General features: G+C 35.7%; 1 protein-coding gene and 1 long non-coding RNA gene across 2 annotated transcripts; one reads left to right on the top strand and one right to left on the bottom strand.

Annotated features, from left to right (window-relative positions):
• The first annotated feature begins 6,213 nt into the window (after nt 1-6,213).
• Nucleotides 6,214-88,667, top strand: LOC150104565 (uncharacterized). Its single transcript, XR_016548577.1, has 3 exons — nt 6,214-6,356; nt 13,268-13,381; nt 88,199-88,667. It is a non-coding gene; the product is annotated as an uncharacterized LOC150104565 (long non-coding RNA).
• On the bottom strand, nt 54,760-202,808 carry LOC150104564 (S-adenosylmethionine synthase-like). Its single transcript, XM_090395781.1, has 9 exons — nt 202,653-202,808; nt 143,941-144,018; nt 138,656-138,778; nt 122,875-122,987; nt 107,297-107,440; nt 101,513-101,731; nt 77,796-77,978; nt 62,334-62,467; nt 54,760-56,000 (listed from the first exon to the last, which is right to left on the bottom strand). Exons 1-9 carry the CDS (start codon nt 202,744-202,746, stop codon nt 55,898-55,900), a joined length of 1,191 nt encoding a protein of 396 aa, XP_090251907.1. The 5' UTR covers nt 202,747-202,808; the 3' UTR covers nt 54,760-55,897.
• Between the last annotated feature and the right edge of the window lie 44,930 nt (nt 202,809-247,738).

The raw sequence follows: 247,738 nt of genomic DNA, 5'->3' as shown, positions 1-247,738 counted from the left end.
AGACTTTTAGGAATTCCTCCTAAAATAGGTACGATGTTAGAGGGGGGGTAAGATTCCTCCCCCCCTCTAACATCGTACCTATCGTGCTTTGATGGGAATCTTTCAATAGCTTATTACATCGAGTACATTTGTTATAGCAGCATTTTCTTTAGTGTGAGTCAGCTCTATCTGTTTGGACAAATAATATCCTTCAACAAGAAACAAGAATAGAAGTGCATTTCCGAATAATCCAAGCATGGAATAAGTACGGAAAATCCGGTCGTAAATGAAGGATGGTTGCCCATCGTCATTAAAAGAGTGTGATGTATTCGCTTATATTCTCCACGACATACAATGTCCAGTCGTGGTCCTTAACACACACATACGATACCATAGAAGTTGATGGTTCATCACTGAACTGGAAGCTTCAGCTAATACATAGTGCCAGTTCAGGCTTCCATGTTCAGGAAATAGTGCTTTATATTAGGTCTGTATGTTATGTAGTGTGCGTCTGCCTACAGTATTTTTCTTTCATGCTGTAACCTAATGGCTCATTTTGAAGTTTGCAAAGTTCCTATTATCAAATGGCTGTTTGTTTAACATATCTGGAATATAAAAGTTCCGGGTGGCTTTTCCGTAATGATTGTTGTATTTATAGAATATCTAGTTATTCTATAGTTAGCATCAAAGTAATGCTTTAGCATAACTGCATAGTGGGATAGGTTTGGGTTGTTAATATTTTATGCGCAGCGATTGCAAATAAAGTTGGCATCATCTGTTTGCTCACAAAATATCAGCTTTATCATTTTATACGTAGTGATATTAATCTATTTATTTTATAATCTGCACAAAATTCATACGTTGTTATAGCATATCTTAAGTCATTTTCACATAATATCTTGCAAATAAGTGTTCTATGTATGTGGGAACTAATTATTTTAAGTCTGTATAGCTCGTTTGCTATTTTCGGAGTTTACTTTGTAGCGTTTCATGTGGCTATTTCAGCTCTTATCTGCACCAAGATAAATTACAAAGTAGCATATTGTTTCAATCTGTGCAATGGTAGTCGCTATATTTATGCACCTGCCTTTATATGCAGGCGGCAGTTGCATTATGTACTTATTGTCAACTGTCTGGATGAAGTGGATTTGGTGGATGGAGTTTAGTAATCCATCTGGTCAGTGGCGCACCCATGGGGAGGAAGGGACCCTCCCCCAAAAGAAAAAGGAAAAAACACTAAAAATTTTTCCAAAAATTTTTTCCTAATTAAAATTATTTTTTTTATTTATGTTGTGTCATGTCTTCTATTTCTATACTACTTCTGAATTAGCGGTCACATAAGGTGGGAGTACCCTATAGCTCTCTGGAATCACGGCCGCTGTAAACGCAAGGCGAACCAAGTAGTGCTCGGGCGGACCGAGCGCTACTTCGTTTGCCTGGGGAGAGGAGATCAGCGGTATCATGTATTGGCGATCACTGCAGATGCTCAGTCATAGGTCGTATGCAATGTGCAGTGTGTATTCTCAAATCGGCTACTCAGCTCGGCCCACCCCAAGATTAAATCTTAAGTGCACCACTGCATCTGGTGATGTATTGCGTGTTTGCTTGCGAAGTGCTTATTGGAAGATCTTGGCTCTGAGAGATAGCTGATTGATATTATGCATATAAATATTAAAAAGAAAAGGAGATAAAATAGCTCTTTGGGAAAGTCTACAGGTTATGGGTAACTCGAATGATCCGATGTATTTTATTTATTTCCTATTTTGAAGGTAATTTTTAAACCTCGTGAACCCTCATCCACGTATTTCAGTATGTCTTAGTTATTCTTGAAGTATCTTATGTTTTAGTGTATATCAAATACTTTAGACAGGTCAATAAAATACGCCCATGGTAATTTTGTTTTTATCTAAGGAACACTGATTAGTTAGATCTATGAAATTCTCCAAAAGAGTTGTTGTTCCTGTACTCTTCTGGGCACCTTACTATGTTTTAGGAATGAAATATTTTTCTGTGAATAATAATAATTTTGATTTTATTTTTTAGCGCAAGCCTTATAAACTCAAAGAACTATATAATCTCCTTATCTAGAGCAGGCTTTTACAGACATCCATGCTGCTCACACTGGAATTCGAATACATAACCTTTTGGTGAAACTGGACCATACCCACTCGGCCAATCAGACCAGCTCAATAGTACTTACAGTCCATTAAAACCCATGACCTGTCTAGGCTTCCGTACAAACAATTTTATGATACGGTGATTAGTCTTATGCCTAGACATATATTCTTGTGTGTGTAGACTTTGAGCGTGTTCTCCTGGCCAATTGAGCAATTGGCAGGGAAAAAAACTTAACTTTCGGGGAGGAAACTTTTCCACCTAACCTTCAATTTATCTAAGTCCTGATAAACATTCTTCCTGTCTTGTACGGAATTTAAACTCAGCCCTCTATGCCAGATCTTAAGAAATGCCTGAGAAATATTGAGTATGATGGCACATCTCTCTCTCTGGCATAACTGCCAGAGGATGTAAGGACAGAAACCTTTTCTGTATCTAGACTATTTAAGGTTTCTCTGCTTCTTTCTAGCGGAAGGCCACAGAAACTATGTAATGGGATGTTACAGATTATTATTATTATTATTATTATTATTATTATTCCTGACATCTCCAAGGAGTCCGAAGACTCATCGCGGGAGGACATCTACAACTGTCTCAACCACTACACCAAACCTCTACTACGAATCATCTCCATCAACGCCATCTACCGCCTACCTCCACAACTGGTATTCTATGTCTGTAAATTGCGTGTGTTCTGAAGGGCCGATTTGTCTGTATGCGGGTTGAAAAACCCGAGTTTCCGGGAGAAAAAACCCAAAGAACTATATATTGTGCAACCTCCGTATGAGATCGGCTAACTCACCTTCGACTGAAAATCGTCCAGATAAAGATTCCTCCCGTCGCGACGAGAATCGAACTTAGGCCTATTCCAATCGGAATGGCGCGATGGCGCAATGTACCATCGCTCTTCCAATTGCGCTACGGTGACTCTCAGATGTAGTTGGAAGTGATGTGCCTTGGTCATTTATGCAGGAGTTGGAAGAAAAGTATGATGCCAGGATATTAGACTTATCATTAGGCGATGTTGCAATAGCTGTTAGAGAAGACAGAACACAGGTGGATAGAAAAATAGTACCCAATGGCTCAATAGTTACTTTTGCAAGGGAACAAAAAGCACGATTGTGATTTGCGAAGAATTTTTTTTTTCAATGTCAAACTTATGGCGCAACTTTTTGCAAAAACTGTATCACAATTAAGATGAAATGGAGTTTTCTTTTCAAGAAGCCACCTGCTGTTATCTAGATGATACTGAAGAAACTCTTGTTACTTCAATGATTCCCTGACGCACGTCATGTAGAACCATGGCTTGGATACTGGGGGGAGGGATTATGAATAGGGCGGGAAATGAAAGTCCTCATTTCAACATGGATAATTTCTATAACATAATTGTCTAACCATGAAAAGGAACAGTTGAGGTATTGGAGATCTTCATACTTAGTGGTGTTGGTGTTGTAATGTCAAAGGACATGAGTCCGAGAATGTCTAAGAGAAGAGAGTGCCATTGGTTCATAAAAGATCTAGATTGCTGGATTTTCAGGTAGATGCTTTAGGTCGTTGCTTACGTGAAATAATTCAGCACTTTTCCAATTTGCTCAGTGAAACTGGAAAAAGGGAGAGAGAGAGAGAGAGAGAGATGTGGGAATTAAAGTCCCCAAGGAAGGAAAACTTGACTGCTAGAACAGTCCGTTTATAGGAAATCGGTTTCCGAGATAAGAAGTCAAAGAGATCTCTAGAATATATAGAAATGAAGCAGTCTCTGTATTTCCAGTTACTGGCGTCATCGCAAAATGCTTATTTTTTTGTGAAATTCAAAAGTATTTTTGCAAACGCTCGAGTCATGCATATCTCGCAGGTGTGCCTTGCTCACCTAGTGTTAAAAAAAACAAACAAACAATAATAATAAAATAAAACACTGAGTGAAAAATACTAGCGTTCCAAGCTAGTTACAGACAATAACTATTCTAAGAAGCATCGTCTATGAAACACAGCCTTAAAAGGCGGAAAAGTAAGAGCTATTAGTATTGGAGATTTGATAAAGTAAATTAGTTTGGAAGAAACCTTGATACAGAGCTATAATAATAATAAACTAAAAAACAGCAAACGAACAAGGTTCGCAAACAGAAACATAATTAAAACCTTGTCCTAAAACGAATCCTTAAAAAAAAATCTGGAAATTGTTGAATTAGACAACACTGAAGATTTGAAAGCAATCAGAAAAGTTTTCTCGTCAACGCTCTATGCGGACAACACTGTAAAAGCAATTAACAGTGGGCCATATTTTGGATACAGATATACACGCAGGTTTGGATATGCTTGTTCAGAACACGTGGAAATTAATGAACAATGCCAATGTCTTGCATCTATGTACATCGATGCATCTGTATGCTTGTTCAGAACACGTGGAAATTAATGAACAATGCCAATGTCTTGCATCTATGTACATCGATGCATCTGTAAATTAAAACTGGTGGCAGGGATGAGCCGAGCAAATAACCGAGGAAGAAAACAGTGATTGGACAATTACAGAAAGGAAAGCACAAAAAAATAAATAAATAAATAAAAGATAATAATAATAAAAATACTAAGATACTAATTGAAGCTTACAAAAAAAGTAATGACTGCAGAAAAGACAGAAAGAACATTAAAAATTAAAATAAATAGCAAAAGGATATGAATGTTGGGAAAATAAATCATTTTATGGTTAATATCTGAATGATATTGAGTGATAGTTGAAAGTCACTTGGCTTGATAATAGCATCAACAAGATACCATCGGGAGAGAAACAGAAAGTCTGATATTTGCAGCTCAGAAACAAATACTACAAACTTTTGCAAAAGTTAAAGATTAAAATGATCAGTAATGACAGGAAATGCTGCCGTGAGCAAGACAAAGAAACGACGAACAAGATCATCAGTTCTTGCAACTCAAATAGACTATAAACAATGTATGATCAGGTTGCAAAAGCCATACACTGGAACTTGTGTATGAAATATGGATTCTACTTTGCAAAACTCCTTATATATATATATTTCATATATTTCAAATGTTACAGGAGTATTGCCAAAACAATTTATGAATCATTAAAAAACTGAGGCTCCCCTCCCCCCAAAGATGTCATCACAACTTAAGAAAAACAAGAACTTCACATTTTACAGCAATATTTAGTCGATACACCCTGTCCATGAGCCTACTGATAAATCTCAAAATTGGATAATGTTCCATTCATTTTTAATACTCTTTGAACTCTGTTATTTGAATGTAGACATAATCATGCATTCTGTGAATTTTGTTAACTGAATACAAAAAAAAAGAAAAAAAAAAACAATTACAACAGCAAGACAGTAATAATCCTCACATTCTTAAAAGCAGTTATATAATTTCATCGTGAGTCGAAAATAATGTAAATTTATCGATTTACTGCATGACAACAATGTTTCTTATTGCGAAAACACTGAACATTCTAAGGTCACTGTAAGCTACTGTGTCAGTACTCCATCAGACAATTATAAAATCTTGTTATGCTATACTAGAAACTGCGAAGTTACAGTAAGCGATAAAAAAAAAAATAAATAAATAAGAATAAGAACATAAAAACGCAGATTGGTGACCTTTTGTCAGTGGAATGAACCACTTATCTCACGATTATTTAGTGAAAATGAGACACATCTGAATAAACATGCCCTTTGTCCCGAAAAAACTGGATCTATCTGGTATATGTGTGCGAACATCAACAGCAAAATATTTTGAACCATAAGAACGTCATTGTAAAAGAGCTGAGTAATTACCAGAGAAGTATTCTCTGATCATATCTCCCTTCACAAATCAAGATGAACATACTATTTTCCTTAAGACGCACTCTCTGTATTTTTTTTTTTTTTTTTAATATTAAAGGTTATCTCAGTTATTTAGTTGTTATGACTCGACTACCACAAGGAAACCTTAAACAAATGCGTAATTGTTTATGCTCAAAGTTCTTGGGTGACGAAAGATTGGTTAAGTACGCTTGTCAACACTCCATGGTGTGACCAGTTGCATCAGTAATGATTTTGGAATTGCTTCTCCGCTTTGGGTCTTTGCACTTTTATTTTGCCTAGTTCAAAGAAAGAAGATGGATTTTACTTCTCTTTCCCGCCTTTGCTTCACATCTACAAATTGTACGTTGCTTACGATTTGAATTAAAACAAAACAAAACAAAAACAGAATAATTTAGTTATTACACAACTTGTATATAAAAATTAGCAAACAAATCACCAGAAGAAAATGTAAGTAAACTTTTTCTGTTTCTCTGAACTTTCAATACGTTCCCTTCAAATATTTAAAGTTAGAATGATACACGTGAGTACATAATCTGTAACATTTTAGAAAGAAGATATTAGAAATATATAATTTCAGCAACAATGATTACAAAAAAATCTCTACATCTTTCTTCACACGATCTTAGTGCAGCATCGCACCAAATAGGGCGAAGAAAGAAGTCTAAAAGCAGACATATGATAAACTTATCACATTAGACACCAGAAGTGAATTTTTTTTTTTTTTATTTCTAATATTCACAAGTCAGTTATTTTTATCACTCAAAGACATCAATCATCATACTGCGCCAAGACACAGTAGTACATATGGTAAACGGTTAGTAGAACAATCACAAACGTTTATGCCCGTGGCGGATTCGCACGCGCAGTCTCTTGGCTGGAGAGTAGATATGCTAACCACTCGGCTAATCAGGCGGGCATCTTCAAAACATTACATAATAATCATAATATAGTTAAAGGAAGTTTGTGCGGCAAAGGCACACAAACACTTTGATTATTTCACATGATTGTTGGTTTGTTCTTGACTGATCTCAGCTTTCACATAGCATATTAAAAGGGTGAATATTATGCTTATAATTTAAGTACTTCTTCAAGTTTTAGCTTGATGCTGACGATGTCAATTATTAAATTCAACAACGCGCTAATTAATACCAGGGATATTTGAGGTATTGCAATTAAAAATCTTGAACTCTGCATATCCTGTTTTATTATTATGTCATTTAACCTATGAACTGGTTTTTGATATCCATTTTGAGCTAAAATAATTGTTTTAAATTTAGTAAAGTAAATTAAAAATCACATGATAAATGTGGATGAAAGGTATCAATGATATTTATCAAAGAAAAAAAAATTAATTTACAATCCAGATTGGGCAATGCAATCTTTTCTTGATTCATAAGCTCTCGTTTATTCAAACTCGCTCGTATGATGCACAGTTTCCTCCATTGTTTTATTTACTTTTCCAGTGGCCTATTATAAATGTTTTAATTAGAAAAGAATTAGGAAAATGTTTTCTTCTGCTTTCATTGCCCATTGCATGCTAAATATCTCATCGTTCGATGTTCTACTGTAGCAATTCAGGTATTAAAATTATTTCAATATAAATAAATTTTAAACAGGAAATTTTGACTACAAATATGAAAAATTAGGAAATTAGAACTTGTTAGTTCTAACTTTTAGAAAAATAAATAATTGACTGTTATAAAAATAAACATAGGTTTTTATGTAAATTAAATCCTACCCAGAAAATGTTGTTCTCTAGTATATGCATATGTGTTGCTGCCAGCAAAGAATCCTGTAGACTAAGGTGGTCTACTAGCAATATATAATCCCGCAGGACTAGGGGCCTGCCAGCAAACCTTCTGTAGAGTTGGTCTACTAGCAATATTTAGTCTTGTAGCGTCCTACTAAATGGGGAAAGGAGTATCAGTATCTCACTTGGCCACATTTTGGAAACCTACCTCCCTATAAAACCTTAAATCCACCACTGGTCCTCATTGCGGATGGGGCCTGCCGGCCATTTGACCTCTTGCATGTTTCATGCAGAGGGGGAGACAGTGGGAATCAAACTGTGTCGGCACCAGTGTAATGTGAGATTTCTGAGAACCCTTGTATGCAATCTAATCAGGCTGTCTAAAATAATACGTCCGTTCTCATCAAGAGCCAAAAGCAGAAACTCAGTGTTGCAGTTAACATTTACCCATTAACGTTACTGTCAGGATGGGTGAAGCACAAGTGCTTTTCATATTCCCCTTTGTCTGTAATGAGAGTTATTTGGGAAAGGAAGTTTTGTGAGCAATTAAGCTCTCCCTCAGGGAGCAGTTGTATTAGCCATGATCAGTTGGGAGTAGAATAGCCTTCGGTCTTTTATATTTGTTGTAATCCGTTTCGTTGTAGTTGACAGCTTGTAGGATCAGTAGGTTTGAATGTGAACTTGACGAAGAATTTTTCTGCTAGATCGCGGAGAAAGGAGGAGATGTATGGAATGCCGATTTCTCGATGAATCTGTGAATTTCTGATAAACCATGGGGCGTCCAGGATCATCCTCAGACACTTATTTTGGATTCTTTGCAATTTTAAAATGTTTGATCGTGAAGTATGACTCCATGCTGGTGAGGCGTAGGTAATAACTGGACGTATGACCATACGGTAAAGTAGTAATTTATTTTGTAAGTTTAATTTGCTCTTGCGGTTGATCATTGGGCAGAGCTGAGCTATGACTTTGGAAGTCTTGGAGCCAATGAGGTTGATATGTTTGGTAAAAATGAGTTTCTTGTCCATCAATACCCTGAGGCATTTGGTCTCTGATTGCCATGGGATCTTTCGGCCAGAGAGCAATTTCTGATGCCCTCAGAAACCCCTCTCGGAATCACCTTTAGGTTTTTCTCGCTTGCTAGCGCAAAGGTGTGGAAGGGCAATTTGGAGTTGTCCAACATCTTTCGATAATCGGTAACAGTGGTAGGGTGAATCTTTACACCCTCGTCAGTATTTCTTGCCCAGGAGAAATTGATATTTTGTTCCCCTAGGGTCCTTGAGACAGGTCCCTTTGTCTTTATCTCTGAGAATAACTGGAGGGACCTTTTCTTTTTTTTATCTTGGGTGACTTGAGTGTCGTGTGTTGTTACATCCTCTTCCATTACATCTTCAGATGTTCTGCGTCTTTCGTTAGATTGTTCCTCCTGTGAAAACTCAAGCTGTCGGGGGGGGGGGGGTCTTGGCAGGTGAAACAGGTGTAAAGTCCCCTTCACTGTCTACTTCATCTTCTTCAGTATCATTAACTTGGGTGAAAAGATTCAGACAGCCAGGATATTCTGATTCAAATTTCTTTAGGATGAATTTGAGAATGTCGAGAGACATAATATCTTTATTTAAATTTTATGTCGTCCTTAATATCTTTTATGTTCTCCATTCTTGCACGCTATTTATATAATCAATAATCAAGGAATATTCCTATGTCTTTTAAATATTCCAGTCGACCCTGGAGGGTCTCTCACAAATCCCGTAGACTCACGCGAGAGTCTACCAGCTAAACAATATAAATATAATCGCTGAAATAGTCAGAGAAACGAAGAAATCTTACCTCTAATTTTCCATTACTTAACCCACTCTGAATAAGAATACAAAACAGAATAATTAGAGCCATAACCACTATTCACTAACCGCCACTATTCACTAACCGCCACCATTCCGGTCCCTTCTTTTTCTCTTCTCAAAACTCAAGACTAATAATCAGTGTTGCAGTTGAAGTAATGCAGAAATTATATATTCCCCATATACAAGTAGTGAAAAGGTATGCCACCTTATTATTAAATTACTCTGAATCAGAGGTAGATGTTGAAACATTTTTCACTTGGTTAAAGTCAAACCTTTTTCACTTTAGCCAAGTGAAAAGATCGTGACAAGTATCTTCACGATTCTTGGCATCTTTAATTTATAGTTGAACCAAGTGAAAAAAATTTTCAAAATCTCTCTCTGATCCAGAGAACTTTGGCATCCCTTCTGGGTCTCACTCCCACTGATGAGACCTCAATAAAGGTCGAAACCGGTATGGGAAGTAGCTCTTTCCATAACGCATAACATTACCCCCCCCCCCCAAAGTATGTGTACTTTGCATTATGGGATGCTAAGGCAATGATGCCAAGTCATTAGCCTCTCTATATACAAGTAGCTCAGTCGTGAAGATACTTAACAGGCAAACTTTGTTTACACTTAGATAAAGGATTAAACCAAGAATGAATATACAATTTTTTGTCACAAAGAAATGTGATTTAGAAAATAATTTCGAAATTATATACTATATTTAGATTTTAGTACTGTATATCTAAAAACAGTGCAGTACAGTACAGTACCGTACAACAAAGTATACTTAGTCGTCTTTCTCTGGCAACTAGAGGAAGCGGAATCTGGTATTAAGCGTAAGGCGCAAAAAATGGTTGGAAGATTGCTGAAGGGAAAGAAATCTGACAGTAGTACTGAATGATTTTACTTCCGACTGCTCTCCATTAGTCTCAGGGATCAACTCGAAGGCAAAACTATTTAATTTTCAGATATTAATATTCATTTTGTAAGCGATGCTGAAGAGCCAAGTATAGTTAACCGATGAATAAGAGCTACTGCTTTAAGCAGATTTACATATTTTATTCAGATGTCAAAAAAGGAATTAAAATTTACCATTTTTATATAAAGTTCTTCATTGAATTAAGGAAAAATATGAGTGCATTATTAGTTGGTTAAAAAGAAAATTTCAAAACGCGGAAAACAAATATGAGTGCATTACTAGTTGGTTAAAAAGCGGAAAACAAACAGAATCTGGGAACACTAGGTACAAAGTCGAAATTATTCCGTTGCATGAAAACAATGTTGAGACCTCATTTAGAGTGCTTATGAGAGTATCGTATCCTTATCTCATAAAGGGAGGGAGGGAGAGAGACATAGGTCAATATTAAATAAAAAAAAAAGCCTAGACAACAAAGCAACTAGGTGGGGGGTCTTCATATTTTTAGAAAATCTTCCTAATTTTCTGCAATGCATTCTATAAGTGTATAAGACAGGATAGTACCACACAAATAAATTAATTCTAATTTCCCATAAACAATTTATTTCTATGACTCATTTGAATAGATTAATCTAATAACAGACTAAATAATTTTTATGTTGTATTCTCTCTCCTGTAAAACTTTTATTCATTTATAGATTGAGCTCACTACTGTCAAGTGAAGGCTTGAAGTATGGAGACCGGCTGCTCCTTCCTTTTGGGGAATAAAAGGCGTCACAGGAATTATTTATTTTATTTTATATTGTATTAATCTTTTATTTGTCAGTTACCTCAATACTGTGAAATCTTAAATTTTGGTCTTCCACGTTTTTTTTTTTATTTGTTTATTTTTATTTTTCCTACTATCGTAGCATTATCTTCCCATCAGAGCAAATCCAAGGTGATAAATTCATTAAACATTCTGTTTAAATGACTATCAATTTAGATCAGCTCTGCTCTCACAATCTTGAATGCGATAAATGTCTTTCAAATATCTTCATTTGAATATGATGTCTCTAACAGTGATGCTCCCCCCCCCAAAAAAAAAAAAACAGGGAGCAAACATGTGAAAATTGTTTATTTCTAATCCAATTAATCAGTCGTTTATTTTCATCCAACAGTATTCACTAGTTAAAAATGGTTTAAGCACTGAATTGTATATTGCTAGCCTGCTGCTTTTAAATTTACTCAATCAGTTCCTACTAGTCTTGTTTATTCTGTCATTTATTGACACAACTACCGCCATCTCGTGTTCCAAGAGCTATTTCGTTTTATTGTCTAAATCCGTGTCAGTTCTGTGGTCTCTTCTGAGTGGCGGAGAGTGTTATTATTATCATTACTTGACACCTCCAATGATTCGATGCGGGAGGGTATTACTCTTCTACTCCGCTACATACATCTCGCCATGCATACTACTTAATTCTCTAACTACACACAATGACACTACTATCATCAACGTTAGCTACCATCCACCACTACCAAAAAGAGAATTTTCTGTCTGTAAATTATGTGTTCTCATGGTTGATTTGACTGTACGTGGGATGAAAAACCCTGCTACCTCCGTATGTGATCGGTTAACTCCCCTTCAATTGAAAAAGACAATTTAAAAATTCCAATCGAAGGGCGCAACGTTCGTTGCGTGTGCTGGACGGAAAAAACCTACTTGCACTGACTTCGGCTGCCTTAGCAAGAAAGGAAGGGAAGTAGTCGGGCCTGGGCGACGCCCTGGTTCTTTTTTAAAACTATCAAAATTTTTAAATTCATTATAATAAATTATAAGAATTATAATAATGAGACTTATAATGCATTTACAGCTTTCGGTCAAAAAATAGTAGCTTACCGCTCTTGTTATTTTTTTCAGAAAACAAGGCAATCTCTCTGCCTATATGACCGTCGCAATGATAATAATGGCGCACTTCGTGCTCTGGATTTTTGTTTCCAGGGTCGAATGTTAATGAAAGTTACCATAAGGCTACCAATATTTTAGAAAGCATGACATAATTTTAATAAAATTTACCAAAACCATGAATTAATATTTCAGCAGTGGGATAGTGGTGGAAGAACAAGAGTTCATCTTTGGAAATTAAATAAGAGTGTGGTTAACAAGGATATTAGGATAGATTTTTCGCTTGGAGAGTGGTGAATGAATGGAATGCGTTGCCTGACTCAGTTGTGAGTGCTTCATCTGTCAATGAATTCAAGGAAAGGTTTGATAGATATTGTGGAAGTTTGGGTCTCCCGCGATGAGTCTACTGACTGCGTAAAGGTACCCATATAATAATAATAATAATAAATCTGTCCATACTTACATAACAGCGTTGTTGTTAATGTTTTATGCTTAGGGTCAAAGCAAATCTCACAGGCTCAGCGATCTAAAGATTAACTTATCAAACCTGGATTCATCTTGGCTTTGATAAATTAAATCAATGAAATTTAAGTTTGATAAATGAAATTAAAAATCGTGCGGCTGAAAATACGCAGCTGTGACATTTTTTAAATGTTATGAACGAAGTCGTTTTTTTATTATTTCTATTTTGAAAATAACACATTATGAGCACATTTTCACATTATGCATAAATACGTTGCAATGACGTTGGCTTGGATTAGTCTTTAAAAATCAACACTTATATCAGCTTAAAAGAGTTGATAAGTTTTGATGCACAAGAAAGTTACGATTCTCTTATTCTGCAATTTATAACTTAAATATGTTTTCTGTGATAGAATACAAACATATCAAGTATAAACATACTAACGGAAAGAAATCTATTAACATTTGTGTTGTTGTTGTTTTTTTTCATGCTCACCAAATTCTGGGGACTCTTCCTAGAAGGCTATCCCAGGTTGTTATTCCTTCCAGATCTACCGCAGCATCACTCTTCAGTGTCGATATTATGTGAAATAACCTTGTGGTGAAATCAGAAACATAATTAGAGTTAATTAGGTAAGAATAGCATTTTATGAATATATCATCTACAAGCCTGTAACTTTCATATTGACAATTTGGGATTTCTATTTATTTCATAAATAAACACACGCTACTACATACAAAGATTCCCAACCGTTCGCAGAATTCGTACAAAAAATAATAAATCGCATAATTCAAGACCTTAAGCTTCTCTAAAATATATCTCAAGAACTTGGCGACAGCCGAAATTTTCTTTCAGGATTTATTCTTTATATCTTATTATCATTCCTTCCCTCCTCTTTTACCTTGCGGTGACGAGGATTTTCTATTCATTTAACCGCTATCGTGTCAAGGATAAGGTGGTTATCCCTATGCCTCCCGGAGTGTCCTGTGCTGTAGATGTGTGTGTTCACAGAGACGAAAAAACCGGGATTCCCGGTGGGGAAAAAACCCTACCGCCGTATGAGACCTGCTAACTCACCTTTAGTCGAAAGAGACGAGATGAAAGTTCCTCATGTCACTGATGCTCACGTACATACATATCTATTTTCTCTCTCTCTCTCTCTCTATATATATATATATAAAGATAAGCCGAATTTTGAAACGTTTTTATGTCACGTTTTTTGTCTTACCGGCTTACCAGCCCGGAACTCGGGGGATTGGGCGCCAGGGTGACTGAGCCCCCCCCCCCCCCACACACACACAAGTATGTGTGTGTAGTATGGAAAACCTTACTATGGCCAAACGGAGAAATCTATTCTCCTACGTCTCGAGGAGCACCAGAGAGACATTGCTTACAAGAGAACCAGAACAACTGCCCTGTCAGGCCATGTCCCGTTTTCAATAAACACAAACAACGAAAGCCGCCAACATGAAGTTAATTGGACAACAACTTCAAACCTACACATTTGCCATGATGAGGTAGAACGCCACATTGTAGAGTCAAAAGAAATCACCTTGGACCCTCTTCATATGAACAATAATCTCAGCTATAATTTGCCTGACTCTTTCAGCTCTACTATCAGATACTGGAGATCGCGTGGTTCCACACACGCAAAGTGTACAACAATAGAACTTTAACACGGACTATAGCGCAAGTTCATAATAACTGTAATTTACAGTCGAATATTATAACTTTATAATTGTATAGCTTTAGAGTGTCTCAATGTTTGTTTCAGTGTCTTTTAATATCTTTCTATGTTCTTAACGCCTGATGAAGTCAATCTCGACGAAACATGTTGCGTTTTCAAATAAATCTCAATTTGTTATAATTCTCGGGTTTATAGTCAGTTTATATTAAAAACGAACATATCCCAACCCCGAGTTAATAGTAGTAGTCATATATATATATATATATATATATATATATATATATATATATATATATAGAGAGAGAGAGAGAGAGAGAGAGAGAGAGAGAGAGAGAGAGAGAGAGAAAAATTTGTATTGAAACTGGCTTATAACTTCGTTTGAATACTTTTCAAGACGTACGAAAATATGTCCCAACTTAAATTGTTTTATCATTAAAAATGTGTATTTGGGACATGGATTAGTAACTGCAGTTAACGAGGAGTGATATAAAGTTGCAAGATTTCACTGTTACACCTGAAAACAGTTCGAGATACAACGATCAAACACCGATGTTCCATAACGTTTTGTTACCTATAAACATTGCATTTGGGGGGGGGGGTACAATATGACTAGTACTTTAAAAATGTTATAACTCAGCTATTAAACTGAGAGATATACTCTCCTTTATATAATCAGCAGTTCACTACTAGAGCCCTAGTTGGACGGAGGAACGTAGTTGTTTTGCTGATTGGAACAGAAATTAAGTGGAGTGCAACCTTCAGAACAGACTGTGGAGTCCTGTTCCTTTTATGAAAGTAGGGTGAAATGAACTTTATTTTGTCATTTCACCAGACTTTTTCTGAAAGATTTTGCTGCTGCTGCAGCACCACAGACATGGATGTGATCTTGACTGATAATGAAAGACCACTAGGTTAAATTTTCATCCGACGTGGCTGAGAGATAACCTGTTATTCAATAGTAAGGACTGTCATTTCATTGTCTGTCAGTGTTAGACGTGTAATTATCGTAACGAGGCTGCGTAATCTGTGCTACGGGGGAATTTAAATAACATAATACTTTAAGGGAACAGAAGCGATGGAAATATGGCAATGTTTTTATTTATTTATTGGATAACCAATATTTTGTTTTAAAAGTCTCCCTTTTACGTGTTAGACTCAACAGCTTGTAACTTTGTTTTATAAGAACCTAATTAACACTCCTTAGGCTAGTTAATCCTATCTACATAGTCTACGATATCTGAGTTGTATTCTATGACGGGTTTCGTCTTGCGAGATGAAAAACTACCTTCATATGAGATCCGAAAGAACTCGTCTTCATTTGAAAAGCGCGATATGAAAGCAGGTCTTCCCAATCAAAGGACATTATCATCACCGACTATACTATGGGGTCTCCAACACGAAAATCGGGCAGAATGCGCACAATTTATAGACAAAAATACTATTAGCTGGCAGGCAAGAGATGACATCGAATCGATAATAGTGGCATTTGCAGATGGACGAAATAGAATGGAGTAGATTGTGTGCATCCTCGCGATGAGTCCTTAGAGGTTTCAGGTATAATAATTAAATACGTTTATTTAAAATTTTAATGAATTCTAGAATAACTAAAATTTGGAAAAACAAGTTGATGTGGAATTTTAAGGGAGAGAACAAAAAAAAAAAAAAAACGCCAATTATTTAAGAATGGAGAAGAACACTAAAAAACTTTTTCGATCCCTATGATGCATGATTACTCACTGCAAATGGATCACTCCAATCACAAGCATCTATATAATCCTTCTCCGCATGTGGCTCGCGATCCGGGAATTGACCACCTCTGGATTGTCTTAAGGAAAAAACTGAAGCACAGATTCACACGGGTATGATACTATCCCTCAAGTAGTAGTACGTAAGATAATACCTATGCGGATGCGAGCAAGAACAACTTCTGATTTACAGTCCATTCATAGACAAAACTGCCATCGTTTAATTTCAATCTTGATCTGAAAGTGCTTGTCATCTTTCTATTCCATAACGCTGCCTTCTAGGATAAAAGATTGTTTCATAAGCTACTTGTCATCAGTGTAGGGGACTGACAAAGAAATGACCAAGCTGCAGCATCCTAATGGCATAGGATCCAACCAAGGCGCACATCCAGATTTAGCCTCCATAACAGAGAACAAAGAGAGAACTGGATATTGTTGGCATTCCAAGCTTCCTACGGCATAGGATCCAACCAAGGTGTACGTCCAGATTTAGCCTCAATAACAGAGAGCACTGGATATTGTTGGCATTCCAAGCATCTACTGTGCAGAAAGCTTTGAGTCTGTACAGATAATGAATTTTGGTTACCTGTCAATTGTGTATCAATGATTGCATGCCAGTAGTATGGGATGGACTAGTGACCAGATCAAGATCAAGATAAGGAATCGTGACGTGATCGGTTGTTCATTTGATGACGTCATGAGTTTGGAATGTTAGGAATTTTTCTGGGGAGGGGAGAGCATATGTGTCAGTGATGATTTCTTGTATTTTGGTTCACGTATGGAATTATGGGTGATGATAGAGATAAGGATTCGTGTCGTGATTGGTGGGGCACTAGTAACCAGATCAAGATCAGATCAGGAATCGTGTCGTGGGTGTGTGTTGTTATCAGATGAAGATAAGTGACGTAATTTGTTAGTTGTCAATAAGTGACGCAATTTTTTTTAATTGAAAAGAGTAAATTTTTTTAATTGGATAAGGAATCATGTCGTGATTGGTGGGACACTTCTGCGCACATCAAGATAAGATAGGGAATCGTGACGTGAATGCTTGTTGTTATCAGATGAAGATAAGTGGCATCATTTCTTAGTTGTAAATAAGTGATGTTATTGTTCTGAATGGAAAGGAAGATATATTAGTGTATAAGGAATCGTGTCATGATTGGTGGGACACATCTGACCAGATCAAGATAAGATAAGATAAGGAATAGTGATGTGAATGTTTGTTGTTATCAGATGAAGATAAGTGACATCATTTTTTAGTTGTAAATAGTTGACGTTGTTTTGAATGGAAAGGGTGAATAGAAATGGAATATTAGTGTATAAGGAATCGTGTCGTGATTGGTGGGACACTTCTGACCAGATCAAGATAAGATAAGGAATCATGACGTGAATGTTTGTTGTTAGAGTTTGGAATTTCGCTGGGGCCCTCGTCTGTCAGGGACATCACATGATGTGTTTGGTTCGCTTATTGCATTGTGTGAGATATTTAGAGATAAGAATCCTGACGTTATGTGCTTGGAAATTTTTGGGGAACATATGTCTCTGTGATATCACACAGTGTTTTGGTTTGGCTATGGAATTGTGGGCGATGTTTTTGAGATAAGATATGTTGGAATTTTCCCAGGGTGACACACATCCATCATTGTCATCGAGTTTTGTCTTTGGTTGTCTACTGATGGCTGTACTAATTTTCCAATACATTTTGGGACATTTCTTTCCTGTTAAAGGGTGGGATTTCTTAGAGTAGATTCGTGATGTTTTTTCTGAATAATTTAATTATAAGCTAATATCACTCAAACATAGTTTTTTTTTCTTCTATAGATGGCTGTACTAATTTTTTAATACATTTTGGGGTATTTCTTTCCTGTTAAAGGGTGGGAATTCTTAGAGTAGTCACTCAAACATGCACATTAGACATGAAAAGTCGCTAATGTATCCATGTTGATACTCTAATATGTACCCTATGATTATTCTTATGTAAAAAAAAACTATTCAGTATTACAATTACTCTTACCAAAACATACGAGCAATGATTATTGAAATTACAATTATCAGTTGTCATGTTTACTTTTAAAAAAAAATTAACTTACATTTCTTTCCAGAATGGGAACATCTTGGGACTATCTAGGTTTTCTGAATATTCCAAATTGTTGATCTTTGACATATATTCACAGCACAGAACACAAACACAAGTCTGAAAATGCAGTTGACTTTTTCATTATAGGTTACTGAGGCTAACATATACTCACAGCACAAAAAGACTAAGGAACTGTAGTTTAATCTGATTGTATTAATCACATCCTGTAATATATGAGTTACGGTATTGTTCAAAAGGTATCATTTTCCCACAGTTGGTTGTTTCTCAAACACTTACATATGACTAAGTGATTAGCATTCACATGATTGTGATGACACATATCCTAAACTTATTCATTCCTGATTAAGGATTTTATACTTATTGTTTTCAAGTAGATGGCTTGTTTGTTTGTTTACATTTTGTGTAGCTAGGAAACTGGAATTTATTTCAAATGAATATTAGCTCTGTAATCTCTATTATCCGGTCGCCAATTTTGTTGTACATAGGTGAGAAATTGTGTTTAGGTTGGAACTCTTCGTTCCCCTGGGAAATTATTGCTGTAGTAAATTAATGCTTACATTTTTTTAAATCGATACTGACTATTAATTTTACCTGTGGTTCCTTATGCTCTTAACCTATTACTGTAACTGAAATTTATTTATTTTATTTTTTTTCTCTTTAGGATTAGTAATTTTAAGTAATAGATATAACTCAAACAAGGTTTTGAACTCGCCGCAGTGTTTTCTTTTAGAAATTTCTTTTGCCAGCACAACAAATAAATAGTTATTTATTATTATTTCAAATGAATATTAGCTCTGTAATATATACTTTGTTAATTTCTATGTTACCTTTTATTTGACTAATATTATAAATCACTGAATCTAACATACAGAAATTAAATAAAGTGAAAAAGACAGAATTTTTATTTTATTTTTTTCTTATTCTTTTGATTTAACATTTGTGCTGATGTTCATAGTGTATGATTTGCCACTGGTGTTTATGTGTAATTCATGTGATTTTTCTCCATGTGACATTTCAAAACAAGTTGAACTATGCTTTTTACATAGTTCAACTATGTAAAACTCATTTCCGTTAGTCCCAATTGGCTGTTGTCCTCTTCAGCCCAACATTTATTTCATAGTAGGGATATTTATATTTTTAACACAATTATTATATTAGATATTTTTCCAATACAAATAAATAATTATTTATTCTTATTTCAAATGAAAATTAGCTTAGAAAGAAAGAAAAATTGTAAAGAAAAAAAATGTTTACCCTCAAATAAATATTTATGATCACAGCAAACAAGAAATTCATCAGCTTTTTCAAAGATTTGAAATTCATGCACATATTGTTTTCATCATTTGGTATCATTTAAATGAAGAACGGGTCTGGCTATTAAGTTCGTTAATGTTTTTTTTTTATTTTTCTCTTCCAATGGAGAGTATTATTTGATATATGCATGTTGATTCATTTGTTATCTGCATGCTACAATACCTTTTTATTTTTTTGTCACTTTTCAGGTGAAATATTCTCCACTAATATTTTGCCTATTAATTTAATACCCATTTCCTTTTGCTTCCAAGAGTTGACACAGTTTCACTGAGTGAATTTTCAAAAAAAAAAAAAAAAAAAAAGAAAAGAAAAAAACGTCTCTGGTTAGTTTGTGGCATGAAATTTCGCAAGGAAAAAAATGTTATGGTCTTACTTAAATTTGTATAACACATCAACGACATTCAATTTGTTCATTTAAATTTACACATTTTAATTTGAGTGAAATATTATTTACAAATTGTATTTACTGAATCTAACATACAGAAAATAAATAAAGTGAAAAAAAAATCTATTTTTTTGTTCCTTAATCGTCTTACTGTTAAATTTGCACTGTTGTTCAAAGGTTCTTCCCATGCTTGTGGAATTGCCATCATGTGGTTTTTGACAATGTGACTCTCTCATCTGAAAGTTAATTTTCATTTGGTGATCGTTGGGAATTTATAACTGTAGTAAAATTAAGGGTTGCATATTTATTTGTTTTTTTTTTTTTGAAACCAATACATATATTTCTGAGCATTATTAAAATCACAGTCTTTCGTTATGTTTCCAAAAGCATTTAAAAGTACATATTATGTTTTCACGTTTTGGGCATCCAATTTCATTTAAATCAAGAACAGGCCTCCCTATTAACATCATTAATGTTTTTGATTTTTCTCTTCCTTTGGCGAGTAATATTCGATATTTGCATGTTGATTCTATCATCCAATTTCTTAGTTTGTCCAGAGATAATGAACCAATTTGCCACTTCAACTGATGGCTATATTTTATTAACCAAGAATTCTGTTTTTTTTAACTCTTTCAGGTAATTCTTTCCAACTACAAGGTGACTTTGTCAATGCATATATTACAATAATTCCATCAGAAATACACATTTCTTTAGGAAATAAATTTGAAGTCTTATTCAAAAGGAATTGTACATCAATTATAGCAATGATAACTGAAAATTCGTATTTGTCTCCCACAGATTTTGCATATTCATATTCCTTCATTCTTCTTCTTACATTACTTCATTTGGCACCACAAATAAATAGTTATTTATTATAATTATTATTTCACTGATTATATTTTATGATCTTATATTTTATGTTAACTTTCTTAAAAAATTCTGAACAATTAGAACTTTTCACAAAGAAACTTTCAAAGAATTTTGTGGCTCACCCATCATTTTTACATTACCAAACACAAAACAGCAGCTGCAGTGGATGAACGATTACCTTAAGTCCAGTCACTCGACTCTATTCACTTGTCAGAATTGCATACTCTAACAGCACTCTGAATTCGAAACATGAAATAACACTTACTCTAAACAAAACGGCGCATACTTTCCCACCAAGCTTGGGAAAACATAGCATGAGCAACTGTGGGAAGAACTAATTGGATAGTAATCTAAATTAAGTAGTCAACTAGCTTTTCTGTTATTTACAGAAATATCTTTCAATTCCTATGTTTTGTGTGTTTTTGTGCTGTGAATATATGTTAGCCCTAGTAACCTATAATGAAAAAGTCAACTGCATTTTCAGACTTGTGTTTGTGTTCTGTGAATATATGTCAAAAATCAACAATTTGGAATATTCAGAAAACCTAGATAGTCCCAAGATGTTCCCATTCTGGAAAGAAATGTAAGTTAATTTTTTTAACATAAACATAACTGATAATTGTAATTTCAATAATCACTGCTCGTGTTTTGATAAGCGTAATTCTAATATTAAAAGTTTTTTTTCATAAGAATAATCATAGGGTACATATTAGAGTATCAACATGGATACATTAGCGACTTTTCATGTCTAATGTGTGTGACATCTGCATATAAGTAAATTATTCAGAAAAGCTCGAAACACGGCCGCCATCATAACTTACTCTAAGAATTCCCACCCTTTAACAGGAAAGAAATACCCCAAAATATATTGGAAAATTAGTACAGCCATCTATAGAAGAAAAAAAAAACTGTTTGTAAGTTCATCTGATAACAATATTAGCATATAATTAAATTATTCAGAAAACCCAAAACACGGCCGCCATCACGAATCTACTCTAAGAAATCCCACCCTTTAACAGGAAAGAAATGTCCCAAAATGTATTGGAAAATTAGTACAGCCATCAGTAGACAACCAAAGACAAAACATGAAGACAATGACCGGTGTGTCACCCTGGGAAAATTCCAAGATATCTTATGTCAAAAACATCGCCCACAATTCCATAGCCAAACCAAAACACCATGCGATATCAGACACAGATATGTTCCCTAGAAATTTCCAAGCACATAACATCACGATTCTTATCTCTAAATACTCGCACAATGCAATAAGCAAACGAAACACGCCACGTGATGTCTCTGACAGACGAGGGCCCAACGAAATTCCAAACTCTATAACAACAAACATTCACGTCATGATTCCATATCTTATCTTGATCTGGTCAGAAGTGTCCCACCAATCACGACACGATTCCTTATATGCTAATATATCTTCCTTTCCATTCAAAACAATAACGTCTTATTTACAACTAACAAATGACGCCACTTATCTTCATCTGATAATAACAAAAATTCACGTCACGATTCCGTATCTTATCTTGATCCAGTCAGAAGTGCCCCACCAATCACGACACGATTCCTTATCCACTAATATATCTACCTTTTCCATTCAAAACAATAACGTCACTTATGGACAACAAATGACATCACTTATCTACATCTGAAAACAACACACACCCATGACATGATTCCTTATCTTATCTTGATCTGGCCAGAAGTGTCGCACCAATCACAACACGAATCCTTATCTCTACCATCACCCATAATTCAATACGCGAACCAAAATACAAGTATCACTGACACATATGCCCTCAAGGAAATTCCAAACATTCCAATCTCATGACGTTATCAAATGAACAACCAATCACGTCACGATTCCTTATCTTATCTTGATCTGGTCACTAGTGCATCCCATACTACTCATGCCATCTGGGCAGAAAAATTACATTAGCGGGATCTGAGTAGATATTACGTTGCCTAACACAACTGCGGGCTCTACTAGACTTGATTTTTAACCTGTGTAGACATTAGGCAGAATTAGAGTATTCCATGGGATTTAACGAGTAGCTAGTACACATCCGCAGCAAGGAGTGACAAACGGGCAGCAATTCAATTGATCGTCAACCAGTCATTAAGGGACTATACCTGTCCTAAAGGGTTGGATGACTAATAATAATAGTAGACAGCAAGAGTGGAATGTTCAGTTACCATGTACAAAGAAAACATAGATGGTGACATGCATGTGTGCAATGGAAGCGATGTATTTATTTAGTTGTGTGTTCAATATCGTATACTGTGATATCTAGAGTTTCCAATGATGCTTTTATTTGCAAAACAAAGGGACAGTTTAATATGTCTTGTCAAAATTTCACATCAGGAAGAAAATATAATTAGCCATGTAGGATGGTATGACAGGGATTTTATCTTAGTTATAACAATAGGAACAGCTGTTCATGAGGTAATAAAGGTGATTCATTTGCAACAAAGACTAGGAATAGGTGAAGTTCAAATGATCCAGTAGCAAATTTCATCGTTTAATGGTGAATAGGATAACCATTGTAAGCATATATTATATATGGCACATGTAGGGGACAAAGAAATTCATCGCAAATTTAGCCTTATGGGTACCAAACGAGTTATCATTTCAAATTGATTGTATAATAAAGAAATCTCATAAGAATGAAGAGGAATTTATTGAATTGTTGCAAGTCGACTTTCTCAAGCAGCATGTGAAATTAACTCGAAGTGAAAGTGTGTTGGGTTTGTTCATAGCATCAGGAGTCTCTGTTAAGAAAAATAACCATTTTACCACCAGTTGGAGACAGTGATCATGCCGTGCTTTCTTGGGAAGTATCTAATTGTATTGATTCTCCAATTAAAACAGGTTACATGCTGAATTACAAAGCTGGAAATTATGATCAACTTAGGAGAATAGTATCTTTGGTCCCACTGTGTCAGTTACTGAATGCGAAAAATGTCAGCAATGCATTGGAATCTTTGAAAAAGTTCTTAAATGAGGCAGGATATGAATATATCCCTAGTGTTTGAAGAATAAATAGGTTGGAAGTGAAATGAATGTGCAACCTTTTATGCAAGAGATTCAGATGATGATGTGGAAAGATAACTACTCTCATGTGAATAAGAGTGCGAGTAGTTATGAAATATAATATGTAAGGCAATCCAAAAGAATTTTATCGCTATAGTATAACCAAAAGAAAGAATAACTTTATTTAATGCAGTTGGTACTCTAGTGTCGGAAGCTAATGCGATTGTTCAGTTAATGAGTGCTCATATCAACAGACATATCAACCAGGTGTATGTAACAGGGTGCACAGTACTACTGCTACATTAGATGAAGAGTTAGAGATTCATGAAAATGATGTTAAAGAGCTACTGCATAACCTGGATAACAATTTGTCTATAGGGACAGATGGAATATCAGGTCTTTTGCTAAAGGAATGTTCTGCCAAATTGGCTAGGCCTTTCACATATTTGTATATAACTTGAGTCTCATGCTCAGGGATGTATGATAGTTAAATTGTATAAGGATGGTGCAAAAACTGATGTGTCTAACTACAGATCTATCAGTAACTCTTGTGTGGTAGTGAAGATTTTAGAGAAATTGGTAAGAACTCATATACAGAAATGGGTAGACAAACAAGCTATACTCTGCAAGTAAATTATGATCAACATGGGATTACTCATGTCTTAGCAATTTGCTTATATTTTATAAATGTTATGGCTGAGTTGGACAAAAGGGAATGGATACACTATGATATTATTGGATTTTGTTAAGGCATCTGGTAGGATACTATATGAATATGAAAGGCTGTTGCATAAACTGGAGAATATGGGATTGGAATAAATTTTTGACTTAAATCAGTGGATGACAGACAGATATCAAAGTGGTATATATGGTGGGTGTGAATCTGCCAGATTTATGATAACTAGTGGTATACCTCAGGGTTTAGTCCTTGGGTCATTATTGATCAATCTATACATTAATAACATCGGGCAGGAGCTAACATGAGATGTGCAATTGTTTATTGATGATGCCATGATAGGCAGGGCAATCAGGTTTGCTAATGATATCCAACATTACAAAATGATTTCAACAGGATGGAAATTTGGGCAAATGAAAATTGCTATCAGTTTAATGTTAGTAAGTGTAAAGTTATGCACTTTGGCATGATGAGATTTCCAGCAGCATATTATATTATTAGCAAGAAACTGATGAGGTTAGGGATCTTGGCATAATGGTGGATAGGAATTTGAAGTTGAAAGGTCACATAGCAAAAGTTGCAAATACAACTCTAAATTATTGCAATGTTGAAGCGAACCTTCAACATTGCAATAAGGATAAGGAAGTCATTTTGCCTCATTCCAAGGGATTGAGTTAGATTTCACCTGCATTACTGTGTGCAGATTTGTTCTCCTGGGTTCCAAGAGGATAAAGCTGTGGAAAGGGTGCAAAGAAGAGTTAACAATTATTTCATGATTATGGAATTCAGATTGAGGACAGATATCTGGACTACAGATTCTAGTTAAGAGGAAAAAGAGAGGTGATATTATAATGACAGAGGTCTACAAACTTTTGAATGGGTGTTATAGGATATCATCTGATTTTTTTTATTATATGGAAGGTATGTGAGGCATCCATGGAAGTTAAGTTTGTTTGCACTCAAAGTGGCAAGAGTTAGGTTTTTCTCTCACAGAACAATGAGCAGAATTGTTTGCCTTGAGGGGCAGTGAGTGCATCTAATGTAAATAAATTTAAGGGAAGGTATGACAGCTGGTTTGGGCGATTTATAGTCTCCTTTTATGAGTCCTTGATTCCCTGGAAGTCTCAAATAATAATGTCACACATTCTTTTCAAAATCTTCCCATGGCTTTTATTTAGATACATTACCACAACTTAGATTCTTTTTGTACATTTATCTCTATATTCCTGAAAAGCACATGCTAATTTATTGGCCAGCAAATTTTAACGACTGCTTCTTTAGCACCCTGTTTCACTATAGAGCTATTTTCTATAACTGTCACTTTTGAGCTGAAGCAGTCAGTTTTCTTCAGATTTTGAAACTTGGCACCTAAGACAGACTAAGATCTTTAAATCTGCTGCCAGACAATATGTATTTTTTTTTATGACGCTCTCACCCACTACAGGCTCTTTACAAAAAATCTATGGATTTTTTTGTATTAATTTTGGTATTTTTGTTCATTTCCATTTGTTGTGGAAAATTTTCAAGCTACTTCAGGCCTCCAATAAGCAGGGAGGTGGTTTCACACTAAGTGATTAAATTCAACTTCCATTTAAAGTAACAAATTTCATATTCACAGTGGGATTTGAAACCGCAGCATCTTGGTTGGAAAGCAAGTCGGCCAACAAAAACTGCATATGCTTACACAGTTAACACCCAAGTTGTTTACACTGATTTCCAATGATTCCTACAATGCTCTCTTAACCTAAAATTTTACTTCAAAAGCATAAGTTATTCTCACTGTATTTCTCATTCCATAATCTGTCCACACTGCTTTTGCTGAAATTGAATCATATTTAAAACACGCATCTTCTTGTTTAGGGTTGAATATTACACCTGCCAATTACCATTATGCATATAAAGGCAAGTTTTTAACCAGTGCACTCTCCCTGTACTGAGATGTCTTTGAATGCAAAGGGAATTCAAAAACTAAGAGAACACAGACAGCCATGATACAGCTATGCCACATCATGCTGGTCCGAAGCCCAGGTAAATAGGTGAGGATTGAGTGAAGGACTAGCAACCCATCCTCATTAAAAAAAGAAAAAAAAATCACTTTGCTATGGAAACTAGGATCTCAGAAAAATCTGACTAAAATATAATACTAAATGGAGACTGTTGATAATGACATCCCCTAGACAAATTAGGAAAAAAAAACAAAAAAAAAAAAACGAATTTGATGTCTGAGTTCGAGAACTATACATGAAACATCAAAGTCAATACAGCCAAAGAAATGAAAAATTGCAAATTGAAAGGGAATAAGTGAGACAAGATGGAATGGATAGAGAGTGATCCAGTTGAGTTCAGGAGAAACAATATATACTGAAAATAAAGATGACAATGTGCACATGCAAAAAGAGTGACAATAAAGATGTCCAGTAAAGCAAGAGCTGCAATGATAGAATAGGAACCAATTACAGAAAGATGTATAAAAGCAAGATTTAACTCAAGATTCTATAAAGCCACAATGGGGAATCTAACTGCTAAACCTGCATACCCAAATTGATCATAATGATACAAAGAAAATGGACAGGATCTCTTTTAAATGTGAGATCAATGAGAGGAGCAGATGCTTATTATATAGACCAATTTTTAGTAACAGGAGAAAGTAAAATAAGATTAATGAACGTAAAGAATAAGCAAAAATAAAATGTACAAACAAATTAAGAAATGTGGAAACTAAAAGAAAATATTCAGTAGAGGTTAAAAATAATTCTAGACCAGAATTCAGAAGCATTGAAGAAATATGTAGACATGGTAGGAAAAAATCCTAGGAATGCATAGAAGAAAAGACAAAGAATAGATGTCTTTACACACAAAACTCAAAAAAGAAAATACCAGATAAGAATAAACATCTTACAAGGTAAATACATAAGTTTAAGAACAATGCAAGAAAAGATAAGTTTATTGAAAACCTATTAAATGAGACAGAAATTGCAGCCAATAGAGGTGATACTAAAACATTACATATTACAAGAACAATTACAAGCAAGGAAAGAAGGAGATATTAAAGACAAACAATGAAATAAAATAAACTATAATAATAAAAAAATGGGTAGAAGCATGGTAGAATGCTTCTCAAAGAGATAATGAATAGAGAAAAACTTGAAAAAGAAATTCAAATACCAGAAAAAAAAAAAATTAAAATAGACACCAGAGAAATAGTGACACAAAATGTATTGAAATAAAGTAAAAATGGAAAAGGAGATAGTATATCCATGGTTGAGGCCATGTTCCCAATGGAACGAAGAGGAATAAATATGGAAATAAGAACACAAGTTAGTATGGAAAGGCATATACCAGGTATTAACAAGAGAAATACTTGAATAGGAAATCAAATTTCTTTCTATAATTGACATTATAAAATAAATGAAACATCTGAAGTACTTCTTTGACCATCTGAAGACGGGCAGAGATACTGGATTGGATTACATGGGAGGAAAAACAACTACAATGCTAACCAAATTCACAATGGATTAATGAAATCAGATTTGCAGAATTTGCAAAAGGAAAAAGATAGGCCATTCACAGTCGTGGAGTCATCTTGGAAAGGCTTTCATCTGGCAATGAATGTAAAATGGCTGACATCGTTTCCCCCCCCCCCCTTTTCTTAATTCTTGGTACCTAGAAAGAAAAAAATAGCTCATCTCACTTATTAAAAGCAATTTTTTTTGTCTTATTCTCAGTGGTATTTCTATATTCTGCTAGTTAAACTTCTCAATACTTCTGATAGTTACCTAATGAAAACAGAAATACCTTATAATCAGGAAACATCATATATTCATGCTACAGCATAAATATATGATTCTCAGTGAATACAGAATAGAAATTCCATGTAAAATTCATCCTCATTCATTTAGTATCCAGCAAGATACCCAGTAGCAGGATGCACCACAGGTAGGTAAGGCCTGCTCAAAATGTCTTAATCAGTTTCCATTCTTAATAGAATGTCCCTTTTTAGTTATCAAGCTTTGACTCTTAAACGACTTTCTTGCTTTAATAGTTACAAAAATAACCTCATCGTAACCCTCCCCAATATACTAAATACACAAGAGGGTTGCAATCTACTGTGAGTGGGATTCATATAAATTGTAAAAGTTCGTTTCAGATTTGTACATCATGATGCCCAAAAGCAATGTATATGGCATGCATTCTCTTAATATAATTTTCCTTTCAAAATATTCATAAAAGAAAATTAATCTAGTATTGTTAGCAAATTAGAACCGTGAAATTTCAGTAACAATTTCGTAATGATAAACCTCATATTAATTTAGTGGCCCTAGTTCTTTTGGATAAAAAGAAGATTTTTTTTTTGGATGAAAGGCTTGGTTGGTAGTAAGCATATGTGAAGGGATAGTCATCTTGAAACTCTGAACAAGACAAATGAACTCCTACACTGGATGTGCTAGTGCAAACAGACGATATTCAATCAGTTTATCAATTTGGCAACCACATTATAGTGTATTATCAACTACTAACATAAGCACAAAAGAAAGTTCATTATTAGCAATCACAAGTATTATTCATGCTGAATATGCAGAACTTAGGCAATCAATACACTGAATTTTTAGTGAAATTCCTTCAATTTTACAGGATCTAATCAGAATTATAAAATTCATTCATATATTAAAGTATTTTTGTATAACTAAGTACTTCTGAAAGACATGGACCCCTAAGATCAATGCTATCTGAAACTATATTGATTTCCATGTTTTGTATATTATACTGACAAGACTGTGTATCCTTTATCTAAGCAAAGTTTAAAAGACAGACACTATCTTTTGTCAAGTATACTTTACAAAGGTGCATCCAAAAAGTAAGGTCCAGTCAAGAATTATATTTAAAAAAAATAAAAATGATAGAAGGAAAAAAAAGTTTCATTATACGCTAAAATAACTACACATATACTTTCCACCCCACATATTTGCCACTGACTTCCAGGTATTTTTGGTATCGTGGCACCAGCTTCTTCATACCACATCAATCTGCTAACAGGGAGTTCAACCACTGAGTTATACTGTTCTTCAGTTACTCATCTTCTTCAAAAGTACTGAGATGGGAGCCGCTGTTTCATATGCAGGAACAAGAGGTAGTCACTGGGTGCAAAGTCGGGGCTGTAGGGTGGGTTGTCAAAAAGTTCACACCCAAACTTTTGAAATGCTCACCTGAGTTTCTTCAGTGTTTCACAATACGCATTAACATTAATTGTTGTTCTTTGCTGAAGAAAATCAATGAGCAAGATCCCTTTTTGATTCTAGAAGACAGTGGCTGCCATTTTTTGACTGATGATGCCTGTTTTTTGGCCTTTGGAGATGATGAATGGCAGCACTACATCGATTGTTTTGAAATTTGTGTGTGAAATCCATTGTTATCAATCATGATACAAAAAAAAAAAAAGTTCATTTTTGCAATGCTCCAACTTTTCTGTCACAATTTCGTGAATGACTAAGTGTGAAACTTCCAGGAATTCAAAGGAAAGTTCCAAAATTGTAAAAAGGGTCTCGTGAATTTATATTTACTCTTTTCACCAAATCATATAGCCACACTTGGCTGACCACTGCGCTCTTTATTGTGCCCTTCTTTAAACAACGACAACATTGCCTAAAGTTACTGTCACTCATTACATTAGGTTCATAAACCTTACAGTCTTCAGTGAATTTCTGCAGCACTTATTTTCTGCCAACAAAAACCTTATCACATGACAAACTTCACAACTAGTGGGATTTTTATTATCATCACAGTACTCAATATAAATTATTTGTAACCGCAGTGAAAGTAAGTGGTCAACAGCCAGCTGGTCATTATGCAACAAAATGTGCACCACTCTCCTCCCATATCTTATTCGGTGGTAAATTGTCAATGGAACTTATTTTCTGGTCCATATTTTACACTTTTGCTTGCTTCTTATAACGAAGCAGACAAAACACTACTAAAAATACACTGCTTTTGGCGATTCAGTCAGAAGCAATTTTGCAACCAAAATATATCCACATGCTATAATCATATCAAACACTCAAAAGAGAGGGCCTTCACAATATCTAGTGATGATAACAAAAGGCAAAAAGAAATAGCATATCTTAAAGATACACTTTTAAACAATGGATATGATCTTAAAACTATCAATATCATCTTAGACAGATTATCACATATTCTAGTGGATATACAAGCAAGTACATATTTAAATAACTTGCACGGCTTATGCATTTAACAAAAAAACTCCAATATATTTCATCTGTTACATGGACATTATCAGGGAGACAACTGTTAACTATATTGAAAACATGAATCACAATAACAAGTCAATAATGGTCTGTCTCCCTGATGATGTACACCTAACGTTGGGTGAAATATACCGGATTTGTTGAATAAATATATTTTTTGTTATATGGGTAAGCTGATGTCTAGTAACACATGTTCCATTAAAACTAAAACAAGTACTAAAATGCCATTTCTTTACCCTATATATAAAAAAAACGATACAGAAAAAGTAGCAAAAATATTTTGGCAGTACAGCTTAAAAGTAGTCTTCACACTGCTACAAAATGTCCATGCTACTAAAATTTGTAAAGCAATTGCTTTACAAATCTCAGTAGCATGGACATTTGCTGGGACTTGAAGAGGAAGCAATTGCCTCCTCTTCAAGTCTTATTAAATTTAATTTTCAATCAGAATGTTGTTTTCTGGTTTTCAGTTACCTTTAGAACAAAAAAAAAAAAAAGATCTAGAGAATGGCAAATAAGATCTTTCTTTTTCTCAAAAGGAAAGCATTCTTTCTTTTTGCTGTTATTTTCATAACAAACATCAAAAGATAGATACAGAATCAAATGTTGCATAACTTTCAATATTCAGCTCACATGTGAATGTTACTCAAAAAAGTTACAGCTAAAACTGAATTACAATAGCAAAATTTCAAAAAAGAAAGTTACAATGAACAGGAACACATTGGAAAACTTGAACTGTATACTGAAATATTCTATATTCTAGTTTAGTGAAGATTAATCATTTTTAAATATAAACTGTCATTTTAAGGATATGAATTTCATCACCTGGTAAAACTAGTGAACTGCTTATTAGAGGTTGAAAGTTTATTTTTCACTTGGTAAGAGTATAATAAATTTAGTTTAATCCTTTATCCAAGTGTGAGCAAACAAAGTTTGCACCTGAAAGTATCTTCAGGACTGGGTTAAGGTGGTACAACACCAGGGCAACTCGTTGCAAAGGTGGAGCAAGCTACCAACACTCCTATCTCTGTATCTCCTATAATGCAAAACATCTCCTTGCAGATATGTCTAATGTTATGCATTAAGGGAAGGGCCACTACCCAGACTAGTTCGACCTTTTTTGAGGTCTCTTCAGTGGGAGCCAGGCCCAAGTGGAGATATCAGGCAGAAGCATTAGCAGGTCATCTCTACCTATAGGAATTGCCAATTGGTGTGCCACCCTTTTTTTAATAATTTACTTTGGATTTAGAGAAAGATGTTGAAAGTTTATTTTTCACTTGGTTAGAGTATAATAAATTTAGTTTAATCCTTTATCCAAGTGTGAGCAAACAAAGTTTGCGCCTGAAAGTATCTTCAGGACTGGGTTAAGGTGGTACAACACCAGAGCAACTCATTGCAAAGGTGGAGCAAGCTACCAACACTCCTATCTCAGTATCTCCCATAATGCAAAACACATCTCCTTGCGGATATGTCTAATGTTATGCATCCCAGTCCTGAAGATACTTTCAGGTGCAAACTTTGTTTGCTCACACTTGGATAAAGGATTAAACTAAATTTATTATACTCTAACCAAGTGAAAAATAAACTTTCAACATCTTTCTCTAAATCCAGAGTAATTTAATAAAAAGGTGGCACACCATTTGGCAGCTCCTATAGGAGGAGATGACCTGCTAATGCTTCTGCCTGATATCTCCACTTGGGCCTGGCTCCCACTGAAGAGACCTCAATAAAGGTCGAAACTAGTGGAGGCTATTATGAGTTCGCTCTCTTAAGGTTTTTGCCTTAAGGGAGCAATTTGAGTCTCCAGGGAAAGTGTTCTCAGGCACGGCCGGCTGAGGGGTTTTGTCAGTGAATGCTTTTCTTCGGAATTTGAGCGGTTCTGCTCGGTGGTGGCATGTGGGTGGAAGGCCATCACTGAGTGGAGCCAACGCTGAGATGGACGGTCTTTCGCACACAATTGAGTGGCTTAGGGATCGTCTGAATTTTTAGAGATGGCTTTATTTATTATAAAGTCGAAACTAGTCTGGGTAGTGGCCCTTCCCTTAATGCATAACATTAGACATATCTGCAAGGAGATGTGTTTTGCATTATAGGAGATACAAAGATAGGAGTGTTGGTAGCTTGCTCCACCTTTGCAACGAGTTGCCCTGCTGTTGTACCACCTTAACCCAGTCCTGAAGATACTTTCAGGCGCAAACTTTGTTTGCTCACACTTGGATAAAGGATTAAACTAAATTTATTATATTATGCTTATTAGAGGAATGAAGTATCTTGAAAAAGTTCAGTTTGGTCTCTGGAAGAAGGCTTCCAGATTATGTAAAAAAATAAAAAAAAAAACAGTACTAATCTATATGTTAAGTGCTTTTATGGGTGGGAATCTCACCCACCCCCATTGTCATGTACTAAATGTTGCAGGACTGGTGTGATCTGAAACATCTTACATGCAAGTCCTAAAAAGATTTGCACGAATAGCTGTGGCAAAACAACATACAAAATTGTTGTTTTGTATGTTGATACTGAATACTCTGCATGTCAGTAAAGCTGTGGGACTGGATGGTAATTCACTAGTTTTGAGAGAATGTGCTAGGGAACTGACAGTGCCTCTGCCCTGGCTTTTCAATGAAAGTCTGGCTACTGGAAAGGTGCCCACGGAATGGAAGGAAGGTAAGATAGTGCCATTGAATAAGGGTGGTAGCAGACTGGAAGTGTCTAATTATAGACCAGTTTGTGTGTCATCAGTAGTTAGTAAGATCTTGGAGAAAGTAGTGGACCGTATACAGCATTGGGAAGATGAGGGTAATGTTATCTGTGAGAGTCAACATGGATTTGTGAAGGGGTGCTCTTGTTTTAGCAATATGCTAGCCTTTTATGATAAAGTTACAAGAGCATTAGATGAGGGTAAGGCATATACTGCCATTCTGTTAGACTTAGCGAAGGCATTTGACAGGGTGCCACATGATAAGCTGATATTTAAATTGCAGCTGGATGTCAGATTGGTCAACTGGATTCAGGATAGGCTGTCCGATAGGTATCAGAAAGTTGTTTATGGTGGGGCAGTTTCAAGGAGGCACAGGGTCACAAGTGGGGGTCCCACTGGGCTCAGCACTGGGACCTGTATTGGTTACCCTTTATATCAATGACATTGTCAGTGGATTGCAGGGGAATATTCAGTTGTTTGCAGATGATGCAAAGCTGGGAAGGATTATTAGTAATAGTGCAGATGTGGCAGCCCTGCAAGAGGATTTGAATACGCTAGATAGATGGGAAGAATGGGGAGTATCAGTTTAATGCAGCAAAATGGAAGGTCTTGAGGTTTGGGTAACATCAATGGGACACTGCATACTCTATGGGAGGAGTTATACTGGAGGAAGTAGGGGAGACAAGAGATCTGGGATAGATGATTGATAGAAACCTGAAATTTAGGGGACATATTGCAAAGGTGGTGAAGGTAACACAGAGGATTGCTGCAATAATGAGAAGGACTCTGACCTGCAGAGATAAAACAGTTATCATTCCATTGTATAAGACCCTGATCAGACCACACTTGGACTATTGTTCTCAGATTTGGTCCCCAGGATTTGAAGGGGATAAATTAACTGCAGAAAGGGTACAAAAGTGGATAACAAAGATGGTTTCAGGACTGTACAATGATAGTTATGAGGATCGGCTGAGAGAATATGGACTGCAGAGTTTGGTGGATAGAAGAAGGAGAGGTGATATGATTGAGACTTTTAAACTGTTGATAGGTGGTTACAGGGTTGACACTAGGGAGTTCTTTTGCTTGGTCGAACAGTGAGGAGTGATGACAAGAGGCCATCCCTGGAAATTATGAAAGGAAACTGTGAGCAAGAGGGAGAGGAGTAGTTTCTTTGCATGGAGGGTGGTTGAACCATGGAATGCATTGCCTGATGGAGTGGTGAGAGCAAGAACGGTCAAGGAGTGGTATGATAGACTTTATGTTTCTTAGGGGGGGGGGGCCTCCCTCGATGAGTCTTTTGACTCCATGGAGGCCTGAATAATAATAATAAAAATATCACACAAACTATAAATTTTAACTTGCTCAAGAGTTAATGTCAAATACAACTAATTTTGTGCAATACTGAATATAGACTTAAACAATGACCAAGCATTTTAGTTTGCTCTTTACACATTCAAAGCTTAAACTTCATGCACTAGTCACAGTAATAAGCACCATAAAAACTTGTAATCCAGTAGAGGAGAAAACTCATTTTGGAGGATGGCTGAAGTAAAAACTATGCGAGAAGTCTCAACAGCAGTCTTTTTGAATTCCATAGTATAAATGTGCTATAAGTTTACAGGTGGGAAACAAAAGAGAAATTATCCAATTTGTTGAACTATACCACTGCTTGGTTGAATGAAGAATATCAGACATGAAGCCACACATTTTTCTTTGTACCAGACTTAATTTTTTTGTACTCCCTCTTACCAAAACCGTCAAATTCTACTCTTGCAAGTCAGTATATACAATATGTTTTGTATTTCTATTTCATAGATAGAACTTCAAAATAGGATACACTTTATTTAGTCGAACATAACTTGTACTTTTTCCCAAAAAAATTAGAGTTAAAAAATCATGGTGCGAGATAAATGAAGGGATTTTCAGAAACTAAAGTTTTTCAGGAAAAAATGAAACCCAGTTTTATAATTAAATCCTCAATATTCATTATAATTGCTCACATTATTTATAAAACGAAAGCATATAATTTTAATTATTAACATTGTTTGTGTGATTGGCCATTCACCTTTATCACACTATATATATCTGAACCTTTAGTAACAATGCTTCTGTAATTAAATTAAAAAGTTTCATTAGTGCTTGTCCTTTTATCACTTTGGAATCATAAGATCATCACGATTTTAAAAAATTGAAAATGCGTATGACTTACTAAGAATCTCCTATTCACTATAGCTACTTCAGGTCTCTAGAGTAGTTTCCTTGTGTGCATTGTCAAGGTCATCTATCCAAATAGTGCCATCTTTGCTCCCATCCAGGGCATTAGAGATGCCGATTTTTAATAAACATTTGGCAAAAATCAGTCTCAAGCTCTCAAAATCCAGTTGCATAATTGTAATGATGGGCTCTTAATCTTCCCTGCTGGAGTCAGGTTGTAGCCAGCTACCATCCCACTACATGTAGAATTTTGTACATAGTCCTTGAATGTTTTGTTGATCTATTCATCCAAGGGCTGCAGGCAAAGTGCTAGACCACCAGAAATAATGGCCACATCAGTCTTCACATCTGAAAGTTGTTTGCCTATTTCAGGTCCTAAGTGTCTGCAGAAACTATCGCACATGATGACAGCCCGGCTTCAAAATAAGGCCCTTTGTCATTTGACCCAAACTGCTCTAATTCAATCTTGAACCATCGTAGTGTCCATGTACCTTTCTTGAACTCTTACATGAATTCCCAGGGGAAATTTCCCCTTTGAATATTACATAAGGAGGCAACTTTCTTCGTTTTGTGTATTATCACACTTTTTTCACCATTTTCTGATTCTCTTCAACCAAATTCCAAAATATTTGAAACTGCTATAACAACATTCACTATCTATTTCTTAAAGTTTGAAATGTTGGTTTCATGTGTGGGGTATATGTGAAACGTTTTAACTTCTTTTTTCATAAAGTAAAATTGGGGGGTCAGGGGGGCGAGATATATTCGAGCAAATACCATACTAATGAAGCTGCTCACTGTACTACACACACTGGCCATTGAATTAGAAACTTTTATGTATACGTACATAAACGTTGTTTATACAGCATATATGCAAAATGGTCACGTGCATCACATGTTCAAGGGCTTATTGTAGGTGGCTGGCTGGAGGTCACAATATTGAATATGGCTGACGCTGACTGGTTTCTCAAAAAAGGAGATATCCTGTTTGATTAGTGGTAAAATAAACTACATTGCTTGTCCAAGAGGCAACTGTGGTCTTAAGACAGGCTGTCAGAAACAAGATCGCTATTGTCTAAGAGTCTTGTACGAACAAACAGAACTCCCTGTGTGCAGCAGTTGACCGAAGCCCTTGAAGACTGTTCCCAACCCATATCTCACCGAACTATGCACAGGGAATGGAAGATTGGTACTAACATGCCTATATGGAAACCACTGATTTCTGCAAAGAACCAGGAAAGTTTGTCTACATCGACGTCGGGAATACAGTGACTGGACACAAAGACTGGGAGAGGAAAAAAAGTAATAATGCCAGAGTGTGGGGCATGTTTTGTTGGTGTCAAACAGGTCCCCAGATATTGCTAGAAGGTCAGGTGTCTTCCACAGATTATCTCAACATTGTTGACAATCAAGTCCATCCTGCAATGTTGACTTTTTATCCAGCAGGTGATGGTTGTTTCGTGGACAACAATGCTGCCTATCACACAAGATTTGTTCAGCAGGCCATCCACCATCTCCCCTGGCTACCACAAAACTCAGATCTGAACCCCACAAAGAATGTATGGAACATGTTAGAAAAAAGATCCGGGAGCAAAGTTCCCTTCTGTCAAATCTGAGCCAATTAAAGACTATCTGGTAAACAATATGTTGCAGATGTAGAAACAATCCAACAATGTTGAGGAATTTTATAGAATCTATGCCAAAATGTGTGCGCCATAATTTGGGCCAAAGGAGGCCCAACATGGTATTAAATATAAAGTTTTTAATTCAATTGCTGGTATGTGTAGGTATCTGACAGAATAATTTGAGAAACTGATATATGTTATCTAGATAAAGTATGATGAAAAGTAGTCAGCAAATAGCATAAAAACACTAATCTCAGAAGATTTAAAACTGGAAGTCTTGATTAAAATATATAAAATAAAATAAAAAAATTTAACTGGAGCATAGGTTATGTAAGAACTCACTTAAAAATGCAAGAATATTTTACTTTACTTTACATACAAGACAGAACAGTAAAGTAATATAACCACTTAAAAAAAAAAAACAATCCTAGTTTTTTTTTGAAAAAATAAAAATCCAAGTTTATGCCCCCAGACTGCTGAGTAATCCTCAAATATATAAGACGGAAATTTATATTCATAGAAAATGTATTGAGATGAGTTCAGTCAATATAGACTGAAGACCCTTTGGTCGGAAAGACTGGTTTGATTTCAGTCCAAGATGTGAGGAACCTTTATCTGGTCTCATACAGAGGCAGGGTTTTTTCTCCACTGGAAACTGGTTTTTCACCCACCTCCCCAGAACAGGCAAACTAGTCACATGAACATATACTTCTAGTCATAAATCCCCCCACCCCAAAACACCAGACTCTGGGACAAGTCAGTTGAGGTTTCCCACAGTTGCATAATCATAGCAGACCCTGTACTAAGCAGAATAAAAAGAGGAAGAAGAAAATGTGCTCAGAGGGATAAGGAAAGGGACTAGAATGCAGAAAAGGCTAGTCCAAAATTTTTAAACACGAGAAAGCAACGCATGGTCATAGTGTGACACAACACCAGTGAATTGGTGACACATCCCTCAAGTGCACAGTTGCCAGTAGACTAAATACATAAAACATATACAAAATTGGCACTGGCAACACTTGCACTTGGAGACAGAGAAATTAAAAATGTTCGTAATATATAAATTTAACATTTTTTACGATTTCAATAATTACTAGGAGATGACATATTTTCTAGTTTTCATTTTATTTTTTCCTTATTTAATATAATAAATGACAGCACAGGTGCATGCAAATAGCTCCATGGGTGTATTTGCACATGCAGGCATAGGGTAGAGAACCAACGGTTCTCGACCTATGCGTGCAGGTTCTCTCAACCCTAAGTAATCCAAAACACGTCCATTCAAAAACACTTTCGCAGTGTTTGGCCTGGAAAGACCAAAGTCCTTACCCCAATCCTGAAGTAATTTCAGGATTGGGGCAACTTGTATAAGGAAGCTAAGACTTCACATCACCTGCCTTAGTATCCCCTGATGCAAAGCACATCTCCTTGCGGAGATGTATAATGCTATGTTTTATGGGAAGGGTCACTACCCAGACCAGTTTCGACCTTTATTGACATCTCTTCAGTGGGAGCCAGATCCGGTGATGTGAAGTCTTAGCTTCCTTATACAAGTTGCCCTAGTCCTGAAAATACTTCAGGCACAAATTTTGTCTGCTTACACTTGGATAAAGGATTAAACCAAGTATATATATATAATTTCTTGGTATCTTTAATTTATACTATAACCAAGTGAGAAAACAACTAGGCCATAAGCATAGCGACCAACTCAGCCAAGCAAGACTAATGTGGCGAACTAACGTGGAGAGTTCAGATTTCTGGAAAAGTTACATCACGGCCTGTGAAATTTTTGTAATTAGCACAGACATGATTAAATGGCAATGTTAACAGGCGTGGGAGTCAACAAAGAAGGCATTCAGGACTTGTTTATTATTGTTGCACCATAGTTAACAAGGAATTACATTATTACAAACAGTTAACAGCTCAGAAAATGACAGGATCCTCCCTAAGAGAGGATATTAGTAGTGATCTTATCTCATTGTTTAAGATTAATTGCCTTATTGGAAAAATTATCATCCTGAATGAAGCTGCAATATTGAAGAGATTTGTTTGAAATGCTATAAGTTATTTTAGAGAGAAAATGCTATGCAAATGCAAGAAAAAAGTAAGACATTTAACACTGTGTTTTTGACAAAATCTTCCAAGTGTCATTTAGTGTAATTTTTCAAGGGATATTGAATTTATTGTTTTACTTGACTTGCACAAAGTTTTCTTTCATGTGTGATTTTTATTTCAACTGAATCTACTGAACTTTTATAACTGAGATCCCTGAAATGTTCCGAGGAAAAGGAAAAAAAAGGTACTAGACAAAACAAAAAACCCTAATTTGGCTATTTTATTTTTTTTGTACCAGAAAAATAAAAATCCTTTCAAACTGCATAAAAACTCTTGCAGTCTAGAATTCTGCAGTTGTACTGAAGGTTTGTGCTCCTGAAATAAATCCTGTTCTCATCTTTATTCTCTCACATTCCAGTGGAATTTGTCTTGTGGCCTAAAAATTAGTTTATATTCTACTCATTTCTGAGAAGTGCAACAAATCTTTACATGAAAATTGCTGCCCATTTTCATTTCAATCTAAAACAATGGAAGAAGAGTTAACACTCCTCAACTGAAATGACTACTGGTATGGATATACAATACATCTTATTATTACATTATCCACCTTGGAAATTTCTGGTATATCTGAAGTAGATGCTTTTGATATCTGCATGGCATCTCATCAAGTTTGGCACTATTAAGCAGGTTTCCATCACATGGTCTATTTTTTTTTTCAGCTTTTTCTTTTGATGCATATCGCGCGTGGTGGAGAATGAGTTCTTATCTGCAGTTTTCAACTAACATTGGTGATCCAGAAGGTTGTTCTTTCACTACTCTTCTTCCTGTATACCAATAACCTTCTCCAGCTGACAGCAAATTCGATAACATTTTTAGCATCTAAAATATTAGTTTCGTTTGCTTGAACACTACCTATGAACAACTTTATACAAATCAAATTTGTCCAACAACTACATACTGCTATATTTAGGCAGGCTCCTAAGAATACTCTATAAACATAACTGAGTATACAAGAGTAGTTAGGTTAATTAATGGTCCATTTTCCATTAATTTACTCCACTTTTTCACAAAGACATTAAAGTTTCCAATATTTGCATTTTACAAATATTTCCATGGACACGTATCAGAATGAACATTAATTCCTAAAATCCACTAGATCTGTTAAAGTGCATGCAGCAGCTATTCAATGCCCTTAACCATTCAACTCCCAAAACCTTCATTAATTCCATCTTCTGCTATCCTTTAGAAGTCATTTGCTAATGAGGCCTTCAAAGTATTTATAGAAACCTGAAATTAAAATAGGAGGCATCATGGACCTAGCCATAATTTATAGTCAAATTATATGTTCTCATAGGTTTTCTGGTAAATTTTCAAAACTGAAGTCTATCCATAATATTCTTCATTTTAATACCCTCCTCCTGCCAAATTGAAACCTACTGGCTCTATTTTTAGGAATTTGATTATGCACTTACTAACAGTTCACTTAAGTTAATTTTCTGACAAAGGAGTGGTATTGAGTTTGTCTCATGTGCTTCGGCAGAAAAAGAATTTGAAAAGATATGAAGTTGGCACATCAAGAAATTTGAAAACTTTAAAAAGGACTACCTCCAAACCTCAACAACCACTCAACATTGTAATCAACCTTTCGTCTGCCACTTTGAAATCTGAGGCACTCAATGCACTGGCACGTGGCCACAATTTTGGCATAACTCCAAAGAAAATACCGAAGAAATAATGATTCAGATAGAACGTCGTATCCATAACCTTCCAAACCATATGTAGCCGGTGTTCTAAACAAAGCAAGACCACCAAAAACCAACCTATCCAAAGGAGAATATAAAGCTCTAATAGAAATGAAGAAAAAACAAAGAAATAGTAACCACCAAAGCGGATAAAGGAAATGCCACTGTTGTTCTCAACCAAACCGACTACAGAGGTAAGCTTAATGCATTATTGTTAGATTGGGCTACCTACCTCTCTATCGAGTATAATTCCACCAGCTCCCAAATTAGAACACTCCAAAGGCTCCTTAAGAAGGTCACTTCTTGGCCTGTGGAAGTTACAACAAACTAAAAACCTTTTAACTCTAGACCCCACTAAATATATGGACTTCCAAAAATACATAAACAAAATGTGCCATTATGTCCCATAGTGGATGGCATTGATTCCCCCACATACAAATTAGCCAAAGCACTCACACACTATACTGGCAACACACCATCACACATAAAAAACTCAGCCCACTTCAAAGCCAGTATAGAAAACCTCTCACTCCAACATACTGACTTAATGGTCAGTTTCGACGTCTCCTCCCTATTTATAAATGTCCCACTCAAGGAAACCTTAGAGCTCATCAAAGCCAAATTTCCTCCCTATAATTCAGTTCACAATTAACTCAGGCTATTTCATTTGCCAAGGAAAATTCTACAAACAGATAGAGGGGGGGGACAGCCATGGGTTGAGTTCACCGCTCTCCCCATCCCTGGCCAACTTCTTTATGAGACTTTTGAAGAGAAAGCCTTAAACTCAGCTCCACAAAAACCCACGATTTGGCTTCGCTATGTTGATGTGTTTGCTATTTGGCCACATGGCTCAGAGACACTCCACTCCTTAACACACTTAAACAACCAACACCCCAGAATCCAGTTCACCTTGGAAAAAAAAAAAAAGAAAACAACAGTCTCCCGTTCCTAGACACTCTAATCATTCGCCAGCCTGATGGATCCTTGGTTTTCTCTGTTTACAGAAAACCCACCCATACAGGCAGATACATTCAAGCAATCTCACCACCCACCCTCACAACAATATGGGGTTATAAAAACACTATATAACAGGACAAAATTAATCTGTTCAGATGACAATGCTCTAACCACTGAACTAAACCATATCCTTAACACTGTCTTAGCCAATGGCTACAACCCCCAAAATATATTAAAACCAGTTAACCCCCCCCCCCCCCACGCTTCATGACAAAGATTACACTGAATCCATCACCATTCCCTATATCTGGGGCATCTCTGAAAAGTTATCCAAAATCTTAAAAAAAATATGACCTGACTTCCTGTTACAAACCATATAAAAAATTTGCACCCCATTATCCGCTCCACCAAAGACCAACCACCTCCCCTAGATCTTCCTGGTGTATACAAAGTCCTTTGCAGTTGTAAACTATCCTACTTTGGCCAAACAGGCAGGACAGCAAATGTCAGGATTTCAGAATACAAAGACTACATCTACTTTCACCAGTACAGCCACTCTGGTCTTGCAGACCATGCTCTGGATACCCACCAGAAAGCTCTAAAAAACTTTCCAAACCTCAACAAATTTGGGAAGCCTGCATCGTGAGAATTTCAGCCCAACAGCCAAGACAATCCAATATAGCCTGCTAAGGGGCACCTTTAGGACTCTAGAAAGAACATTAGTTTTCTCTCTTCTGCCTCATTTGCTTTTTGTAGTGCCTGCATGCAAGTGCATATTTGTATGTTCCCATGACGATGGCAATGTGACATAGCCGAAATATAGGAAGTATTTATTAAATTTTCTTTTAATTAATATTCCAGTATATGTTGTAAATTCCTTAAATAATTTACTAGTCATGTTACCAACGTATAAGCCTATCTAGAAGAATGGTTGTAGATAGGCTTTTTGAAAATAAGCTTTCAGAACCAAACTCTGAAAGCTTATTTTCAAAATGACGTTTAAAACCTAATAAAAGGCTCTCAAGGTAGAAGAGCTTCTGTTTTAAATGGTGCAAACTAAGGCAACTCTGAGGGCAGAGGTTATATTCTCATAAGCTCTTGGTATATTTTTGAAACATTCCTGAAGTTTCTTTCTCTATTTGACTATAAAATATGGCTGGATCTATAATATCCTCCATTTTAATATATATATATTTATTAAATAAAAAAAACCTTGTTCCACCTTGGGCAGACAAAGGATAAGCATGCCACATGTTAAATTGATGTCTAATATAATTACCATATCGAGACAGAATTGTAAAAAATACTGATTGTTCTCTGCTAAGTTCATGTATTTTGCAGTACACTTTCTCAGAGAAGAATTAGATTCAACCTGTGTTTGTATGTCTAGAAGTCTTTATTAAAGAATTCCTTTCTGAGAAAGTGTACTGCAAAATAGTTAGGGGTTCTCAACATTTCTGAAGGCTATTTGAATGGTCTAACAAAGTTCTTGGATCAATAGAAATCTATTTCTGTATTCTGACCAAAAACAACTGCTCCTTTTTGGGCATAAGTGTAGAAGGCAGTTTCTATAACATAACAGGAAAATAATTGCTTCCATATGTTTTTATCGACGTCCCATGTGAGCAGTGGAAAAATGATAGAGGAGCAGATTGTAGAAGAGTAGGTAGGAATATGGAAGAAAGTATTTATAAGGGAGGTATCAGAGCGTTTGCTGAATGATACAACTTCACGTTTATTCATGTTGGCACCACCTCAGAAAGTTATGTCCATTAAATCACCTGCTAGAAGTATGGGCTGAGGTAGTTATATATATATATATATATATATATATATATTTGATCCCAGGTACGAATGCTGGTCTTGAAATTCACGCTTGCTCTTGTTATCATTCAGGGAGTGAGAGGTGTGATTGAAGTCTGATTAGTGGAATAATGAATTACTGAACCATTTAAAACTAAATATAAATTTATATACATTCAATCATACAAATAGAATATCATTTGTAAAATAAATGTTGTATCTTTTTCAATTCAGCTACTTGAATACAAATTCTATCCTACGGTTCTTCTTTATGAACTGGTCAATAACATAGTCATAAAAAGTTGGTTACAACTTAATTTTCCCAAGCAACATGCACACTTCTAAAGGCTGCCTGAAGCTACTTTGACTGCATATGGCTTTGTGTTTAAGACGTGAAAGGGAGCGGAAATGGCTATGTACACACATGAAATCACAGTGCTGAAGTGAGGACCTGGAAGCTCCTACAACCGAGCAAGCCAAGATAGCTTTGACTAGACGAGCAAGCATTGGCCTTCGATAGATAATGCAAAGCTCAATTATTGCTGCGCAAGCTTAAGACGTCTTCTGTCTACAAAAATTTATTTTTGTAGACAGAAGGACAAAAATACATTTATAAGCATTCCTAAATGAAATGCTCATAAATGCACATTTATTAACAAATAAATATTACTTCTTTCTCAATTAATGAGCTTGCGCAGCAAGCATGGAGAATTCACCCCTGATTGATTCCATACATGAGAGGTCAAGGACTTATAAGCACATTAGTGCTGTATGTGTGTGGGGTGCAGATGAGGACCGAAATAGAAGTTTACCAATGTTTTTTTGAAGAGCTGCAATATAAGATTGAGTTCTGTTTCATTTAATTCAGAATCTGGCGGTAAATATATTCAGCACACTGTGATAAGAAACCTCATAGATAGGCAAATCACTACTGCTTCCAAAGCAGTATTAAGCTGAACATGATCAAAAGGAGTATGAGTGCCCATGAGAATAGTTACCCCCCTGTGCAGGACCATCTCCGGTTCTATCCTTGTGTATAAGAGTGATATTCCTGAAGGTAGGATCCTCAATAAGTTTTAAATAACTTTTCAGCAGACAGAAACAAAGGTTTGTGTTTCTACAACAGGTGCTTGATATCGATATTCTGGCAAAACCCACAACAGTTCCATTGTAAAAGTTTTCCTAAGGTTTAGGCTTCTAGTAGGCGTGCCTGATTTCTGTGAGGTTATGAACTTGCTTTTGTCAGGTTTCTATTATATTTTGGAAAGCATGGACAACTAGCATCCATCTCTCCCTTTGGTAAAATATCCAATACATCAGATGTGCCAGGATCACTGGATAAGTTCACGTTCCTTCCAGTGAAGTATTCCCCCCACACACACACCATGGAAGGGTCTGGTGGTTTGTCTAAGTGATAACCTTATCAATTTTTTTCTCAAAAGGGTTTTGCATTGAATGGAACCATTTTCAGAGTGGAACTGTACATCATAACTGGAAAGATATGATAAAAACATAAGAAGACATAAAATTAATTTTTGTTCTATCTTTTCTTAGGAAAGATAATCTTTTCTTTCTTAAAAGAAAAGATTTTCTGAAAAACATTTTTTATATTTTTTTAAAAAAATGTATGAAATTTTTTTTATTATTTCTGTTGTCAAAAAAATGATGGTATCAATGGTATTATTACTTGGTTGGGATTTTGCTATGGCAACTGAAACAACTGAGGATGGCAGATTCATGCTTGCGAGGTTTGCTGTTCGGTGCCAGAGCTTTCTCACACACCAACGGAGCCACACATGGACATCCACTGTCCTGCAGGCAATAACTGCACTTGGGAGTGGAATGCCAGGGTTACCCCCAGATGCTATATGAGCATTACAGTAAAGCTTGGGCCCTGACCCCAGACCATGAGGAAGAAGACTTACTGCAACACTCTTGACCCTTGCAGGCAAGTCCACTAGCTGACTGATCCTGTTCTGGGTGTCTTGCCAAAGCAGAGGCAAAAGTGATGCAAAATTACCAGGATTCTCATTTCCTGATGTCCTGCACGGCCTGAAGTGAATGTCCACATGCCACCTCATCAGACAGGACAGAAAACTGGCTGAACTTGCAAAAACCATGCAGCATTCCACATCCAAACAACTTTGTAGGTCAAACTACAAAGTGAAGATAGGTAATCGCACAGTACGAAATTGGCTGAATGGTAAGGGATTTTACACTTTTGCAAAGCTAAAACAAAACTGATTTTTGACAAAGCAACACAAAAAAAAAATGCATTTCCAATGGTGTAAAAATCATGTAAACTAGGAATTTGATAACTGGGAAAAGGCAATTTTAGTGACGAATCTCAAATTTGCCTTTGAACTGGTGATGATAACAGTACCTTTGTATGGAGAAGAATTGGTGAAAAGTTCTTCAATGAGAGCATAATATCAACGCTAAATTTTCACCTTCATTTAGCATTTGGGACTGCACGACATCACAAGGTGTTGGGAAACTATCTATCATGGTATACAGTCAACTCTGAAGTTTATGAAGAAACTTTAGAGCATTATTTGGTTTCTAGTATCAAAGAATAGTTCCAGGATTCTGATGACTTCATTTTTCAAGATGACAATGCATCTTGTCACTGCAACAGACAAATCAAGAACTATCTGTAAAACAATGGAAACACTCCAGTTAAAACTAGGACAGCCTTCAAATAGCAGACTTTAATTAATCTGATTGAAAAGGGTTGGAATATTTTAAAGCGAAAAATCAACACCAAAAAGGCCAACAAATGTCACTGAACTACGTCAAGCAATCACCGAAAGCTGGAGTGAAATTCTGCCAAAAGCTTATTGAATCATGCCACGAAAGATGAAAGCAATCATTCAGGCTAAAGGAGGAATAACAAAATACCAAGTTCGGCAATCAGATATATATTTCCCGAACAAAGAATGATCTCATACTTTTTTTCTTCAGTGTTTGACCTAATTCACCTAATCTCTGGTTAAAAGTAACTAAAATATTTTTTGTAATAAATTTTATTTCTTTGTAAATCATATTTATATTCATAACTTCAAATTGAACAAAATTCATGTATTGAGGAAAAATAAATCCTAATATATATACACAATGTTAGTGTTACAATTGATCAGATACTTTTGGCCAGGGGTGGCAGTAGTTTGCCATTCATAGTAGAAAGCTGCTATTAATGGTGCAATGATAGCTTCAGCTCACTATTAGCTATGGCAAAAGGGTGGAGACTGGTTGCCAATCTGTTCAAAAAGTTAGGACCACTGCTAACCCCCCCCAAATGGAGCATGTTATAGAATTTATTTCCATTTGGTGTATGAGCTCAGCACAATGATAACTGAAAATGAGGATATGCTATGATCACTAACTAACAGTAATCAGAAAGGTCTCCAAGAAGAAAGGTGACATTCAACGATTACCACATATAGAATGGATTGCTATTAATATTACCTTCATTCTTCCCATATAGTAAGAATGAACTTTAATCTTTTTGTACTCCAAATTTCCTGCACCTTCTCAAATCCCATTTAAACTGGAAAAGCCCAAGTATTTGCTGTTATGTAATGATCACACTGTCCATCTATAAAAAGTAAAACCAGTTCATCGTCAAACATTCTGGAAGATCTCTAAATCAGCTCTCCTTCCAAACATACATGTTAGTTGTTGGTAACCCAAACCATAATCTCAGTGTTTCCCCTTTCTACAAAACATGTTTCATTAAACTCTTAGTTTCAAATCCTTCGACACAATAGTAACAAATGGGATGACTGCAGCAATTCTTATAACTCTTTCCTAAAATAATCCTTGCTGTAATGAAGATATTATACTCAAAATCCCGGAACATTCTCCAAGGATCAGTTCTTCAATTGTGCCAAAAGAAATCGACGACTCCAGCTTTGTACTCAAACTTTTACTACACCATGCTAAAAAAACTGAAAGGGAAACATACAGAAAACTTTCCTCTTGCTCAAAAAAGCAAACAAGCCTTCTAGTCCCTTCAAAGCCAATGCTATATTGACAACCTCCACATGCTTCCCCCTCCTACCTAGATGGTTCCACCATAAAAATAATGTTGATCTCCTGGCATCATTCCTCCTACTGATATGCAGATCAACTGAATAGTGACAAGATCCTGCAAGGAGTCCAGACTTACTGTAGAATGTGGGTAAAACTATATGTCATGCCTCAACTGAAAGCATGACATATAATTAGAACAAGTCAGTGTAGGCACAGATCTTGTTCATCTGCTTCAAGTACATAAATTAAGCACCAGGCACTAAATGTTTAAACAATGATGCTCTGTCCAGCACAAATGTACTCCCTTGCTATTCTATCAAGTAGTAAGCATTATGCCTGTTAACTTTATCCATCATGTGATAAGCAGTTTTACTTTAAAATCTATGGTTGTTGTTGTGTCTCACCTTCAATGACATGAAGGTGAGACACCTTCATGTCATTGAAGGTGAATGTAATTGTCTCTTTAATCTAACAGATAAGCTTAGGTGTTGATGGTTATTCATGACTTATTTTTCACGGTATTAACGACACCACAAACACTTTTAACAACAAAGATGTTTTATTAACGCTAATATTTCGCTGATTTTCAACTCAGCATCATCAGAGCACAACACACATGTAAACGCGACAGTGAGTGAGTGAAACAATATAATTGCAAAAGACAAAAGATCTAAAGACGGTTCGGTAAGTTGAAACTGAAATTGTCCAGAAAATCGAACAGGTTAGCCTTCCTTAAACGATGCAGCGACAACGATATAATCAAGGAAAAAAAAAAAAAAAACAGCAGTTATCCAGGAGTTTTTCTTAGGATAACCGTCTCCCAAATTTTTGGCAAATTAATGCAACCATATTTGTTAAGGTTGGGAGAATTCTTCAAAGCCATTGCTGACTCAAAAAATAATCTTTCAGATCTATAATGACTCCTAAATAGCACATTCGTTTTCTTCCATCTAATCCTGTGTGAAGGAGCGTCCAAAGCATGGTCTGCCAGTCTCCCGACTTGCCATAGTAATAGTAGCAAACGTATCTTTCATGTTCTTCCAGGCGGTTGTTCACTGATCTTCCTGTTTGCCCATAATAGGCCAAATCACAGTCACATGGAACTTCATACACTCCTGGGTGTGCTAAAGGGTGAAGTTTATCCTTAGGCGAGCGGATCAGAGTTGCCAGCTTGACATGAGGTTTGAAAGTGGTGCGAAGGCCATGTTTCAACAATACTTTGGCTATCTTTTCCGATGTACCTCTGATATAGGGAATAGAAATGGTCATGTTGTATTCTTGTGTATTAGGGGAGGGCAGAGTAATGGGCCTATGTAGTATTTTATCTGTTGGCTAAGAACGTATGGCTCAGGTATTGGAGTTCAGTGGTCAGAGCTGTATCGTTAGAACAAATAGCTCTGGCTCTGTGTGTAAGTGTTTTTAAAATGCTGTACTGTTGGACTGGATGATGATGTGATTGTTTATGTAGGTATCTTCCTGTGTGTGTAGGCTTTCTGTAAATAGAAAAAGATAGTGCACCATCTGAAAGGCAGGTGACTAATGTGTCAAGAAATGGTAAACAGTTATTTGATTCTTTTTCTACTGTGAAGTGAATTTTGGGGGTGTTGGCTGTTTAGGTAGGTGACAAAAGCATCCAAAGTGTCTTGTCCGCGGGGCCAGATGGCAAACACATCATCTACATAGCGTAACCACACTTGTGGCTTTTATGTAGCTGTGGTAAGTACTTTGTTTTCGAAGTGTTCCATGTAAAAATTTGCTAACGGGGGAGAGAGGGGGGGAGCCCATAGCAGTACCATTAATCTGTTTGTAGAATTCCCCCTCCCCCATGTAAAGTAACCTGCATTCATGGTAAATTGAAATAATTCAAAAATATCTGGGGGAAATTTAGACTTGATTAAATCAAGAGTGTCTATAAGTGGTACATTAGTAAATAAGGAGGTGACATCGAAACTAACCATTATGTTTGAATCTTTTAGGATTAGATTTTTAACCAGTGTTTTGAAATGGATTGAATTTTTTTTACAAAAGTAGAGGAGTTGCCAGTAAGGGGGGCAAGCGACTTGGCTAAATGCCGAGGAAAACGAATGTGCTATTTAGGAGTCGATATAGGTCTGAAAGATTATTTTTTGAGTCAGCAATGGCTTTGAAGAATTCTCCCAACCTTAACAAATATGGTTGCATTAATTTGCCAAAAATTTGGGAGACGGATATCCTAAGAAAAACTCTTGGATAACTGCTGTTTTTTTTTCTGTTTTTTTTTCTCCCTTCGTTAGAGGGCGCCAAAAATAGGACTTTAGATCTTTTGTCTTTTGCAATTCTATTGTTTCACTCACTCACTGTCGCGTTTACATGTGTGTTGTGCTCTGATGATGCCGAATTGAAAATCAGCGAAATATTAGCGTCAATAAAACATCTTTGTTGTTAAAAGTGTTTGTGGTGTTGTTAATACCGTGAAAAATAAGTCATGAATAACCATCAACACCTAAGCTTATCTGTTAGATTGAATATTCTGCACGGAGAAGATATTGTTTACAAAGCGCGACGGTTCGGTAAGTTGAAACTGAAATTGTCCAGAAAATCGAACAGGTTAGCCTTCCTTAAACGATGCAGCGACAACGATATAATTCCATCTTTTCTGAAATTCAAAGAAAAGTTGTAATCCGCAAAGGCACATCGTATTTATCGGCAGGCGAGTTTAGCACTTCTTCGAGAACAAATCGCCGCTACTCACATAGAGCTTAGTAAGCTAAACAGCTCTATCACAGCTCTACAACAAGAACTAATAAACGTGTTAAATCCTGAAATTGTCCTACAACACATCTCCGAAGTTGCAGCAAAAAAAGAATTCACAAAAGTAAAAAGCAAACACCTAAAGAAATTTGAACTCCTACAACAACGCCAGCATACGAAGTCACGACCGCAACTTCGACGAGACCACGTGGTCGTAAACCTATCATCTGAAACACTCACTGAAGAAGCCAAGAATGCTCTCAGTCTAGGACATAACTTTGCCGTCACGCCCAAACAAATTCCTAAACTAGAAATTATGATGAAAGTAGAACGGGGTATCCACGATCTTCCGCCAGCAATGGCCAACAACATGCGACTAGATATAGCTAGTATTATAAACAAGGCTAAGCCTCCAAAAAGCAATATGCCACGTAAACAAATAACTGCCCTAAAAAAGTTATATAATAATAAAAATATTATTATTACAAAAGCCGATAAAGGAAATGCAACAGTTATCATGAATAAAGAAGAGTATAACAGAAAAATGCAAGATCTCATATGTGACAGTTCCACATATCAAATTATACATAGAGACCCTACGATGTCTCAAAAGAAAAAATTCCGAAAATTACTGAAAAAAGTGACATCATGGCCCAAGGAAATCATCAGGAAAATAAAACCAATTCATGTTAAACCACCCCGTATTTATGGATTACCAAAAATCCACAAAACTAATATTCCCCTACGCCCCATAGTTGATAGCATAGATAGTCCCACATATAAACTGGCCTGGCATTTAGCCAAGTTGCTTGCCCCCCTTACTGGCAACTCCTCTACTTTTGTAAAAAATTCAATCCATTTCAAAACACTGGTTAAAAATCTAATCCTAAAAGATTCAGACATAATGGTTAGTTTCGATGTCACCTCCTTATTTACCAATGTACCACTTATAGACACTCTTGATTTAATCAAGTCTAAATTTCCCCCAGATATTTTTGAATTATTTCAATTTACCACGAATGCAGGTTACTTTACATGGGGGGGGGGGGAATTCTACAAACAGATTAATGGTACTGCTATGGGTTTCCCCCTCTCTCCCCCGTTAGCAAATTTTTACATGGAACACTTTGAAAACAAAGTACTTACCACAGCTACATACAAGCCACAAGTGTGGTTACGCTATGTAGATGATGTGTTTGCCATCTGGCCCCATGGACAAGACACTTTGGATGCTTTTGTCACCTACCTAAACAGCCAACACCCCAAAATTCACTTCACAGTAGAAAAAGAATCAAATAACTGTTTACCATTTCTTGACACATTAGTCACCCGCCTTTCAGATGGTGCACTATCTTTTTCTATTTACAGAAAGCCTACACACACAGGAAGATACCTACATAAACAATCACATCATCATCGAGTCCAACAGTACGGCATTTTAAAAACACTTGCACACAGAGCCAGAGCCATTTGTTCTAACAATACAGCTCTAACCACTGAACTCCAATACCTGCGCCATATGTTCTTAGCCAACGGCTACAATCCCTACAAAATAGATAAAATACTACATAGGCCCATTACTCTGCCCTCCCCTAATACACAAGAATACAACATGACCATTTCTATTCCCTATATCAGAGGTACATCGGAAAAGATAGCCAAAGTATTGTTGAAACATGGCCTTTGCACCACTTTCAAACCTCATGTCAAGCTGGTAACTCTGATCCACTCGCCTAAGGATAAACTTCACCCTTTAGCACACCCAGGAGTGTATGAAGTTCAGTGTGACTGTGATTTGGCCTATTATGGGCAAACAGGAAGATCAGTGAACATCCGCCTGGAAGAACATGAAAGATACATTCGCTACTATTACTATGGCAAGTCGGGACTGGCAGACCACGCTTTGGACACTCCTTCACAGAGGATTAGATGGAGGAAAACAAATGTGCTATTTAGGAGTCGTTAAAGATCTGAAAGATTATTTTTTGAGTCAGCAATGGCTTTGAAGAATTCTCCCAACCTTAACAAATATGGTTGCATTAATTTGACAAAAATTTGGGAGACGGTTATCCTAAGAAAAACTCCTGGATAACTGCTGTTTTTTTTTTTTTTTCCTTCGTTAGAGGGCGCCAAAATAGCACTTTAGATCTTTTGTCTTTTGCAATTATATTGTTTCACTCACTCACTGTCGCGTTTACATGTGTGTTGTGCTCTGATGATGCCGAGTTGAAAATCAGCGAAATATTAGCGTTAATAAAACATCTTTGTTGTTAAAAGTGTTTGTGGTGTTGTTAATACCGTGAAAAATAAGTCACGAGTAATTGTCTCTTAACAATTAGTCCAGTGGCATGCTATTTACAGTCAAGCAGAAACCAAACTCTAAGCTTCAACTTCTTATGCATCAATTGATTATAGCATGTAATTACTCTCAATTCGACAATCCTTAATGCTGCTTATTTCCCAAAAGCTTACACCTACTAGCACCATCACCTTATTTCAAGTGACTTATGTAGTTTTTTTCCAAGTCATATACACTCATACTCATTAATTTTACAATATATTTATCCACAATACATCAAAAACCTGAAGAGGAGAGCAAAAAAAAGTATTGAAGTTCTTGTGCTTTTTTAAAATCAAAGCACTAGGTTGTAAAAATTATATGGGCTTCAAAAGTATGTAATGCTGCAAATCAGGATTGATCATTTCACAAACTGCTTAGTTTGGCAAATCTCAGCATACTTGGCCTATCATGTAACAAAATGGCAGTCAGTTCCCATAGTTAAAGTGGACATGACATCTTCTCAACCAATAGTTTAATCCTTTCCAAATATGCTCTGCAGACAGACTGTGCCAGCACTAGCTTAATCTCTGCACTCTTCTCAATAACAGCTCTTACAGTTAGATTTTGATGTATTATTATACTGACATTGAAAACATTTATAAAAAACCATCCCACGAAAAGAAGACCATGAATTATCTGGAATATCAAGATAATCTATATTATTCATTTTCCTGGATACCATGATAGCATAATCAGTTACAAAAAACTTGACAGATGGGAATAACACTGCATTAAATTTAATAGGGGAAATTTTGTATCCCAACAACCATTTAATCCCAAGAGTGCATCATGTGAATCATATAGCTTTTTAGTTGTCTACTGTTCAAACAAAAGCTATGAGCACAGGATGGCTTGTAAGCAGCAGCAGCCCTTTCCCTCCAAAAAAAATAAGTTTAGCATTCATTAATGCTCTAGTACAAACTTCTGTAGAAATTACAAATTATTGATTGAAAATATTTTACAGATACAAGGTGGGAGGAGCATAATTATCATTCATCAAGGATTGTAAACATGTTGCCCTCATTTTTTAGTTAAATATCAACAGCAGTTCATCTTGAATGATCTAATACAGCTGAGCAAAGTGATTAATAATTAGCACTGTTCTAAAAGTTAACTAAACTAAGTCAAACACAGGCAAACTCCATTTGCTGTGAGTTATCCCAGACAAGTACATTTTGTCACTGATGTATACCATTCAAGAAAACCAGCTGCAATTTTTTCTAACATAATTGTATTGTACAACTCGCACGCACACACAGTATCTGATATAACTCTTTGCAACAACATTTATTCAAAAATAAGGAAATGCTAAATCCATCACTTCATTTTGGCAATATTTGTTATTCTTGAAATGATAAACATTACAAATGGAAACTATTTCATTTAACCTAGCATTAGTAAGGCGGGGTCCCACACTAAACTTGCTTGCGTGCAACAGCGAGTCGTCGAGTAGCGGGTTATGGGAAGGGAAGCTATACTGAGCCATGACTGACTGCCACACATTGCTAAAAAGTTAGTCAATTTAAAATCTTTGGGGTCTGTGACACCCCACCTTACTAATGCCAAGTTAAGGTTAAGAAAATAAAAAATCCTGATTAATCATTGTTTAGAGAACATGGATATTTACTAGCAATGTTTTGTTTTGTAAATTTCTAAATACAATTCGGAATGATTATATAATATTAAATGAAAAACAAATCTTTGATACTGGGTATTCATTAAAAACAAGAACTTCAAATAAAGTTTTTTTATTAATAATTAAAACATAATCCCGTGACAACATGAAATACTTGCTTCACATATTTTACACAAAGCTGCAGATATTTGGAATTTCATTGTTTCAATTTCATTGTTTCCATGTAATTTTCACATATCCCCAGAAAAAAAAAATCCAGCCTATACCATACTATATTTTACAATGACAGTGTGCTTCTATGAAATATACAGATGCAAGATAACTACACGTCTTATGCAAAAATATGGGCACACCTGGCAGCAGTCCATGTACTTGTTCCCAAGTGCTTTTTTTTTTTTTTTTTTTTTTTTTTTTTTTTTTTGGCTCAAGTTGTACACTGAAAAAAAAAAAAATGTATAGAATTTTGCATTGATGATTATCTTGCTGATGATATTTTAGTTAATTCACAAGTCCATAATAAAAACACAAACTGCAAAATGTGCTATTTGTGAAATATGATTTTAGAGCAGCAAATGTTCTTTTATGTTTTTCTAGTTCTATAATGAAGCAGAAGGTAGATGCTCAAGATCCCTCCATAGGCAAAAAAGTTAGCTGGAATGAGTTTTGGCTTCGATAAATTCAACACTACAGATAACAATGTACAGCAGTTAATTCAGGATGCATCTGATACTGTAATAAAAGCAGCAAGTGTGAGGAGTTTATTACTGCAGAGAGAGCCTTGTACACCATGTAGAAACTCTCGGGCATAGTATAAGTAACATATCCAGGTATTTAAGTATAGTCTCAAACACACTCACCTGTCTAAGTTTGTGCACAGAGGCTCCCCCTGTAGTAAAATGTATGGTGTAATCTGAACCCGAGTGTTTAAAAAAAGTGCCCTTTTCCATCAGAAATTTTCATAAACACAAGACAAATGTGTCATTACTCCTGTGAGTATAAAAGTTTGGAGAACAGCCATTTTCCACACATTTGCAGCAGGCAGTCTGCAGTAGCTTTCAAGATATGAGGTGTTTAACAGTTCTGAATTGAAATGCCCAATGTAGAACCTCATTTTTAACCTCGAAAAGTTTACTTCAGTAAGGCCTACTGTGGTCCAGACACAGCACATTCCTCATACCTAATATGAATGAAGTCCCTGAAGACAACATACAATAAACAATCCATTAAAATGTTGTCAAATTACTAACTTCTTTGGAATTTCCCAAGGAAATTCAGGTCGTCCAAAATGACCATACACACTTGTTTTAAGATATATGGATTTCTTGAGATTTAATTCCCTAAAAGGAAAAAAATAAATAAAATAAATAAAAAATCTGTCAGGTGATTTATTATTTTTTTTAAATTTTCTTCATTACTAAATAAATCACATTTACAAACAGTAAATGGTCATTATAGAAAACTTAAATGAAGTACTTAAAGTTAAAATTAAGACCCCAGAGCAGTTTATTCCTTTGGTCTCTATAATTCGCTATTTTCATTTGGATCCACTGAATGTTTTATATTTCATTTCAACTGCAGTAGATGCTTGTTATAGCAAAATTAGGGGGGGGGGGGGAAAGAAGACTCATTTCATTCCCAAGAAACACAGTATATGGTAAGAACCTCACATAAAACTTGAAAAGGTACAAATTTAAACAATGGAGATAAGTAATTCAACTGTAATTCTAAATTCCATTCTATATATAAAAAAAGATACGCCGAAATTTGAAATGTTTTTATGCCACATTTTTTTATCGAGTGACAAAAATATCCCCTACATATGTTTGGTATCATTTTTTTCTGAATTTATTCAGAAAACTGTCATATATCTACTATATAATATAAAATGATAAGCTTTTTTTTGTAATGTTTTTTGTCAAGTTACTTGAAACTCAGGGCTACCCTGAGTGTCGAGTCATCACAATTCAAGGAGGACAGGCCTACCAGTCTGGAACTTGAGGGTTGGGCGTCGGGGGACCCTTCTGAGTCATCAGAATTCAATGACCTCCACCATGGAGGTCATCAGCATCCTAGACCAATAATTTGGTGGAGATATATGGATGACATCTTCATTGTATGGAACCACAAAAAGGATGACCTACTTGACTTCCTCAATAAGATCAACTCCTTTCATCATTCTATTAAATTTACTCTGGAACTTGAAAGAGACAAACAACTGCCGTTCTTAGATATCTTAATTAAGAAGTAAATTAATGACTATATAAACCTATCAGTTTACAGGAATCCTACAAATACAGGTCGCTATCTACATTTCAGCAACTCTCACCATATTTCTCACAAACTCAGTGTAGTACACGTTAAAGAAAAGAGCTGTCTGCATCACAACAGATAACAAGGACCTTCAAGATGAGTTAACGTTGATATCTAATAATCTTTACTTGAACGCTACCCACAAAGACTCGTCAACAAAATCCTTTTCTCTGAACCACCACAAAGAGAGCGAGATGATACTCAATATATCAAAGCTATTGCAATTCTGTATGTGAGTGGCATCTTCAACAAGCTCGCTAGTCCCCTCAAACCACACAAAATAAGAGTGACATTCAAACCTATAGAAACAATCCGTAAACTACTAAGATCTCCAAAAGATAACCATCCTTTCTATAAATATGCTGGAGTTTACAATATTCCATGCTCATGTGGTTCAAGTTACATCAAGAAGCCTTGAAATTAGACAGAAGGAGCACATTCGTTATGTCAAAAACAACAGACAAGACATATCAGGGCTGTCATCTCATTTTTCTATAACTAACCATGTCATTGAATGGGGCAAAAGCTGTTCCCCCTTACATAGAAGAAGAAGATTACCACTCCCGAATGTTTAAAGAAGCAGCTATAGTCACTTGCTCTGCTGATAACCTTAACAGGAACCAAGGTTTCATACTCCCAGAGATATGAAAAACCACCCTAATTAGATCTCTTAACACACAGGAAATGAATTTTAATGCACCCTACAGAACATTCCTTAGCAACAACTAGTTAATCATGTACACGCGATACGTGTATCACTCATGTTCAATGCTATTTCAGTTTGAAACTATAATCGTTAGAATTTTACAGTTATTCATATTTGTGTAATGTTTTTTTAACGTAAGTACTTGTACCCTGAAGATGCCAACAGCTAAAGTTTGGTGAAACTAGTAGGTTTAATAAATATTTTAGTTAACGCTTGATCTATTGCCCAAATAATTACTCTCAACAAGTATGGTTGCATTAATTTACACAAGACCTGTAAGAATATCATTTTAAGACCTAATAGCCAGACTTCTCTGAATTTGTAGTTATCTGACCCATAGAAGGTGCCACATAAGGAACATTAGGTGGCAGTAATTGAAATTGTTTCTACAGTTACTTAATTTAGTGCTGTGTGCCTGTCACAGTTTCATTGTGCTCTAACTGATGCTGGGTAGAAAACCAGTGAAATATTAGCGAGTTTAATAAATGTATTTTTACTCTTGGTGTTTGTTAGTTATACTCTTCTTCTTCTTCCTCTATGTGTTTATCCTGCTTCCAATGCAGGGTCCACATGTTACATTGATGTGACTTTGTTAGTACAATCCCCAACCAGCCTGTCACCGAGCCTGCCACTGGGTAATCATACCCCCCCCCCCCTCAGAGGGTTATGACAGTAGAAGCGTGTAGAAAGTATTTTTAACTTGGGTATAGTTATGTTAAAGATACCAAGCAATTTTAAACCTGGTTTTACTCCATTTTTTTCCAAGTAAGCAAACAGACAAAATGTCAAGTTTGCGCCTGCAATTTATGCAAGACTAGCTGATCCCACTGGTAGTGCAAGACCAAGGCAACTAGTGGTAAAAGTGGAGCAAGCTCTGATCACTAATCTTAATATTTACCCTTAATGCCAAAACACATCTCCAAGAAGGGGATGTATGATGTTTTGTACATCATACATCCCCTTCTTGGAGATGTATGATGTTTTGTATTAAGATTAGTGATCAGAGCTTGCTCCACTTTTACCACGAGTTGCCTTGGTCTTGCACTACCTGTGGGATCAGCTAGTCTTGCATAAATTGCAGGCGCAAACTTGACATTTTGTCTGTTTGCTTACTTGGAAAAAAATGGAGTAAAACCAGGTTTAAAATTGCTTGGTATCTTTAACAGTAGAAGTGTGTATTCACAGGGCCAATTTGCCTGCTTGCGAGATGAAAGACCCTTTAGCTCCTCACGTCCTCGACGGGAATCGAACCTAGCACACGCCTTCCCCAAGCATAGTTGCAAAGCACATAGCCACTAGGTCAACTGCGCAGATGGTGTTTGTTAGTTATACTGTTAAGCTACATTATGGATAATGAACACCCAAACCCTCCTGTACAAACATTGTATACAATTATATGGTGAAAACATGACATTATATCGAGCAATTCAGTCTATACTTTAAAGTCAGCAGTTAGAATTGAAGATGATGCAGAAAGATCATATGATGTAAAATTAGTGTAAGCAGTTTTTTTCCCCTCCTAAAAAAAAAAATTCCTGCATTCTTTGCTATCAGGAAAAGTTGAACTGATACCTCTTGCTAAATGATGTGTCACCGTTAATTAAAATGTCAGTATGCAGTACAGTCCCAAAATAAGCACAGAGTGGACACTACTTCCAGTTATTACCAATATGGATCACATGAAAAAAAAAAAAGTGGCATTTAAATCCGATGTTAAAACTGGGGATATTAACCTCAGCTCTGTACATCAAGAGTAAAACATTTGCACGATGACATACTTTTAAATAAATCCAGAGCAAGTTTGCTGGATTCTCTAACTAAATAACTGCTAATAAATTTTGTATGAAATTAGCAATAAAAAGACAAATGTTATGAAAATAAACAGGAATATCGAAAACAACTGCATTTTAAATGTAGAATTTATAGATTAAGTAAACCATCTGAGCTATTTAGGTACAACTTTTAGTAAAGATGGCAAATTTGTAGAGTTTAATATAATTTTTATTTTATTTATTAATTTAATGTTAAATTAGGACATCATTTTCACTGTAACAAAATTATCTATATGAAAGAATGTTTCTCTGATGTTGTCTTAAATAGAAGATGGTTTTGATGTAGTTAATTTATTTTATTTATTGTAATTTTATTTTCACTAGAGGTAGTAGAATAACTGTTAATCAAATCATTGTCTCTTCAGCATACTTGAAATGTAATTTAGCTTGAATCTGTGTGTGTGTGTGTGTGTGTGTGTGTATATACACACGACCTTAACATGAAGGTCGAAATGTCGGGAAATTAAAATAATTTTTTATAACATGGTTGTAGAGTCCACAATTTGTGTAAAATGAATGCTGATCACCGTGTAAACACTAAAGGAAAGGATAAGAATAATGTTAAGTACTTGCTGGATATTCAGGACATGGATTGGTCATGTCCAATATGATTCGACAGATATTCACAAATCTACAAGAAAAGAGAAAAAATTAGAAAAGCCATGTTATTTTCAATGATCAAGTAGAGGAAGGGGTAGTGATAGTATTTAATAGCAAACATGAAGATAAACTTCTGGATCGAAGGCAGTTTCAAGTAGAGTTATGTGGGCAAACTTCAAAAAGGGGACATGGACAATGAAACTTATTTGTGCCAATGATCCCACAGAAGGTTCTTCCAAGGAAGAAGTGGAGGAATTTTTTTGAGTCATTAGAGACAGCTGAAAAAAAAAAAAAAAAAAAAGGAAAAAGTGGCTTTATGGATTGTATACAGCTCAGAAAGGATTAAAACAGAATTTAATACTTCCTATATTTCGTCTCAGTCACTGAGACATCTTCAGGGATTACAAAAAAACTAATGTAACATATACACAAATACCACACAATACTAAGCCAACCAAGTTGGTGACTCTAAAGTCCTATCTAGGTGGAGCGCCCTCTATGAACGGTTGTAGGTAGTAGGCTGGAATGTAAGGTGGTATCTCTAATGATTAGTGTTTCCCAAATATTAGGAAGCTTAATACAACCACATTTATTTAGATTTGGTTGTTTTCTGAGAGCTGCTGCGAATTCTAAAAATAGTCTCTCTTTTTTGAATTTACTGTGGTGGAGCATGGTGGTTTTTTCCAAGAGATCATGTGGGTTGTATTGGATACAACCCACAGCCAGTGCTAGATGTAATCTATAATATAACATTGGTCTCATCCCCAAGAAACCCAGGGGACCAGAATTGAGCACAGTAATCCAGACATGGGCATATCAAGGCCTCATAAAGAGGAATGACAACTTCCTTATTTCTACTTGTTAATGTGTTCTTCAATAGTCAAGTGATCTTATAGGCAACCTAGCAATATGTCCTCTAAACTTGAACTGTCTACCACCACCACCCCTAAATCTCTAGCTTCATCTATTTCCTGGAGTACAGTGCAATTAATGTAATACACAGCCTGTATTTATCCCAAATTGCATAACTTTGCATTTCTCGACATTAAACTGACACCCCATTAACTTTTGCTCATACTGACAGCCTATGTATATCGTCCTACAAGCTCTCAATACAAGACAGTGTTTAAACCATGTATCTGAGAGTTGGGTTGAAAATGAAGCACTTGATCAAAGACTAGAGACCATAGATATGAGTGTTCTGAACCAATGACAGAATCATTAAAAATTAACATATTAGAAAGGATCTTGACATTATTAGCATTCAAGAATGTGTCCGAAGAGGTAATCTAAGGTGGTATGTACCACTTAAATAGAATGGGTGAAGAAAGGTTAGCCAAACAGGTGTTTGATGCTAAGTTGGCAGAAGACCAAAAGGAAGACTAAAGTCTAGGTGGTGGATTGATTTGGTCAGAAGTGTCTTCGAAGCACAAAACGTTAGATATATGACAACAATATTGGAGTGCTCACAAGTAATAGATTGATTTGGAGGAAAATTGTTGATAAGAGATTATAATAATGTAAACTTAGTCGTGTAGTGCTGTCATAGTAACCTGAACACCCCTTGGGGATACTTATCAGGAAATTGATGATGATGATGGTTTGATGTTGTAATACCATTAAAATAAGTTATGAACTGAAATTAGTTTTCAATAAAATTGTGAATAAGATCTTAGTAAGAACAACCTTTTTATGCAGAAGTGTAATATTCTGTACACGATAAAATGTTCTGCTTTTATTGTTTGTAATAGTGAACTTAATGGCATTTATTCCATGCGATTCAAGCCAGGTATTTTCCAAAGTTCATTATATTGCATAATTTCATTACAGTGGTGTTTGTTAGTGTACATCTGCTGTAATAATAAATGCCTACCTGTGGCTGCCATTATTTGTTTATTCATTTTTGAAGTGAAGTAACCTGCCTTATATTTCATGAAAGCTACACCTGCAAACCATTTGTCGGGTTCTTCACTGCAGCTTAATATTTAATCTTAAATCAGAGTCACCTAACTTAATTTAAATGACAGTTATTGAAACAATGATCTGAAAAAAGTATTTCTTCATGAAGTGTTGACTTTACAGTAACAATGTTTAAGAAAAACTAAAGCACTTTCATAATACACAGTCCCATGTTAATTGTTGCAATTTCTTTTCTATGTATCTTGCTTCTCAAAGTAGTTTTTCTACTTTATATTATGCCATAGGTAGAAAGTTATACTTACTTCATAATAATACCAGGGCGTAAATCAAAGTTGTGTTTTACAATCCTCAAAAGTTCACTCTGGCTTTTTTCTGAAGTTCCATATGAAAAAACTGTGATAGAAAGTGGTTCTGCAATTCCAATGGCATATGACAACTGCAAAGAGATTAAAATATATTTATAAACATTTCAACACAATATTATAAGGGTTCCTAATTTTAACAGTTTATGAATAAAGACAGTGGAGTGGAGGGGAAAAATATACCCCAAAAATAAAAATCTGATTTTAAAACTTGATAACACACTGTTCCCTTTTCACTTCAAACTATATAAAAAGAAATTTTCCAAGGACAAAGATCCCTGAATTTTTTGGGGAATGGAACCTTAAAGGTAACTTACCCACAATTTTTTTAAGTTTTGTATTTTAAATTAAACAACTGATGCTATAACTTCTAATAGTTTATTATTAATTTAAGAACATTTATACATATCCATTTTCTTTCTAGGTCAGTAATACCTCACCTCTTTTGTGAGGTGAGGTTTAAAATTATGTAATATAACCAAAACATGAAAACAGAACATAGGAGCTAAATATTGGAAAGGTGAGAAAATATTCTAGAGCAGTGTTTCTCAACCGGTGGTCTGCAGGCAGACTTAAATTAATTAAATAAATATATATATTTTTTAATTATCCAAACAAAACAAATTAAAATTGAATAAGTACGTAAAAATTATTGAATTCAAATGGAGCTTTCAAAAATCCAACAAATAACGTCAGAATGTTTAAAGGCGGAAGCAATAAAACTATTGTTTTTCATTCATCCCTCTTTTATTATTCATCATTCTGCCACTAAATTTATAGATGCAGAATGATGAATAATAAAAGAGGGGTAAAGTGAAAAACAATATAGTTTTATTGCTTCCGCCTTCCTTTGCTGTTTTGTCAGATTTGAAGCGGACATGTGTTAACAACATTTCAACCAATTGCTTCTTGTGTATAGATTTTTATTATTGAAGGTTTCCTTCAACCAAGGCTCAATATATCTTCAGAAGTGCTAAGTGATACTTGAACAAAGTGTTTTGCGAGTTAACCTCAGTATTTATATATTTTTCGGAAACGTTTTTTTAATAATGGAAAAGTGGCTTAGAACTAGTACTTTGAAAAGAAGAGCAAATGGAACACGTAATGCTAACCCTAATTGTAACACAAGTGTTCTAACGGCCAGTAAATCTGATACTATTTAAGTAGAAGAAATAAGCAGTTCAAAGGAAAAATACAGTAGGAAATATAACAGTTCATATTCAGAGTTTACTTGGTGTGAAGATGAAAGTGAACAGAAACCTCAATGTGTTTTGTGTTATGAAGTGTTGTCGAACGAGTGCATGAAACCTGCGAAACTCCGACGACATTTAGAAACTAAACATTGTGATGTGAAAAATAAGCCAATTGAATTTTTTCAGCGATGCTTAGGAACATTAAATCATGGGAAAGATATAGTTTTGGCTACGGGTTCCATTAATAGCAAAGCACTGGAAGTATCCTATCTCTTAAGTTTGCACATAGCAAAAACAGGGAAACCTCATTCTATCGGGGAAAATTTACTACTTCTTCCAGCTATAAAAGATATGGTAAAAACAATGTTTGGCAGCAAGTTACTAAACGATGTTGATTTGATTCCTCTTTCAAATTACATTGTCGGTCGCAGAATTAATCATGTGGCAGGTGACATAGAATCTCAGTTAATTTAAAGATTAACTCTTTCAATTAGCTGATTAAGAAGAGCCCTTATTATGCGTTACAAATAGACGAGACTACTGATGTGCAGTTAATATGCTACGTAAGATATGCGCATGATAACAACATTCATGGTGATATTCTGTTTTGTAGAACTTTATCATCCCGAACAACAAGAAGAAATATTTCACACTCTCAATGTTGTGTACTATGTAATTATTGATGCATGGATGGAGCTCGCACTCTTACAGGCTGGCATAGTGGGGTTGCTTCTAAGGTCAAAGAAGTAGTCCAGATATGAATTGGGTGCGTTGTTTCATATATAGGTAAGCGCTAGCCTCCAAAGGAATGCCACCAGAATTTAAAACTGTGCTATACAACGCTGCCAAGCTGGTTAATTTTATTAAAGCTCGACTGTTAAATAACAGATTATTTTCAGTACTCTGCGATGAAATGGGCAGTGAATATACACAACTTTTGCTTCATTCTGAAATTCACTGGCTTTCCAGGGGCATAGTACTAACAAGGTTATTTCAATTAAAGCACAAAGTTTTATTATTTGTAAATGAACGTAATTCTAATTTTGCATCACTCCTTGTTGAGGAAGCATGGTTACCAACACTATCCTATCTTTCAGACATTTTTTTGAAATTAAATGAACTAAATTTCTCCCTTCAGGGAAATTTTTTTTAACTGTCCTTGATGCCTACGACAAAATAAAGGCATTCGAGAAAAAACTGGTTTTATGGATTAATTATGTAAAAGACAGACAATTTGCACCTTTTCCAACATTGGAATCCTTTTTAGTGAAAATGATATTTTTGTTGATTCTGAGTTTGTGGAAAGGGTTTGTGACCACCTCAAAAATCTGAAACGGAATTTTGAAACATATTTTCCGAATAACTTTTATAAGAAATTTCTGTGGGTTCGCGATCCATTTCAGGCTTGCAGTCACGAGAACAACCTTTCATTATCAAAAAAAGAACAGTTAATTGAGCTTTCAAGTGACAGTGGGCTTAAAATGCAATTCCGTGATCTTGGTTTTGCTCGATTTTGGATCTAGTCTTCATTGAGAAGTGAATTTCCGGAATTATCTGAAGAAGCATTGAAAATCGTCCTGCAGTTTTCTACAACTTATCTTTGTGAGAAAGGATTTTCATCACTCCTTCAAATAAAAACAAAATACAGAAATTGTCTTAGTGTGTGTGCCGATCTTCGACTGAAGTTGACCAATATCGAGCCAGATACCCAGGAACTCTGCAAGGGCCGAGAAGCTCAACTATTAAAAGTAAGTAGTAACATAATTATATCATCTTATTTATTTGTTTAATAAAAATTAAAACTTTGTTCAATGATGATACACTTTTAACTGTTTACTTCCAATTTAATTAATTATGTTGCCATATCTTTCAAAACATGCTTTTAGATTTATTATGTTATAAATGGCACAGTGTTTCCAAAATGTTGGTAATTCCTACATGGGTTTTTTTAAAAAAATACAAAAAATCAAAACGACATATAGGGAAATAAATTTAAAAAATAGTATGTTTATTTTTGAAGTAAAACTTTAATTCCAACACTCTAAAATGTTATTTTTCTTGCTTTTCTGGTTACAAAATCGATCACATTGTCGAAGTTTATTTCATCACTCAGTTGCTGTTTTATAGGTAGTAAAGCAAGATTTCATAAACGCCAAAAAAGGTGCAGGCAGGAGCAGATCCCCACACCTCCCCCTAGCTACGGCTCTGTAACTTAGTGGTCCGTAGAATTGTTTTAGGCATTTTACTGGTCTTTGGGCTTAGAAAGTTTGAGAAACGCTGTTCTAGAGGATATTGAAAAAAGTTTAGAAATGGATAAGAGCACTGCAAAAGGAATCAGGTGATCAAGCTGATGCAGAAACTGAAGATAAAAGTACCACAGTGACAACTGGGAAGTAAAAAACACTCAACAGGAATGCATATCAATACTTGAAGAAAAAGCAATCAAAAATATGAAATGTGGAGAAGCAGCTGGAGTAGAGGATATTTAACCAGAAATGCTCAAATAGAGACAAGTTTTACAGTGGCTGCACTGCATAATTCAGAAAGCATGGCGAAGGGGGTGTAAATTTCTGACTGGACTAGAGCTCTCACTAATAGTACATAGCTTAAAAAAAAGGAAAGAAAATGAATGTAAGAATTAGCAGAATTTCATTACTAAGCATTCCTGGTAAGATTTGCATACACCTTGAGATTCAGGCCAAATACAGGTTTTCAGGATCAAATTTTCATTTCAAAAACAAACAGTTAAGAAACCACGGAAATATAACAAGCATCTGTGTTTAAATTTTGTAGATTTGGAAAAAGTATGATAAAGTTCCAGGAGAAAAGATGTCCAAAATGGAAAGTTCAGGAGGATGATTTGATGTTAAATCAGGTGCGAGACAGTGGATATACACTGTTCTTTATAATCTATATGAATTGCATTATGAAGTGGTATTAAATCTGATATCAAAATTGATAATGTAATTTCAGCTCTTTATGCAGATTTTATACTTTATTTCTAGTACAAGTCTGCAGGATTCCTGAATCAACTGAATAACTGATGTAGTAAATTTGGCACAAAAATCAGCAATAAAAAACAATGAAAATAGGCAGAAACATTCAGAACATCAATTGCAACCTGAAGAGAAAAATTATAAAATAAGTAAAACATTTCAGCTATTTAGGCACAATTTTTAGCAAAAACGGAAATAGACAGCAGAATTAGCAAAGCCAGTATGGTAGGAAGTCAACTGAATAAATTCATATGGAATAAAAAGATTACTCAACACTAAATCAGCTGTACACAACACAGTGTGCAAACTAATTTTAACATGGATCTGAAAACCGGCTTAGAATTAAACACTTGACCAAAGACTGGAGACTAACAGATAGTTCTGAGAAAGATTAGGTGGGTTAACAGATGCCATAAATGGAAATACACAAAAATTAGGACAGAAAAGAACTCTACACTCATTCAGGAATGTGTTAGCAGAGCTAATTTCAGGTGGTATGATCACCTGAACATAATGGGAGAAGAAAGGTTAAAACAAGTTTTCTTTGTAGGATGGCAGGAGAAAACCCCAGGAGGAAAATCAATATCTAGATGGATTGATATAGTAAATGTACCTCAGAAGAGACAAATATAGAGTCTGATAATACTGGGTGTAATGGATTTGATTTGTCAAAAGGAAGTTAGTAATTATAACTTTTTAATGTACTACTGTCTTATACACATCCTGAGGATACATGTCAAGAATGAGATGAGAAAACACAAAGTTTCTGAAGTCTAGGAATAATGCACAAAAAATTACAAAGAAATTACATACACCTTTTTTACACAAAATTCCGGATATGTATCCATGGAGGAATTATGATAATAAAGAAGTAATGTAGTACTAATTGAAATTGAATAGAAAATTCAATCTCTGAGCTCCAATAACGCTAGATCTTATATTTGGTCTTCCTTCAGCCTCCATTCTGTTTAAGTGCCTATACAACCTGAAATTAGCTCTGTTTCACCCATTTTTGAATGCTAATAATGTGGTTTTCCTTCCTAATATCTCCATATTTAATGATTCCGCCACTGACGTCATTTGTTCACCCTCCTAATCTCTCTCTTAGAACACTGATGTGTAGTCTCGTCCAATCAAGTCTTACTTCTAACCCAGCTCTCAGATCCATAAGTTAAAATTGGTTCATATATAGTCTTGTATACAGTCAATTTAGTGTTTTCACTAAATTCCATTTCTCCATATAAATTTCTTCATTTTACCAGTTTTGCTAATTCTGCTGTCCAATGTCTAAACAGCTGAAATTTTTTGCTTGTTGTATAGGTTCTTCATGCAGTTATTTTCAATGCTCTTGTCTATCTTCATATTCATTCATATTACAGCAGAATATCTTCATCTTCTGCTGTAATAAATTTGGTAATATATTACCAAATTTATTACAGCAGTTATCCAATTTGGTTAGACAATCCTGCACACTTGAACTGGATTTATTTAGGAGTACATCATCATAATCTGAAGAAGCTGAGATTTCGATAATTTTTAATTTTGATAGATTTAATGCCAGTTTCCTCCATAATACAATCTGCAGAGATGACTAACAGTGGGGATAATAAGCATCCCTGTCCTACGCTTGATTTAATACCAATTCATCTTCCTGTACCTTCTTCAATTTTATCTGCTGACATACAACTCAAATATAGACTATGTATTGCTCAATAAGTTCTCAATTACATCATCTAATTGTACATAGAGGCAGTTCCTCCTTTGAGTTTTTTTTTCCATGTGTCAACAAAAAATCATAAATATGAACAGTAATTGCAATAAATATAAATAACTAAATTTATAAAATTACTTAGTAACCCTAATATATATATATATATATACATACATACATGGATGCAACAGAAAGGAAAAACATTTGGCAATGTTTTTTCTGTTGTATCAATTTTTTGGAATGATGTAAGTAGAGCCTGTAGTCCTGTCCTCAGGACAAATTTCATCCTGAACAGCAACACTGGGCTTAGTAAATTGTTTTGTTTAGGACTCTTAAGATGAAGAATGTTCGGAAGCTTGTGTCTTTCATATAGAAAAGAAATTCAACAAGTGATGAAATTGTTGATATGGTTTTAGTCATTTATTTAATGGAGCCTATTATGGCTTTTGCAGTATGTTCAAAAATTCTGCAATTTTAAATGATCAATCCATGAGAAAGTACCGCTGGAAGCAAGAACCCAAAAAGTTTTGTCCAAGGCTGTCTCATCTAAACAACACAGCCTTGGCGCTATAAATATTTCAAGGATACTATCTTGCTGGGATGGATGATAGTGTGATTGCTTATGTAAGTAATTTCCTGTATGAATGAGTTTTCTGTAAATGGAAAAGGATAATTAACCATTAGGAAGTCTTGTCACTAGAGTAAGAAAGGGGAGACAATTGTTACTTTCTTTTATTTTTTATATAAAGTTTATTTTTTGATAACAGCATCTGCTATGAAGCATTTACACAACTAGAACAAGTATGGTTACATTAATCTGAGATCTGATTATTATGAAAATAAATAACCTGACTTCTCCAAATTAACTTGACAGTTAACCAGTCCACAGAGGGCACCTTGTTAGCACATTTAGTTTTGTGTCAGTTACAAATTGAATTATTTCTGTTCAACAAAATAATAGTAATAAGTTCAATAAATTTATTTTTTGTCTCTTGGTATTGTTTAGAATGTGAAGCACCACTATGAATAGATGAAGATATTCCATGTGATAGTTACTTTTGAGCTACTAAAAATGACAGAACAGAAGTTGAAAATATTTAATAGGAAAACAATCAGGAGTACATACGAGGGTGTACTGAAAAGTTGTGATAATCATCACCACGAAGGAATTGAATAACCTCAGTTGAGATGTTTATCAGGACTTTTCAGCTCCCCCTCCCATTAATAAATGAGATGGAAAAGCCATGAAAACATGAAATGTGCAAAAAGCACATACAGGAGGTATAAAGTAAAGTTTTACAGCAGCTGAATTGCATAATTCAGAAATACATAGCCAGAGGATCAAGTTCCAGATGATTGGAGTAGAGCTCTCATAATACACATTTAATGGAAATAAAACTGAATGTGAGAATTGGAGGATTTTCCATCCTCAGTGTTTCATGCAAATGTTATGTGAACATACCCAAGAAAAGGCTAAGAAAAATTAGGAAAATGAAATTTGGAGAACAGAATGAGCTTCGGCCAAATATGGCAAGGGAAGGGGGTGTCAGGTTCAGATTTCCATTTTAAGATAAACAACTAAAATCAAGGATCTGCATTTAAATTTTGTAAATCTAACAAGGTTCCAAAAAGAAATCCATTAAAACATTGAGTACTGTATGGTTTAAGCTGTAAGTCAGCTGTTATTCATCTAAATGGATTATATTATGAAGAAATGTGACAATAGGCCTGATATTTAATACAGGCTGAGTTAACGTATTGATATGCGAGTTATAGTGAAAATGAACTAACAAAATGATATACTAAACTATGGAAAAGTTTTCGCTGAAATTTCAGAGAACCAAATTCTATTTTAATTAAGGACTATTGCATACATACAGTGTAAAATCTTGTATAGAAGGAATTTGGAATAAAATTTCTTCTATACCGATTTTACTTGGAAAATGAAATCAATTTAATATACTCCAGAGTTCCCACCGCTAAATTCCTTGATGATCTCCGAGTGTGAAGTATCATCGATGTCGTAAAAGGTGCCCATGTGTGAAATTAACCGGAAAGTAGAAGAAGGTGTCAACAATCTCTAGGATCTTGTATAATGAACTGGATGACAAAGTAGTAAGTAAGACTTTTATATAGGACCTTCCTAGATGTGAAATCAATGGCAAAGATTGCCGAATTTTTTTGTTTGTTAGCATAAAGAACAGTAGTAAAGATGGAAAGCCGTTTTGTTAAAATAATTGTGAGGTAGTTTGCAGAGTTAAGAGGAATTAGATAATGATAGATTAGATACTATTGAAGGGGAATAGTATGTGAAAGTTTTAGTTAAGCCTAATAATGTTTATAGTCAGAGTTAAATTAATAGTGTATACAAGTCTGTTTCCATGTCTGAATTATATGCGAGCGTATTTATTGCATTAGTCATTGAGCTTAAGTGAGAAATGTTAAGTAATATAGTGGAGAACCAGACACGTGATTTTTATAGTATTTCCATGTCATTTTAATCAGAAAATTTGAGTTGGATTATTTTAGTATGTGTAGTGGTACCCTTTATAGGTATCTTGATTTAGCATGAATAAATTGTTTTGTTTTTCAAATAACTTGCCTGACCAATGCACTTCTCATAAAAAGCTAGAACCCATGTGACCTTAAGAGTAAAAGTAGTCACGACTGACAAATAGTAGATTTAGCTGTTGCTTGACTTAAGAGATAAATATTAGAGATATTTCTGTGTTGTGCTGCCGCTTTCTTGCATGTACTGGAAAGATATACAATTCCTCTACGCGATCTCTGATGGTGCAGTCATAAATACAAATAAATTTCCAGGGATCAGTGTGAGATAAAGTCAGCTATTTACACAAAGGAATTGGCTCCAGCCTGAGGCAATTCCTAAATTCTAAAATATGAACGTGAAGTAGCAGTCATGACCTTGAGAAGGGGGAAATAATTGACAGACTGAAAGGATTAAAGGGTAATAGTCTATTTCAAGAAACAAGATTATACTCGAAGTACGACTGTAAAGTTAAGTAAATTAAATAATTGAAAGGAAGAAAGAAGAAATATTGAATATACAAGTACAGACATTTTAAAGTACAACACAAAAATCATTAATTATTACAATAGTAAACATACAATTTTACTCATACTAAAGTCACAAAATTCAAGAAATCCTACATAAAATTTGCAATTTGTACTGAAATAAAGGATAGCTGGAAACAAAGTACACAATATGCATCATTGTTTATTAGAGCTCATCTATGCTAACTCAATGCTCAACTACAAACTCTCAGAACAAATATTCATCCATTCCTCCTAAGCTAAACACAATGTGTTTTCAAATGCTGTGCAAGTTTTCTTATAGACTTTGTTCCCACCCACGGTACTAATAAATTAATAATTAATACTCCACTGTATGAGATTTTCAAAGTTATTTTCATGTATAGACTATGATAAAAATAATTGGAAATTCCATTATGAATATCAAGTGTTATATGTCAACCATCTGTTAAGAAAGCTAAAAAATTGAAAGCTGTAATGACTTCAAGGAAATGACATATGAAAAGGAAAAGGTTAATGAATTTTGGAACATGGAATGTTAGAACAATGTTACAGGTAAGGAAAATGCAAAAGTATAGCAGAAGAGTTAAAGAAATATGAATTGGATGTTACAGTGTTATAGGAGATAGATAAGATGGAGGAAAAGGAAGAATAAATAAAAAGATTATATTAAGTATTATAGTGATGCTGAAGAACAAGCATGAAGAACAAATGATGGAGTAGGTTTTATAATTAGAAAGATATTCATTTTTAGGATTTATGCCAACAAATGAAAGAATTTGCAAGTTACGAATTAAAGGGAAATTCCATAATATCACTTTTATTAACGTATGTGCCCTGAATAAAAATGCTGATGAGATTGTGATAGATCAATTCTACGAGGATTTACAAGAAATGTGTGAAAAAATAAATAAAAATTATGTCATGATGATAATAATAGGGGATCTTAATGCAAAAATAGGAAAAGAAGATATATTTTATATAAAGTAATTGGCAAATATAGTTTACATGAAGAAACCAGCAAAAATGGAAATAGACTTAGAATGAGTACATGTTTTCAACATAAGATACATTTGGGGAACTGGATTATTCCAACAACCAAAGAATGTAATCAGATAAATCATGTCCGAATTTCAAAAAGATGGGCAAGTTCAGATTGTGAGTATACACAGAAAATCAAATGTAGGCCAAAAGAAAACTGAAAAGATAAAGAAATAGAACACTGAAGCATTTCAAAATAAGAAATAATTGATAAATATCAGAAGTAAATAAAAGATAATATTAAAACGGGACTTAATTCAACAAACAATCATAAATGCAGCTGAAGAAGAAATAGGATGGTATAGAAAAAATAGAAATGAATGGTTTGATGAAGAATGCAAGGAAATAATTGAATTGAAAAATAAATCAAGAAAAAAGTACTTATAAAGAAATAATAGAGAAGAATATGAAAAGAAAAGAAAACAGGCAAATAAAATTTGTAAAAAGAAAAAAAGAAATGATGGAGAAGAAAGTGGACAAATAGTGCATAATGAGAAAAGAGATACTTGAAAATTCTATAAAGAATTAAAACAGTTAATACATACTTTTGATACACAAATGATAGGATGTAAGGATAAAGAAGAGAAAGAATTAGTTAAAGAAAGATGGAAGGAATATGAAGATCAAAATAATTGTAGAAATATAAAAGAATTAAAGAACAAACTTATGAATAGTGGAAATAATAAAACAAATTAAAAGTTTTAAAGCACCAAGAGTAATGAGATAATAGGAGAACTTATAAAGAATGTAGGTGAAATCTTATGGAAAGAAATTTATTATTTGATATTAGATATACGAAAGAAGAAAAAATGCCAAATAATTGGAAAATTGGAATAATCCAACCAATATATAAAAAAGGAGACAACATGAATTGTCTGAACTATAGAGGAATTACATTATTTAATGTGACATACAAAATCTTGTGAAGTATGATATATAAAAGATTAGAATCATAATATAGAAACAATAATAGAGTACCAGTGTGGTTTCAGAAATAAAAGATCCACAATTGATAATATATTTAGGCTATGAAATATATATGAAAAATGCTTAAAATATGATATAGAACTTCATAATTTATATACTGATTGCCAACAAGCCTTTGATAAATTAAAAAGACAAGGAATTATACTTCTTCTTGGCTTCACGTATTAGGCAATTGTTTGCCTGTAACGTTTACAAGAGTTTAAAAAGTCTTCTGCCCATCTCCTCCTGGGTCTTCCTCTTGATCAATGTCTCTTTGGGTTTATATTTCCAGACAATATTCAGCCATCTATTCTCATTCATTCATTCTACAGTTTGTGATGTTTTCTGTTAGTTAATTATAGATAATTGTTTTCTTATTTCTTCATTTCTTGTCTATTCTTTTATAGCCTGCGAGCAGTCTTAGGAACTTCATTTCTGCAGCTTCCACTTGTCTTTTGTCTCATTCTCCCCATGTTTCACTGCCATATTTCAGAATTGGTTTGGCTATTATCTTATATAGTTTTATTTGGGTTGTTCTAGACATCTGTTTATTGAAGTGTCTGTTCAAAGTTCCAATGACTCTAGGAATTTTGGCTTTTTACATGCAATGTCGTTTTCTCCATTAGGGCTTACATAATTTCCTAGATACTTTAAATACTAGATATTTCCTAGATTTGTTCACTTGTTCTATTACTTTGTTGTGGATGACTAGTTTGCATCTTGAAATGCTATATTTTGTAATTGTTAGAAAATTTTTGTTCCAATTAATTGTCAAAGATACTAACTAAAAGACAAAAAATAAATTATTTGATTATTCCATAGAAATACTGCACAGCAATTTTTTAAACAGAACTAAAAATGGTCAGGACACAGGGTTCTTTTAAGTCCCAGTAGGTCTAGGACTAAAAGTGTTAGCAGAGTAGCGAGTAGTATTTAACAAAGCAGATAATTTCATTATAATGGTGTTTGCAATAGTGTGCATGTGTACCACTGCATTTTAAATGCTTAAGAAAGCTATATTCTCAAATTTTCTTAACAAATGATGAAGTAAAATTAGCAGGAAGTATATAATGTCCAAAGATCAATTTTTGTCATCCCATATGACAAAATTTACTCCAATAAACTAAATCAGTTTATGTAGCCTTAATACAGAAATTTCTAAACAAACTCATCCATGTAGTCTTACTTCTCTTACACATATGACACTCTCCAATCAGTTAGCATGTTACTAAACTAGCTTAATAATATGTTACTAATACACATATGATGCAAAAAATCTTTCTTATCAATTAGAGAAATGTGATATTTTTCAATTCATGCTAAATTAATACTTAAAGTAAATGCAAGGGGTACTTAGGGGATCAAGGGATAACTAGAAGGAGACCTCCACATTACCTTTTGGGGAATGCAGAGAACCGACCAAAACTTCTGCCCTGATGTCCAATCCACACCTTCTCATGGTGCACCCTGCTGGTTATCTGTCTAGATACTAAACAAACGATGATGGGCTGGCAATTTGGGATTTAGGTGACCAAATCGTATTCTTACTGGCTTAAATCATAACTCAAAATGGTACAACATGATGGAATTTCATGCTGGCTGGGAAGTCACCCAGTTAAACAACAATGTCCCTGTTTTCATCAGGGGCATTGTTGTTTCAGATCAGCATAATAGGTGTTAGCGAAACAAAGAAGACAAAAACAGGCAAGATCTTTCTAAGCAAGAAATACAGGGGAAAGAAGGAGTAGTTATAATATTAAACACTAAATATGAGGATAATTTTGACAGGCAGGCAATAAAGTAGAGTGATATAGGGGGAGATTGTCAACAAGATTTATTTCTGTCTGTGGTCCCACCGGAAGTCCTATTAAGTAAGGAGTAGAAGAATTTTGAGGCATTAGAGAAGGCAGCTGACAACGGAAAAGGAAAAGTTGGTCCTTGTAGGAGACCTAAATGGCAGAGTAGGAAATTATTACCAGACTTGTCGACAGCGATGTTTTCAACTGGTTCAGGACAAACCAACATAAAGAGGAACTGAAATAGGAAGTGATCCCCATTTAGTATTAAGCAGGATAAAATTGAACTTCATATTGAAAAGAGTGTGTAAGAAAGTTTTGAAACAAATCAAAGTTTAACAACAATCAGATGTAAATTGTAGACTCAAATATACAAAAATCATTTAAGTAAAACTGAAGGTCAGAAAAAAACAACAACCAAACCTTGGAGATTCAGCCAGAGAGGCATGTGGTAAGGTAATCTGCAAGAATAGAAAAAAGTTAGAGGCAGTAAAAAAAAAAATAAAAAAATAAAATAAAAAAGAGAATAAAGATATTCTTGATGTATCGAGTAATTACTTGGAAAGACTGATAAATTAAAATGTCAGTGACAGTATGGTAGTAGAAAACACTGAACAGGAATGCCATCTGGAATATATATCAACATATATCTGTACTTGAAGTAGGAAAGCTATCAGAAACCTGAAACGTGGAAAAGCAGCTGGGGTAGATGATGCTAAAATATGTGAATATAAAAGTTTCACAGTGATTACAATGCATAATTCAGAAGGCCTGGTCAGAGGAGTCGAATTCCAGATTGGAGTAGAGCATTCACAGTACCCATCTATGGAAAAAAAAAAGAGAATAAAGCTGAATGTGAGAATTACAGAGGAATATCTGTACACTGTTCCTGGTAAGATTTATGCAAGTAGTCTTGAGAATACAGCTAAGTAAAATTGTGGAGGAGAAGCATGAAGCACAAGCTGGGTTCAGACCATAAACAGAAGTTGCAAAGTGATCAGATGTTCACTTTGTGACAAATAGTTGAGAAATCCTGGGAACATGCCAAGGATCTGTAGTGAACTTTTAGATCTGGAAAAAGCATATAACAAGGTACCTAGAGAAAAGCTTTTCAAAACACTACAATTATATGGAATAAATGGGACATTATATCAAGCAATACATAGTATCTATTTGAGTTGTAAATCAGCAGCAGAATCGAAGGAGACATAGGAAGTCACGTGCATGACAAGGATGTACATTATCTCCACTATTATTCATCATCTATATGGATCAAATGAAGGAAAGCAGTATTAAATCTGGTAAAGATTGGAGATGTTGGTCTCAGCTTTTTACTTTATGCAGATGATGTTATACTCCTAAATAAATCAAGGACAAGTGTGCAGGATTCCCTGACCAAATTGAATAACTGCTGTAATAAACTTTGGTATGTGTTTTTGATGCTGATTTTCAACATGAAAGGCAGGAAAATTGAAAACTGCATCCTGAATGAAGAACCTATAGAACAAGGAAACATTTCAGCTATTTAAGCACACTTTTTAGCAAAGATGGCAAATGTGTACTTAGAAATTTATTCTAAGTACACAGCAACACAGGAAGTCAATTGAATAAATAAGCATAGAATAAGAGATTAGTCAACACTAAACTAGTTGTATACAAGGCAGTGTTCAAACCAATTTTAACTTATAGATCTGAGAGCAAAGACTAGAGACATTAGGAAAGAACTTGACACTGGTAACATTTAGGAATGTCTTAGTGGAGCTAATCTCAGGTGGTATAGCCACTTAAACAGAATGGGAGAGGAAAGATTAGCTAAACAAGTTCTTTGCCAGGAAAAAAGACTCAGAAGAAGATCAAGATGTAGGTGGATTGATAGAGTAAAAAGTGCCTTAGAAGGCAAATATAAGAGCTGATAATATTGGAATGTTGACAAATTACAGGTAATCCTGCTCAGGTAATTTCCCTCCAGATTATAGGTAATATGGAGGAAAACTGTTTATAAGAAGTTAGTAATGATGTAACTTTTCATGCAGTACTATCATAAGATGCAATATCATCAAATTTCTATCAGAAATTTGATGATAATGAGTAAATGCAAGCTATAATTACTGTTTTTTTTTTATGAAAAAAGTAATGAACTGTTAGTATAAACTTAATTTAACAAACTCTTAACCATCAAGGAAAGGAGATTCAGATTATTTAAATTAAAGAACAAGAATGTGGGTAATGAAAATTCTGTGAGCAATTTTCATATATTCTTCAACTTGAGGAATTAATTCCTGCAGGAAGAAAAACAAAGGCCTGTGATGCACACATGATATTCATTAGAGATAAAAAATAATGCACCAACTGTTCAATTTCATGAGAAAGACTGCTCACAAATTATGGGTATATTAGATATCTGCATGTTCATACAGATATCTTTCATAATATGAACTTACATAGTTGATTTTAAACAATTTCTGAACATGCTTTTTTTTTTCCTAAATACATTAATTAAAATTGCCATCTTAGGCTAATCCCAATCCTAATTCAATTCTATTTTCTGTAATTTACTGAGCAAGAATGAATTTATTTGCCAAAAACCTGATCACTTGTTATGAAATAATTAAAGAAATCCAAAAAATTAAAATGAAATGTCTTACTTGTACAAGGCAACGCCTACAAAGCTTGGCCTTTACAAGAGATTTAGCAACCCATCGTGCAGCATATGCTGCTGATCGATCTACTTTTGTGGGATCCTTGCCAGAAAATGCTCCTCCTCCATGAGCACCCCATCCACCATATGTATCAACAATAATTTTTCTACCAGTCAAACCAGCATCACCCTTAAAAATAAAAAATAGAATTTCTGGAACAGCACTCAGTCACGTTTCATTAAAATTACATAACTATATTTAAAAACTTGTTACATAATAAAATATTTAAACAAAGAATCTAAGGATCTTGAATATAAATATTTGCATCACTATATGCAAATATAGCAATGGAATTTCTGTCAAAGCTACAAATGTCTTGACAAGCTTCATATCATATCTGGAGTGTTTATAAAAGAGTTTACATTTAAAATACAATCAGAAACTAGGTAAAACCTTAACTCCACAGCCCCTCTCTTTTCTGCAATATAAATACCATTGTTAAAGGTATACTCTTGATATAGTTGCAGAATGATCCTTTAATCAAGTTTCTTAGTGAATTATGTAAATATGTTCAGATAAAATTCATGCATAAATTAACACCTTTGGGCATTTTTCCCTACTGCACACATCATTCTGGTTGACTCTTGAAATCTGGTATACATTTTTCTAATTTTTTAGGAAATGACAACGTAAACTAAAATATTAATTATAGAAACTTCCTATATTTCACAATGTTACATTGACATCTAAAAATGTCCCCATAGTGGGCTAAATTGGATTGTCTTGGCCGCTGGGCTGACAATCTTAGAATGTATGCTTCCCAAATTTGGGGCAGTCTCATGCACCCAAATTTGTGGAGGTTTGGAAATTTTTCAGAGTAGAGGCTGATTCAAGGAATAAGCTTTCATACTTGTACTTGGCTGCAGCGTAAGAAAGTCCTGAGTGGTTGTATTGGTGGAACTGGATGCAGTCCTTATGTTCGGATATCCTGATATTGACCATCCTGTCTGTTTGGCTGTAGTAGGACAGTTTGCAACTGCAAGGGACCTGGTATATTCCAGGTAGGCCTAGAAGAAGTGGGTGGTGTTTGGTGGAGCAGATAATAGATGTGGTTAGTAACTAGTTGGGAGGTCATATTTTCTTAGGATGTTTGTTAGTTTTTTGATGTACCCCAGATATCAGGAATGGTGATAGATATAGAGTAATCTCTATTATGAAGGGGCAGAGGGTTATGGTTAATTGGTGTTAATATTTTTTTGAGAGAGTGTGCGTGTGTGTGTGCGTGTGGGGGGGGGGTAGCCATTGGATAAGAAGGCATTAAGGATGTGGTTAAGTTCAGTAGCTAGGGCATTGCTATCTGAACAGATTAATTTTGTCCTATTATATAAGGTTTTTATAATCCCATATTGTTGGGAGGGAGGGTGGTGTGACTGTTGGTGAATGTATCTACCTGTATGTGTAGGTTTTCTGTAAACAGAGAAAGCCGGGGATCCATCAGACTGGAGTGTAATCGGTGTCTAGAAAGGGAGACTGCTGTTTTCCTTTCCCAAGGTTAATTGGATCCTGGGGTGTGTTGAGAAACTGTGCAGTATATCTAGATCCAGGTCATGCAGCCAAATGGCAAACACATCATCCACATAGCATAGCCAAACAGTGGGTTTATGTGGAGGCAGAGTTGAAGGCTTTTTCTTCAAAGGTCTTCATAAAGAAGGGATGGAGAAACCATGTCTGTCCCCTGTTTGTAGAATTTTCCTTGCCAAATGAAATAGCCCGAGTTCATGGTGAACTGAAATAGGGCTGAGATATTGGAAAGAAATTTGGCTTGGATGAGGTATAAGGTATCTTTGAGTGGAACAATGGTGAATAAGGAGGAGACATCAAAACTGACCATTATATCAGTATGTTGGAGTGAGAGGTTTTCTATACTGGCTTTCAAGGTAGGGCGAGTTTTTTTTTTTTTTTTTTTTAACGTGTGAAGGTATGTTGCCAGTATATTGTATGAGCACTTTGGCTAAATGTTTGGTTAATTTGGAACACTCTATAGGCTCATTCTTAAGGAGCCTATGGAGTGTTCTGATTTGGGTGCTGGTGAGATCATATTCTATAGGGAAGTAGGTAGAACGACATAAAAGTAAAGAGGCAAGATTACCTGTGTAATCAGACTGGTTTAGAACCATAGTGGCATTTTCCTTATCCACTTTATCAATTACTATTTTTTTATTGTTGAATTCTTTTGGTATGTTGCTTTTGGTTGGGTAAGAACACTGGCTACATCCACTCTGATATTGTTGGCAATATGGTTGGGAAGGCTGCAGATACATCGTTCTATCTATATCATTATTTCTTCAGCAAGGATCTTTTTAGGTGCTATAGCAAACTTGTGGCCATGCAAGTGCTTCGGGGTAAGGGATGATAAGTTTATTACCATGTTGAGAGGTAGTTGAGGTTTGGAAAGTTCTTTTGTAAGCTTTCAAATTTTTTAATGTGCTGACATCTTATTCTCTGAAATTCTTTTTTTGCTGAAGCATTTGAGACGTCTGAAAGGACTGTCCAAAGGTCAATGTTCAGCAGAGCAGCAAGCTCTACTTCTTGGTGTCGGCCAAGAGAATGCAGGTGGCAGCAATCTGCTCCCATAGAAGAGCAAGTGCATCTGTATGAGGAAAGCCTTTGCCATCTCATACCCATCAATAGCAAGTTAAAGGTGTAGATTTCTAGACAGCTAAATTGCTTAGCCTTTTTAAAACTCTGCTGGGATAATAATGTGATCCCAAATTGTGTAAAACTAAAACACTGATTTACGTCACCAAAGGCTCTCCTCATATAGATATGCACTAGTTCTGCTCTTGTATGAGGAGCAAAGTGTAACCAACGTATAAGTATACATTTTTATGTTAAAGTTGCACAAAAGATTGTAAAGCATATGGCACATTATTATATTACGTGTACCAAAGCATTTAAGAGGATCCCACTGGTGTTTTTCTTGTGAAAGGTTGCAATCCTTTAAGAACACTAAGGAAGGCTGTTTCAATCTATTCCTACCCAGAGCAACAGCAGATAGAATGAAGGAGACCACAGATTTGTTTAGTAGATAAGATGGACTCCATGAATACAATCCAACAGTTGTTTTCACATGATTGAAATCATTTCAGAAGAATAAAGCCTATGAAAATACTACAGAAAAGGCACAAAGTGGAAACACTGAGCCTGTGAAAAAGTGATCAATTAGCAATGATAGCATTCTTCTGGAAGAATTTCAAAGGTTTTTCATCCACCATTCTAAGATTGATCAGGATTTGTTTACAATTAGTTTCTGTACTGGTGAGAAATAGTTTCTTGGGAACATTTATTTGGAAGCTGAGAAGAACATCTTCATGTTGAAGTGTCAGAAAAACCTAGGGGGTATAAGCAACTGAAGAACAAAAATATCTTGTCTGGAGATCAAGGTATAGAAGAAATGAGGTAATATTTTGTTTAGTGAAGCTTGAAATGTGAGCACCATAAGGATTTTATTATATAAGCTCCCAGTGAGAGAGTTTCCTTTTAGGTCACAATAGCTACATAAATGGTCGAATTAAACTATCCTACCAGTTAAATTGTGGACAGAAAGATTAAGGTAAAAGGTCATTTATTTATAGAAGAAAAATAAGTGAAAGCAAAAAGCTCTAGGACACCAAAAAAAAAAAAAAATTAAGGAAAACATCCACAACGATGCATAATGAAGAACTGACTGGAGATGAAATTGGCTATCAGCTGCAAAAGGTCAAAGACAGATCAGTAAGATACTTGCTAAATAACCTTCTATTCCATACCTGATGCATGGCCAGGTAAAGGCATCAATTTTTTTCCAAACTTTCAAAGCCTGTGTCTAAAGGCGAACAGTGTTGGATAAGAGATCTGATCAAGAAGAAGTCAATTTAAGCTGTCTCTACACGACTTATAAACCACAGCTACATAACTATGAAAACACATAGTGCAGAAGTAACAGGAAGTAATGCTGACTTCGTGTCTAATCATCACCTGGATTTCATGTACCATATTAGCATGAAATCAAACTAATAGAAAACCAAATAAATAAGAATAGACTGAGAATTTGTGTCAATAGATAGCAATTTGCATTGCTTAAATCACACAAAATATAATGGTACTACCAACATGTAGATTAGTACGTTACACAAATTAACAAGATTGTAGTGTTTTTCAAATTATGTTTTCAGGAAAATGGGAGGGGGGGGGTGAAGTCAGCTGCTAAAACAAACCAAGAGAAATGAAGAAGGCAAGTACCATCAATATAAGACTAAAATAAGTGATAACACTATACCTTCTTGAAAGGAAAGAAACTTCAAGTAACAACGTGGATCACTTTCAATGGAGGAAACTGTAAAATGCAACTTGGCTGGTGTGTAGTTGCATTGAAGTGCTTGCCTGAAACAAGAAAGAAGAACCAGGAAGTAAGGTGGAGCGAGGAGCAGCTGACAAAGGAAAAGCTGGTTCATAGTGATAACCTAAACAGCAGAACAGGAAACCAATTTCACAAATTAAAATTTGGAGAATTAAGCAAAAGCAACAGAACTGTTCAGTACATGGATGTCACTACTAATACTATGCATTAACATAAAGATGTACATAAATTCAGAGGAAGAGTGAACAGTAACAAAGACCATTTGTTGATAGTGAGTCTTATCTTCAGATACTGCCATCTTTGAATGGTTCAAGATACAGAGTGGGCATTTAGTTTAGTTGACAGCAGGGTGATAATGAGTATCATGGTAAAAAGTGTATAAGCATTAACACAGTCCAAATTACAGTTCTCATAATCAACTGTAGACTCAAACATAAATATTGCTAAAGAGAAAGCAAGAACCTAACTTAAATGACAAAATCTGAAGGAAGAAAAAGAGGGAAGAACATTGAAAGTAAAGAAAAATCAGAACTTTAAAAAATTCATGAAAGTTCCTGCAAGCATTCAGACAAGTAGACTTGTTCACTTGAAATAGACTAAACAGTAGTCAGATAAGTCATTATTTTCAGTAGATATTAGCAATATTGTTATATATAATTGTTGGTATTCTGTTTATTTTTGACTGTTGTTACGTGGTGCTGTTTAGTCAATTATTATTATACAATATACTTTCAGAAACATTTTTTGTTATGGCACTGATGCCTGTAAGAAAAATGGCGACCAAGGCATCGATGTTGACTGACTGACTGATACCAACGTACAGGATTTACTGAAATGTAGCACATGTTTAACATCTTTGCTGAGAGCAAATGGTTTGTGGTATAACAGCAAGAATGAAGAAAATATTTGTTGGAAATGTTTCGTAAGCAAGTATAAGAAATGTGAGTCGTCAGGGGCAAAAAAAAAAAAAAAAAAATGAAGCAATTGATATAAGGCAGGATTATGAAACTGTGGAGAACGTAGCAGAAGCAGTGAATGATAGTGCATGAAATATGAATGAGAAGTGGAAGTGGTTGAAAGTAATAATGTGAATGATGAGATGCTAGCATGGAAAGAAATTGCATACTTATGTGGACTCCTTCACAGGACAAAAACATGAGCTTGAGCGAATGGAGAAACAATTGGCATGTGGTACAGAAGGACGGAGAATGAAAGATAGAGTGAATGGGAAAAGCATTAAAGTGTGAGAAGAGAGATAGTATTGTATGGGGATCCAATGAAGAGGGGCATACTTAATGAGTAAGTGACAAAAGCAAAAGCAAGTTTTCCAATTACAAAGATAAAGGATGTTAGTAAAGCTTTGCAGAAGAAAGAAGTGAATGAAGCACAAATGATTTGAAATGTGAGAAATTTGCAATGAGAGAAGATAAAGAGTTGTCAGAAGAAGCGGAAATGAAGGGTAAGAAAGTAAAGATTGTGAGTCTGCTGCCCCAGTATGATAGGATAGAATTGAGAAGCGTCATAATTGCCAATGAGTCGATGAAAAGATTGTTATTTGACATAAGCTAGTCTCACTGGCTGAGTGGTTAGCATACCTGCTCTCCAGGCAGAAGGCTGCAGGTTTGAATCCCGCTGTGGGCATGGATGTTTGTGATTGTCTGTGAAAATACTAGTGGCAGCAGACAGTAGATGGTATTGGTGTAGATCAGGCGTGGCCAACTTCATTCTATACGAGGGCCAATATATGATGAGTGGTAGCAGAGGTTTAGCAGTCTTTGGCCACGTTCATTACTTTCTCCATACACAAACTGTCCGATTACTCTTGGCCAGGTATCCCAATCTTTGTCTACTTTTGCATTTAAGTCCCCCATTACACTTAGATCTGTATAGAGTTAGTGAATATACTTGAATAATAGTCAGTGATTCAATCGATTTTTTAAATCTTGCTTTAATTACCCTAGGTGAGATAGGATTGTAAGACGAGTTTTGAGCCTTTGGTTTTAATAAAAAAGTGAAAATCTAATACTGAATCTCTATTTAGCATGGATTCACCTTGTTCTTTGTCTTTACTTCTGCAATTTCTTCTTAGCTGTTTCTCAAGTATACTTGCATTAATACCAGGAACACTTAAGGAAATTATTATTACTCCATGAAGTTAGACTCATCGCCAGTCCCACTCAACCAACAATGGTTTATCATAACGAACTTTGAAGTTATTTACTCCATGAATTCATAATGCACTCTGTCAATGCATTCCAATTTGAGCCTTATAATAATAGTAAGCCTTATTAGTCATTCAAGCAAAATCCTGTTAAAAGTACTATTGTCAAGAATCGAAAAGAAAATAGAAAGCAGACTATCAGATGAACAAGCAGGTTTCCAGAAGTACAATCGACCATAACAAAATAATCTATCACAACTTTTTAGACCTTCAAAAAGCTTTTGACTCAATATGGCAAGAGGCATTATGGAAAATTTTAGAACATTGTGGTATTGACAACAAAATCATTAGGATTGTTAAATTTCTTTATTCTTCATATGATGGAGAATTGAAATTAAAAATTACAGCAGTGAACCATTCTGGACAGAATGGGGGGTAAGACAGGGATGCACCTTGTCCCCTCTTCTTTTTAATTGTTTTCTGGAATATGTCATAGATGAAGCTCTTCATGAATATCACACTGGAATAGTAGTTGGTGGACTAAGAATAAATAACTTGTTTTGCAGATGATATCGATCTTCTGGCAGGAAGTGAAGAAGAATTACAAGAGATAACCAGCCACGTTTTTGGAACATTATCCTCCCAACCGGCTGGTGTGGATGATATAGTCAGCTCTCCCTAGCTTTTTTCATGGATCAAAACTTCGTCGGCATTCTGCCTTTTATCATGCCATTACCTTCCTCTGCCGTTAATCTCGTTACGGCTATTCTATAGCCATAAGTGGATTAACTGTTGCTGAGTGACCTTCGTGTCTCCCTGTCTTTACGTCTATTGTGTTGCTTAGAATTTCATTTACTGTCCTAAGTTATTTGACCTTTCTTGCCTCTAAAATGATTTATTGTGTCTCTTCTGAAAAATTGAAACGAATTTCACGTATGCGAAAAAATCAATCCTGAAATGACCACTGATCAGCTTTTGCAATGAATCTATTTAGTGATAGTAAATTTGGTGTATTTTATTCTACAAATCAGTGCACCGGAAGAGTTGCACTTATTGTTCTTTCACTTTACGTATAATAATTGAATAATTTTTTTTTCGAATTTCAGTATTTTCAAATGTTTGCTTTAAAAATGTCAAATATTTATATTTTAAAATAATATTTATTGAAATAAATATGTCCTTTTGCTTTCGTTTCTAGCCAAAGAGCATTATACGGATCATCACATTTCAGTTTTAGAAACAATTTTTTGTTATTCATAAAGACAAAATAAAAAAAAAAATGTTAAAATGCTAAATTGCATTACTCGGTTTCAGATTGTGCCTTTTTGGTATCAAAAATTTATATTTAATGATATTTTAGAAGTGATTCTTCGCCTTCGTCTTTTATTTATTTATTTATTTGAATTATATATATTACGATAATATCTAATGCATATCCTCGTAGATATGTTGAAAATATGTGAAAAATATCATATACGGAATGATTCAAAATTTTTGCTCATTTTGAAGATTTTCTAATGCCCCCCCACCTCCTTATCCTCTCCTGGAACTCAATTGCATGACTACTCTAAATTTCTATACAGGTTTGAAAGCTTTTCTAGACATCATTCAAAATCAATTACTTCATTTTACGATTTTGACAAAAGATATACGGCAATCAGATTGTACCGTGAAGCTTCTAATTCTGTTCTATTTATTTGCAATCTAAAACCAGCTGTTCTACTGTCCGCTGAAATTATGCGAAATTTTAGAAATAATATGCTATATTTTCACCATGCAAAATTGTTTATATGCATACCACACAAAAGAAAGTTCAGTAGTATTATTTTTGTTTGTTTTTCTTTAAAAAAATCCAAATATTACTTCTGCTGCTGGAAGCTATTTCTGAAATAATCTACGTCTTATAAATACTTGGTAATATCCTCTTAGCTGGAGGAAAAGTTGAAGGCTTATTACTCTCAATGCTATTGAGAAGAAAGGGGAGAACACTAAAGTGCCTCAGGCTCTAGTGCAGAATGTCAAGAATGTCTTGTTTCCTTTTCGATTGTTGATTACCAATATCCTAACAGAAATACTGACATTTCGTTTACATCCTTATACATTGTTTATGCCAAAATAATTGCTTAATTTATAATGATTAGTTTCACTTTTATTATCAAAAATTAGAAATTAAATCATACAATTATCTTGAAAAAGAGGATTTGAATTATTTTCAAAGAAAAGGTGCATATGCATTTCATAATCTTCTTTTTTGGTGGGGGGAGGGGTATAGACCTAATCAAGCTGCGGATATTTCAGATAATTTATTTCATAAATCGTTCGCAAGACAGCTGTTACAAACGTAAATCACTTGGGGAACATACCCATTCATTTTAGTGTAAAATAGTAGCAAAGGTTCAGTTACTTTAGATATGTAATTTAGAAGAAAATGTTGTCTGCTGAGATTAGAATCTTACGTGAATAATTTTTCTTACACGATTTCTCTATCCGTTATAATGTAACCAATTTCCAGATTTTTTCCCTCCTGCAGACTCCATGTTACATGCAGTGATTTCTTCTTTGTACTACAAGAAAAAAAAAATCAGATAACAGAAGAAAAATATGTAGTATTTTCTTTTCCACTGGCTGAATTTACAATGTTCTTTCTTTGTGTTTTGAAGAGAAAGTGCAAATGATCTTTATCTTACTATTTTTGCCATTATAACATCTCATATAATTATAAGAGTGACATTTTACCGTTTTTCTCCCACACGAGAAACAGAAATAAGGTGGTAATAATATTGTTGATTATGTCAAACTTCATTGTAGCAGAAATTTTTATTATAAAACTTTGTAATATATATATATCTCCGAAACAAGAAATTTGGAACCCATATCACATGAATGTTGAGTGCTGGCAAGGTGAAAATGTTCCCGTTATTATTTATATATTTCATTTATTAAATAGGGGGGGCTATGCCCAACCCCCCGTGTTCCAGTCTGGTAGGCCAGTTCTCCTTCAATTGTGATAACTCGAAAGGGGGTTCCGCCCCTGAATTCTGATGACTTGAATTTTGAAGACTCGACACTCAGGGTAGCCCCGAGTTTCAAAACGTTTCGAAAAAACATGACATAAAAAGGCTTATCATTTTTTATATATATATATATATATATATATAGGTAGATTTTATTTCATTATTTTTTATTGTTTTGGTGAAATACTTTACCTGGAATACTCTTTCCGGTTCCTCTGGAACTGGAAAGAGTATTCCAGTTCCTCTTATATTTTATTCCTTCAAAAATATCATTCTGTGTCATAAAAAGAACTTAAAAATTCGCCTTCAAGATGAAAAGGAAACCGTTCATTCAGGTATCCCTCTATCAATATTTGTAGTCCTGAAAAGGACTGTTTTGATGGCCTTGAAAACAAACATTTTTTATTTCATACAGTTCAGAATTTAAAATTCTTGAACAGTGTGGAACACCTTGAAGCAAGGGTAAACACACAAAGCAGTTTTACACTCAGGGCACCAGATTTTTGTTTCCTTTCTGATATTTTTTTTTATTACATAGATAACATTTGCGTGCAGGTTTTTTTTTTATTAGCCGTTGGTGGTAGATTTTCAGGATAATGGTTGGAGTTAGCAGCGTTCAACCTCAGATGTCTGGCAGGATTTCCTGTTTTTCTGCTTGCTGAAGAAGGCGCATGTGCATGCAGCAATGCTTTCGCAATTTCTATTCTGTATTCTAGATATGTTATGGTAGACAAACATTTTTTCTTGTGCAGGAGGAAACTGTTCCAAATAACAAAATCTAATACATGTCCAAACACTTTTTTGTAATATTTTTTATGCTGTTTCCTCATTACAGAGTAGAACGATGGCTGCTGATCGCACCTGTCGACTCCACCCATAGTGTCGTTGTATGCACACACAGCAGTGGGTTTTCTTTCTTCAAACCATCCTTCTCCACGGATTCCGTTGATGGATTGTGCAGGGAAGACAGCAGAAAAACATCTTTTTTGTCTTTCCAACATAGTACAAAGACTTTCCCTCGCTGATAAGCTCGGATTTTCCCCTTCAATAGCTTTCCTGAAGCCAGATCTGGAGGCATATCTCACCTTTTTGCATTTACAGTACCATAACTATCTGTACGATGCTGTAAAAGCAAATCAGCGAGTTCAGGACACATATAGTAATTATCCATTGTAATGCAGTAACCTTTCCCCAGTAAAGGGCCTCTCAATAGCAGACAATATACATAAATAATATGTATATTGTCTGATTTATAATAATCACCACATAGTTTCAGTATCGAAAAAGTTATGTGGAACAGTTACTAGAGAAAAATAATGAATTAAATAAAAACTGTACCTATGTTTCATAACAGTTTTTGGGTGTGTGATAGTAATGCAACGGGGGGGGGGGGTTAAACTATCAGAGACGAAATAAAGTTCAATTCTATTGTGAAAGGAAATGAAATTTTGATATACATATTTTGAATGATAAAAATAAGCAAATGTATCACTTACTTTAAAAATTGGAGAATAAAATATATGAATTATGCAGAAAATATAAATTTAAATCATAACTGTTAATTTCATTTTGTAATGACCAATTATACAAGGAAACCAAGAAAGTGAAAGTACAAAGAAGAGTAAATTACTATACAACATGAAGAAAAAATTTAGTAATATGATTAAAGAATTTCATGTTATTCTCTATAAAGCAGAGTTGCTCATGCGTGTTGTCCTAAAGGAAATCTGTGAAGTATTATTCGATTTCTATGGTTTTGTACAAAAATAAAAATAATATAAACTGGAACGTCGGCAGCCGGTTTTCTTTTCTTTTTTTAAAAGAATATTTCAAATAATTATCATGAATTAATTTCTTCAAGAACAAAGAAAAATCTTTTGTCTAGTAAGCGATTAGAAAAAAACTAGCACAAAAAAATAAAAAATTAAATTGGTTCTCCAAGGTAAGGCAATATTTAAGTGAAAAAATTAATCAAGATCTTTATTTTGTCCAGACATTAAAATTGTATTGTACAATAAAAAGAGAAAACAAAATTATAAATAATTTCACTATTTTTAGTCTATCCTATAGAACTAAAATCCAGTTAACAGCATGGAACAAGGAAGTGCGTTTCTTGTTATAGGCAACTGAGAGGCAGCTACGAACGCGAGATAATCTGATTAACCGTTCTCTTCAGCGTGAGGGTTTATTACACTTTCTAATGGACATGACAGTCAAATTGCACTTCTTATCTAGGTTCTTTAAACAGGTGGGCTGAAACATATCCATATTTAGCTGGACGTCTATAGACATCCTAGCTGTTTGGGAGGTTAAAAAAAATGGATTATACATAAACCTACAAAAAACAAAAACAATGATAACCTCAAAATTAGACATTGAATTCTTAAAGATACAAATTGGCAATATAAACAAATCGATAATGTAAACAAGTTCACTTATCTAGGAAGTGCGTTGAGTCAAGATGGTCGCTCAAAAACCAAATTGCTAAGGCAACCGTGGCCCTACAGAAGTTAAAACCATTGTGGGGAGAATAACAGAATAGCAATCAACCAGACTAAAAAAACTAACTGACACATGGTAAATTCTCTGGTATGGTTCTGAGGCCTGGACTTTCTTGAGGGAAGATGAGAGGAGACTCCTGTCTTTTGAAATGAAAACTTACAGAAGACTTTTGAGAATTCTCTATACCGCTCACGAAACCAATGAAAATGTCCGAAAACTCAATGATTCAATAGATGGGAGAAAAAGGGAAAATAATTCTGACAGTCATCAGAAGAAGACAGATGAAATGGGACATGTGGAGAGGGCTAATGGCATTCCAAAGCAAGAACTAGAAGGAATCATTCTGGGATCAAGGGTTAGGGGCAGCCATTGATTAAAATGGACTGATAACATCAAAAAATGGTCAAATTCCTCCTTTTCTCAACTGACATCAAGAACAAGAGAGATGATTTGAGGAGGCAACCAAAGAATATCACCTACCAGCCATGAGTGACCCAACGGTCCATTTAGGACTACAGGAGAGAAGACCAGTTTCCAAAAGTTAATGATTATCTCCACCCTTGACTGGAAAAAAGGGTCACTTTGAAGGTCACACAACTCCAATTGAACAGTGCCATGCTGCTCTGAAATGTCGCATTTTATTGGGTTGTTAAATAATGTCAGTTGTTTCCGCATGTCACTGAAGTCAGAAAATCACTTACTGAATTGCTCCAAAAGTTGCACAGAAAACTTGAAGTTAATATCATGGCTCTCCTCCATCAACTCCCTGCAGGAAAGAAAAGTACCAAGTTTCCTCTGATTAGGGTGAATTTGGCTAAACTCTGCTTAGCCAAAGTACTTCTGTGTACAACACTAAATCGTCATATTCTACCTCCATTTCTGTTAGAAAAGGAAGAAACGTGCGGTGTGTCAAGGCTTGATTTTCGCCCTTAATTAGATTCACACACTTCACTACAGTTTTCATAACATCCTCTATCTCTAGAATTTTACCACACAGAGCCTCCTGATGTATAATGCAGTGCAATACAAGGCAATTGATTCCAGCCTTCCTTAGTAAGCCAACTAAGCGTGTTTGAGTAGCACACATTGATTTGGCATCTGTCACAATAGCTGTGAGATTGTTGATGTCACCAGTACCATTTACAACCTTCATAACTGCATCATAAATGTCTTGACCTTTGGCTGTATTATGCAATGACTCTAATGCTAGTAGCTCTTCATTAATAACAGTCTTTGGAAACAGTTTGAATGAAAATTAGAAGTTGAGCTGTATCTGTTATGTCAGTTGATTCATCCAGAGCCAATGAGAAGTAAGCTGAATCTGTAACAACACTTTTAATTTATTTAATATCTGAGAACCTATTTCCTCAACTCGTTACAGTTTGTTTTGATAGTGGGATGCGTTCAAACTCACTGGCAATTTTATCTTCCCCAAATGCACGTGCAATTTTCACAGAACAGTGTTTTACAAATTCACCATCAGATAATGATTTTTTTGCGTTTGCTATCTCTGCACTTACAACAAACGATGCCAAGAGTGAGCTTTTTTGTATTGATGTTGTTTAGTAAAAATAGATTTCTAAGCACTAACCTTTCTCTTCAAATTGCATACAATTTTAGTATGTACTTGTCCAACGTATTCTTGGTATTTAGCGGCACGGTGCTGTATGTAGTGGCGTTTGAGGTTATATTCCTTGTGCACAGACAATACTTGCAAACACACAAGGCACTGTGGTTTATTGTCGTTATTGTTTATAAACAGAAAATTCATTTCCCCCATTTCTCCTGAAATGACCTGTTTTCTTCACAGATCTTACGTTTCGTACTCACAGTACACAAACTGCAACAATAACACTGATAACCGAGTCTCTGAAACTGATTACTGTAACCAGAGCAGAGCAAGTGACTTTCAATGATGCGTTACTCTGGAGCGCATAGAAATCTACCACTCCCACTACTACAACTCGCACAGAAAAGCAGTAATTTTATAAATTGGGTATCTTTTTAAAGCAATTCTGATTCCATGTTGAGAATATAAATTGTTTCTGTCATCAGAAATAATGAATATAACTAGTATATCAATCAGAAAATCTGTGGTCGAAACTAATATCTAAATTGATAATACATATAATTTAATATAGTTTTTATCCTGCCGCAGGCCACCTATGGTGTAGGTCAGGGGTCATCAGCCTTTCAGACAGTCGAGGCCGCATTAGAAATTTCAATGAAGCCTGCGGGCCACTAAGCTATACGCAGGATTTAGAATTGTAAGATGCTTTCCAGATTCACAAGGAACGCTGTGCATTTGATACTTTACATAAAATCCTATAAAAACTCAGCTTTAAGAGCGTAGGTAGGAGTCAGGTTCATGATAAGTAAATACAATCAACATGAAAAAAGATAATTTAATGAAGAAAACATTCATTTTTTTACAATGTAAATGGGAAACTTCGCAATGTTTTTCCTTGACCAGCTTGTCGATGTTGGCATCAATGTTGAAGGTCACTATGCGCAGAGTATTCTCGAGACGTTGGTCCGTAATCTGAGTTCTTGTCTTGGACTTCACATGCTTCATTCTAGAGAAGAATTGCTCACATAAGTATGTGCTTCCTAACAAAGCACAGATCTTCAAAGTATGCTGGCAAAGATTAGGGAATGCATCCTCAGAAATGTAGTCTTTGTAAAATGTAAGCAAGGACACATTGCATAATTTTTCTCTCAAAGAAGAGTTGTTTTGGAGTTTAAGCAGCTTCATCTGTACTGAGCCTGGCATTTCGACAGCACTGACAATGAATGGCATTGAAAATAAATCTAAAGAAGACTGTTCATTACGAAAATCACTAAATCTCTCTTCGAACTCACTTCGCAACAAGGCTAATTTTGTAGTGTGCACCAGTTGATCTTTGGATTGTAGCCACGTATTTAGGTCATTCATATGCAACAAGATGTCGGTCACAAAGGCAAAGTCTGTCATCTACTTCGGATCGTTAAATTCAGCAATCAGATTTCCCTTGGTTTGCATGAACTGCTGTATTTCGCTCCTTAAGTCAAAGACTCTTAAGAACCTTCCCTCTGCTCAACCAACACAGACATCACTGTGATACGCTTTGCACTCTTGGTAAAAAAAACTCTTGGAATTGATGATGATTCAATCCTCTTGCCCTAATAATGTTGACGACAGTCACAATAACTTTAATGACATTCTCAAATCCAATAGTTTGAGTGTACAAATTCTCTTTGTGCATTGAACAGTGGTAACGGATGAAATCTTTTCCTTCTAGTTCCGGTTCTTTCCATAGCAGCGCAACAAACCCTTTGTTCTTTCCCACCATAGCAGGGGCACCATCAGTTACCACACCCTTTAGGTTGGTTAAGCTGAGGTCAAAACGCCGGAACATTTTCTTGGCAGCTTCAAGAATATCAGTGTCTTTCGTCGTTCCCTTCATAGGTATGAGTGATAGTAGTTTGTCTGTCACATTGAATTGTTGATCAATGCCACAGACAAAGATAGCCAGTTGTGCTGTATCCTTCAGATTTGTGTGCTCTCATCTAAAGCAAGTGAATATGACGTAAATTCAGATGCCCGTTTTTTTAAAGTTCCTTCAATGTCATTGGAAAGTTCTTCGACACATCGTGCAACAGTTGCCCCCAGACAAACTCGGTTTTTTAAACACTTCCTTATTTGGGCACAGAATATTCCAACAGCAATGAGGCACTCTTTCACAAACTCACTGTCCATGAAGGCTTTTGATTTTTTTTTTAGCAATTTCTTCAGCTGTTACATAACTTACTTTGACTCATGCTTCGCTCTCTTCCCTCTGCCTTTTAATGTACCCTGCTGGCATTTTAAATCAATTTAATCTAAATTGGATGCATGCTTTGTCTCAGTGTCATTTTATATTGTATTCTTTTGATACCGACACTGACTCACGACAAATTAAACACACTGGCTTATTGTCGATCGGCACAAAAAAGTACAAATCAGTCCACTTTTCACTAAAAACCTGACAAAATAACTTGATTTATGCTTTTTACTCGTAGACGGCATAGTGATGGAAAGGAAACCCAAAAATGATGCAAAATGGCCATGTAATGGTTATTATCCACTGAATATGTCTCACACTAATGAAAAAAAATCTGGCAATATAAAACCACAATAGGCTATCGCTGAAACGATGAACCTGCATGCGCTTATAGACGAATATGACTGTTCATGACCGACTGACTGTGGATACGATCCTCTTGTATTTATATGAAAATAACGAGGTATCGAGAACCTTAGAGATGTATCTGGAAGGCACTAGACAGCACACTCGAACGAACTACTGCTTCAGCCATCTACCTGCGACATTAGTACTAGTATTTATTTATTTAACATATGGCATAATAAATGTATATAAATATATGGCATAATAAACAAATATATATAAATACATATTTGTGCAGACAATAAAAATGATACATCTACCAGCAGTAAGCGGTACTTACGTACTAGTACTAATAGAAATTACAAGCTATTAGTACTAGTACTTAAGTACTGCTTAGCGCTGGTAGATAGCTGAAGAAGCATGTCTATTTAATATTTATTTTTATAGGATTTCATGTAAAGTATTAAATGTACAGTGTTCCTTGTGGATCTGGAAAGCATCTTACAATTCTAAATACCGTAGTATAGCTTAGTGGCCCGCGGGCTTCATTGAAATCATTTTTTATTTAATCACGTTTTAATGTTAAGTAGTTATTTTTTCAAAATGGCCAATGGGCCACAGGTCATGCTTTGAAAATCCTTGGTGTAGATGATGTGGTTCGCCGTAGTTGATGGAGACAGTTGTAAAGTAGGTACTCTTCCTCAATGAGTCCTTAGACTCCTTGGAGGTGTCAAGTAATAATAATAATAAGGATCTGTATATGCCTAATGGACTGCACTTTGGAGTTGGCGTTAGGTGCTTGGAAAAAGTGTTGTTCAGTGAGAGTTTGTAAGTGCAAAATCAGGGAAACTAGAGATATTGGGGGGGGGGGGGGATCAAGCATGTGTCTAGCATCTAGCAATCCCTGTGATAGATAAGTGAGCACAGGAAATGACATTATGTGAGGTTAACTGTATCCCCAAGGAGATGTTGAAATGCATGTACACAAATACCCAAAGTATCAGAAATAAAGGAGAAGAGTTTATCATTGGTCAGCTGAACTTGGCCAAAAATTATTGGCAGCCAGACCTGGTTGTCAGAGAATGTAGTTACAGGAGTATAATGTAATGATATTGTACTTTCAGAGAAGACAGAAGAAATAGGGCAGGAAGAGTATTATTAATTATAGCTGAAGAACTTCAGCTAACAAAAATAGAAGTTAGAAGAGGATTTTAGGTTTGACAGATGGTTCATTTGAGGCTATATGGTGTGAGATAGAGGTCAATAGGATAAAATATGTTATTTGTTGCTGCTACAGACCTGGGGTCCAGAAGAAAATGTGGATGACATGCACTAGCAGTCAAGCACAATGAATACAGGCCAAGCAGCTGGGAGACTTCAACTATGGTGCAGCAGGAAACAGGATTCATCACTCTGGATGGCCTTCTTCCGTCTGTTGAGGATCCATTGACAACGTTCCTTAGTCTGTGCGAGGTGTTGATTGCAATGCCTGACTGTCATCATGGGTACCCCTTGTTGGTCTCCAGTTGTGGAATTCTAGATGAAGCAAGGTATGGGACATGGTGCATGTGGAAATGAATTGAACCGCACCACTGTTGTACTGCGGGTGAGCTGTTGCATGTCATTGCTGAGATATGAGTCGTGACACCCAATGCTCAACTATAAGTGGCTGACCAATGTGAGCCCTTCTGCTGGATGTCTGTTCATGTAATTCCAGTCCTGGTACATAGCTGATACACAGTACGGGAGCTACCAACAATTGTGGCTGTTTCTGACATACTGGTAACTACCATCTGGGCCCCAATTATCTGCCTGTGGTCAAACTGGCTTATGTTGCCATGTTTCCCTATTACTGGCAAAAGTTTACTGATTACATACAGAGTAGGTGTGCCCATTTATAGTAATCGCATGCAATGTTGATATCACGTGGTACTTTTTGTTATCGCATCAAACACATACACATAAATAGTTGAGAGTTCCTCATGCAAAGCTAACTCAGTATATTTCCAAGACTTTTTATCATAATTATATCACCCAATTCCTGATATTTGAACTTCTCATGTAGAACTAACTTCCCACTAACAATTTTCCTCCAATATTCTCAGACCTTGATTTTAAGACTAAGACACTATTTATCCAAAGTGATATTTTATCTTCCTCTTTAAGTACCATGTTACACTGCCAGTATTTCTCCACTAGTTGTTTTAAAGTGAAAATCTGTTCCTGACAACATCAATTTGGCCTGAATCTTTCTTGTTCTTCTCAGAGTTACTCCTTTCAAATTTCTCTTAGCCTTTTCTCAAGTGTACTTAACATAATTCTTACCTGGAAAACTCAGAAGGGAAATTCTTCAGTATTTTGCACAGTTTTATTTTCAATATTAATTTTTTCTTTCGAAGTACTAGTGGTGGTTGGTGGTAGATGGCAATGTTGTAGATGCAGTGAGGTGGTGGAGACAGTTGTAGAGCATGTGCCCTCCCTCAATGAGTCTTTGGACTCCCTGGAGGTGTCAAATAATAATAATAATAATAATATTAAACATGGATACTATCGCTATCTCTACTGTAGTCATAGTCAGAAGTTCGAATTCCAGATGACCAGAACTTCCTGTTTCAAATTTCCTGTATACTTTTGTATCTTAGACCAGCATAATATATAACTATAAACAATAATTAGTCAATATAACTTGTCATATTTCTTCTATCTTCTCTTCATGTGAATTTGTGCACATGTTGGAACACTCTAGGTATATATACCTTTATTACTAACAAAGGTTAGTTCTGTTCTTCTCTCAAATTTTCTTAAAACATTTCAGTAGGTTTGTATTCCTTTCCTACTTTGTATGTCAACAATATCAACTTTTTCTTTGTACCTAATGACTTGAAAAATTTCTCCACTTCTACCTAAGCAGGCCTATGGGATGACAGGCACCTGTCGGTCTTGTTCAATTGCTAGTTTCTTATCAAGAATGTTATTCAAATTACTTAATAATCTCCATTTTTGATAAGCATTTCTATTTTCTAACTGCAATTCTTAGATCCTTCCTGCCTGTAGTTCCTTTGACTCATTCTAAATGACTACCAGATGACTTCTATTAAAGTAATTTAGAATTAAAACAAAAGGTAGAGGGGTGCTTAAGGGTCAAAGCTGTATAACTGAGGAGAGCTTCACATAGCCTTTAAAGGAATGCAGAGAACCGACCAGGGCTTCTGACCTAATGTCCAATCCTCACCTTCTGTTGGGTATCTACCTGGATACTGAACGAATGAGAATGAGCTGGCAATTTGGGATTTAGCTGACCAAATTGTATTCTTATTGGCTTAAACCAAAATACAAAATGATGTGCAATATGACAAAATTTCATGTCTGCTGCCATGTCGCCCGGTTAAACAAGGCCCCTGTTGTTTTGAAAAAACACCACAACTCAACATCAGAGTTAAAGATCATTACTATCAACATAAGAAGCCTGAATGGCAAAGAAATGGAGCTAGCTGAGGAATTAGATAAGTACCAGATCGACATAATAGGGGTGACTGAAACAGGTGAGATCTTTCTGAGCAATAAATACAAAATGTTATATTCAGGTAATGACAATCAAGGAAAAGAAGGAGTAGCCATTGCATTCAACACTAAATACGAGGCTAATTTTCTTGAATGGCAGGCAGTCTCAAGTAGAGTGATGTGGGCAAATATCAGAATGGGAAACTGGACAATGTGACTTATTTGTGCTTATGGTCCCACAGAAGGTTCTACTAATGTAGAAGTGCAGGAATTTTTTGAGGATTTAGAGAAAGCATTTGACTCAATGAAAAAGGAAAAGTTGGTCCTTGTTGGGGATCTAAATAGCAGAGTAGGAAATGATTGTCAGACATACAAAAATATATTGGGAAAATTTGGAGAAAAGAGCAAAGTAATAATAATGAAAATATTTGTTGGATTTCTGCTCAGGACATGGACTGGTTATTACTAACACCATGTTCCAACATAAAAATGTGCACAAATTCACATGGAGAGAAGAGGAAAGGAATAAGAAAAGTCTCATTGATTATGCCATTGTTGATAGTGATGTTTTCTCCCTTGTGCAGGACACCAGAGTGTACAGAGGATTTGAAATTGGAAGTGATCACTATTTAGTCTTGAGCAGGATAAAATTGAATTTCATATTGAAAAGAAATAACATGTAAGAAAGTTTTAAAGCAAATAAAAGTTGAGCAGCTTTCAGATGTGAACTGTAGACTAAAATACACAAAGATTATTGAAGAAAAAATAAAAGAGTTTGAGAACAGGAACCAAACTTCAGAGATTCAGTGGCAAGCCTTGAAGAAAACCTTGATTAATTCAGCCAGAGAGAAGACATGTGGTGAGGTTGTCTGCAAGGATAGAAAATCAGAACCATGGTGGACACAGGAAGTTAAAGAGGCAGTGAAGGAAAAGAAGAAAGCATATCAAAAGTTCCTGTCAAATAAGTCAGCTTGTGCTCTTAGTGAATACAGAGACAAATGTAAGAAAGCTAAACACTGTGTAAAACTAGCTAAACAAAAGTCATGGGAGAACTTTGGCAAGAACATAGAAAATAAATACAAGAAGGTGGCAAAATATTCTGGAGATTGTTTAAGAAGCTTAGAAATGGGGGAAAGAGCATTGTAAAAGGAGTTAGAGATGATAAAGGTGACATGAAAATGGGAGAAAAAGATATCCTTGAAGTATGGAGTAATTACTTTGAAAAACTGCAGTGATGACAGCACAGTGGTAAATAACACTGCCAGGCATGCAGTCAGGAATACATATCCATACTTGAAGCAGCCTTTCCACATTTCAAAGGCTTGAAATGTGGAAAGGCTGCAGGAGTAGATGATATTCGACCAGGAATGCTGAAGTATGGTGGTATAAAAGTCTTGCAGTGGCTGCACTGCATAGATCAGAAGGCCTGGACAGAGGGACGAATTCCCATTGATTGGAGTAGAGCTCTCATAGTACCCATATATAAAAAGGGAAATAAAACTGAATATAAGAATTACAGAGGTATTTCCCTATTGAGTGTTCCAGGTAAGATATATGCAAGTATACTTGAGAAACGGTTTGAGAAGAATTGTGGAAGAAAAGCTTGAAGAACAAGCTGGATTCAGGACAAATAGAGGCTGTCAGGATGATCAGATCTTCACTTTATGACAAATAGTGGAAAAATCATGGGAATATAACAAAGATCTCTATTTGAGTTTTGTAGATCTGGAAAAGGCATATGACAAGGTGCCAAGTGAGAAGCTATTCAATGCACTACAGTTATATGGTGTCGATGGGACATTATATCAAACAATACTTAGTCTTTATTTGAGTTGTAAGTTAGCAGTTAGAATTGAAGGAAGTACAGGAAGATGGTTTAACCACCTTACCGGCCATTATGGATCAAATACGCATCCGCATGCGCTTCGTATCCATCATATATTTCAATGTAATATCAATGGTATTACAATTTTAATATGCACTTCGCATCCATGATAACTTGAATGTCTATAGACGTCTTGGCCGGTAGCGTGGTTAATGTTAAATCTGGTGTGAGACACGGATGTACATTATCCCCTCTGTTATTCATTATCTATATTGATCACAATATGAAGGAAAGTGGTATTAAACATGATAGCAAAATTAGAGATGTTAATGTCAGCTCTTTGCTTTATGCAGACGATGTTATGCTTACCAATAAATCTGCTACAAGTCTGCAAGATTCCTTCACTAAATTGAATAACTGTTGTAATAGATATGGTATGAAGGTCAGCAATAAAAAGACAAAGACAATGAAAATAGGCAGAATCGTTGAAAATGTCAACTGCATTGTGAACGGAGAACCTGTGGAACAAGTAAAACATTTCACCTACTTAGGCAAGATTTTTAGTGAAGATGGTAAATTAAATATGGAAATAGACAACAGAATCAATAAAGCTGTTATAGTAGGAAGTCAATTGAATAAATTCATATGGTAAGAGAGAAATTAGTCGGAACACTAAATTAGCTGTATACAAAACAGTGTTCTAACCAGTTTTAACTTATGGATCTGAGAGCTGAGTCAGAAGTAAAATACTTGACGAAAGACTAGATACCGCAGATATGAGAGTCCTGAGAAAGATTAGAGGCGTGAACAGATCGCATCAATGGCAATATCATATCAAAAATGAGGATATTAGGAAAGAACGACATTGTCAGCATCCAGGAATGCATTAGCAGAGCTAATCTCAGGTGGTATGGTCATTTAAACAGAATGGGCGAGGAAAGATTGGAAAAACAAGTGTTCTCTGCCAGGTTGGCAGGAAAACGCCCCAAGAGGAAGAACAAGATATAGGTGGATTGATACGGTACAAAGTGCCTTAGAGGACAGAAATATAAGATCTGATAATGTTGGATTCTTGACAAGTAACAGACTGACCTGTAGGAAAATTGTAGATAAGAAATTAGTAATGATGAAAATTTTTCATGTAGTACTATCATATCCTGTACACCCCTTGAGGGTACATGGCAGGAATTTGATGATGAACATAAGGTAGAAAAGCTAACAGTCACTCAAAATCAAGTGCAGTTCCTAATTAAGCAGTGTCATCTCTGTAGCAACCCAGATTGAATGTTATTATTTTACACTCTTTAATACCAATCAGGGTTCATCCATTGCTATCTGTCAAACAATTTTTCAGAATATGCTCATATCAGTGTCCTCTGTTCTTTGATCCATTTTATTTTATCTACTTCTCAGAAACATTAAAACTAGCATGACAATCTTTGTACTGGTAATTTCAAATGGTGATTTTCTTCTCTTTAAATTTATTTAATTGGATTCTCATAACACTGGCCTTATGTGTTTTATTATTAAGTTCCATATTTGATTTTCCATCTTCATTTAAAATGAAATCTCACAAGTGTTTTATCGCTGTTGTTGAAGTGTTCTCATTTAAGAAATCTATTATAATGACTTCAAATATATAAAATATATAATTCACATGTATAAAACTTCAATATATAAAACAATATATAACACTTCAATATATAAAACACATGCTCCACTGTTTATATAAACTCAGTTATCTCTGAGTGGAAGACAAACGAGTTTAGTCTCCCAGAATTAATATGATATATTTATCCTTTACTTCGACACAATTTTAATCCCCCCCCCCACACACAAAAGAAGTTCTCTATAGAACATGATAATTAGGCTACTAGTTTTCATTTAATCTTAGATATGGGTCTTATTTTCAAGCCTTATATTTTCTCAAGAATGACAAGTTAGTTTTAATACGCAATGCTGAAGTTTCATCATTGCAAAGAATAACATCAAAATGCAATAGAATGTAAAGTAATATTTCAATTCTTAACAAAACTAACTTCATAAAATGTTTACATTTTGAAATACTAAAATTTATAAAATAATAATAAAATTATTACTGTTCATTTAGTATTCAGCATAAGTGGTAAAAACTGCTTAAAATTTATGACAAGAATGTTCTCAAAACACTTACTATAGGTCCGCCCATAACAAATTTTCCACATGGATTAATATGGATTATTGTTTTTTTATCAAGATATTTTGTTGGAATGACTGCTTTGATAACCTTCTCCATTACTTCACGACGCACACTATCAAGAGAGATTTTATCAGAATGTTGTATGGAAACAACAACAGTGTGAACACGAACAGGAACTGCTGCACCACGGTGAAAATAGTACTCACAAGTTACCTAAATCAAATTTCAAACTATTTTCAAACTATTCAAACTATTAATGAATATATAATGTTCAAAGTTTCATCAACATTAGATATATGAATTACTTACTAGAGTAATACTTCAGAAGTGTGTAAAACTAAATTTTTAAGAAAGGATGATCTACTTATCTCATATTACAAAGCTAAGAATCTTTAATAAGACTGAAATAACTTGAAAATCTAACTGAATACTTTTTTGTTGTTGAAGTGAATCCCACATCCAAGAAAGGTTGCAGACCTATAAACCAATAGGAACTTCAGTACCGATTTTTTTTACATAATCGGGGAACCCAGCTCTAGAGAACAAACATGGAACTTTTTTCAAGCATTTTAAGACCCCAATAAGTGAGGCAGAAGTTTCACAATTGGGCAATGAAATTCGTTTTCCACATAATGACAAATCAAGCATCCAATGCCCACAGAAGGATTTTAAACTGCAACTTGGGATGGAGTGATACACTAACTGCTCAGCCAACCAGAGTAGCCTATGCTTGTTAGATAAAACACTCGATTTATCTTGACCTAAGTAATTCAATGTTCTGTACTAAAGATAGACATTAGATATATAATTAAGGCCAGAAATGAAATTTTCACAATAATGGAAGCTTATATACATTAGTTAAATATTCTAATAACTTCTGTTGCACTTGAATACTAAGTTGCTATATATTTTAAGGCCAATTTCCTGATATGCACCCTTAAGATGCTCACAGTTACTACAGGTCCGCCCTATAGTAACTGTGACAGCCTAATATGACAGCACTACATGATTAAATGTACATTAATCTCCTAGCCACAATTTTTATCTTAATTAGTTTATTACTCGTCAATACTCCAATACTGTCATATTTAACATTTCGTGCTTCTAAGGCACTTCAGACCAAATCAATCCACCTACATCTTGATCTTCTTCTGGTTCTCTTTCACACCATCTTCATTAGCAAAACACCCGTTTTGCTAACCTTTCTGCACCCATTTTATTTAAGTGGCCATACCACTTTAGGTTAGCTCTGTTTACATATTTTTGAATGCTAACAAATATCAAGTTCCTTTCTAATATCTTCATTTTTAATATGACTTCTGCCATTGATGCAATCTATTCACTCCCCCAGTTTCTCTCAGAACCCTCATATCTGTAGTCTCTAGCTTTTGATCAAGTGTTTTATTTCTAACCCAACTCTCAGATCCACAAGTTAAAAGTTTGAACACTGTCTTGTATACAGCTATTTTTATTTTTTATTTTATTTTATTTTTTTTTATTAATCTCTCTTATTTCATATAAATTTATTCGGTTTATTTCCTGCCATCCCAGATTTACTAATTCTGCTGTCTATTTCCAAATTTCATTTGCCATCTTTGCTAAAAATTGTGCCTAAATAGCAGAAGTACTTTATTTGTTCTATAGGTTCTCCATTCAGAACCTATAGAACAAAAGCAGCTGAAGTTTTCTGTGCTTCTGCCTATTTTCATAGTTTCAGTCTTTTTCTGATTTTTATGCCAAATTTGTTACATCTGTTATTTGATTTAGTTAAAGAATCTGTAGATTTGTACTAGATGTGTTTAAAAGTATACACCATCACATGCATAAATAATGTGATCCATACAGACGATGAATAAGAGTGGAGATAATGTGCATCTTTGTCTTAACCTTGATTTAAAAAACAATCTTCCTGTATTTTCTTCAATTCTAATTGCTGATTTACAGCTTAAATATAGCCTATGTATTTCTCCATTTACACCATATAATTGTAGTTTTCAAAGCTTTTCTTTAGGTACCTTGTTATATGCCTTTTCAAGATCTACAAAACTTAAGTACAGATCCTTGTCATATTTCAGGATTTCTCAACTATTTGTCATAAAGTTAACATCTGATCACTTTACAACCTCTATTTAGTCTGAATCCAGCTTGTTCTTTTCCAAGTTTCTCTTCCACAACCTCTTTTCAAATATGCTAGCATATATCTCAATTGGTAAAGAAATTACTCTCATTCTCACATTCAGCTTTATTCCCTTTCTTATAGATGGGAAGTATTAAAGCTCTACTGCAATCATCAAGAATTCAACCTTCTGACTAGGCCCTCTCAATCATGCATTGTAGCCACTGCAAAATTTTTTTACCTCCATATTTAAGAAATTTTGTTCTTAATAGCTGAATATATACCATCTATTCCAGGCTGCCTTTCCACATTTAATTTTTTTAATGTATTTTTCTACCTCAAGTACTGATATGTACTCCTGCTTGCAATTCTCTTGAAAATTGTCTACTACGACAGTTTTGTCACTGCTTGTTTTATTAAACAGTCTTTAATTGCTTCAGACATCTGGCATCCTTTTCATGTCACCTTTATCATTTGATTCATTTTACTCCTCTATCCTCCATTCCTAAGTTTTTTCAATAGCCTACAAAACATTTTTCCACCTTTCTGATATTTATTTTCTATATTCTTACCCGAGTCTTCCTATGATTTATTTAGCTACTTTTACACGGTGTTTAGCCCTCATATATTTTTTTCCTCTATATTCTTTTAGGGCATCTGCTAACATATGCTTTCTTCATTTCCAGAACTGCTTCTTTAAACATCTTGTGTTCGCTACAGTGGTTCTCATTTTTCTATCCTTACAAACAACTTCACGACATCTTTCTAGCTGAATTAATCAACAGCTGCCACTGAGAGTTCAAGTTTTCAAACTGCTTCAAATTTTCTTCAATAATGTTTGTATAGTCAAGTCTACAGTTTACCTGTAAAAGCTGCTCAACTTTAATTCTTTTTAAAAGACACTTCCATTTTCTTTCTTTAAGGAACATTAATTTAAAGAATGTAAGGGGAAAAAATTAAGTAAACCCCTTCAAGGAATATAGTTACAGAAAGATTTCCAGGAAAAATTAGGAATATAAGAGTATGAAAAACTTTATTTATTGGAAAGAAAGCCTAACATCTTTTATATGCTCCTTCAAAGATCAATTGGAACCATTATCCTACCAAAGCATTTACAAACTGCCCTACTATGAATGTTCAGGATGTAAGTATAGTCTGATGAAAAGGGCACTGAGAAGGCAATTTAACAACAGACATACTTAAATTCAATGAGGAGTTTATCTGAAGAATCAAATGCAGCACTGATGAATGCATAAACCAAAAATATGGTTGCCAGAAGCTGCTACTGTTTCTTACAGGACTAATAAATAGGAACCCTTAAAAGGGTTCCTAGTTATTAGTCCTGTAAGAAACATCTTCTGACATTTATTAGTCCTGTATAACATCTTCAGATATTATACAGGACTAATAAATAGGAACCCTTAAAGGACAGACCAAGAGTCATTTTATCAATACTTAATTGTATATAATACCACAATTTTAAATTACATGCTTTCAGATATTGTTCCAATCCTTCAAGATTTCCGTGTAACCTGAAAGAAGTGATCAATGTAATTAAGTGTTATTTATCATGATGTACAGTAATGTTTGAGATTTCTTTAGGTGGCAGATGCTTTCCATCACTAAGTGAGAGACCACAACCCTGCTAAGTTCAAAGCTCTAGAGACACATTCAAAGAAGCAAACAATAACAAACCTGTAAATTTAATAAATATAGTTGCCAGAAGTCTGACTAAACCAACAAAGGTCAACTAATAGGAATACTCAATCATATCAAACAAGTTGTCAATCAACAAGAATTAAAAAGGTGGATTGTATATATTTTATCGCATAAATTAAAAATGCAGTTTAACTTATAACAAATGCTTGTTTATAACTAAACGTCCCATGTTTTAACAGATTTTTCCATTCAAAATGCACATCTGTTCTGATATTTTTGTATGAGATTCAAGATGGCAGCATCAAGTCTCATACTTGGATGTATGAGACTTGATGCTGCCATCTGATAGTGTTTTCTTTACGTTTTAGGGCAAAGTGTCATCCAAGAACTAAAAATTTAGTCTGTGCTTCCAAAATTTTTGATGTCACCTTGTTCATCTTACAAGATAAGAGAAGATAAGATTTTCACATGAAAACATTCACACACACTCGGGTCTCTTTTTATGCAGTGCATAACTTCAAAAATTTTGCATGTGAATAAGTTTGTGTGTCTTTTCATTATCTTAGGTCTAAATTTTGCTAATTTTTATTTTAAAGATTAATTTGGCCCAACGGAGGAAAAAAAAAAGCACCACAGAAAAGCAATTTCTTTAGAAATGAAAATTGCAATTTTAGATCGCTTAGCAAAAGGAGAGGGATTTATGGCGATTGGTAAACATTTTAATTTAGGTGAATCTACTATAAGAGCAATTAAAAAGAATGAAGTCACAATAATCTTAGTTTTGTGCCAGAAATAAGGATTTTCTTATGAAAATCCTTATTTCTGGCACAAAACTAAGTGCCAAATTATCATTACTCAAGAGATGCTTTCTTAGAAAAAACGGAATGAGCGCTCATAATTTGGATTGAAGAATTAACTCAAATAAGAATTCCTATAAGTGGTTATTTAATTAAATAAAAAACTCTTTGGTTTTATGAACAGACGACGCAATTAGAGCATCTGCTTCCACTTCCCAGGCCGATAAAGAATTTTTGGCTAGCAAAGGATGGCTAACCAGGTTTTTAAAAAAGGAATGCATTTCATAACATGAAGACTACAGGCGAGGTTGCAGCAGCAGATGAAGAAGCAGCCAAAAATTTTCATGAGAAGTTAGTCAAAATTATTGAAGATGGTAGATATTGTCCAGAACGCTGGCAAAACAGGATTATTTTGGAAGAAAATACCTAGTCGGACTTATATCGCAAAGTCTGAGAAAAAAAAAAGCAAGTGGTTTAAAGCAAGCAAAGATCAAGTAGCATTGTTACTTTATAGCAATGCACCAGGGGATCGAATGTTAACCCCCCCCACCCCCCCAGTAAACCGATCTCTAAGACCACATGTTCTAAAAGGCAAAGATCTAAAAACAGCAGCTGGTACATTGGATGGCTAATACAAAGGCCTGGATAACAACTGCTGTATTTACTGAATGGTTCAATAACTGCTTTGTACCAGAAGTGGAAACATATATGAAGCAAAAAGCTCGATTTTAAAGTTTTATTAATTGTTAACAATGCTCATGTCATCCACATTTAGAACATCCAAATGTGCAGGTAGTGGTTTTTCCACCTAATACAACAAGCATTATTCAGTCATTAGATCAAGGCATAATTGCTACTTTTAAAAAATATTACGTTAAGCACACTTCAATTTATATTGGATAAACTAGAAAATGAATCATTAACAGTAAACGACATTTTGAAAAAAAAAATTTCTATTTTGGACTGCTTAAATCATGTTGTATTTCTATCACTGAAATAAGACCATAAACTTTAAATGCCTGGGGGGGGGTACGCTACTTCCAGCTAGCTCACCTTCAAATCTTTATAAAGATTCTTTTACATCCTAAACAGGATGCTAAGGTCATTCTAACCATCTAACCAGAGGGGCATCATTGATACTGAAAGCTATTGGGGTTCAATGAAGGTGAATTACAATATAGCTCACAAAATACAAAATCAACTTACTTGAGATTTTGAATCTGGGCCTGCCCACCAGAAAGTACCGTCTCTTCTTAAAACAGCTAATTTTTCATTCAATCTGTGAGCTAATACCACTGTCAAGGGCATACACTCATCTGTTTCATCTGTAGCATAACCGAACATTAGCCCCTAGAAAAGCCAAACCATTTGATGAAAACGTTACAAGAGGATGGGGGAAAGGAAGAAAATAAGAAGTAAAAAGAAATTAAATATATAACTTACATTATTTTTCAAAGCTAACTAAATTTCCTTATTAGAAAATATGAATTGAATTTTCATTCTCTGCTATTTGATTCTCTGTTTGATATTGTAAAGGGGGGGGGGTACAAAATAGAAATAACAGTTAATGTTATAATTATTTTCATATTCAATATTAAACTTTAATGCTTAATTATCAGTTATACACACACACATCTGATCTGACAATGAGATTACCACTAGCAAGGTGTTAATCAATAGTTGAATAAGGATCAAAGCTACTGACATTCTTAAATAGCTGGAGATTATAATTCTCGAGTGCAACACTGAGGAGGAAGGTTTTACATAATACAGATGAAAAGAAGTTAGATACAAAGCTAGAAGTCAGTATCAATAAGATCTCATCCTGTTATGAAGTACAAAAGTTCGAGTACTGATCAATACTGAAGTTTTAAAAAACTACCATTAAGTTAGGTGGCTCTATCATAGCCTTCTAAAGAGAGATAAAGCTCAGATTATCACTAAGAATATTCTGAGTATTTAAAGTAATTAGTATGAAAAAAAAAAAAATTAAATTAAATGAAGTAACAATGGAACTGGTGAAAATAAACAGTAAAAATGTAACCTGAAATATGTACATGTCAATAGTTAATTAGAACACTGAAACGTGGAAAACAAATCATGTGGATATTTGAACCTGATATTACATAAACACTGCTATAAAAGTTTCCTAGTGGCTATATGCATTGATCCAAAAAGTTTGGTTACATAATCCAATCTGGACTGGAGTTATATCCCTTTAAAAAATTGGAAATAAAAATAATTTTATGAGCATTAGAGAAATTTCTTACTGATTTATGAATGTTGATTGAACATGCTAGATTTAAGCAAAACAGTCACTGTCAAGACCAGATGGTTATGCTCCAAGTCAAAAGTCATGAGATTAAGAATTTGTATTTAAATTTTTTTAATATCAAAATAGCATATGATAACAAAAGAAAACCCTCAAAATACAATCTGTATAGTGTAAATGTTACATGAGAGCAATATATCATCATCAAATTCCTGCCATGTACCCTCCAGAGGTGTACAGGATATGACAGTACTACATGAAAAAATTACATCATTACTAACTTCCTATCTACAATTTTCCTCCAAATCAGTCTGTTACTTGTCAAGACTCCAACATTATCAGATCTTATATTTCTATCATCTAAGGCACTTTGTATCGTATCAATCCACCTATATCTTGGTCTTCCTCTGGGTCGTATTCCTGTCAACCTGGCAGAGAACACTTGTTTTGCTAATCTTTCCTCTCCGATTCTATTTAAGAGAGCATACCACCTGAGATTAGCTCTGCTAATGCATTCCTGGATGCTAACAATGTCAAGTTCTTTCCTAATATCCTCATTTTTAATATGATATTGCCATTGATGCCATCCGTTCACGCCTATAATCTTTCTCAGGACTCTCATATCTGCGGTCTCTAGTCTTTGGTGAAGTGTTTTACTTCTGACCCAGCTCTCAGATCCATAAGTTAAAACTGGTTTGAACATTGTCTTGTATACAGCTAATTTAGTGTTCCGACTAATTTCTTTCTTATTCAATATGAATTTATTCAATTGACTTCCCACCATACCAACTTTGCTGATTCTGTTGTCTATTTCTATATTTAATTTACCATCTTCAGTAAAAATTGTGCCTAAGTAGATGAAATGTTTTACTTGTTCCACAGGTTCTCCATTCACAACACAGTTGACATTTTCAATGATTCTGCCTATTTTCATTGTCTTTGTCTTTTTATTGCTGACCTTCAAACCATATCTATTACAACAGCTATTCAATTTAGTCAGAGAATCTTGCAGACTTGTGGCGGATTTATTTAGAAGTATAACATCATCCGTATGAAGCAAAGAGCTGACATTAACATCTCCAATTTTGATATCAGCTTTAATACCACTTTCCATCATAATGTGAACCATATAGATAATGAATAACAGAGGGGATAATGTACATCCTTGTCTCACACCAGATTTAACGTTAAACCATCTTCCTGTACTTCCTTCAATTCTAACTGCTGACTTACAACTCAAATAAACACTAAGTATTGCTTGATATAATGCCCCATTCACACCATATAACTGCAGCGTATTGAATAGCTTCTCTCTTGGCACCTTGTCATATGCCTTTTCCAAATCGACAAAGCTTTCACGACTATTTGTCATAAAGTGAAGATCTGATCCTGACAGCATCTATTTGGCCTGAATCCAGCTTGTTCTTCACCCAGCTTTTCTTCCACAATTCTTCTCAACCGTTTCTCAAGTATACTTGCATAGATCTTGCCAGGAACACTCAGTAGGGAAATACCTCTGTAATCCTCACATTCAGTTTTATTTCCCTTTTTATATATCGGTACTATGAGAGCTCTACTCCAATCCTCGGGAATTCGTCCCTCTGTCCAGGCTTTCTGAACTATGCAGTGCAGCCACTGTAAGACTTTTATACCACCATACTTCAGCATTTCTGGTCGAATATCATCTACTCCTGCTGCCTTTCCACATTTCAAGCCTTTGATGGCTTTTTCTACTTCAAGTATGGATATGTATTCCTGACTGCTGCCTGGTCAGTGTTTTTTGATCACTGTGCTGTCATCACTGCTTGTTTCATTTAGCAGTTTTTCAAAGTAATTACTCCATACTTCAAGGATATCTTTTTCTCCTGTTTTCATTTCACCTTTATCATCTCTAATTCCTTTTACAGCACTCTTTCCTCCATTCCTAAGCTTCTTCAACAACCTCCAGATTATTTTGCCACCTTCTTGATATTTCTTTTCTATATTATTGCCAAAGTCCTCCCATGACTTTTGTTTAGCTAGTTTTACACACTGTTTAGCTTTCTTACATTTGTCTCTGTATTCTGTAAGAGTAAAAGCTGACTTATTTGCCAGGAACTTTTGATATGCTTTCTTCTTTTCCTTCACTGCCTCTTTAACTTCCTGTGTCCACCAGGGAGTTCTAATTTTTTTATCCTTGCACACAACCTCACCACATGCCTCTCTGGTAGAATCAATCAACGTTTTCTTCAGAGTTTGCCACTGAATCTCCAAGGTTTGATTCCTGTTCCCAAACTCTTTCATTTTCTATTCAATAATCTTTCTGTATTTTAGTCTACAGTTAACATCTGAGAGCTGCTCAACTTTTATTCGCTTTAAAACTTTCTTACATGTTATTCTTTTCAATATGAAATTCAATTTTATCCTGCTCAAGACTAAATAGTGATCACTATTTAGAATTGAGCAGGTTTCTCCCTGGTCCTGCACCAGGGAGAAAACATCACTATCAACAATAACATAGTCAATGAGACTTTTCTTATTCCTAGCCTCTTCTCTCCATGTGAATTTGTGCACATTTTCATGTTGGAACATGGTGTTAGTAATAACCAGTCCATGTCCTGAGCAGAAATCCAACAGATATTTGCCATTATTATTAGCTTTGCTCTTTTCTCCAAATTTTCCCAAAATATTTTTGTATATCTCGCAATCATTTCCTACTCTGCTATTTAGATCCCCAACAAGGACCAACTTTTCCTTTTTTCATTGTGCCAGTTGCTTTTTCTAGAGCGTCAAAAAATTCCACCACTTCTACCTTAGTAGAACCTTCTGTGGGACCATAGGCACAAATCAGTCTCATTGTCCAGTTCCCCATTCTCATATTTGCCCACATTACTCTACTTGAGACTGCCTGCCATTCAAGAAGATTAGCCTCGTATTTTGTGTTGAATACTATGGCTACTCCTTCTTTTCCTTGATTGTCATTGCCTGAATATAACATTTTGTATTTATTGCTCAGAAAGATCTCACCAGTTTTGGTCTTTTTTGTTTCAGTCACCCCTATTATGTCGATCTGCTACTTATCTAATTCCTCAGCTAGCTCCATTTCTTTGCCATTCAGGCTTCTTACGTTGATAGTACCGATCTTTAACACTCTGGTGATGTTGAGTTGGGGTTTGTCTTCAGATTTGTGTATATATATATATATATATATATATATATAAGTTGCAAATCAGAAGTTAGTATTCAAGCATATACCCAAAGACAATCTGATATTAAAATGCATGTAAGGTAGACACACGTTCTCCATTGTTATTTATAATAAAGAAACATAAGATACCTGACCAGATATCATTTAGAGCATTATCAACATCGAATTCCTGGTCTGTACTAGATGACAAGGTTTACATCACAACTTCATATCAATTTTCCTCAATTGGTTTGTTATTTGCCAAGATTGTCAGATCTAGGAATCTTGGAAAATCATTTCATTCTGAAATGAAAACATTTAACTGCACCAGTCTTCATCTACATTTTGGTCTTCCTCCTACAATCTTAACATCAAACACCTGCTTTGCCAATCTTACTTCTCCCATTCTGTTTAAAAGTGACCATACCATCTTAGATTTCTCTGCTAACATTCCCGAATACTAAAAATACCAACTTCTTTCCAAGTATCTTCATTTTTTATGCTGCTGCCCATGGTGCCATCTTTTCACTTTAGTAATTTTTCTCAGAATTCTCATATCTATCTCCAGTCTTTGATCAAATGTTTAATTGCTAACTCAGCTCTCAGATTCAAGGAGAAATATTTTGGTTTAAACAATTTCTTCTATACTTGAATTTTTGGCTAATTTTTCTCATTTCCTAACTGTACCAAACCAGCTTTCCTTACTCTACTGCTTATTTTCATATTCAATTTGGCAACTTTAAAACATTGTGGCTAAATAGCTGAAATATTTTACTTATCTATTAGTATTTCAATCAGGATGTAGCTGATTTTCAATGTTCCTGTCCATTTTCATAATCTTCATTGCTAATTTTAATACCAAATTTCTTATAGCATTTATTAAATTTGGTTAAGGAATCCTGCAAACTTGCACTGAATTTAAAGAGTGCAAGGAGTTTCTTCCGTTATTGGAGATTTGCATAAAAAAAAGAGTTGAGTCGAATATCTGATTTTTTTTCAGGTCTAATGCTACATTATTGGGGGTGCTTAAGGGTCAAAGCTGTATAACTGAGAGGAGACCTCCACATAGCCTTTAAAGGAATGCGGAGAACCGACCAGGGCTTCTGACCTAATGTCCAATCCTCACCTTCTCGTGGTGCACCCTGTTGGGTATCTACTTGGATACTGAACGAACGAGGATGGGCTGGCAATTTTAGATTTAGCCGACCAAATTGTATTCTTATTGGTTAAACCAAAATAAAAAAATGATGGTACAACATGACAAAATTTCATGCCGGCTGGGGCGTTCCCCGGTTAAACAAGGCCCCCCGTTGTTTTCGCCAGGGAACCAGGGCGAACAGCGAAAAGTCAGCTACTGGAACAAATCTGAAAACAAACCCCAACTCAACATCACCAGAGTTAAAGATCGATACTATCAACGTAAGAGGCCTGAATGGCAAAGAAATGGAGCTAGCTGATTAGATAAGTACCAGATCGACATAATAAGGGTGACTGAAACAAAAAAGACCAAAACTGGTGAGATCTTTCTGAGCAATAAATACAAAATGTTAACCTCAAGTAATGACAATCAAGGAAAAGAAGGAGTAGCGATAGTATTCAACACAAAATACGAAGCTAATCTTCTTGAATGGCAGTCAGTCTCAAGTAGGGTAATGTGGGCATATATGAGAATGGGGAACTCGACAATGAGACTTATTTGTGCCTATGGTCCCACAGAAGGTTCTACTAAGGTAGAAGTGGAGGAATTTTTTGAGGCTTTAGAAAAAGGAAAAGTTGATCCTTGTTGGGGATCTAAATAGTAGAGTAGGAAATGATTGTGAGACATACAAAAATATTTTGGGAAAATTTGGAGAAAAGAGCAAAGCTAATAATAATGGCAAATATCTGTTGGATTTCTGCTCAGGACATGGACTGGTTATTACTAACACCATGTTCCAACAAAAAAATGTGCACAAATTCACATGGAGAGAAGAGGCTAGGAATAAGAAGTCTCATTGACTATGTTATTGTTGATAGTGATGTTTTCTCCCTTGTGCAGGACACCAGAGTGTACAGAGGAATTGAAATTGGAAGTGATCACTATTTAGTCTTGAGCAGGATAAAATTGAATTTCATATCAAAAAGAATAACATGTAAGAAAGTTTTAAAGTGAATAAAAGTTGAGCAGGTCTCAGATGTAAACTGTAGACTAAAATACACAAAGATTATTGAAGAAAAAATGAAAGAGTTTGAGAACAGGAATCAAACCTTGGAGATTCAGTGGCAAACTCTAAAGAAAACATTGATTGATTCAGCCAGAGAGGCATGTGGTGAGGTTGTCTGCAAGGATAAAAAAATCAGAACTCCTTGGTGGACACAGGAATTTAAAGAGGCAGTGAAGGAAAAGAAGAAAGCATATCAAAAGTTCCTGTCAAATAAGTCAGCTTGTGCTCTTAGAGAATACAGAGACAAATGCAAGAATGCTAAACACTGTGTAAAACTAGCTAAACAAAAGTCAAAAGGATGCCTATTCTAATATGGTATGATTACTTAAACGGGATCTGAGAGAAAGGATTCCAGAACAGATGTTTGATGTAGGGATATTAAAAAAAAAAAAAAATACCCAGAGTATGATCACCATCTAAGTGGAATTGATGCTGTTATTAATACCTTAGAAGACCAAAATGTTATAAATGACAATACTGGAGACCTGACAAATAACATATCATTTGGAAAGGAAACTGTCAACATGAAACTAGTAGCCATCATTTAAAACAATGATAGCATTCTGTAATACACGTAGGATGTATATCAGGAATTTCATGAGAGTTTATATTTCTTACAAAATTTTGATAAAAACTTATGTATCACATTAGCAACTGTCATTTTTTCAACTATAATTATTAAATGATTCTATGACTGATTTTATAGATGAAGAAGTTTGTACTGGAAGATAAATTTTATGGCTAGTATGATTTATAAAATTACCTCACATCATATATTTGCTAGCATATTACACTATACAAGAAAGAACAGGATTCAAACTTTGGAGATTCAGTGGCAAACTCTGAAGAAAACATTGAATGATTCTGCCAGAGAGGCATGTGGTTAGGTTGTCTGTAAGGATAAAAAAATCAGAACTCCCTGGTGGACACAGGAAGTTAAAGAGGCAGTGAAGGAAAAGAAGAAAGCATATCAAAAGTTCCTGTCAAATAAGTCAGCTTGTGCTCTTAGAGAATATAGAGACAAATGCAAGAATGCTAAACACTGTGTAAAACTAGCTAAACAAAAGTCATGGGAGGACTTTGGCAGGAATATGGAAAATAAATATCAAGAAGGTGGCAAAATATTCTGGAGGTTGTTGAAGAAGCTTAGGAATGGAGGAAAGAGTGCTGTAAAAGGAGTTAGAGATGATAAAGGTGACATGAAAACAGGAGAAAAAGATATCCTTGAAGTATGGAGTAATTACTTTGAAAAACTGCTAAATGAAACAAGCAGTGATGACAGCACAGTGGTAAATAACACTGCCCAGGTATGCAGTCAGGAATACATATCCACACTTGAAGTAGAAAAAGCAATTAAAGGCTTGAAATGTGGAAAGGCAGCAGGAGTAGATAATATTCGACCAGAAATGCTGAAGTATGGTGGTATAAAGGTCTTACAGTGGCTGCACTGCATAGTTCAGAAAGCCTGGACAGAGGGACGAAATCCCGATGATTGGAATAGAGCTCTAATAGTACCTATATATAAAAAGGGAATTAAAACTGAATGTGAGAATTACAGAGGTATTTCCCTACTGAGTGTTCCTGGCAAGATCTATGCAAGTATACTTGAGAAACGGTTGAGAAAAATTGTGGAAGAAAAGCTTGGTGAAGAACAAGCTGGATTCAGGCCAAATAGAGGCTGTCAGGATCAGATCTTCACTTTACGACAAATAGTCGAGAAAGCATAGGAATACAACAAAGATCTGTATTTAAGTTTTGTCGATTTGGAAAAGGCATATGACAAGGTGCCAAGAGAGAAGCTATTCAATATGCTACAGTTATATGGTGTCAATGGGGCATTATATCAAGCAATATTTAGTCTTTATTTGAGTTGTAAGTCAGCAGTTAGAACTGAAGGAAGTACAGGAAGATGGTTTAATGTTAAATCTGGTGTGAGACAAGGATGTACGTTATCCCCCTCTGCTATTCATTATCTATATGGATCACGTTATGAAGGAAAGTGGTATTAAACCTGATATCAAAATTGGAGATGTTAATGTCAGCTCTTTGCTGTATGCGGATGATGTTATACTTCTAAATAAATCCGCTACAAGTCTGCAAGATTCTCTGACTAAATTGAATAGCTCTTGTAATAGATATGGTATGAAGGTCAGCAATAAAAAGGCAAAGACAATGAAAATAGGCAGAATCGTTGAAAATGTCAACTGTGTTGTGAATGGAGAACCTGTGGAACAAGTAAAACATTTCAGCTACTTAGGCTCGATTTTTACTGAAGATGGTAAATTAAATATAGAAATAGACAACAGAATCAGCAAAGCTGGTATGGTAGGAAGTCAATTGAATAAATTCATATGGAATAAGAGAGAAATTAGTCAGAACACTAAATTAGCTGTATACAAGACAGTGTTCAAACCAGTTTTAACTTATGGATCTGAGAGCTGGGTCAGAAGTAAAACACTTGACGAAAGACTAGAGACCGCAGATATGAGTGTCCTGAGAAAGATTATAGGTGTGAACAGATGGCATCAATATCAATATCATATTAAAAACAAGGATATTAGGAAAGAACTGGACATTGTCAGCATCCAGAATGCGTTAGCAGCGCTAATCTCAGGTGGTATGGTCACTTAAATAGAATGGGCGAGAAAAGATTAGCAAAACAAGTGTTCTCTGCCAGGTTGGCAGCAAAACGACCCAGAGGAAGACCAAGATATAGGTGGATTGATACGGTACAAAGTGCCTTAGACAATAGAAATATAAGATCTGATAATGTTGGAGTCTTGACAAGTAACAGACTGATTTGGAGGAAAATTATAGATAGGAAGTTAGTAATGATGTATTTTTTTTTTTTTTTTTTTTTTTTTCATGTAGTACTATCATATCGTGTACACCCCTTGAGGGTACATGGCAGGAATTTGATGATGATGATGATGCTACATTACTTCATGTGATCCACATAGATGATCAATAATAAATGAGCAGATGTGAGACAAGGGTGCATGCTCATTTTACGAGCATGTCTCTCTGTTCATCTCTCAATTCAAAGTTCTGACTTACAACTCAAATATAGATCACGTATAGTCTATATATTGTCTAATTTACACCATATAATCTTTGCGTTTTGAATTTCTCTTGGCACCTTGTTATATGCTTCTTCCAGATTTACAAAACTTAAATACAGATCCTTTTTATTAGGGATGTGTCAAATATTTTATTTTGCTTTGGTGTTTAGCTGATAAAAGCAGAAATGTTCCAGTTACATGAATCATAAACTGGGAAAAGCCTCCACTCACCTTGACAACCATTCAAATATAAGGATTTCCATGATTAATGAGTAAACCTATTCGGCAGTACAACTTCCCAGAGAAATTTTTTCAGCTCTAGCTACCTTGAGCCTTATTCCTCGAGTTTTTTCAGAATTCAGAAATACTTATGAAGTAACCACACATGTTTGTCCTACATCATAATTTATTGCGAATTCACTTTCATTATTAAATTCAAAATTATTCTCGATATTTCACAATTTAAAACAAGTTCCATTAATATTTTTGTTATTTGAAGAAACAAGTACAATATTTTCCTCCTAATTTTCATGATGTATTATTTTTTACATACAGTCATCCCTCGACTTACGTTGCAGTTCCATTCCATGCAGCAGGATGTAAGTTGATATATTAAACCGACAGAGTTATAGGGGGTTAGGGACTCAACCATAATAAGTATAGTGTCATTCTAATTTTTTAAATCTTATAAAACAGTGTGCGTTACTGCCACTATAAAACAGAAGAGAATAATCACCCAAATCTTCCTCCACAATGACATCTTCATTATCTTTCCTATGTGAAAGACCAGGCTGCAACTCTTCCAGTGTAACATTTGTTTTTTTGACGAAAATGTCCAATGTGCTTTGCTTATTGCTCTTCTTCTTTTCATCATAAATTTGTTTACAGCAATTAAACGCATCATGTACTTTGTTTTCTACTAATTAGAAGCATTCAACATTGGGGTCCATGTCTTCAGCCATTTTGAGCACATCACTAATTGCACTAACATTTCTGCAAGACCCTTCACAGCGAATTGTTTAACTATCTCTTCTTGTTGTCCTCTTCTGCAACACATTGCTCTTCCAGTTCGACCAATTGTTTCTTGGTCAACTCTTCTGGGGCACTTTCTATGAGATGAATTATGTCGTCATCATCACTTCAAGATTCAGATTGTTTGCTAGGCCCATTATTTCTTCACTCAATTTGCAAAGGTCTTAATTTTTTTTTCAAAACTTCCAAAATTGTGCACAAACATTTTTAATGTCTTTTTCTATATACCACTCATACATTGAGAGATAACTTCGTCTTCGTCCCAAGCCACAGCAATATTTTTAATAGCATGATAAATATTGAATGCTTTCCAGAATTGCATGAGTCTTGTCGTTTCCTTCAGTAGCAGAAATGGCTTGTGAAAAAGTTCTCCATAGATAATAAGCCTTAAACATTACAAGAACTCCCTGATCCATCGGTTGGATCAATGAAATAGTGTTTGGAGGGGGAACCATGACTTTAACACCGATATAAGACGGATGACCTAGGGCATTCTCTATAATTAATAAAATTTTAAATTCTACATTTTCCTTCACACAATAGCTTTCCATTTTACTCGCATAACAGTTGATTAAGGCATCAGCAAACAATTTTTGAGTCATCCACGACTTCTTATATCTCTGCTAGTGAACTAGAAGAGTATGCTTCCTAATGCTTTTGAAGGCTTGTGGATTCTCACTGTGCCATATCACAAATGATTTCCCGTTTATACCCAGCCACATTGCCCCATAACAGAATCGTAATACGGTTTTTAAGAGCTTTGAAACAAGGCATAGAAAAAAAACGCTCGGGCATATTTTTTCCGCAACAAGGAGGACTCATCCATATTAAATATTTGCTGTGGTAAATAATTTTCCTCAGTAATAATTTTATCCAATTTCTCCACAAACTCCTTGGCAGTCTTCTCATCAGAATTTGCAGATTCACCATACATTTTCACATTATGCAGCGCAAAGCGCTGCTTGAATCTCATGCACCAACCAGAAGAAACATTGAATTCGTAGTCATAATTGGTCCCTGGTTCAGGTCCTCTATCCATGATGCAAGTAGCTTTTCCAATCACCGATAGGACCTTGTCGTTGATTCGTCACTATCGTTGAACTTGCAACTTTGTTTCAAGATCAACTGCTCGCCTTTTTTTTTTTTTTTGATTCTTCATTAGGTTTTTTAATTGGAAGTGTAGGGCCCATGTTGCACAAAATAATGCAAAATATTTAACTATAAATACACAAATAACCTATTTTTCAAACACAAAATCAACAGAGGAACTGTTGAAGCCATATGCCGGCTTCTGAGGGAGGTTGCCACTGAATGCGCTATTGCCACTGCATTGTTACATCATGAATGGTTGCTAAATAAAAACCTTTTTACTTTATGCTCGCTTGCATCTTGTTCGAAAGTATAGTCGAAAATGTTATTTATTCCATTATGGGATCACGGATGTAAGTCGAGGGATGACTGTGCAGTGATGAAGGATATTATGGATCAATCCATAATATCCTTCATTTAGGTTTTTTGAAGTTGAAGTATCTCAGTTCTATACTTAACAGTTATATTTAAAGCAAGTAAAATTTATTTCCCTTCAATAAAAAGGAAAACAACAAAATCCAAGTCTTCATTTTGGCAATGTAAAATAAACATAAATAAGCAATATTAAAAATGCATGTTTATTTCATAGCCATATACATAGAAACTTGAAGTTTCAAAAATAGCAGAATTTTAACACTAGAAGGCCTCCGTGCATCTTCAATAGTTGAAGAAATTCACTTTTAACTTCTTGATATCATAAGAATTCAATCCTCTGCATCGGAGTTACCTTAGCTTGCACTACTGAAGACTCTTGAAGTTTCTCAAGCAGTGAATGAAACATGGATTGATCTTTTATTTTACAATGGTAAAATGACTACATTTAGGATAATTACTCTCAAGCACTGACTGCTGTTCACTTATGAAAAATGCATTTTTCTGAAACAGAACTGTATAGATATTGAATGAAGATTCTTGTCATTTTATCGCTGCCTGATCTCCAATGAGAACAAGTAGTTTGTAACAACTGTCAGGCTGGTGAAACCTTAATCAAAAGCAACTCTGGTGACGAAGATTGTATTCTCATAAACTCTCCAGTCAGTTTTCAAAATTCTATATTATTAGGGGTATTTACTCGGATTGTAGACATTTTTATATTAGAATTTTACTGACTAAAACCACCGATATGAGATAAAAACTTTAATTACTGCGCTGTGTGAATTAGGTAAGCTATAACTTAAATTACTGTTGATGTGTGAGGGGTCCAGAACTATTTCGATTCCAAGATGAGTCTTTCTAGTTCATCAGGATATTTATGAATATTTGTAGTAAGATTCCAGTCTATCTGGTGTTGACGCTCTTCTAAATTAGAGTTGGCAGAGAAAAGGACATGACTGGAGAGGACGCTTGCAAGGGCTTCTGTTGTGAGAGATATCACTTTGATGCTCTTTGAGTCGTAGTGAGATAGGCATCAGTTTGCCCATAATATGGTTTCCGCAACTACAGATGATTTTATATACTCCTGGGAACTGAAATTGGTGATGTTTTGGCTTGACTCAGGGAAGAACGAAGTTTTGGTAGGGTAGTGAAGTAAGTTCTAGTATTAAATTTCTTCATAATTTTTGCCAATTTGGGCAATAGAGAACTTACGTAAGGTAACTGAATGTGTGCAATAGAGTTAGAGTTATCTTCTTGCTGAGGTTGGAGACGTGGGTATAGATGGTTAGAAATGCTTCGAGGTGAGCAGCCGTTGTTTAAGAAAATACATTTGAGGTAGTTAAGTTCGATTTGAAGATCTTGTTCTGAAATTGGAGATCTCGCCTGATGAGTCAGAGTGGTGATAATTTCGAGTTTGAGGAGGAAAGTGATGAGAGGAGGCATGTAAGTATCTGTTCGTATGAGTTGTTTTTCGAAAAATAAAAAAATTGAGACGATTAGACATCCTAGTAATCTTTACATCTAAAAAGGAGAGGAAACTGTTCACCCTCAGGTCCAATGTGAATTTGGTGTTTTGTGACTATTGTTCATATGATCTAGGAAGGTTTGTAAGTTCTCTGGACCATATTCCCAGATGAGGAAGATGTCATCTATGTATCAAAGCCACAGGTTTGGTTTTAGTGTTCACATCGGAACTTGAGGTGAATGGTTTCCTCTCCTTTTTAGATGTAAAGATTACTAGGATGCCTAATTGTCTCAAATTTCCAGATTTTTGTGATAATATGTACACCTGAAGAAGTCTGCATTCCAATGAAACTAGTTGTGTTCAAATTAAAGTTTTTATCTTATCTCAGTGGTTCTAGTCAGCAAAAGTCTAATATATATATATAATATTCATTTATTTTCGAGTGATTACAGCATAGGCGAAGTATTATTATACACACTATTACAAGTGTTTTTTTTTTTTTTAAATCTTTCTTCATTTGCAATCAATTCAGTACTTGGCTGAAGTACTGAATATTTGGCCAAAGCATAATTAAAATTTCAACATTGCAAATTAAATTTTATGAACAAAACGTTTTGAACAAAAATTACTTATTAAAATTGCTAAAAAAAAAACTAATGCATATTGTTTATTCCCTAAAACGTGTTTAGAAAATTCTATTTAGTATGTTTCAGCTGAATATTCGGTACTTTGGCCAAATTTCAAACAAAATACTCAGTATTCAGTGCTTTGGCACATCACTACTTTTTATATTCACATGCTCTCATGCTTACAGAAAAAGTGAAAACTGATGTTAACAATCTCTGTTTGGACTGAACGCAGAAGTTTTCTTAGCCACTTTGCAGAAATTGGAAAGGAACTCCATATGGATTTTGCAAATTGTCACTAGGGAAATTCTTCTAACTGCCACTTTTTTTTTTTTTCCCTACAGATGATAATATTCTTCTGAATGCAGTGCAGCCACTGCACAACCTCTGTGGTCTTCTGGTAGAAGATCATCTCTGCTTCTAGCTGCCTTTCCACATTTCAGGTTTCTGATGGCTTTTATCCAACCTAAAGTATTGACATACACACTTGATTGCATTCAACTTCCTGTAATGTTTTGTCATTTCACTCATTCAAGTCTTCCAAAGTAACTAATTAAACACAGAATACTGCAGTTTGCACCATTATCTAATTCCTTTTACAATAATTTTTTTTCCTAAATAGCCTCTAGACATTTTGCCACCTTCCTGATATTTATCATCTATATTCTCCAGAGTCATCTCATGACTTAGCTACTTTTACACATTCTTTATTTAAATTTTTCTCTGTATTCTCCCCCAAAGTACAAAGGAATACAATATACAGTATTTTAAATCAAATGTAAACAAGTTCCTCCTTTCCCAACCCATTGCCCATATACGGTACTAATGTAGGTTGATCAACCTCTCATGTATGGGCTCAACATAAAAACCTAAAAAAGGATCAAAAGAATGAATAAAAAAGATTCCAATTTGTAATCTTATCAGATTACAGATTGGGATTCTATTAAATCCCAAAAGGAAAAAAGTGTACAAATTATTAAAAAAAAAAAAGCTACATCCTGGCCTAAAGAAATTGTTGCCAAGAACCTTAAACATTATCACATCAAACTATTCTAGATATACGGGGTCCTAAAAGTCACAAACCCAATACCTCCTACCTTGTTCAATAGCAGAACAAACAGTCACACACTCCTCAACTTCCTCACATATCCCTTGTTACAGAGGGGTGACTGCTAAAGGGAGAAATAAGCAGTCAAATGGGCTTATTTCATCATTTAAATGTCTGGAATATAGTTCGCCCCCACTGTAACAAACTCAAAAACCCAGAGGAGGGAATTTTCTTTCAAACAGATTTACTAGTCAGCAAATGCATTGTTTGCTAGTGAGAGGATGGCTATATATGTAATGAAAAAGCATATATAGCCATTTAAAGTAACAATTATAACCAAGAAAAATCTCAGTAGGATATTTGATGATCACTGATTTCAGGTTTAACGTTTCTGTTCAACCTTATGTGCAAGGTTGAACAGAAAATTCTCAGAAAAAAACCTTACCTGATCTCCAGCTCCAATTTCTTCCTCTGCTTTATTCATATGCACACCAATAGCTATCTCAGGATTTTGTTGCTCTACCGCAACCAGGACATTACAAGTTTTATAGTCAAATCCTGTAATACTATTAGTCATTAATATTTGTAAAACTACAGTGGAATGCTTATTATCAACTACATACTACTTTGAAGTTAGAAATAATTTAAAGAAACATCTGTCAATTTAATATTTATACAAAATTAAAATGAACTAAGAGAAAACTTCTAGCTATGCAAAAACATAGTTAAACAAATTTAGTGCAAATTTTTGTTTACAGCATGTTACAAATATCTCAAAACTCATTTTTTCCAGACTGTCTACTAATGACACACAATGAGGCACAGTAAGTTAAAAAGACAAGGGAATGCATGCTAAATGACTGCAGCACTTTATGCAAGACCTGGCTATATACATATGAATAAAAAGCCTTTATTGATTCTGATTCAACTTAATGCTCCTAAATATTTGCATTTTTCCATTTTTTTTTTTTTAGGATCAATTTTCACACTTATCAGTTAAATGATTTTGCCTGATATTATGTAATAATTGATTTAATTCCAAATGTTTCGTCTGCTTTCTTTGGCTCTTGATATGTTAATGTCATCTGCATGTGCTACAGTACACACAGTATTTATTTATTAAAATTTATTGGCATTTTTTTTTTTTAATGGAGAATCCATCCATGAGAGGTTGGCCAACCTATAGTATGCTAATACTGTGGATAGGCAATAAGGAAAATAATTCACATTTGACTTGAAAAGCTATGGGCTATATTCCTTGGGAGTGGTGGAAGACTGTTCTAGAGGACAGCAATTGAAGGTATAAATGAAGAAAAGGAAAATCTGTTCTATGGATTTGGAGTTAAACTGAGAAGTTGTTGGTTACTTGTTATAACTGTTTGGACAGATTTGCAAAAGGGTGTGGGAATTATTGATGACAATTCTAATGGACAGTGGCCATAGAAGTATTTATAGAATATGAAGACAGACTATGAAGACAGACTTAACAGCTGTGCAAAAGTGAGTGGAATGTATTAATAAAATAGGGATTGTCATTCAAACTACTCTTTTCTGTGCAGAATGCAGTATTTTCAGGCAACTCTTATGGGGAACCACCCCAGAAATGATAGCAACATTCAATGGTCAGTAGGATTTGTATAGGGTTAGGAGCTGTTTAGAGTTAAAGTAAAACCTTGCGCAAAAGAGAAAGCCAAATTTTTGGACACAGAGGCAGCAATATTTGTGCCACAAGAAATTTGAGGTTAGTTATTCTGAAAAGATGAATCTTATATTAGAGTATTGTCAAGGCTAAGATTGGAAGAACAAGGTTTTTTTTTTTTTGTGTGTGTGGGGGGGGGGGGGGGGGGAATAATGCAGAACTATTATGTTATACTATAAATTAAAGATGAAAAGAAATTATATTCTTGGTTTAATCCTTTATCCAAGTGTAAACAAACAAAGTGTTTTGCGTTTGAAGTATTTTCAGGACTGGGCAACTCGTACATAGAGGCTAATGATCTCATATCACTTGCCTTAGTATTCTATAATGCATAGAATTATAGATGTCCATAAGGATATGTGCTTTGCATTATGGGATATAAGGCAAGTAACGTGAAGTCATTAGCCTAAGATCCAGACCAGAGGTGATACCAAGGTTGAAGTAATGCAGAAGTTATATTTTCATATATGAGTAGCCACAAGGGGTCACACCTAATTATATAAATACTCTGGATTAGAGACAGCTGTTGGGAATTTTTCCACTTGGTTATATTATAAGTTAAAGATGCCAAGAAACTATATTCTTGGTTTAATCCCTCCTTTATATCCTTTTGGCTACTCGTATATGAAAATATGAGTTCTGCATTACTTCAACCTTGGCATCACATCTGAGTCTGTCTCCCACTGATGAGACCTCAATAAAGGTCGAAACTGGTCTGGGTAGTGCTCTTCCCATAATGCATAGCATTATAAATGTCTAAGGATGTGCTTTGCATTACAGGATACTAAGGCAAGTGATGTGAAGTCATTAGCTTTCATATATGAGTTGCCCAGTCCTGACAATACTTCTGGCACAAACTGTTTGCTTACACTTGGATAAAGGATTAAAACCAGAATATAATTTCTTGGCATCTTTAATTAATGAGGTGAGAGAAACTGGAAGGTAGTTTGAAGGCAGAGATCAATCATCCTTAGGAATACTGAACATGGGCTAGTTTCCAGACTACAGGATAGATACAGTAGAAAGTGTAAATGAGTGGCATAAAGTGGGAGTCAACTCTTGGGCACAGACCTTTAGAACAACTGGAAGGATGCCATCAGGACCAGGAGATTTTTTGGTATCCACTTTGAGCAATTTTTTTCTGATCTCTTTCTGGCAAAAACATCTAACGTGTCACTGGGTGCTGAGTGTTCGGAATGGTGGTGGTGGTGACATTTACCATGGACAGCTATGCAAGAATTGGAGAAGTAGAAGCCAGGAGGTTGGCATTTCTGTAGACGATGATGCAATAGTGGTGGGAGTGTTGGGCAGAAGTTACAGCCAACAGCTTTGGCTAGAGCCCAGAGGGCAGGATAGCTATTTGAACATGATGAAAGTTTCCTGTTTTTAGCTCTCTCAAAATCAGATTTTGATATGGTGATAATTTTCTTGCAGCTGTTCCATGCTTTGGTGTAGGCTGCATAGGAAGATGAAGGTTTGGATGCAAGCTGGTTGCAATATGCCTAACTTTCTTTTGTAGGAGAACCAAGACTTAAAAAAACAGGAAAGAAATTTAGGGTGGAGAAGGAAATGTTTCATGCCGATTCATTCTGCACACAGGTTAGGATAAGGTGGCTGGAAACAGTAATCTGACCAAGGAAATGAGGTGCAGAAACTGGGAAGATCATCCCAGTTTTGGCTTTCTGGTGATGCCATACAACAAGTGGTTGTATATGTGTTGCTCCACGGGAGAAGAGATCTAAGCTACATTGTGGTCTGAGATGCCTAGAGGGCTGACAACATTCACAGTGCACTTAGATTAGTGAATGGCGAGTTTTGAGGAGTGGTCTTTGCGGGAATGTGAATGCTGACATTTCACATATGCTGGCATGTAAGCATGTCCAGAATGTGGACAATTCAAATGAGATTAATTGTGATTGCAAGTCTCAGTATCTCTACCTGCTTGATCTGTGCAACTGGAAGCAGGCAGTCAGCTGGTGTTGTGAACATTGAAGTCTCTGAGTAAGATGTCTTTGCAGTTTGGAGAGCTGGATTAGTGACTGAAGAGCTCAGTACTTGTTGGCATTATGAGAGCCGTAGAAGCAGCATATTAGTTTGGTAATGTGACAGGATGATTTTTAGCCAAAGGAGATCAAAATTGAAAGATTCCAGGTTGGATACTATGGCATGGTATATAGGAGTGAGCACAGATGCCCACCTCTGAGGCAAAAGGGGTGTGTAGTTGGGAAACCAGAGATGAGTTGTGTTTGAGGAGGATAAAATGAGCTTGTTAGGAAGAGCATGCGAGGTTTTGCAGGCTGGAGGTGGAAGTGAGCATCGTTAAGGTTAGAGCTGAGACTGTATTATTTGTGAAATGAATCTGGAAGGTTCTGTGAATCAGGTTTCTACACTGATTATTTGCAGAGTTTGATTTCCTCACCAGTATTCCTTTTATAACTGATTGTTGGTGCTTTGCCTCCACTAATTTTTCTTTTCTTCCAATTATTTTTTGTAATTCCCGTCTTTTTAGTGCTATACAAAGGTCAGATCTGGCCAGGATTGTATACGTGATGCTGAGCTGGTACCTTCAAACTTGCAAAGCACGGTTGATACAAATGCCGATCTACTTGTCAAGTAACATGAGAAGTTCTCTCTCTCTCTCTCTCTCTCTCTCTCTGTGTGTGTGCAATTGTGAGCTGAAAGTGGTCACACCTGACAGTTTTCTAGGGATCAAAGTTGCATTGTCCAGCAAGCTTCCAAATATCATCATTTGGCTGCACTGGTTTCCAAATGGAAATTTAGGATGATGGCAATGTGTTTATTTTCTGCCTTGATCACGTCTTGAAGTGACAAAGCAATGAGATTGCAAAGCTTGCTGGTGTTTGCAGCAGACATGTTATCATTGAGATGCTGATTGTGGATTGCTTATATTAGTTTTCCAGGACGTTTCATTGAGCATGATAAGGCTAAGGCAATGTTCCCTATCCATGCACTTGCAAAGTTTTAGGAACTGTTTAAAGGTGGGGAGATGCAGGGGACAGAAAAATGGTTGACTGAGATTACTTACGAGTTTGAGCACAGATTCCTCTGAGTCAACTGGCAACAAAAATCGCCAAGCAAGCTCTTTTCTGTAATGTCAAGTTTGCAGCTTCAGCATTTTAAAGCTGTGAGAGGTATTTCTGCATTAGTGAGACTGTGCTTTGTCACCACTTTGCTTTGTCTTAGATGCATGGGTACACATTGGCTGATAATGATTGCTATGGCATTAAAGTATTCAAAAACCTTTTTTCTGAAAGGCTTAGAGTACTTATGGATGGTTTAGTGACCTTCAGTCCTTTGAGAACTATTGCTGTACTTTCTTTTGGGGCAGATGAGTAAGTGAAATCATTTTTAATGTTATAATAACAGAGCACAATTTCCAAGTAACGCTATCCAAAACATCACCATTCAATGTCCCATTGGAGTGGATAGTGTATCCAGAGCCAAGTTAAAAAGTACTGAAACTAGGGCTATTTCTTTCATGGTTTTAATCTTTGAGTTAATGGGAAAGGATGTGTTAAATTATTTTATATTTTAACATGTGTTTCTGAATTTTTCATTGTTAATCTTGTCTTACTAGCTTATCTGGTATATCAAATTGTATCAATCTCATAATACAATTTATCAGCTATCAGCTAACGCCTTTTTTTTTATTCCCGTATACGGGAGTAGGCGAGGCCATTTAGCCCTATCTAATTTTGAAGACTGAGTGGGCAGTTCAATCTCCACTGGCACCAATCAGAGATAGATGGCCCAAGGCTATCACTAATTAAGCAGTACACAGTGAAGAGAGATGGCTCAAGTGTGCCGCCATCTCGTGGTCCCTAACCCTAACACAATATATTTAATGTCTGAAATAACGTGGGTTCTACGGTCGATTTTCTTGAGTTTACAGGACGAAAAACCCGCTTGCCCATGCCAGAGATCGACTAACTCGGGAACCGGTCGAAAAAAGGCTTAGAAAAATTTCCTCTAGTCGCCGACTAGACTCAAAACCAAGTCTTCCTTCGTGCGGCCAAGCGCCGTGGTATGCAAATGCCACATCCACTGAGCTACACAGGTCTTAATACAATTTAATGTTGTCATATTCTTGACAAATCAAAATTCTGTGAATATTTACATAAAAATTTCAAAATTTCTGCAACTGTTTAACTATGTGTATCTGATCAATTATAAATTTACCTTTACTGAAACGTGCTTCATAGGCACCAATTATTTTCTCCATAAATAGGCTTAATCTTGTCTTCAAAAAAGGAAAAACTTTACATGTTATATAAACAGAAATACCTCTAATTACTACAAACTGTTGTCATTTTTATATATTAGACAGATCAGACTTTCTTTTGGTATTTGCTCTTTCTTCTACATGGTTAAAATAAATTACTATGGATTTCTTCTAGTTTCTTTCCTTGTCTTTGTGACTTTGCAAGAGTCACATTATCTATTCCTAGGGACTTTCACAAATGAATGTACTGTATCACTATGCTTTTGCCTTTATGCTATACAGATCTGCAGTAGTACTTGATATTTAATTTTGAGTTGCAGAAGTAACATTTCTATTCACTAATATCATAAAATATTCTCTCCTGGTTTTTCTTCATTAACATTAAACTTGCCAGGAAATTATGTTCTTATTTAATCCTTTATCAAAGTGTAAGCAAATAAAGTTTGTACATGAAATATCTTTACAACTAGGTGACCTGTGTATAGAGGCTAACAGCTTCATATTGATTGCTTTAGTATCCCATAATGCTAAAACAGATATCCTTTTATGTATAATGCTGTGCATCATGAGAAGAGTCATTATTCAGACCAGTCTCTATCTTTAATAAGATCTCTCAGTGGGAGCTGGACCCAAAAGAGATCCCAAGGTTGAAGTAATACAGAAATCATATTTCCCACATTTTGAAAAGGTGTAACATTCACCTTTTCACGTGAATGTTTATTAAAATACTTAATATTAAAAATAATACTGATTATTAAAATACTCAGGATTAGAGCTAGTCAGAAGTTTTTTCACTTTGTTATAAAATTAAATTTAACATGTTTACTGTTCATCTCTGCATATATCCAGCCCAGGTTTATATTTAAATTTCTTTGATTATGTTATATGCATACATCACCCTTGTTCTATTGTGCATATCATTTCATTAAGAGCTAGAGAGAGTTGCCTCTCATTTCAGCTCTTCATATTTTCATTCTTTACTCCTAATCGATCTTGTATAAATTTTCTGTAATGCTTTCTTTTTAATTACTGCTTGATTACATTCTTCATCTATTCATTTATTTTTGTATCTCAGTTTCTGCTGCAATATCTATATTAAAAAATGGATTCTGGCTATCTTCTTTCTGTATCATGAGAGCAGTGTTCTCATTTTTTTTTTTTTTTTGTTTCTTCATAGAGATTCTGCAACTATACTCAATTCTGACCAGATCATTATCTAGTCAAATTAACATCTTATCTCCTCAGAGGTAGTATATTCGTACCAGGATGACTAGGCACTGATCCTCAAAAACCTCAGCGTAAGGTGAAGTGTCAGGATAGCAACAAACCGGTCAAGGTACTGTGATGCAGAAAGCAAGGGGAACTACTGAATTTATTTTCTAAGATAAGCTGTGGTGGAAAGAAGCATAAGAAAAGAGGCAGACTGACAAAAAGGGAGCTTTGGACAGTTGTGTCCAGGAGGAGTAGTAAGACCCCCCCAACCTTTAGGCATAAAACAAGTTAAATCCTTGCATCAGAATTGTCACTTGGAATGTAGAAACATGACTAAGGACACAAAAATCGTAAGAGCTGAAAAGGAAGCTATGATTGACCATTGATATTATAGTTATTTTTAGAGGAACCTGTGGCATAGTATAATTATTAAAAAACAACGTAAGTCCACGGTAATAACTTTAATTAATAAATAAGGTAGATATTTCATACTTAAAATAATAATGCATCTTCAGTGTTACAAACAGATAGGAATAGAATACAAGTAACGAATATCCGGTGGATCACCTATTAAAATACAATGTTGTTGCGAGCTAGGAAATGAAAGAAATTAATAAATAATAAATATTTAAGATAATTAGTTTTTTAATGATTACATAAAATAAAAGTCTCCCAGATCTTCGAGAGAGAGAGAGGCAATCATTTCGATTTAAATTCGGTCAGTGTAAAAAAAAGCTTCACAACTTTCTTTAAAGAGGCGTTCATATTTGAACCTGCATCTGTGAAGTAGAATAGCTTTATCCCATTGGATATTATGGGTAGTGGTAATACTGTGTTGTGCTAGACCAGACTTCTGAGGTTTGTTGTAATCAATATAATATTGATGTTGTTTAATTCTTTTTTCTACAGAACGGCCAGTTTGTGCAAAATAAAAAACACTGCATTCACAAGGAATTTTGTAAACACCAGCCAAAGATAGAGATGACAGTTTATCTTTTGTATAAGGCAATAAGGAAGAAATTTTGTTAATAGGGAATATAAGTAGGAATCAATTGGTACTTTTTTAAAATTCTACCTATAGGTTCTGAGATTCTTGGAATGTAGGGGATTAGAACTCTGCAAACTGTTAAAGAAACCTCAGGTATTGGAACATAAGATTCAATTATCTGTTGGATTTGATTAGGGTGGTAATTATTAGATACCATAATGATGGAAAGTTCTTGTTATAAGATTTAAATAAATATTTATTAAATAGCCTTCATCCTCGTATCCAATTCACCATGGAAAAGGAAAATTCTGGTACTTTATCATTTTTGGACATCCTGCTTACTCGAACTTCTTCTGGTACCTTATCTACAAGCGTCTTTCGAAAGACCACATTTACTGGCAGATACATTCATGAAATGTCTGCTCACCAAAATTTGGCATTCTTAAATCTCTAATTAATAGAGCACATAAAGTTTGCTCTTCTCCAGAAATCTTATAACAAGAACTTTCCATCATCAAAAAGTTAATGGTATCTAATAATTACAACCCTAATCAAATCCAACAGATAATTGAATCTTATGTTCCAATACCCTACATTCCAGGAATCTCAGAACCTACAGGTAGAATTTTAAAAAAGTACCAAATGATTCCCACTTATATTCCTATTAACAAAATATCTTCCTTATTGCCTTATACAAAAGATAAACTGTCATCTCTGTCTTTGGCTGGTGTTTACAAAATTCCTTGTGAATGCGGTTTCTTATTTTGCACAAACTGGCCGTTCCGTGTAAAAAGAATTAAACGACATCAATATTATATTGATTACAACAAACCTCAGAAGTCTGGTCTAGCACAACACAGTATTACTACTACCCATAACATCCAATGGGATAAAGCTATTCTACTTCACAGATGCAGGTTCAAATATGAATGCCTCTTTAAAGAAAGTTGTGAAGCTTTTTTACACCGACCGAATTTAAATAGAAATGATTGCCTCTCTCTCTCGAAGATATGGGAGACTTTTATTTTATGTAATCATTAAAAAACTAATGATCTTAAATATTTATTAATTTCTTTCATTTCCTAGCTCGCGACAACATTGTATTTTAATGTGATCCACCGGATATTCGTTACTTGTATTCTATTCCTATCTGTAACACTGAAGATGTACTATTATTTGTAGTACGAAATATCTACCTTATTTATTAATTAAAGTTATTACTGTGGATAAGTGTTGTTTTTTAATAATTGATATTATAGGCATATCTGAAATAAGTTGGGAAGGAAATGGAGATTCTTAGAGTAATAGAACAATGCATTCAGAAAGAGAAAGATGGGACAACTGTATTAATTCATAGACATGGGTAAGAATTGTGAATGCTTTACATTAGTGATAGAATAATCATTGTTAAAATAGCTAGTGAGCCAATAAACACTTATCCTGCAAATGTACATCTCAATACCTAATACAAAAGAGAAATTAGACAATGCATGAGATCAGAGATGCCTTGATAGACAAGGTGAAACAACAAAGACTTCTGGTCATTAGTAACACCAAGTCAAGTTCATAAAGATGCATACAGAAAATGCTAGGAGATTTAAGAAGATACCAAACTGACTACATAATGAAGCAGAGATTCTGGAACCAAGTTAAATCTTGTTAGGCTTACTTAGGAGCAAACGTTGACAGCAAGCAATATCTAGTCATGGCTAGGTGTAATCTTAAGATTCAAACAATGAAATACAACATAAAGAAAACTTTATGATATGAATAAGCTAAAAAACAATATACCTTTGGAGTTGAATAAATGTAATAGAATAAACAATCATAAGAAAAACTATTAGAAAACATGGTCAAGTATTGTGGAAATGATATACCAGACACGAGTAAAGTAAGAACCTAAAAACCCTTGGATAACAAATGAAGTCATATCATTGATAGATCAGTGAAATGAAAGTAAACAAGCAGGATAAGAGTAAAGAGGAATATGTAAACTTAAAGAACAGAATTACTTCAGAATATAGGAGATTGGAGACTTCAAAGTAATAATCCCTATATCAAAGAAAGCTAATGCTACAGACTGAAAACATGGCATAATTAACTTGTAACATGATTCAAAAATCCTCGAAAATAATACAAAAACAAAAGAAAATTTTTGCAAGTTTTTTCACTTTACAATAAATTATATTCTTGTTTAATTCTTTATCCAAGTGTAAGCAAAGAAAGTTTATGCATGAAGTATTCTCACAACTCAGCGACTTGTTCAACCTTGATCTCTCTTCTGGGTCTGCCTCCCAGTGAGATCTCAATCAAGGTAAAAATTGATCTGGCTAATGACCGTCCCATAATGCATAGCATTATATACACCCAAAAGGATATGTACTTTGCATTATGGGATAGGATACTAAGGCAATTAATGTAACATCACGAGCCTCTATATACAAGTAGCCGAGTCATGAAGATACTGCACACACTTGTTTGCTTACACTTAAGAATTAAACAAGAATATGATTTCTTGGCATCTTTAACAGTAAAGACCAGTTTAGATTTAGGAAAAAAATTTCTGATAAGCAATCCTTTCCTTAAGACATATAATAGGAAAGAGAATGCAGCCAGGAAAGGACACATTGCTTCTGTGGATTTGAAGAAGTCATTTATTTGACTAAGTCAATTAGATAAAATTATTCAAAAGTGTGGAAAGAGCTAACAGACAGGAGAGACAAGAAGATTATATGTCCTGTACTAAGAGGAAACAGAATTGAAAGAGATGAAAACCATGAAGCTGCTAAAATCAAGGAGTCAGGCAGGGCTGTTCCCTATCAAGCCCCTCACAGCCATTTCAAAGCCAGTATAGAAAACTTCTCACTCCAACACGCTGACATAATGGTCAGTTTTGATGTCTCATCCCTATTCACAAATATCCCACTCAAGGAAACCTTAGAGCTCTTCCAAGCCAAATTTCCTCCAGATATCTCAGCCCTATTTCAGTTCACAATGAACTCAGGCCATTTCATTTGGCAAGGAAAATTCTACAAACAGATAGAGGGGGACAGCCATGGGTTCATCACTTTCCCCATCCTTGGCCAACTTCTTTATGGAGACTTTTGAAGCCTTAAACTCTGCCCTGCAAAAATCTATCATATTGCTTTGCCACGTTGATGATGTGTTCGCTATTTGACCACATGGCTTAGATACACTCCACTCCTTAACATACACTTAAACAACCAACACCCCAGAATCCAATTCACCTTAGAAAAAGAAGAAAAAAACAGTCTCCCTTTCTTAGACACTACTTGCCACCTGATGGATCCTTGGCTTTTTCTGTTTACAGAAAACCTACCCATACAGGCAGATACATTCACCAACAATTCCCCTCCACCCACAACAATATGGGGTTATAAAATCACTATTTAACAGGGCAAAATTAATCTGTTCAGATGACGATCCCCAACCACATCCTTAACACTTTCTTAGCAAATGACTACAACCTCCCAAAAATATTAAACCAGTTAACCACAACCCCCTCCCCACCTGCATAACAAAGATTATACTAAATACTAGGGGGAAGAGAGTGCTTGACCTAGTAATTGCATCTGAGAATGTGGCTGTAACAAACATGACCATGTTGCCACCAATTGGCGAGAGTGATCATAAGGTCATTACTTGGGGGGGGGGCTAAAGGAGTGGAATTTACAATTAAGACAGGGTACATGTGGAATTATCAGGCTGGTAAGTATGACAAGCTTAGGAGTGTCCTTGGCTCAGTGCCATGGCATGTAAAACTGCAAGGGCTGGATGTTGATAGTGCATAGGAGGTGGTTAAGAAGTGTTTGCAGGAGGCAATGGTTGACTGTATACCAAGAGTCCAAATAATAAATCAAGTAGGGGTTTAAATGGATGAACAACACTATTAAGCTTGAGCTGCAAAAAAAGAAACAATTGTGGAGGGAATTTAAGGAGAAAAGTGACCAGCAGGTGCAGGAACAATATAAAGCTCAGGCCAGGAAGGTAACAAGGGTGGTAAGAAAAGCAAAAGCGGATTACGAAAGAAAATTGGCCATGCAGGCTAAAGAGAATCCCAAACAGTTTTTTCAATATGTTGCAAGTAAAAGGAAAAATATTCATGGCAGAATGATTTTAAAAAATGATGAGGGTAGGGAGGTAAACACATCAGTCGATATAGTGGAATTACTGAGCGAGCACTTTGCAAGAGTATATCATCCAGGTGGTGACATTGCAGAAATTGGAGAACCAACAGCTTATACTTTAATTGTGATGAATGAAGTAGAGGTAAATGGTCTATTACAGAACCACAATGTCAATACATCTGTGGGATTGGATGGTATACCAGTTCGTGTCCTACGCGAAGCGGCTAAAGAATTGTCAGTGCCCTTGACCATTTTGTTTAATTCGAGCCTTGGGTCTGGGTAAGTCCCAAGGGGGTGGAAAGAGGGGAAAATAGTTCTGCGGCATAAAGGTGGTTCCAAGGCTGCTGTTGAAAATTACCAGCCAATCAGCATAACAGGAATCGTTATCAAGGTCTTGGAGAAAATAGTCAAGAGGAAAATACAAGATTGGATAGATAAAAATGGGCTACTGTATCGGGGACAGCATGGTTTTGTGAAGGGTAGGTCATGCCTCAGTAACTTGCTCATGTATTATAACACAGTGACGTCTGAACTGGATAAGGGTAACTTGCTCATGTATTATAACACAGTGACGGCTGAACTGGATAAGGGTAATGTGTTTACAGTGATTCTACTGGACCTTGCTAAGGCCTTTGACAGGATACCACATGGAATTCTAATCAGCAAATTGCAGCATATGGGGATGGATATAGGGTTGGTGAGATGGATAGGAGGGTGGTTGATGGAGAGATATCAGAGAGTGGTTTATTCAGGAGTTGAGTCCACAAGATGGCCTGTCACTAGTGGTATGCCACAAGGATCTGTTCTTGGACCACTGCTGTTTAATTTGTTCATTAATGATATAGGTAAGGATCTGAGAGGAACAGTTTATTTGTTTGCAGATGATGCAAGGTTGGGTAGGGCAATAGTGAATGCAGATGTCAAAATTTTGCAGGATGATTTGGATAGATAGGAGGGCTGGGCTAAGGAGAATTTAATGTGGCAAAATGTAAGGTTATATATTTTGGGGTAAAAAGATTAGCAGCAGTTTACTACATTGGTGGAACTGTACTCCAGGAAATTGATGAAGCACGAGATTTAGGAGTATTGGTGGATAAGGAGTTGAAGTTTAGGGGGCACATTGCAAAAGTGGCCAAATCAGCTCATCAAATCACTTGGTTGCTGAAGAATATGTTGACAAGCAGGTTATTGTTCCTCTGTATCGAGCCTTGATAAGACCCCATCTCGACTACTGTCCCAGATTTGGTCACATAGGTTTCTTCTTGATGGGAAGGAGGTTGAGAATATCCAGAGGCGAGTGACCAAAATGATAGCAAGTCTGTGGAATGAACCTTATGAGAACAGGGTGAAGATTTGTGGGTTGCAAAAATTGGTTGATAGGCAGAGGAGGGGGGAGTATGATTGAGACATTCAAATTACTGAAGGATTTCTATAAAATTAATTCAGAAGATATTTTTGAAAACAGGGCTGGTTGTGGGAGGACTAAGGGACATCCATGGAAGCTGGGCAAATGTGTGGTTAGTAAGGGTGTTAGAGCTGTGGTCTTTACTTTTAGTGGTGAATGAGTGGAATGGACTGCCAAAGTCTGTGGTGGATCCCGTGACAGTGAATGAGTTTAAGGCGAGGTATGATAAGTACTGTATGAATGTCGTACAGCTGCGATGAACATGATTTGGGGCCTCCCTTGATGAGTCTAAGGACTCCCTGGAGTTGCCCGTAAAAATAATAATAAATCCATCACCATTTCCTATATCTGGGGCACCTCTAAAAAGTTAACCAAAATCTTAAAAAAATATGACCTGACTTCTTGTTACAAACTGGAAATTGGCATCCCTTATCTGCTCCACCAAACAGGCAAATGTTAGGATTTTGGAACACAAAGACTACATCTGGTTTCACCAATACAGCCACTCTGGGCTTGCAGACCATGCTCTGGATACCTGCCACAGAATACGCTGGAAGAAAGCCACGTTATTACACCGTAGCAAATTTAAATACGAAAAACTGTTCATGGAATCAGCCTCAGCTCTAAAAAACCTTCCAAACCTCAACAAATTTGAGTGCATGAGACTGCACCAAATTTGGGAAGCTTGCATCTTGAGAACTTCAGCCCAACAACCAAAACAACCCAATATAGCCCACTAAGGGGCACCTTTTAGGATTCTAGGAACAACGCTAGTTTTCTCTCTTCTACCCCATTTGCTCTATGCCTGTATGCACGTGTCATAGTTTTATGTTCCCATGAAGATGGCAATGTGACATTGCTGAAATATAGGAAGTATTTATTCAAGTTCGTTTTAATTAATATTCCGTATACATTGTAAATTCCTGAAATAATTTAATAATCATGTGTTATCAACGTATAAGCCTATCTACAATAATTACTCATGGAGAAATAAGACAATGGAGTACTCCAATGAATAAGAGAATAGAAATAGCATTAGGACAGGAGAAAACAGAAGAGGAAAATGGATAGATCTTCTGAAGCACAACAATCAATACAAAAAATCCTTTTTTTAATTGATTCTTACCCCACAATCTTTCATTCACAGATCTAAAATCTAAAAATATTCTCTTTAAGGCTACCTTAAGGGTAAAAGCTGTATAAGTGGGAGGAGACCTCCATGTAGCCTTTTGAGGAATGCAGAGAAATTACTGCGGCTTGACCTAATGTCCAACCATTACCTTCTCGTGGTATACCCTCTAAGATATCCATCCAGAATGAAGAAGGATGAGCTGGCAATTTAGGATTTAGCTGACCAAATTGTATTCTTACTGACTTAAACCACAATGTAAAATGGTACAACAAGACATCTCACGCTGGCTTGGATGTAACCTGGTCAAACAGTCCCCAGTCATTTTTGTCAGGGAACCAGTGCAAACAGCACAATATCAGCTACTAGAACAAATACTGGAACACATACGAACTCAACATCAGAGGAGTTCAAAACTGGTGCTATCAATGAAAAAGAAATGGAACTAGCAGAAGAAGTGGATAAGTATAAGGTCAACATAATAGGCTATTGAAACAAAGAAGACAAAAAAAAAGTGGCGAGATCTTTCTAAACAAAAGAAAGAGTAGCTATAGTATAACAATGAGACTTATTTGTGCCCATGGTCCCACAAAAGGTTCTACTAAGGAGTCTAGGAATGAAAATTCCTAGACTCAGTCAAAACAAAATTTACATAACGTAAAATTTGGCTCTCTGCTCAGGAACTAAAGAATGTGGTAAAATTTTGAATATTTTTTCCCCCTTAAATTTTCCAACAAAATTTCATAGGCTGCTTCTTTTCTGATATTTAATTTCTGTGCAATCATCTGAGTGGCAATTTGACAGTTTCTGTCAATAAGCTCAAATCTCAACCGAGATAGGCCTCCTGGTCACAGATTATCTTTACGGATTCCAAATGTCACATCCCCATGTGCCCCTAGGGCACAGAAATCTGAATATGTCAGTTTACAGGTCGAAGTTAACCCTGTGAGAATGGCCAGTCTTCAGCAGAGTACTGGCAGCATCAAACGATTGGTCCTTTCAAACTACTAACTGCACTCAGATTTGCTTAACTTTTTGCATGAGCCATTAGTAGCAGTTGACCAATCTTTGCTGGCAGATTCCAATACACCTCAAAAGTGTGTTACCCAACAAACACTCATGGATACGATAAAAATCCCTCATTGTTTGTTATATTTAAAATTTTTTGAGAAGACAATAACATTTCACTCGAACAGCATCCATGCAAGGATTAATGAAGCTATCACAATGAACGTATGCTTGCTGAAAAGAGCACATTATCAGTTAAATCATATTACTTTTGTCCAATTCTATTTGTAGTATGTCTGTAAAAAAGTTTCGCACATAGTATATCAGAAAATTATATCAAGATGTATACTAATGCAATTAAAATATATTAATTACTAATTATGAGTGCTCCTACCTTTAGAACAATCATCATATCCAATCTTCTTCACAGTTTCTCTGACAACCTTCTGATAGTCAACATGTGCATTTGAGGTTATTTCACCAAATACCATAATCATACCAGTCTTGGTAGCTGTCTCTGCAAAATAATGGATAGGTTATTGAAACAGACTAAATTCTGAAAGAATTTTTAAAAAAAGACATTAAAATAAGTGAAGTACAAACAGAGTAAAGATTTCTGAAGTTGCAGTAACATGAACTATTCAAAAACAATATAGGTAATGAAGAGTTTTTTTTTACCTCATGATGGACTGGATTTCTTTACAGACAGACAAGTTGCAATTATTAAGAAAAATTAACTTCCATGTTCTTTAGGGCTTATAAATCCTATCTAGGATGCTCAGAACCTTCATTGGGGTTTTCAAGTGAAAGTGAGTTAGGCAGTCTATCCAAAGTGGAAGGTTTTTTTTTTTTTTTTTTTTTTTTTCCTCTTCCAGGAACTGGTTTTTCATCCTGCAACCAAGTAAGTCAGCCGGAACACACACAAAATTTACACATAAAAGCATAAGACTAACCACCTTATCTTAAAATTATGGTTGCAAAAGAGAAAGCTATTTGGCAGCTCATGGGTCTTTATTACCACATGGTCTGTGGTAACTGGCAACTAAACTTAAGTCACAGAACCAAACTGCCCATTGCAGCTTATGCAAGATTCAGGTTTTGTTTTATAATATAAAAGGATATTTTGGGGAGAAGGAAAAATAAAAAAATAAAAAAAAATCGCTCATTGAGTGTTATATAAATGAACTGGTGTAACATATCAGTCCACTGTAATAAATGTCTTTTTTCAAATAGTTGTGTATTTTTATATTTATCCCACCCTCAACACCAAGGTTTGAATGCTTGATCCTTCAGTGGTCCAGATATGGTACTCACTGGGTGGTCATGCAATTAGTAGAAATGGCAACAACTATTAGGATGACTGTGTGAGAGAGAGAGAACTTACAGAATCATACAGAATGCTCCTGGATTGTTGCAGTGATCAGCTTTCACAAGTTACCCCATGCACACAATCTTTTCTGCTGTTAACACAAGTCACAAATGACATGAACCCTATCAGTGATACTGTTAAGCTGTTAGCATGTCACCAAGATATTAAACTCTTGGACAATATTATCAACTTTGATCTGTTTTTATCTTTGAGAAAAACTATCATGGGCAGAACAATTTTAAATTTGGAAAGAGTTAACAGCTGTTAGGGTTTTGCTAATGTTGCACACTGAGCAAAAGAGTAATTTAATCTTTTGGATGGATGCTGAAGAACTATTTGCAATGAATCATTTCTAGTTCTGCACACTGCATTGCTGTTAAACCAAACATTTAATAAAATACATTTTAAGGCATTTAATATAATTTTCATATAATATGGACAATGCATGGGTAAGTTTATTCCAGTCAAACTTTTTTATGGATGTGTTTAAGAAGTTGGTTCAGTTTGAGCTAACTTCACAACCATTTATTTCACACTAATAAGAATTGTTTCAGTGATATGTTCAATAATTGCATCCAGACTAAAAACAATGATACAAAGAAATGGACATGTTGAAGAAATGAGAGTGGTAGAAGAAAACATTTGACCAGTTTATTTAAAAGGTCACCAAATGAGAAACAGGTCAAGTAAATGGAGAGTGGCTAGAGTTATCTGGTATTCTGATAGGCATGTGAATATGTGGGACATCCCTGGTGATGTCCCACAGATTGTTCACATGCCTATTAGAATGACCTGTAGGACATAATTGATATCCTGACATATCTACCTACTAGATCACTGAAACTGGAAGCCAAGTAGATCCAAACATCAAATCTCCAAGGAAGACTACTTCATTATTAAAAATTGGATGAAAAAAAAAAAAAAGGAAATTAGAGTAGGTGATAGGACAGAGCCTTCGGGTATCCCAGCATGGGTGGTGAAGCTCAGAGAGAAAGCCACCCAAGTCAAGAATAGTCATAGTTTTAGCCATACATCAAAAAGATTATATATTTACAAATGCAGCTTACAAGACTAACTGGGGAGAAAAGATTAACAAGTGCTTAAAAAAAATGAGCTAGGAAAAGGTGTGGTTTTTGCGCCGATTATCCATTCACACAATTTTCCATATGATGACCAGTGAGGCACTAGTTAGGAATAGTACTAATAAAAATGAAGTTTTTGGTATCATTAATTAATACATAAGCATGATAAAGAGAAGAAAAAGCTTTTTTTTTTTAAAATGAAAAATGCCACATGATTGAAATTATGCCTTGTTTGTGACTAGACGTTTCTTTAAATTAAGGATGACAAGAAATTATATTCTTGTTTAATCCTTCAAGTGTGAGTAAACAAAGTTTGCAAATGAAATTTCTTCACAAGTAAGCTACTGTATATAGATACTAATGACCTGGCTTTAATTGCCTTAGAATTCCATAATGCAATGCACACATCATTTTGGGTGTGCCCTTCCCAGACCAATTGTGGCCCTTCTTGACAACTTTAATTTATTACCAAGTAAACAAAACTTTCAATTAGAAGTTTCTTTTGACCTGATCAAGGAATGAATTCATTGTGTGCATAAATTGTGTACAGCTACTTTAATGCACAGGTCCTCTTGTTCTTACTTCATGTGCAATGTGAAGTGTGGATACATGCACACACTTCTCAGCTACATCAGATTGACTCACATAGGCTGGGGACCCATAGCTGTTAGTCTACTTCTTATCCCGACAATCAAAAAACACTTTGCACATATGCACAAAAATATTCAATTATTATTCCTATGTAACTTTTCTTTAAGTGCTTGTTTCTATCTATGGGCAAAATTTTAAAGCGCCAGGACAAATGGAAATTTTTAACACTCAATTCAGTTAACATTCATAAAACACCTTTCATTCCCCAGAGTAGGCAGCTCGTCTCCATCCTTCAGCTCATTGATAACGAGCACAAGCTATCAATGAAGAGTTCACTGTATGTGTGTGTAAGTTGGTTAAGTGTTTCTGTTCAATATATTCTTCCCCCCACCCCCCAAAAAAATTAACACCAGTTAGTTTTCTGGATGAGAGTATGACAGGCAGCTGTCACAAATTTCTAGGAGAAAGAATCTTACTCAGTGTCAAAGATCTCATTCAGGACTGGCTGAAGAAAGTTCAGCTACTAGGTCTTTCTTTGGTTAACCCAGTGCTATGGAAGCACACACTTCCACAGGGACATGGGCACCTTTATGAGTGTTGAAAAGCACTTGAAAACTAGATCCATATAAAACAAAAACTTATTTTATGCTCTGAATTTTATGTTTACTCTCATTATATACCTTTCATGTTGTTAGTCCTGGCCAAATGCTCAAAAAGAACAACTTTAATTTATAGTATTTCACATTTCTATAGTGGTGTGAGAACTAGGTTGCCAGTCTGTTACTGCATGAATGTTGGATACTGCCTATGGTGGCCCCCCTAGTTCTCTCACCACTTTACAGAAATGTGAAATACTATAAATTAAAGTTGTTCTTTTTGAGCATTTGGCCAGAAGTAACTACACAAAAGATATATAATGAGAGTAAACATAAAATTCAGAGCATAAAATAAATTTTTGTTTTATATGGATCTAGTTTTCAAGTGCTTTTCAACACTCATAAAGGTGCCCATGTCCTTGTGGAAGTGTTTGCTTCCTTAGCACTAGGTTAACCAAAGAAAGACCATTTCTAGTAGCTGAACTTTCATCAGCCAGTCCTGAATAAGATCAAGAGGTGAGTAACCAAGATGATAGCAGATATATGGAATGAAATTTACAAGAACAGGTTGAAGATTTGTGGGTTACAGAAACTGGTTGACAGGTGAAAAAGTGGTAATATGATTGAGACATACAAATTACTGAAGGGTTTTGACAAGATTAATTCAGAATGGGTCTGGTGGTGGGAGAAGTAGGAGCCATTCTTGGAAATTGAGTAAGAGTGTAGTTAGCATGGGTGTTAGAACTAAGTTTTTTGCTTGGAGAGTGATGAATAAGTAGAATAGATTGCCAGAGTCTGTTGTGGGGTCAATGACTGTGAATGAGTTCAAAGCAAAGTATGATAGTTACTGAGCAAATGTTGGACAGTGTTTGCCATGATGTTTAGGGCTGTCCTTGAGTCTAAGGACTCCATGGAGTAGCCTATAATAATATTTTCAATTTTTCCTAGTTGTGACTGCAAAAAACTTATGATATAGATTTCTTAGTCAAATTCTCACAATTTCTAATCTGAGACCGATTTCCAGCTGTACAGTAAGTCTAAACAATTTTAATCAGCTGATGCAAGGCTGCCAGTCTATGCATCAGAAGCCTAAGGCTTTGTTTCTGTTATATGCTACAGTAACTAAGTCATCCTGATATTTCTTGAGAACTAATTTTCATTATAACTAAACCACATTCTAACAATTAGTTTTAAATGTTTTTAATACATTGCCCAGGTAACCACATTGTTCTTAATGTTGTATTCCCCAATGCTCCCCCATTTCCCAAATTTTACATAAGGTGGCCTCAAAGAGAAACACCAGCATTTTTATTATAATTATTATTACATAACACCTCCAGGTAGTCCAAAGACTCATCGAGGGAGGGCACTTACTCTACAACTCTCCATCTCCACCACCAGCAACTACCTTCATCTACATGAACGCCATCTATGGCCGACCACCGCCACTAGTATTTTCACAGACAATTACAAACATCCATGCCTACGGTGGAATTCAAACCCGCAGGCCTTTGGCTAGAGAGTGGAATTCAAACCCGCAGGCCTTTGGCTAGAGAGTGGATACGCTAACCACTCGGCCAACCAGGCTGGCTAAAGGCCAGGCCTTTTGCTGTACACAATGTCCAAGTGATTGGCTGTTTTAATGCAATAAAAAAAACTTGAAAAATACATTTTTTTGGGGGGGGGGGATTTTCAAAGTTAAATTTAAAACTAAAAATTTCAGCCAAAATCAAAGCAGTTCAAAATGATTCCCTTTGCAAGCAAAAAAGGAGTAAGAAAGAGCAGGTGTTTAATATATTTTGATTCATTCATCTAAAATTGCTTCTGTTAGAAGAGGTATCTTCACAATAATATAATACTATATATATATAATATAGAATACATAGTGGTAAACAAATTTTGGCATTTATACATGTCTTATATACTATAAAGTAGAGAGTTACTGAAATCTTAGTGCATTTTTCTATGAATGGCAGTGATTTGTAAATCAAATCAGGATATTATCTAAAGCTCTATAAAAGTAAGTATCAAATAAACTTACCACAAGCAACTTTGGCATTGGGATCTTGAGTAAGATGGGCATCTAAAATAGCATCACTGATCTGATCACAAATTTTATCTAGAAAAAAGAAAAAAAAAATTCTATTTGCATAAAAGTAGCATAGAGAAATGCAATACAATAATTTGAATGCATTAATCATGTGCTCCCACCTCTTAGGATAGGCATATAACGATATGCTAAGCTATCATTATATGCCTATCCTGAGGCTTTGTTTCAGGTGTCATCTCTAGAGGCTGACTACCATGAGCTTCCATCAAGCACGGTTGTGCTTCTCTCTCTTATGTTCTTCATAAGACAAAAAGATCCAGTCCTTAATATTTCCCATCCAATCTGTTCTTTGTCTTCCTCTTCTTTTTCCTTGTACCATATCTTCTAATAATGTTTTTTGTAGGGATTCATGCCGTAATATGTGACCAAGGTATGTGGTTTTCCTTTTCTTAATGGTTTTCAACAGAGTCCTATCTTCTTAGTAGGTGTTAAATTTTTTTTTTTTTTAAATCACATACACGTAATATATCAATCCACGAGGGTTCACAACACCTAACATAGTGCTATGTGTAGCCAAATGAGGGATAAAAGGAATCTTTCTTCCTAATCATTTCTATTCATATTCATTAAAGAACTACAGTGCAGTCATTGATGAAAATGATATAAGGAAGGCTGCTCCAAAGAAGTAGATGAAATGAAACAAGATAAGTTGGTGCAATTAGCCTGCATACCAAGATGTGTATGAATGTGCAGCAGCTATTTATGTTCTTACATCTCTACAAGAAAGTGGAGGGTTAGCCAATTTAATGGAGAATATCCATGAAAATACCTTAAAAAAAAGCAGAATCCTACAGAGTACCTATTATGTTGACTATCCATATTTCTAGCAAGGTTTTTTTGGTGCGTGCCTCTTCTCCAAATGTGAGAATAATAGGAAGATTAAAATTTGGGATTTATAAAAAAGGATTGTGCAGGGTAAAAGTGTTTGATAAAGTTTTTGGAAACATGGAGAAGGTTTATAGTTAGAAGGTGATAACATCGGTGTATTCTCAGGAAGAGATTGTTAAAATCTTGGATGTGATGAGAGAATGATGTACAAAGATGGATGTGAATGTCACCAAAAGTAAGAAGTGAACGATCTTCCTTCCAAGATCTTACAATTATGTTGAATTGCACTGAAATTCGATAGCCAATGTTCACCAAAGTTGAGATTAGTGTTAATGCAATGACTATAGATCTTCAAGCTTGAAATCATTTAATAAAAGGCTTGTTGAATGAAATGTACCATCAGTAAAATAATGAGGAGTTGAAGTTAGTGAGAAGATCATTACTGTATCTGAGAAAGAGCATGGGCAAAAGAATCTAACCATGTGGTATGACATTTTACAGGTCTGATGAGAAGAAATCAAGTGTGACAGGCTACAAATCAGAGAAAACTGCATCACAAAAAATAGGAGGATGTTACTTAGTGAAAAAAGGCCTTATGCCATACCCCAGATGTCTTTGAGATCTCAAGAGTGACCACATACTTTTCTTAAAACATTTGTGCTTAGTTGTATCCAAAAGGAGGATGACTTATATATACAGTAAAACGTCCTTATACGAATGCCTCCAAATACGAACAAATCGTTTTACGAACTTTTCCACTGAAAAATAATTGTACTGATTGGAGGGGTTCGTATAAGGAGGTTTTACTGTATATAAGTCTTATCCTCCTTTTGGACCCAACCAAGCAGAAATGTTTGAAGAAAATTATGTGGTCACTCTTGAGATTTCCAAGACATCTGGGGATATGGCATAGGGCCTTTTTTCACTAAGTAATACCCTCATCTTTTGTAATGCAGTTTCCTCTGTGATTTGTGGCCTATCACAGGGTTAGATTCTTTTGCCTGTGCTCTAAAAAGCGCAAACATTGTTTGTTCTACAAATGCAATGAATTCACGTGAGCCGGCATTATATCTGCAACAGTTGATTGGGTCACGTCAGTGCATTTGGTTCTATTCAAGTGGTGTGAATCCACTCTTTAGCGTGCATCGTAATTTTGATAAATTTACTCTCTAATTCAAAGTGTTTTATTTTTTTTCAGTTGTGTTGTGGTGTTTATTTAATAATTAGTTAGTACGGCTCCTAAAAAGTGCAGTGATGAAAATAAACAGAAAAAGAGCATCCAGACCAACTACTGAACTCAAGAAAGAACTTATAGCTAAATGGGAAAATAGAACTGTTATTTCTGTACTTTCTAAAGATTATAACATGGCAAAATTGACAATCTATTATTAAAAATAGGATGTGATTAAAAAGGCTGATGTGGCGAAAGGAGTGAAAATTTTGGATCCTAAAAGATCTCAGGATGTTGAGGAAATAGAAACTTTTATTAGTGTGGATTAAACGATAAACAAATGGCAGGTGACAGTATTTCAGAGGGTCACTGTGTATAACAATACATAGTGATCTTAAGTGTTCAACCCTGGGATCTAGTGCCAACAGTGAAGATTTTAAAGATAGTAGAGGATGGTTTGAGCATTTTAAAAAGAGAAAAAGAGATCCATAGTGTAAGGCATGGAGAGGCTGCTAATCAATTTATGGATGTATTTAAAACTTATGTAGGGGTTTATTTCTCAGCAAGTGTTTAATTGTGACGAGACAGGACTTTTCTGGAAAAGATACCTAAGTGAACTTATATCACACAAGAAAGAAAGCACTGCCAGGACACAAACCAATGAAGGAACGGTTAACTCTCTTGTGTGTGGTAATGCTAGTGGTGACTAGCAAATTAAACCTTTCTTAGTGTTTTACTCTGAAAACTCCAGAATGTTTAAATCAAACAATGTAATAAAAAGTAAACTAGATGTGGAGATATTACAGTAAGTCTTGGGTAACAAGGAAGTTTTTTATAGAGTGGATTCACGAAATGTTTGCCTCCAGTGTAAAAAAAACTACCTTGAAGAGAACAATCTACCTTTGAAAGCACTTCTTGTGCAGAACAATGCTCCTGCTCACCCCCCTTGGAGGTGAGCTCCTGGCTTGGAGGATGATTTGGGTGAGCCCAACTTTATAAAAGTCATTTTTCTACCTCCTAATACCACTCCTCTTATCCAACCCATGAATCAGCAGGTCATTTCCAATTTCAAAAAACTTTATACATTTATTTCAAAGGTGCTTCGAAGTGATATCTGACACACAACTGATCCTCAGGGACTTTTCGAAAAAGCACTTTAACATCTTGCATTGTTTGAAGCTTATAAATAAAGCATCGGAGGGAAGGGGAGAGTTTCTTCAAAAACTATGAACTCAGCCTGGAAAAAATTGCGGCCTGAGTGTGTGACAGGCACAGATTTTGAAGGTTTTCCTGCAGGGCCTGTGGTTGACGAAATTCTGTGTCTGGGCAGATCCAGGGAATCAGAAGTGGACGATGCTGATGTAGAGAAGCTGGTGGAAGATCATCAAAAAGCTTACCACTGAGGAGCTGAAAGAACTTTTTTCAGAGGAGGAGGGGCCCCCAGTAAGGGAACCATTTCCACTGCAGAAATTAAAGAACCTTCAAAACAATAATTTCCTCCAGATACATTCACCAGCAATCCCACAGGGCAAAATTAATCTGTTCAGATGACAATGCCCTAACCACAACTAAACCACATCCTTAATACTTTCTTAGCCAATGGCTACAACCCCCAAAAAATATTAAAACCAATATAAAAACAACCCCCTTCACAATAAAGATTACACTAAATCTATCACCATTCCTTACATCCGGGGCACCTCTGAAAAAATAACCAAAATCCTTAAAAAATGAGCGGATTTATTGTTACAGACCATATAAAAAGTTGGCATCCCTTATCCACTCTACCAAAGACCAACCACATCCCCTAGACCTACTTGGGGTTTACAGTCCCTTGTAACTGTAAACTGTCCTACTTTGGCCAAACAGGCAGGACAGTGAATATCAAGATTTCAGAACACAAAGACTACATCTGATTTCACCAGTACAGCCACTCTGGTCTTGCAGACCATGCTCTAGATATCCACCACAGAATATGTCGGAAGAAAGCCAAAGTAATACACCACAGCAAGTTTAAGTACAAAAGATTCATAGAATCAGCCTCAGCTCTAAAAAATGTTCCAAACCTCAACAAATTTGGGTGCATGAGACTACCTCAAATTTGGGAGGCTTGCATCATGAGAACTTCAGCCCAACAGCCAAGACAACCCAATATAGCCAGCTAGGTGGCATCATTAGGACTTCAGGAATAACAGTAGTTTCTTATTTTCTGCCTCATTTGCTTATTGTAGTGCCTGCATGCAAGTGCCATATTTGTATGTTCCCCATGAAGATGGCAATGTGACATTGTCGAAATATAGGAAGTATTTATTAACGTTTCTTTTAATTAATATTCCAGTATATGTTGTAAATTCCTTAAATAATTTAATAGTGATGTATTGCCAATGTATAAGCCTTTCTACAAGAATTTTATCCTTCCTTCCCATATCTTCAGGAAAGATTATATTCTTATTTTTATTATGATAATAGGTGAAATATTTTCATGTGGAATGGATTAATTAATTTTACATTAATTACTAGTAAAAATAGTTTTTCATTATGAACTTTGTTATATGAACAGCCTTCTGCAATGAATTAAGTTTGTAAAATGAGGTTTTACTGTATATAATATATATAAATAAATATCTGATCCACATGAAAGGCCACAACACCTATAGTACATTAATGCACTGTGTGGGCAAGAGGAATAGAAGAAAGGAGAAATCCATTTATATTTTGCTTGAACAACTGAGAGTTGTAATCTTTGGAGAAAACAGAGTGGGGTGGCAGGGGGGAGGAAAAGAGCTGTTTCAAAGGACAGAAATAGATGGAATGAAAGAGAAGGCAGTGAAGTTGTTTCGGTGAGTAAGATGGACTGTAAAAGGATGTTAGTTGATAGTGGCTCTTGTTTTAATGATTTTGGAGGAGAGCAGAGGAATAATAGTGGCCAATTCAGCAGAGTGCTGTCCATGAAAGTATCTGTAGAAGAGGCACAAGGTAGAAACTGAACGTCTGTGAGAGAGGGATTGAAATGGGTATGTGAGAGAGGATTCATTAATTAGCTGAAATGCCCTGTTCTGCATAGAATCGAGCAATCTTAGAGGATTTTGGTGCACTACTCCAAATATGAGAGCAATATTCCATGGCTGGGCAGGTTTGGGCTTTGTATAGAGTTAGCAGCTGTGATGGTGGGTCTTGTGTAAAAAAGTACACAAAGTTTTTTGGCAGCTGCAGGGTCAGTCCAAGTAGAGAAATTTGATTGTATTTGGATATATCAGTATTACTGAAGGTAAGGGGAGGGATACAAGCTCTTTCTTGTGAGAGATCAGGCAGAACTGGGTTTTGATGGCATTGAAGTTAAGGTTGTCCTTGATATACTGGGATATAGTTAGGAGATCTGAGTTCAGGTCAGGTCACTGGCTGTGGTATATCTTCAGGATTTCATTCAAGATTTGTTGAATGAAAAGGAGGAATGGAGTTTGCTGTCATCAGCAAAACCATGGATAGGATTGGAAGTCTGTGAGAGCAGGTAATTCATATACAAGAAGAGAGCGGGTGACAGAATAGAACCTTGGAGTACTCCTGCATTGGTGGAGAAATCTCAGGAGAGTAAACGTCCATCATGACATGTAGTGAGCTACCAGTGAAAAAGTTGATGATCTAGTTGCAGAGTGAGGAAGGCAGACCACAGGAATGACAGTTTAAGCAAGGCCCGTGCCAAACCCAATCTTTATGGTATCTTTCATGGTAAATGTCAAGCTTACAGAGCAAGAGTATGCATAGGAATAAAAGAGCTGCAGACATGACTCCCACCAGGAGGTGATCAGACTGCATTCTAAGTGTGGCATTAGAGTGTTTCCTATACACTCCAATTCCCTTCAGACATGATATGGAAGAGGAAGTAGAACTCCATGGCAGTGAGCCACTTCTGGACTTCAATAAGCAGGTATTGGTGGTGGTACACAGGACACCAAGTTATTGCCATCCAGGTCTATTTGGCAGTTAAGTAAGTTTGAGCGTGGTTAGTAGTTGGAAGGGGATCAATCATTCGGTGCTGTTGGCACACACTCTCCCTCGATGAGTCTTTGGACTCCCTGGAGGTGTCAAATAATAATAATTTCCTCCAACTAGGGAATGTTTAAAAAAAAAAAAACAATCTGTCTCTTTCAAATCATTTTGGCTGTATTATTTGCTTGGAATTACAGTATTTCAAGCTTTGTTATAAAGACAAGAACAATTTTATGAAAGCAAAAAATAAATTACTTGAATACAGCTTTGTTTGGCACTTCTTGAAAAATCTAGAATTTGATAAAAAAGAAAAAAAAAAAAAAAAAAACATACAATGAATGTTTCAATACCAATAAGAATTACTTCAATGACTCATCCAGTACAACTGTTCAGATCAGAAGAATGAAAACTGTATAATCCAAAAAGAAAACAAGACACAGAAATTGCTAAGATTTTACCTGTATAAGAAATTCACTTAACACTTTGGTTAATATGGCTATGAGTGCTGAACCATGAGAGTAGAAATCACTTGTGGCCTAGAAGAAAAGACATTACTGTCTGTATACTCACAACAGTAATTGGTGCAAGATCAGTATTAGCAAATGCCTCACATGATGGATTGATACAGTTAGAAAAATGTAGCCAACTATAGTTGTAAACACTAAAATTGCCAAGGAAGAAGATTTGACTGTTATGGATATTGTACTTGATATCTAGAAAACATTAAAAAGTTTTCAGAATGATTGGTGACATTAGCAGTGATAGAGAAATCAAATGAATCTCATAGAATTGAGAAGAAAATGTTAATAAAGGATTAACAAGAGGGAACTAAGTTGGAAACATCAATACAATTTTTTTAAAAAATATTTTCAACTCCACAAGATCCAAGACCTATAACGTGATACTGCCACATGTGGATAAGTGATCACAGAGAAGAAAGGAGGCTGTCAGTGTTTCTTGAAGAGCTGTTTTTATGCACTGGAGAAAAATATGGGGAAACCTGTTCCAATGGAAAATATACATGAAATAATGGAAGACAATAACAAGTCTCGTGAATGTGAAGCTAAATGGTATATAGATGATGGTAAGTAGCTGTCCATGTTTGTATGTGATTAGACACAGAGGAATGATTTTAGCCAGTTCAGTAAAGTAGCATTCATGGAATCTATAGAAAGGATAATGCAGATGACAGAACATCTATTGTCGCCTCAGTTCCAAACTGCCATCATGTGGTCTATGCCACGCATTAAGTGGATAACCAGCTTCCTCTAGTAATTCATTACAAATTTGTGAATGAAAAGGGAAGAGGAATGGAGTGGACTGTCATCTGCAAAACTATGAATAGGAATTGACAGTGAGAGAAGAATCACTGATGTACATAAGAAAGAGTAGGGGGGGAGGACATAGCCTTAAGGCACTCTAGAACTGATGGAAAAAAAAATCAGATGGAAGAACCATCTGATTTTTTCATACCATAACATTATTATTACCCCAATACCTCATGGAGTCAAAGACTCATCTGGGAGGTCCTTTTATCACACACACACACACACACACATCTCATCATACTGTGTCTTAAACACACTCAAACTCCTTGCAGACACCACACTCTCAGGCAAGGCATTCCAATCATTCACAACTCTGCACGGAAAAAACCTGCCTCTCACTCCCCTACTCACACCCTCTTTATACAGTTTCCAGGGATGACCTCTGGTTCTCCCCTAATCTCCCACTATTCTCTGTAGAACTTCTCCACCATTGATCCTATAACAACCCCTTACCAACTTGTAGGTCTCTATCATATCTCCCCTCTTCCTCCTGTCCACCAGACTCTGCAAATTACATCTTCTCAATCTTTTCCCAATATTTGACATTCCAGGTCAGAAACTACCTTAGTCAGTCGCCTTTGGACCCTTTCCAATATCTTTTCATCCTTCTGAAAACCCGGTGACCAAATCTGGGCACAATAGTCCATGTCTGGCCTAATCAAAGCCTTATACAGGGTGTCCCAAAATTCACGCAAGATTTAAATTTGGCGCCATTTGCGCAGTAAAGTTTTTTTCTTGCCAACAAGAAAAAAAGACAGCGTGACAGCTGACAGTTCAGGGTTATTAAAAATGGAGCGCTACACGAAAGAACAACGCATTTTCATTGTTGAGCAATATTTTAAAAATAATGAAGGTTTGGCAGCTACAGTTCACAATTTTCATACAAAATATGGTCGGAATAGTGATTTAACTTCATCAACTGTGAAAAGATTAATTAAAAAATTCAAGGAAACTGGATCAATTAGTGATCTTATACACTCTGGCCATCCTTCAACAAGTCGTTCAACAGAAAACACTGAAGCAGTTCGTGAGAGTGTTGCTGAGAGTCCATGAACATCAATATGGCACCGTGGTCTTGAATTAGACATTTCGAGAAGCTCTCTACAGCTTATTCTCACGAAAGATTTGCATCTTTATGCTTACAAAGCTCAATTGACTCAAGAACTGAAGCCTACTGACCACACACAGCAAAGAGAGTTTGTTGAATGGATTATGGAACAACAACAAATGGATGCTTATTTGTCGAACAAAATCATCTTCAGTGATGAGGCTCATTTTCATCTTGATGGCTTCGTTAATCGACAAAATTGTCGCATTTGGGGTTCCGAAAATCCACGAGTGATTATTGAGAAACAAATGCATCCACAACGTGTCACTGTTTGGTGCGGATTTTGGGCTGGAGGCATCATCGGTCCATTCTTCTTCGAAAATGCGGCTGGTAAGGCAATAACAGTTAATGGTGCTCACTATTGCAACATGATAATCCAGTTTTTTGTGTCTAAATCGCAAGATATGGATGTGGACGACATGTGGTTTCAACAAGACGGTGCCACATGCCATACAGCCCGAGAAACAATTCAATTACTGCACGAGTCATTTCCTGGTCATGTAATTTCCCCGTTTTGGTGATCAGAATTGGTCGCCCAGATCATGTGACTTAACGCTATTAGACGTTTTTCTTTTGGGTTTTTTGAAGTCGAAGATTTATGCCAACAAGCCCACGACCACCCATGCCTTGAAGGAGGAAATCGAGTGCTGTATCAACGAAATTCAGCCACACTTATGCAAAACGTCATGGAAAATTTCGACAAAAGAGTGAGTATATGCCAGCAAAGCCGTGGAGGCCATTTACCCAATATGCTATTCCATGCATAACCCTATACTGTATACTTTATGAATCAATAAGAAATTACAATTTTTAATTAAAAACCTGTGTTTTCTATCAAAATTACTTCGAGCGTGAATTTTGGGACACCCTGTACAACGGAACAAGAATCTCCCTACTTCTACACCTCAGTGTCCTCTGAATCATTCCCAGAAGCCTTTGTGTTGTCTTCACAATTTTGGCGATGTGTCCCCTAGATCCCTTATTTGCAATGAATTACTAGAGGACGCTGGTTATCCACTTAATGCGTGGCATAGACCATATGATGGCAGTTTGGAACTGAGGCCACAATCAAATGCTTGGAAATATCAGTGACCAAGGTCTCTACAATTCTTCTCATGTCCAAAAGTTGTTACTGAGATCTGCTGTAGAATGAGAATGGCAGAATCCATACTGATGATCACCACCTAGAGATCTACAGTTTGTGAAGCTAGTTGTTAGTGACCCTCACTTTTGAGATTGAAGCAAGGGCAATGGGATGAAGCTGAATGGCAGACTTTCCTTTCTGTTTAAAAACAGGCTGAATAAAAGCTTGCTTCCATGTTGGATAAATGCAAGAGGACAGCTTTTAATTATAACAGAGGGGTGTTTAATTTACTTCTGAAGCATAGGCTCAATATAACTGGAGGGATATCATCTGGGACAGGGAACTCATCACTATCAAGGCTATAAGTATTTTTTGTCTTTCTGTTAAAAGATCAGAGAAGCAACAATCTCTAGCATGTGCACACTAGTCAAAAAGGAATCACACATGCCTAGATTTTTGCTTTCAGAATTTCTAATTTGCAGTGTTTTAGAACTTACTATAAAAACAAATTATGATAAATCACAATTATCACTTCTTTTTTTTTAGTAATTTCTCCAATGCCTCCACTCCAATATTATTCTAACCAAGTGTTTCCCAAACTTTCAGTCCCAACATACCCTTCTTAAAATTTGTTTATCCCTCCCCCTTTCTGAGACAAAAGCAGTTTGGGAGAAATATTTCATTCAAATGGATAATCATAAAGGTATTCATTTTTAATGTGTTATAATAAATTACAAAATGTGAATCATTTTGCAAAATTAAATTTACAACAAAAAGTAAGGGGTGAATTGTTTGTCAGAAAGAATTTAGTCTGGCAAATTCTGGTTTATATTATTTAGCTGTAGTGGGGGTTGCATGTCAAGAAGATAACTTGTGACACACACATGTATAGATATATGTGTGAGTAGTGATATCACCAAGGACCATTACAATTTTTTATATGAATGATTGGAATTTTGCAAGATTACCCCTGCTTTTATCTTTGCATCATCAACAAACAGCTGTAAGCCTCCCACCATCTCTTTCCCAACATCAATGTAAAGACTGAATAACAATAGACCAGCTACTGATCCTTGGGTAAATCAGTGGTCACCTTAAATCTTGCCAACTCATATCTCCCCCCCCCCCCCCCCCACACCACCCACCACTTTTTGATATCAACCATCCTCTTATCCATGCTAATAGTTTATAATCCAATCCTACTGCCTCCAAATTATGGAACCTTCTTCCATGCTGAATCACATCATAAAGACTTAATAAAGTCCAAAAGTATCATGGTGTATCCATTCATTTATCTAACTTTACTGTAACATTACACAATGAGTAAATCACTTAAATATGACCTTTTCCTAGTAACTTATGCTGTTTCATTGCAAAATTCTCAACTCAGTTATGTATGCTGAAGCTTAAACTTCTCCCACACTACTGATGGGTTACCGTCTTTGCACCACCCTTGTACAATGGAATTATACATTCTTTCCACTCGTGAAATCTTCACTGTGCTAAACTTATACAATCAGGTCAAAAGGTATAGCCAATTTCAGTTGATTCTTAGCATATTTACTTATCCAATTTACAGAAAATGATAGTTACACAGGGCTGTCGCCAGATTAGATTGTGCCCTGAGGCAAACAATTAAATATTGCCCAATGGATTATAAGACAAAAATATAACAATATCTCCAATTGCTATTTTATTTTTATTATAAGAGAAACATTAATGCAAAACAATTATATAAAAATATTAAATGTTTGCTCTATGGGAATGTTGCACAATAAAACTGTTTATAAGCTCTTCTAAATTTAAATTATAAGCTATGTCCATCTCTATCGATACACTTGCTAGACCAGGCAATCTTTCTTGGGTCATTGCTGTTCTCAAATAATTTTTAATCAATTTATCTTGGAAAAACTTCTTTTCGCACTTGCTAGGCTAACAAAAAATTTTAACAATATCCTTAGGGTGGTGATTAAGTTAGGATAAATTTCTACAAGATTTGGTTTTATATATATATAATATATATATATATATATATATATATATAACCTAAAGCTAGACATAACCTAAAATATCCTGGAGTCTACCAGATTTGGTGCAACTGTGAGAAACCATACTTTAGCCAAACAGAGAAATCCATTGAGCTACGCATCGAGGAGTATCAGATAGTCATAACTTACAGAAGAACACGAGCCAGTGTTCTGTTTAGCCATGTTCTGTTTTCTGTGAATTCTAATGAAGAGAACAACACCCATCTAGTACTATGGGATGAGTCTAATAATATTTTCCATTGTTATGAACTTGAAAGATAGTGGAATCTAAAGAAATCATTCTCAATCCTATACATCGCAACAACAGCAACTTGAGTTACAACTTATCAGACTGTCACTGTGCTGAAATCCAATATTGGAGTATACAAGATTTTAAGTGCACATACACGCCCCAACAATGAAGTCAGAGAGAGAGAGAGAGAGAGAGAGAACATTTTTAAAAACACAAACATCAATGCATTAACGTTGAAATGTATTCACCAACTTTGTGCTGTTTAGAGTTAATCCCTTTATGGTTTTGTTGGTTATTTCTATTCCCCCCCCCCCCCTTGCACCTGAAGAAGTCTGTTAAACGACGAAACTAGGCCTTGCCATTAAAATCTATTTTTTCTCGCTCATCTCGGTTTTCCGGTCATTTAATCCTAATATATATATATATACACACACGCGCGCGCGCGCGATAAAATTTGGTGAGGATCAAATTTTATTATTTGTATTATTTTTGAGAGAATTTTTACATCAGATTTTTTGCCACTGCTAAAGCAAACTAGTCTTTACATTTTCATATTTCGCCCAAACCGCAGTTAAAGTAAATTGTTTATATTATATAAAATATCCAAATAGATCACTGTGTGATCTCAGAAGCTCAAATCTATTTTGTAAGCTGTTTATAGCTGTATCAATTAAGACGTTAAAAACATTAACTTCATAAAGTTTTTCTGGGGTCGCTTGTGGCTCATCATGGGAATCTCAGGGGACCCTGTAAACCCTAGAGAGCGCGTCCCCTGGGTGGCGGATAGGGGAGCCCACCATGTGTGTGTGTGTGTGTGTGTGTGTGTGTGTGTGTGTGTGTGTATATATATACACATACAGGGTGTTCGGGATAAATTTGACATATTTATAATTAATTATATTTTTCCGTAAGTTACATGTATTAACACACACTTCTCTTCATTTAAAAGTTTGGACCCTTCTTCATTCATATACAAGATGTCAGAAAGGATGGATAGCTGGAACCCACCTGAATCATGGAAGAGAATAACTTGTATCATGATGATTCGTGCCCGCCATCAAAATAAGGATATTACGACTGCTGCCCAATGCTCCCTGAATACAGTAAAAAACAATCAGGCATGAACTAGAGACTTGCAATGGTGGACTACGAGGATGTAGCAAGAAGAAAGATCCCTAGCAGACGATCTGATTGCGTTCGTACAGCAGAATTCCTCGCAAATCTGCAGGAAACAGGTGTTGAAGAACCCTGGCATTGGAATTCGGGCTTTGTTCGTGGAGTTGCTAACTGTAGTCAAGCCCTGGATAACAAGGGTAGCCAATGGTAGGCCGTATGTAAGGCAGCAGGATTCGGCCCCTTGCCACACCTCTGGGAAAAGTCAAAAATGGTTGTCTGAAAATTTCTACGACTTCACCAGTCCAAATGTTTGGCCTCCAAACTCCCCAGACCTTAACCCCATGGATTATTTTGTATGGGGCGCAGTTGAAAAAGACACCAATCGCACTTCCAGTAATACAAAAGCCCAGTTAATGGATAAAATTAAAACAGTTTTTGCGGGCCCTTCCCAGGGAGACTGTAGCATCAGCTTGTTCGAGGTTCCGAAGCAGAATTGAAGCTGTGATCGATGCTAATGGTGGTTATTTTGAGTAAATCTTGTTGATAGTATTGTAATTAACTCTGCCTGTAATGTTTTTTTGTCAATTCATTAAATTGAATAGATACAAAGAAGATTTTCTTTTTCCTTACGAAACTGTCAAATTTATCCCGAACACCCTGTATATATATATATATATATATATATATATATATATATATATATATATATATATATATATATATATATATATATATGGTGGGGTGGTCCGAATATACTGAATAAGGACCCGTGGACCAACAGGGCCATAAGGGGCAATCATCTTGATTGTAAGGGAAGCGGCACTCCCATGGACCCCTAGCTGGATCTATCCTCTCCTTCTACTTTGAGGAAGACCCACTTACTTTAATCTTTCCTATAAGGCCTTATCAGCCAACTCTTCTTACTTTATGACCCTTGTGCTATTAGAGTACTCGAGGGCCATGGGGTCTTTTCATTTCTGGCCATACAACTATGTCCTCTCTATAAACCTTACTATATTTCTTCTATAATCTACCCTTTCCCCTTCAATATACCCTATTCCTCCTATGGGTTTAAATTCGGAAGAAGGCGAGTTCAGAAGCCTTAAGGTAGCAGCCCTACCACTGAACTATTCCATCATAAGGCTAGTCCCCTGACATGGAGAACATAACCATACTTGTAAGCTGACAGAAAAAGATAATCTGATTGAATCTATGGGAAACGACCCTGGAATGGAAAAGGGAAAACGAAAATGGGAACGACAAAATATAATACACATAGCAAACTGGAATGTAAGAGGAATAGCATATAAAGAAATAGAATTAGACCAGTTATTAAATGAAAGAAATTTTAAAATAGCAGTAATCACTGAAACAAAAAAGAAATTAAAAGGAACTATGAGAACTGAAAATTTTAATGTGATATACAGTGGAGTCGACAGAGACCAAAGAGCACAAGCAGGAGTCATGATTTGGATTCATAACTCCCTTTCGAAACAGTTAAAACATAAATTATGGAATGAAAGAATAATAGAAGCTAGAATAAAAATAGAGGCTATTTAACAATAATTGGTTTATATGCCCCAGAAGAAGGAAGAGAACAGGATAATATTGATTTTTATCATCAGCTACAAAACATATATAATAAAATAAATAAAAATGATTACATAATTTTAGCAGGAGACTTAAATGCAAGAATTGGAAACACGAAAATTAATAATAATATCGGAATACATGGAGAACACACTCTAAACAGAAATGGTAAAAAATTGATTGACTTTGTAGTTTATAATAACCTAAAAATAATGAATTCCTTTTATAAACATAAAGACATACATAAATATACTTGGGCAGCAAGAGGATGGAAATCAATATTAGATTACTTCATATTAAATGAAAAGACATCAAAATTTTCACTAGTGTTCACAGAGGATATGAAATAAGCAGTGACCACTTCCTTGTTAAAATAAAATTAAGATTACCACCAAAATGGCTACAAGTAACAAGAACAGAAGGAAAAATTGAAACATTTGTTTATAAAACTAGACTATTGAATGACACAAATGTACAATGGCTATATGAACAAAGAATTAACCAGTATCTAGATAAAATAAAACAAAATGAAGAAATAGAAATAGAATGGCTTAATATAAAAACGATACTAAATGCAGCAGCAAATCAAAGCTTAGGAAAGACCAAAAAATTCAATAAAAGAAAAAAACTGAAGATCTGGGATGATACAATCAAAGAAATAATCAAAAAGAAAAAAGAAGCCTATTACAAATGGTTAAGCAGTAAAAGATTAGAAGATGAAATAGAATATAAAAGAATAAGAGCCATAGCTAAAAGAGAAGTCAGAAAAAGAGAGAGAATCATGGAATAAATTTGTTTCTAATTTAGAACATGATTTATATAAAATAAGACCCAATGTATATAAGATTTTGAAACACCTAAATGCAGACACCAAAGAAAACATAAAATTAAACACTGAATTGAAATTAGAAGAATTTCTAAATTACTACACAGAACTGTGGACAGACAAATATTTTAAAAAAGAAAACTGGCAAACAATTAATGAAAATGAAAAGGAAATAACTGAAGAAGAATTAGAAATCAGCCTGAAAGAAACAAGAAACGGAAAATCACCTGGAGAAGATAAGCTAGGTTCAGAACTATATAAATACGCAGGAACAAGATTCAAAAAAAAGACTTATTATTTTTAAATAAAATTTACTCAACTGGTATCCCCCCGATAGAATGGAAAAAAGCAATTGTGATTCCTATCTTTAAGAAAGGTAATAGAGATGACCCTAAAAACTATAGAGGTATCAGTATACTAAATTCATGTTACCAAACATACAGCAGAATCTTAAATAACAAACTAATGAAATATTCCGAAAACTTTATTCTAGAGGTACAAAATGGATTTAGAAAAGGACGATCATGTATAGACCCAGCCTTCTGCCTAAAATTAATAATAGAGAAAATAAGAGAATATAATTTAGAAACATATTATTTAACATATTAAAAGAAAGACAAATACCAAATAATATCCTAAAAGCTGTCACAAGTATATATGAAAATAATCAAATACAAATAAGATTAAATCATGAGCTATCATATACAAGAGAGATAAACCAAGGGGTCCGACAGGGATGTCCCCTCTCAGCAACTCTTTTTAATATCTACTTAAATGAAATAATAATAAAATGGAATAAAAATTTACATCAAGGAATTAAACTTTCACCTACAGTTAACTTAAACACTCTCCTCTTTGCAGACGACCAAATAATAATGTCGCTTGTGGCTCATCATGGCTCTCATAGGAAAACATTTTCCTTTTACTTAATATTCTTACATGAGGAAATTCAGTGGTGCATCAAGTTTTTCTGCAATTTCAGCTGCAGTTGTTTTCATTTGTTGAAATCAGTTTTTCCTTCTTCTTTTCAGCCATTTTCTGTCCACTGCTGGATGACGGCCTCCTCCAGTTCTTTCCACCTTTCTCTGTTCTTGGCAATGGTTGACCAATTTTTCCCAACAACATTTGACAATTCATCACTCCACCTTCTTTTAGGACGTCCTCGGCCTCGTTTCCCTTCTTTTGGAATCCAGTTCATTAGTATGGTGGTCCATTGCTCATCTTCTCTTCTGGATAGATGTCCGGCCCATTTCCATTTTAGTCGCTTGTGGTGAAGAATGATGTCAGTGATGCCAGTCTGGATTCTTATCTAGGTGTTTTGCTTCTTATCTTTTAATGTGATGCCTAGCATCAACCTCTCCATTTTTCTTTGAGTTATTAATTTATTTGCCAGTGCTTTTGTTAGCGACCAAGTTTCATAACCATATGAGATGACTGGAAGTATACACTGGTTAAATGTCTTCCTTTTTAAACAGAGTGGGACATCGTTGTTTTGAAAAATGCTTTTCAATTTTCTGAATGCACTCCAGGCAAGTTGAACTATCCTGTTTATTTCCTTTTGGAGTCCACAGTTTAGTTCAATGAGATGACCTAAGAATGTATAAAAGATACTCTTTCCAAAAAATTGTTTTCTATTATTATTTTTTTGTTTATATTATTAAATATTTCTTGAAGGACTGGTTTTGGGTGACAGAGAATCTCCTTGTCGGACACCTTTTTCAATTGATATTTTATTGCTACTTGTGTGAAGTTGAATTGTTACTGTTGCAGCAAGGTATATTGCCAGGAGGAGGTCCATATATTCTCCAGGAACTTCCTGATACTGCATTATTGATTATTGCATTAGTTTTGATAGAATGAAATGCTTTTTCATAATCAATGAAGGCTAAACAGAGAGGCAATTGGTTTTCTTCTACTTTTTCTATTTGTTTTACTGCATGAATATGATCAATTGTGTTAAAGCCCTTTACGGAAACCTGCTTGTTCTACTGGTTGATTCGAGTATAGAAGAGGTGTTAACCTATTTGTTATTACTTTTGTGAGAATTTTGTACAGATTAGAGAGAATACTAATTGGTCTATAGTTCTTTACTTCTTCTTTGTCTCCTTTTTTAAATAACAGTACCAGACTAGCATTTTTCCAATTTTCTGGAATCTTCCTCTCTGCTAGTAATCAGTATTTAGTAAGTTTGTAACATGGGGAATTATATTGTTTCCTCCCCATTTAATTAATTCTATAAGAATTAGGTCTTCACTTGGACATTTTCCATTTGTTTTAATGCTTGTTTTATTTCATCTGAAGTGAAATAATATAATCGGTTAAAAATTTCAGGATGGTGTCAAACTGCTCAAAGGCATGGTCAATATTTAAATTTACACTTTGTAACATTTTACTTACTGGGTATGCTGCAAATAAATTTAAGTGAAGTGATTTTTTCAACAAGGTCATGAGCAGTGCATTTAGTTTCATTTCTGGTTGAACCTATCATTTGAGGGTTTTTGTATATTACCATGAGTGCATCATAAATTTTGCAGAATTGAAATCTAATTGGTTTAACTGTTGCAATTCGAGCTTCCCATCCAGTATCAGACACACCTTTATTGTCATGTATTTCAAAAGAACCTCCCACCTGTTTGTCGATCCAGAAAAAAAGTTGAATAATTGAATTATTCCAAAAAAATGATACAGTATCAACTGTACTTTTAGTTGCATCATCAACAAGATTGAGAGAATAAGCACTACAGGGGAAGTAAAATGCATGGGGATTTATAATGCGAGTTTGTACACCTTTCTCTTATCCCTTCATGTTAGCACCATTACCTTAACTGTGATATTCAATAATTGAATATCACAGTTAAGAACAACAACAATTGAATATATTGATATTCAATTGTTGTTCACTTTGAGAAACACTGATCTAACAAGTGGGTTCCAAAATGTTTAGTTTCAGTATGTATGACTATAATTTTATTATTAAACTATAATAAGCACAAACTAAATGACATATATTTGTAAAATATCTTGTTGCCGTAATATGGCTGAACAAGCACCCTTATTAAATGGCGCCATGAGGCAGGCTGCCTCTATGCTACACCCTGTCGACGGTACAGGTGTTACAGGGATACAATGTAAGGGGTATTATATTTCAACAAGGATACAGAGAATGGGTCAAGAGAGGAATACTGCTGATGGTAGCTGAAGAAGTTCAAAAATAGAAGTTGATAATTTCAGGTTTGAGGGAGATGGTTTATTTGAAGCTATTTGGTGCAAGACAGAGACCAACGGAACAAAATATATTCTTATCTGCTGCTGCAGACTGAAGAATGAGGGAGGGAATGGATGCCATGTGGCAGCAAACCAGCACAATGGGGAGAGACTAGAGGAAGGGAAGGGTACACAGCAAGATGGAAATGAAAGTTATAGTTACTAAAAGTTATCTTAAACAGCATGTCGTGGAAGGAACCAGGAATTTAAATGTGCAGGATCTGGTAAAATAGCATCAGAAGATGTATCCATAACCAATGTACTTCTGATCAGGGAAAGTGACCAGTTCTGGGAGGTTTATAAATATACAGAATTCTCAGTCAAGAAAGGGTTAATTATGATGTAATTAGGAATCAACATGGAGTAGTACCAAAGCTAAAAAACTACAGAATGTCACTAATGCATGAAAATTGCATAGTTTGAGCAAAGTAGTATCAGAATACAAGGGAGGATAAACCAACTGGGGTAAAGTAGATAAGTAATGAGCGCTACAAATATGTGCAAGAGAACAGGCACACAAAGTAACATGCCACCTAGTCGCACTGCTATAATTCCACTGATATTTTACATGTTTCTGAAGTATTTAAGTCTCAGTACATGGTTCTTCTGAGGGAGCAGAAAAAGAGAAAGAATTCCATTACATAAAGGTGGTCTAAGTGGTCTAAGCAAATGTAGCAAAGTACAGATCAATTAGGATCTCAGGATTGGTTAAAATATTAGTAAAGTTGTATAATAAATTTAGTTTAATCCTTTATCCAAGTGTGAGCAAACAAAGTTTGTGCCTGAAAGTATCTTCAGGACTGGGGTAAGGTGGTACAACACCAGGGCAACTCGTTGCAAAGGTGGAGCAAGCTACCAACGCAACTGTCTCAGTATCTCCTATAATGCAAAACACATCTCCTTGCGGATATGTCTAATGTTATGCATTAAGGGAAGGGCCACTACCCAGACTAGTTTCGACCTTTATTGAGGTCTCTTCAGTGGGAGCCAGGCCCAAGTTGAGATACCAGGCAGAAGCTTTAGCAGGTCATCTCTACCTATAGGAGTTGCCAAATGGTGTGCCACCCTTTTTTAATAAATTACTCTGGATTTAGAGAAAGATGTTGAAAGTTTATTTTTCACTTGGTTAGAGTATAATAAATTTAGTTTAATCCTTTATCCAAGTGTGAGCAAACAAAGTTTGCGCCTGAAAGTATCTTCAGGACTGGGGTAAGGTGGTACAACACCCTACCCCATAATAAAGGTCGAAACTAGTCTGGGTAGTGGCCCTTCCCTTAATGCATAACATTAGACATATCCGCAAGGAGATGTGTTTTGCATTATAGGAGATACTGAGACAGTTGCGTTGGTAGCTTGCTCCACCTTTGCAACGAGTTGTCCTGGTGTTGTACCACCTTACCCCAGTCCTGAAGATACTTTCAGGCACAAACTTTGTTTGCTCACACTTGGATAAATGATTAAACTAAATTTATTATACTCTAACCAAGTGAAAAATAAACTTTCAACATTAGTAAAGTTGGTTGAATGTAAAATCCAGGAATGGGTTGATAGGAATATGCAGCACAGCTTCGAAAACTCAGTTCCACCTTAATAATTTACTAATTTTATAATAGTGACAGAGTTAGATAAGTAAATGGCTATAAGATAACACTGCTACACTACACAAAGACATTTGACAGAAAACCACATGGTAAACTATTACATAAGTTAGAGCAATTGGGAATGGATATGAATCTGTGGCATGGCTGCGTACTAGGGTTATGATCGGTATATTAATAATATAGGGAATGATTTAATAAGGGAATATTTAGTTGTTTGCTGATGATGTAAAATGGGTAGGACAATAGTTGACGTAATTATCCTGAAGGATGACTTAAATTGGAAATGTGGGCAAAGTATAGTGATTGTCAATTTAATAATGACATATATAAGATTTAAGCACTTTGGAATGAAAAGATTACATACCATGGATTACAGAAAATTTATGAAACTAGGGATTTGGAGACAAACAGTGGACAGAGAATGGAAGTTTAAGGCATATTGCAAAAATTATCAAAATAACTTAACAGTTAATTGCTTGGATGCAGAAACACACTAACAAGTAAAGACAGAAAGGCTTTCTTTATATGTCTCTTATAAATCTCTTCATATGTCAAGGATTTAGCCACATCTTGACTACTGTGCACAAATTTGGTCATCTGAGTTTCGTTTCTTTGGGATCAGGAGGTGGTGGAGAGGATTTAGAGAAAAGTGAGAATCAGGTGAGAGGTCTGCAGAATGCTCCTTAGGAGCAGCATATATTGAAAGCTTGTGGGTTGTTTCCAAGTTAGATTGGTGGAAAAGAGATGACTTAAGGGGACAATCCACCATGAAGTTCTGATTTTTCTACCTTTGCAGACAACTCCTTCACATTCCTGCCTTGCTGAATCAATACTTTCTTCCAAGATTGAACACAGACTATTTATAACAGTTCAGTCTACAGTTCACTGTAAAAGCTGCTCAACTAATTCTTTTTTAAAAAAGCTTTCTTAAATTTTACAGTATTTTTATCCTGTTTTAAACTTTGACCGGGTCTGGCACAAACGCTTACTAAGCAAACATCGTTTAGACTGTCTCGGGACTTCTGCAGATGGATTGCCAGATTTCTGTATGGACCCACACTGTGTAATGGTAGATGGCTCCCTATCCTCCCACCATCCAACTAATGCTGGGGTCCCACAAGGTTTAGTTCTCTCACCGACCCTCTTCCTTCTGTACATCAATGACCTCCAACCCAATACACAGTTTTGCAGATGACAGCACATTGCACTCCTTACTTTCATTTGATAAACCTTACCCTACACAACTCACTTCAACCCATAGAACATCAACCATGACTTCCCTTAATTTGGACATCCAAGACATCCTCCGATGGGGTTCAGATAACTTCGTCAACTTCAATGCTAGTAAAACCCAGTTCTGTCTTATTTCCCACAAAAAAGAACCATTTTCCCCCAGTATTATTTTTGATAACACTCAAATTCCCAGACAAGATGAAATCTCTCTTCTCAGAATTACCATGACATCAGGCCTCTCTTGGCATAAACACATCACAACCATTGCATCCTCAGCTTCTAAAAAACTAGGCTCTCTTTAACTCAAGACATTACTTCACTTCAAAACAGCTGTTAACATTATGCAAATCACAAATCCAACCAGCTATCAAATACTGTTCTCACATTTGGGATGGGGCTCCTAAAAGCTCCCTCAAAATGCTTGACTCAATATACAGAGGAGAGCAATTAGACTGATAAATGATCCATCTCTTACCAACTCACTCCTCCCACTTTCACATAGACGTTTAGTCTCTGCAATTTGTATATTCTATAAATATTTTCATGGAAAATGCTCATCTGAAACAGCATCAATAATTCCCCCACTCTGTACTAGACCCATTGGAACATGTACAGCCACTGCTCAACATCCCTTCACAGTACACCTTGAAACCCACAGAACAAGTTTCTTTTCCTCCTCCTCCTTCATCCTTGCTACTGCTGAACTGTGGAACAGTCTTCCCCCTGATGTATTTCCCAAGGAATACAATATACAGGCTTTTAAATCAAATGTCAACAAGTTTCTTCTTTCCCACCCCACTACCCATATATGGTACTAAAGTACTATAGGTTGACCAGCCAACTCTCGTATATGGGCCCAACATATATATGTATATAAAAAACTATTTGCTCACTTCCAATTTCAAATCTTCTATATGCTCTTCTCTCAATAAGACCTCTTTTCTGTGTCTGTGTGAATCCATGGACATCTTTGTTGTTAATGACTAATCAATGTCTAGAAAAAGATGGCATTATTATTATGATGATTTCCAGTATTTCTATAGCTTCTCACAGCACTGCTATATGCCTGGTATTCATTTTCTTCATTTCAGTATATCTGCAGATGCACCACATCATGAAAGATTTGTCAGTTATAGCCAAATCTGCATACAGGGGAGGAATGGAATGCGTGTTTCAGAATGTATTGGAAACCAATCACCTGAGAGGTGAAAGTCAATATTAAGTTTACAGTTGTGGAATTATGCTTCCAGGAAGTTGCTGGGATAACACAAATTACATTGTAATTTGCATATCTACTATAACTAGCAGACATGCATGCTCTCATTTATGATGAGAAACATTAAAAAGGGATAGGAAAAGATTTCTTTGCAATAGATAAATAACTAGCCAACAATAAACAGCAGCTGTATACACTGGTAGTTCAGGGACTTACCTGATGAACTAATAATGTTGATCAGGTAAATCATTTAGGCATGGTTGGAATACATGTGGGATGATTAAGTAGCAAATCTTGTAAAAATGTTATGCTTATTATGTACTTTTTCTATTTTTTTTAAATTTATATTTTGATTTGTTTTTTAAGAATTTTTCATTAACCTTTTGTGTAAATACTGTACATAAACAATTTTCTATCATCATTGGAGCCTGTTTGAAAATTTTACATTGAGTTTTCTTTTTGCCAGCAGCTCCTATTTCATCTGCTAATATTGTTGGAGATCACCAATTTTATTATAAAACGATTCATTTTTATTCAGGAAATATGGATTTTTACTCACATCAATTCATTCTGAAGACTGGAATGAAAATATAGCTACAAAATTAAAATGAAAAGCTACAAAAAGTAGCTTTATTTTATCAAAAAACATAGTACAGAGATATTTAGTCAATCTACTATATTTTATATTTGGTGACAGTTTAATTAGAAACAAATATAATGATAGCATCTCTACTTGAAAAACACCTCCCCCTTCCAGAAGCTATACTGCTTAAAAACAAAGATTTATTGTAGCACTAAAGACACAAATAAACAAATACTGTCGTGACATCTTCATTTCAGTTGCTGAAAATGTGGTAACACCTGTTTATAGTGCAGTCATTAGGTGCAGAAATCGAACTATTGACGTAAAGTAAAAAAGGTGCACACCACACGTACGTGAGCGTACACACAGTGCATATAAAAATTTCAGATCAATTTCATTATTTACCCTTTCCTTCATAGTTCACTTCAGTGATCATTCATTATTAAAAAAATTTATAGAAACAACTAATATGTTATAGTAAAACTTCAGTAAAATAAACCAAAATAATCAGTCAGATCAATTTGAATTGAATTAGAAATTTTCTATATCATTAAGACAGTTCACAAATAATTTAATGTGTAAAAATTTTACAAAATTCTACCAAAAAAACTGCAACCAATATGCCAAAGATATGTAAAACTCCATAAAAATGTGCCCATCCAAAGTAAACGGGCATGTGGTAAAGTGAATTCCTACATGAACTGAAATTCCCTCAGCATTTACACTACCCAGTGTGAACATGTTCGGAACTGCTGGTTTAGAGAGATTAGGCAGAAACTAGAAATCAGTCAAACAATATGAACTCTTTATACTGTAATAATTCCATGTTGGAAAGTTTATTTGGCTCAAGTGGAATTTTAGTCTGTGTATGAATCATAAATGGAGAATCCTAGAATGCTTCATTATCAAGCTATTGAAGAAAAAGATTAAAAATAGTTTCTTCTTTCATAGCCAAATATGACAAACTGACCAAAGTTTTGTCATATTTATTAGAATACAACTGTCAGCAATGGAGTTGCATCAGTATCAAATCCTCACCTTCTCATGGTACACCCTGTGGGTATCTACTTGGATATTGAAGAAACAAGGATGGCAATTTCAGATTCAGCCGACCAAGTTGTATTTTTACCAGCTTAAGCTGTAAAATTCCTCATGATATGTTACTATTTAACTATGTTGTAAAACAAGTTAAATTTTTATATGGTTTTCTAGGGAGATTATATCTAAAGAAATGTCAATTTATGTATGTAAATAGTCTTCTATTTATAATAATTTAACCACGAGCCTTTGTTAACACAATGTGGCACATGACATCATTATGTAATGCTGTTAACTCATGTCCATATATGAAAGTTTTGAGACGCACAAACGTCTCATTGTACAAAATGTACAATGACAGTTCAGGTCTATATAAGGCAAGATGTCGAGAAGGACCGTCTTTTTGGTTCTACATTTCTCCTCTTACCTGGGTCCACTGCCAAGTGAGGTCTGAGGTCGGTAATCGAGAGAGACAAGCATTGTAGGTCTTAAGTTTCTGAATATCCTACCTGGGCCTGCTGCCATGAGAAGTATTGTGTCAATCGTCAGAAAGGGTTGCACAGTGCCACTGTCCTTTAGATGGTGGCACTGTGCAACCCTTTCTGACGATTGACGGTCGATTATTAAGTAGAATAATCAACGACTCAGAAAAAGAAGTTTGGCGGGAAATCAAGAACAAGCCAGCAGAAGGAAAGAACGATAAAAAGGAGCACTTTCATGTGAACAAAAGATTCATGTGAAAGGCAATGCTGAACAAGAATTGTAAGTACTTATGTGATAATTTAACATAAAAATGTACATTAAGTGTGCCTGTTTATGGGATAATGTATACTGATATTGAATTAAGTTTACTCAAGGTATGCTTTATTGTCAGTTTGTGTATATTTGACTAGCAGGATAATCTAGACTGTGATTTAGCTTTAAAGAAGTAAATATTAGAACTAAGTTTGAATTAGAAAGAATTGAAAATAACAAACTATATCTATGTTAATGTGAATCCAACTGCAAATATTCCATTTTAATTAAATGGTTTATGAATAACACATTGACAGAATCAGTCAATGCACTATTTTGAAAATTTCGAACCTGCAATCAAGCCACAACTAATTAAAAGGTAAAGATCATAAGTGGGGAATGCTAACAATATCTGCTTTGTCTTTGGTTTAAGATCTTATAATCTCGCACTCAATACATAGTCTAACTGGTGCAGTCAAAAAACAAAGAAATTTGTTTTTGACTTTGAAATTTGACTATAGAGTGCAAGAATGTACGATCTAGTAGAAATAAATGGGCAGTCGATAGCTAAGGGCAGCCATTCATGACATCTCGTGAAGTTAAGTAAAGAATAACAAGGACAAAGCAGGGTTGAGAAATACATAATAGAAATGCATAATGTTATAACAAACCCTTAATACAGCATGACAGAATTTCATGCCAGCTTGAACGTCACCTGGTGAAACTAGGCCCCAGTCATTATTTATTAGGGAACCAGAGCAAAATGCAAAGTCAGCTACTGGAACAAATCCTGGAATACATACCAACTCAACATCAGAACAGTTGAAAATTGGTACTATCAATGGAAAAGAAATGGAACTAGCAGTTGTTACTGAAACAAAGAAGACAAAAGAGAATAAGATCTTTCTAAACAAATGCAAAATGTTGTATTCAGGCAATAACAAATCATGGAACAAAAGGGTAGATAGCTATAGTATTCGTTATTAAATGAGGATAATTTTCAAATGGCAAGCAATACTGAGTAGTGATGTGAACAAAATCAGAAATGGGAAAACTGGACAATGGGATTTATTTGTGCTTAAGGACCCACAGAAGGTTCTACTAAGAAGTCTAGGAATTTGAGGCATTAGAGAAGGAAGCCGACAACAAATTTCAAGAAAAATAAATAAAATGAAAGTTTGAAAACAAGAACCAAATCTTGTGGATTCACTGGCAAACTGAAGAAAAATATTGATTCTGCCTGTGAGGCATGTGGCAATTTAAGGTTCTCTGCAAGGAAAGATGAAGCAACACTCCAGTTATCTAGAAGACTGATATCTGAAATAAGCAGTGACAGCATGATGGTAGAAAACACCCAACAGAAATACATAAACATTTGAAACAGAAAAAGCCATCAAAAGCATGAAGTGGAAAGGCAGCAGAGTATATGATATTCAACCAGAACTGCTCAAATATGGAGGTATGAAAGTTTAACAGTGGCTACACTGCATAATTCAGAAGGCCTGGTCAGAGGGTTGAATTCCTGATGATGAGAGTAGAGTTCTGAAAGCATCCTTCTATAAAAAAGGGAAATAAAACTGAATTAGAGGAATTATTTGATGAACAATTCCTCAGTGTATAATCATACTGGAATGAATTCATTCAGACAAATTATGGAGACTATAAACATGTTACAAATAATTATTTTAATTTCCTGACGTTTCAACCTTCATATTAAGGTATGTGTATACATCTGAAGCACACACACATACATATATACACTCAGGTCTCTTTTTATGCATATCTTTATTTATGCGGTTTTGAAGTTATGCGTTGCATAAATTCAAAAGTTATGTACTGTTGTACATAATGAACAGCGTGTTGCAGCACATTCTGGCGTAACATGATTAACGTCTAAGCAGCGAGTGTTCGTGAAGTTTAATTTTGCATGTGAGTAAGTTTGTGTTTGTCTTTTCATTATCTTAAGTCTAAATATTGCTAATTTTTATTTTAAAGATTTAATTTGGCCCAATGGAGAAAAAAAAAGCACTAAAGAAAAGCAATTTCTTTGGAAATGAAAATTGCAATTTTAGATCGCTTAGCAAAAGGAGAGGGATTTACGCGGATTAGTAATTTAGGTGAATCTACTATAAGAGCAATTAAAAAGAATGAAGTCACAATAAGAAAATCTGTCATTTCTGGCACAAAACTAAGTGCCACATTATCATCGTACTCAAGAGATGCTTTATTAGAAAAAACAGAATGAGTGCTCGTAATTTAGATTGAAGAATTAACTCAAATAAGAATTCCTATAAGTGGTTATTTAATTAAATAAAAAGCTCTTCGGTTTTATGAACAGATGAAGCAATTACTTCCGCTTCCCAGGCTAATAAAGAATTTTCGGCTAGCAAAGGATGGCTAACCGGATTTTTAAAAAGGAATGCATTTCATAACATGAAGACTACAGGCAAGGTCGCAACAGCAGATGAGGCAGCCAAAAATTTTCATGAGAAGTTAGACAAAATTATTGAATATTGTCCCAATCAAGTGTTTAACACTGGCGAAACAGGATTATTTTGGAAGAAAATGCCTAGTCAGACTTATATCGTCTGAGAAAAAAGCAATTAGGTTAAAGCAAGCAAAGATCAAGTAGCATTGTTACTTTATAGCAATGCATCAGGGGATCGAATGTTGAACCCCCACCCCCAGTGAATCGATCTCTAAGACCACGTGCTCTAAAAGGCAAAGATCTAAAACAGCAGCCAGTATATTGGATGGCTAATACAAAGGCCTAGATAACAACTGCTGTATTTACTGAATGGTTCAATAACTGCTTTGTACCACAAGCGGAAAAATATATGAAGCAAAAAGCTCTTGATTTTAAAGTTTTATTAATTGTTGACAATGCACCATGTCATCCGCATTTAGAACATCCAAATGTGCAGGTAGTGTTTTTTCCATCCAATACAACAAGCATTATTCAGCCATTAGATGAAGGCATAATTGCTACTTTTAAAAAATGTTACGTTACGCACACTTTTCAATTTATATTGAATTAAAATTAAATGAATAAAGCTTTAAAACAAAGCTTCATTCCTATATTCCAATTCCTATCATTTATAAACTTTTTTTTATGCGATTTTAAGTTTATTTTAATTCACTGCTTCGGTTTTATACAGGTTTAGAAAATTATGGAACGTATCCTTAATTTTCCACCTTAAGTTAGGTCTTAATTTTTTATATGCAGTTTTCTGTGGAACTTATCTGCAGCATAAAAAGAGACCCGATTGTATATACATACACATACACAGAGACAATGATTTGATCAATGGTTATTCTAATAGACTGACCTCTAGTGAAAAATGTGTATACTTCAGATGTATACATCTGAAGTACACACACACATGCACAGAGATAATGATTTGATCAAACTGCTATTCTACTGGACTGACCTCTAGTGAAAAATAAATATATAAAATAACTACATCAAAGCTATATTCTATTTATGACAACATCAGAGAACAATTTCACATATATAGTTTTATAACAGCAAAAGTAATGTCCTAATTTAACATGAGAGTTGTTACATTAGAGTTAAAATCCTGGATTATCTACAATCTTATTTATAATTGCCTCTTAGACAGAAAGGTTATGCAGGTAGAATATGTGCATTCCATATTCTTGGGATTTTTAGACCATCATTATTGTTAAGATTAGGGTGGTTGATAAGAATTTCACAGGTCTCCTTAAATTTATGTTCATACCATGTTTTGGTGTGATGTAAACAACAGGTGCCTTTCCAGTCAATTCTATGTAGAGTATTCAGATCATGATCAGAAAGGCCGGTTTTACCATACAGTTATTAAATTTAATGTGCCGTTTATGTTCCTTTTCTTCTGATAGGAATTGTGCATCCTGTTTTCCCTATATAGGGCAAATTATAGATACAATGAATATGGTAAGCTCCAGGGTGGGCCAGCAGAGGAAATGGACTTGGATGAGTTGAGCAAGTTCTTTAGTTTTGTTTTTTATTTTGCAGGAGATTTAAAGGTGGCTTTAAGGTTGTATTTCTGTACTATTCTGTTTATGTCATCCAATATCATTTTAATGTACGGAATGGATACAGTTTTATCATAGTCTATTTTTTTTTGTTGTTTTTTGGTGAGGTCTTGTGAAGAATTTTGATAGTATTTTAGCTGTAGCCATTTTTTAGGAGGGTATTACTGATAACTTTGAATTCATCTTTAAGCTTGTTCATTGGAGCAAATCTTCAAAGCTCTATTTTTAGTGTGTTAATAACACCTAGTTTTTGTGTTGAGTGGTGGTAGGAGTTTATGTGTATATATTGGCCAGTATGTGTAAGCTTCCAGTAAACAGTGAAGGAAAGACTGTCAGAAGGAAGATGTGTGACAAGTGTATCTAGAAAAGGAAGCAAGTTTTGCCTTTCAATCTCAACTGTGAATTATATGCAATAATAAATTTAGTTTAATCCTTTATCCAAGTGTAAGCAAACAATGTCGTAGCAAATGTGGACCAAGCTTTCATCACTCCTTGTCTCAGTATCTCCCATAATGCAAAGCACATCTCTTTGCGGAGATGTATACTGCTATGCATTAAGGGAAGGGTCACTACCCAGACCAGTTTCGACCTTTATTGACGTCTCGTCAGTTGGAGGCAGACTCAGAGTGGTGATACTAAGGCAGAAGCAATGGAGAGGTCATACGAGTTGCCAACCGGTGTAGCACCTTATTATTAAATTACTCTGGATTTAGAGAAAGATGTTGGAAGTTTATTTTGTGTTTTTGTATGCGTTTGTGTTGTTTGTTTAGGTGGCTGAAGAAAATGTCTAATGTCTGGTGGCCTTGGGACCAGATGGTGAAAACATCTTTAATGTATCTAAGTCAGACTTTAGGTTTTAAAGGAGAGGAATCTAGAGCATGTTGCTCAAAAGTTTTCCATATAAAAGCTAGCAACTGGAGTGGGAGATAATGGTGAGCCCATGGCTGTGCCTTCTTTTTGTAAATAGAGTGTTTTGCCACACAAAATAAGAATGTAGTGCACGTGCAAAGAGCATTGTGATATTGGGAGGGAATTTGTCCTGTAACAGAAGAATTATGTCATTGATTGGGACATTTGTGAAGAGAGCAGAGACATCAAAACTGACTAATAAATCACTTTTTTTCCCAGTGTGATGTCTTTGTAATATAGGAGGGAGAATGACCAACCAACTCCTTGAGTGTTGACACTAATTTCTTGGGATAATTGGGGCTACCTATACTTTCGACTATCGGGTGGAGCAGTACGTTCTGTTTGTGAATCTTTGGTAAACCATAAATTCTCGAGGAACGAGCATAGTGTGGCAGTAATTTTATAACTGTATCTTTGTGACAAGAAGCGACTGATTTTAAGTAACTTTTCTGTTTTCTTTTTTATCCGTCCGGTTGGTTGAGTGATAGTTAACAAGTTCATAGGTGCTGTTGTCTGAGACTATTTTATTCATTTTTTCCAAATACGTTGTTCAGTTTAAAATAACTGTGGCACTGCCTATATTAGCTCTAGCAATTACAATGTCCAGATTTGATTTTAGCGATTTCACAGCTGCCAATTCAGCCTTGTTTAGGTTGCTAGTTACTGTTTTCGTATTATTTAAATTTAAAATGTTCAAAGTTTCCAAACCTATTTTGTCAGCTATAGTGGATGGGAGAAATCTTAAGCTTTTTTCAATATGGTACATGAAATCTAGTTTCTTAATTGTACTGGGTTCCACAGCAAAGATTAAGCCTTTGCTGAGTAGCAAGAGTTCATCATTGTTCAGAGCATTGGTGGCTCCTGTTGTCACTTACTTCTGGTTGGTTTTTGTTACCACTGGCTCGTGGTTGGCTGTTTTCGTTCACTGCAGAGTAATTCAAATTTGTCGATCTTTAAGTTTATGGAATTTGAATATGAGTTTTACTTTCTTTGTTTCAAAGAAATTATTAGTGGAATTGTCCATGATTCTCTCAAGGATATCCCAGATATCCTTGAGAGGATTATGGACAACTCTGCTAATCATATCCTTGATGGTAGACAGTGGACTAAAGTGCCAAGAGTATATATTGCAAGTGTTCTAAGTCTGCACATCATATTGCTGCTATGATAAAAAATACATTCACATGTAAGGATAAGGTGGTGGTGCCTCTATATATATAAGGCATTTGTCCAACCACACATATCACACTAATGTCATAACTCTGGAGTGTTGTTTTTGAAGACCATTTGAGGGAATGTTGATTACAGAGTTTGGTGGATAGGAGGAAAACAGATGTGATAGAGACTTTGTTAGTTAAGGTATTTTACCAGATTAATCTTGTGGGGACCTCATCCCTACCAAGTGCATCCCTCAGGTGGCAGATGAGAGAAGCACAAGTAGGCCATTCTGAATAATGAATACTGAGCCATGGACGAAGGCACACATTAGAACCATGGTCAGGAGAAGTGCTGTAGACCACTGTAAAGATGCCAGCAATAGAAGAAAAAGGACCCAGTCCTGCACAGCTCTTTCCAATCCCACCAAGGTAGTGGTGAGGAATCTGCAAGAGTAGGGGGATGCTAAGAATCTTGCAGAGGAAGGTAGACCACCATCTGGAAATTCAACCCTATTTATTCATTCTTTCAAGACTGGAACTGCATCTTCAGACTCCCATATTGACTTCCTGTTTTGCAAATTGCAAACTGTAAAGTTTGATGTTCTTGCTATTTGTGAAACCCGAAGAAGCTCTGAATTAACAGCAAAATGGAACAATGGCAACCAAATCTTCCTGGGAACTTCAGATAACGATACAAGAGTTTGAGGAGTTGGCTTCATCACAAACAAAAATCTAACTAAAAACATTATTTCCCGCACAATCCATTCTGAACGACTAGGAACACTAGTGAGAGTTGAGTGTATGCGAGGACCAGGACCCAATATCCTGACCCTGTGATCAGTGGCCGACATAGATACTAAGGTGCTACCTCTCCATACACCCGTGTCTGTTTATAAAGCTTATGATATGGCTGCATGTTAACTACTGTGCAACAAATTTGGTTACCTGGGTTTCTTGAAGATCCAAAAGGTAGAGGATACAGATACTAGTGACCAAGCTGGTCACAGGTTTGTGGAAAGCTCCCTATGAGGATAGACTGAAAGTGTGTGTGTTGCAGATTTGTTAACAGGCAGACGAGAGGGGACATGATAAAAACTTAGAAATTACTAAAGGGATCCTATAAGAATGACAAAAGAAAATTTTCAATACATGATTAACAGAGAACAAGGGATCAATCCTTGAGGTCGTGTAAGAGTGTGCACACATTTTTTGCTTGGAATGGAATGTATTGCCAGAGGTAGTTGTGAGTACCATGACAGTGAATATAAAGAGGTATAATAGCTGTTGATGTAAGAGATTAAATTTGTCTCACGATTCTTACAAAAGGAGTCTCTACACCACAGAACTCAACACTTAAGTGACTGCTATGAATTTCAATATACATTTTGGAATATTTTATTGGAAGACTATGTTCCTATATTCTTGTAATCAAGTTAATATATTCACATACATATTATGTTGGCTATGATTACAAAGAAAGTGAAATAATATACTAGCTCAGGAACGGACTTATTCATTCATTATTATTCAGCTGGGGAAAGAAGTGGTTCATCATTGCTAGTATTAAATGATTCCTTTTAATTCAAGAAAGGATGCAATATTATTAAAAGACCTGCATGGAGTCAAAACTCATTGCAGGAGGTCCATACCAATGCAAAGAGATCTAACCATGCCTTTAATCCATTCAGTTTCTGCACTCACCACTATTCATCACATACACATTATGAATGGCTACAATTACAAAAGAAAGTTAAATAATATACTAGCTCAGGAACGGAATTATTCATTCATTATTATTCAGCTGGGGAAAGAAGTGGTTCATCATTGCTAATATTAAATGATTCCTTTTAATTCAAGAAACGATGCAATATTATTAAAAGACCTGCATGGAGTCAAAAGAGTCATTGCAGGAGGTCCATACCAATGCAAAGAGATCTAACCATGCCTTTAATCCATTCAGTTTCTGCACTCACCACTATTCATCACATACACATTATGAATGGCTACAATTACAAAAGAAAGTGAAATAATATACTAGCTCAGGAACGGAATTATTCATTATTATTCAGCTGGGGAAAGAAGTGGTTCATCATTGCTAATATTAAATGATTCCTTTTAATTCAAGAAAGGATGCAATATTATTAAAAGACCTGCATGGAGTCAAAAGACTCATTGCAGGAGGTCCATACCAATGCAAAGAGATCTAACCATGCCTTTAATCCATTCAGTTTCTGCACTCACCACTATTCATCACATACACATTATGAATGGCTACAATTACAAAAGAAAGTTAAATAATATACTAGCTCAGGAACGGAATTATTCATTCATTATTATTCAGCTGGGGAAAGAAGTGGTTCATCATTGCTAGTATTAAATGATTCCTTTTAATTCAAGAAAGGATGCAATATTATTAAAAGACCTCCATGGAGTCAAAAGACTCATTGCAGGAGGTCCATACCAATGCAAAGAGACCATGCCTTAAATCCATTCAGTTTCTGCACTCACCACTATTCATCACATACACATTATGAATGGCTACAATTGCAAAGAAAGTGAAATAATATACTAGCTCAGGAACTTTTAAATGATTCCTTTTAATTCAAGAAAGGATGCAATATTATTAAAAGACCTGCATGGAGTCAAAAGACTCATTGCAGGAGGTCCATACCAATGCAAAGAGATCTAACCATGCCTTTAATCCATTCAGTTTCTGCACTCACCACTATTCATCACATACACATTATGAATGGCTACAATTACAAAAGAAAGTGAAATAATATACTAGCTCAGGAACGGAATTATTCATTATTATTCAGCTGGGGAAAGAAGTGGTTCATCATTGCTAATATTAAATGATTCCTTTTAATTCAAGAAAGGATGCAATATTATTAAAAGACCTGCATGGAGTCAAAAGACTCATTGCAGGAGGTCCATACCAATGCAAAGAGATCTAACCATGCCTTTAATCCATTCAGTTTCTGCACTCACCACTATTCATCACATACACATTATGAATGGCTACAATTACAAAAGAAAGTTAAATAATATACTAGCTCAGGAACGGAATTATTCATTCATTATTATTCAGCTGGGGAAAGAAGTGGTTCATCATTGCTAGTATTAAATGATTCCTTTTAATTCAAGAAAGGATGCAATATTATTAAAAGACCTCCATGGAGTGAAAACTCATTGCAGGAGGTCCATACCAATGCAAAGAGACCATGCCTTAAATCCATTCAGTTTCTGCACTCACCACTATTCATCACATACACATTATGAATGGCTACAATTGCAAAGAAAGTGAAATAATATACTAGCTCAGGAACTTTTAAATGATTCCTTTTAATTCAAGAAAGGATGCAATATTATTAAAAGACCTGCATGGAGTCAAAAGACTCATTGCAGGAGGTCCATACCAATGCAAAGAGATCTAACCATGCCTTTAATCCATTCAGTTTCTGCACTCACCACATACACATTATGAATGGCTACAATTACAAAAGAAAGTGAAATAATATACTAGCTCAGGAACGGAATTATTCATTCATTATTATTCAGCTGGGGAAAGAAGTGGTTCATCATTGCTAATATTAAATGATTCCTTTTAATTCAAGAAAGGATGCAATATTATTAAAAGACCTCCATGGAGTGAAAACTCATTGCAGGAGGTCCATACCAATGCAAAGAGATCTAACCATGACTTTAATCCATTCAGTTTCTGCACTCACCACTATTCATCACATACACATTATGAATGGCTACAATTGCAAAGAAAGTGAAATAATATACTAGCTCAGGAACTTTTAAATGATTCCTTTTAATTCAAGAAAGGATGCAATATTATTAAAAGACCTGCATGGAGTCAAAAGACTCATTGCAGGAGGTCCATACCAATGCAAAGAGATCTAACCATGACTTAAATCCATTCAGTTTCTGCACTCACCACTTTCACATACACATTATGATTGGCTACAATTACAAAGAAGTGAAATAATATACTAGCTCAGGAACGGAATTATTCATTCATTATTATTCAGCTGGGGAAAGAAGTGGATCATCATTGCTAGTATTAAATGATTCCTTTCAATACATGAAAGGAATTGACTTCTGTTAATGATATTGCTTTCTTTCAAGAAAGCAATATTATTAACAGAAGACCTGCACAGAGTCAAAAGATTCATTGCAGGCGGTCCACACCAATGCAAAGAATACTCAAGTGAGAACCATGAGGACTGAGATGAAGAAAGGTTCCATGTGAACAGCAGTTGTTATGGGTCAGTCGGTCCTAAGGGATAGGAAAAATCCATTCTTAAGTGGGATGTTGGAGAAACAAAAGCTGGTCCCAAAAGGTAGATTGAAAGGGAATTATGGTTAACATTCCTGAACCCATAGATTGCCCCCCCCCCTCTGGGGCCAAGTGCATTAACACAACGAAACTCAGAAGTTGACGGGAGTCCCAGGGAGAGTGGTCATTTATTTGCAAGGATTTGGCTCCCTGGAATCAGTTCATCAGGAGATAGGGATGCTATCCCCGTAAAGCACCACTCCTCCTGCGGTGTCCGAAGCACTCCTATCGGCCCTTGAAAATCCGAGGGACAGAGTGCAATTTTTGTGCTGGACAATACCCATATCTGCAGCAGGTCTCCAAGGTGAACAGCCTCTAATCGAAAGAGTAATGTAGGTAAGGGAAGTCAGCAAGACTGATCTGTAACCTCAGGACAAGGATTGGCTCTGAGAACTGGGCCAGTCAGGCTGGAGCCCAAAGCAGGTATGGTACTGCACCAGGACTGGGTGAAACTGTCCAGTGATGTAACGGTTGAACCTGGACCAGCATTGGGGCCTTCATGTGGAATGCCTCAGCTGTGCAGCATGCCAGATGGCCTGTCTGCCTTAACTGTTTCAGCCAGCAACTTACAGCCAACTCAGAACTGGCATGGACCAGGAGAATCTGACTGTCTAATTAAAACAAAGCAATTTGATGTTTGCTTGAAAGGTGTTGCCAACAATATGCTTTCTGGCCAGTGGTTTGAGTGTTTAAGTGAAAGAATATCAATCAAGGTCGCTGATAATTGGCGAGAGAAAGCATGACTCCTTGAGGCAGATGTTGTCTGGAGCTCTGTTGTGCTGGTGGATTAACCTACAACCCTGTCTATATAAATCATCAGGGGAACCTGATGATTTATATAGACAGGGTTTATACTGATGAATTTATATTGATGGATGTCTCGTTGGGTCAATTTGGTGGTTCAATAGTATGAACCTGCCACAAATGAATTACTCTGAGATGTCAATATGAAAATGAGACCCTTCTAGAGGAGTAGGTGAGCTCATAACTTTTAGATGCAAGATTGGTTAAGTTAGCTGTAAGTTAGGTAAGAAAAAGGATCAATGTGATTGGTGAGATATTTATGAAAGATACAGAAAAGGTGCAAGCTCGACTGGCTGTAATCCGTGGCTACTCAGACTCCATTGCTGCCATTATGATTGAAAATTATAATAATAGGTCATGGTTAGTGCATGTCTCCAACTGAACTGAACGCCTTTAGGTTTGAGATGTAGGAAGACCAAGTGCAATTAGGCCCATGTTCCACTGAAGAACTGGACGTCTTTAGGTTCTTAGAGCGACCAGTGTGGTGACGCTACCATCCATGGGATGGTAGCTTCTTAGTCAGAAGACTGTCTAGCCACTGCAATGATAAATCAACCGTTCGTGCCTTGAGCATTGAAAGGCAGCGATAGCTGGAGTTGCTTTCGTACTGTTAAGGTACAATCGCTCTGGCAATGAGGCCACTAGAACAGAAGTACCACTCAGATGTGACGTGCGGGCACCAAATTGTCTGCAGACGACCCAGGTACTGGTCTGGGTGTCAGGCTTAGAAAAGCAGCAACCATACTGCGATCTATTGAGACTCATCCTCACTCACCACCACTATTCACACACACACACACACACACACAGATTATGATTGGCTACAATTACAAAGAAAGTGAAATAATATACTAGCTCAGGAACGGAATTATTAATTCATTATTATTCAGCTGGGGAAAGAAGTGGATCATCATTGCTAGTATTAAATGATTCCTATTAATTCAAGAAAGCAAACAATATTAATAGACCAGAGTCAAAAGATTCATTGCAGGAGATCCATATTAATGCACAGAGATCATCTAACATGCATTAACTTTATTCAGTTCATGCACTCAGCACATTTTGAAACAATGCATTCCATTTACCCACCACTCTTCATACAAAGAACTTGGTATTCATTCCCCTGCTCACATCCCTTTATACAGTTCCTAGGGATGGTCTTTATTCTATCCCTGTCCCACTACTCCATATTAACCTGGTAACAACCCCGCCTCACCAACTTATACATATCAATGATTATTCCCTCCTATTCACAATGCTCTGCAAGTAGTATTCCCTCAATCTCATCATGTAACATTCCATACACAGAAACTTAGTCAACTTTTCTGGTGTATGGAATGTTGCATGATAAATCAAGTGATTAAATCTATGGGACAGTCCAAAAGTGGCCTGATCAAGGCCTTATACAAAGGAACCATAACCTCTTTGCTTTTGCATGTCAAAATATTCTACTTCAGTGCCATAATATATTGTGATGTCCTGACAATTGAGCAATAACTTCAAGCCTGTTCACCATTACTCACAGAAGATGGAAGTTTTTTTCACTTGGCTATACTACCAATTATATATTTGGTTTAATCCTTTATCCAAGTGCAAGCAAAGTTTGCACCTGAAGTATTTTCAGGACTGGAGCAACTCTAAGCAAAGGCAGTATAAGTTCTCATCACTGATGAGACCTCGATAAAGTCGAAACGGTCTGGGTGTCCACGATAAAGTCGAAACCCTTCCCTTAATGCATAACATTATACACATAATTATACCACCTTTGCCACGATTTGTCCCAGTCCTGAAAATACTTCAGGTCCAGAAAACTGAAGGAGCAGCTAAAGCATCTAATGGTAAACTAAAGTTTAGCATTAAATACTCAAGGAATTGGGGGCAAATTAAGGAGGAAATTGGACAGTGTTATATGTGCCTATGGAATACAAGTTCCAAAATGCAGATGCCATTAAAGAAGACAGCTAAAAAAAAAAAAAAAATTAATTCAAAAAAATCTGATTGTTGAAGACTTAAATAACAGTAGGTAACAAAATTTCTCCATTCAAGATATCGACCTGCTATTACTAACACCATGTGCCAACATGAATAACCAAAATGTAATTTGACTGAGAAGATTGTTAAGAAATGAATAATGATATAAACTTAACTTTAACATACTAAAGTATCAGGATAACAGGAATAAATATATAAATAACAGAAAATGACAATTGAGTTTTCTGCACAGACCTCCTTGCTAAATTTTACCTGATTGCTTAAAATGAAATTGGGAGGTACATTGCAAAGTCATGCTCTGCAGACAAATAATCTCTTCTAATATACACAAATATCCATGTAATATGGGAATTAACAAGCCTACGGCATTTTATCTAGTTAAAGTCATGCTTGATCACTGAGTGGTAAAATGCACAGTCAGTATAGAAATAAGAATTTCTCTGACACATGCTATCTAGAATGCATACAATGTTTGTGTTAAATGAGGATTATATTTTCCATGTGTAAATGGAACTATATCCATTTACTTACTGTTGCAGCTCAATGCATAAAACAGGGAATAGAAAGGCTAGCTCAGGAACGGAATAATTCTGTTCATTGCTTTTCAGCTGGGGAAAGAAAGGGTTCATCACAGCTAGCATTAAATATTTTCCTTTACTGAATTTAAAAAAAAAAAAAAATGCTCTTGATTGAGATAAGTAATAAAAAACTATCATGACTCCAAAATGTTGATAGTGAAAAAGTGGAATGTACAGACTAACATAAAATTCATTTATGAAAATTCCTTTAACCTCCAGCAAGAGAGAATTTCCACTCTTATTTTTTATCCTCCAAAACTGAAAACAATTATAGCTTGATACATACATGGATTATGAGAACCCGTTCCTTTAATGTTCCACAATGTTCAGTATTTATTTTGATAAATTATGAAGCCTACCATCACATTAAAAATAATTTCTGAACATTTTAGATCATCATATTAAGGTCATCTGGAGTGTGTGTGCACACACACACACACACACACACACAGTCTAGCAAAAAAATGTTAGAACTTGAACATAAACCTTTTATCTATCAGCAAATAATTTACAGCTTTCAGTGCTTACAAACCACATGCATAAAATGCATATAGCAGCACTCAATGTTCGAAATGTCCCCCTTTTGCCTTCACGTACACCCGAAGACTGAGGCCACATACCGATGGCAGCACGCACAACATCCAATGGAAATGCTAGCACTACTCACTACAAATCCATCTTCAGGCTGGCAATGCTAAGATGTGGTTTCTTGCAGGTACTCTCTCGAGCTCTGACTACAATTTGAAGTCCAACAGATTCAGATAAGACACTTATGGACAGCCAATTAGATGCTAATGTGGTTGAGCACATTTGCTTCCAACCACTGCTGTGTGGTTCTCATCTTGTGTGTATGGGCCGAGTCCTGTTGGAAAGTCCATTGCCTACCAAGAAACAAGGCATTGTTCAGGTCCTGTACCACAGTGCCAGAAGTTACCCTCTCGCAGAAATGCAACTTGTATACCCCTGATATGTGACCCCCCCCACCAAACTATCACTGGTGAGGGAAGATGACCCCTCTGAATCCTGTCTGATCCACGCAGCACGTCTCCTGCGCAACCATCCGGGCAGGGCATATATCAGATCATTTTGGTTGTTAAGCAACTCTTCAATAGTCAAAATCATCTGCGAAGAGGTGTATCAAGGGTGCCATTTAATTTTCTAGAGCAGTGGTCGGCAATCTTTTTAATATGAAGGGCACAATACTGCCTGCACCATGATGCCGCATTGCTGACTCCTCCTGATTTAAATAATTAAACTTAAAATTACAATTGGCATGAATGGTTTTGAAATGTCTTTCTATATTACTTTTTTTAGAAATAGCCACACTATTATTGCATAATAAACAAATACTTTTGCCATTATGATTGATGTGATCTGCTCGCATGTGATCTCACAGATACATGCTGATTGTTAACATGAATATTCTTTTTGTATTCATTTTTTATTTTTAATGGTATTTTATATTCATTCATATGTGACAAAAATATGTTGTAAAAGCGAGGTAAATAAAATAATGTTAAAATTTGAAATCTCACTTTTCTTAAAAACAACTAATCATAGAATTTCAAAGCCCGAAATGAGAGAAAAAATGCCTGTCATTTTATATTGCACTCTTCATATTAAAAAGGTTGCTGACCTCTGCAAGATGTGCTTTACATTTATGGAAAATACTAAGGAAAGAGGTCTGGAACTTGCTCCATCTTTACTACCAGTTGCCCATAAGGCACTCTTATCCGCTGAAAATTTTAGTTTCTATATATTCGGCACAAAACTCTTGTAGTTTCTATATTCGGCTATGAAATAATGTTGGATTCAATATTCACTTAATTTGTACCAGAATGTATTATATTTGCAGTGCTTTTTCTTTATGTTTTGTTGCATTTTAGCACATACTAGTAATGAATGTATCTCTCAGATATATACTGCGATGTACGCTGCAAAATCACCACTGCGAGCTCCAAAGCAGTTTACAATAATTTCTCTGAGGACACATTAAAAATTCACTGCGGGGGTCATGGTGCACGTGGGCACTGCATTGCCAACCTCTGCTCTAGAGCATTCCTAAAATCCAAGATGTAGTGACTGCCTTATCAACATTATGTTCACTTAATTGCTTATATTCCTGTCAATCACCAATCCCCACCCCCTCCCTTCTACCATAATCCTTTAGTCCAGATTCTCATGATGAAAGGATGAGATACTGTAATAAGTTGCTAATTGAGTACTTCAACTATATTCTCTGTGTCAGTTATCAATCTATTAATGTCATTGACTACCACTTTCCCATGGTCATTTATTCTCCTGCTTGGCACATATCAAATAATTCACTAGGATTTTTCTTACCTTTTTTTTTTTCTCGACTGATAATTTCTGCTCATAATGCATTTTTTCCTTCTTCCAGATTTCATACTTAATCTCTTCATTCATCCATTTTACTCCTACTTTATTTCAACTTTTTATTGGAATACACTCAGATTGTTGATGTTAAATAACTCTTGCTCAATACTCAAGCACGTAAATCCTTTCTCCGTGCTATAGCTCCTAGCTGTCTCCTAAACTTTTCATAATCACCAGTCTTGCAGTTCCACATATCCCTTTTTCACAGAAATTCTCATATGACTGGTCACAATCCAAGTGATCACTTCATGGTCACTCAACTGGATTAAGATTACACATTCCATTCACAAGCACATTTGATATGATGCGATCTCGATCCTCGTACTCTCTTCCATATGACCTAAGACAGAAATTTCTAAGAAGAGATTTCCTGATACTATCTCTTCTGTCCAAATTACTATCACCATAATTAAAATCATACTTCTCATACTCACTAAGCCATCTTATACATTTCCTCAACATCCCCTTACCTACAGCAGCACTCAACTGAATATTTCATTCTATTAATCTCTGCCTCACACCATACTACTTCAAAGTGAATGGCACTATTTTCCCCTTGCATCTCAAACACTCTTGACAGCAGAACTCCCCTTATCTTCCTATCCTCAGGAACATACATTTCCATTTTTTAGTCTTGTCTTGATATTCTCATCCAAATATGTTGCAGTTATTTTCCAGCTATTTGGGGGCAAATAAAAACTCAATTAACACAACAATTTCATCTCCCTTATTTAGTGTTAAAAATTTCATTTTTTGCTCTATAACCAGTCCTACCCATGCCACTGATCACTGACTTCTCACCTGCTTCTATTGGCTGATCTTTACCCATTGTTCTATATCTTTAGATTCAATTACTCCCTATGTGCCTCAGGTCATCCTATTCCTATGCTTACCTAAACATGCATTCACTACTGCTTTCCAAATCCGCTTACCTTACACTTTCTCCCCTTATCTCCTTGTCAAACTGAGTTAGACGGTCTCATATAGAAGTAGGATTTTTTCTCCCAAAATCTCTGGGTTTTTTCATCCCTTAGAAACAGGCAAACCGGCCATTAGAACACATGCAATTAACAAACATAATACACTGGCTTAATAATCGGTGAGTTGCTTCAGCTGCAAATCTAAATCAAACCAAACCCTGCCCTACTTCCATTCCTGTTCACATTCTCCTCTCATCTCCAATCACTTCAGTCTAATCTCACCTGGTCCATGCCCCCTACTCTTTACATCACTTCTATGACTAAAACCAATCAAATAGTCTACTCTTATAAGTTCCATGCATCCCTCAAATTCATGCCACACATTCATAAAATGCATTCTTTCCTCTTCACACATTTCTGTTAATTCGTGATCTTTGCTTTCTGATCATTCACCATTTTCATACTGAGGCAACAAACAGTATTCTTCCCACAACTGTTGTCTTTCACTCTCTTCCATTACCTCCAGATATCCATCCTCACTATACCCAACCAAATCATATTTGTTCCTGCTGTCACCATTAATTCCTTTGCACCCTTCTTATATTCAAAGCAATCACCCTGTTCATACTCCTTCCTGGAAACAAACCTTGTGCACCCTCTCATCTACTATTCTTGAATTATGTGCTATTTCTTTTTCCACATCACCTTTCATTTAATTTTTTTCACACTGTTAGTGTCTAATATGTCTAATCTCATTTTGCATACACCTCATAATTTCTCACCTTAAATCATTCATTCTTCAATTCTTGCATCCCAGCAATCATGCACAGTATCATACTATGCATGATTGCTCCTGTTTGTACTCCATTAGTCAGGCTTACTTTTCCTGCAGTCATGCCTACCATTGCTTCATCAGTCAGGATTGCTTCCATTCTAACAATCATGATCGCTTTTGCTTTTTCGTCCATTTTCATATTCACAATCATGTTCTCTGTACACATTCTCTCGCTCCCCCTTTCTGGCTAATGCTGTTCTGTCTTTCACATATTACTAACTTTCGTGTTTTGTCTAATATTCTTCCTTCTCATTTGATTTTCATTTAAATCACTGTAGTCCATTAAAATATCACACTTTCTGCAGGCCCAAACCCTCTCACTTCTCTTGTTCATTTTCTCAAACACATCAGCTACATTCACCCACACATATATAAAATCCCGACAATGAACCATTTTAGAGAAATCCACTCTGTTCACTACACTCTTTTTGCATTGTACATCTGGTTACTCTAGTTCTACTGCCATTTTGTATTACAAAAATTTCTCTATTACTTACAACCTCAATTTCTAAGCAGTCTCTGTACATTTTTGGTGAAATGCACGCAAATGTTTCAAAAATATTATAAAAAAATAAAACTCCCCCAGTCTTGTACTGATGATACAGCACCAACCCCACCAGTAAAAAAAAATCAATATACACAAATAAAATAAAATAAAAAAATGTTGACCATAAGGAGTTACAAATCTCGTTCAGTGTCAGTAATATGCACAATGTAAATAAGCAAGTCGAGAAATCATTGTAAGTAATCAAATCAATGTTTCATAATAACATTCTCAATGGCAAATCATTAAACAATTCTGCCTGAAAGATCCAAGTTTATAATCAATCTCAAAGCAGGGTCCTCAGATTACAGTAAATATAGTCCTATCAGAACCCAAATTGACATACAGATCCTAAATATATTTTCATTAAATTACATCAAGCGAAAGAATGACCGTTTCGATTCAATTTACCAATCCAAATAGTTCAAATATAAGAAAAAAAATTCTTTCACCAACTGTGAAACCTGAGACTTCAAATCATGTAAAGTAGCATAAGCAATATGACATGACACATAGTAATACAATCAATTGTTTGCAAGAGCACTATCAAATGGTTTAGTAATGACTAGTTCATATCATACATAGAAATTTAGCAAGTATGTGTCATTATTCCAAATCTTCACAATCATAGCTCATCATGGGAGATTTGCCTTAGACAACAATCACACCACTCCTTAAATTTAGTGCCTAAACTCACTAACTCTCTCTCTCAGGCACTCTTCCATGCAAAAAAGCATCCTCTTACCCATGACTTTCACAACTTCTAAAGACAGGATCTTGTTCCTGCCCCTCATTCTACCATATTGAAAAAACTGTGCAGTGTCAATCCAGTAAATACCACATTCATTTGCCTACCTTTCCAGCTTAATATCCATGAATAAGATATGAAGAGTCACGTTAACACTATTACTGATAACATCAAGGTTCACATCAACTTCAAACAATTGAATCTCTCTCCCTGCAATCTATTAACATTGACAAAAGGTTGAACAATATAAAGGTCTCAGTAAACTGCATGGAACTGCAGTTGTACCCTTTCTCCTTCCCCAATACTGCTCACCCATACACAAATCTGATATCACAAAGCATTAAAACTAAGTTATCAACAGGGGTAACAGATCAAGTGGCTTTGCAAATTCAACTGCATTATTATGTTTCCTCTTTTCTTCAAAAGATTTAAATTCATTTCTTCTTCTGTTTAGGTCCACAAACCAGCTTCACACACTGTCACCTCTCAATGCAACATTTTAGAAATTGAACTTAAAAAATTTCACTGCTTTCCCTACTAGATGTTTTCATGAAAAGTTCACGTAATGCATACCTTTCATTAGGCAATGATTCAATTACAATATTACTTTAATCTAATGCAGCTCCACTTAATAACACATACAAGGTCAAACAAAAAACATCACATACAGAGCAACAAGCCACTCAAAACCATTTCATTTCAAACATGGTCTTAATTTCAGCCTTAACAATATTCATTTCCATCTCCAATCTGAAAAACCAGAACTTAATTTTCCTATATATATATATATATATAAAACTTATTTCAGCTTCTTCACTACTCATCTGTTTTCCCCAATTGAAGATTGGGAAAACTGATGAGTAGTGAAGATGAAACATCTCCAATTCTGATATCAGGTTTAATGCCACTTTCCATCATAATGTAGTCCATTATGTGCACCATTATCTTACAGTCAATTTTACAAACCATGTTCTTGCACCACATTCCATTCTAAAAGTAGACTTATAACTTAAGTATATGCTATGTTCTATTCTGTATTTCCACTTACCCCACATAAGTGAGTTTTGAAAAGTATTTTTCTTGGCATCTAATATGCCTTTTCCATTTCTATGAAAATTAAATATAGATCCTTGCTGTATTTAATTTCTCAGAGTATCTTAAAGTAAATTCTGATTGTGACAATCCTTATTTAGTCTGAACTTGGAAAATTAGTGGAAGATTTTATTTATTTATTTAGCATATGGCTCACACATGAAAGTTACATTACAATAATCTTTAATATATATATATAATCATTTAGTGTAAAATAGACAAAATACTTAAACATGATATAAAACAGTCATAAAAGAAACACTCAAGAATAGACCACAACTGTATGTCTAGGTTGATTATCCAATCAACTGCACTTGGTAGCATGGATGAAGTCCTACAGGTTTTCATTGTATGAACGTTGGGCACATTCTACTGTGATATGACTAATTGTCCGGAAGGGTGATCCACATCTGCCATGATTGGTTCTTCTACCCTTAACATTCTGTTAAGGGTAGACGAAGTTTTCCAAAGTAGGTCAAAATCTGAAGGAATTTGTGTTGGGTCCGCTAATTAATGGAAGTGTGAAGCTTGTAGATTTATTAAGAAAAACCTAATGTTCACCATCAAATAGCTGAGAGCATCATCTTGTATAAAACATACAGGAAGATCTAAACACTAACGACCATTTTTAAAAAAATTAAACTGTTCATAGTGGAAGAGAAACTTGGAAGCATGATCTAAGCATCTTCTGAAGTATGCTTGGATAAATCTTACCTGGCATATTCCATTGAGAAATTCCTCAAAGTCTACTATCTACTAAAAGAAAGTTTCATTTCTTTTTGTAGATAGTACAGATATCATAGTACCTATGATATCTGTACTCCAATGATCTGAAATTCAATCTCTTATCTATATTTGAGCATTTCTAGTCATATCTACTTCAGCTGTTCCCCCCCCCCCTTTCAGATGGTTTTTTATTACTGCAAGAGGTATCCCTTGAATATTCACTTCCACTGTTCTGTCAATGCCTGAAAACTATGAAAACTAGTTACAAAAACGTGTGGGGCTTATAGATTTATTCAGAAAAACTTCATGCTCACCATCAATTAGTTGAGAGCATAATCCTGTAGAAAACATACAGTAAGATCTAAACACTAACAACCATTTTTTAAAAAATGGTAGCTGTTCATAAATAATAGCCAGTTGATACATCACGTGCAGTCTGTGTACTGTTGCATAAAGTCTGTAGGTAACTAGTGACATAAGGTCTTGTATGTTACATAAATAATCTCCAGATGTCATGATATAAGGTCTGGTTTCTGTTCAAAGTGCCACATAAATTAATCACTTCAGAAGACTCCGTAAACATCCTAGTGAAAATGTATCCGCATCATCCGTTTCATTGCAACAGATGGATGGCCAAACCCATATGATGTTCAGGTGTGCAGTGAGACTAGTATTTCTTATGTTCCATGTCACATAAATGTTGCTCTTTCTTACAGACTTTGAACTTCTCCCTGTATGACCAATGGACAGCTTGCCATGAATGTGGGAACTTGCATAATCCAGGGTATTTTACAAATGGTCTAAGCATCTTCTGAAATATGCTTGGATAAATCTTACCTGACATGTAGTTTTTTTGTTTTTGGCAAATGTAGAAAGTTTAAGATATGGACCAGTTTGAACAGTTCTTAATGATCATCTCTGATCTACTTAGTCTTCATATACTAAGACTAAAGAGCTGATCTCCAGCAAAACTAGTTTCAAGACCAACTCAAAACTTAACTGTAGATGGTACAAGTACCCAAAGCTCATATTCATCTCCATCAGACAGTGGATGGCAATACTTCTAAGCATTATCCATCCATATATTTTTAAAGAATTCAGATAATTTTTTTAAAGATTTACAGATACTGAAGTTACTCCTTCAGATATTTCAGCCAGACTAGACATTGTATTGCAATGCAGAAACATACCAGTGAAGGAATTAGTTGTTTGTACAGACCTTTTCAAGCACACATTTCTTCCACCATGGCCTTCAGCCTTTCTTCTTTACCTAAAAAGCAAAGTTTTATTTGCAAAATATGGTTTGGGGATGGACTCCAAATGTTGTTCCAATCACCAATTTATTTATGGAGGAATTTTATAATGAAATCTTGACACTAGCCTAAAATCAAATACTTGATGATAACATGCAGATGATGTTTTTATTGCCTGAAACCACAGCTTTATATATAGAAGATGTGGCATGCTTTCTGAATAAATCACCACCCCGAGATTATGTTTAAGCTGGAGACTGAGGATCACAAATTATAATTTTGGCGAACCTTACAAAAAGGAAATGGTGCAAGGAATAGACAGCAACAGAAATCCAACTCTAACATTACCTACATGCTAACCCATTTCACCATCCCCAAAAGTCAAATAACCATCAACTATTTTTTTTTTTTTAATGATTTTAAGGAAAAGAAAAAAACTTATCCTTGTTCAACCAATCCCTTCAAAATGGCTATTCAAGAAAGTTATTAAACCTATTCTCTGCTAAACCAACTCATGTCTCAAAATTAACTACTAGAGTATTATTTTTAAACATTATGTGGACAAATGTCAAGACATAGCATGTTTTAAAAACAGTTAATGCTCAAATGCCCTTCAAAACCAGTTCATGTATTATAAAGATTCCTATGTTTGCCTAAATACAGCACTTCATTTAGCAAGGTCACAAAGAGAAATTTCAAAATCTGTAAGAAAAAGCACAGATGCAAGATGCAGCATAAAAAAAGTGATCTCATTGCATTCTTCTCTGCAGATCACAATATGGATTGGTTATCTGCTTTATGCCATAGGTGGAAGATGTTTTTAGTAGGAAGCTTAAGAAGTCTTCTGAAATGAATTATTCACAGGGTACTGTGAACATGGTGTATTAATAGCATCTGGAGGTAAGACCTCTTATGCCACTAACTATACAGACTCTATGCAACAACACACAGGACCACACAATTAGCTATTGTTAGAAATTGCTTTAATTTTTTAAACAGTGGTCATTCGAGTCCAGGTTAATTACGTTTTCTACCCAATTTTCCTTAAGAAAAGATGAAAAACTCGTTTCTTTTTTTAAATGTCTATCAGACTCATTCTCATTATCTGTTACTACTCCAGGCATTCAAAGTATATCTTCAGTTTTCATGTTACCCTTGTCATTTGATTTCTTTCATAAAACTTTCCTTCATTTCTGATACTGTTTTCAATAACTTCCAAGACATTTTGCCATCTTCATGACATGGTGAAGACAAAAAACCAGCAAGATCTTTAAACATAAAATGTTATATACAGGCAATAATGATCCAGAAAAGGAAGGAGCAGTAAAGTAAGTAAACTTCAGTTTAATTTTTAGAGGTACCTGTGGCATAGTATAATTATTAAAAGAACACGTAAGACCACAGTAATAACTTTTAATTAATAAAGGTACAGATATTTCATACTAAAACTAATAGTACATCTTCAGTGTTACACAGACAGTTATAGGAATGGAATACAAGTAACGAACATTCGGTGGATCACCTATTAAAATACAATTGTTGCCGCATGCCAGGAAATGATAAAAAAATAATAATTAATCTTTAAGATAATTGGTTTTTTATTGATTACATAAAATAAGTCTCCCAGATCTTTGAGAGAGAGACAATCATTTCGATTTAAATTCGGTCGGTGTAAAATAGCTTCACAACTTTCTTTAAAGAGGCGTTCATATTTGAACCTGCATCTATGGAGAAGAACAGCTTTATCCCACTGGATATTATGAGTAGTGTTAATACTGTGTTGTGCTAGACCACATTTCTGAGGTTTGTTGTATTCAATATAATATTGATATTCCTTAATTCTTTTTTCCACAGAACGACCAGTTTGTCCAAAATAAGAAACATGGTATTTGGTAAACGCCAGCCAAAGATAGAGATGACAGTTTATCCTTTGTAGAACGCAATAAAGAAGAAATTTTGTTGATAGGAACAATCAGAATGATTGTCTCTCTCCAAGATGTGGGAGACTTTTATTTTATGTAATCAATAAAAAAACCAAATTATCTTAAAGATTTATTATTTTTTATCATTTCCTAGCACATGGCAACAATTGTATTTTAATAGGTGATCCACCGAATGTTCGTCACTTGTATTCCATTCCTATAACTGTTTGTGTGACACTGAAGATGTACTGTTAGTTTTAGTATGAAATATCAGTACCTTTATTAATTAAAAGTTATTATGGTGGTCTTACGTGTTCTTTTAATAATTATACTTCAGTTTAGCATTAGACAAATTAAGGAGGAAATAGGGCAGCGTTATATCTGCCTATGGAATACAAGTTCCAAACAGCACATGCCATTAAACAATCTCATTGTTTGTTGGAGATCTAAAACAGCAGAGTAGGTAACAAATTCCAAATATACAGAATGGTTTGAAGAAATATATACAGGTTGTCCCCATAAGTCCTGAAATATTTCAATCTTCTTCTTCTACGCGTCCTGAAATATTTCAATAATTCATAAAAATCAGAAAAATTTGTATATTAGAGTGCAATTTGCACTTAAGTGAATCACAAGGAAGATTTTTTTTTGGGTGGGGTGAAAAATTTAATTAAAATTTTCACCAATAGATAGCAAAATCAGCGATGACAGTCAGAATAGCACTGCAAACTTATTTAATCATAATGCAGGAAACCCGTCACACATCACTACAGTAATTGTTCAATGTGTCTGCCAGCACAGTGTTTTAAATGGCATTCTCACCCCCTTGCATTCTGCAAAAGGGTGAAAACACCATTTACAGAAGCATATCCAGATGGATGCAAGCAACTTTGGTGGCGAATGGCATCTTAAATCTGCTAAGGAAAATGGGCTGCTCAGGTGCACTCGGGACTTTAAATAGCCCCAGAACCAAAAATTTATTTGTATCAAGTCCAGGGACCGAGGGGGCCATGCAGAGTTGCAATTACGGCTGATGAGTCGTTCTTTACCAAATGTGCTGATGAGAAACTCTTGAAAGGAGATGCAATATGAGGTGGCACCTGGTCCTGCATGAACGTGACTGTGTGAAGAACATTTTTTCCCCTGCAAGCATGGTACCACATTTTCATGTAGCAGTTGCAAGTAGTGCTGTGCATTTACTGAGCACGTCTTTCAGCCCGTTGTTGCAAGTGGCTCTTCAAAGAAAAAGGGACCAACAATGACAGATGCAGTGAAGTCGCACCAAAGTGAGTCACAGTAAATGCAACGGCTCCTCAGTGTAGGTGTGTGGATTATCCTGCACCCAAATTCGACAATTGTGTTGAATGTGTCCCATGCAATGTAAAATGACTTCATTTGTCCAGAAGACGTAGCCATTGTGGATCTTCTCCAACTTTTGTCAAAACTCATGTTGCAAATTCCTCCTTAGTGGTGTCACTTGGTAACAGCTGGTATAGAGATTGCCACTTGCATGGATACAAGTTTAACACACCATGAAGGATGCAGAATACGGATGTTTTTCCTATGCATACGATTCTTGCAGCTTCCCATGCACTGCTTATGCTGCTTGTTGATCATGCTGCTAAGGCATTCATTTGTGATACCACAACATTAGTATGGGCATCAGATAACACTGGTCTGGCAGTGCGAGGGCAATCTGACAAATTTCCAGTTTACTCGAAACGTCATATTTGAGACTGTAGTCAGGAAGGAGTGATAGGACTTCAACCTTTCTTCATTGTTTTCTGCAGTTGTAACTTTCGAAAAGTTTTCACTACCAATTCCCCACTTACATTGTAAAACAACTTCACTAATAATGCCTTATTCACCAATGTAAACATCACAGCAACAAATTTTTCTTTTCATAAAAATAATGCTGTTCGCATGCATTCATTACGAGCTGCAAGCAGATTTACAAATGAGCTTAACTGGTAATTAATTTATGGAATTAACAACGCATGTAAAGTAAATTAATTAAAGATAACTTTAATGAATCACTTCTATATTTCGACAATGTCACATTGTCATCTTCAGGAACATAAAGATATGGTATGTTAATTCCGTAAATTAATTACCAGTTATGTCTAACCAACGTATAAGTCTTACCACTAGAATTACAAATGAGCTGTCGTATAGCACCCTCTATTGGTGAACATTTGAACTAATGTTTTCTCTCCACTAAAAAATCTCCTCCTTGCAATTCACTTTCATGCAAACTGCACTCTAATATACCAATATTTCCAATTTTTATGAATTATTGAAATATTTTGAAACTTATGGGACATCCTGTACTATCTAGAATGCATATAATGTATGTGTTAATTTAACATTATATTTTCCATGTGCAAATGCCACTGAATCCATTTACTTATTGTTGTAGTTCAATGCATTAAACAGGGAATAGAAATGCTAGCTCAGGAACGGAATAATTCTGTTCATTGCTTTTCAGCTGGGGAAAGAAATGGTTCATCACAGCTAGCATTAACTATTTCCCTTAACTGAATTAAAAAATGCTCTTGATTGAGAAAAGCAACAAAGCTATCATGACTCAAATGTTCATAACGAAAAAAGAGGAATGTACAGACTCACATAGGAATCATTTATGAAAATTATTTAAACTTCCAGCAAGGAAGAATTTCCACCCTTGTTTTTTTTATCCTCCAAAATTGAAAACAATTACAGCTTGAATACATACATGGATTACGAAAACCCTTTCCTTTAATGTTACACAATGTTCAGTATTCATTTTGATAAGTTATGGACCACTACCATGTTAAAAATAATACTGTTACAACTTGAATAGTGCATAAACCTTTAATCTACTAGTAAATCATTTACAGCTTTCTGCACTTACAAGGCAAATGTATAAAATGTGTATAATAGCAATTCAATGTTTGAAATGTTTCCCTTTTGCCTTCATGCACGCCTGAAGTCTGCAAGGCCACATGTCAATGGTGGCACACACAACCTGCAATGGAAATGCTGCCACTACTCACTCCAAATCCACCTTCAGGTTGGCAATGCTGGGGAGTGTGGTTTCTTGCAGGCTACTCTCTCAAGCTCTGACCACAATTTGAAGTTCAGATTCAGATTAGCACTTATGGACAGCCAATTAGATATTGATGTGGTTGGGCACATTTGCCCAACTGGTGTGCAAGGGCTGAGTCCTGTTGGAAGATCTACTGCCTACCATGAAACAAGGCGATGTTCATGGGCCTGTACCACAGGCCCTGAACAACACTTTGCTGGAGGTTATCCTTCTCACATAAATGCAACTTGGATACCCCTGAAATGTCAACTCCACCAAGCCATGACTGACATGGGAGTGATGACCTCTCTGAATCCTGGCTGCTGTGCAACCATCCAGGGCATATACTGGATCATTTTGGCAGTTATACGACTCTTCAGTGACAAAAATCTTCATTGGTGAAGAGGATATCTCTGTGCCTGTTATTCACAAATTGCCAGAGAAGCGCCACTGACCTTCTGCTACATAAGTTGTGGTGTAAGGAAGTGCCCAATAGAATAACGATAGGATCTCACTCCTAGGTCATCGTGGTCGACCTGATCTTTTAGTAGTCAGATGTCTTCTGTACCATTACAATGATAGTCTGCAAGGCCACACTTGCAGACTATCAAGTGTGGCCTTGCAGACTATCATTGTAATATGGTAGTCTGCAAGGCCAAGAATACAACTGTATATGACTTTTCCTTATCTGCAAGTCAATTGTTAAAACAACCTATACTTTACAAATCAATACTGATCATCGTAAAGAATACTACATCCAAACCAATTTTACATTCTATTTCTAACCAATATTTCCAACTCCTTAATTACAACTGCTGTTATACCAACATAATTTGTTGGTCTTTCAGAAAGCTAATCTTCAATCCAACTAGTCTTCCATCTTTTGCAGCTTATACACCTATCTCTCATGTGGTAGTCTACCAAATGTCTTTGCAAAGAAAATCACTGTATATGGATCCCTTATCCAACACATTCATTATTTTATCAAATAAAAGCAGACTGTTTAAACAAAACCTATCCTTTACAGACCCATGCTGACCATCATATAGAATCTAATGTCCATCAACCCAATACTGTATTCTATTCCTAACCAACTTCTCCAACATTTCGACCACAACTGCAGACTAGTCTATAACTGGAAAAACTTGTCCTAGAACCATGCTTGCGGAGTGGTCCTATTTTTCTTTCTTTCCATTCCTTGGGAACCTTACTCACTGCAAGACTTTCATTAAACAACCAGGTCAATTATGATTAGGACTGTAGTACTCCAGGCCTTAATATAAGAAACACTTATGTTAAATTATTGATTAAGCTAGTACTACTGATGTATTAAAAACATCAAAAACATTAAAAACCCTCAGCCCATGTCAATGGGACATTTTTTGTCCAGCCGAAAACTATTGGTTGTAATATCTTGATGAAGAGAACTTTGAGTAGCCAGTTACTCCAACTGTGGGATGACCTTATATTTGAGGTAGAAACAGTCACAAGTGGTCTTTAAATGCATTTTCCATCTCCATCAGGAGATGCATTAAATATTCGCTGTCCATTCGAAGCATGAAGCTTGCTTATAACGGATGAGATTTTGAACACTGTTTTGCATACTATACCAATCAAAACATTCGATCTGTTGCGAGTAATGTAAACGATACATTTTGAACATGCATTTATACCATTTTTACCTTTTTTATGATTGCTGTAAAATTAACAACTTTCAATTGCAAAAAATAATTATTGTAATTTAAAGATACGATTTTGTCATTAATTTTGCATGAATGTACATACATTTACCTACAAAACTAAAGGGGAAAAAATAAGGGTTTGGTCTATTACAAGCGAAGATATGAAGAAGACTAAGAATTTTTTTTAAATTTTTCAGTCTTTTGACACTTATTTGTTTATTTATTTAAATAAACAATTAAACAAGTTTAATTAATAATTAAGGTTTTGGAATGTATTAACAATGTGCTCTGTGAATGGCAGCTTAATTATTCAATAAAAACACCATTTAATAAGCCCGGACGCAAGTCACACTGACATGGCTTACGTTGATCGAAAATAGCGACATGGGCTGAGGGTTAACATGAATTTGTTCTCTGAATATTTTATAAATAGTACATAGCTTTGATGTAGATCCCCCCCCCCCCCACACACACACACATTAGAGGTAAGGTCAGTAGAACAATGGTTGATCATATTATTGTCGCTTTGACATTACTTGAAATGTAATATGGCTTGTCTTTGTGTGTGGGTGGGTGGGTGGGTGGCATCTCGCATGCCCATTTAGGTTGGGTGTGTTGTCATGTGGTTTATGCAACTTGTGCTACAAATTCCTGTCAATTTGCCCATATGATTGCATTTTTATTGAGTATGAGTTTTAAGAGTGCATAGAACATCAGCATTCATCTTAATTAGTCAAATACAATTAATTATAGGATAACTTTGAATACTTGATTAATTAATATAATTTTAAATATGGAAAGCATAAAGGTCAAATGAACAATAGTTATGTTTCACACACACCATTTATGTGAGAAGTGCAAAGGGTTTACACTTCATGATGAGACTAAATTATTATTGGCAAATATTAGTGAGACACAGATAATTTGGATTTTGATACAATTTTCAAATACAGCCATATATAATATGCACAGAAATTGGAAAAAGTAATCACCTGGGAAATTATTTTTCCAGATTGAACCAAAGAAAGGCTGAAATAACTCATTTTCGTTGTACTACTTACAAGTTCCAGGCTACTTTGACTATAATCATAATCCAGGCGTGCCAATTTCATTCTATACGAGGGCCAATACATGATGAGTAGTAGCATCACGGGCCGCACACTTTTAGACAGAACTTAAAAAAAACTGCATTTTTTTCAAGGCAATAGTTTATTGAATTGAATTACTATATTTGTTAAATCATTTTAATACTGGGAGAACAATATAAATACTTGATTGATTTAAATATAAGTTGTTAAATTAAATTTAATTTTTTACATGTAACACAACTTAATGAGAACACTATGGGCGTTCATGTGAGGCAACAAGTTCAGCAAAGTCGATTTTCAACGATGATGATATTTGTAACAAATCTTGAAGGTAGTCATCAGTCAGTCTGCTTCTTTGTGACTATTTAACTTGCAAACATACAAGGCTCAGTGGTTTGTTGTCGTTATTGTTTATAAACAGAAATTGATTTTCCCATTTCTCCTGAAATGACCTGTTTTCTTCACACATCTTAAGTTTCTTAAACACTGTTAACTGAAACTGATCACTGTATCCAGAGCAGAGCAAGTAACCTTCAATGATGCGTCACTCTTGATCACATAGAAATCTACCACTACCACAACTCACACAGAGAAGCAGTAATTTTATAAATTGAGTAATGTTTTTAAGGCAATTCTGATCCCGTGTTGAGAATATAAATTGTTTCTGCATCAGAAATAATGAATATAACTAGTATATCAATCAGAAAATCTGTGTCGAAACTATAGCTAAATTGATAATACATATAATTTAATATAGTTTTTATCCTACCACGGGCCTGCTGTTGGCCACCTATGATATAATCCACAAAAGGCATGGTTTAGAAAGTTTCCCATTGTAAATATGGGCAAAAAAGTTAAAGTATTTATAGAAAATTACTTATTTATAACAGTGTCCTAAACGTTAGTTCACATCTCATGCACACAAAACAGATGAAACTCAGAAAACAAAAACAACCAACAAATGAAAACAAAAACAACCAACAAATGAAAACATTCAACTGGATTGGTTAACACAATAACCAAACACAGAAAGATTTCTGGGTGCTATTGTCCAAAAGGCTGCAAGTTCAAATCATGCCGTGGGCATGGATGTTTGCGATTGTCTGTGAAAGTACTAGTGATGGTGTCCAGTAGATGGCACTGGTGTAGATGATGATGATAGTTGTGCTTCACTGTAGTTGATGGATTGGGTGGTGGAGACAGTTGTAGAGTAGGTGCCCTCCCTCGTTGAGTCTTTGGACTCGCATAATAATAATAATAATAATAACAACATCATAGTAGCACTGTTTAAATAAACAAAAAAAGAAATAAATAATAAAAAACAAAATAATATCATACTAGCACTGTTTAAATAAGCAAAAATAAATAAATAATAAAAACCATAGCTTTATAGTAGCACTGTTTAAATAAACAAAAAAAAAAAAAAGAAAAGAAAAATAATAATAAATAAATTACCAAGAGCTCAGGAACCAAATTAATTCGGTTAGAAAGTATTGACTTACGCCCATTATTAAATTCACTTTATTGAAATCAGCCATTTGATGTTGGGGGGGGGGGGGGGAAATAGCTGGAGCAAATAATGAAAGGTAGAACAAAGCAAGTGTTAAAATAATGTATAAAAGTCCAAACTACTTTGAGCAAATAGGAATTTCCACTCTTGTTTTTTTCCCAAAACAAAAATGATCTCAAAACCAAAGAGGAACAGCTAACCAGATCATATGCATCCACATACAGATCATAGATGATTTTAGATACATTTAGGTGGAGATAATTTTTCTTCTTTTTACAATGATAATCTTATATAAGAGGTTGGACAATCTGTAGGATGTTAGCACCATTGATGGGCAAGACTTGTTTACATGTAGTTCGAAGAGGCAAAGTAACAGTTTGAGCAAAAGAGAAATCCTAGTTTTATAATACTGAAAAAGTATTCATGAAATGAACTTATGCCAAGAGGTGTGATAAGAGTAATCCCAAGAGAGTGAACAGATTTCATCTCTCTACAGATTTTGGTATTGTAAGAAAACAGAAAAGGAATTTTTTTTTTTTTTTTGTACTGAAACTGACAATGCTATTCAAACCACAGCAGAGGATTGGGACTATCCTCTGCTCACCATCAGATGAATTAATTACTTCCATTTATCTACTTTCACTGGATGCAACATTCAACAGCAATCGGCCTCACCATTGCTCACAGAGAGACTGGAATTATCAAAACTTAAATACAATGTGCTCACACTATGTTCTACACCTCAACACAGTTACAGCAAGAATTCTTAAAACATCAAACAACAAAACAATATATGAAACTCAATGGCTTCCCAGAAAGGATCCCCCACAACAACTTGATTCCTATAATCCTAGCTTGTATAACAAGCACAGCACGGAATAGATACGGACCACAATATCCTATGGCTTGAAATACGCTTACTGTATCGTTATAAATTTAAACGTTTAAAGAAAACGTCGAGGCCCTACTCCCCCCGTTCGAACTCAAATCGGAAAGACTGCCGCTCACTATCTAAGATATGGGAGTCTTATTCTAATCACATATAATTTTTTTTTCAATCAATGAATAACTAATATAATACAATGTAACATCAATCCATTCTTTGTTCTACCTGGTAATTTTATTTACAGTTGTCACTGGCGATGGCCTGTAATATTCACACTAAAACATATAGATTTTAGTGTGAATAAAAATAAAAATAAATTCAAATAAAAATTTAAATAAATTTTTATTTGCTTGTGTTTTCGTGTGAATTAATGGAAGCTAAAGTTGAATACAGCATTTTCCAAACTAGAGCTTACATTCAACAAGCTGGGTAGCTGAAGAGTACAGCTCCTACTGATAAAAATAATTTTTTTGTAATTCCACTGTTTGATACATCGTACATTATTTGAAAAGCTATCTGAAATTTTAAATAGTCCTATGGAAAATCTGCATTGACGTATGCTTCTGTATTTCCAATTCTTAGTTAAAGTCTGTAAACAGAACAGCTTCGTTCTTCAATGTAAGTGAAGTTCAGACTAGTGCTCAAAAAACCGAGTTTGTTTCATCATGCACTACAGACACGCAGCTGCTGATATCCGAGAATAGTTTCATTTTTTACTCACTGTAGTCTACAATGAATTAATGATTATAATCATCATCTCAGACGGCAAAACCACAGCGGATGAATCACGCCAAATGGATTATATTGTGCATAAACCACTAAATACTTTCTTTGTTCACATCTATTGGATTCAAATTTAAAGATGTACATAAACAGTTAAAAGTTGAACTAATAAAGCATGCTCTTGCACGTCAATTGCGACAGCTATTTCATAAGGCCCTTCGTTACTAAAATTCGCCGTTATCAATATGGAATAGATACAATGGATTTCAACTATTTGTTGTAGTAGTTACAGGCCTTAAGAAACGGAGAATTTGTTATTACCAATACATAACAAATTATACCGCCATTAAATATTGCATCAGAACAAAAATCAAAATCTACACCTGATAAAACAAGATATTTCTAGGGGAAAAAAAAGAAAAACGTATATACTTACCTGGATGTCCTTCTCCTACAGATTCGGATGTAAACAAAAACGTATCCAAACCATCATCTATACTTTCTACACCGTTCACCCCAACACACTGCATTTCAGACACTACACAGAACCACAAACCGATCAACGCTTTCTATATTTCAATGGAAAAGAGGCCGGGTGGTTTAACCCTAAAGCTTTTATTGTGCTTTGCTTGCGCACTGAGACACGTGTTCCGAAATGGAAATTTCATTGGTTGGTTCCCTGCTTCGTATATACATTTACCAGAATTTTGCTATGACAACATAACACATATTATTATTGTTATTATTTTAAGAACAAAATTAAAACCAAGAGAAAAAAAAAAATGCATATTTTAATTTTTGAATATTACGCCAATTCAACATATTTGCTATGTAAAGGTGCATTTATACATTTATATAGCCGCATAGTTAGTGTTTCTACTCTCAAATCAACAGGCGCGGACTCTGATACCGCCGTCGGCGTGGATGTTTGTAATTGTCTTCGCGAAGGAGATAAATTTCATCTTCTTCTTCAACGTTCTTCCATGAGTTGACTTTCTGGACTGGACAAAAAATGAATAAAAATAAAATATATAATGAATAAAAATAGAAAATCCAGAATAATAAAAATATAGCATTTGTAGACTAACTTCGCGACCTCCTACTTCATTTTGTTTCATTTACTTCTTAGAAGGGAATTCTCTCACATTGTATTTCCAAAGGAATAAAATCCCCAGATCATCAACCAAAAATGGATTCCTTTTTGTTATTAACTGTTTAACCACATATTTCACTAACATGTTCTCTAGGGCCCGCATTCTGTGGTGCCTAAGGATGGAGGTAGTCTGCCACACAGTCTTCAAAAGTTAAACAGGGCTGAAGAGCCTCGCAATCCATTTGTGAATAAAAGGCCTAGGCAGATTTACAGTATTTGTATCTTTCTCTATACTAAGTGACTCAAGCAGCAGGACGTATTATTGTAGCTCTCTCTCTCTATATATATACGGTTTTTTTAAAGTTTTTATCTCTATTTTTAAGATTTCCTTTAAGGTAGAATCCTTATCCTTTTTTAAAAGTCAGGTGTTCAGTGGCGTTTTTCTCAGAAGTGTTAGTGAATATGTATAGTAATATTTCACTGCCTAGCAGTTATAATCGTATTACTTTTTCCCTGACTTCAACTCTTTGAGAATATCTGGACTTTATTCCAAGTTATATGGGATTAGTGACCATGACATCTAGACAGGTCTGTAGTATTACATACCAACTCGAAAAACTAAGGTAAGATGTTATGAACACTTCATTGCTGAAAGAAACAGCAATGACATTGGAGAAAATATTCAATCAGTAGCCAGGTCGTTGATATGCGATTAGATGCAAAGGCTAATATTTTCCACACTACATAAACACATTGCTTACATAAAAATACTGCATTAGAGAACACCAGATATAATGACAGTTTAGTGACTAACACCGTGATAAATATCAACTCTAGAGAAACAGGAATTTATGTTGTTGTTTCTTTCTTTCTTTTTTTTTTTTTTTGAGGGGAGGAGAGTACCTGTGTTTCTAATATAACTGAAACCATACTTCACACGCACGTCATGGGCACAGACGATGCCAATAAAGGTGTATTACAAAATGGGAAGAGGTAGGACATCATGCTGAATCTATCTCTTACCTTCTGTAAGAGATAGATTCAGCATGAATCTATCCAAATAAATCTACCCCCCAAAGTATTTTATCCTCTACTTCTCTTTGAGATATCCATTTCCATTCATCCTATGTGTGTAGAGTTACTTGTTCGGCAACTTCGTTTTCTCAATCTACTGAAAGAATCTTAAAGTTGTAACCATCGTCTAGGACCCATTCGTTTGTCAGCCTTTCGATACATGAGATAATTAATTGCCTCCTGTTACACTACATGTCAAAAGCTGATATCTTCTTTGTTGTTGAGGTTTAACATCAAAAGACAGGCGTACATAACAACTGGTATGTCTCCATACTAGGCTTGATTCTATAACAATTGCAAACATAAGCACTACTAAGCAGATATATCTGTCACACTACTTCATTCATGTCAGAACATTTCATCATTAATTGTAAATTTCCATTGTATCCAGGAAATCAATATCAAAATATGCCTTCTGGATCTTCAGTTTTACCTTTATGGTGTAGCTCATTGAAATCCAAAGGGATGACTAGACCCACGAAAACATGGTGGCCGAATCAGAAATTATAATTCAAATCATTTCTAGAATTGTACAGTAACAGAAGACGAGAGAGACATATGTTTCAACATATCTGTCTCAAAAAAGAAAAAGGACTCTACGTCAGTAATTTTTCGGTTCTATGTCAGATCACATAAGCATAATTGAGCACACATCCAAAGGAGTTTTGTAAGAATTAAGACAGTCAAATATATAAACTTACCAGACATTCCTGCAGAGTACTTTTCCCTTCTTTAGGTAAAGATAAATAGTTCAGCAACTATCTAAGTTATGGGCCTGCAATATTATAACATCACAGAAGATCCAATGAAATCTGAAACAGTAGAAAGACACAGTTTATGGGTCCCTCCTATACAGAAAACTGTTGAGAGGAATCAAAAAAATATTGCCTACTCCAAAAAACTTAGAAAAATAGATTTATTACTCTAAAGGAGAAGAAAACATCGTATAATTTCAATACCAAGAAACCAGTCTTCTGGCATATATGAGATTCATATTTGAGTCCCCTCAGCTTTTCTAGAATCAAGGTGAACCTTCAACCTTAGAACGCTCGAATAGTAGTGACCTTCCTGTAGTGACCTTCCACAATCTTTCATTCACGCGTTAGGTATCACATTCCCAAGAAGTTGAAACTACACTTTGAATCTAGGGACCAGTTTCTATAAATAACATTGACTGCAATATTATTATAATTCGAAAGAAAGACTAAAAACCATTTGATCTGATGTCATGATGGTGCGTTGTGCCCTTCGACTGGAAGAGGCCTAAGTTTGATTTCTTGTCGTGACGGGAGGAATCTTTATACGTTTTATTATTGTTATTATAACTGAAGGTGAGTTAGCCGATCTCATACGGGGCTAGCAGGGTTTTTATCCCTGGAAACTGGGGTTTTTGATCGTGCATGCAAACAAATTGGCCATCAGGACACACACAATTTACAAGCAAAAAATTCTAGTTATGGTGGTGGGCAGTAGATGGCGTTGCTTACATCATGGAAACAGATGGAAGTGGTGGAGATGGAGAGTTGCAGAATAGGTTCGCTCCCTCGATGAGTCTTTGGACTCCTTGGAGATGTCATGAAATAATAATAATAATAATAATAATAATATTGGGCCTGTGTAGCTCAGTGGAAGTGATGCTTGCATCCTCTGTGCTTGTAGTTGATGGATTGAGTGGTGGAGACAGAGGGTTGTAGAGTAGGTGCCATTCCTCGATGAGGCATTGAACTCCCTGGAGGTGTAACGCAATAATAATAATAATAACAATAATAAATAGCTCAAGTTCAAGTTGAATAGCTAATCATAGCTACTCAACCATCTTTGAATATATTCTTAAGTAAAATCTTCTAGAAGTGTACCACAATATCCATTCCTCAGAATGGCCAATTCTTGAATGCCTTTCGAGATATCTAACTTTTATTAGGTTTATATCTATTCATGGAAATGCTAAGAACCACATCATGCACGCTAAAAGAATAATACCACCCAGTTCTGTTTTCAGGGACTCTGTTTTATGGACATATCATACATCTAAATTAGGATGACATCCTCTCTTCCCTGTATTAAGCTGGGTAAAAAGAAATCTTCGAATTTCTGCCAAGGAAAATGCAAAGAAAATTGATAATAACAGCTAAAACAGGCATTAATAAAAGACTGTCTAGACTTTACATCTAAGCAAGGCATACAATGAGCTACAGAGGCTTGAAACCGCTTTTGAAAACTTAACTACGAAATATAAGTAGAGATCATTGTTATGTTTCGTTATTTCTCAACTATTTGTCGTAAAAAATGAAAAATATGATTATTCACTCCTTATTTGGTCTGGGTTCAGACCAAATAAGGAGTGATTGGTCTGAATTTTGGCCTGAACCCAGACCTTATTTGGTCTGGGTTCAGACCAAATATATCAAATAATTGCACAAATCTAACCCAGAACCTAATAAGGAAATTCCTTTGCAATTCTACATTATTTTAGTTAAGGGGGATAAAACATTATTTTATTATTTTATTTATTTTATTTTATTTATTTTATTTTTATTACTAAATTATTTTATTTCTTACTTTTTTAGTTTGATGTTATGAACGCTTAACACCAGGTACATGGAATTCAACCTCCTGACAAGTTCTGAATTATGCAGTGCAGCCACCGTAAATTAACCTTCGCATTTCAGTACTCCAATTCAAAATCATCTAGTCCTGCTACCTTCATCAGATTTTATATGGCTTTTGCTACCTCAAGTATTGATATCTACCTCTGACCATTCCTTTTGAATATTTTCTACCACTGTTCTGTCATTTGTTTCATTTAGTAGTTCTTCACAGCAATTATTTCAGATATCTAAAAATATTTTTTCCAGGTTTCTCATCACCTTACTGTTTGATTCCTTTTATAATACACCTCTTTCTTTCTTTTCCAATAGCCTCCAAAATATTTGCAACATTTGTGACATTTTCTTCTTATCGAAGTCCTCCCATGAGTTTTGTTAACCTATTTTTATTCATAGCTTAACGCTCTTGTTTATATTCTCTGTATTCTCTTCGAAAATCTTTCGATTTTCTTGCTAGGAACTTTAACATTCCCTTTTCTTATATACAAGATTGTTTCTTTAACTTCCTGAGTCCACTGTGTAGTCCAGATTTTGCTATTATTACAACCTGACCAAATGACTCGCTGAATAACTCAATGTTTTCTTCAGTTTCATTGACACTAAAATTTGGGGCTAGTTTACGAATCCTGCCATCTTTTCTTAAATAATATTTTCATTATGATCTAGAAGTCACCTGCTGTTCGTCTTTAATACTGATTGACTTTAATTCTGTTTCAAATTTTCCTACATGTTTTTTTTTTCCTTTTTGAAAAATCAATTTATTTTTATTCTGCTTAAAACGAAGTGAGGATCACTTGCAACATCTTATATCCTGTGTACTTCTATATCCTGAATTTGTGTGAAGATATCACTGTGTGCAGATGTAAATGATAATAGGAGAATTCATCTGCAATAAGCTTTTTCTTTTTTCTTTTTTTGTTTCTTCTCTCCAAGGGGATTTAAGTATCTCTTTATGTTTAAACATGGTTTTATTGATGTCCACATCCTCAACTGAAATTAAGCAGGAATTTTTCCCGATTTCTGGTTTTGCTCTTTTCTCCAAAGTTACCTAAATCTTTGTATATACTGGAGATTCCTTTCTTAAGCTGTAGGTTAAATCTCTAACATTGACTAGTTTTTCCGTTTTCGTTGTCAGCTATCTTCCCTTATGATATGAAAAATTCTTTACTTCTTCCTTTCGAGAACACTCGCTGGGTCGACAGGCACAAATAAGTTTCATTGATGAATTGCCATTTTGAAATATTTACAAATGAATCTACTTAAAAGATCTGGGCAATGTGGGAATGGCATTTGTGACTATAGCACCAGGCCTTCCGAAGAAAGAAGGTTGTGCATTCGATTAATCTCTGACTAGAGTAACTTTTTCTAATCCTTTCTTCGATCTGATCCCGGTTTAGTCGATTTTTGGCACTGGCCAGTCGGGTTTTTCTCTAACGGAAACTAGGGTTTTTCATTCCCAACTCAAGAAAATAGACCGTCCAAGTTTCACTATTTCAAACAATATTATAGTTTTAGGGACCACACGATATAGGAATAGTTATCTACTATACTTTCTTCTAGGCATGCCAGTTAAAAATTACTCATCGTCTTGGTCCAGCTATTTGTGATTAGCTAACTATGCAGTCGGCTGTCCCCAATTTCAAAACGTTACTTAGGGATATATGGCATCACCGCTTTGGGGAATCGAAGGCGTTAGAAGAATTTTTTAAAGTCTACTGGAAATTGACCCCAATGAAAAAGTCTTTTCTGATGTCGAATGTTATTGCTACTTTCTTTTATGACTATGGTCGGAATATAACATCTTGTATTTATTTATTCAGCAGGATCTCACCTGGTTTATTCTTCTTGGTGTCAGCAACATCAATTATGTACCCATGGTATTTATCTCGTTCTTTTGCCATTATAACATCTTTTCTACTTTATATATTGATGGTACCTATTTCCTCAGATCAGCTAAAGTTGAGTATGTTCCAGTAGATGACTTTTCACAATTAATCCTAGTTCCCTGACGACAGCAGTGAGGCCTTGTTAAACCTGGAGACAACACAGTTGGCATGTAATTTCATCATGTATTTTCCTTGTTTATACCAGAAAAGCTTTAAGTTAATATAGCTGCCGCTATGTCACTAATTGGCAGCACATCCTCTTTCATTCAGCACCGTTTATACTTACTAAAGGGGTGTACCACTTGAAGTAATGCCTACATGCAAATTAACCATGAGAACACATGCAATTACAGACAAAAACAATATTTGTAGTGGTAGATTGTGTTGAGTGTTGATGGAAATTGGAGGATTAAGTATGGATGACGGTGAGTCGGATGTTGTGGAGTAGTGTGTCTTCCTAAGAAACCTTTCTCCCTGGAGGTGTCACGTAATAATAATAATAATAATAATATACTGCTCATATCTGTATGCAGATGCTAAATATAGAATAGATCTGACTGCAGCGGACTACATATACAGATACTATAACCTTTGCATATATGTATACACGCAGTGGTTAGATATGGACAAAACAAAGATAAAAGAAGCAAAATTCACGACACAAAGTGGTTGCTCCGTTACATCGACATCCTCATACAGTCTTTGTTATTATTATTATTATTATTATTATTATTATTATTATTATTATTATTTTATATAATTTTGTAAAATGTATCAGCAACTGCTACATGAGTGGCATGATTGGGACAGAATTTTGCACTCGTGGCTAAAGCTTTGCATCACCTTCGCTGCATCGGTCGTCATATTCACAATATGTTTTTTTTTTTTTACAGAAGTATTCCAAATTCTTGTATGCATAAGTCCACAAGATTATGAATATCGATTGACGAATATTTTACTGGTATATGAAGTAATCTTAAATGTGAATTGTTTGTATCATTTCAATAAAAACAATAAGCAAATCTTTTCTTTCCGATACTGGCCTACTAATCTAAAGTAAGACCAAAACGGCGATCTGATACTTTAATTTTTGATAGTTAGTCAATTTTTATGTTCCTAGAAGTTTAAAGTTAACTTTAATCTTAATGAAGGTTTATTTTCATGAACCTGAGAATTAGTGATAATATTTTTGGTTTATAGATCAAGTGTTAGTCAATTTTATTAACTTAACCAACTAGTTTCGCCAAACTTTAACTGCTGGCGTCTTCAGGACACTTACATATAGGTTGAGACAATCTCACAATTATGTGTAGCTATAAAACTGACAAGAATAACTGTAAAAATCTGACTAGAATAATTACAAATAAAATAGTATCGAACGTGCGTGAAACACGTATCGCATGTACAAGATTAGCTAGCTGTTGCTAAGGAACTTTCTGTAGTTTGTATTAAAGTTCATTTCTTTTGTTTTTAAAGATTCGATTAGGGAATTCCATATCTCTGGGAGTATTAGGCCTTGATTTCTGTTAAGGTTGACAGTATAACGGGCGACTGTGGCTGCTTCTTTAAAAATTCTTGAATGGTAATCTTCCTCTAAGTAAGGGGAACAACTTTTCTCCCACACGATGACATGGTTAGTTGTAGACAAATGAGATGATAGGCCAGAAATGTCTTGTCTGTTGTTTTTGACATAGCCAATGGCCTCTTTTTGCCTGATTTCAAGGCTTCTCGAAGTCTGTCCGATGTAACTAGTGCCACACGAGCGTGGCATTTTATAAACTCCAGCATATTTATAGAAAGGATGGTTGTCTTTTGGAGATCTTAGTAGTTTACGAATAGATTCTATTGGTTTAAATGTTACTCTTATTTTGTGTTGTTTGAGGAGGCTGGCGAGCTTGTAGGAGATGCCACTTACAAACAATTGCAATAGTTTTTATATATTGAATATCTTCTTATTCTTTTTGTGGTGGTTCAGAGAAAAGGACTTTATTGACTAGTTTTCTTGGATAGCCGTTCAAGCAGATTGTTGCAAATTAATGTTAACTCATCTTGAAGGGTCTCGTTGTCTGTTGTGATGAGAATCGCTCTCTTCTTTAACATGTGTACAATGCTGAGTTCATGTGAGATGTGGTGAGAGGAGCTGAAATGTAGGTAGCGACCTGTATTGGTCGGTTTTCTGTACACCGATAGATTTATACTGCCATCAATTTGTTTTTTGATTAAGATGTCTAAAAAGTTGTTTTTCTCTTTCAAGTTCCAGAGAAAATTTAATAGAACGATGGAAGGAGTTGATCTTTTTGAGAAAATCGTATAGGTCATCTTTGTTGTTGTTCCACACGATGAAGATATCGTTCACATATCTGAACCAAATATTAAGTTTGGGAATAATTTGGGATAGGATTTTATTTTCTAAGTCTTCCATAAAGAGGTCGGCACATTAAACTGGTATTAATACCAGTTTCGCAATAGCTTTCAACAAAAACAGACAGACCCAGATTAAAAAATTCAACTACCTTTATACCACCCACAATGAATCTAAACCTTCTGTACCGGACAACCAAGTTATTCTTAATTTCTCAAACCACATCTTAAAGAAACCTGAAATCGCTATTCTCAAGAAAGGTTTCAACTATGCAGTAGCTCCTCAACAGATTCCTAAGGTGGGTTTCATCTGTAGTCTAGAAAAAGGAATATCATTATTACCGCCTCACACAGCAAATGATCTAAGACTAAACAGTTGTATAATACTTTCCTCTCCCTATTCCACAAAACAAAATTTCCCCTCATTGGAGAACTATTCGTAATTTAAAAAACAACAAGGACATCATAATACTTGGCGTTCCAAAAGTGTACAAAGATGGTATTCCTTTACGCCCAATCATTGATGCAATGAACTCTCCTACCTACTTGTTGTCAAAACATCTCTCGAAACGCTTACAACAACACATCCATAACTCAGAGAGTTACATTAAAACTCCGAACATTTTGTGAAAAAGCTAAAAAAAATCAACATATCGGATAATGATCTTCCAGCCAGCCTAGATGTCACCTCTCTCTTTTAAAACGTCCATGTACTAGAGGTCATTGACATCTTAAGTACCTTGTTTCCATAAGATATAACCTCATTTTTGCTCAGTGCCTAAATTCTAACTACTTTTCGTGGAAAAATAAGATCTACCAACAATTAACAGGCTTGGCTTGGAGATGGGGAGCCCACTCTCATCTTCATGTGCTGACCTCTTTATGGAAGACTTAGAAAATAAAATCCTATCCCAAATTATTCCCAAACCTAAAATTTGGTTCAGATAAGTGGACGATATCTTCATCGTGTGGAACAACAACAAAGATGACTTATATGATTTTCTCAAAAAGTCAACTCCTTCCATCATTCTATTAAATTTACTCTGGAACTTGAAAGAGAAAAACAACTTTTTAGACATCTTAATCAAAAAACAAATTGATGGCAGTATAAATCTATCGGTGTACAGAAAACCGACCAATACAGGTCGCTACCTACATTTCGGCTCCTCTCACCACATCTCACATAAACTCAGCATTGTACACATGTTAAAGAAGAGAGCGATTCTCATCACAACAGACGAGACCCTTCAAGATGAGTTAACATTAATTTGCAACAATCTGTACTTGAACGGCTATCCAAGAAAACTAGTCAATAAAGTCCTTTTCTCTGAACCACCACAAAAAGAATAAGAAGATATTCAATATATAAAAACTATTGCAATTCCGTTTGGAAGTGGCATCTCCTACAAGTTTGCCAGCCTCCTCAAACAACACAAAATAAGGGTAACATTTAGACCAATAGAATCTATTCATAAACTACTAAGATCTCCAAAAGACAACCACCCTTTTTATAAATATGCTGGAGTTTATAATATTCCATGCTTGTGTAGCTCTAGTTACATCGGACAGACTTCGAGAAGCCTTGAAATCAGGCAAAAAGAGGCCATTGGCTATGTCAAAAACAACAGACAGGACATTTCTGGCCTATTATCTCATTTGTCTACAAATAACCATGTCATCAAGTGGGAGAAAAGTTGTTCCCTTTACTTAGAGGAAGATTACCATTCAAGAATTTTTAAAGAAGCAGCCACAGTCGCCCGTTCTAATGTCAACCTTAACAGAAATCAATGCCTAATACTCCCAGAGATATGGAATACCCTAATCAAATCTTTAAAAACAAAAGAAATGAACTTTAATACAAACTACAAAGTTCCTTAGCAACAGCTAGCTAATCTTGTACACGCGATACGTGTTTCACGCACGTTCGATACTATTTTATTTGTAATTATTCTAGTTAATTTTTTACAGTTATTCTTGTCAGTTTTATAGTTACACATAATTGTGAGATTGTTTCAGCCTATATGTAAGTGTCCTGAAGACGCAAACAGTTAAGGTTTGGCGAAACTAGTTGGTTCAGTTAATAAAATTGACCAACACTTGATTTGCAAACCAAAAATATAATTAACTTTAATCTTATTTGACTGGTTCTTTAGTAACACATAATTTAGCTTGGAAATTAATTCGCGTATAAAATAAATATTTTCAACTATTCAAATTGAGATTCCATCCTTGGAGGCCAATCTCGATATACTCTCACCCAATTTTCTTGTTTTTGAAGTGCTTAACTTTGAACGATTAGCTTTGTCTTTTTGTCCCACTTGGAGATTCGGCATTTCAAATTTTGATTCATGCATACGTTCTAAATGCCTCATCAACATAGTAGTATTTGATCCTATTACATGACATCTTTGGACATCTGAACCAGTAGCGCACTCAGGATTTAATCTTGGAGGGGGGGGGGGATTGAGTACACGAGGTGAAAATATACACTATGCATCGCATACGACCTATGACTGAGCATCTGCAATGATCGCTAATTGATAAGTAGTATAGAAATTGAAGACACGACAAAACATAAATAAAAAAATTAAATTTTAATTAGGAAAAGATTTTTGGAAAAATTGCTAGTGTTTTTTCTATTTCTTTGGAGGGGCCAGGGCCCAATGGCTCCCCTCTGGGTGCGCCACTGATCTGGGCTTTACACAGGGTGGCCATAAAGTAACTTTCCCTCTTTGGAGGTCTCTGTAGCTAAAACTAATACACGGAATGAGACCACATTTTATATTGAGACTTTCGAAGGAATGGGAAGATGAATTCCGCGAAAAAAATATTTAGTACCAAAAGTCTCGGATAGAGGAAATTTTGGCGATGGTGAAGCCGAAAGCTTCAAATATATGCAGTAAACATAGGTAAAAAGGATTATGCAAATTTTGTACGTGACAGCAGCGCCACCAGTTCCACTTAAAAAGGGATTGAGAACGTTCAGGCAGTTATTCGAATGACTGACGAATTATGTTCAATATGCGTCCTACCTTGCCTCAGAGTGCTTTACTTGTTAAATTGTTTTACCTTAAACAGTGCAATGCCACAGCGGCCCTTAGGGAATCTAGAAGGCTTCATAACCTGCATACAGGTTCTATGTCAGCTGTAGCACTGAGAGCTATGATTAAGAAGTTTGAAGAAACTGGATTACTAGGAGTTAGACCTGGCAGAGAACGGAAAGCAGTGAGAGACAGTAACAGACGTTGCTACTGCGGTGTTCGACGACACAGGGACCAGTACTAGTCCAAGCGCTCGTGCCATAGCTCGCAAACTTCATATAGCTGATGGAAAATCTTACGGAAAATGCTTCACTTTTATCCGTATAAGTTCAGTCGTGTGCATGCACTAACTACCGCAGATTATGATAAGCACATGAGACCTTCACGCTAACGTTTCTTGTCCGAATGGAGGTCGACTATGACTGGCCTTGGAGAATATTGTGGGGTGATGAGGCTCATTTTTATCTGAATGGGTCGATCAACACTCACAACTGCAGAATATGGGCATCTGAACATCCCCAAGCGATCCAGCAAGTACCACTGCATTCTCCAAAAGGAACCGTGTGGTGTAGCTTCACAGCCGATTTCATAATAGGACCATACTTTTTTTGAGCATATTCCCCTTACAGGTCCTATAACCTGCTCCATTACTGGAGAGATTTATCGACGAATGCTGGAAAATTTTGTCATTCCTGCAGTGCAGTAAAGACAATGTTTGGACTCCATAATTTTTAGGCTGGATGGAGCACGCCCACCATTGAACGTTCAGTACAGCTCCTTTTATGCCAGTATTTCAGTAACTAGAGGGTTATCAGTCAGTTCTTTCCGACGGCATGGTCGCCTCGATCCACGGACATCAATCCATGTGACTTTTGGCTGTAGGGGTTTTTGAAATCCATAGTGTATGTGGTGGCATTCTCAACTTGCATGTCTTGAAAGAGAACATAAAACGGGCTGTTATGAACATCCAATCCGACTCCTTACGCTCAGCTGTAGAGCATGTCGCACACCGGATGCAATTTGTTGCACACAAGAAAGGTCAGCACATTGAAAATCGTGTATGTGGTCCAGGGGAACCTGATTCTGATGAATAAAACATTATTTCCTGTGAGTTCAATCACCACATTAATTTCTCTGTCTCTCGCAAGTTGTTTTAGTTTAATTATTATTATTATTATTATCATTGTAACGCTCCACATATTCAGCTGGAATGAGTGATGCAGCTGTCCTCCCTTACACCGTCGAAATGTTATTATCCCATTTTATCTGCCTTTAAAGTAATTATCCGCTTGTTTTCGGCTCCATCAGCGCCAAAATTTCCCCTATCGGCAACTTTTGGTATTAAATAATTTTTCGCGGAAATCATCTCCCCATGCCTTCAAAAGTCTCAATATAAAATTTGGTCTCACTCCGTTTATTGGTTTTAGCTACAGATGCCTAGAAAGAGGGAAAATTATTTTATGACGACCCTGCATTTCTTTAAGTGTTTCCAAACTTCGGATTGATTTTGAGGCTAAAGTGAAAATATTAAAATTACAAAGGTAAGAAAAATTAAAGTTATAAATAATAATTTTAATCTTACCAGCAAGTTATCAAATGTGAATCAGTTTAAACACGAAAATGAAAAATAATAACTTCACCACAAATTACAGTATGAGTCTGTTGGCTATTGGTAGTGATTTTTTTCCGTTTAACACCAACTGCCTGATAGAGGGGTTATGTGAACGAACCAAATCGGATCGGCAAGTGTAATAAAAGCATCTACGGAGTGTAGCTGTTTTGTTGCAATTGATTTGTAGTCATGGGCGTCCGCAGAGGGGGGGGACACCTCCCCCGGGATCTACTTTGGGAAAAAGAAAAAAAACTCAAAAAATTAAATATCTAAATAAAAATTTATTGATGTAATTGTTTGTCTCCAAACTTATTCCCCCCTGGGAAATTTTCTGCCACTCATGTTTGTAGTCATCCATATTAGTAATGTAATGACATTATTGTATTATATATAAAAGAAAGACGAATAGATGTATCAAGTAACGAATAACATTATATTTATTGCAGTCATTAAATCGTTTAATGAATTCGTAATAAAATTTTAATCATGGTCTATAATCTGTATGATACAAAAATTAAAAATTATAGTAAATCCGAAAAGTTTGTTTTTTCTCTGGACCATAATCACTTAAACTTCAAATCACACGCACTTTACAGACATAGAATACTAGTTGTGGTGGTGGTGGTGGAGGTGGGCGGTAGATGGCGTTGATGGAGATGATTCGTAGTAGAGGTTCGATGTTGTGGTTGAGATGGTTGTAGGTGTCCTCCCGCGATGAGTCTTCGGACTCCTTGGAGATGTCAGGAATAATAATAATAATAATAATAATAATAATAATAATAATAATAATAATAATAATAATAATAATAAGACAATATGCATTCGAAAATTTCCCACTCCCTAGTCGTAATCATTGCTGTTCAGTGCACTTGGCGCGCTACCTTTCACCCGAAGAGAAACATACAATTGCTTCCCTCTCGTGGTTAAAATTGTAATTAGTGTACTTAAATATAAAGAGCTAATAAGCTTCATTTCGGCGATATAAACATTATTTATATTTATTTATATCGCCGAAATGAAGCTCTTTATATTTAAGTAACTTAATGGTTGCACCTGTTTGGAAATTCGTATAACAGACTATATAAGTTCTTTTCGCTATACACTTTGGTATTAATTTGGTCTAGCTACTCACTGATGAAGCCTCAAAAAAGGCTGAAACCGGTCTGGGTAGTGACCTCCCACCATAATGTAATGACAGCATACATTTCCTAGGAAATGTGTTTTTACATTATGGAAAATACCTAAGAATAGCGATCAGAACTTTACCGACTTTGCTGCGAGTTCTCCGGTATTGTACTACGTACTAGGGTCACTTGCATTAGCTCACGCTAGTGGTCGCCGATACTTTATAGTTTACTATATTCGGCATGAAACTCTCTGATTCCAATCTTTGAGTTTCTTATTCGGTTTCAAAACAATGTGGGATTTAATATCCCCTTAATTTAAGTAATTAGTGTACTTCGTACGTAGTCATGTGAATGCTTTTAAACAATTCCTCCGCGGTTGAGCATGTCAGTGATTTGATTTACAAGTCTGTTTTTTCGGCCTGGGATAAAACTCTTTAGAGAAGTAATAGAATCTAGCGTTGGATCAGTTTTGATTTCAATAAGGGTTGAATTCTCGAAACCGATCTGAGCAGGAACCCTTCACATAATGATTAGCAATATATACTTCAGAAGGGAAGTGTGCTTTGTATTGTGGGATGTTGAAGCAATTGAGGTGAAATCAACAGCTTATATATATATATATATATATATAAGCTGATATTAATTAGTGATAGCCTTGGGCCATCTATCTCAGATTGGTACCAGTGGAGATTGAACTGCCCACTCAGTCTCCAAAAGTTAGATGGGGCTAAATGGCATCGCCTACTCCCGTATACGGGAATAAAAAAAGCGTTAGCTGATTTTTTTTATAATTGAGCGTGTAATTTACAAGCGGAAAAACTTTCTACATCGACGATGAGTTTGCTGACTTCAACGGAGATTGGCGTAATGTCTAAAATTACTGGAAAATCATTGTCACAGAAAGTTCTTTCGCGTGGTTGCTGTTTCAAAGTAAATTATATTCTTGTTTTAATCCTTTACCCAGCTAAGCAAACATCACTTCCATTGTGATGTTTGCTTGTGTTTATGGGAGAGTGGAGTACTTTCATGTGAGGTCACCTGCCATCGTATACAAGTAGCGAACTCGTAAAGATGCTTAATGTGAAAAATACAGTATGTTTACTTACGACTGAAAGAATACTATCTCTGTGCTATTACAAGGCATACCCCGCACCTATGACAGGTTAGATTCCAGACCATTGTCGTGACTCAAAGCAATGCATTTTTTCATTTATTGATGCAGAGAGTAGACGAGACAGCCGTCTACTCCCTAAAAGGTGTTAGCTGATTGATTTCTTATGCATGTACAGCAATGCAATCATCATATGGGGACCTTACTGTCGGAAATAAAACCTTTTTAATTAAAATAAAACTGTAGGCCTTATATGTCGAAAAAAGGGTAATATTTGGAACTGTTTTGCAAAGTAGGGTAAACCCACAATTACAACACTATTGCGCGCTAAGTATAGCATACGTATCTCACAGTTTAAATCACCGTCTTCACTAAGTTTAATAATTTTGATCTTTGTATTTAAAGTAATAGTCTTGTGACTTTTCTTTTCACCTTTATCCAGCATTATTATGTTATTTTAAATTTTAATCATGACAAAAGCAGTAAAATAAAAGTTATGATGTAAACAGTTGAATAATATTCTCTTAATCACATAGCATATCACAGATATGCAAAACGAAACATGCTTCTAAGCAAACTTACAACAACGGCGCAAAGTGGCGGAATCCAATGTGAACGGTAGGGTCATGTCGCAAAGGTCTCGTAACCGTGAAGCAAGTGCCTCAAGTCCTTGTCATGGTGGCAATTGAAAAGTGTCATAAGTCGAGGTCGGTCTGTGTAATCTTACAGATATTACAAAAAATAATATCTGTAATAAGCCAGCCATAATGCTGCTGACCACATCATGCCTGTCATGAGCCTGGGTAAATAGGTGAGGGTTGAACGAAGGGCCAGCAACCAATCCTTGTAAAAAATCACTTTATAATGGAAACCAGGACCACAGAAAAATCTGATCAAAAAGTAATCCTAAATGAAGACAAACTGTCGAGAATGTCATCCCCTAGTGAAAGCTCTCAAGGAGAAACTAGAGAATTGAGGAATACTATACAACAAAATTCAGACACGACACAAAAACCCAAAGAGATATACAAATTATTTTGAAAAAACAAAAGAATGAATTCCAAGTTGGAATGTGAGGACTATGTATGAAACATCAAAAGCAGCCAATATGGACAAAAAAAAGAAAGAAAAGAAAAGAACTCTTGGAAGATCCTGTCACCTCTAGAGAGCACGACCCCTGGGTGGCGGATAGGAGAGCCCACCAGATATGGTGGAGTGGTCCGAATATGTTGAATAAGGACTCGTGGACCAATAGGGCCACATGGGGCTATCTTGATAGCAAGGGAAGTGGCTTTCCCATGGTCTTTCTCTTCCTGAGGTGGGCCCCCCCCTTGCTCTTTAATCTTTCCTATGTGGCATTCCTTGGCCAACACTTGTTAATCGAGGGCTATGGGTCATTCTGTTTCTCTGTCTATGTCTTTTTAAAATTCCCTTCTACCACTTTAAGGCAAGCTTGAAGGCCTAAAGATGGCTACCCCATCACCAAGCTAGACTGCCAATGGCCAGTAACCCTTTCAGTTGAAATTTTAACCAACTAAAAAGACTCATGAAGATAGTAAATGGACAGACGATTTTGGTAACGAACCAGCTTGGAATAAGGATTCGAGAAGAAAACTATCGAAAAAAAAAAAAAAAGGAAATACACCTATTGGAATATAGCTACCTGGAATGTGAGAAGTATCCACCACAAAATCATAGAACTGGACCAAGCATTAGAAAAAAGAAAGAAATGTAAAAATAGTAGTAATTACAGAATCTAAAAAAAGCGGAGAGAAACAGAGGAAAAAACTGAAAATTACTTCTATATATATACAGTGGGGTAAAAGCAGAAGAGAGAGCTATATCTGGTGTAATGATCTTTCTACATAAATCTCTTAGAAACAATATAATCCATTACAATTTTGGGAGCAATAGAATAATAGAAATGAGAATTAAAATAGACAGAGGCTGTATGACAGTAATTGGAACTTACGCACCTGAAGAAGAGGACTCAGAAAACTTTTACACCAGAAATTGCAGAACATTTTAAATAAGACCAATTCCAAGGATCGCATCTTGGTAATAGGCGATCTCAATGCAAGAATTGGCAATAAACTATATAAACCAAACATAGGACCTATTGGAGAACTTAACTGTAATAGAAATTAAGAGATTTTACTATAAGCAATAACCTTAAAATAATGAACACCTTCATCAAACCAGATATCCACAGATACACCTGGGAAGCAAGAGACACAAGAAGCATTATTGATTGCGTAATCAGCAATATCAAGATGTCAGAAATGATAATAGATACAAGAGTATACAGAGGATCTGAAATAGAATCAGATCATAACCTTTTAATCCGAAAAATAAAATCAGAACCAAGATGGAAAACAACAAAAAAAAAGCACAAGGACAATAGAAGACATTTTGAATCCTTCAAAGTTAGACTTTTGGACGACAATAATATTCAAGACTTGTACCAAAAAAGAATAAAGAACTGGATGACAAGTATAAATGAAAATCAGAACATAGAAGAAGAATGGTCAAACCTAAAAACCATAATGACAAAAGCTGCAAAAGAAAGTTTCGGAACAAAGAAAAAGAGGCTTTAGTGACTGGGATGACGAAATTAAATGCATTATTGAAGAAAAGAAAAAAGCATATAAAAACTTGCTCAACCTAAAAACAATAGAATCAAAAATCGAATACAATAGAAAAAAAAGCAGCATGCAGGAGACTAAACAGAAACAGATGGAACAATTTTGTAACAAAATTAGAAAGAGACTGTACACTTAAAAAGCCTAACACATACAAAATCCTTAAAGATCTAATGAATGAAACTAGAGAAAAAGCAGATATCAATACCATTAAAATAGATACATAGTTAAATTACTACCAAGATCTGTGGTAGGATGAAAGCATTCGAAACAGAAAACCACCCTTTGTAAACATCTTGGACAACTTGGAAATCATCACACTAGAAGAATTAACAGAAGCATTAACCCAAAGCAAAACAGGAAAGGCCCCAGGAGAAGACAACATAAACTTGGAACTTATCAAATATGCAGGACTTGAATTCTCACTCAGGCTACTTAATTCTTATGATTTGGAAAGAAGGAAAATGCCCACAAGATTGGACCAAAGCAATAGTTATCCCCATCTACAAAAAAGGACACAAATCTGATTGTAACAATTATCGTGTAATCAGTTTACTTAGTACCTGTTATAAAATATATGCAAAACTCTTAGCATATAAACTTAAACGTATAGTAGACCCAAAGTTAATAGAAGAACAAAATGGATTCAGAAAATGCATGTCTTGCATAGACTCTGCATTTACATTAAAATTACTAATTGAAAAACACAGAAAAATCAACATAGAAACACACATAGCTTTTATAGACTACACCAAAACATTGGATAAAATTATCAGAGAAAAACTATGGGAAATCCTAGAAGAATATGAAATACCAAACCAACTCGTTAGAGCCTTATATAATATATATCAATATAATAAATATCTGTTAAGTACAATAATTCAACATTAAGCTGGAAACCAATAAATAGAGGAGTACATCAGGATTGCCCTCAGTTTTATTTAATATATATATATATATATATATAGCTAAAATCATAAAAGAATGGAAGATAACTAATGCAGGAGGATTCAAGATAAACTGTAACACCAGATTAGCTACTCTACTTTTTACTGATGACTAAATAATCCTTGGAAACAATGAAGATGAACTACAAAAATCATTATGCAGTAAAAATAATCTGATAAAAACATATGGTATAGAAATATCAACAGACAAAACAAAAGTCTTGGCCTTCAACAGTGCTAATCTAATAAGAAGCAAAATAGTAATAAACAACAAAATAATAGAGCAAGTAAATACATTCAAATATTTATATATGACATTTTCACAATGTCATATGAAAATGAAGGCTAATATAGAACCAAAGATATCAAACTTTTTAAAAGTAACAGGCATTATAAATAAAATTTTTAAACCCAATTATGTACAAAAATACACATGAATAAGAATCTACAATACAGTAGCTAAACCTACCTTACTTTATGGCAGTGAAATATGGACAACAAAAAAAGCAGATGAAAGAAGAATTGAATCATCCGAAAAGAAATTTCTGTGCAAAACTGAAGGAGTCACAATAATGTGCAAAATGAAAAGCAGCGAAATCAGAAATAAGCTTGGAATTACAACCTGAAACAGTTATTTGCTATAGAGAAAAATGGAAAGAACACATGCTGAGAATGAATAGAAGCAGAATACCTAAACAAATTCTAAATTACCATCCAAAAGGTACCCGATGCAGAGGAAGATCCTTAAAAAGATGGAATTGAGTCCGGAACAGGCCACATGGCCTATAAGCCTGGAAAGAAAGAAGAAGAAAAAGAAAAGAAAGACTACTAAATTGAAATATTGGGAATAATGAAACAAGATGGAATGGACAGGGATTGATCTAGTTGAGTTCAGGTGAAACAATAATATCTTCTGAAAACAAAACAAATATGAGGATAGTGAACATGCAAAAGGAGTGGCAATAATGATGTCTAGTAAAGTAAGAGCAGCAATGATAGAATGGGAACCAATTATAGAAAGATGTATAAAAGCAAGATTTAACTCAAGATTCTATAAAGTGACAATTATAAATATATATGCACCAACTAATAATGAAGAAGAAAAATATGAATTTTATGATATATTACAAAAAACAGTGATGGGGAACTAAATGCAAAAATAGGAAATGATCATATAGGCAGAGAAATGATAATGGAAAAAGAAGGTATATGAAATATAAACGAGAATAAAGAGATGTTACTGAATTTCTGCATGTTGAATGAATTAGTCTTTATGCATAAAAATATACATAAAGTAACATGGAGAGCACTAGATGGAAAAAATTTATAACCAAATTGATCATATAATGATACAGGGAAAATGGAGAGGATCTATTTTGAATGTGAGATCAATGAAAATTTCCAAATGCTTATACAGACCATTTTTTAATCACAGGAGAAATTAAAATAAGATTAATGATCATAAAGAAAGTAATGGGCAAAAATATTATTATTATTATTATTCGTGACACCTCCAAGGAGTCCTAAGACTCATTGCGGGAGGACACCTACTGTACAACTCTCCATCTCCACTACTACACAGAACCTCTACTACCAATCACCTACATCAATGATATCTACTGGCCACAACCACTACCACCACAGCTGGTATTTTTTTGTCTGTAAATTATGTGTGTTCTGAAGGGCCAATTTGTATGTATGAGGGTTTTTTCTCCTGAGTTTCCGGGAGAAAAAACCCTGCTACCTCTGTATGAGATCGGCTAACTCACCTTCTATTGAAAAAGTCCATATAAAGATTCCTCCTGTCATAACGAGAATCGAATTTAGGCCTTTTCTAATCGAAGGGAGCAACGTACCATTGTTCTTCCAATTGCGCTATGGAGTTGCTCTCAGAGGAGGTTTGTATATGTTATACATATAATGTATAACATATACAAACTAAAATATATGGAAACAAAAAGAAAATATGCAGTAGAGATTAAAAATAGATATGAAGTTCTTCCTCAAACCAGACAAAACTAACGTGGAGAGTTTAGAAGCATTGAAGAAATGTGACAGGTATTAAAAACATATACCATGAAGCTGCAGAAAAAATACTAGGAGGGAAGACAAAGACTGGATATCTTCACACAAAACTCATCTAAAGAAAGAAAAGAAATAAAGAAAAAATACAAGATGAGAATAACATCAGCTTACAAGAGAAATGTAAAGAAATACAGAAAGAGATTAAGAAAAATGCAAGATAAGATAAGAGGAAGTTTAGTGAAAGCCTACTAAATGAGGCAGAAACTGCAGCTAATAGAAGTGATACTAACAAGAAAAGAAGAAGAGGAGATATTGATAAAGACAAGCAATCAAATAAACAATAATAAAAAGAAAATGGAAAGATGGGTAGAATGCTTCAAAGAGATAATGAATAAAGAAAAACCCGAAGAAGAAATTCAACTAGCAGAGAGAAAAGAAAAAAAAAATTAAACATAGACACTAAAGAAATTAAACAAAGTGATACAAAAAGCACTAAAAGAAAATAAAAATGGAAAAGCAGCTGGTATAAATGGTAAATCAAATAAACTATTAAAAGCAGATATAGATTTAACGGTGAATATACTCTATCCATTGCTTAATCAAATATGGATGTAGGAAGAATGGCTAGATGAATGGAATATTGAGTTGCTAATCAAAATACCCAAAAAAGGAGATTTAAACTGATTGCAGTACTTGGAGAGAGATATCATTATTAAGCACAACAAGTAAAATACCAACAAGAATAAAAAAAGAACAAGACCAAAAGCTAAGAGAAATACAAACAGGATTTAAAGCCAGCAGATCATGTATAGATCAAATAGCAGCACTCTAAATAATAATAGAACAGTCAATAGAATAGCAGTCAAATATTTAGATCAATTTTGTTGATTTTGAAAAGTTTTGACAGCATCGACAGAGAAACAATATGGAAATTAATGTCTTATTATGGCATACCACGTAAAGTTATCACCGTAGTTAAAAAAACTTAATTCATACATAATGGAAAACTTTTATAAAAGTTTGAATTAAAACAGGAGTTAGACAGCATTCTCTCACCAACAATATTTCTAATTGTTCAGAAATGTCATGAAAAACGTAAAAGGAATAATGGATTTAAAAGAACAGCTACATGACCTGGATTTTGCAAATGATATATGTTTACTGGCACATACACAACAAATATGAAGAAGAAGAAGCTTGACTGTTGTACTAAGAATAAATAAAGTGAAAATAAAAATAATCACCTCTCATGATAAGTCTAAGGACTCATCATGGGAGGTGTCAACTACTACTAATAATAACAACAACAACAAACAAAATGATGGCATAGTACTGGATGGTCAAATATATTATTATTACTTGACACCTCCAGGGAGTCCAAGGACTCATCATGGGAGGGCATACTACTCTGCTTTGCTAAATACATCTCATACTCTCCAATACTACTTAATTCTTCAACTACAACACTACTACCATCAACGGCATCTATTGCCCATCATCACCAACAACGGTATTTTCTGTCTGTAAATTGCATGTGTTCTGAAGGCCGATTTGTCTCTAATTTTAGAAACAGTTGAGAACTTTAATTACCTAGGAGCAATAATAAATAAACAGGATGGAGCAGAGGAAGATATAACATTTAAGAAACAGAAAGCACACAGAATTTTTAACATGTTAGGGAAAATTTGGAGATCAAAGGAAATAGGTTTAAAAAGCAAAATCAGATTATTTAATATAAATATTAAATCAATTATACTCAATTTACCAGAAACATGGATACGACAACAAAAGCAATTAAGAAAAACTGTGAAGCTTTGTAAATAAATGTTTAAAAAGAATTATACAAATAAAATGGCCAAAGAAGATATCCAATAAAGAATTATAGCAAAAGACTAAACAAAAACCAGTAATGTATGATATAAACCAGAGAAAATGCAGATGGATAGGGCATGCACTAAGCAAACCTGAAAAAGAGAAAGTCAAACTATCATTAGAGTGGAATCTGCAAGGAAAGAGAAAGAGAGGTAGACCAAAGATGGGCTGGTGGAGAGGAGTAGAAGAAGAGTTCAGAAAGATTAGAAAGACAAAAGTGAAGAAAGAAGCACAAAACAGAATCAGATAGGGATCTTTGGTCAATGCCCTATACTCCCAATGGAGTGAAGAGAAATAAGTATGTAAGTAATATCTGTGATATCATGTTCATCTTTCAATCATTACTATTATTACAGGTGACTGTAATAATAGTAATGAGTCTAAGGACTCCCCAGGGAGTCCTTAGACTCATCGAGGGAGGCCCTAAGCATCATGTCCACACAACTATATGACATTCTCACAGTATCTATCATACCTTGCCTTGTACTCACTCACCATCATAGCACCCACAACAGACTCTGGCAACTTATTCCACTCATTTACTGCTCTAAAAGTAAAGAACCCAGCTCTAATACCCCTGCTAACCACACTTGCCAGCTTCCATACGTGTCCCCTAGTTCTCCCACCACCAGTCCTGATCTCAAAAATATTCTCTGAATTAATCCTATAGAAACCCTTTAGCAATTTGAATGTCTCAATCATATCTCCCCTTTTCCACCCATCAATTAATTTCTGCAACCCACAAATTTTCAACCTGTTCTCATATGGTTCATTCCATAGACCTGCTATCATCTTAGTCACTCGCCTCTGGATCCTCTCCACCTCCTCCCCATCAAGAAGGAACCTAGGTGACCAAATCTGGGCACTAGTTGGTCTTATCAAGGCTTGGTACTGAGGTACAATAACTTGTTTGTCTCTGCTCGTCAAGGTATTTTTCAACAACCAAGTGAGTTTAATAATAAATTTAGTTTAATCCTTTATCCAAGTCTGTGCAAACAAAGTTTGTGCCTGAAACTATCTTCAGGACTAGGGTAAAGTGGTACAACACCGGGCAACTCCTTGCAAATGTGGAGCAACCTACCAACACTCTTATCTCAGTATCATTATGTCTCCCATAATGCAAAACACATCTCCTTGCGGATATGTATAATGTTATGCATTAAGGGAAGGGCCACTACCCAGACTAGTTTCGACCTTTATTGAGGTCTCTTCAGTAGGAGCCAGGCCCAAGTGGAGATACCAAGGCAGAATCATTAGCAAGGTCATCTCCTCTTATAGGAGCTGCCAAACGGTGTGTAACCTTTTTATTAAATTACTCTGGATTTAGAGAAAGATGTTAAAAGTTTATTTTTCACTTGGTTAGACTATAATAAATTTAGTTTAATCCTTTATCCAAGTGTGTGCAAACAAAGTTTGCACATGAACAGTATCTTCAGGACTAGGGTAAAGTGGTACAACACCGGGCAACTCCTTGCAAAGGTGGAGCAAGCTACCAACACTCCTATCTCAGTATCTCCCATAATGCAAAACACATCTCCTTGCGGATATGTATAAAGTGAGTTGATGAGCTGATTTAGCTATTTTTGCAATGTGCCCCTAAACTTCATCTCCCTATCCACCAACACTCCCAAGTCCCTGGCCTCATCAATCTCCTGGAGTACAGTTCCACCAATGTGGTATACTGCTGCTAATCTTTTCACCCCAAAATGCATAACCTTACACTTTGCCACATTAAACTGACATCCATTCTCCTTAGCCCAGAACTCCAATCTATCCAAGTCGGCCTGCAAGATTTTGACATCTTCTGCATTCACTATTGCCCTACCCAACTTTGCATCATCAGCGAACAAATGAACTGTTCCTCTTAGATCCTTTCCTATATCGTTAATGAACAAATTAAATAGCAGTGGTCCAAGAACAGAATCCTGCGGCACACCACTAGTCACAGCCTTCGTTTGGACTCTACTCCTGAATAAACTACTCTTTGATATCTCTCCATCAACCACCCACCTATCCATCTCACCAACCCTATATCCATTCCCATATGTTGTAGTTTACGGATTAGAATTCCATGTGGTATCCTGTCAAACGCCTTTGCCAGGTCCAGCAGTATCACTGTAAACCCTTCACCCTTATCCAGTTCAGCCGTCACCATGTTATAAAATTTGAGCAAGTTACTGAGGCATGATCTACCCTTCACAAAGCCATGCTGTCCCCCATACAGTATCTCATTTTCATCAATCCATTCCTGTATTTTTCCCTTGACTACTTTCTCCAAGACCTTGACAACGACTCCTGATATGATGATCGGTCGGCAATTTGCAACCATAGTCTTACGTCCTCCTTTATGCAGTGGAACTATTTTCCCCTCCTTCCACACCTTCAGGACTAAACCAGACCTGAGACTCAAATTAAACAACATGGTCAAGGGCACTGATAATTCTTTAGCCGCTTCATGCAAGACCCGTGCCGGTATACCATCTAATCCCACAGATGTATTCACATTAAGGTTCTGTAATACTATTCACCTCCACTTCATTCATCACAATTCCCGTATAAACTAATGGATCCTTCATTTTTTCAATGTCACCACCTGGATGATATGCTTTTGCAAAGTGCTTGCTCAGTAACTCCACTATATCGACTGATTCAGTGACCTCCTTACCATCGTCATTCCTTAAAATCATTTTGCCATGTACAGTTTTTTTCTTGCTTGCAGCATATTGAAAGAACTATTTGGGATTCTCTTTAGCTTGCATAGCTAGTTTCCTTTCATAATCCGCTTTTGCTTTTTTTACCACACTCGTTACCCTTCTGGCCTGCACTTTATACCGTTCGTGTACCTACAGGTCACCTCTTTCTTTAAATTCCCTCCACAGTTGTTTCTTTTTTTGCAGCTCAAGCTTAATGCTGTTATTCATCCATTTAACCCCTACTTGTTTTACTATTTGGACCCTAGGTATACAATCAGGCATAACCTCCTGTAAATGCTCCTTGACCACTTCCCATGCTCTAGCGACATCCAGCCCTTGCAGTTGTACATGCCATGGCACTGATCCAAGCAATCTCCTAAGCTTGTCATACTTGCCAGCATGGTAATTATACATATACCCTGTCTTAATCAAAAATTCCACACCTTTAGCCACCTCTCAGACCTTATGATCACTCTCACCAATAGGCGGCAGCATGGTCATATTCATTACAGTCAAATTCTCAGATGCTATTACCAGGTCAAGCACTCTCACACCCCTAGTATTTTCAATCACATGCTGTCTCAGATAGTTATCCCTTAATAAATGAATAAAATCCATTTCCTTCCCCACATGTGTCCTCTCTTCCTTCCAATCAATGTTACCATAGTTGAAATCTCCCATAATAATTACCCTCCTTCCACTCATTTCATCAATTTGTTTATGCATACTATCTCCACCATCTATTTCATCACCTGGTCTATAGCAGCACCCAGCTGTATATTTTGTTCTGCGAGTCTCAATCTCACACCAAACAGCCTCAAATGAGCTCTTTTCACTATCCTATGATACAACTTCAATTCTCCTTGGCTGCAGTTCATCAGCTATCATCAATAACACCCCTCCCCCATTTTATTCTCTCTGTCCCTCACTATAACCTACACATTCTATCCCACTAACTATATCATCTTCCGTCAGCCATGTTCCACTAATGCCAATAACCTGTGGCCAGGAAGAGCCAATCAAGGCCAAAAATTCTTCCTTCTTGTTCCTAATCATGTTTCAACTTTCTGTGGGAATATTTCGGTAAGTCAGAAATTGACATGATTATGGAAGATGTGCTCATTCCTGCAAAAATGCTTCGAAACCTGAGATTTCAAACTGTGAATTCAATAATATTATTAGTATTATCATCATCATCATCATCATCAGATCTCCATGGTATCAAGAGACTCATTTTGGGAGGTCCCATTCTCATGCATAGCTCACCATACCTTGACTTAAATCCATTCACTGTTTTTGCATTTATCATACTCTCAGGCAATGCATTCCAATCACAATTATCCACCACTTTCCATACAAAACATCTACTCCTCATTTCCCCCCCCCCCATTCATACCCTCTTTATACAGCTTCCAGGGATTTCCTCTTGTTCTCGCCCTGTTTTCAGACATTCTATGAAAAATCGTATCCACATTAATCTGGTAATTACCCCTTATCAACTTATATGTTTCTATCATGTTCCCCCCCCCCTTTCCTTCTATCCACTAGACTTTGCAACTTGCATTATCTCAAATCCTCATATTACACATTCCAGAGACCAGAAACTGAATTAGTGAATCATCTCTGAATCCTCTCCAACATATCATCCTTTTGAAAACTAGATGACCAAATATGTGGACAGTAATCCATATGTGGTCTGCTCAAAGCCTTGTACAATGCAATCATAACATCCTTCTACATGTCAGTGTTTCTGCATCATTCCCATAATCACTGTGTTGTCCTCACAATTGTGGCAAAATGGCAACAAAATTTCAAGTCCCTATCCACTATCACCCCCCCCCCAGATCTTTTACCTCCTCTAAGATATCCCAACCGATCCTAAATTCTGCATCCCATCTTTGCTTCCCAAATTTTAAAACCTCACACTTTGCAACATTAAACTATTCTCACACACTTACTCATTCAGACAGTCTATTAAAGTCCTCTTGCAAAGTTACTACATCTGCTCAACTTCTAATAACACACCCCCAACTTCACATCATCTGTAAAAACTGTATATCATCATTTAAGCCCCTTCCAATGTCATTTACATATAAATTAAACAATAATGGCTCCCAAAACAGACCCCTTGCAGCACACCACTAGTGACTTTCTTCTTCTGGTATATTATTATTAATATTATGGGCAACTCCAAGGAGTCCTTAGACTCATCGAGGGAGGCCCTAAACATCATGTCAAGAACAACTATTCAGCATCTGCACAGTATCCATCATACTTTGCTTTGAACTCATTTACAGTGATTGCACCCACAACAAACTCAGGCACCTTATTCCACTCACTCATCACTCTCCAAATAAAAAACCTAGTTCTAACACCCTTGCTAACTACACTCTTGCTCAGTTTCCATGGATGGCCCCCTAGTTCTTCCACCACCAGACCTGTTCTGAAAAACTTCCTATGATTAATCTTGTAAAAAGCCTTCAGTAATTTGAATGTCTCAATCATAATACCCCTTTTCTGCCTATCAACCAATTTCTGTAACCCACAGATCTTCAACCTGACATTCTATGAAAGGTTCATTCCATAGTCCTGCTATCATCTTGGTCACTTGTCTCTGGATCCTCTCCTCCCCATCGAGAAGAAATCCTGGTGCCCATATCTGGGCACAATAGTCTAGATGGAGTCTTATCAAGGCTCGATACAGAGGAACAATAACCTGTTTGTCTCTACTCGTTAAAGTGTTTTTCAGCAACCAAGTGATTTGATGAGCTGATTTTGCCACTTTTGCAATGTGTCCTCTAAACTTCAACTCCCTACCCATCAACACTCCCAAATCCCTGGCCTTATCAATCTCCTGGAGTACAGTTCCACCATTGTGGTATACTGCTGCTAATCTTTTCACCCCAAAATGCATAACCTTACACTTTGCCACATTAAACTGACATCCATTCTCCTTAGCCTAGTCTTCCAACTATCCAAATCATCCTGCAAAATTTTGACATCATGTGCATTCAATATTGCTCTACTCAATTTTGCATCATCAGCAAACAAATGTACAGTTCCTCTCAGATCCTTTCCTATATCGTTAATGAACAAATTAAATAACAGTGGTCCAAGAACAGAATCCTGAGGCACACCACTAGTCACAGGCCTTCTTTTGGACTCTACTCCTGAATAAACTACTCTCTGATATCTCTCCTTCAACCACCCTCCTATCCATCTCACCAACCCTATATCCATTCCCATATGCTGCAGTTTACTGATTAGAATTCCATGTGGTATCCTGTCAAAGACCTTTGCAAGGTCCAGCAGTATCACTATAAACCCATTACCCTTATCCAGTTCAGCCATCACTGTGTTATAAAACGCGAGGTAAGTTACTGAGGCATTTTCTACCCTTCACAAAACCATGTCCCCCCATACAGTATTCCATTATCATCTATCCATTCTTGTGTTTTGCTCTTGACTACTTTCCCCAAAACTTTGATGACTCCTGATATGCTGATCGGTCGGTAATTTGCAACAGCAGTCTTGGAGCCTCCTTTATGCAATGGAACTATTTTCCCCTCTTTCCATCCCCTCAGGACTAACCCAGACCTGAGACTCAAATTAAACAAAATGGTCAAGGGCACTGACAATTCTTTTGTCACTTCACGTAACACCCGAGCTGGTATACCATTCAATCCCAAAGATGTATTCACATTAAGGTTTTGTACCTCCATTTCATTCATCTCAATTCCTGTATAAGCTATTAGTTCCCTCATTTCTGCAATATCACCACCTGGATGATATACTTTTGCAAAGTCCTCGCTTAGTAATTCTACTATTTCAACTGATTCAGTTACCTCCCTACCATCAGCATTCCTTAAAATCATTCTGCCGTATACATTTTTTGTTTTACTTGCAGCATATTGAAAGAACTGTTTGGGATTCTCTTTAGCTTGTGTTGCTAATTTCCTTTCATAATCTGCTTTTGCTTTTCTCACTAGACTAGTTACCCTTCCTACCATTACCTCCTTCAAATGGTTAGTGTATCCACTCTCTCACCAAAAGGCTGCGGGTTCGAATCCCGGCGTGGGCATGGATGTTTGTGATTGTCTGTGGAAATACTAGTGGTGGTGATCGGCAGTAGATAGTGTTGGTGTAGTTGTGGTTGGTTGGTGGAGACAGAGTTGTAGAGCAGGTGCCCTCCTTCGATGAGTTTATGGACTCCCTGGAGGTGTAAAATAATAATAATAATAAATGCTCCTTTACCACTTCCCATGCACTATCAACATCCAGATCTTGCAATTTTACATGCCATGGCACTGAACCCAGCAATCTCCTAAGCTTGTCATACTTACCAGCCTGGTAATTCCACATGTACCCTGTCTTAATTGAAAATTCCACACATTTAGCCACTTCCCAAGTCAAGACCTTATGGTCACTCTCACCAATTAGTGGCAACGTGGTCATATTTGCCGGCCTAGTTGGCCAAGTGGTTAGCGTATCCGCTCTCCAGCCCAAAGGCTGCGGGTTCAAATCCCGCCGTGGGCATGGATATTTGTGATTGTCTGTGAAAATAATAGTGGTGATGGTGGACATTAGATGGTGTTGGTGTAGATGAGGCGGTTTGTGGATGAGGTTGAGTGGTGGAGACGGAGAGATGTAGAGCAGGTGTCTTCCCTCGATGAGTCTTAGGACTCCCTGGAGGTGTCAAATAATAATAATATTCATTACAGTCAAATTCTCAGATGCAATTACTAGGTCAAGCACTCTCGAACCCCCTAGTATATTCCATTACATGCTGTCTCAGGTATCTTTTAGTAAGTGCATAAAATCCATTTCCTTCCTCCCATGTGTCCTCTCCTCCTTGCATTCAATGTTACCATAGTTGAAATCCCCCATAATAATTACCTGTCTTCCACTCATTGAGTCTATTTGCCTATGCATGCTATCTCCATTTATTTCATCACCTGGTCTATTGCAGCACCCAACTGTATATTTTGTTCTGCTGGCCTCAATCTCGCACCAAATAGCCTCAAACGTGCGATTTTCACTACTATCCTGCAGTTGAACTTCTATTCTCTTTGGCTGCAGTTCATCAGCTATTATCAATAACACTCCTCCCCCCATTCTTTTCTCTCTGTCCTTCCTGAACACACTATACCCTTCACATTCTATCCCACTAACTATATCATCTTCTATCAGCCATGTCTCACTAATGCCAATAACTTGTGGCCAACCAAAGCCAAAAATTCTTCCTTCTTGTTCCTAATACTCCTTGCATTAGTATACATAAAGTGCAGAAGCCCATTAGTCCCACATATCATTTCCATACACAACCTGCTGATACCTAACAGATAGCCAATGTTTAATCCAGTGGCGCACTCAGGATTTAATCTTGGAGGGGGCTGAGCACTCAGGATTTAACCTTGGGGGTGGGACGAGTTGAGTAGACGATTTGCGAACACACTATGCATCGCATACGACCTATGACTGAGCATCTGCAGTGATCACTAATTCATAAGTAGAATAGAAATAAAAGACACAACACAACATAAATAAAAAAAAATGAATTTTAATTAGGAAAAGATTTTTAGAAAATTTTCTAGTGTTTTTTCCTTTTCTTTGGAGGGTGCCCAGGCGCCTTGGCCCCCCCCCCCCCCTCTGGGTGTGCCACTGATTCAATCAGTCAGATGTATTAATCTACTATCCAACCCCATGTGTTCAATTTAACTACTAGTTTGTCATGTGGGAAATTATTGAAAGCCTTTGCAAAATCAAAATATATTGCTGCATATGCATCTCCTTGTCCAGTGTATTCATCACCTTGTTATATAATAAGCAAGCAGATTACCAAAAACCCGATCTTCCTTTAGCAAACCTATGCTATCCATTAAAGAGAATTCTGCTGCTGTCAACTCAGTTCTGAATCCTTGCCCATACTAGTTTCTCCAACACCTTTACCACAACTCCAAACAAGCAGACTGACCTATAATTCAAAGCCTTAATCTTATCACCCCTTTACAAAGCAGAACAATTTTGCCCTCTTTCCACTCCTTTGGAACTTGGGTCATTCTAAGACTCATGTTAAAATGGTAAGTTAAAGACATTGTTAACTCCCTGGAACATTACCTCAAGACATGTAGTGATATACTATCAAGTTCCTTGGCCTGTTGACATCAAGTTTACTCAGTTTTTCATATATCTCCTGCTCACTCACCATCAGTGGTTCCTTCCCCATTCCCACTGCTCTCAAGTTCTGCATTATGTTGCAATCACAAGTATGGAATACTTTAATGAACTATACATTTAACACCTCTATTATATCTTCCTCAATGTATATCATTCTCTCATTATCACTGATCAACATCATCCTCCCATAATCAATCTTCCTTTTATTGGGCACATATATGAAAAAATCCCCTTTGGATTTCTTTTAGCCTCATTTGTTAACTGCTGCTAATACCACATCTTTGTCACCTTCCTTGCTTGCTCTTTGTACTCCTCATGTAACTGATTACTGCTACTCATCTTGTGCTTCCTCCACAGTGCCTTTTTTCAAGATTGCATGCTTTACCTCTTCAGTCATGCCCACTATGCCTACCTTATTTAATTTCCTGGCATTTGGAACACACTCGGTCATTGCCTTTGCCAGATAGTTCCTGAGTAGAGACCAAGCATCATTGATTTCCTTCCCATCCTGTTCCTTATTGTGCTATTGCTGCAAGCTGCCTCCTGAGTTTGTCATAATCACCTGCTATGTAGTTCCACATATAATCCTTTCTCACAAAAGTCCTGATGTGGCTGGTCACCACCCAAGTGATCACTTCATGGTCACTTTCACCAACTGGAGGAAGATGTGACTTCATTTATAATAATATCTTCTGATGAGATAATCAAATCCAAGACCCTGAATCCACATTTAGCCTCTGTTACATGCTACTTAAGATAGTTGTCTCTCAAACATTCAAGAAATGTATTTTCTTTGGTTCCAGACACTGTCTCTTCATTCTAGTCTATATTATCATAATTGAAATCACCCATTTCTTATTACCAGACCAATTTTCCTGAACATTTCTTGGTGCCTTCCATGATATCAGGTCTATAGCAACACCTTACTAAACATTTCATCTTGTCCACCTCCACTTCACACCATACTACTTCAAAACCAGTGTCACCATTCGCCCCCTGCATCTCCACCCTAGATGGGTACAACTCCTCTGCCATTACCAAGAGCACTCCTTTTCTCTTTTTGCCTTGTCTTCACAAAATACTACATATCTCTCCAAATCTATTTCTGTCAGAATATCTTTCTCATTCAATCATTTTCACTAATTTGAACAATTTTTCAGGTGATTGAACTCTGTCAATGCTACAATTTCATTCCTCTTTGAATACTTCTAACATTTGTAAACTTACACACTAGCTCATGTCTATTTCTATAACAAGTCCCACTGACCCCACTTCTCAAATATGACTCCTCCACACTTCTCCCTGTCCATTCCTCTCTATCATCACTGGTATTACACCCCTCCCCTGACCTAAATGTCACCCCCTGCATCCTTGACTGTCTTAATCCTTTTCTGTGCACTCACACTTCTGTTTCTGAAATCATCATCTACACTTATCTCCCTGTATACCCTGACCTCAACCGTTTCCCTGTCCGCCCTGTGTTCCTTCACTCTCATTCTCTTCACTTGTGCCACTCACCTCTCCATTCGCAAACTTGCCCAGCTTCCTCTCCGTCTTACATTCACTTCAGTCATTATTTTCTCCTGTAGCAACAGTCTCTCTAACTGACTCACACCAAATCAATTTAAATGTAGCCCATCTCTTTTAAACAGTCTATCCACCCTTCAAATTCATTCTACACATTCACAAAATGGACTCCTTTCTCCTCACACAACTCTGCTAGCACACCATTCATAATCTTTTTGCAACTCATCATTATCATACCTGGGCAACACACTAACTACCTTATCTACCACACTATTATCTTTTCACTCTCCCTAAAAGTCTCTTGACATCCATCCTTACATTCTCCTTTTTACCAGTCAAATCATTTGTGCTAACTATCACTACTAACTCTTTTGCTCATGCACTCCTCTTATCCAATGTTTCAATCACCCTGCTCATTCCACCTGGAAAACAAACCTCACTGCACTTCTTATCATCAAATCCCGATACATTGCTACTCTCAGATCATTTAGTATTTCTTTCAAAAGTTTGGAGAATTAGCCCAAATCATCGGATCTACTTGATTTTTAAATACCGAATCAAAATGTGTACTTATTCAAATTACGTGGATATTGAATCCACGTTATTTCTTAGCCTAATAAGAAACTCTAAGATAGGAAATCTAAGAGTTTCATGCCGAATATAAAAACTATATAAAGTTTCGGCGAGTCCAAGCATAAGCCAATACCTGGTAGTACATGCTGGGGCAACTCATAGTAAAGGCGGATTAAGCTCCGATCACTGTCCGTAGTGTTTTCGGCATGAAACTCTTAGATTTCCTATCTTAGAGTTTCTTATTTGGCTAAGAAATAATGTGGGATTCAATATTCACTTAATTTGAATAATTTTTGCATCACCGAAGTGAAGCCTGTTGGCTCTTTATTTCAGTCAAAATGTGTACTTTAATAATGAGGAAATGACCATCAAAAATCAGTAATGCATGCATATTTATTTTTTATTTATTTTTCAGCATGTACTCTACTGTATTTCCAATTATTTTCTCTAACAGTTTGAAAATATAAAGCAAACTGACTGGCCAATTCAGTGCCAATGTTTGAAATGTAATCAACTTGCCTGCTAGCAGGCCATGTACTATATAGCTTTAGGCATGTATATCAGGTGGTAGACTATTTTTATAAGCCAGTGTGTGGCCATTGTATCAGAAGTCTCAAGCAGATTGAAAAGTAAGAGCTTTCTCTCTAGGTAAGAAAACCTGTTATCTAACCATATCTTACAAGACACTGAAATGTGATAGGCTTACAGCTTTTGTGGATCAGCTTCCCTCCTTCTCTCTCTCTCTGAACACACACACACGTGCACAAATGAATTTTTTTGAAATATGTCAAGCTAATGAATGTCTAATAATTTTGTAAAGATACATATTGTTTTAGCAAATCTGCAGAGCACATACCATACATTTTTTAAACTGGGTACCCATTCAGTCATTTGATAGAATTCTTGGTTTCATCATACTAAAGTTTGATATGTTTAATTGTTGTGTGATTGTTCAATATTGCATCATTAAAAACTGAGAGAAATGGATTTGTCCACTATACTTACTTTTCCTCATATATTGTTAATTTTTTATGAAACTGTTTGTTAATAGAGGTCTCTCTATGAGTGCAGCTTTCAATAAGCAATTTTCAATATCATCTTTTCGTGCAGGCAAGTGCATCACACAAGAGACAAAACTAACTTCACAACATCTCCCACATTAAGAAAAGGCCATATACTGTTAAAATATCTGGACTGTCTCCAGCAACAAAAGGTGTTTAGTGCCTATAATTTATAATATACCTCAATTTTTTTGCTCATAAGGGTCCCTTGATTCTATTTCAAACTTTCTGGAGTAATTAGGATGAATTGTTATCAAAGGCATTTTGCCATATAATGACACTTGGCACAGTACATTTGTAACTACATCCGATTATTTTTCTCCTTGACCACACTTGTTTGTATTTTTCATCCTCTCACAGTTTCTTGATCAACCTAACTTATACCATTGCATCACTCATATGATTTAGGGAATTATTACTGCATGATAATGCTATGGAGTCTGATCTACACTATACAATCCACTGTGCACATTACATGATCTATTGTCTCTACTTTACAATCTGCTCCTCACTGTATTGGTTAATTGCATGTGTTCTGCAGGGCCGGTCTGAGAGTATCTGATGCCCCTAGGCAAAGAAAATTTAGGCACCCCTATACATCGTCTCTCTATATATATTTTGTCATACTCACACAAGCACATGTACACCTACACATGTGGATATTTATAAAAATAATAAATAAAGAAATAGAGAAAGGCGAAAATAATGTAGGATCATCAGGGACCACCAGGACATCCTGACTTATTTCAGTTTTTTATTAATAATCAAGGTTTTACTAATTTTTTTTGAAAGTTGTAATTTTCCCCCGAACTATGTAGCAAAATCTGGCGCCCTGAAGTCTTAGCATCCCTAGGTTCGCCTAATGATAAAACCAGCCCTGGTTCTTTGACTACGTTGCATGTTACATTGAATGAAAAACTTGAATTTCTAGAAGAAACCCTAGTACCTATGTATGAGACCAGCTAGCTCATCTTCAAATGAATAACCTTATAATGATGAGAATCAAACCAAGCTGTTTTCTATTTATAGTAAAGTCAGAGGCCATCTCTCTTGATACATTTATCAAGAGAAGAGTCTGGAACACATTATGGCACTGAGCCATAATTTTTGCCACTGAATGACTCAGCCAGTACATAATATATAATGATGATGATGATGATGAACAGCCTATTTTTTTACCGGGAGATTTTAGGTCTACTACTCCCATGGTGACCCAATCCATATTGGGAGAGTGCATCTATACTTGGGTGAATGAATGTATGAATGTGGAAGACAATCACAAACATCCATGCCTACACGGGATTGAAACCCGCAGTCTCTTGGCTGGAGAGCAGATAAGCTAACCACTCTGCCAACCAGGCTGGCACACACACACACACACGCGCGCGCGCGCGTGTGTGTGTGTGTTAACATATATATGTTAAGGATATCAAGAAATTTTATACTTGGTTTTTAATCCTTATCCCAAGTAAGCAAAACAATGTTTTGCATGTGAAATATATTCATGTCTAAGCTACTTGTATATAGAAGCTAATGACTTCGTATCACTTGCTTTAGTATGTATCCAATAATGGAAAGAACACCTCCTTTCAGGTGTGTGTGTGTGTGTAATGCAATGCATAATGGGATGGGCCACTACCCAGAGCAGTTTTGACCTTTATTGAAGTCTCATTAGTGGGAGCCAGACCTGGGAGAGATACCAAGGTTGAAGTAATGCAGAAGTCATATATATCTCATATACAAGTAGACAAAAGGTGATTGACCTTATTAATAAAAATTTCTGGATGAGAGAAAGATTTGAAAAAATTTTTACCTTGGATAGTAATAGTAATGATATATATGTGTGTGTGTGCGTGTGTGTGGAAAGCTTTTTACCTTGAGTATATTATACGTTAAGGATACCAAAAAATTTTATACTTGGCTTTTAATCCTTAATCCTCTTTAATTTTTAATCCTTCGTGCACAAAACATTGTTTTGCTTACTTGGGATAAGAATTAAAAACCAAGTATAAAATTTCTTGGTATCCTTAACGTATAATACACCCAAGGTAAAAAATTTTCCACATCTTTCTTTCAACCAGAGATTTTTTTTATCAATAAGGTCAAGCACCTTTTGTCTACTTGTATATGAGATATATATATGACTTCTGCATTGCTTCAACCTTGGTATCTCTCCTGGGTCTGGCTCCCACTGATGATATCTCAATAAAGTTCAAAACCAGTATTCAAACATGACATAATGGCCCTTCCCATTATGAATTGCATTATACATGCTCGAAAGGGGTGTGTGCTTTGAATTATGGGATATACTAAGGCAAGTGATACAAAGTCATTAGCCTCTATATACAAGTAGCTTAGAAGTGAATATATTTCATGTGTAAAACATTGTTTTGCTTACTTGGGATAAGGATTAAAAACCAAGTATAAAATTTCTTGGTATCCTTAACGTATAATACACCCAAGGTAAAAAACTTTCCACACACATATATATCATTACTATTACTATTATTACATAAGCATTGCCATGGAATCTGAAAACTCAATCAGGAGAGCCACTAAACATTATTCACATATGGAAGTGCCTGCCATACCTCCCTTTACTCATTTACTGATAATGCACTCACAACTGCCTCTGGCAGCTCATGCCAGTCTTCTGCCATTCTACAAGCAAAAATATCTAGTTCTCATGCTCTTGCCAAACACATTCTTACACAGCTTCCATGACCGAACTCTTGGTTTCTCAAATCCTATCATATATTGAAAATTTTCTTCTGCATTTACTCTATAAAACCCCCTTGGTAACTTTTATGTTTGACCAAAAAATACAGAATCTAATCTCTCAAGCAACAATATTGAATGGGGGTAGTCAATTCAGGATGTAAAGGTGGTTGGGAGAACTGAGTGTGATGATGCTATAGTTCCTACACTGGTCTCTAAAAGCTAAGGACAAAGTACATTTTTACCTGTATACAAAAAAATTTCAAGACTACAGCCGAATGTGGACATAAATTTATTGCCAGTATACTAATAAATTATATTACAAAAAAAAAAAGATGTGTTATAAATTTCATACAAATTAAATTGCAAAAGTTACAAATTTCCTAAGGATGTAGTTAAGAAATTAATGTACAGTGCTTACAGAAAACTATGCGGAGAGACATTTTGGTATGGAATATGTCTACCCCAGACTGCGATGCAGTGCTCACAATTTTGTACCATGCTTAGCACCAAGTGATTCAGGTGTTCTTCAGGCAAACTGGTCCAGTCCTTCTTCAGAGCAAGGATAAATCCTTGTTTGCTTTCTGGAGGGTAATTTTGAGCAGCAATGTGTCTCTCTATTGTATCCCAAATGTCTTATACGGAGTTGAGATCTGGGTGCATGCTGAGCACTTCATTCGATTACTATCTTCAGACCTCAGAAGTATATCCACTGCTCATCTACAATGTGTTGTGACACTGTGATCCATAAAAATGGATTCTTTGCTTACAGCACCACAGAACATTCAAACATGACATTGAAGAACTTCATTACAATATTGTTCACCAGTCATAGTTTCTTTTTCCAGCACTTGTAGCTTGGTGCATCCATTAAGCATGACTCCAGCACTGCTGTATCTATCCCTTTCAAGAACATTCTTGCAATGGTAAGTAGTACCATTTTCACTCCAGATCAAGTGTCGTCTAGAATTGGAGGGACTAAAATGACTCTCATCTGTAAAGAGTACATTAGCCCATTGGTGTCTTGTCCAATTTTTATGGATATAAAACCACTGAAAATGTGCTCTATAATGAGCTGTGGATAAAGGAACACTGACTACAGGCCTTCAGGTATATAGGCCTACTTGTCACAGGTTTGTCGAGATATCTGTGTACCTGTGTTTGAATGGAGCCATCAGCAAGCTGACCTGCTGAGGTGTGTCAGTCATATTTTGCTGTTATAACCAAAAATCTGCCTTCATGCTCCATGGTAGAGTGAGGACCTCTTAGCATTCCACTGGTTTGAAACGCTGCCCAGAGCCTGGATACAATGCTATGTGAAATTCAAACTCTCTGGCAATATCAGTGATTCTGCGACCTTCTTCAAACTTTCCAATAATTCTACCCCACATGAAATCATCTAGATAATGTCTTTGAGACATCAGAAGACATCCAAGTGTGCAACTTTATTCATGAAAAGAGCTTCCTTCAAACACAGTTTGCTTAGCACAACCTTTTGCCTTTTATCCTGTTGAGTGCTACCATGTGGCCCCTTTTCAAGTGATTTGAAAATTTGAATGTGTATTTGCTTTCTACTTGAAAATCAGTTATACAAATTGCAACAAGCTGATTTGTCTAAATTTGCAGTTGCAATCTTCAAAAATAGTGTTCACCCTTAGGTTTTGGAAACCAGTGTATATGTTACTGTGAAAGACCGATATCTGGCAAATGTCGATATTCTCCGGTGAACGTCAGCATTCACATAGTCGCTTGGTGTATGTACGAAATATATGCTAAATACCATTATTTCTCACTTACACCGGCAAATGTCGACATTTAGTATGCACTGATGGTGAATGTTGAATAAAAATATTTTTATTACGTTAAGACAAAAATGCAACTTTTTAAATTATGTCATTAACGTTATAAAGTCTTATTTATTACAACAACTTAAACTGTTATGACACTTTGAATTGCACAAGAGTCCCTTGCTTTTACAACTGCATTTAGTCGTGGAACACTTCTTTTTGCAATTACAGTGTGTATAGCCTTGCCCTCCACTTCTCGAATTAGTTGCAATGAATAATAATATAACCAAATATTCAGTCTTTCACCGATGTATTTGGTATGTGCCCACATTCACCGGAGAATATTGACATTCTCTAATGTCGGTCTTTCACAGTAACATATATACTAATGCTTGAAGTATCAGAAACAAGAGGGAAAAGTTTTTGGCATTGATAAGTGCAACCTTGCCATAAGTTATAGGCATTAGTGAGACTTTGCTAAGAGGAGATGGTGTAGTTACAGGATCAGAATGTGAAGGTTTAGTATTTTCATGGAGGATAGAGAAAATAGGATGCAGGGTAAAGTACTTCTGATGATAGCAGATGAACTGCAGCCGAAATGGAGTGGGAGAAAGTCAGGCAGATGGCAGTTCTTTTAAGGCGGTCTGATGTGTGATTGATGCCAAAATATGCAGTTTGGTTGTTGGTATAAGCAAGGGGAGGTTGCAGGGATGATATAGAAGAAATGCATCAGCAATTAATATAACAAGTACAAGTCAGGTAATTGTTATGGGGAACTTCAAATATGGGAATATAGACTGGAAGGAGGAAAAATCATCATCATCATCATATTATTATTATCCTAAGACCCCCACGGAGTCAAAGACTCATCTTGGAGGTCCCTTTGTCATACACACACACACACACAGCTTATCATATCATGCTTTAAATACATTCAAATTCTCTGCAGACACCACACTCTCATAAAATTGAATTTCAATCATTCACAACTCTTTATGCAAAAAAACCTGCTTCTCACTCCCTTGTTCACACCCTCCTTATACAGCTTCCAGGAATGACCTCTTGTTCTCTCCTGATCTCCAACCATTTTATGAAAAACCTCTTCAACATTGATCCTATAACAACCCCTTACCAATTTGTATGTCTCAATCATATCATCCCTCTTCCTCCTATCCACTAGACTCTGTAAATTGCATCTTCTTGACCTTTCCTCATATTCAAAATTCCAGAGATCAGAATCTACCTTAGTCAGTTGCCTTCTGGACCCTTTCAGACATCTCTTTGTCCTTTTGAAAAGCAGGTGACCAAATCTGAGCACAGTAGTCTGTGTATGACCTAATCAGAGTTTTATACAATGGAACAAGAATCTACATCAATGGCATCTACTGTCCACCACTAGTATATCAGACTGTATGCCCAAGGTCAGAAGGATTAATCAGATAGGAGTTAGATGGATAAGTAGTATCATTAACATGGCTGTAAGGAAATGGAATTTATACTACCTCTCCATCACATTAAGCAGCTTGTGATGGAGGAGATTCAGGATATGAGAGTGTTGGATCTGGTCATAGGATCAGAAGAGTTATCCATAACCAAGGTTGCCATATTGCCTACATTTGGAGCAGTGGCACACCCAGGATTTAATCTTTGGGGGGGGGGGGGGTTTCAACAGATAAAAATATTTTTAATACAATGAATTTGCATTAAAAATATTTTTATCTGTTCAACTAAAATTCATTAAATTTCATTCATTCAATAAAATTCATTAGGTAATTATAAAAATTTATTTAAAGAATAAAATCCAGTTTTCTTTTCTTTTTACAAAGCTCTTGAATTATTTCAGTCGTGGTTACATTAATCTCTCTCTGTGTGTATGTGTATAGCAAAGTCCGTGTGTATGTATAAAACAAAGTATATAGCCAGTCCTTTCAATCGTGATTGTGTTATGGTAGATCTTAAATAGGTTTTTAAAAGGCGTAATTTAGAAAATGACCTTTCACTTACGCATGTTGTTACCAGAAGCGTTGCAAATATTTTTAATAAGTTATAGATGTTAGAATATAATGTTTTGTCACACTTTGAAACTGCATCAACGGCATTTTTTGCATGGAGCTATTGCAAACGGTTTTTCAAATTTCTTATACCACAACTTGAATTCGGCATTAAAAATTGCTGGATTTGTATAAAAGCAAATCACCGGCATAAAATTCACACAACTGACGAAAATCTTCCATCGCACTTGCTGTTGGGATATCTTTTCCATTTGGTAGAAGAGAAAAAAATAAATTTCAAAATGTTGCGGTGCCGAGTGAAACGTTCATGAAGTTGAGTCAATATATACCTAGACTGTATACCTAGAGTCCGAATAATAAATCAAGTAGGGGTTAAATGGATGAATAACACCATTAAGCTTGAGTTGCAAAAAAAGAAACAACTATGGAGGGAATTTAAGGAGAAGGGTGACCGGCAGGCACATGAACGGTATAAAGCGCAGGCCAGAAGGGTGACGAGTGTGGTAAGAAAAGCAAAAAAGGATTACGAAAGAACATTGGCCATGCAGGCTAAAGAGAATCCTAAACAGTTTTTTAGATATGTAGCAAGTAAAAGGAAAAATGTACATGGCAGATTAATTTTAAAGAATGCTGATGGTAGGGAGGTAACTGAATCAGTTGAGATAGTTGAGTTACTGAGTGAGCACTTTGCAAAAGTATATCATCCAGGTGGTGACATTGCAGAAACGAATAAACCAGTAGATTATACAGGAATTGTGGTTAATGAAGTGGAGGTGAGTAGTCTATTGCATAACCTCAATGTCAATACATCTGTGGGATTGGATGGTATACCAGCTCGTGTTGTATGAGAAGCAGCTAAAGAATTGTCAGTACCCTTGACCATTTTGTTTAATTTGAGTCTCGGGTCTGGGTTAGTCCCGAGCGGGTGGAAAGAGGGGAAAATAGTTCCACTGCATAAAGGTGGTTCCAAGACTGCTGTTGTAAATTACCGACCGATTAGCATATCAGGAATCATTGTCAAGGTCTTAGAGAAATTAGTCAAGAAAAGAATACAGGATTGGATAGATGAAAATGGGATATTGCATGGGGGACAACATGGTTTTGTGAAGGGTAGATCATGCCTCAGTAACTTGCTCACGTTTTATAACACAGTGACGGCTGAACTGGATAGGGGTAATGGGCTTACAGTGATACTACTGGACCTTGCCAAGGCCTTTGATAGGATACCACATGGAACACTAATCAGTAAACTGGAGCAGATGGGTATAGATATAGGGTTGGTCAGATGGATAAGAGGGTGGTTGAAGGAGAGATATCAAAGAGTGGTTTATTCAGGAGTGGAGTCAAAAAGATGTCTTGTGACTAGTGGAGTCAAAAAGACGTCTTGTGACTAGTGGAGTGCCACAGGGCTCTGTTCTTGGACCACTGCTTTTCAATTTGTTCATCAATGATATTGGAAAGGATCTGAGAGGAAGTGTTCACTTGTTTGCTGATGATGCAAAGTTGGGTAGAGCAATTGTGAGTGCACAAGATGTCAAAATTTTACAGGATGATTTGGATAGTTTGGAGGACTGGGCTAGGAAAAATGGATGTCAATTTAATGTGGCAAAGTGTAAGGTTATGCACTTTGGGGTGAAAAGAATAGCAGCAGTATATCGCATTGGTGGAATCATACTCCAGGAGATTGATGAGGCCAGGGATTTGGGAGTGTTGGTGGATAGAGAGTTGAAGTTTAGGGGGCACATTGCAAAAGTAACTAAAACAGCTCACCAAATCACTTGGCTTCTGAAAAATACTTTAACATGCAGAGACGAACAAGTTTTTGTTCCTCTGTATCGAGCCTTGATAAGACCCCATCTGGACTTCTGTGCCCAGCTATGGGCACCAGGGTTTCTTCGTGATGGGGAGGAAGTGGAGAGGGTCCAGAGACGAGTGACCAAGATGATAGCAGGTCTGTGGAATGAATCTTATGAGAATAGGTTGAAGATTTGTGGGTTGCAGAAATTGGACGATAGGCGAAGGAGGGGTGATATGATTGAGACATTCAAATTACTGAAGGGTTTTTATAAGATTGATCCAGAAGATATTTTTGAAAATATGACTGGTGGTGGGAGGACTAGGGCCCATGCATGGAAGTTGGGCAAGAGCGTGGTTGACAAGGGTGTTAGAGCTAGGTTCTTTACTTGGAGAGTGGTAAATGAATGGAATAAGCTTCCAGAGTCTGTTGTGGGTGCTACGACCGTGAATGAGTTCAAGGCAAGGTATGATAGATACTGTGTGAATGTTGAATAGTTGTTCTTGACATGATGTTAGGGCCTCCCTCGATGAGTCTGTCGACTCCTTGGAGTTTCCCGTAACAATAATAATAATAATAATAATAATAATATTTGGTTAATAAATGGAATGAAATACTCTTCTACAGAATCGGCTGGAACATTGGACCTTAATGTTTGTTTTGATGAAGTCCTTCACTTTTTAATGTCAATATTAAAATTATTGGCTTTTATACATGCTTCATGGTATCTTTAAATGAAGAATCTGGTGTTTCACAAACGGTATTTAATTGAACCACAACATCATCAACAAAATTTAGGGCAATTAAGAGGTCACTGTCAGATTTTTGCATTATTTTAGACAATGGTAAGATGCACGCAAATATTTTTTGCAAGCTAAATAAAGATATTATAAATCTTAAAAGATAATAATATTATGATACTATAGACAACAAGGACGTCCTGTCTTTTAGGGGTATTGAAGAAATTGTGTACCTTTTCAATTATGCCAATGCAATTTCTTATTTGTCATAGATATAGCATTTCCAAGTGCCAAATTCAAACTATGTGATGCACAATGAACATATAAATCTTGTCGATATTATTATTATATAACATCTCCAGTTAGTCCAAAGACATATGGAGGAAGGGCACCTACTCTACAACTCTCTGTCTTCAGCAACCACAACTATCATCATCATCATCATCTACCAATGCTGTCTACCGCCGACCACTGCCACTAGTATTTTCACAAACAATCACAAACATCCATGCCCACGGTGGGATTCGAACTCACAGCCTTTTGGCTGGAGAGTCGGCCAACCAGGCCGGATATATAGATAAAAAATTAAATTTTGTGGATAAAAATTAAAACAAAGTTTTAATTTTTATTAAACAAATAAATAAAATGATATAATTATGTTACTGTTTACTTTTAATGAGATGGATGAGCTTCTCAACCTTGCAGAGTTGCTGGATATCTGGCTCAATATTGGTCAACTTCAGGCGAAGATCGGCACACACGCTAAGATGAATTCTGCCTTTTGTTTTTATTTGAAGGAGCAATGAAAGTCGTTTCTCGCAACGATAGGTTGTAGAAAACTGCATGACGATTTTCGACTTCTTCAAATAATTTGGGAAATTCACTTCTCACTGAAGGCGAGATCCAGAATCGAGCCAAACCACGATCATGGAATTGCATTTTAAGCCCACTGTCACTTGAAAACTCAATTAGCTGCACTTTTTTTGATAACGAAAGGTCGCGCTTGTGACTGCAAGCCTGAAATGGATCGTGAAATCACAGA

The sequence above is a fragment of the Typopeltis vanoorti genome, chromosome 7 (assembly GCF_054136105.1).
Source record: "Typopeltis vanoorti isolate ZY-2024b chromosome 7, IOZ_Tvanoo_1.0, whole genome shotgun sequence".
Lineage (NCBI taxonomy): Eukaryota > Metazoa > Arthropoda > Arachnida > Uropygi > Thelyphonidae > Typopeltis > Typopeltis vanoorti.
The sequence above is the reverse complement of the archived record's forward strand: the minus strand, read 5'-3'. Positions and strand labels throughout refer to the sequence as shown.

Excerpts from the sequence above, each read along its gene's own strand:
- LOC150104564 (XM_090395781.1), bottom strand. The coding sequence starts at position 202,746 with ATGCAGTGTGTTGGGGTGAACGGTGTAGAAAGTATAGATGATGGTTTG. Across the intron at positions 77,979-101,512 it reads TTGTTATGGGCGGACCTATA|GGTGATGCTGGTTTGACTGG; the intron begins GTAAGTGTTTTG and ends TTTATTTTTAAG. Across the intron at positions 62,468-77,795 it reads GTAGGCGTTGCCTTGTACAA|TTGTCATATGCCATTGGAAT; the intron begins GTAAGACATTTC and ends ATCTCTTTGCAG.